Source organism: Myiozetetes cayanensis, unplaced genomic scaffold (genome assembly GCF_022539395.1).
Source record: "Myiozetetes cayanensis isolate MyiCay16 unplaced genomic scaffold, myiCay2020 scf3, whole genome shotgun sequence".
In the NCBI taxonomy this organism is placed as follows: domain Eukaryota; kingdom Metazoa; phylum Chordata; class Aves; order Passeriformes; family Tyrannidae; genus Myiozetetes; species Myiozetetes cayanensis.
Genome location: NW_026087521.1, coordinates 55,117,599 through 55,405,956, shown reverse-complemented (window position 1 = coordinate 55,405,956; position 288,358 = coordinate 55,117,599). Strand labels below are relative to the sequence as shown.

The 288,358-nt window shown below is 41.2% G+C and overlaps 8 protein-coding genes and 1 long non-coding RNA gene across 23 annotated transcripts; 5 read left to right on the top strand and 4 right to left on the bottom strand.

The window, feature by feature from the left end:
• The first annotated feature begins 60,556 nt into the window (after window positions 1-60,556).
• On the top strand, window positions 60,557-143,264 carry STAB2 (stabilin 2). The gene is given in 70 exon segments (XM_050324963.1): window positions 60,557-60,840; window positions 63,850-63,983; window positions 64,813-64,928; window positions 68,976-69,061; window positions 69,878-69,947; window positions 72,227-72,322; window positions 72,631-72,756; window positions 74,694-74,890; window positions 75,904-76,037; window positions 80,881-81,014; window positions 82,773-82,855; window positions 83,505-83,654; window positions 84,951-85,094; window positions 85,833-85,895; window positions 85,987-86,106; window positions 86,723-86,776; window positions 87,477-87,557; window positions 88,491-88,643; window positions 90,873-90,935; window positions 91,697-91,780; window positions 92,935-93,021; window positions 93,535-93,646; window positions 94,883-95,063; window positions 96,049-96,142; window positions 96,357-96,515; window positions 96,904-96,999; window positions 97,765-97,860; window positions 98,822-98,869; window positions 101,454-101,590; window positions 101,983-102,001; window positions 102,003-102,098; window positions 103,057-103,134; window positions 103,309-103,401; window positions 103,526-103,633; window positions 106,405-106,536; window positions 107,568-107,693; window positions 109,012-109,068; window positions 109,868-109,963; window positions 110,677-110,872; window positions 111,405-111,500; window positions 112,462-112,507; window positions 114,011-114,087; window positions 115,599-115,724; window positions 116,253-116,326; window positions 118,159-118,230; window positions 120,132-120,251; window positions 120,754-120,801; window positions 121,890-121,973; window positions 122,075-122,221; window positions 122,617-122,742; window positions 123,086-123,145; window positions 123,688-123,864; window positions 123,947-124,036; window positions 125,291-125,437; window positions 126,512-126,568; window positions 127,039-127,162; window positions 128,141-128,290; window positions 130,113-130,214; window positions 130,606-130,713; window positions 131,422-131,615; window positions 132,596-132,737; window positions 133,064-133,197; window positions 133,973-134,138; window positions 134,380-134,486; window positions 135,090-135,209; window positions 135,960-136,118; window positions 138,288-138,395; window positions 140,021-140,149; window positions 141,124-141,243; window positions 141,876-143,264. Coding segments are annotated over 70 exon segments (7,710 nt in total). The 5' UTR covers window positions 60,557-60,690; the 3' UTR covers window positions 141,927-143,264.
• NT5DC3 (5'-nucleotidase domain containing 3) lies at window positions 143,254-195,851 on the bottom strand. 5 transcript variants are annotated; one of them, XM_050324967.1, is made up of 18 exons: window positions 185,259-185,369; window positions 181,342-182,369; window positions 176,078-176,140; window positions 175,841-175,998; window positions 170,306-170,421; window positions 162,018-162,202; window positions 159,003-159,077; window positions 158,506-158,561; window positions 154,834-154,924; window positions 152,959-153,096; window positions 151,341-151,401; window positions 151,012-151,114; window positions 150,739-150,840; window positions 149,666-149,747; window positions 149,252-149,338; window positions 147,926-148,066; window positions 147,494-147,558; window positions 143,254-146,373 (listed from the first exon to the last, which is right to left on the bottom strand). In XM_050324967.1, the coding sequence occupies exons 6-18, from the start codon at window positions 162,183-162,185 to the stop codon at window positions 146,112-146,114; spliced, it is 1,431 nt and encodes a 476-aa protein (XP_050180924.1). In that variant the 5' UTR covers window positions 162,186-162,202; window positions 170,306-170,421; window positions 175,841-175,998; window positions 176,078-176,140; window positions 181,342-182,369; window positions 185,259-185,369; the 3' UTR covers window positions 143,254-146,111. The 5 variants fall into 5 exon arrangements, with proteins under 5 accessions (XP_050180924.1, XP_050180925.1, XP_050180922.1 ...); XM_050324968.1 differs by lacking the exons at window positions 181,342-182,369; window positions 185,259-185,369 and adding an exon at window positions 195,702-195,851; XM_050324965.1 differs by lacking the exon at window positions 185,259-185,369 and having other exon boundaries at window positions 181,342-182,893.
• Window positions 195,852-197,553: 1,702 nt separating this feature from the next.
• HSP90B1 (heat shock protein 90 beta family member 1) lies at window positions 197,554-207,070 on the top strand. The gene is made up of 18 exons (XM_050323447.1): window positions 197,554-197,690; window positions 198,117-198,216; window positions 198,806-198,947; window positions 199,037-199,153; window positions 199,516-199,847; window positions 200,625-200,736; window positions 201,400-201,516; window positions 202,105-202,221; window positions 202,903-203,040; window positions 203,130-203,207; window positions 203,298-203,363; window positions 203,612-203,881; window positions 204,112-204,357; window positions 204,631-204,767; window positions 205,153-205,231; window positions 205,326-205,481; window positions 206,022-206,120; window positions 206,810-207,070. Exons 1-18 carry the CDS (start codon window positions 197,642-197,644, stop codon window positions 206,837-206,839), a joined length of 2,385 nt encoding a protein of 794 aa, XP_050179404.1. The 5' UTR covers window positions 197,554-197,641; the 3' UTR covers window positions 206,840-207,070.
• A 2,958-nt stretch (window positions 207,071-210,028) lies between these two features.
• On the bottom strand, window positions 210,029-212,209 carry LOC126644299 (protein brawnin). Its single transcript, XM_050323456.1, has 2 exons — window positions 212,053-212,209; window positions 210,029-210,392 (listed from the first exon to the last, which is right to left on the bottom strand). The coding sequence occupies exons 1-2, from the start codon at window positions 212,158-212,160 to the stop codon at window positions 210,297-210,299; spliced, it is 204 nt and encodes a 67-aa protein (XP_050179413.1). The 5' UTR covers window positions 212,161-212,209; the 3' UTR covers window positions 210,029-210,296.
• Window positions 212,210-212,223: 14 nt separating this feature from the next.
• TDG (thymine DNA glycosylase) lies at window positions 212,224-223,396 on the top strand. Of its 6 annotated transcripts, none has more exons than XM_050323452.1 (10): window positions 212,224-212,295; window positions 215,082-215,230; window positions 216,710-216,939; window positions 217,426-217,495; window positions 218,866-219,001; window positions 219,083-219,165; window positions 219,257-219,351; window positions 220,896-221,067; window positions 221,375-221,503; window positions 221,612-223,396. In XM_050323452.1, the coding sequence occupies exons 2-10, from the start codon at window positions 215,137-215,139 to the stop codon at window positions 221,749-221,751; spliced, it is 1,149 nt and encodes a 382-aa protein (XP_050179409.1). In that variant the 5' UTR covers window positions 212,224-212,295; window positions 215,082-215,136; the 3' UTR covers window positions 221,752-223,396. The 6 variants fall into 6 exon arrangements, with proteins under 6 accessions (XP_050179409.1, XP_050179410.1, XP_050179408.1 ...); XM_050323453.1 differs by lacking the exon at window positions 212,224-212,295 and adding an exon at window positions 212,403-212,420; XM_050323451.1 differs by lacking the exon at window positions 212,224-212,295 and adding an exon at window positions 212,480-212,541 and having other exon boundaries at window positions 221,615-223,396.
• Window positions 217,115-241,270, bottom strand: GLT8D2 (glycosyltransferase 8 domain containing 2). Of its 2 annotated transcripts, XR_007629910.1 has the most exons (11): window positions 239,168-241,270; window positions 237,196-237,240; window positions 235,674-235,769; window positions 234,332-234,500; window positions 232,691-232,808; window positions 231,380-231,464; window positions 227,805-227,917; window positions 226,943-227,109; window positions 225,209-225,321; window positions 224,143-224,528; window positions 217,115-217,685 (listed from the first exon to the last, which is right to left on the bottom strand). XR_007629910.1 is itself a non-coding variant. In XM_050323455.1 (10 exons), the coding sequence occupies exons 2-10, from the start codon at window positions 237,212-237,214 to the stop codon at window positions 224,356-224,358; spliced, it is 1,053 nt and encodes a 350-aa protein (XP_050179412.1). In that variant the 5' UTR covers window positions 237,215-237,240; window positions 239,168-241,270; the 3' UTR covers window positions 223,891-224,355. The 2 variants fall into 2 exon arrangements, 1 of the variants encoding a protein (XP_050179412.1); XM_050323455.1 differs by lacking the exon at window positions 217,115-217,685 and having other exon boundaries at window positions 223,891-224,528.
• Window positions 241,271-241,448: 178 nt separating this feature from the next.
• Window positions 241,449-260,522, top strand: HCFC2 (host cell factor C2). Of its 4 annotated transcripts, none has more exons than XM_050324200.1 (16): window positions 241,449-241,628; window positions 243,483-243,631; window positions 244,021-244,181; window positions 245,242-245,450; window positions 245,845-245,929; window positions 246,941-247,044; window positions 247,688-247,813; window positions 249,064-249,252; window positions 249,675-249,778; window positions 250,784-250,946; window positions 251,906-252,106; window positions 253,310-253,380; window positions 254,614-254,751; window positions 255,892-256,077; window positions 256,557-256,842; window positions 257,528-260,522. In XM_050324200.1, the coding sequence occupies exons 1-16, from the start codon at window positions 241,463-241,465 to the stop codon at window positions 257,551-257,553; spliced, it is 2,364 nt and encodes a 787-aa protein (XP_050180157.1). In that variant the 5' UTR covers window positions 241,449-241,462; the 3' UTR covers window positions 257,554-260,522. The 4 variants fall into 4 exon arrangements, with proteins under 4 accessions (XP_050180157.1, XP_050180156.1, XP_050180155.1 ...); XM_050324199.1 differs by having other exon boundaries at window positions 247,625-247,813; window positions 249,064-249,249; XM_050324198.1 differs by having other exon boundaries at window positions 247,625-247,813.
• Window positions 260,523-265,422: 4,900 nt separating this feature from the next.
• LOC126644699 (uncharacterized) lies at window positions 265,423-281,138 on the top strand. Of its 2 annotated transcripts, XR_007629999.1 has the most exons (3): window positions 266,256-266,379; window positions 266,524-266,592; window positions 280,553-281,138. It is a non-coding gene; the product is annotated as an uncharacterized LOC126644699 (long non-coding RNA). The 2 variants fall into 2 exon arrangements; XR_007629998.1 differs by lacking the exon at window positions 280,553-281,138 and having other exon boundaries at window positions 265,423-266,379; window positions 266,524-267,206.
• NFYB (nuclear transcription factor Y subunit beta) lies at window positions 267,438-283,983 on the bottom strand. The gene is made up of 7 exons (XM_050324358.1): window positions 283,838-283,983; window positions 275,650-275,743; window positions 275,027-275,157; window positions 273,039-273,236; window positions 271,217-271,298; window positions 268,125-268,204; window positions 267,438-267,930 (listed from the first exon to the last, which is right to left on the bottom strand). Exons 2-7 carry the CDS (start codon window positions 275,741-275,743, stop codon window positions 267,898-267,900), a joined length of 618 nt encoding a protein of 205 aa, XP_050180315.1. The 5' UTR covers window positions 283,838-283,983; the 3' UTR covers window positions 267,438-267,897.
• Between the last annotated feature and the right edge of the window lie 4,375 nt (window positions 283,984-288,358).

Below are 288,358 nucleotides of genomic sequence, written 5' to 3'. Positions count from 1 at the left end.
CCTCATGCTGGGCAAACAAAAGTGTGAGCCCACTGGAAGAGTAATTTATATTCATACAGGCAAATGTTGACTATGCAGTTCCTTAGGCTAAATTTTACCAGACCATCTCTTATCCTGTACCTCCCAGACAGATTGCTATGATTTTTATAACTGTGCAACTCGAGGAACAAGAACAACCTAGGTCTACCTTATGCAACATTTCACAGAATGCTAGTGTCAGTTCTTACCCCAAAAACCTCCCAGCCTAAATAGACAGCACAGGCAGGGAGAAAGACCTGTGCCCAGGGTGAAGGAACTCCAAAGCCAAGGGCTAGGAATAACTACCACTCTGTTCACTGTCACAAGAAATGTTAACAATAGTGTTTGCAAACAGTAGAGGAGCAGCATCTTATATGATGTTTCACCAGGTGCTCCACCAGCTTTACTTCCTAACTGCCTCTGCTCTAAAAAGCTGAACAAATGCAGAAGAGTGACTACAGTTTGGGACTGTCATGAGAAACAAGAAAGAAAGTGGAGTAACTGTAGCCCTAATCCCGCCTACTCCTTCTGCAGTGTTGGGACACATCAATGGATCACTGTCTGAGGCCAGCCTGAGTCTTTTGGGTTACATGCAGTCTTAAAAAGGTTAGATGTTGTCATTGAGTGAGTGAGATGCATGTTATAACTGAACAAAGAAAGGAGAAAGAGATCGGGTCCCACTTTCCAGTTCACACAGACTTGAATCAATAAAGGTCAGCCTACAAGTTGGCTTTTATTATGAATATCATTATTAATAATATAATTATTCATAGTCAATGAGAAATTAATACCTATTTTATCTTGGTACCATTATTAAATATTACTTCTAAGCAGAACAGCTTAAACATCTCCAGCCACAGCAAAGTCAAAATACTCATCCTCAGAGTAAAATACCACTCCTGACCTTAGAAGTTGGATTCATTTACATTAAAGCAAATGCTGCCACTTGATGAGTAAAAATGGTTTTGTAAAGTAACAGTAAACCAGATTTACATCACTTGAAGTCACCTCATATTTTCCTAATTTAGTAGAGTAAAAAGGACTATAGCTGCAATGACTATGAGGTCTAGCAGCTCTTCTGACACACAGTAATTCTCCATTCATGCAGGAGAAGGTCTGGAGAAAGAGATGGGAAGCATTTCTGCACAGGTGTCACTGATATGGACACAGGGAATATGCAGAGATAACATAGGACCTGCAGTGCAGGTGGAGTTCAGACCAGCAGCCAACCGCTTACCAAAAATCTGATTCTTCAGACCCTTTTAGAATTTCACACATTTCCCTTCTTTCATTGCAGACCCCATAGGAAGGCCATGCTGGGGGACACATTTGGACACAGATGTATTACTACTGCCTGTAAAGGGCCAGATACCCACTGACATTTTGTCTCCATGAGTGTCCTACACTGGCACAACAATTGGGTACCTGCACACAACAGCCTGTGTTCAGCACAAACCTGGTCTCAATACAAGCAGCAATTTGAAATATTAAAGGGTGTATGTCTCTATCTAAAAGACTGGTGAATTTAAGTGCCACAGCTGACCACGGTGGACCATTCCCCACATGGTGGAATTAAGCACTATTTATAAAACTAATACTCAAAAGCACTCTTAGTTCTCACACAATATTTTAGAGGCGATGAGCATGTATGTATCTAAGGTACAGCATGCTGCCACCCACAGGCAGAGCCAGGCAAGCTAAATCCTTTCCATGCCAAAGCAGCACAGGGAAAAAAACGTGGACAGTGTGCGGCCTGAGCGTGAAGAGCATAGTGGTCACCACTGAAGGCTTACTCCTCTCACCATTCATTGTAAATAGGAAGGAAATTAGGACAATTAGAACAGTTAAAATGTAAATGACAGAAATAGCTGAAAACCCTTTTCCCCCCAGTTTGTACTTGTTTAAACAAAGCCCTAACAAGCTACAATCAGAGGGGTCTGCAATGGATCCATGGCAATAGAAAGCCTTGGCCTATGGCTACCATCTTCCCCAGCACACTGCCATTAATTTACCAGATATACATGTACACATTGCAGGAAAAATCACCAGGCTCAAGCTTCATTCACTGAAAAAAAGACATCATTAGCAAATGAAAGAAAAAATTATAACAGGTCAGCAATTTCCTTGATGAACTCATCTATTTATTTTTATTTGAAAGAAAAAGATGAAATTATTCTTGTAATTTTTGTGCTTTGTACTTCTAGTGAAGCGAAAATTGCACCTATAAAGCGGATTTTGATTCTTACACAGCAGATGAATAATAAAATCAATGCTTCAACATCTATGTATTCCTAAAATATTCTTCACAGAACATCTGAATAGCACATTAAATGAAGAAGGTGATAGTACTAGAAATACTACTAGAGATAATGCCAAGCGAGGTTTTATTTGTTGTTGTTTTGTGCTGCTTTATAATCCTTGTGTGCAGAAAAGGGATTATTTAATCAGTCAGCAGATCAAGAGCTATCCAACAGCATAAGAACACTCGTTCCAAGCCTGATCAGAACACAAATTCCTAAAAACCACATGAGAAAAGAAGTATATACACAAAAAAAAAAAAAAGCAAAAACATCTTCCACAGATACGATGGGACTTTTGGACACGCTGTATACTATTGATGTGGAAATAGTGCTTATTAAATAATAAGATAAAAAGTGCTTAACTTTGTGGGTGGAAAAGGGAGACTATTCATGGAACACAGCAGTAAATGTCTCCAACCCCTATACTCCACTCACATGGACTGTGTAATAAGGGACAGCCTGCAATGCATTTAACAAGTAGTTTAGTTTACTTTTATTCTGGTTTTGCAGGCTGTGCATATCACTTCTAGAGGAGATTTCAAAAGCAGATTTCAAAGGTAGAACAGATCTAAGGAGGCTCTCAAATGTCACAACAGATATTTTAACTGATATTTTAGTCTTGCCTCATGAAGATTTGCAGGGTGATCTGAAAGACAAAGCATGATATTTCTCCATTATATATTGGCTGCTATTCTTGACCCACACAAAATAATATTAAATAAAATTAGATACTTGGGACTTGACCCAATATTATTCTCATAGTAGCCCCGTGTCAGTATTAATTGCTCACCTTTCCCTTTCCAGGTCAAACCCAGGAACCCACCATACACACGTTCTAAAGCCACCCACAAAACACTTGCCTCGAGGTACCACCATGGTGTTCCATATTGTGTCTTGCAGCCATTTCAAGCTGTCTTGGCCTAAGGAGCAATGCCAGCACATGTCTACATTTTGGCACTTTCATTAAAGTTCAGTCATGCAAAGTGCTAAGCAGACAGAGGGCTGACGAAATCTGAAATGTCATATGATATATACACCCTTGTGAATCATTTCAGCCATAAGCACTGCTAATTACTCCTGCTAGAAATCAAACAACATATGTAATACACTTAGTTGTCATGTTGATACAGGACTATGATCCTGACCGGGGTTACTACCAAACTACCAATATTAACTAAAAGCAGATAATGTCTTTTGATACAGCACTGTCACTTACATACTTTCACTAAGTAATAAATACAACTTACTGTCTTTCATTGCACAAATTCTGTCATCCTATTTCATGTTGTAATTTGTTTGACAGGAACATTATAAAAATCAATTACATTTTAACTGTATTGTGTTTCTTTTTTAAATTATCTGCAATGTCTGACAAAATACACTCTGCACAGTCAGACTGAGGATTCTTTTTCACACCATTTGTAATCAGGGCAAATGTATTCTTTCAAGGTTTAGTTACTAATTAGAAGTAATTTTTTTATAACTGTAAAGAGCCATGGTGGTTGGGGTGTCCAGCAGGACCATGTTCATTACCACTGTTCAATCTGTTTGTGAAGTTACTGAAAGGTCTAATAAGGCAAAGCAGGAAGGCTGTTGGCGAATATCAATGCAAATAATACAAAGTCTTTTGTTTCCTGAGTTCTCAGAAGAGCTCTAGCTCCAGCTTAAATGCCTGTAGGATCTCCAGGCCTTCATGTTACCATGGCAGAAGTGATAGCAAACAAAGATGAGCCAACACTTTATAAAACAAAATATGAAATATAGCCTAGTTATTATGGACATATGACTCCAAATAGACAAATCTTTTTGGCAGGCAGTGCCTTAGAAAGAAGGCAGGAGCTATTATTCAATGTTATTTTTCTCTAAATATCTAGGAAAAGACACTATGCATGCATGTACATACACACGTGCATTTGGATAATCTAGTATAACCAGGATTACTGAATCCTTCGAGGCCAAAATACAATATTTTGAAACATTTCACTAGAGCCAACATCTAGGAATTGCTTCATCCATCAAAATGCAACCACAACTGAGGCAGGAGATACCAACCATGCTAATGAATTAACAGAGCATACAACAGCTACAGGGACCAGAAGTTAAAATGCACCACCTCTAGGAGAGACGAAAGAATGCTATTAGCTAGAAAGCAATCTGGTCAGGGCACAATCTCATATCTGTTCTAGGATAAATTCAAGTGAAATTTGAACTATACAAAAAGTTGGGACCCAGTTTTACCTTTAACTCAAATAAGGTTTTTATAAAGCATATTTTCTTAAGGTCTCGGGTCCTATTCAACGTTCAGAAGAGAACTGCATTGCCATGCCCAGAAGAACTGTAAAGCAAATCACTTCCTAGAAGAACTCCACACAGCACTGGCTATCAGAACAGGGCTTGCAGCTGTACAGATGTATTCTTCCAATGATGCTTTAGAAGTTCATAGAGTCAGATCATCCCCATAGGGTTAGGCAACATACAGCAGCTGAGGATCTGTGGTCTAAACGGTGTAAGACCTGTTCACTCTCAGTGATCTTTGACAGCACATGAATATATAGATGTCTTTGAAATAGTACTATCTAGTCAAAGTTTAGCTAGTATAAAAACATCCCTGCTTTCAATTTGAGTGCTCACCTGTCTTGAACCTTAGTGGTTTGTAAAACTACGTGGAAAAGATTAGAGCTCGCGCCCCATACTCCTACAATGAGAAACATGCTTTTTATTAAAATTACTATTTGTCTCAGTATGTGCCAGCTACTGACACCAATCCTGCATAATCATAGAATCATTAAGGTTGGAAAAGACCTCTAGGATCATCAAGTCCAACCATTAACTTTCTCATGACTGTAGAAAGGCATCTAGGAATGATCATTGTCACCTTGACTAGCATAAAATGGATTTAATAACATGAGAAGTCCCCCCAGGTAGATTAATCACAAACTGAGGATAAGATAGCAGTCACCAGTTGTCTGTCTTTGTCAAATATCTTTAGCATTCCACCTAAAGAGAAGGCACCTGCAATATGGGAATGGTTAGGGGCTTTTGCAAAGTTTTGACCTCATCATGTTTTAGTTGGCCTAACACACAGGTATGGTTTCTTTGCAGATTAAAAAAGTATTGTCATCAACAAGGAAAAAAACATACTTGAAAGTAACAAGTAGCTCAGATATTCATTACTAGCCATTAACCTGATTTTCTAATGAATACTACATTAGGCATTCATTAACGATCACTTGTGTTTATGTGGAACAGTGGTTGTATAATGAAGGTTGATAAATGAATAGAAATGAAATGAGGGAATTTTGGACACTTGTAAAGCAATTAACTTGTTTGGCATTAATTACATATTGAAAAGCTAAATCAAGTACATTTGGAAAGCCACTGGGACAGAGACACAGACCAAGGGTAGATATAAAGACTAGATATAAAAGAAATGCTTTATTTCTTTTAAATAAAGAAATACAGCCAGAGGTATGGTATAATGACAAAGTCCATTTTTTAGCAAAAGAAATAGGATAGCAGCCTGCATGCTGTAATAATAAAAAAAAAATGATGAAAGGCAAAACAATGAAGCCAATAAAATAACCCCTCACAGTTGACAATGAAGTGCAAACAGGTGGTGTACTAGAGGGTTAATGTTTTTGTTTCTTAAAGAAAGAGCCACACAAGTGCCCACACACTTGAATGTATGCTAATAAATGAAACCACCTAGCAAATTAGATGCTAGAAATGAGGGAATATGGAAGCTCACTTTACAGTTACCAGGACACATTCCCTCTAATGAGCTGGTAACCTGATCTTTCCAGGCAGTTTTGACAGCATCATTTCTGCTAAGTGTGGCCCCAACCTCAAAAACAGATGCTTTCCATACCCTTTGCCTGCACAGAGACATATTAACTACAAGGAAGGCAACACAGTCTCAGTAAACACCATCCACACATCTCTTTTGCAGTATCAAAGATCAGGAGTAAAAGGAGGAAAGAGCTGACTGCAAGGCAAAAATAATTTTTGCTTAGCTAAATGCTTTGCTAAAGTGGGTCTCTCTCCTTAGCAAAAGAGAAAGGAGCTCCCACAGCACACTGTATTCCTTTCCCAAGTCTCTTCCCACAGTCCATCCCACTGCTCTCAATGAGGCAGTGCCATTTCACCTTCCATGGCAACACACCCAGGACAGCCCACAAGTGCAGGAGATGTTGCCCTGCTCTTGGCTGCCCTGAGAGCTCACAGGGAGCTCCTGTTCCAGTGAGAAAGGACTGTCAACAGAGCAGGGCCTCGGCTGCCAGACAGTCCATTAGGTTTGACCCAGGAAACAAAGTGAGACACTGCAAACTGAAAACCACTTGTGCTATGGCAGCAGGTAAAAGCTGATGAGAGCTACCTCTCCATTGGGACATCACTCCCCCTTTCAGAGAGCTGGACCCTGTTCCCTGTGCAAATCAGTGACCTAGGTGCTGGCAACTCCCAGGCCATGCCACCAAGAAAACAAAAGGTCTTTCTTCTGCCAATTTCTAGTGGAGCAAAGCTAAAATATTAAGCTTGTCTCCACCAAAGATTCATGCAGCCACTCACACTCCTCCTGTATTAGACCAAGAGACCTGTCAGTGTTTTCTGTTTCAAAAAGATCCTGCAATCATTAAGTACAGAACACAGCTACATTTCCAAGAGTCATTAACAGTCTTTCTCTCTAGTCAAATGTTCTGCCACTGGTTTTCTCACAAAATGCCAATCCAATCGCACTTGAAAAAAGCATACAGAAAATTACTTATAGATGGATATTTGTCCAATGAAAAGAGCTTCACACATTTTACCTGGCAGGAGCTACCTAAATTCAATCAGTGTTCCGGATTTATAACCTATACCATAAAACCTGCTTGTTGTCTCCTGTGTGGTAAGCACATTTCCACAGCAGAACTAACTAAATCCCATGTTACTCCAGTTAATTTTGCTTGGGCTCCCAGTCAAGCCTTGGTGGATTCCTGTTTGATTCATGTCAAAGACACAGACTACCATGGACACAACAACTCTACAGGGAAAACATAATTTTATTTACCTCAGATCACACCACACATCACCCTCAGTAAGTAAGAGTAGCCTCATTTAAAATGTGTTTTAAACTTGCTCAGTGAGTTTTTCCTCCACTGCTCTGGGGCTAGATGAGAACCTCAGTGAATTTTCAGAAAGACCCAGCACCACTATAGGAAACCACAAATCCTTAACTAACATATGCTAACTTTTCTCCTCGGAACAAAAGCAGCATCTCTGTTGTCTCCTCAGCAGAAAACACCAATCAAAGACGATTCTTTTCAGGAACAAATGTTAGCCAGGAACTTCAGTTGTGTTTAATTAAGTTCTTCCGAAAGAAACTGCATGCTGTGGCACTGAAAAGGTTATCAGAGGTCAGCTGCCTGCCATGACTTTGTGACCCCCAAAAGACAAAATAAAAGGTAGTGGTATCCCTGCTGGTAAGATTGGCTTCCGCATTTGTTTCCCCCCCTTTCTGCTTTAATTTAATAGCAATCAGCACAATATGGCTGCTTTTCTTCCAACAATAGGATGGGTAGAAGTTAGATTTACAGCACTGCAAGGGGGAAAGCAGAAGAGAGGGGAAGCACACTGTGGCTCTTGATCTACAATAGGAACATCACTTTGATACCCATAAATAACATGCAAACCTACTTAAGATTCATTACTGTCAAGAGCTGACAGATGTGCACTTTTTTAAAATTTAGTATTACCTTATGGAGCCTCTCAAAGACACCACTGGTAAGTAAAACAACTGAATTTTAAAATGGAAAATAATTCAGGGTGCAGATCCATGTTGAATATATAATGTATTTGCAATATTTCTCTGAGCCACTAAATAGAAGAACTACCATCATAAATGTACAAATCCTCTTTTAAACCACTGACACAGAAAATGAAAATACTGAGGAGGTTGAGGCAACACTGTCAGCAATCTCTTCCAGGTGACTTTGGTCACAGAAAATGTGTGCTACAGTCTCTGTGATTATCAAAGCACCCAGAAGAATAAAAGGATCCTCCTTTCAGGATTTCAGCTGAAGGTTCCAAGGGAAAAGTCAGGATAATTCCAAATATTTCAGAACATCAATTATTATACTGCCACCCTCATTATATCTTTAAAGAACTCCATCAATATTAATGAGATTGCCTCCTAAATTTAGTTATCCTTTTAGTGATGATAAGGTAAAATGGACTTGTTCAACCTTCAAATTTTATTTTATCACTTCAAAATGCGAGAACTTTAGATATTAAAAGTCCTTCCTATTATTGTCTTAGAAGACGCAAGCTGAGTGGTGGGTTGATTTCATTTTTAACACTCTTTCCAATCTCTTCAGTTGTAGTCCCTCATGACTGAATATTTCTCTGATTGCTGTCCAGCCAACTGCCTCCTGTTGAACATTTCCATCATAAACTACTTTTCAGGAGCTTCACTCAGATCCAGCATGGAATAGCATCCATGGCCTTGCTGATAGATTCCCCCATCATACCACACCACAGTCTGACCTTACCCAAGTCCATACCAAAACTCTCACCAACTTCAGTAGAGTCAGGACTGATCACAGCTCTTTGCTCAAAATCAGCCTTTGCCTCTCTCCTTCTCCATTGCCACCAGTCTGCTTTCTGAGGCGTGAACAGCTCAGCTCTGCTCCTAAAGCCAAGGCAGAGCTGGAGTCACTTGGAGCAGGGGACATCTCAGCCCAGAGGGAGCCTGAGAACACAGTCACCACAAATATCATGCAAGCTGCTAACCCTTGTTTGTTCTTATCAGTTGAGCTATTCACCAAAATAAAGAGAGATGATTCTGCCCCCTTGTTGGGTCACATTCAGTTCAGGTTGAGGAGAGGTCAAGTGACAGGAGGATAATTTGCTGTAAAACTGCAAAATCTCCAACTGAAGTCCGTATGATTCAAGATACATTCAGAAGACAATGTATTTGTACTTTGAACATTACCACCATTTCTAACCTCAGGAAATACAGAGAAATAACTTTTATACTTTCTGAATGTATATAGGATTGAATCTCAGGTCATTACCCTGCTAAGCAGCACAGAGCAGAAAGTTAGATATGTTACAGCAGGACCCTGGGTTTTTTTCTCAGTAAATCCCTTTAGCAGCTAAGTATTAGTGCTTTTGTTTGCCAGGCAAATTGCTCTCAAATGCAGGCCAAATGCAGTTGGTCTTCCAAGAAGGATTATCTCTGTACTATACTGAGGTGCAAAATTATTACCAATAACAGTATCAATTCCAGCTGCAAGATGAGCTTTGCTTTGCTTCAGAAACTTACATTTTAAAGTCAATCACAGTTAAAACACCAGATCCAAGATTAAAGTTATCAGAGATAAAAAGACACAAACTACTGCTAGTGTTCTGTAGCAGCAATCAGTTCTTCCCTCTGCTTGAATTTTCTTCTCTGTTGAAACACTGCAGTCACGAGGCTTTAATCAATACATAAAGAAATTACTTTCTAAAGTAAAACAATCTTAGATCAACTAAAGATAATGAAAGTCACGCAAGCAGTTATTCATGTCTAAATACCAAGCTTCTGGTTTCACTTTCAGACAAATCCAAATGAGAAGGATACAGTATTTGTTTTCCCTAGTAACATTCTGGGATACCACAGCATATACTTTGACTGAGTACAGTCTCCCATGTTTGTCCTCAGCTTGTTCGACATAATTCAGTAAAATACACAGACCAGTGCCACATCTGGATTTGTTACCTAGGCAGCAAATAAACGTCATCTGAAACCTCACAGCAAAATATGCAGTTTGAAATTTTAACTGGTGTAGCGAGTGCCTCATTTATCAAACTCGCAAGGAGAAAAACAAAATACAACTGAACAACGGCATCTCATTTAAAATGAAGTTGCACTGGGGATTTTCAACTTTAATACTTTAATTTTTCTAGCAGTTACTTTCGTAAAACAATGGAATATTGAAGAGAGCACTGGTGTCTATACACATCAACGTGACAACAGACTCCTGGCTCTATTCAGACAACAAGGTAAAACCATACTCACAACAGCAATTATATTAAATTACCAGCAGAACTTTTGGTTCTATCAACTCTATCAGGTGTTTTTAATAAAAATCACATTTTGAAAAAGAAAAAAAAAAGCAAACAAGTACAGCTCATCAGTCAGAAAAAAAAATACTTAAGAAATCTTGATCAGTCTTTCACAGCTCTTTATAGTTGTATGTAGAGGTTAGGAAAACACTTTTCATGTTTTCATGACACTGAATTTGAGCTACTACAAAGAAGTTTACAAACACCTTGGCCTTCATGAGACTTTGAGACAGTATATGAATACCACCTTCTAACTCACACTCACTTTGTTTTAAATAGAGTTCTTTAGTATTACCTGCTTCAAAATATCTTTGTGAAAAAAGTGACCAAGCTGCCATATTGAGCCACTGGTCAGTTTAGGACTTTTCTTATCCCTCTGAAAATAAGGCATCTTTCCTCTCCCTGTAATAGGGAGTCATTTACACCTTGCATAGCAGATTACATGGTCCAATTTCTATCAGGAAGGAAAACAGGCGTCTTTGATGGTCCTTCAAAGGATTTCATAAGTGTGTCTTAACCTTCTGTGCTGTGGCTCAAGACATGATGTTTAGAATCTTCAGAGAGAGGCAGTACAGTGGTACAGGGGGGACAAAAATGCTTACCTGATTATTATCCACTCAATGCCAGTGGCAGCCAAGTGGTTTTTCACAGGTACTTTCAGCCAGGGTATGAACTCATTATGTAAATTATGAACTAAAGGAGGAATGTACACTCTTGGGATTTGACAAAAGCCAATAAATGTGATTACAGGCAAAAAGGCTGGCTGTTCAAAGGATAAATAACAATAAGAATAAACTAACATTTTGTAAAAGAATAGATCAAATTTTCCAGAATATGAAAGTTAGAGATACCATTACTGTTTGCAGTTAATAAAGAAACAGGAACACTTGGAAAATAGATTTGTACTAGCATTAGTCAGGGATGTTGGCAGAAAATCTTAATTTCTTACATATCTCAGGCCTTCACACTATCTTTCTAAGAGAGTAAAGCAATCAGATCTCATTGCTGAGATTATCTAGGATAAACTCAGTCATCCCTGGAGCAGAATTCAAGAGATTATGGGGTAAAAGGGAGGGTTAGGTCTTATAATAAATAATAAACCAGCTTACATCATCTCAGATCATTTTGCCAAGTGGCAAATTTAACTGTGTGAGGAAGAGATGCAGTTATGGACCCATTAACTTCCAGTCTGAATCTTCTAAGCACCACCCCCATGTGTACCAAGAATTGTCCTAATGTCCAATTGAATAAATTCAGGTTAAAGCCATGCATAAAATCAGGGTATATGTGGGAACCCTGGTAATCCCAGCTAGATTTACTGCAGAAGAGGATATTGATGAGGGCATCGAAATTATTTCCTTTCACACCAACAAGCACACCTTCCCTTTCCTCTTTTCACTCCAAAGCCTTCTCTGAAGAGTCAAAGTCAAATCCAGAACCTTCCATAAGGGCTTGAGTGAGACAGACCAGTACCACAGAGGTCCCCCAATGCCAGTGCCACCTGTGGAAGGAGGAGGCAGAGAAAGGTGTTCCCCTTTGAAGAGTTGGCAGGTTTGTGATGCTGCCCTCTTCCAGGTAAACTGTGTGTGAGGGAGAGACCAGGACCTCAAGCATCCAAATTCCTAGACTCCATTAGTCACCAGAACTATGCAAGTCCAGAAGCAACGTCACACCTATCACAAACATTGCCTGTCACAACAGAGTTCACAAACTAGTACCCACTACAGTTTTTTCTGCTAAGTTTTACCCAGATGATAAGCTGTTCTTCCAAACTCTGTTGCTTTAGCATGTTTGACCTTGGAAATCCTGCCCCAGAAGACCTCCTCCCCATCCAGCAAGGGCAGGGCAGAGAAAACTAATTACATTACATTACAAACACTAATTACAACAGCTGTTAAAATTCCAGTGCACAGGAACAACATATTTCAGAATAAATCCTTTGAAAAGGTAAATAAATAGTACCAAAAGAAGTAAAAAGTGTCTCAATCTGTTATGAAAGGAAGATTATAATATTCCACAATATATTTCTTCCTTACAGTTACAACATAGTGATAGTTCATGTTCAGCATTTAATAAACATATATTCAACTTCCTGAATATCAAACTTAGGACCATACGTTTTGAAGTCCTGGAATATGAGACCACTTTTCACTGCAGAATAAGAAATAAGGACAGATTTTAAAGCAGCACATCTCTATCAACCTCAGCAGGGCCATGTTCTGTGAGAACCAGGTAGAAAACTTCAGTTTGAATATTAACACAAGTGAATCCTGGGGAGAGAGCGGCCCCTGAGCTGTTTCAACAATGCCATGCAATTTGGTGGCTGTGGTCTACACTGCAGGCTTCAAATCCCTTCTCCATCAAAGTGGAGCTTGAACTGCACTGCCTCAGTTCCCTGCCTGAGAAAGTCTCTTCGCCCTGAAGGAAGGCAAATTTTGTATGCTTTTTACTTACTGTAGTAAAAATGTAATCATGTTTAACTATGATATTAAATAATTTGTAGTTAAAGTATTCTCTACTAGACAAATCTTGCCAATAGCATATACATCTACCTTCTTTTCCAACATGTTCATATTACAATTTTCATTCAAACAAGGGATTTCTTTTGTCATCTTTTGTCAATGCTCTTTAATCACAAACAACTAAAATTATGGAATTTCTATGCTTACATTAAACAAAAATTCACTATGTTTGTTCAGGACAACATGCAAAACAAAACAAAATACAAGCACCAACTGAGCAAGCTAGCATAGGAACTACAAGCACCTCTTTAAATCAATTTTTCTATACCTGCAATATTAATTGCAGGGCATTGCAAGTGGGGTTTTCTGAAATGCTCTGTGTTGGACCAGTTCCAGTAGGCCAGCACAGAGTGCTCTGTAAAACATGATCAGATGTTACTGAAGATTATGGAAAGCATTGCCATCACTGGCTGATCCTTTCTCCTGACTATGAGAGAAGAAAGAATTGAGCAGGTAAGTGCATCAAGATCAAGCCACATACTTTCGATGTCATTTATTAGTTTCAAAAATAAATCCTTGTCTTTCTGTGTGGCAGTAAAATGGTTGTTTCCTATGAAAAAATCATAAATTACAGCTGAAAAAAAATTCTTGAGGTCAGTCCATGGTTAACAAGAAGAAAGATGCTTCCCTTGCTGCTTCTTACCACTCTCTCCCTATCCCTTTACCATGATGGTTTGGGATCAGTTTAATACAGGTTTTGCTATTGAGGATTCTTATCTTTTCACTCTAGACATAAACAACAGCAAAAATCTTGCATTTTCTTCTACCAAAATATTTTAGCTGGCTTTCTCTTTATTGTTGATTAGTCTTTGGAACACCAGGGCCTCCCTGATAAGCTGTAGCCACCTTCTTTGGCTTTTCTCAGAGTGACTTCAGGGGAAGGGACATCAGGAGCATGACAAGAGCACTCTATTCCAAAAAAGAAGGACAAGAACTGTGTACTCTATGTAGAGACTATGAAACAATGGTTGTGCCTTGCTCTCCAGGTAGGACTACAGGCCACCTGTAGAGAACAAGAAGCCCCATCACAGAAACACGTGTTTCACTGAAACCTAGATCCTAAGATCCTGAGACTTAGCAAGTCCCAGGTGAAATCTGTGCTAAAAAACAAGAGCCTAAAGCTAAATAGGTCCTAAGCCTAAAGCTAGAACATACCTCGTGGTGAGAGCAATAGCTGAGCAGAAATCACATTCAGATTCTCAACTCTACAGCCAACTGATTACAACAGAGGCACGGTTTACAATGGCTGGGCTGGATCATCTAAAAGGTCCTTTCAAACCTAAATGATTCCATGTTTCTATGGCTATTCTGATTAGTGGCACCCACTCTTCCTGAGTTGTTTTCAATTAATTTTTTTTTTTTTTTTAGGAACTTCTGAATTTCATCACAATAAATGATAAAAATTTTATGGTTTTGATAGCATCAGGTGTTTGTTCTCCCCATTTTGCTTTTCTTTACCAAATAGTTTTATAGAATAGCCATTCTTGGGCAGTGTTTGTGAAGCTTTTATTCACTGCCTGAAAGTGGAGAGGATGCTTTGGTCTTCTGGTTTTGCTCATAATTTCACATTTGGCAAAGTTTGTTCAAATCCCTTTAAAACCTCTAAGCTTATCTGCAAGTCAAAAAAGTACAGCTTCAGAAGGCAAAAGAAATAAATCTCTTTGAAATGCTAATGGAGTGGAACACTTTCTGCTATTTCAAGAAATAATGTATCCTTTTGGAAAATTTGTAAGGGGTTTGCTCTGATTAAGATATTTTAATTTATGACATGCAATTATAGTTCAGTGAAAACAATATTGCCCTGTCACAGCCTTGTTCCTTGTCCTATGGAAATAGAAATGCCATTATGAGAGAGAAGCTGCTGCTTTTAGGAACACACAGTGTTTCACTAGCTTTGTCGAAGATGAACAAAGCACTGAGCTCTGTGTAGATATCTAAAAGGTACCGTTTTCTTTTACAGTGACACTTCACTTACTTTGGTTTAAGCATTTTTCAAGGGGAAAAAAAGCATCTAGCATATGTCTGTCAAGAGCCTTGAGGAACTGGAATAAAAATACAGACAGAAAGTACAACAGTTGGTATAGTACCAGCCATCACACGTGTGACTAAAAGCCTACCTAGAGTATCAGGTTAGAGTTGGTGATGGGGAAAAGATGCTATGCCCAAATATTGCTCATTGCACTATGATATGGATGTGGGAACATGAAAGAAAAAAGGTTCAAAAGAAAAATAAAACAATGCTTCTAAAATAGGCCTGATTATGTGGGTCACTAAGTACTGTGTATTTCCCCTGTAGCATTTCATAGTCGTTACTGTTGCCAGGGGAAGCTTGATCCTCTCATTATGTATGTTTGTCTTTCACATCAGAGCTCCTCTCTTTCTTTCCATGCCCCGGCACTGTAACAGAAATAAAAATAAGGAATGAACCCCCATTATTACCCAAATACCTACAAAGCAGAGGGAGTGACCCCGGTGGGTCGGCAGGTCAGCCCCCTCATCATTGATGCACTTGCTCCAGCAGACCCCTGCCTTTTGTCACGGGGTCAAAGCCAAGACCTCTGCTGAGTGTCCTCAGTGAAGAATTAACAAGTGTGACAATTTGCGGTCCCTCCTCCCCCAGCCCCCGGTCCTGCCTGTGTGAATGCTGTAAATAGAGACATCTGGATGGAGGCCTTTCACTGCAGTAATTGAAAATGAACATGGATCAAGTTCTGGCCTGTTGTATTCATAAATCTTCAGGCTTAATTACATTAAAGGGAAATCTAGGGCCCGGCTCTATGGAAACGGCAGATCCTATCAGGCTCTCAGATCATGAATCTTTAAGAGAAGTGTTTTTACTCTCTTCAGGACAGTGAAATGAGAAATTTTGATTGGGTCTTTCCAGCATCAGAAATCCGTCAAAGATCTATAATTGTTCTTTTTGTTTTACTTTTCCTTTGTATGTGGTGTGTTTCCACTGGCAGAGGACTTGGATGTGTGAGGCATCAGGCTGCCATCATTCCAGGCAGTCAGGCAATAGATCTTGGAGGGCCACACTCACCCCTCCATGTGGAAATTTAGGAGAGGTAAAATTTGTAGCTGGCTCACTGTCACAGTTTTCACTTAAACAGAGTCCTTGGTCCTGCTTCCCAGTGTAGAGTTGGAGCATGATAAGCAAATGGGATCTACAGTTCTGCTTGCTCATTTCAAAAAGGAAAAGGATTTTGAGTTCAGTGGAAACTCTCTTCACATCTGTCTTTTTAAAATTTAGCTGCACTTGAAGGAACAAACTGACATTCTGAAAAATCAAGAAACAAACAAAGTAGTGGCAGAAGGGCAAAATGTTTGGATTTTGAATAAAGTTGCTAGTTGACAAGAGCTGGTTGTTTCACAAAAAACATCAATGCTTCCAGTAGCATTTCTGTCTCTGAAATGAGCTCTCATCAGTTACAAACTTCACAGTGAGCTGCTACAGGATGAAGATTCTCAATGCAGCAGAAGCTTTGATTAAAAGAACACCCAGAACAGAATAAAGACACACAAGAGTCAAGATATTTTTATGTGAAGGAAGGGTTTCCCAAAATGCTACCCAGAAAAAGTGCTGGTGTAGACAGACCTCTTTAATTAAATTCTACAGGAACTAATTTGATAGCGTATAAGTTGACTGCTGTCTCCACAACCACCAGACAATGCCACTGATCCACAATATGGCCATGTAAAACTGAACACTCCTGTTCATTGCAAGACTGTTGGGATAATATGGCACAATAAATAAAGAAATCATGCATCTTTGCCTTTATAAGCATTCTGAATGGTGCTGTGGTTTATTTCTGAGCACTGTAAAGAAGACAAAATTAACATCCACTAAAAAAAATATTCCAACCAGCTCAAAAACAGCACAAATGCTGAAGTGATTTTTACAAAACGAAAGGAAAAGACCCCACAGAATCAAGTGACTTCCCAATTGTAACTCTGCTTTCATCAAATTTCAGCCTGAATGAACTTCAATACCATAATTACAAATTTTCAGTTAATAATAGCAGGGTGAGTTCCACACAGAAACTAAAATTCAGTCCTCAGTTCCCATGGCTGCAGTTTCCCCCTAACCACATCAGTTTCTCCACCCCACTCCTCAGAGATCAGAGAACCTGTGCAGAAATAAGTGGCAGTAGCTAGCACGCATGGCCTCCAAAACACCACCTCCTGCCTCTCAGCTTAGGGGTGTATTGCAAGAAATCTAAGTTCCTAAAAAAAATATCTCCTGAATTAGCAACAAGAGTAACCCATCCTCTTTAACAAATCTCGATTTTCTTCCAGGACTTGTACAGACCGCTGTGGCAGAAAACTATCAATAATGTTTGCTCTGCAGGAGAAGGGTGGGGTTACTCACAGCCTTCAAAGAACCAGTGCCCCAGTAACAAGTGGTTTCGCTGACAGCATCTTCCCATCATATTGACAGAAAGGGCTGGGTAATGACTCAAGGATTATTTATGTGAAACCTAGAGCTAGCAGCACGGTAAGTTATGGAAAGGAGTCAAGTTCACAAAGCAGGGGCTGTGTGTCTGAATGACAAGGGACACAGTTTCCGTCATCAGGGTTTGGGGGCTGCAACGGAGGTTGGGAACTACAGGCTTCCACCTGAACTCATCCATACATTTCCCAACAAATTGGAAGGGCAACAATGCTGCCAAATAATTCACGCTGCAGTGAGACCAGTCCTCCTCTCTGCAAGGCCTTATCTGACAGGTTTACTTAAGTACCTTTTGTCATTCTACAGCCGTTCTGCTCCTGGATTCCACATTTCATTTTTATCTTGATTGTAGGTTTAAGTGTTAAACCATTTAGGTGTAATCCATTTTATAGAGGTCTTTCTGTCACATATTTGAACAGAACTCCAGATCCTAAACCTCCTCGCTGTTGCTTTTGCAACCATGGAACAAGAACCATTCTGGTAGTAGAATTAACAAAGGTGACAGAACTTAATCCTGGGAAATTCAAAGTGATGCATTTTTCCCAGTTCTGAAACTTCCAAGACATGATGGTGATCAGGGTCAATTCCTACTACACCTGGGCTCATACCTGTTCCTGTGTCCCCTTTCTCACTGAGCAGGTCAGAATTCAGCCCCTGTGTCACAGGGAGACTCCTCTGATGTGGGGTCAGGCAAGCCTGGAGTGTGGTACTGAAATATACTATGGCATGGGCAAATGCTTTGAAAGGAAAGTAAATCAGCAGCTTCACATTCCTCTTCTTCCTGGCAAGGAGCATGCAAACCCAGAAAATTAATGATAAATAACAAATTAATTGAACTAACACTATGATTTTAGTCCTGCTCGTAACTAATCAATGTCTGTCTGCTTACTTCAGAGCCAGTTGGCTTCTATCAGGGTATTTTATTGACCTTAAATTATTAAACACATGATACAAAGCAGCCACTGTCCATGTGTGCTGCAGCATTTTGTACTCTTTATTGCTGCCTGCACTGTTGCTGGCTCTGAATTCATTAAAGAAGGGAAATTGATGTCTGCTTATTTCTTTTTTCATTGTACTATGTGGCAATACAACTACGAACCACGAGACATCCTTTCTGCAAAATTTTGTTTAAAGTCCTTGGGGCCTGGGTGCTTGACTTTCACTGACATCTTCAACAGTATCAGTTTATGTCACCTTTTTCAGCAATCACAAGAACAACCAAAGAAAAACAGAATGAGTAAGGTTGGAAGGGACCACAATGAGCCTTCAGGTCCAACCTCCCTGCTCAAGCAGGGACATTCTAAAACACAGAACAACATAAAGACTGTTCTTCAATATCTCCAGTGAAACAATGCCTCAAAAATGTAAAATAGGGTGGGTTCTCCAGAAATAACCAATGATAATAATAAAGTCCATTAAAAACAGTTAACTTTACAACAGACAACTTTTAAGAAAACCCAATTGTAGCAGTAAAATTTGATTAAAGTTTTGTTTACTTTCACTCTTTACCAGTGCTAAATGTACAGCTGCCAATGTAAAATTCAGGTGAAGAGCCGTCAATAATGTGATGGATACTAATGAAAAGTATCTTATACAGATCCAGACAGTCAAAAGTCATACCAGGAAGGGAGGATATAATCTCTCTAAGGATCCCAATTTCCCTGCCCTCTCAGACCTCCCATACACTTGTTCACATTCCAGTTGCCACATATATCTATTCATTCCTTCTACCCTCAAGGACAATTACTTTGCAATAGGCGATTATTAGGGCTCTAAGGCCACAGAAGTAACTTCTTTGTTTGAATTTAAACCAACGCTTTGCCCAGAGCAGTTTCTCCATAGCATATTCATGCTGGCACCAAACCCCATTAAAGTCTTCAGAGGGAACATGAAATTACAACCTAAATCCATGGGAAGCCTCAGTAAAGACCTCTGTGAATACTGATGCATAAACCTATTCAGCACACAATTGGGGCATTTTTCTTTCCCAGGGTAAGATGTCTACCTGAGCTAGTTACTCCAGCAGTACTCAAGCCATATATACCCTGCACTGACCTAGGAGTCACTGCTATTCCTGGGATGCTGGAGCCTGCCCCACAGGAGGGAGACATTGGGAAGACAGTATTGCATTAAGTACTGAGAGACAGGTAGATGTGTCTCCATTTGAACAAAGGAAAATATAAAAGCCTCCAAAAACCACAAAACTTACACAGAGTTTTCAGTATTCTGCCAGCTGTATGAGTTAGGAAGTGATTCCAGGCATCTCCATATCTGACCGTTTCTTATATGTGTTTCTTCCCCTTTTGACTCTACAAACTTCACAGTCTGGTACACCAGGTATAAAAGTAAAGATTATTTATGTGGCAGTTGTATTGTACCTTTAGCATCAAACAAATTGAATATATCTGTTGAAATTTTTCTATGACTGCACTGTCTGAAACTATATATACATATATATATATATATAGTCCAAGAACATTTGAAGCTTCAGTAAAACTATGGTCAAAACTCAGAATCCTCTTCCACTGCATGGAGACATTGCGGTTTCTCTGCATATGCTGAAAAGATCCAGTGACAGCTGGCAAGGTCATTGTAAATGAGGGAAAAAGAGAGTCTTGTCTCCATTACCAAATGGCAGCAACTAATCACTGTCACATCATGATGTGGTTCAGGACTGTCCACAGGTTTATTGTGGCCATTAACCTATTCAAATATTCTACTTGAGGAGAAAAAAAGTCTGGGGCCCAGTCTGGATTCTTAGATCTTCTGCAGTAATTTTAACAAAGCTACCGTAAAACATCAGCACATCAGATCACATTTATACAAATACAGTGGGGCAAATTAGAGCTTGAATATACATTATGTTACTGTCTACAGCCCTCACACGTGATTTTTTTTTTTTTTTTTTAACCTGTGAGCAGTACAAAACAGCTTTTGCAGCTTGTGCTGAAAGTCGAGCCCTCTGGTGTTTACTTCACAGTCAGGGGATCTCACCAGGCAGTGTCTGAGGCTCTGCAAATTCCCACTCCATTCTGCCCCACAGCAATCTGCTCATGCCACCACACTTTCAGGGTGATAGTAATTTATGGCCACCTCCTTACAGTGCAAATAATTACCCTAAAGCAGAGAAAGGGTAAAACAGACTGCAGGAAGGAAGGACAGGAACTGCCCTTTTCCTCCCATTTTGGAGTTAAGGCACTTTGTCTTGTATTTACATTATCTTAACAATAGGGGGTTGATTCCCACACTGATTTTCTTATGAACTGTCAACATTGTTGAGAACTATACATAAGCAGTGAATAGTTTCTCTATACACTACAGTTTCTTTTAAGTGAGTCTCATGAAATCAAAAATGTGCTCAAGTAAAGTTTCACAGGTTTTTTTATTGGTTTGGTTTTGGTTTGGTTTTTTCTTCTCAAGGAAATGAACTGCATGAACGTAAGAGAAAACAATATTCCTCTGGCCATATGCCTACACTGCATGAGGTTGACACTCCACACATCACACGCAGCCACTACTGTACCAAGAATAAAACCATATCCAGGAACCAGACAGACAGCAGGTCAACTCATGAGTGAACATCGCACTAAACTTTAGACACAGAAAAGTTCCTAACACTGTTTAATCAACACTCTGTGTTAGTCAGACACAGTGGGAAGTCTCTGCATCTTTGCAGTCCATCGGAAAAACCAGTTTATCCTCAAGGATAACTCAGGAAAGGAAGAAGGTTATTACACAAGACTGAGTTTCAGAAACTGTGCCTTAAAATTGCCTTGGGCAATTTTGGGCTTAAAATTGCCTTGGCTCTGACTGACCTTTGGAGATAACACAGCTGTAGTAAGTGCAGAGGCACTCCCCAGCTGAACCAACCACTGAGCTCAGGTACTTGGAGGGGGCCAAGAGGGGAATCAACACAGGGTACCCTCTTGTGTGGGTTTATTCAGCCTCCCAAGCAGTCTCTCCTACCATACAACCACCACCACCACTATCTAAACTACTTCATGAATATCCAGGTGATATATGTTCACACATTCTTCACAGGGGCTTTCAGCTCTTGAAGAGGCACTGAGACCATTTACCCAAGGAACTTTAGTGCCTTCGTTTTCCCTCCCAACACCTACACAGCTGAAGCCATGCTCCTGACTCTGACCTCAGATCTCTATCTCACCTGTCTAAAACTAGCTTTGTGATGCACCTCACACTGGAAACCAGAGAAAAAAAATACTACTTTAGATAACTGCCTAGTGTATGATCACTTTAAAAGCTCAGTGCCACTGAAAATTTTTATGGTATCTAATTCTGTAAAGGTGTGGTCTCAGTTGAGCTTCCTAGGTGATTCTCTAGCAATTGTTAAAATAACAGATCTTTTGCAATAACCAAAGCAGGTATCTCACGAGCAAATGCAGACCCTTGTGCTCTTCTTAAGTTGACATCTTAGAAAAGTTTTCAGCATAGAAGAAATTTCTAGTAAAATATCCATGCAAATCTGAGTAATACTCACTTTCTTCTACAGTGGGCAAGTTAAAGAAATAGATGCAAATAATTTATCAGTGTATGAACCCAAACTCTTCTGCATGATGCGTAGTATATTGCAGACACTTAACACATCTGCCACTCTGTAGTTGCATTTTGTTTAGCGCTCTGGAAGTACAAATGCTTCCCCACTAGTGGAACCACATAGTTTCCAAAAGCTGTCTTCCATTGAGAGGACAATTGTTTTCTATAGAGATGAGAAACAAATACCCATGACCCACGTCACCTTGCCCCAGCAGGCTTTTGCTGCGGCTTCCTCTGTGCAAATACAACAAAGTCTGGCAGCAGTCAATCCTGCCAGCCCACACTGAGCCACCACAGAGTGCGTAGCTATTTACCCTTCCTATTAATCTGTCAGTGTTCTAGTCAAACACGTAAAACAATATGGTGTGTGCATATCTTGACTTGTCATTGCTAAGTTACTGAGGAGCAACATGAATGAGTGGAAAACCACGCAACAAACTATAACACTAGATTTTTAAAGTATGGAATATTGGAGTTTTCAATTGTCAGCAAGAAGGGAGCAGCCATGGTGTTCGTAGCATGATGACAATAATGCAAAAGCCAGAATCTATAGCCAGTCTGCCTCTTTCAGCTTACAATAAACGGGTCCTGTTTGTTTTGCTTAGATGCAGATTTAATCCCAGCTCTTTCATAGGCTCCCTGCTCTGTGCAGTCAGAAAACAATTAGGAAACTTGGGATCCTGTCTCTCAGTTTTCTTCACACAAGAAGGGTGCGCCGCAGTGTAGAAACCAATGACTGCAGTCACCAGGGATGTGGCAGGGTTATATTTTGAAACATTTGGAAGTTAAAATACTGTTTACTTACAAACCCTGTTAGAGAAACCCTGTTGAATCAAAAAGCTCTGTAGTGGATAATGCCACAGCATCCACTCCAGCAGTCCTCACTCAGATACACTCAGGTAATTGGTAGTAATTCTTGCCCAGGAGAGCACCTTTAAGAACAAGTCAGCACATGCTGTCAGGCTGCTGAGCCAAACACCCTGCTTGCCCTTCTCAAAGTAATAATCTTATCTGATGATGCTTAAAGGCCCTATTAGAGCTGGAAATTCACACTACCTGCTATCTCTTTAATCCGTTTCCTTGTCACGAACAAAAGGAAGAGTGTGCATACGAGAAAGCAGAAATAGAGGATATAGGTCAAAGAGTATATTCTGAGTGTCAGGAAGACTTTATCTCAAAAAGATGCCTTTCCACAGTCAGCAAACTCTCCAGAGCCAAACAGAACTGCAAAAAAGCAGGACTACAGACATTACAAAACTAAATGACAAGTACAAATAATAGTATTTATCTATTTTCAAAAACCTTGTCACATTCTTTGCCTTATTGGTAGGAGTTCTACTTTGGCACTGCTGGAAGAGAATATACATTTTGCTTACATGCATAAGCACATATATAAATATACATGTCTGAAGGTATTTATATATATACCAAATTATGCCAAGCAATTCATAATGAACAAAGGCACATTATACACTCACTGCTGCAACCATTTCCATAGTTTCATACTTTTAATTAGTCCCATCTACTTCACTAATACTATTTATATATGAAAGTATTCAGATGGATAATCCTGAAAGGTTTTGGCCTCACGGCCACTCTTGATTGGTATTAGCAGAACTATACAAAGCTGTAAAGAATTCCTGGATAAGGCTGCAGATTAGTGATTTACAAAGTGATAAATTGCAAGAATTAATTATGTTGTAATTGTCCTAGCCAATACCCATTTGAATATGAGGTTCATTGTCTGATCAACCTCAAGTTGACCAAAATAGGCCATAGTATACATCTCTTTGGACTTCTGAAAGATGAATAGTCCAGAGATGTCCAAAAAACTGTCTGGAACAGATCCAAAGCCAAGGAAAATATCTTAATCTCAGTCCATGGTCAAGCAACAACTAACGAAGCATACAGAAAGCAGATCTGCCCCACATAACCAAGCTATCAGTCTCAAGTTCTTACAGGAAAAATATCACCCTTCCAGTAAATCACTGCTAGCCACACTGAACTTATTTAACCTCATTATCACAAAGTACAGGTAAGCACATCAGCATTTCAAAAGGAATTAGAGAACCATAGTTTTGCCAATAACATAATTAAGGTGCTAAAATCCCTGACTGCACGTGGTACTATAATGTCTTTAAACTTGCAAGGAAATGCCACTTATTCCCAACCCTGTTCTGACAAAGCCCACAGAGACTGGGAACAGCAATAGCTCACCTGTCCCACCTGCTGCTGTGTGCTACGGTCTGTGAGTGATGATGTTATCACCAGCACACCAAGACAGAAACAAGTTTTCACAAAATATCCCAAAGCTTGTCCTAAACAAAAAATTCTGGTTATGCTTTAGCCAAAGACAACAGATTGCTGTTTAACTCAGGGTAATTAATGCAGGTTCAGATTGTAAGAGAAGCATATCTAACTTGCACTAGGACAGGAACACACGCGTGTACATTCGATTTAAAATTCCTGGATGTGATACACTTACTGTTCTGATAAGACTTGCCCAAAGGAATAAAAACTTACAGAATCAGAGAAGTATGTCCCTGCACAGCAATTTCAGTGAAGTTTTAAGTGAGCCAAAGCCCACCAAGGTCAACAGAAAGATTCATTGTCCTTCAATTCAACTCTAGAGTTAAGGTCTATTTAAGGAATAAAAAACCATTTCTTTCAGTCATCTTAATACAAAAGATAACTACTAGAAAAGTAGAAGTTTTTCTGCAGGAATCAATGTTTTGAACTATAGTACTCTAAACTGTAGGTTTAATAGCACATGCCAGACCCCTACAAGACTAAATTGCAGTTTTAGAGTTTTCGTACTTAATTCTTCTTGTACAAGTATCTTCAGGGTTCTTAGACATAACTGGAAGGCTTCAAACTATCTTTAAAAAAAAAAAAGTGTTCCTTTTTTTTTAGGGAATAGAGAAGATTATTTAATTTATTAAGATGAAGTAGATCATATTGTTCATCTTTTACCATAAGTGACTACCAATTCATTCCAATTTGCAGGAAAGTTGTACAAAGGAGCTGTAGATCTCAGGTTAGTCATCTTGAACTGCCAAGCATTTGATTACTTCCGTGGGTCCCTCAGAAAAGCAACTCTCTATCAAGTAATACCTATGTTAAAAGAGTCATGCCTCAGTCCAGAGGCTCCCCAATGAAACAAGATGTGATAGTTCAAGGCACTGAGGAGTGTCACTTCCCCACCTTTGATTAATGCCCTAGCCAAGATATCAGATCACTTTCCAAATTAAACATGCAGCAATCTTCTCTGGTTCAAATATACTATATTTCAATCAATCAACAAAGTTGCATGCACAACTACATTGATAATTGAAAAGAGGTAGGAAGAGGAAGGATGAAGTTTGGGGGCAATAGAGGAGTCTTTTTCTTTTTTCAGCAAAGTTTTTAGCAACAGAACTAATCAAGACAAAGAATGACAAAGTTTTTATAATTTACCAAAGTAAGACAGGTTTTGGTAAATTTAAGATGGTAGAGTAAAAAGAAAAATCTACCAAGGGAAATGTGAAGTCTTAAGGAATTGAATCCAAAAGAAAAAACTAGGAAGAGAAAAGGGAAATGGTGAAGGATATAGACAATCATAATAAGTTGTATCAATTTCCTCAAATTTCAAGAAAGTCTGCTTCACACAAACTTTTAATTTTATGAAATAACGAACCACCTTAGCTGTTCTGGAGGGAGAAGAAATTTTTCTCTGGGCAGAGCTCTCTTGGATGCTAATGAGGATCTTCATTACAGGTTTTGAAAGAAAATAACTACCTATTCTGAAATGTATGGGGGGTGTTTACCCCAAGAAGTACTGGGGACCTGGTTCACAATGTAGCTACTGGAATGAGGAATCTTGGGGTGCAGAGATGTCTCTTTCACCAACCCAAAGTCAGTGAAGCTAAGGAGCCTTTATATATGTCCTCTTAATCATATTTTGTTACTTTATTCCAACACTGAAGAGGAAGATAATTTTTTTTTAACAATCTAGTAATATTTAACTAGTGTCTAGTACCAAGTCTGGACTGTAATACTGAGCCCCCTTGGGCCAGGTGGTACATGTAAGGATGCTCCTCGGACTTCAGCTCAGGGTCTTACTTCACAGACTGTGGGGATTTGGTGGCCATTTCAGAGACACACTTCAGAAGGAATAATAGAGTCTTAGTTCCTGCAGCACCATCGAAGAGCAGTACTGATAGCCTGCCAGATTACTAGGCTGATCTTTCCATTTCTCTCTTCATCTCATTTCTGTTTTCCAAGCTCAGCATCCTCTAAATTCTGGCATTTGTATTCAATAATATTTCTGGCCTTTTCTAAACTCCATAGTCTCAGATGAGTTAAAAAGCCCACCATTGTAAACAATTGTGACATGCAGCATAACTCGAACACAGTATCTTGCCTCCCTATTTATATATATTTTTTGTTTGTGTCCTTTACAGCTCCCTCTTTGAAAACTACAGGTGTTTGTGGGCATAATGCCCCCGATGCTGTAGAAAAGAGTTTATTGTGAGGAGCCTTTTCTTTGCCACTTGTCCTGAACCTGTTCGCAAAGTGCTACATGCGTTCTACCGATCACCATAAAAATCAAAGAACAAGAAGTCCTCTGTAAGCCTGCCCAGCAGCACCACTATGACATTGGTTGCGACAGCTTTGTGACCCTGCATTGTTTTCCATTCATTCACAAGCTTCTTTCTTTGCTTTTCTTTTTTTTTCTCTACTCCCTCAAAAAAAAAAAAAAAAAAAAAGGGAGGGGTGAAGCCTTTATAGGCATTTTTATCTACTGTAAAAAAAACATGTGTGTGTGTGTTGCCATAATAGATTTAAAAAAAAAAAAAAAAAACGCACACACAAAAAAACCCCACTATGTAATAGCTACTTTAGAGAACACTGAGCGGAGTTACAGTAGTTATAGTTTCAAAAACCACCTGCAAACAAGTGCAGATACCATAGCAAACTGCCCTTAGGATTTCTTCTTTCTTTTTCCTTACATGCTCCTTTTTTTTTTTTTTTTAAAGTTCCCTCTTGCCATTCTAAGCCTGCAGTCAGTAATGAATTTATGTGACAGCTATGAAGTAGTATTAAAATTGTGAATAGTGGCTAACAGTGCCCAAGCCCTCGGTGTTATTAGCATCTTCACACAGCGGTGAATGCAGGGCTGAGGCTGGTGAAAGGGAGGAGGTGGGGGGGGCAGGCCGGCAGGCAGAGGGCCTGGGTTTTCTCTCTTATTTATCTGTACACCAGCGTCTGAGGGAGAAACACATGATGGAAAGAGCAAGATGCAAGCTCCAGGGCTTCTCGTTAAAGGCACCGGCTTTTGCTTCCATTCAAACACGTTTGAGCAGACTGAGGGAGTCGTGGCCACAGGGAGATGCAGGAGAGGGCAGACACCCGACAGGGCAAGCAGAAGCAAATTATTTATCTCCTCAGTCTATTTTCTACACTCATGAACAAAAACAAGGTTAAGGGGGCAAAAGGAAGAGGGAGATGAGGCAGCGAAGGATGCTGTGCCTCGGAGGGTCGGGCTGGGGAAGGGGGCTGAGGGGAACTCGCAGTCTCCTCACCTCCATGCCAAATGGGAAAGAGGGCAGGACGGAGAGGGGTGCAAGGCAGGACAGGGTTAAAGGGTCCTGGGAGTAGGGGAGGTGGCTGCATCCAGAGAAGGGCAACAGTGAGTTCCCTTCGATCCTCCCTGCTTGCAGAAAGATTTCAGCAGGAGAGGAAACAGAGCTGGAGCTGGGTGGGCAGGGCGGAGGCTCAGACTCCTCTCTCTCTCCCCAGAAGTGCTGGCAGCCTGTGATGACGGGGCAGGGGGCGAGCCGGGGGAGGGGAGGGGGGGGAGATGTTATTAGCGGAGAAACCTCAAGACCGAAGTTGAAGCTGAAGAAGATAAAAGGAGCAATATGATCAATATGGTTTCATTGTTGAGCCCCGCTTACCTCGGCGGGAGACCATCTGCTCCCTGTCAATGCATCACCTGCTTGTCTGGGCTGTTGGCTGGGCAACGCGGGCGGGGGGATTAAGGGGGCAGGGAGAGTCGGGGGGCCCAGCCAGGGGCTGTCCCCCTGTCGCCGGGGCAGGGGCTGGGGAGGCTCGCCCGCGCTAGGTGGGAAGCCGAGCGGGCTCCTCGGGGCTCGGCTATTTCCAGAGGAGGACGTAAAACAAATGCAGTGTTTCCAGCCTGCGGGGCGGTTTCAGGAAGGCCCTTCCTGCCCCTGGAAGTCAGCATTTTGCTGCACGCGCTGGATTTAGGGATGCATGAATGAGCCTGCCACAATGGACACCAAGGGAAGAAAGGGCAGCCGAGGGGTCCCCACAAAGCCAGGCACATCACCACCGCAGTCACAGAAGGGAAACAAGGCATAGTGCTCTCAAAGCCTCCCCACCTTGAAAAAAAAAAAATTACTGTGAAAGAAGATATTGAAATAGTGCTAATATTTCCCTAAGTCATTTTAATGCCACCACAAAATCAAGACATTCCCATAGGCTGAATGTGAGGGGGGAAAAATAAAACAAATAAACAAAAAAACCCTTAAGATGTTGTACAACAGTGAACGCAAACAAGGTGTTGAGTCTGTGCATGTGATCCTAAATATTTGATTTTTTATAATTTTGAATACATTTGATACTAAATACCATCCACTTAACAAGCAGATAAATTACAAAATTACAGCTCCATGGAACCCAGACTGGGCAGTACCAAAGCACTTAACCAATCCCTCAGAAAATGTACAAGGAGACAAAATGCTTGAGGGTGGAGTACCCTTGGCACATGCATGAGGATGGGGCTACCTCCTGCTCCTGCCTGCAGCCAGGTGCATCCCTGCACCAATCACAGGAGCATCTCTGCTCCTGCTGCGTGAGCACACTGTTCTTTGCAATACACAATTGCACTGACTGGAGGAGGAGGTTAGATATCCATACAGAGGGTTTTATTTACATATATATGCATATGTTTGTATCTACACGCTCCCACACACATCATCCTCTCGAGAAACCCTGCGTCTGCTTTATCCCACACCACTGTTGCCAAAGCAGTGCCTGCTTTCTGTGTTTTACAGCTGCATTACAGCCAGCACCAACACTCACAATGATCTTGTCTGGGCATTTGGTTTCAAACCTCACCTGTGAAGCAGATTCTCTCCAAAGTAGGCTGAAGTTATTCACCCATGGGAATCATATTGAAGATCCATATGGAGTTACACTTCTAAGTCAACAACACCAATATTTTGGGACAACATCACAGCTTACCGCCTAATAAACAAATTGACAAGACCCTTGGCAAATCTTGGTGGTCTGCTGAGTTTCTCATTAGCAATTTTTTAAACTTTTCTAACCCCAAATAGGAGGTCCAGGCAAGGATGAGGAGTTTATAAAGGGGAGTGCATGAGAAGCCAAGCTAAACTCTCACCTCTGCAGAGTTTTCTTCTCTAAACATCAGTGATCGGGGAGCAGATTCCTCAGATGAAAACCTAGAAGCAACTTCCATTCCAAACAACTGTATTTAGATATTGTCATGCACTGCAAAGCTGTAACCAAGCAGACATAAGCAACTATTGCTATTTAGAAATACCTCCTCTTACACAGAACAAGCCATTTTTCCATTGACTTTCTGAATGCAAGCAGTAAATGCTTTTAGGTGTCATAGCTAATAGCCCTCACTCCTTGCCTGAATCAATAGGAAGAAATCGGACTCTTAAAGATGGATATTTTTTCCTCAGAATATTATTATTCTTCTACCTACCATGTAGTTCAGAGCAATGCACACAGAAAGAATATGGAATATTTGAATTCTGGATTTACCTTACATTTTAAATCCTACATTTCTAAGCCAACAAAAGGTTACTGCATTGAGTGTCAAGTAAATGTGGAAGAAACGGGAAGAATCACTTCTAGGGAAAAAAAAAAATCAATACATGAATAACTAGTACTGAAAAACAAAGGTAGAGCACGCATCTCATGATGTTGTATAAAGTACAACTTTTGCAATAGCCAAACTACTGAGGAAATTGTTTGCACGTCCAGTGCTAGCTTCTTTTCCTGTTTTTTCCAGAAAGAATATTTTAGTTAATTCATTGCCTACAATTCAAGATACAACACATCGGGACAAAAAGAAACCTAAAGAAATATCCTGGTTTAAGTAAATAAAGGGCTTCTGTTATTTCTTCACTCTCTAATGCACAGATTCACAAAGGCATTTAAAAGACTCCATCCACTAGGATGTGATATCATGAATGTCTTTTCCAGTCTGAACCTTGGAAATCAGACACCAAGACCTACCCTGCACAAGGGGAGCAAAGCGAACAGTTCCGTGCACTTGAGAAAATAGGCCATTCAGGTCAGTGAACATCACTACAGATTATGTCATTAGCTAGAGTTCCTCACACTTTTTTACTGCACAGGCTGTGCTGATACAGTGCATTTGAACTCACACAAGGCATCTAACTTGGAAAACATGGCACCTTGAGGAAAACCGGCATTGTAAGGAATGAACACGACATACATCAGATAACATAAACACAGATTCACTGTTTCAACCACAAGTGATCACAAAATTCCCAAATCAAAGCTGGAAGGGACCTTTCAAGATCACCTGGTCAAACCTCCTGCTTCAGCAGGGCCCAAGGAAGCAAGTTGCTCAGAAATCTGTCCAGAGGTGGCTTGGGTACCTTCACAGACAGAAACTCCACAGCCTCTCCTGGGTAACTCCCCCACAACAACAACAACAAGTTGTGTTCAGATGGAATTTCACGTGTTTCAGTTTGTACACATTGCCTCTTGTCCTGTTACCAGGATCAGCAGGACATCCTGCTGATATCACCAGCTATCAAACTGAAATTATCTCATATTTCCTTCTGGAAATGTATAGACTTGTTCACTTTTATTTTTAGGACTTCTACCATTTGTACTAAATTAGAATTCAGGGCTGCATCTAACACTAGTTGTTCCCCCTTTGGGAATTATATTATTTTATATAATTTTTATATTATTTTATTATATTTATATTATTATATTATCAGAAAATCTCTGAAAAGAAGGACAACTTCTGGTCCAAACAAATTTGTATTACCTAAGCCAGTATACCTTATAAAAATAAAAACAACAAATATTGAAATGGTAAACAGAGACAGATACAGGTAACATCGGTAAGATTTCTTAGTTACTCTGGCCATCTGTGTGCAGGCTGTGATGCATATGAATTATTTTAATGACCATTTGCTCTCAACTAGAATTTTTAAAAAAGAAAAGGTGGGGGCAGACCTGAAAAAGCAGTAACAGTAGATTAAGTGTGTCTGGGGACAGACAAATCATTTGTCACAACCAGCATAATTGAATAAAATGAAGGTGAGATAGAGTGGTTTTGAAAACTAGCCTAGATAGAGGAAATAGGGATGTCACAGAAAACAAAATGAAAATCAGAAGCAAAATCAGATATTGAAACTTGGAAAAATTTGGAGAAGAGACTCCAAGATGATGGTGATATTCTCTATGCAATGCAACTGAAACACCTAGACAGGTACAGTGGATGTGCAGGCATTCAGGAAGCAACAGAAGTTAAACTGATCTGCAGGTGAGGAACTACATGAAAGTTTCCACAGCATGGACTCTTAAGAGTTACCTGTCTCCATGAGACATAACAGAGAGAGAGACCAGATAGAGTTAAATATAACACCAAGGTGAAGGACAAATCAAAAACAAGGTAAAGCCTGAAGGGATGTTCTGGCATAAGACTCTTCCTTATCAGCTCTGCTTAGCACTGGGTCTGAGCAGAAGCAATCTGTCTGTGCTGAAGCCATGTGCATGGTAGAAAGTTTCTCTCTAAATCTGTGTTCCTTCTCACCAGAGGAAAAGAAAGTCTTTCTTGTGGAGGTTTTATAGTAACACAGGTTTGCAGGAAATGCTTTCAGCTGGGATTCATTTGCCTACAAATATGCCCATTTTATATACTATCTTCATTTTTTTTCTGACCCACATCATGCAAAATCCAAATTCTATGCATGCAAAGAAACATAGTAAATTCTAGTGAGATCTCTAGAGATAGTCAGGGACTAGTAACAGTACATCCTTCATTCCTCTATTAACTGGAGCCTGAAAAAGCAGAGGTCTCAAAAAATCCTCCTTCAAATACACGAGAATCAAAACCCACTTTGTACCCGGTTGTGGTGATCAGTCTCTAGAGAGAAGAAACTTTATTCTCTCCATCTTCCATACTTTCCAGGATTCTGTCACCCAATATGCTATTTAGGGTTTCCAAGCAAACCCACTGAACAACAGGTTTCAGGGATATATTTGTCCATTTTACATTTTCAGTTGGTTTCCAGCAGATATCAATGGTGTGTAAGCTATCCACCCTCCCCCCCCCCCCCAAGTTGCTTTACTGTGCAATTGCTCTACCCAGAATGGATCCACTGTGTTCAAAGGCAGGTGAAAATTAAGCAACGTTCAGAAGTTAAAATATGCCACTATGGTACTGTCAGCAGTTCTGAAACTACAGGTCACAATAATAAATGAGTTGTTGGGGTTTTTTTTAATCCCAGGGATCACAGGTATAGTCCTGTGTAACTCTATAGGGAGTAGGCTATCCTTTACCTCAAAACTGATTCCATCTCCTCCACTATAATTTCTTGGAAGTTTATTGTCTGTAAATTCCATAAAATTCCCTATACAATCGGTTGTAAATTCATGAAATGCAACAAACTATCTTTTTATCCAACACCATACCACAAAAACATTGCATTATATTCTCATTTGCACTCAAAGGATCCATCCATAAGTAATAGATAAAGTTAATAATACCAAAGTTTGTAATATCAAAGTTTTTCTTTTAACAGTTTAACTTCTAAAAATTAAGTGCTGAAAAGATAACAACTTGTACATGTAGAAGATAACCTACAGTTCCTTGTGATAGATCTGTGCTGTCACCCTCTTGACTCCTCACTGTGATCAAGGTTTGACTATATTTAAATTTTTTGGGGGGAAAAGGGATTATTAATTTTATATATGTGATGGTTCAAAAATGTACTGGGATATGGAGAGGGGAGCCCAGAATTTACTTCCCTCTTTGTAAAATTACCTATGGTTGGCAAGCAGAAAGCAGAGAGACCTCACATCCCCAGATAACTTTCATCTAATCCCCCAGTGCTGCCTCTGCTCAGGCTGGAGCCACAAGAATGCAAGAATGGGATGATGTGGAACTCTTTCACAGATGAAAATCTGTCAGCACAGGTAAATAAAAATATTTGGTCTGAGTTTAGTCGTGAGGAAAAAATTACTTTGGAAGACATCGAGGCAGATAATTAGGTGGTAATGAATGCAGAGCTGCACTTGGAATTCCACTCCAGCACACTGGGGTGAGTACGGGCAGGATGCGAAGCGGGGTCTCTGCCGCTCCTGCCATGCATCACTGAGGCCATACACAGCATGGTCTCAACTTGATTATTGCTGCTCTCCAAGAGGTTGTCAAAATATGTAAACTGTCAGCAGGAGACACACTTTTAATAAAAATGCCTATTCTCCAGTGATATTTTTCAGTTATGAAAACAGCATCCTTTCATATAATATGTGCATGTGAGCAAGAGAGCATGTAAAACACTGCTGCAGCATTCCCAGAGAACAGCATTTTCATTACAAGGAGGCAAATTGGATGTTTATGTAGACTAACGTGCTCCATGCTGTCTGTTACATGACAACAAGATGATTTATTGTGAACTGACAATTACACTGTATTTACCATGTGGGCAAACATGAAACCTGAAGTTTCATACTGTCAGTCAGCCCCTTGATTTTTTCAATTCACGTGTCTTAACTCATGGTTTTGGGTGAGAACATAGAAGCCCAATTTTCAATATTGCTTGTTTGCATGTGCATGTCTACACATATGTGCGTGAGAGTGGATGAGGACTGCAATGCTAAGGTTTGAGATGCATCTTTTAACCCTTGTTATGTCCCAGAACTCTGTGGATTCACTCTCAAATGTCTCCTGTTTTACGCTATGCAAAGAGGTATAAATGGAGCCCAGCTGGTCCACAATGCCTGTGAAAATAATCTCCGGAGATGTAGGAATAGAGTTGATACAAGTATGTCTTGCATGTCCTATGTCCCATTTCAAAACCAGCAGAACCATTTTTAAGAAATACAAATTTCAGTAACTTCCCTGAGATTTAGGACTCTACATTTCTCAGCTGCTTTAAAAATTGTGGTCACTGTGGGAGGCAGAGAACAAGAACTAAAGAGATGATATGGATGCAATGGATGTGAGAAGAGGATGAGGGCTGCCTCTTTCTAAGCAAAGATCAAGTACCATCTGCCCTTGTAAAGGAGGAGTACAAATGTAGGAGAGTGCAGATGAAATTGCAATTAGAGGTCTAAATGTTGTCACCAGTTCTGAAGGGCTGGGTGGGCATGGCTGTAGAGGAAGTTAGGAGCTCTTTTTCTAAGTCCCTTGAACCGCAGCACTTCAGTTCAAGAGCTTGGCATGGAGACTGAGGATTTTAGTGACTAGTGTGTACAGTCATTTCATCATGGGTGCAGAGGAAAACCAAGACAGCAAACACACACTGATCTTGACCAATTAACAGCTTTTTCTCCCTTTATAATATTCCTTGCTAAAAGCATCTCCTAGACAGTTAAATGCATAAGAATTATTTTGTTACTGCAGTCTATTAGTATGGTCTCTTTTTTCCATATTCTCTTGCCTCCAATGGTCACAGACCCAATAACAGTGCCAATGCTTCCATAACCAACCTTCTTTCTTTTTCTCTAATAAATTATCTTATTTGAAAACAGGCTTTCTCTTCCATTGATCAATACTAGTGGGAAAAATAATAGTAGCCGTTTCAAGAATGACAAAGTTAAAAGGGAAAATATGACTCCACACAGTGCATCTTTCACAAATAGAAATTAATTTATATATTTACATCGGCAGGATTTATTTTTTTATTACAGTTTATCTAGGATTTACTTTAAGATACATAATTTGTTTTCCTACCACTTTACTTTTCCATTGTGCATCATTCTTCTCTGAAGTTTCCTCCACCTATCCCTTGTCTACTCATTGCATGGAGTTTTCTCCTCTGCATTACTAGAAATGTCATAGAACTGTCAAAAGCCCATTCACTTTTTCTTTGCTATAAGAGAGATTTAAAATCCTGTAGAAAAGTAAACTGACAGCCAGGGAATCCTTTATATAGAAGGAAAGGGTTCCTCTAAAGCAGCATTGCCAAAAACAAAGAAAAAAAATAAAAAGGAATGGCCATACTTTTTCCATGCCTTATCTTTTGTTCTTACAACCAAAACTAAGCTTTCTCAATCTTTGTTGCTGAAGAGGGTGAGGACCATATCTTTGCACCTCAGAATCAAAGATTGAAACAAACCTGGTGATAGGTAGCCCTACACTAGTATTTGTCTTCATAAATAGTTGGTTTGTATTTAAATTTATTATTTTCTAAGGACTGTGGGCTGGTTTTGCATTTTTCCTGCCCATGAAAATGCCTTGAGCAACTTTCTGTCAGGGTAACCTGTGACTAATAACTCATCACAAGCAGACTAAGATAAGTATTGTGCTTAATTCATCAGATGATGGAAATGTTTGAAAACATGGCAAAGGAAAAAAAAAAAATCACATTATGTTGTCATGAGCAGGAAAGTCAAATGCAGAAACAGCATTTCTGCCAGGCATGCACCCATAGCAATGGTTTCTTCTCTTTGTTCAGCCAGCTGTCAGCAGGAAAAAGGGTTCAAGCTATTTTTCAGTGCTTTCCTTCCATGAAGAAATATGAATGCTAATCAGGAGGCTGATAGACAGAGCAATAGACAATGTGTATCAGAGCCCTAATTAGCACACATAACACAGTAATTCTCTCTTTATAAGAGACACTGCTTACCTCATTGTTTTGGGAATGATGCAGCAAGGAGACTTGATAGGTATTTTCAATCTTCTTTCAATCAGAAGGACTCTGATATAACCTTTACCTTTTCTAATGCCTTTATCTTTAAGTCCTAAGGACCTCGCTGCCACCGTCCAAGCTCGCTTGGCCCCGGCAGATGAACCTTAGGATTAAAGGGTGGGCTGAGTTCCGCGCACACTGTGTCTCACCTAAAAAATCCAATGCGCAGGCTGGAAGGTGTAAAGACCTTCCCCGGATCTTTGCTCGTGAAGACTGGCCATTATTATTATTATTATCTTTAAGTCATAGTCCTGCCTCTGCCAATACACTGATTTTGCACCAAGGTCTTCCTGCTCACTGGTGAGCAGTGTGGTACTCGCTGGGACAGCATCCACAGGAGTGGTGGCAGTGGGCATCCACACTGGCCTCACCTTCCCTGGTTGCAGGGATCTGCTTCTCACAAGCTAACCCAACCTACCCCAACTTTGTACCCTTCCATCCTTGTCTTGCTTTTTGGTTCCTGTAACAACTCTACAGGTTTTATCCTCTTTGGGCTCTAACACTGAGATCTCTCTTTCTGTTTTAGCCTTTCTTTTTTCTCTTGATGTCCTGACTGCAGATCCAACACAACCATGTTTCAGGGAAGTGTTGATCCTTTATTATAAACTTCATCCCATAAAGCATAATTCTGTGGATTGGCCAAGTCTAGCTGTGCTGTTTGGCATTATTTCTGAATTGCTCACGATGTGAGGTGTTCAGCTCTGAGCTGCAGTCATCACCTAAACCTCAGAAAATTGCTTGCCTTCCACGATGATGAAAGATACAACCTCAGCTCACTCAAAAATGATTCATATTTCATTTTGGTTTCTGATATAGATTTAGTGCAACATTCCTCAGCACAGTTTCACACCTAGCCTGCCCTGCCAGATTTAACTGTAACAACTAAGGCATACCAGAATATGAAGCTAACTACTGCCTGCAGAAATAATGAGACTTTTTTGCAGTCCTCTTTTACAAGCACACACTGCTTGCAAGCACAAAACAGTGCCCCATTTAAGGCTTCCCATGCTTTGGAGAATTTCATCGCTGGCAGAGCATTTACTTGTTATTTTCCTAATCACTTTTATTTCTGGCACACTGTGGTGTTTGGGGATATCACTTTGCTTGAAGGAGCTCTGTTTTAGTCAGTCTGCCTCCTAATGTTAAGGCACACAATCTTTGTTACCTTTTTTTTCCCCCTCAAGAATCTGCATCCTCAAAGGACTCCAAAATACCAGAACATCCATATGTTCTCCTCTTACTATAGCAGGTATCTGAGCTAGAGGCTGTTCTTCCCTACATAGAAAGGGGAGCGTCTCTGGGAGACTTCATTATCAATATGAAGTTCAAGTTCAGTGATTGACAGTGAGGCTGCCTCTACCCTGCAGGCAGTGGTTGCAGGTCACCATGGAGTTTGTTGCTAACTTGCTAATTCAGGCACTAAAACCACCCAGGTTTCAGCAACACAAAACACAGTGCAAGCTCCAAAGTTCATAAAGAATCTGGATAAATGATCATTTCTTCAGTCATGCTGAGAGCACACTGCTAAAGCTGCATGGCAGTGGTAACCATCGCAGCTGGTTGAGAGGCAGCTCCACTGTGTGTCCAGAGGAGCATTCACACTGTTTCACCACAGTGTAGCCATACTAAACATCATCACATAAGGCTTCTAGTTCACCTCTTTATAAAATCTCTATTTCCAGTCTTTCAGGGGAAAAAACAAACAAACAAACAAACAAAAAACAAAACAAAAAAATAAACTCACAACAAAACCTAAAAATATTCTTAAAAGTTTTTTCCAAAATTCTTTTTTCATTTTTTAGTGTGATTCTGTTATTCTGTTGCAAACTCAAGTGTCATTCTTCAATTAAAAGCTGCATAATAACACATATATTGCAGAACATTGCTGAAGGTGACTGAGTTTTAGTTTCTTAACTCCTACACATCTTTTTCACAATGACAGTGTTCTAAACATAATTCCATGTAGCATTTTAAAACTGCTTACACAAATTAGAAACAGAAATATAAGTCTCAGAGGTAGAGGCACAATTATCCGATGAGCCATATCTTTGACACAGTATCATGTACAATTTCTCCAATTAAATTTTATGGGAGAGAGATAGCACAAAGAAGATAGCTTCCTTTCATTACTGTCTCACATCAGTCTGAGAGAAAGACTCCACAAAGCTTTTTTCACCGGGACCATGTCACGAGTCAAAGGTCACAAAATATAGCCTCAAGCCAATCTAGAATCATAGAATCATTCAGGTTGGGAAAGACTTTAAAGATCATTAAGTCAAGCCATAAATGGAGCACTGCCAAGCCCATCACTAAACTGTGTCCCTAAGTACCACATCTACATGTCTTTGAAGTACCTCTAGGGATGGTGACTCCATCACTTTCCTGGGCACCTTGTTGCTCTGCTTGACAAGTCTGTCTACGAAGAAGTTTTTCCTGATTTCCAACTTAAATCTTTCCTGGTGTAAATTGAGACTCTTTCCCCCCGTCATATCACTTGTTTCTTGACAAAGTCCCTCTTCAACTGACCTGACCCAGCATCACAACCCCTCTGGAAGAGACTTCTCAGAAATGTCACCCAACAGGAGATGAGGAGGCAGCAAGTACATAAAGGAGACAACTTCTGGTCTAGAAAATCTTTGCCCCATTTTGTTCCCATTTAAGTTATTCAGGGTTAAAACAGACAACATCAGCAGCTACCACATCAGGCTCCATCACGTTAAATTAAGAGAAACAATTCCATGATATGGAAAGATACTTACCTACCCTCATTTGCCTTTTAAAGAGGACTCTTCTCTGTCGACTTCATGTCAGTCTTCATGTTCCAACATATTTCTGACATGCTACTACGCTACATTGGGCTATTCATGTTAGCCAGTGCCACACACATCTAAGTGTTCTCCATTCCCTGTTGCTGGTTCACCTAGTTTCATCAGCCCAGGTTAAGAATACAAACATTATACGTATAATTCACATTGCTGTCTAAATTCAAGCCATCTTAGACTTTACAGTAAGGGCCATATTCTACACCCAGCAGGCTCTGCCTAGTCCCAGTGTCCATGGGGTGGCACACAAGTGAAGCCACATCTTTCCCCTAACTGTGTTAAAAATCAAACAAACTAAGCCAGCCTTATTTGGTGTTCAGCTTGCAAGCAATAAATTACTCCCTTTTCTAAAAAGTCACGCAAGAGTATGCATACTCAGGTGGGTCTTAGTAACAGTGCAATGTTCTGGTAAGTTAGGTACACATTAATAAAAAGATAGCATGTTTTAAATAATTTTTCAGTGCACTGGGTACAATTTACCAAAAGTACAATCTCAGCATTTGCAGATAAGATTTGTACTCCATTTATAAAATTCATCTTTTCATGTATATTAATTACTGAAGCTCTGCAGATAGAAATATGTCTAAGAATGATTTGCTAATGATCTAGAACTATGGATTTTTTCTTTAATGTTTCAAACTCTAATTCTAAATTCTGCATTAAATGAGCATACAGATGTTTCTATATACCTTTTTATAAAAAATGAAGATATTTCAAATTATTTAGTTCTAGTCATCTTCTCTGGATGATAGTATGAAAAACAAACCTGTTTCATCTAAACAATGGTCTACCACATTTATATCTAATCCTGCTCTTGTCTGTGCTAACATAAATCAGGACAATAACTAAAGCCAATAGGATGACATGGGGTCAAACCAGTTTGAAATCTGAATAAAGACCACACACTTTTCATCCTTTAGAAACACTCATACCATTTTGCTGTTGCTTCTCTTAACTAGGCTTTGCTTTCTGTTTTTACATACCAAGTATAAGACCAGCACACAGACATTCATGAATTTAAACTGAAATGAAACAAAAGTAAATTCAATTACATTCTTCTCTCCAAGATTCTCAGACAAGCTATAAACTTTCTGATGTGTTTCCTTTAAAGATACACGAGATTATTAAAAAAAGCAGTTTTGATGTACTTTTGAAATTGAAAATTGCTATTATAAAACTTTTGATCTGCTTATTTTTCACTGCATGATGAGCCTAGAAAGATTTCTCAGCTTAACCAAGGCATCAAGGGAACAATCCTTCAGTCTCTGACAGCAAAACAGGATATTCATTGACTCAACAGAAGGGACACCATCCAAAAGCTCACAGAATTCCGTGAATCAATGGTGATTTTGACTTGGGGTGGGTAAAAATGGAAAAGGATGATTCCAGAAATAGTTCCTCATCCAGAAAGGCAACAGAATCACAAGACAGAGAAGGTAGCTCTTCATCTTGCACTCACTGACATCTAAGAAGCACTAATTATTATTGTATTTTGGGGTTCAAGGCAGTGCATTCATATTACATAATTAAATGTATTTTACATGTTTTAATATATACGTTTTGCTGCAGTGGTGTTTTCTTCCTTTTTTTTTTTTTCTGCATACTTTGCACTTTGATATTTAAACTCAGGTGAAAAATGATAAAAGAAAACATTCAGTTTGGGGACTACGTGTTTCTCTGTATCATTCAAACTGCCTCAGAAAACTTTATTTAGGAGTTTTTTTTCCTTGTTATGTTTTCTCAATTTTTCCTTATTAACTGTATGCTTTGTTTCAAATATTCTTCCCTTTTGTTTCAAACACCAGAGCTCATATCTTAGTCTGTTTGTGGCCCACAGATTCTTTCTGCATCCTCAGATGGGAGTTTGTCGTGCCCTTCAACTGTTCCTTTTAAACAGTAGCTTTGTCCTCTTCAGTTTGAGATAAAAATCCTTAAAATCAAGGGCTACTAGTTAGAAGAGCCTACATTTGAAGTGCCTTGAAGTCTTTGGTTTTCCCTTCATTTCTGTGGGCCTCGGATCAGCCTGTACAGTCCTCTTTGTTCATTTATAAGCACAAAGAGGAGATTCTCTTTCATTTATCAGAACCGTAGCCACTCAGATAAAAAAGACATTTTTTTTTATAAGGGATGTTACGGAGTTATTTAATGATCTTATAAGTGGAAAGCTCGGTACGTGTCTCCTTTTAGACCCCTGCTAAGGATCTAGCAGGGCTAGCCTGTGCATGGAGTCAGGGCTGGTCTGGCTGGTAAGCTGAGCCCATGTCTGCAGAAGACTCAGGCTCACTCGAGCATGTTGGCAGAGCGAAGCCAAGCACGAGCCTGAGGTGGCTTGCCAAAGCCAGTGGGGTAAATCAGGAGCCGGGCTTGGCCCCACGCGTCTGTGCTGGAATCTGAGCTGTCACCGCCACATGGAGCCGGGATTGACTTATTAAGAGTTTGACGAGAGGCACTTGGTATTCCACGGGGAAGGCGGCCTTTGCGTGTGTGTTGAGAATGAAGGAGTTATGGCGTTTCTATGGGTCCTGCGAGCCTTTTATTTCATTCAGCTCTCCGCTGCTGCACAGCATGAACTGACTGAGCCCTAGAAGAGGTTAACGAGCACAACAGCCATCATTTGTGAGGAGTGGGAAAGAGCCATGTGCTGCACCAGCTTCTTTTCAAGGCTTCTGATTTTTTTTTGTCTTCGCATTGGCACAAGGGCAAGCACCCAGCATAGCTTGTCTTGAGGAGCTTGGCAGCATTCTCCTCTCCTGGCAAACCTGACGAAGCCAAATAAAGTAATCTGTGCATTGTCTATTCCTTCGCCTGGGTGACTTTTAAGTTGAGGAAAAAAGGAGCAGGGGGAGATAAGACTTTTGGATTTGGGGCCCTGTTACTACTCATACTGTGAGCATCTTGCATGGGACGAACTAACTGAAATTGTCTATCGAAATCCCAATCGTTAAGTAGAAATTATTTTATGAGATAGCTACCTCTCCATCATCCTCCCTCCCTCTTTTCCGAAGCCATCATTGCATAGATTTATTCTATTCAGCCCTCACATTAGCAGACGTGAATGAGGGAATCTGACTGAGCCTGTCAAGGCAAAGAAAGCCATGAAAGAACAGAGAGAAGAAACATTACACAACTATAATGGCAGCCACAATGGAAATATGCTGGCGTGAAAGCAATTAATGCAATCGGTGCTCTAAGTTCATGGCTTACTCCAAAACCAAGCAGCCCCTGGAAGTAATGTAGGGGACAAACCCTGAGCCACTGAGGAAAGCACAAGTAAAAAGGCTTGGCTGTGCATACAAAGCTGCTCCAGGAAAGGGCTTTAGCAAGGGCCTTCTCTGTCATAAGCTGCTGCAGAGGCTGCTACATGCTGGAGCCCCACTTTGGGACCAGAATGTGGGCAGGGAAACCTCGAGGTTGTGCCTTGTTGATATGTTTGGACCCTAGAGCTGACCTTGAGCAGCCTTCCTGTCCTCTGCCATCAGAGGATCCAAACTTTTCCTTTTCCTGGTGGGACAAAAAGCCAAAATCCTGAAAAGGTTTGCAAATCAATGGCTGGAGGGAGAGAAAGAAGGGGAAGTTCAGCTGAAATGTTTTCTTTTTATAATCTCAAGTGTGCCATAGCAGAAGAACAAAAATTTCATCTAGGAAACGTTGAAATATGCAGTTTCAAGAATCTGTCCTCTCCTGAAAACAGTCTTTTCCGTAACTAAGTATCATCCCACAGGAAAGAAGAAAGAACATTTTTTGGCAGTGTCTAACTAGCTCTGTTACAAGTATACCCATCTACAGCTGACTTCAGATGTCCCTTGTAGCGCTTATGAGTCACTCAGCATTAGCTGTAAAGTACAATGTTTGCATAGCAGAAGTGCCAGTTTTCCAGATCTCATTGCCACTAATGACACATGGTAGAAGAAGCAGTCATTAGGACCAAAAAGTGAAGTATTACAGAGCATACACCACCTTACTGTCTTATGTGGAAGTGGGTCTGAAACACCATTAAAATCCATAAACTAATGTGGATATGTTTGCCTTCCAGGCTTAATACAAACAAGACAAAGGATATCAAGGGAGAGAAGTGGAAGTTTTCCTCTCTGAGGTGTTATGATGTAGGAAGAGATAAAAAGAGAAACCTGCTGCTCTCAGCGGTCAGACACATGACTATCTAAGTCACTCCCCATCTTGTGGGCCTGGAGGGCAGAGGCATGCCAGGAAAGGAGTTGTTAAGGTTCCCACTGAGCACTCCCAAAGATTTCTACCACACATCTCTTCCATTTCCAGGAGCACCCTGAGAGGACAATTATTTTTACCCTTTGAGGCAACTTGATTTAATGTCTTCTTCACAAATTTAGGGGCTTTCTTCAACCTATTTCCCAGTAACAGTAGCAGTTTGACTCAACTGCCACTGGATCTACCATCTGGTATGGACATGCATATAATTGTTCAAGAGGACATCCAATGAATGTATCTAGTTCCTGCTCTCTTTGCTCACATCAGGATTTGCTTCTAAAAGAATCCAATCTGAATTACAAATTGGATAGATTAAAAATATTTTTTATTTTCCTGTTCCATTATCCACTACAAAAGGACTCTTTATTTTCTAAAATTATATTTGTATATATTATACAATAGATTTCTAGTTGTCTCCCCACATTGTACCATCTCATTCAGATCTTGTTTTCTTTTAACATTGTTCTTATACAACAATGGTATATAAATTTTAGTTCTATTATAACTTTTCTCCTTGTGTAAATAGAAACGATCCCTCAAAATTTAAAGGAGATTCATCAGCACATTTTTCGTTTCTTTCTTTCTTTTTAGATTCACTGATTTTGCTTTGTAGTTATAAATGAGGCTTCTTTTCTTCCTTTTTGTGAAGTCTAGGGGAGCTATCAGTCACTGCTGTAGGTCACAAACCTGTTACACACTATGGTGATAAATCACTGTCCGGAGGCATCTACTGTAGAGTTAAACAGGGCTCTGCCTCACATTATTGAAACAACACATGCAAGTGGACCTTGCAGTGTCTCACTTCACCTGAAAATCCTCAAATCCACACAGTTATTTTCCACAAGAGTCCCCAGAAATTCTTTTCTGCCTTATATTTTCCAGGGGAGATGCATGTTTCCACTGAATTCTGTAGGGGCCTGGGTGCTCCAGGGCAGTCACTCAGAGCATGGAGCTAGGAGATCTTGGGTGACTGGACTACTTTGCCATTCCAGGTCTGGCCAAAGAAACAATTAATGAATCAGAGGGAAAGGAAGAGAAGAAGCAGGAGGCAGTAGGTGACGAATAAAATCTGGCCACGAAGAAAAGAGGCTGAACAATACTTTAACTGTTATAGAAAATAAATGAGTTTAGAGTCAGTGCAAACATAAAGCACTATCAACAAACTCGGATTGTTAGGAGAAGGTTCGATGAATGCCAAGAAATAAATCATGTATCAAGTGTCATACACCAATTTTCAAATCACAGTCTGAGCCTCAGACTATGGAATTAGTTTATATCTCAAATTTTAATTTCTAAAGGACAAAACTATATATACATTATTCAGTTACCTTCTTGCTCCGCTTCATATGCGGTCCCTAAGGCGATACTTAAGATATCCGAAAGAACATATTTCCTCCGCTCCTTTTTTGTTCGAAATAGAGTAGACAACATAAACAAGATGTTATAAGCCCACTATGCTAATTATATTATTATTTGAATGCACAACTTCTAACTATTTGACAAAAAAAAAAAAGCAGGGAAAAGGAGGAGAGCAGCGGCAAGCAGCGGTGTTTGCCAGCTCCCTATTATGACAGGGTGTAAATAGGGGTTAGGCTCATGCCTCCATCTGCGAGGGGGTCACATCAAACCGCTTTCACCCCACAGGCAAGGTGAAAACAAGACCACACAGACAAAGAGGAATTGAGCTTCAGCTGGCATGACTGGAACCAATGCCAGTCAAAGAGTTCATTGAACAGTTCAATCATTTATCTTGACAGGATATGATTCTTTTCAGGCTCCTTCTAGCACTCAGGCACAGCCAGCTCCTTAAAAACTGACACAGGATTTAATAGCGCTAATGATCCAAATGAATATTTAGTCTAGAAAATTAACTTTTGATAACAGTGGCTGATATACCCTCTTATGGGATACTGTGTTTATCAAATGTTACGGCAATTCATCACTGGGGAAAACAGAATGTTAGCTTTTATGGACAGACTCCAGTACTTGTTTTTAAATGGAAGTTTGGAGAGGGATTTACAGTGGTCCATACCACACAGGTTGACAGAGGATGAATTTGACATCCTTGAAGCCAACACACATACCTCTGTCACTGGAGAGGAGGCAACAGTGCTGGTGGACCTCCCATTCAGCAGGGTATAAACCATATTTTATGCACTTGTCCAGCTTAGTCTGAGCTCCAGACCTAAAACTGATGGAGAATTTTCACATTCTCATGAATTACACTATTGACATGTTTTAATACCTTCAACACAGGAAAACCAGGACTTAAATATAGAAGATTTAGCGAAAACTGATATTACACAGTAGCATGGCCCAGTTTTCTTGTAGCTTTGGTCTGACTCAGTAATTTCCATGTTTCACAACAGTTTTGCTAAAAGATGGGTCATATTGGGATAAAAGCAAGTAAATTTGTAACAGGATTTCTTCCCCAATCCATTCCATGCTTCATCAAAGCACTGTGCTGCTGTTTTGTTTTACTGTTGATTTTCAGAGGATTTAATCCAACACTAATTACTGTAATAGTTCTGCCTATAACATCTCTAGGCCAACTGGCTGGAGCCAACAATATATTCTCCTTTTTTAAAAGTATTTCTTTTCTTACAACTAGCTGGTTCTTTCCCTTAGCTGTTCTTGAATGGATTTTGGAAATACCTCCTTAAGACACAAATCAGTTTTTCTCTCCTTGCTCTGAAAACATTTCAGTTATAATCAGGGGCAATTTCTCTATGTTGCTACCATGAAACCACCTTTTGGGCTGCAACAAATGCAATATCCAATCTACCTTATAAATTCAGCTTTGGCATCATTAGCATCTCTCTGGTAACAACCTAAAATCAGGTGATTTAAGTGACACATGCCATCTTGTTCAGTCATAATTCAAGCACACACCCAACCCAAAATGTACAGAAGGGCTAAAGCCCCAAAGAGCAACTTGGGCAGAAGTTACAGATGAGTCCCAATAATCCACCCTAAGCACTCCAGTACAGCACTTAGTCCCACTCATAACTTTTCATACAACTGTAGCAACTGCTTTTGAAAGATACGTAAAAATCTCTCTTCACTGCTTGGTGTCTTCAACTCACTCTAGTAGGTTGTTATCTGGACTAATTGCCTCAACTATTAAAAAAAATGCAGTTTTTCTCTTCTGAAATTCTCTAGCTATGCTTTCCTCCTACATCACTGCCTTTATTATAGAGGTACTAGCTAGTATTTTTGCCATTAGTTACCTCTTGGCTTTGTGTAATTACACAGACTTAGCCTCATAATCTCTTACACAAGCCCAGATTTTTCAAGAGCTTTGTTTTAACACTATGACATTGACACCAGTTCATTGTGGCATTTAATTTCTAATATCAATAAAAGGTAAACCTGTGTAATTGCCTATGTGTTCACACTAGAATTCGTAATTACCAGTGCTTATAGTAGAAACAGGTAAAATATTTGACTGATAGTTTTGGACCAACAGCATCAATATGAAAATTTTCGTGAAAAATCTTAATTATGCTTTATATTCCTAAAAGAAAATTATGCTTTATATTCCTAAAAGTAAAAAAAAAAAAAAGTATTTCATTAAAAACATTCTGTTCCCTGTAAATTTTCCATGGAGTTTAGATAAAGAAATGTTTTCCACCAGACAATTACAGAGATACCACTTCAGGAGTGCAGTTTTTTTAGCATACCCTGTCCCAGGGCTGGTGATACATTTTGCAGCTAAGAGACACAACCAAAAGAGAAAAATAACCAAAGAGAGATCAAATCCCCCATTTTCTGAATGACTGCTCTAGCAGCTAGGCTGTTTAAGAGAAGACAAGTGGCAAGTTGTACCAGCAAGACCCCAACACGTGCAAATAAAAATATATATGGCATCCCAGAACCATATACATCCTGAATTTCATGCAGATCACACTGCCCATGCTGCCCTGCACTACAGGTGGGAATGAGCTCTTGTGTTCTTTAGTGGCAGGCAAGGACCACACAGTCATTACCACCAAAGATTAATAACATAATACATACTCTAACACAGGCCTGGAAAGCATTTGTGAAGAGCAGAGAGATCTGTTCCCCTCTCCATCAGATTACCCAAGCCAGTTAATTGCACCAGTTCACAAAGGGATGCTTCACCCCTCTCAGACTTTGCTCCTGCCAGGATGACAGTGTTTCCTGACACCCACAACCCAAGAGAGCAAGGGGCTCCCCAGGCCTCAGGACAAAACACGGGTGCAGGCAGGAATAGAGGTGTCCCAAGCATACTCGGTGCTTCTGGACCTCTCCAGTTCACAAAGAGAGCAGGGTGAAGAGACATCCAAATATTTTGTGGGCCCAATCAGCCATGTCTTCAGCTGCACTCAGATTAATTCTTAATTGATAGGACCATGCATATTAAACATTAAGAACAAACACCAAACCCCTTCCTAAGTCAACAATAATCAGAATGAGAGAGATTTCTGAATATTTCTATAAAGGGCTCTGTGTGACCAAGTGTCTAAGACACAAAACATCTCAGTGTATCAATCGTATGGAAGACAATTACAGAAAAGCAATCTGTAGCACTTGCTGACAAATAATAATTTAGGAAATAGAAAATAAAATTCAACCTACCTGGTATCATAAACTGTAGTTTCACCAGGGAATTTTCATGGTGTTATTAAGTTTGAGAGACAAGCTCAAGTGGTTTAAATAATTGAAAGAAGAAAGTACAACTTCCACAGCATCGTGTCTCAAAGCAGACTTCCTTGTATGTAATATATAGGGCAGCCTTACTCCAAATACATTTGAGATTTTCTATTTTATGTTCTGCAGATGATGTTTGCAGCTCTGTGCAGGTATCTAATTTCCAGCCAAAGAAAATACATCAGGGGCAGCATGAGGTTATAGCAACCAGCCAGTCAGAAAACAAGTTATTCAAAGACTGTTCAAAATAATCCTGTAATTCTATCTATTGTGCAACCTTTGCTTTTGAAAGATAGAGCAACACACTGCTCACCAGAGAGAGTTTTCATGAAACCAACATAATATAGTTTAGATACCCTTACCTAATTTTAAGCAAAAATAATAAATATTTCACTTTACAGTATCACTTCCATACTATCTGTAAGTTAGCCAAATGGCCAAACACTTTTCATTTCTCTGCCTCAAAAAGTAAAAGAAAGTGCAAGTATACAACTGCACCAACACCTGGCTTTTGGATAAAGAAATGGTAGATGAAATACAAAGTTTTTATGACAAGTTGATGACACAGCTGAGCACCTTGGTCAAGAAACTGAGATAATAGATTCTCTTATGCAATATTTGTAAGAATAGGAATATATGATTAAAGATTTGTGATTCCTTTAAGACAGATAGTCTGATCTTCCAAGGAGTGTAATTGCATCAGAGCAATAGCTATCTATATGACACAGCCATTCAGGCTCCAGAACATAATAGCCTTTTACCCAAGCTTCTGAAAGGAACCAAGTGGTATGGAATGAAGTTCCTCAAGTGGATTATCAACTAGCTGAAATAGTAAATAAAGGAAAGGGACAGATTGCTAGTTTTTCACATTGCAGAGAAAACACTGGTCAGGAAATGAAGTGCATGACTATGCTGAAAGCATACATGAAAATGGCATTAATAATGAGGCAACAAAACATATCATGTTACAAAAATATTTGGAGAGGTTGATTGTAAGGTTAATTGAGTGAAGAGATGCATTTCACAGCAAGTTGGGGGGAGAAGCAGTAAATGAAATCCTGCATTCATCTACACACACATGAAAAAACAACCATGACCCAAAGAAGGTCTTGATATCAGTATTCACACTCCATAAAAAAATGTGGGACCCTTGCACCTCCCTCTTTGTAACATCAGCTCCATGATTAAGACTAGACAGAAAACCATATACAATGCTAAGAATTTTAAGGTGAATTGATAACGAAAAAGAAAAGATACTGTTATATAACAATAGAAATCTCAGGCAAAAACATCTTGAATGTTGTAGGCAGTTTGTCTCATCCCATTTCCGAAGCAACAGAGGTGAACTAGAAGAGGTTTTAGCCTGGAGAAGGGCAAAGTCAGGTCAGAGGCCCAGGAAGACTCCCATTAGAAAAGAAACTACATCAACTATAACCCTTGTACCTGCAAAAAAAATAACAGGGGTAGAGGATGGAGGGATATGATACAATTCCACAACGTCACAAACAGAGTGTTAGCTATTTCTCACATGCCAGCATGAAGGGACACACAACCACAGCATCTGACAAAAGGTTTGAAATAAAAGAGATGAGGTTTTTCACACAGCATGAAACTACATTGTGGAGTCACTGCCACAAGATGCTGTGGAGGCAAAAGAATGAGTATAAATCACACAAAAATAACTTCTTAAAGGAAGAATCCTGAAAAAGCACTTTAAAAACATTATTCTGTATTTGTTCTGTTTCTTACTCTCTTTTGCTAGGCCTCCAGTACTGAGCTCTCTTGGAAAGTGAGCCTTTGATTTTACATGGTGTGTTGCTATGCTCTTGCATTTTCACATATAATTAAGGGTTAAATTCAGAATAATGTGTTCACTCAGGAGTTTTGCCAAGGATACAAATTTGGGCATTTTGTCTCTTAAGCACTGTGACAGGAATTAGTTAAATCCAACTTTGTAACGGACACAGAGCTTAAAACCTTCACCACTGTCTCCAGTGCTGCCATCCTTGGGTGCAAGACTGCTGTCAGTACAGTCTCTTTTCCCCCTAGTCTTTGGTCTTGAGGTAAAACACTAACTGAAGAATTCACCCTCATTCTTCCATCAGATCTCCTCTTGTTACGCGTCAGCAAATAGGGAAATTTTGCTCAATAACAGCATTCAAGTTTTAACATGATCAATTCATCAATAGGAAGGCTACATTTCATTGATTCTGGATTAACAATAATACACCCAAGTGCAGCCTATAGCTGCTCCACTATTTTAATTTTATGGAAACTGTATCTAAAATAGTTCAAGTGCTGAGAATATATAAAGGCAAATCACATACAAGGAACATGAAAATTTAAGGTTGATAATATGCATTTCTATGTGATAAGACTTTCTGGAAAGAGTCAGCTTTTACAACCAGACTCATATGCTATTTACTCACCTAAATAATTATTAGGACACTTTCTAAGGAGTTCAGCACTCAGTCTGTTGAAGTCTTTTGAAAACCTGATCATAATAGTCACAATAGGAACTGAGTTCTTTTGAAAAACTAGTCAACAGCTGAGAGTGCCAAGCCAGTGAGAGCTGGATTTTGGGCAGAAAACTTGCTTCATAACATCTCTTAAAATACTCAGCAGTGGTTGTTTGAAACAGACGAGTATCTACCATACCCTCTGATTACAACCTGCATCAGATGGAAAACACATGATTTTTCCAATATATTGTTTTTTCCAACCGAAACCTTGGTTCCAAAAAACCTTTTCTGAGGGAAGATACTGATTTCAAGGAATTGGTTTGATTTTCCCTCACAACATCGTTTCCACACACTGCAGTTCCCAAGACCTCCAGGCAGCCGTTACTTCCTAAATTATGGATTAACAAGTGAGTAAGAAGAAAAAATTGTGATTCTGTAGATGTTGGTCTAATGGGGACTACGAAATGAGATATCTGTGGTCATCCTAGGCCCTGCCCTTGTAGCCCCATTAACTCTGCAGCTCTTGACACTTTCAGGTTTCTAGTTCCTTGGAGTCCTTATGCCCGTAGGGTATGTTTTAGTTGTCTAGGACTGTTTTAGATGCCTCATGGTATCCATGTGGCTGCCAGGTGCTACCCCAAGGAAGTCACAGCACTCAGTAGTCCTGAATATCCAAAGACATCTAAAGAAGCACTAGGTGCCTGTGTTTAGGCACCTGAATTGCTGCTCAACAAAGTTTGAGACAAGTTACTACATCTCTGAGGGGTCCAGTGTGCTAGGCAGATGCTTATCCAGCAAGTAAGAAAAAAAAAAAAAAGCGAACATTTATGTTTACCCTGCAGTAAAATTTCTTCAACTCAACAAAACAAAGTTATTCAAAATATTTTCTACAAGAAAAAAGAATTTCCTTCTACAGACTCTAAATAAATTCTCCATAGGAAGTCTGTGAAACAACTTTCTGCTTTGTTCCTCTCAACCACAAACTTTTAAAAGACGTGAAGGTTTGCCTACCTACAATCATGCAATAAGAAACTAAAAAGTTGCATTAGCAGAAAAGGCTAAAAGTTTTTTAAACTCTTATTTACAAAGAAATAACATTTTTGCCTTTTTTTTTTTTAAGGTAATTCTTTCCAAAATTCTCTTACAGAGAATTACAATAGTAGAAAACTTGAGAATTTCCCATTTATTTTCTCTATACAGGTCACAATACCTCAATTCATTTTATCTCCTTTTTAGTCTTCTATCTACTCCACACAGTTGTTCATCACTTTGTAATTTCCTCATATTTGCCATTTTCATTCTCCAGATCCTTCCAAATCATTCTATATCCTTCATGGGATGGGATAATCAGAGCTAGTCAGAAGAAGAATGAAGAGAATCTTTGTCATTAAAATATTCAGGCCATATCTTTAATTATCTATTTGGTCTCCTCCTAGGAAGTAGAGGTAGTATCTCCCAAGGAGATCAATAATGTAATTTCCCCAATTCATACATGAAGTATTTATGTAATTTCACTTCTGCAGGTCAAAATTTAAAAACAAACGAACAAACAAAGCTGATGCACAAAAAGAGGATGCCAGAGAGCGTGTGAATGCTACATAGTCTGTCTTTACACTGTTATAACGTTGCTCATGTCAAATAATATTAAAATGCATTCCCTAGTGACAGAGACAGACAGTGCTGGATGAAAGTCTTGGAAGACTATCTGGCAGGGCCAGGAAAAGATACATCTGCAAACATGAGTGATGGTACCAGGGCTAAAGAAGTGGCATTTTTCCTGCTTAGAGTTTCACATCAACAACCTTGTCTCTGTTCCTCATAAGCTGAGTGGATATGAAATAACTACATTAAAGCTTCATTTACAGGTGGGTTTGGTTTTTCTTTTTTTTCCTCCTTTTTTCTTTTTTTTTTTTTTAATATTTTAGTTGATTATATTTTCAAAAACTAAAAAAAAAATCCATTTTTAAAATTTAAAAACAAGTCAAGCACATAAAGACTAGAAAGTTTTTAATTTATAACCCCTACATACTATATTTTTTTCCCTCTGTTCAGGTGAATACGTCATGGTATTGTCTAACTGCTAAGATGAATAATAGCCTTGGGAAGGACATTTAGTTCTGGATTCTTCATACTTCTAAATACTCGACTTCTCCATCAAAACTTTCAAAACTGTAGCTCTTTTGTTTTACATCAGACATATTCAAAACTTATCTATGTTTGTAGATGAGGACTTTGCACAGTCCTTCACAAGTGCCTCCTGTACAGAGCCTTGCTATACATAGTGAGCCTTTGAAGAGGTTTTTCTGCCTGTGTGCTCGGCCTAATCACATTGCCATTAACACTGACTTTGCATTTGCACATTTATTTAGACTTTCCAGTATGTTTAACACAAAGTATAGTCCTTTTACCATACCTTTTGGATATTTGGAAAGAATCCTTGTGTGTTTACTTCATCACCATAAAAAAAAGTAAACTTTTTTACAAAAGTTAGTCTTCAACACACAAGGTACGAAGTAGAAACTTTTAAATGGAAGTTCAGCAGATAGTCCCATGTATTTGAAATCCTTCAAAATTTTTATTTTTTTATACAAGTTGTTTATACAACTCTGTGGGAGTCAGGGGAAAGAGAAGACTTCCCTGGCTGCTCATTTTTTGAGAGGCAGCACACATTTGTGCAGGTATCTGACTACGCCCTCTCCTCTCTACCTCATGTAGTACTAGGTCATGTACACGTGCCTCATGTCTATGCACTCTTTGCAACTAGACAACTCAACTGTTTCTAAACTTCTCCATCACATAAAAACCATGCACCATTTTAATTTTGTCATAATCACGTTTTTATGAATTTATTTTATAGATTTTATTCTTATTTTCTATATATCTACTATGTTCTATGTTTATTTTATATTCTTATATTATTTTATACCTTTTAATATTTATTGTATACATTTTATGCATTCCTATGATTTTTTTGTATCTTTTTACATTTTAAATATGTTTTCTATATTTATATGTTAAGATGTTTGTTTATGTGTTTATATTTCATAGTTTAATTTTCTATATTTTATTACGTAGTATATATTTTAATCTACTTTTTTTTTTTTTTTTTTTTTTTTTTAGGATTTTTAGGAATCCACCTCAGTCACGTCGATAAGTTCACGCTTGCACCTCGCCTTCTGGGGATTACCTACGCAGAGAAGCTGCCTCGCACAAGGCTCTCGCAGCGGGTCGTGGGGACCCCAGGAGCAGCTTCCAGGTGCTGCTGCCCGCGGGTTTGGGGGGCTGGAGCCTTGGCGTGGGCTCTGCTGCCCTCCGGTGGTCCCGCGGGGAGGATCGGACCCCCGCCCGCTGCAGAACTGCCCCAGGGGTTCTGGCACGGGGCTCGGAACTAGAGGATCTTTATGGTTCTACGTGCTGAAGTGAAGAAGCCTGGAGGATACTGGGGGGGAAGCGTATTTTATTCTTCAGCATTAACTTGCGCAGGAGCCATCCTCGCCCCAGGCACCGACACAGAGCCATTGTGAAAGCCAGACAAACTACAGAAAGGCAGAAACAAGATGCAGCCAAGGCAGAAGGGAGAGTGCCTTGTCTGTATCTTTAAGCAACGGAGCCAAAAATGCAGCCTGAGCTTCCTTCTCCCAAGTCCAGCTCTATTTCCTAGAGCAGTGGTTGCACTTGGCTGTTCCCAGCAATCTTAGATGTCCCCATGGGCAACTTATTGCCCTTGGATCATGGTTTAGGGATTTCCATTCTGCATTCCCATACTGTATTACCCAACTTGTACAGCACATAACAGAGTCCTGTAACTTGATGTAAACCACAGCAAGTTTACACATCGTAAGAAGGAAGACAATGAAAAAATAACGTTATGTTATTCTATTTGTCAAAATTATGCCATATTGTTTTCTGCACAATTTTATTTCTCAATCATATCTTGAGATGGCTTTACCTAGACAAGATAATTGGTTGAAATCAATCCACTATAGCCATAAACACACACATTTAGATAGTGTTATAAAGGCTGCATTTAAAAGGAAAGAAAAAAAAACTGAGTAAGGGTTGATTGCTCCATGTCATTATCTGCAATTCAGTTCTATTAGTAGATTAATATAGTTAATAATTTACTATCTTTGTTTAAGTCTGAATAGTCAAAACAAAAGTATTACTATGAAAGGATACAAACTCTGTGTAGGCCAAAATTACAGCAAGCTCTCTGCATTGTCTAGAGCAAGGAAGGAAGTCAGCAACTAATAACACCACAGAGCCTCTGCTCCTTCCCTCGACTCCACAAAACCCCTTACCTTGTGGTGCCTGGATTTTCCAAACATCCCCAGTCCTACCATGGCCTACTGCTAAGATCTGAAAAGCTTGTGCTGCTCTCTGTCCTGCTTCTCTACCACAGGGTTAGAAAAATCAGTGTAATGTTTACATTACAAAATGCAGCACCAAAAATCCATGCTCTACATCCCTCTACCCATTCCAAATACTGGAATGTCAGGCTTTTCCTGGTGTTTTTGCTTTACATACTGCAACCTTAGCAGAACTGCAGAAGTACAAGACATATACAAACAACCCCAGTCTCCTTCCTGGATGTTTATAAACTGTGAAATACGTTTGCTTGAGAATTGCCATCAAAATCCATTTGAGCTAACGTCTCATCTTGTGGAAGCCCATTATTTGTTCCTAGCTTCCAATATCTTTTGATCACATCTTAAAGCTGAAGCTCCTTACATACTGACATTACACAGATGTTAACTCAAACTACAAGTTTGTTTTGGTGTATTTATCCAGCAGCTCATTATTGCGGTTAATTTTATTTCAAATCTCTGCAAGGAATAATGCTATATTTATACTCCATTAAACAGGAGATGCAATGATTCTGAAGTGTGTTATATCACCACAAAGACACACAGTTTTTAAAAAAAAAAAAAAATCAAGGTTTAGTACCAGGGCAATACCTCCTCCATTTATCACACCATTAGTGGCAGCAACATGGGACCAGAGTCTGTGCATGGTCTATGCAGAACTACAGTGAAGCAGATGCAGAGTAGAGACAAGGATGAAAAGATGGTTTTAATATTCCTCTATGCTAACTATGCTTCCAGGTCCTGGTTACTAAGTCCTTTCCTCCACCTCCATGACACTGCTACCCAGGAGCCCTGTAGCTTCCTCCCCTTGTACATCTGTCTTGCAGTCGTACATGGGGAACACTTCCAGCAAATCAGGGACTTATTTTTACGTCCTGTATCCTACTGGACCTACAAGATATGGGACCTTACCTATTGCTTGAGGATGACTTTCATTTTTTTAAGCAGCTTGCAATTATAACATGAAAGGGTAGCAGAGGTACCTCCGAGCGGCCCCTGATAATGTGGTCTTTCTCTTTAGAGCATGATTAGAAGCTCAGCCTTACAGCTCCCCCACCCAACACTCCCCTTAAAATTTGTAGTAAATAACATTGTCCAAGTTAGTGCTGCGTACACTACTCTCCTCATGTCTCCTTAGCAAAGCCCTCTCTGCCACGGCTTCGGCTAGAATGCCTTTTGTTTACAATTTCACCAGCTGAAAGACTCTTTTGAGAACACAAAAAAAAAAAAAAAAAGGAGAGGAAAAAAAAAAGGAAAGAAAGAAAGCTGAAGAGGCCACTATGAGGATCTAATCTATGGCTAAGACCACCCCTTGACTGGCAGTCTGCATTGCCATCAGCTGTATGCATCATGAACACATTCGGGTTTAGATCAGCTGTCTGTGCCTTCTCCCTCATTAACATTGATAAAAGCGATGGCCTCTGCCGGGTGCACAGCATTCCTCAGCATACCAGCTGCAGCTCCATCTTAATGCATCCTATGGGCCTGGAGAATTAATTAGTTCTGATAGTCACCATGTTTCAAAATGATGGCTGTCATAACCCCACAGATAAAATTACACACCCCTGGCATTTTCCACATTGCCCATTCAGGCTCTCCATAGGCCGCCGTTGGCTTCCTCAGATATATGGCACTGGAAAGATTTAACTTGCCAAAACTTTTTTTTTTTTTTTTTAATCTCTTTGTTACGTTCCAATTAAGTCTGTGTTAATCAAAGGCTGTATTTCCCAAATATTCCCCCCCCTCCTTTCCCCAAGTCTCCTCCTAGGCAACTTGATGGTTTGCACTCCCCCTTCCTCCCACCTACAATTAGCATTCAGACGTTTCTCTTGGCAGAGCCAAAGCCTCCCTCCCCCTAGGAAGCTTTCTTCTTATGAACACATTTTATCTTTCCCTACCCGGCTGCAAGGTGCTTTAGCCAGTTTCCAAACAAAGAGCAAAGTGACTTCCCTCAGACATGTGGAGCCTCACACACCCCTATGACAGTTTTCCTGCTGTGACTGGCTCTAAAACAGAAGCCACATACAGTAAAAAAACCACAGTAATTCATTTATTTTCTGCTGCTTACTTCCAAATTAGTAAGGAAGAATATTAAACTTAGCTCAATACTGCCCTCACCCTTGACACTCTCTAAGATCTCACTAACCAGGCCGTACCCTTGGGAGAGGAGCTAAGTTGCAAGTAGGGTGGGACATTCCAGGAAAGCAGTACCAGTTTTTATCACACTTAGCTCACGAATGTTCAGACTGCAAAGAGTGCTTTGTTTCAAAACAGTCTTATTTCTTTTTTATTTCTTCCTCTGAGATGGTGCTTCAGCCATATGATTAGGAAATGGTTGAGCTTTGTATGAGTCTCTGAGAGTTCACCATATGCTGTTCAGCCATCTGTAGTTGAGAGAGCTTTAAATTCCGAAAGTTAAGGGGAACAAAATAAAACACAAGTTGTGCAGTCAACAATCAACTTTTTAAATGCAAGAAATTGTGTGGTCATCAAAACCGTGTAGAGGAAGGCTAGTGCTGCAACCATCATGTCTGTCTCTCCACTACTTTTTTTTTTTAATTTAAAACTGACCTCATGAACCAGTGCCTGGCTGTGACAAAGAGCAACTGCCTCATTGTAATGTTGAAATAAGTTGTAGCACAAACATTGTCTGCAAAAACATCTGCATAAATGAAGCATCACATTTTCTCTGATTGGCTGACATTTTTGGCACAGAAACAGGAGTAACTTGAAGAGAGGCACTAGGTGGAAGAAGAAAGTAAAAGAGCAATCAATTCCATCTACTTGAGGTAGGAGCTGCCAGTCCAGGAATGCAATAGCACAGCAAAGGTAAGTGGTGACACACACAAGGATATGCCACAGCACATGCAGTTGCAGAATTACAGCACACACAGTGACTCTTCCTAAATTTTTTCACCAGGTTTCTTGCACCTTGAAAGTTTTCAGAGGTACAAGGGTCACTAGCAGATGAGACACAGAGCAACCAGTTGGTTGGAATATCCCCAGGGACAGTTGGCTGAGCTCATCCACATCAAATTGATTCCAGCTTTCAGGTGTATCCATGACCACAGTCACTGTCACTCTCAAATTCCTTGCTCTTATTTCCCTTAACTATATCAATATTATTTAGAAAAAAAAAAATCCCCAGGAACAAACTCCACAGAGACATTTTTATTTTGATATTTGTCATCTAAGGCTTCCAAAATTTTCATCTTCTTGCAGAAGCTAAAGATATTCAAGACCTCTCCACCATTCCAGCTGGACACAGAATGAGATACAGCACAAAGCTAAAATAAGATATCCTGCTAAAGCCAGGAAAAAGTACAAGTAGGGAATGCAAGAGCATGAAGATCTCAGCAAGCTCTATAAGCAGCAAGATAATGAGGATGGGATAGCTTGCCACCACGACCCTGGAGGAGAACAGCCCCAGAAATACATGGACTGCAAAGCCAGGACAGGATGCAAACACATCAAGAGAAGGAGCTGAACGATGGCCAAGACAAAAGTTGTCACAGTCATGTCAAGATGCAGGGCAGCACAGTGACAGAATCGCCCCTGGGGATCTCAGGGGACTCCTCAGCATTCTGTGGCCCAGGCACAAGGGCAGGAAGGTCTCAGCTTGCCAAGACCACCACAATCATGTTTCCAAAAATAAAGGGCAAAACCTGGCAGTCAGGGCTTCCTGCCCGTGCCAACAGCATGCCAGCACACAACACCAGCATGGCTACTGGTACCTCCAGCCAGGACAGCCTCCTCCCAAGCAAGGCAGTGTGCCAGCTGCCCAGCTGGGGAGGTAGGTACAATGCCACACTGCACAGGCTGCTTTAAACACTGAGGTGCCACCTTCCTGAGGCCCAGAGGAGCCTTGTCCTGTGTGCCAGGGGACCTATTAGCCTGTATTTCTGCCCAAAGTAGGGCAGGGGCCAGACACGCAGTTATAATTAGAGCCTGGCACAGTCTGTATTTAACCTCCATAAACAAGGAAAATAATAGAATCATAGAATTAACCGGGTTGGAAGAGATCTCCGAGATCATCAAGTCAAATCCTTGATCCAACCCCACCGTGATTACTAGATCATGGCACTCAGTGCCACATCCAGCCTCATCTTAGAAACCTCCAGGGACAGTGAATCCACCACCTCTCTGGGCAGGCCATTCCAATGCCTGATCACTCTCTCTGAAAGAACTTCTTTCTAATATCCAACCTAAGCCTGCCCTGGCAGAGTTTAAACCCGTGCCCTCTTGTCCTACTGCTGATTGTCTGGGAGAAGAGACCGATCCCCATTTGGCAACAACCTCCTCTCAGGTAGAGAGTGATGAGGTCACCCTTGAGCCTCCTCTTCTCCAGACTAAACAACCCCAGTTCCCTCAGCCTCTCCTCATAGGACTTGTGCTCAAGTCCCTTTACCAGTTTGGTTGCTCTTCTCTGGACCTGCTCCAGCACCTCAATGTCTTTGCTGAACTGAGGGCCCAGAACTGAACACAATAAGCCCAGAACTGAACACAACAAATGCCCATCATCAAAAGGAGGAAAGGGTATCTGGTCCCTCTGGAGCAAGGAAAGCAGTATTCATGGCAGTTAGTGGGGAGACCATGCTCTGACAAGAAGGGAGAGGAAGGAAAGGGAAAAAGAGTTTACTTCACACAAATGCCTATACGGTAGACGAGAGCAGATAACAAGAGAGCTGATGTTGTTGCTCTTTATCTCAATCTACAGGACAGGAAAGGGACGTGCTTGATTTACAGCTCCTTTCATCACTGCACTGTCTGAAGTGGCAACACAGGCAAGAAACCCATCTGACCTCAAAGAACCCATCTGCTGAAGAAGTTGTCAGCTCCCATCATCACCCACACAGAGACCAGGCAAACATGTTTTGCCCAGGTAGCACAGACCCTTCCCAGTCAGCCACTCTGCCCATGCTCCAACAAGGCACAACTGCAGAACAGGGAAGATAAATTTCCCTCCCAGACATCCCACAGAGAATGGGATGCAGCCAGGAGCTATCACCACACGGAAAAGAAGATCCTCCAGGATTCTGCTTTTGGAGAAAAACCTGAGCCATTCCTTCCGCCACACCAGATTGTACATTGTATGCAAGGCCAAAGTAGCATAAAAGGCCTTGACCTCACGAAAGAGGAACAGCCCTTCTCAGGGACATACATATTGTCAGCATGTACATCACAACCCTTGGCTGCTATCATGTCTGCATAAACAAGAAATGATTTACTGTCCTCATCGTACAGCAGAAAGGAACAGGATCTGATGAGTGCACAGGAAACATCTTGCCCTGCCATCTCCTACCAGCAATTTTTGTTCTGTTAGAGCATGTAGATTAATTTGTACATTATATGTTTATCATACTTCTTTCTTTAGGAAAGCAACACAAAGTTAAAGATAAGATGTTACAAAGCACAACTTGGTATTAAGGCACTCCTACGGAGTGTCTTCAAATAACTAAAAAAATTATGAGGCCAGGGGCACAAAGAACCTGGAGGCATCCAAATTATCAGGTATTTAAGGCGCAAGAGAGTCTGCCCTTACAAGACTGACCAGAGAAGTAGCAAAGAGTAGCACTAGAAAAGAGTTAAAGAGCTCTGAGAAAAAAGAACAGTCTTGCTTTTGTCAAATCAAAATGTCTGCATACTCATCCCTCCAAACCATATCCAAGGTAACACAGTTAATTTGCCTCTGCTTAGCTCCAGAAAATTAGTCAAAATGATTTAACAAAAACAGCAAAAAGGGGGGAAAAAAATGCCTCTTTTTATCCAGCTAGCCAAAGCTGGAAGATGATCATTTAGTCTCCCGAGATAAAGTCACTAGTATTTCTCCCAAAACCACATCCAGGGGACCCACCCTTAAATTAGGCTATTGTACAACTTCCAGCGATCCATTGCTGCCCTTTAGATTAGTTAAACAAATGAATGATAACAAGTACAGTAGTTACTCCAGCCCCCTACCAATGCCCACCTAAAAGAAGAAATCATCTGCTGTCAATAACAGTTCAGTGTCCTTCATTTTGTACTGTCAACAGTTTCAGAGAGAGGAATACATGATCAGAGCCCTGTCAGGATATCCTGTCATTCAGTTAGGAAGGCTTTATTCAGCTTTCCAGTGAAAACTTTCAGCTAATACCCTGCATTTTGAAATCTCTCCTGCCTGGGCAAGTTCCACATACTCATTTATCTAGGGGAACACAAGAGTCCTGGTAAACTATTTACCTAAGAATGCAGAAGAAATAGCACCTCTGCAGAACAATCATTTTATGTCTGAATTTGAGTTTTCACATTTGGAGGATTCTAATAGGAAAAAAAAAATCCAATTTTTCACAATGGAAAAAAATTCAGGTTTTTTATTCTTTTTTGCTGTTTTGGTTGCAATGAAACTCTGTTCATCGTCACAAGTCCAAAATGAGGTAAGAAACAGTTTTTTATTTAAGTAACGGATTATTATATGTCTGGATTACTCTGTGTTATAGAGAGAGCAGTTATCAGATAGATATATCTATCTGATACATACTTAGAGAAGAAAAACTTTAACAATCTTTAACAATCACTGAATTATAAACCACAAACTCTGTAATTCAGTCCTCTGAAATAACAGAAGTGCATCTGTTTACTTCCCACAAAAATTTGGCTCAAATGAAATGTTATCAGTACACCAAAAAAGTCTCTGAAAAAAGGCAAATGTGGCAAAAGACTGTAGCTGATGCATTTATCAAAAGAAAATTCTTAGGATTTCAGATAAATCAGAAGATGAAAGCAGAAATTTTTCTATAGTGAAAATTATTCACTCTACTGACTACAAGAAAGGAAAGCTGTTTCAGACAGGTAAGGAAAAAAAAACTAAGGAATTGAGTTATTTAAAGTTATTGTACAAAGTTATAAACTTAAGATCTGCAGTCTTTTGGGAAAGTGGTAGGTTTGTCATGCACAAATCCTATGGGTCTGTGAAATTTCACAACATATGTTTCCATCACCCTTGCAGAGGGGCAGGAAGCATTGGGTCACAAATCTAAATCAGGAGTTCAACAGTGATTCACTCCTCTAAACTGTCTCACATCACAACACAAGGCTTTAACTTACTGCATTCTGAAATAAAAACACTCGTAGAAGAGGAAAAAAAAGGGCAGAGACAATTTAGGGGAGGAAGGGAAGGGAAGGAGGGAAGGCACTTCAGGTGTTTTGGTGGTGGTGGTCATTAAGTTATGTTTTTTAAACTAAAAAACATTTTGAAACATACAAAAAGTACTAGGAAATGTGTTAAATTTATTCTACCTCAAAAAAAAAAAAAAAAAGTCACTACAAATTCAACTTTCTTTGATTTTCCCTAAAACAAAAAGGGAAAATGAGGAAAGGGGAGAAAGTTGAAATAACACCACCATTTCTAAACAATATTATAGAGTTGGTGATAGGGAAAGGGTTTATGTCCTTTTTATTTAGATTTTAACTTTTCGAAAATGTATTTGAATTTTCTTGTTCCAAAAGTGAAATGTTGTGGGATTCCTTCTTTTTGATAACAACTTCTGCAATAAGATCATTTCAACCACTAATGCCAACAGCTTTTCCACTTCTGGACCTGAATATCTTACAGGCCCAGTAGATTATCCAGCCTCAGATTTACAGCACACAAGTGCAAGGAGCAGGGCATTAGTAGCATACTTAGTAAAAGACACAGAAAAAAATCAGCCAGCACTCTAGATTTTATGATTCTTCAACATTATCAGTAATGATACTACTCAGTGGAAATGTTACAGGGTTTCAGGTGCGTGGACTGCTGCATTTGTGCTGCTTGGATCTTATTCCTGTGCATGAGTGCTCTGGTGCTCCCCTTAGGGATGAGCTGTTAATGTAGTCTCACTGATGCTGAGCATCAGGATTATGAAAAGCTTGAAATATTCAAGCTCCCTCGTGTTGTTGCCTCGCCAGGTGGTTTTGGAGGGAAAGCAAAGTGCGGAGGTGCTCTGGTTTGAGTTTGTGGGACACTGATGCCCAAAGGGCCAGGTCTTGGACAGTGCTTCACCAGTGCTGGGTTCTGCTGCAAGGGCAGAAAGGCTGCTCAGCCCTCCCAGCATGGCACTGCTCACCACTGCTTTACCAGGTGTCTGATCAAGCTGTGTCCACATTATACCCACATCTGGAAAAAGGTCACATTTTTACTTCAAAGATACCTGAAATGCATCTACATGGCAAGGGGTTTGACTACCCAAATACCTGAGTGTTACCCAAATTAGATTTAAACAGTGCATTTATAGACTAAAATTTGACAACTAAATGGATGTTGAAATGGACTTATAACTGGATGATGACAATCGGTAGGAGTCCTTCAGAGGTTATGAAACTGAATCTCCTTATCATGTCTGTGATACATCCTCACAAGCTTTGCTACTGAAATGTTCATCTCTCAAGAGGAGGAACCAAAGGGTTGAGAGGCTTCATCCAGGACTACCAGGCAATGGGACACATAGGAAGCCCAAGGTGCCAGTGTACCCACCTAGACCAATTGTGAGCTTCTGCAAAGAGGTGTCAGCATCCCACGCGTGCCCAGAAGGTCCAGTACTACCTGGACTGCTGGTTTTTAAAAACCATACTCTGCATTAGATCATTTCTCACCATTTGTGAATTATGAACTTACTTCTACAAATACCAGGAAGAAAGAAGATGAAGCTGACATTAGGTGCAGCTCATCAAAGACTTGCTGCTCTAAAATAGGTTGGCTGTTTAAATGGCAGGAAACAGACACTATATCAGGTTTATAGACATTTTCACTTCTATGATTTCTACAGCCACAAAATATAATGCCACTGCTGTGACAACACCCTAAGCCTTTTCTCCTTTTGTCACCTTCTTGAGTCATTTGTCAGATTTGTATACTTGAAACTAGGACCACTACAGCAAGGGGCACAAGCCTTTGGCATTTAAGTTATAACACTACAGCCAGGTTTCCCAAGCCCTTTAGTCCAATACAGTGGTGCTGATAATACAAAGTCCACTTTTGAGAGGAACGTTGTTCCACAGGCTTGTGCTGTGCTCTGTGTGTTCTCAGAGCCATGAGAAGCCTACTCCACATCTTGTTTAATTTTGCCATTGAATAGAGAAGGCACTTGTCAGAAACTTTGGAAGTAACACTCCCTAGGTTGGTGTTGTCTCAGTAACCTGACTTTTAAGTCTGATGAACTTAGCATTTGTTAATAAAGCACTCTCAAGAAAAATATTACACTGGAAGGGTTGATCCTAAATGGTTGGACATATTTTGTGCAGACGAGGTTACTGCAAAGCCCTGATATGTGGTCTATGACACAGTTTAGCTCTTGAACAGGAAAGAGCTTGCGGCTGTGAATGAGAGCAAAGCTGAGTTAAATTTTTTCAGATATGTCACCGGGGGCAGTTTTTCCTTCTTTTTAATTATTCTTTTCCTATTACAGATGAAGAAGCAATGTGATCAAAAGCTGCTCATTAGAATGAAAACTGAATGTGTACCTTGCTCTTTAAACCTCGACACCCAGTGCCCTGCTGGTTACACCAAAATTACCAATGGGACTGGAATACCAGACTGCAGGTATCTCCTCTGTCAGAGCTTTTCTCCTTTAATATTGCTCATCATGAATGAGAAAATGTTGATTCATATCACAAATGCTCTAGTCTTTGCAATTTCATTATAGAACATTTACTATTCGTTTCATCAACTCCAGAACTCAAGCTTCATTCAGAGTACTTGATGCTTAAACCTGATCAGCAAGTGGTATAACAGGAAAATAAACATTGCTATTAATGGTTGTCAGATTTTCTTCTGAGTGATATCATATAATCTCTTCCTTATTTTTCTTCATAGTTGATATGAATTATACAAAAAATATTAAAAATATATGTAGTATCAAATTACATTTATGTATTATTCTTATATATTATCACATAAATAATAGGTTTTTAAAACTGCTAATTTGGGGAGGTGAGGGGGTGAAGGGCAGGGAAAAAAATCTCAAAGTAAATTTGAAATATTGTCTTTCAGACTGAAAAAAAAAAAAAAGTATTTTAGAGAAAATGCAACTATTTTGAGTTTACTTAGTATTTAAACAACTTTGATATTAAATAATTTTTAATTTACTATTTCAAATCAAAACTTAGAGAAAAGTGCTGGTATTTATGTTGGGGGGATGAGGGGAAATATAAATATACTATTCAAAAGAAACAGAACCCAAAAATCTTTTTAGACCCTTACATTTAATGTATGTTTTAATGAAGAAAAAAAGACAGATCAATGCAACTCAGTTTAAAGTGCTCTTGTCTGACACTGAGAGGAGAAGAGGAAGTTAAGAAGTTAAGAATTTTATTTTTCCCCATGGGAGGCTTTTAAGTGCTTTAAAGCACCTCCAACTTTTTTTCCTCAGGTATTATCTGGAAATTAAAACACACACACTTTCTTTTCCGGGATGTCGGCATCACTGTGTGAAGGAATTTGAACAACCTGAGTGCTGCCAGGGACACTGGGGCCCAGACTGCATGGGTAAGTTGTTTTGGTTTGGTTTTTTGTTTTTTGGGGTTTTTTGTGTGGGTTTTTTTGGGGTTTTTTGTGGGTTTTTTTGTTGTTTTTTTTTGTTTTTTTGTTGTTGTTTTTTTTTGTTTTTTTTTTGTTTTGTTTTTTGGGGTTTTTTTAATATATAATTTGAACAGAAATAAACCAGTGACTTTCATTCTTTTCAGAACCTATTGCTATGGAAAGTTTGCTCCTCAGAACTTGTTTTAGAAGTAGAAATAAACAACAGTTTTCAGCTAAACTTAGATGATTTAAAGAAAAACAGATATTAACAGCTTCGTTTAAAAAGGAAAAATATATAAAACTTTAAAAACCTCAGGAAATCTCTGTGGTTTTGAGATTTTCAAAACAAATCATTTCAGTCAATACCTGTAAAATTATTTCAACTGGGAGGATCCCCATAACAGATAAAGGCTAAGATTTTCAAACCTCAAGTTTAAATGTTTCATTTTCAGTCAAAACCACCCTCATCTGTGTCTGAAATATTTCCAAATCTCTTTATTTCTCTACTTTTTGATGCAGGGAGGGTCTTCCCTTTCAGCTCAACCTGAAATAGTTTCTTGAACTGCCAGGGAATCTGAAGGCCATTACTGAAGTAGGGGTAATAAGGAGTGCCCCGCTCCCGCTACCTCTTCCTCAGGAAAAGCCTTTCAGCATTTCCACAAGTGCCTCAAATCTCAGGCTACCCAGATGGGCATCAAGACCAACAGAGGAAGTTTCCCTGCCCAGCCAGAGTGTTTCCTTCTTTAGTTAATGGTGTCAAGGTCTGTTTCAATGTCTGTGAAGTCCTTTTGTCCACAAAACAGATGAAAAAAATATAATATATAATTTTAGCCCACGCTATTATTTAAGCAGTTATTTATCTACTAAAGCAAAACAGTCCAACTCCAACTTTTAGCTACCGCAGTAGAAAACACAAGCAAATATATGAGTACATAGTATGTGGTCATGTATTCTTCTGAACATAACCACTTGGTTGGTGGTTTACCATCCCACTGCCAAATGCAGTTTGGTTCTCATCATCCCATACTCAGGGTGCCCTGGGAAGCCACACAAGGGGCATCAGTATTTCTGGAGAGGAGCAGAATTCACTGCCCCTGAGCCTGTAACACTGTGTGAAGGAGGGTTAAGAGGCAAGGAAGCCTTCTCTTCCTTTGGACAAACTTCCTGACCCCAAAAAGCAAGAAATCAAGGTCTCAGCATTGTTTCTGCTGTCATTTGGAGGAAGAAAATAGCTCTCTATGTTATCACACTCTCTCTAGTAGAATATGGCACAACTTGAAATGTTTGGAGGAAAGACAGCCCTTCCTGAAGCCAGTGAAAAATCCCTGACTAGGGGTTTACTTTACATTTAGCATCTGATGGCAAGGACAAAACTAGGTCTTAAATAGCACTCTGACTTCCTTGAATGATAGCACATGCTGAACCACACAGTGTGAATGAAAGATCTCTTGTCCCCTTCCCTCCCACAAAGCACACCAAGCCATGCAGCCGCACACCAGCCCCTCTTTAAAGAGTCATAAAGTCAAAAGGGAGAAGTGTCAAGTGGGGAAAGGTCCAGGAGGAAAGATCACAGCCTTTTAACACTGCCAGCATCACACAACCACTGACACCAGAGCTGGTGGATCTCAGATGTCCCATGAGTGTAACTGATGGACTGCAGCAGGAGCTACTCCCTACCCCAGCACTGGTGCCCTCCCTGAGCAAATATTTACACGGCTCCAAAGACAAGCCTAGGTACCAGCTGAGAGGAGTATGGCATGACCAACTAAGTAGAAAGCACTGTAAAGCTAAAGAGGGAAAAATGAACAATAATAAACTTAATTCTATGCAATTAAATGGTCCAAAACACATCTTTACCCACTGTTTCAGCCTCTCAGGGAGTCAGGCGAAGAGAAGGATTTTAAGAGGCTGCATTTGGTGACACTCAGGAGGTTCTGAATTTAACTGCATGAGGGAAAAAAAAGGCTGATAGATTTAAGCTTTTTGGCCTAGATATGAAGATTTGGTCTCTATATTCTGATAGCTGTAAGGGATGAGCAACGGCATCTTTTTCTCACTGCTTTTCAAAGCATCCTCAATAGAAGCAAAGGTCTCACTTCTCCCCAGGGTGGCAGGAGGTGACTGTGCCCACCATTGCTCCTGTGTCCCAGCACTGCCTCCCGTGGCCCCCCAGTTGTAGGAAGCACCTTATCTGCCTGTCCAAACTTGTACATCAATATAGTAAATTTGCCTGGTAAATTTGCTCAACTTCTGATAAAACTGTCCCTTGGTGATGGTATCAAAACAAGAGACAAGATATAGTGAAGACAAGGGAAAGTATAATGAATGCCAACTGCAAAAAAACCCTATTTTGTCAACAATTTTAAAGTAACATTTCCTAGAAGTTATACCATAAACTGAGTTTTTTCTATCATCGCACATTCAATAAAAGCATCAATGCAGGTAACATTTTCCCACTCTGTGCGAATACTAAACAGTTGGCACAAGTCCTAAAGATGAGATTTAGTTTTTGTATGGTAGTCAGAAAACAAGATTCACTAAAAGCAATGTTAAACGTAAAAGTATATTTATATATATTTATTACTTTTCCTCGATTCTGGTTATTTCACCTAAATCCTTAATACATGTTATTTCAACACATATGAGACAAACTGCATTAAAATTTCTGGCTTTAAATTTTTTGGCTTTTCACAAGAAGCTTACCCAAACACAATAGACCTAGCAGACTACATTAAGGAATACATTAAGAAATATTAACAGATTGGTACAAAGCCAAAGCTTTCAGTGATATTTGATGTATACATAGGCGCATCCGCTTATTTGCTCATCACTCTGTCCAAATCAAATTCATTTTTATTAAAACTTCCACGTTACTTAAACACTCTAAACCAAGATTAAGTTAGGCAGTGGGAGCATAAATCTGGTGCTGCCCACCTCCACTCACACGGAACAAACTCTGAGACTCTTTATAAGCAATAAATCTATGAGTAAGGTACAGCAGAGTACCTGTGAGGCCAGTAGGAGTTTGATACATTTAGATACCACCTGAATTATGGTGCCTAATGGAAATTCTAATTATGGGAAGGAAGGGCTTATGGAAGAGAGTTAATAAATCATTTCCAAGGAGGGGTTTTGGACAACTATGAAAAATAAGGGTATCCATGCAGGACAAAAAAACTGACAGAATGACTTGGCTTAAAAATACTATAATATACACTTCCTGTAGGCAACCTTTTAGTAAAAATTTGAATATCAAAACATTTCAGACAAAAATAAACTATTTTTGTTTGGAAATATGGTCATTTTTTCTTATCCAATCCTGCTGGCTGGGGTTTTTGTTCAGACTGTCCCACCTGGTATAGCACTGCCTGTAATCAAGGTTTTAGCACAAGAGGATGTGAAGAGCATAACACACCTTTGGCACACAAGTTTTGCTAATGACCTCAATCCACTGGATGGGATTTGCTTTTGAGATATCCAAATTCAAAATTCCAAGATCATTTGAATCAATTATCACAGTCCTACAAACATAGTGGGGAAAAGGAAAAACTTTCCACAGAAATCAAATGCAATTGGAGGGGGGGGAAGTCTTATTAAACTCTAACTTAACATCAAATATAAATTTGATAACAAAATTTCAATCCATCAGAGTTGTATTAACATACAGGAGTAGTCAAACTCCACTTGTATCAGAAAAGCTAACAGCTTAGAGTGTCTGCAGACAGAGGTGGATTTTCAGGGACAAACTCACATGGTACTTTAGAATAAGAAAATTATTCTTTGTTCAATCCTTTGACTACAGTCCCTAGCTTAAGTTCACAGACAGGAAAGGGTGATGGTCTCTGCTGAAGCTGAGATTCTAATGAAGAGATTCGGGCAGCTGTAAAAGAGCAGCTGTCACCCAAAGTCCCTATCTGGCCCACAACCCTGCAGCTTCTGAGGCTTCCAAACTGTGCAAGGGGAGCATAAGGGTCAGGGCAAGCTGACTGATGGCTTAAACACTGTCATTTCTAGCATGTCCAGGAGGAGCTGCATCACCGTGCAACAGGAGAGGAGAGTGCTCACAGGGCATCACTGGAAATGGAACATGCACTTGTCAGGTACCTCCTTTCTTTTAAATCAAAAAATACAATGATAACACATAAGTTCTGCTAAGGAACAAGGTATGTTTCACTGTATAAATACATTAAAGGAAAGTATTCCAGAAACAGCAGAGAAGAACAGCTTGGAGTTCATTTTTTGCTTGAATTGCAATAATCTTCACACTATTATTTCTTGAGCACGTTCAGGTGAAATCATTAAAAACTTTTGTCATTTTGCTTCCTGAAACAGGTGTTTTGAGTTCCTCTATTTTTTAAGAGTGTGCTATTACTTATTACTTTTTTTCCTAATTAGAAAGTCCTTACACATGCAACTAAACTCTCAATACCGTGTTCCTTTGCTGGGAGCGCAATATGTAGTGCTTAACTTCAGGTGAAAATATTTTTTTAAGAAAACAACTCAAATTAATCTTTTCTAACTCCCCTTCTACTAGTTGATATTTTCTTTACATCAAAAATTCTTCCTCTGCAGACATGTGAAAAACAGAGAGAGAAGTAGTCAGAAAATGCAACCTAACAATTGTAAGACTGATTAGGGCATTAGGATTGATTACTGCACTTTATTGCTAACTTGATTGTCAGAACATCTAATTTGAAGTGAAGATCTACAAATTATTTTTAAAAAGATGGAGGGGGGAAGACGATTCAAAAGGCAATGCCTAGATTGTGGTAGTTATTTTTGTATTTGCTGATTGAACTTTCACATTATTTTCTTTTGGCAGCAAAAGATGCTGTTTTCAAGAGGCTAAACGTGTATCTATTTGTACAGAATAGATGAGAAACTTAAATTTTGATTTCTGTTTGTGTAATTCACAGAAAGGGTTTGGTGGGACAGCCTGTGAAAAATGTGCTGAAGATAATTTATTTGGTCCTGACTGCACATCAGGTAAGTTTGAGCTTGCTTCATTTGATTACATAAAGGAAGGTGAATGAAAGCTGTATTCAGGCAATAAGAAATCACAGTGAAATGCATAGAGGGTCTAAAGGCCTCTCAGTGTAGTTCTACAAAACTGTCTGGATCTTGTCTTGAATATCTTAGTTTTAGCCAACAGTCAAATGAACTAAGGATTAGAACCATCCACGTGTTCCCACAGGTATGACTCCCTGTTAGCCAGTTATCATATCATACTCTTCTCAGCCTAGGTTGTGGATTTGCATTTGTTTGATCTAAATACAGGAGGTTGTTATGGTGTTTAAAATATTGGATGAGAATATATCAAATTCATAATATGCCATGGCTTACAGTGTTTTGGTAGATTTTCAAGCATACCTGCAAACTGAATCAAATCTGTATTAAGGCATGCAATACTCATGTGGTATTTAAATCAGTATATCTAACTCAAAAAAAAGGCCATTTTTAATCAGGCCAAAATCTTTCTAGCCTAGTGTACCATATTGGAGGTCAATAGTTTATACCTAGGAAAAGAGTAGTAGCACCCAGAGACTGTCTCTGAATCCAGCTTACTTTTGCTCTTCACTCTAACCTGTACCAAGGAGCTCCACCATTCTGTCAAATGTATAAAAAAGGGTGGGTTTGATTTAGTTTTGGGTTTTGACTGGTTGATGATTTCATTGATTAGCCATACTTCTATCAGGAGAAGTGGACAATGAGGTAGGGATCAAAACTACGCGTATCTTTTACAATGTATATGTATCACAATTATATATTTATATAACATTTTCCCAGTCTTACCTTTTTCTTAATGATCTCTAGTATTTTATTTACCTTTCTGACCCTTGCTGAAAATTAAACTGACAAACTACGAAACTGCCTGAAAAAAAAATTTAAAACTGTCTCATTCTCAAGTGGTAATAGTTCTTAGTTTATCTCTAAGTAAAACTCCCTTTCTCCCCTCAAGATCTACATAATGTTACTTCTAAAGAGTTACAAATGGTCTCAATTTAAATAATCCGTGTTCGCCTTTCTACGCTAATCCTACACCACTGCTGACTCAAAGGCCCATTTTCCACCAGCTGTCCACTGGATGACAGTGTTGATACACAGAAATGTAACAGACACAACGTTTTCATGAAGATAGGGTACTTGAATGAATTCAGTATCATACATGTAATTACTTGCCAAGAAGCTACTAGAGGATTCAACTGCATATTAATTTAAGCAACACTTTACACTTCGACTTTCAGATATTTGAGCTCCTCCGAGTTTTCTAGAATAAATAAAATACAAAGAGTGTTTCATTTGTGGCTAACTGCTTTTCACTAATACCTTAGATATACCTAATTCCTGGTTTTTATATTATGAGTACAAACATAGGTAAGAAGTTAATTATTAAGTAGTGCAGGTGACTTGCATAAACACAGGATATATTTTTAAGGGGAAAAGGATGTGCTACATCACTGCAACTTAAACATGGAGTCACCAGTACAACTCTGTACATCTTATAGCTTTTCCAAGTGTAACTGTAAGTAGCCTTTTTAAAAAGCATCATTACCACAATTCAAACAGTTATAACTAGTAAGCTTTTTGAGTATACTTAAGGCTTCAAAAAACACTTACAGCAGAGTTCCATACTTGCCTGGACTCTGAATGCAGAAGCTTGTGTGCTTACTGGCACAGGGTTTATAACTAGGATATAACCAGAAATGACAGAGCACAGGAAAAGGAAAGAAGCCTGAGATCTACCCTGTGATTAATTATGCTTTTAACTAAATAAATTCTGTTTAGGGATGGGGAAAAAAAAAGTCACAAAGCTCATCTCTTCTTGAGGTGTTTGAGAGACACCAATAGAACTGAAGCAAAATCAATCAATTTGTTAACAGTTATAAAACTGTCTATACTGTCTATATTACATGTTATATCTCATTTTGGCTCCAGACTGTAAATCAAATTTTGCAAGTTTTATGACGTTAGCAACTAATCAATTTGGTGTTTATAGTGTGTGTCCTGTGAAGATTTTCAGATCCTGGGCCATTAAGAACCTTCAAAAATTAGTATTTTTGAATTTTTTTGCACATATTTACTGATATGTGCAATTGCAAATACTGCTCTTCTCATTAATGGAAGCCTAGAAATTCAGGCACTCGGGTCAAAGCTAGCTTTGGCCGAAGTTATTGGCCAGTACCCTATTTGCTGTGAGTAAGCACTAACAATGCCTTTCTGAAAACCATTATTATTCAGTAAAGCAAATCCATTTCTCCATATAGTTTGTGCCTGTGTTCATGGAGTATGCAACAGTGGAATTACAGGGGATGGAAGATGCACTTGCTTCTCTGGATATAAAGGGCTCATCTGCGATCAGCGTAAGTAGATTTTTTTCCTATGCAAGATAGATTCAGCATCTCTGATACAGTTAGGATTGGTAAGGACAAATGTGAAATCAGTTTCAGGTTAGACACACAAGAGCAACCAAACATACACCAAACCTCCAACCCTGTGTGTGAGCTCCCATAACCATTCATCACCACTTCAGTCGCCAGAAAAAAATGATGACAGCAGTGGGATCGATGGTGCCTGAATCAGGCACACTTTGAAATGGTTTGCTGCAGAATGCAATGCCTCCCGACATAGTGCACAACCACAGTTTAACCTATCACCCTCTGTCCCTCAGCAATAGCTGAATGTGAGGCCTTGCAGTGCCCTGCAAACTCCAGATGTACTGCCTCAGGTGAGGACGGAAGGCGACTGGAATGCACGTGTCTGCCCAACTACCATGGGGACAGCAGACGATGTGAACGTGAGTAATTTTCGTGTCTACCCAGTTCTTTGAATACAACATCATTAGCATTATAGTTCAGATATAGGGAATGTGGTTTTGAGCCAAACCTCACACTCTAATTTTTCGTGGGTTCACATCCCAAGCACAAACTAGACTCCTTCAGAATCACATCCATCCAATTACTAACAAGTTTCAGTCCATGAAACCAGACTAAAGGTAGGAAACCCCCTGAAATACAGAGGGTGCATACCACATCATCAGTGCTTACAAATCTACTCCTGTCATATCTCTCTGCTTGCTAAAGTTCAGCCTCACAGCTTTCTTCCATAATAATCAACACCAGGGACCAAGGACTCATATTTACTGAACATCCATCATGTAGCAGGTCAGCTCCATCACTAAGCATAAACTCTACAGACAAGTAAGGCTCACTTTAGCTTTCCTATTTTTCATGAAACAAAGGTAATAGTATCTCAGCTAGAGGTGAGTCTTTGTAGACTCCTCAACTTGCCATTGAATGCTCAAATTTACTGTATCACAAGAGCCCAGATTTTCCTTTCTCTACTTACATTACATCTTACAGAACCAGCTCTTCATTCTAGACCAATTGCAATGAAGAAAATTGCTTCATCTGTTGCTGGAAGCACTATTTAGTAAATGTTGGCTTGGATCAGGCCACAAATGCAATGCTTCTTATTCTGTCTGGGAATACTTGTATTCACTCCTCTTGGTCCTAACTACAGTATCATCCTCTCTGCATAGGCTCAAACACCATCCAAGAGCAAGATATCAGCAGGTCATTCCTCAGGCAATGTGAGCTTCTTCTAGTAGGCAGCACAGACAAGTAAGACACAAAGAAAATGCAGAAACTAGCAGAGAAGCAGGATGTTAGTATCCCTCCCTCTCTTGGGGTCTATATTGATGCAGCCTGCATGGATGCTGATCCTCTGTCCCAGTGCCTTTAGATAAGTGGTTTAAGACAGTGTCTTTTATATTTGACTGACTGGGAAGCAGAGATCAAACAGCTCCTCCAGAGCATCTAAGTATTTAAGTGAGGATAGTGGTGGCTGTTTCAGGCTCAGCTTGGAGATGGCATTACTTATGCTTGATTTTGAGCATGTGAATATGTTTGTGTGTGTGATTTCACATTGGAACAGAAGAGAAGGCTTGAAAAAAATGAAGTTGAGCATTGCCAACTCTCTCAGTCCCAGCTGAGAGGTAAGAAAGGGAAGAGAAGAGTGGAAAACAGTGAGAAGAAACACTTTTTAAGTGAGCCCATGGCCTGCCATCTTCTAGCTACAATGTATGCCTAACCAAAACCTAAACTGATCACGAATGTGCACAAAGATGCTCTCCAAGCACTGCTTGATTTTGAAAAGGAACAATGCCATTGCCTCGAAAAAATGGTTCATGGAAATAACTAATGATCTTCTAGTACGGTCCTGAAAATAGAGCAGTGTTGAAGACTCAACTAAAGTACTTGCTGGCCAGTTTTCCATATAGCTGAACTGATGACATTATGTTGTTTAATTACCGGAAAGAAAACAGTGAAGGCCTATTGTATTGAGAAATATTTTCCAACTGATCTAACATGTGCTTAAAGCTTGTACAGACCTCGTACCACCTATCTGACCTTCTCTAGTTGAAATCCAACAGCGAACAAGGAAATAGTTGTGATATTTTAATGAGCATGTTACAGGTTTTAATCTGTTTATAACCCAATTTGCCAAGTTAAGAGATCATTTCTGTTCAGAAGCAAACAGTTGGTTGCTATGTTAGCATAAACACATTCCTCCCTTCTGCCTTCATGCCGCCACCGTACTTTGGACTTGGCTGTTATGAAAAGTTTAGTCTACTCAGGCTTTGTTTGGCATAGAGGTGCCCTGGTAAGTCCTTGTCTTTGCTTTGAGAACTTGGGGCATTAATTCATTTACCTCACTTCTTTTTTTCCCAAGCTATCAACCCATGCTCCAAAGAGGTCTGCAATCCCAATGCCGACTGCGTTTACCTCGGACCAAATCAGCACAAATGTACCTGTCGAGGAGGTTACAGAGGGGATGGTCAGATTTGCTTACCCGTAGACCCTTGCCAAGCAGCACATGGGAACTGCCCTGCACAGTCCACCATTTGCATCTATGATGGTCCAGGAAAGGTCAGTGTTAAATGAGGGCTGCAGATGTTTCCTATGGTAACTGCCTAAGAAGAAATAATGCTTTGTCTCCAAAAAGGAGCCATGCAGGTGTGGAAACAGATCTCAAGGAGGTCAAACTCTACTCATGGATTTGGCATAAGCCAAACTGACCAGGAGTGAGTCCCTTTAGCTCCCTTTTCAGTGCATATATATCATGTTTCCCCTCTGAAAATGGGAATGGCAATGGTGTTGGATTTTTTCTAAGAGTGTTTTGGCTCCAATTTGCCTCCCCAAAATGGAGGCATTGAAATGAATCTTCTCCCTGCTAAAGTTTGTCTCTCTGACCACAGAGGGCTTATAGGACTAGTAGGCTGCTTGTACTACAGATACATGGCTGAAGCTAGTTTATTTAGGAAAGAAGTAATCTGGGTCTTTCAGGACAACCAACGAACAGTATTTTATGTAGACTGTACACATTATTCACAACGTTGAGAACTGGCTCAGATTTGGGTGTGTAAAACTCACACCATCAAAAAAGCAAGACCTGCTTGGAAACCCTGAAGAGCCTAAAAGGGACTCAATCACTCAGGGTTGTTTTGCAGTTCATGTGCATGTCTTGATGAGCTGCACATAGCTGACACTCACAGGCTGGTGTGTACAACAGCAGTGATGATACACCTAACTTGTTAATGGTATGCTTGGGTGCTCATTTTGGGAAGCAGAGGGCTGTGGGTGTGAACAGTGGTTAAAAAATTGACCTAGCCACAGTGATTTTAAATGTTCTCTGGCCAGAAAAGTGAATCTGCAGGGCTTTATCTGAAGAAAATTTATATGGGAGCCAGTAGTTTTCTGGAGTGGATAAAACCTGGAAAGGAGCTGTATAAAGATCAGTAAACTTTATATTTGAATTTGAACTCACCAGATGATTAACTAAGGCTCACTGACTTCAAACTCTAATTCCAGAAATTGTGCTGAAAACCACAATTTGTGCATGGCTAAATTTTTTTCTCCCCTCTCGCATCCTTCTGATTTAGTCCCACTGTGAATGCAAGAAACATTATACAAACTTTGTACCTGGGAAAGGATGCAGCATGGTGGACATCTGTGAAACAAACAACACCTGCCATAAAAGAGCTAAATGCTTAACAGTTGCACCAGGACAGATTACGTGAGTCTTTTTGCTTTTTAAAGTTTCACACAGTTTCTCCCTCCTCTCCCAGTAATGGGCTGCTAAAACAAATCCAGTGGATGAACACCTCCTGAAGTTATCATTAATGGTTTCTTTATCAAGGGCAAATCACAAGATTTAATGGTGTTAGGGTCAGCCAATTAACACAGTGTTAGATTTCATCAGATCACTTGGTAATACCTATTAAGTTTTATTTTTATAACACTCAGAGGTTATTTCTACACTAGTAAATAAAAAGGATCAAAACCTCTTTTCTCTTCCCGAGGGCAAGCAGCATGGTCTGTCTTACAGCTAAAGTCTCTACCAAAACAGAGTAGCTGCCTCTTGGCAGCAGTCCCTGGCACATGCTATCCCTTCGACTGTGCCTGAGCACTGCTTGGGAAAATGCTGCTTGGTGTGGGCCAGAAACATGCCAGGCAGCATGCTGAAAATTAATAATGGCCAGTCTTCACGAGCGAAGATCCGGGGAAGGTCTTTCCACCTTCCAGCCTGCGCATTGGATTTTTTTTTTTAGGTGAGACACAGTGTGCGCGGAACTGAGCCCACCCTTTAATCCTAAGGTTCATCTGCCGGGACCAAGCGAGCTTGGACGGTGGCAGCGAGGTCCTTAGGACGTAGGTGGGTTGCCTTTAAGGGCTAACGAGCCCCACCTGCCCGGGAGTGGCCCTGACCGGGAATCGAACCCGGGTCTCCGCGGTGATAGCGCAGCGCCTTTACCCCCTAGACCACCAGGGGCTCCGCTGAAAATTAATCAGCATTAATTATCATGGAACAGTGCTGGAGCCCTGCCTCTTTTTAGTATACTAATACAGATACAACTAGGGAATCTGACCCCCATGTTGTGAAAGCAGCACCAAATTCAGAAGATTCCTCAAAACTTTGAGTCAAGCAGGTCAGAAACCACAAAACTTCTGGTGGAGTTTGTTTTCCTGTACAGAAGTATGCTACACAGATGTTAGGAAGAAATTCAAATTTTAACACTAAACTTAACAAAGCTCTCTTAAACCACAGAATTTGGCTTACAGGTTTCCATAGGCCAGTGATGGCAAGAACTGGGTATAAAAAGCTATTCCTGAAATGTTTGTTTTCTGGAGCTGAGAGTTTGAATACAAAAGACTAGACAGGCCAATAATTGTAAGTTAGGAATAAATTATCATATAGATCTGTAGACAGAAAACATTCACTCAGGAGAGTATTTTTATTACCAGTTCTTGTGTCATGAAGGAGCTTTCTCTTGCAGTGTAATATCTACCTCACTTTTACATAACCTATTGAGCATTTCAAGAAAATTTATCTAGAATATCCCCCAGTTCAGTTCTAGACCGTAGTATGCTACTCAAACTGCTTAGTGTGTACTTACACTATACTTAGAGTACTTAAGTTGAAAATTTAAAATAAAATTCCACATCACACAAATTAGGAGCCTTTTTTCCCCTAATTAACCACTGTTTCACAGTTGCAACATAATTTTCAAAAGCTGAGGAAGTTTTGAGAATTTTAGAATGGGAAAATGAAAAATGTATGAATGGGGATGGAAAAAAATAATCCAAATGCTTTGCACATCATTCATTCAATGACACTTAATGGCAAAAACAAGTACAGAAGAAAAGAGAGGGATTCAAATCAAACTAAAGCTATCTATTTGGCAAATAAATAAATAAATAAATTGAAACTGTATTGAATAGTTTCCAGCTCAGGAAAATCCATTTATGAAAGAGGAACTTTACAAAGAAAAACACTGATTGGTAATTGTGGGCACAATGCATTAATTCTAATAAGTGACAGACTGCATTTTGGCTACATCCCAGATTTTAAATGTGTTTGGGAGGGCTTTTTTATTGTTGGTTTTTTTTTTCCTTCTTCTAAAACACAAAACTGGAATAGAGGCCACAAAATTACATTGCCTCCTTTCTGTTGCTTTGCATTTTGATTTTATTAAGGATACAGTTGTGTTATTAACTTCGCCAATATCAACAGTTCTGCTTACTCTGTAATCAAATGATTTGGACAGGAATAAATCTCTCATACAGGTAAAGATGTAAAAAGACCAGTGTTTAATTTGTGAATATAACACAGCAACCTCCTGGAAAAATCATAACTGCCTCTGTTTTATGATCTCATATAGATCTTTCCTAAGTGATTGCTGATACTTTTCTATAGCACTGCTTCAGCACAATAATCATGTTTAGCCTTGCCCAGAAGCTACGAAGCTTCAACCAGTGCAGAATTACACTGGACATTAGGTTATGGCCTCTCTGGTTTCCAAGGAGAAATACCTTTCCATCGGTTAAACTCTATTATTTTCTTTTTTGATCCCACTCTTATTTTTACTCTATGTCTTCAACATAGAAATTAGTAGCTTCATAAACCAAAACTCTATTATAGAGGTTTGTTAAAATGGACTCAAAGCTGATGTTTCCTCTATAGTGAGATAAAAGTTTTCTTCCCCCTTCTCCAAGTAAGCTGAAATAGTGATAGTTCCCACCTTTTTCATTCCCACCTATACTGTCTGTGCAGCATACCATGAAAACATCAAACAGCTAAGCTCAGGTAGTCCAGCAGAGTTTGGTGTAAAGGTGCTTCTCTTTAGAGCCTCACAGGCCATACACCATGCAACCAAAGCAAAACCTGTAAAGCCACGTGGGCTGTGAATTGCAAAGGAGTTCCTCCTGCCACACAGAGTAAATTATTTCATCAGATAAATTACTTCATCAGAAGGGGTGAGGGAACAGTCAGGTTGAAGGGTTCAATTCCATGTAATAGATGCTAACCTGTAACTTCTGGATGCTTTCCTTCAGCATACAAATCCAAACTACATTACTTGGATGCCCAATCAGTTATAAGCAATATTGTCCTCAGAAGGGAAGTTTCAAACTATGTAGGTATTTCTGCAGTTCACTGTGCCCCTGGAAATGATAGCCAAAAAAAAATTACTCTGTTTAATCACCTACATCCCTATGAACATCTGATGAAAAAGAGAAGAGAGCTTTATTTTGAAACCTTAATCTGATTTGAGCAATATTACAAGGGTAGTTCCTTTTTTCTACTAAACTATTTCTCAGCTACTATGAAGCCTCAGGTTTCTTATTTTCTGTTCAGAAGCAGTTGTCTACATCAATGCAACAATGGTTACCCCACCAGAATAAAGGGAACACACGCTCCTCTATCCTACCCCTAAATCTTCCATCTGGGCTCCACAGTCATACTATCTCTGCCTTTTCTTAAAAAGAAAAGGGTGCACCATCAGAATCGCATTCTAAAAATTTAAGATGCTCTTAGAGCATCTTAACAGCTCTTTTTACCCCAGAATCAGAAAGAATCAAAGCTTGAGCCTCTTGGCCCAAAATCCAGCACCCCTCTGAGACACTCTGCAGCTCCTCGGATTGCAGGGACTGGGGAGGTTTTCAAATACTGTTGCTATCTCTAGAGATTCAGCTACAGCAGAGAACACATGTGCCAAAAACAGGAGAGGGTTCAGCAGCAGGTTGATACTGCTGTGGGGCAGATGTGAGTGGCAGATGTGTGTTTCTAACAACCAGCACATGCAAATGATTAGGCCATTAGTTATATAAAGAATATTTTTTGCTCACATGAAGTTCCTCCTCTAGTGATGCCATTAGAAAAAATATCCAGAGAGATGAATCATTATGGATAGGGCTTATATGAATACTGAACACACTGCAGAATTAATTAGGAAAGGCACAATTAAAAGCCAATGTTTGACAACACATACCATATATCTGTTTAGCTTCCTAAATATAGTTAGGGGTTTTTTCTGGGTGTGTGTTGACGTGTGCCTGCTTTAATTTTAGCACGGAGGATGAGTAAATGACTGAGGTGACAGCTCTAATCGGTCTCCCAAGTGCAGGCAAGGAGGGGCTGATTTCCTGAAGACTGTAACAGAAAGAACTCAGATTGGCAAAACCAGCAGGTGCCAATGGCCCCTCACAATCAAGAGGCTTGAAGAGTCCAGATGTTTTAGAAAGTATTAACCACCTCTCCTGGTGAACAGTCAGGCTGACACAAGGTCAAGGCCCACCCAACCAGCACCTAATAGCAAGCATATGTCAATCACATTGACAACCAACAGTTTCTTCCCCACCTCTCTCATGAAGCTGAGGTCTTTCATGGCCACAGTATTTCAGTTCCATAAAGAGTGTTCACTTCCCTTACAGGACAGAAAATGTAAGGCTGATGCTTGTGGTGGTTCTTTCATAAGTTTCCTTTACAGTTTGTCTTGACTGCAACACACTACTTTAAATGCAGTGAACATTGAGCCCATCTCAAGGCATTGCCTGCCCATTTCTAGAGCACTGCAACCCAGATCAGTTTTAGATATCGGTAGTACTGGGTCAGGCATTCTTCCCTGTTATCTCTCACAGGCTGGAATCCCCATGGGACAGCCAGGCTGTTACAAGTGAGATGCTATTTCCAGTACAGAGACAGCAACAACACAAAGTATACCTCTAAAAAAGTATGAGACTCCGTGCCTCAACAGCTTCAAGGAAAAGAAAGATAATGTTAAAAGTACAAGTATTCATACCCAAAATGGTTGCATTTCTTAAAGAACAGGGTAACAAGGGTGTTCAAAGGCGTCCTGCAAGATAGGCACCCCTCCCTCCTGGCCTAGCTGACAGGAGTACATCATATCAGGCAAGAAGCCATCAGGCTGCCCTGCACAGTGTCATACTTCACAGCATACAGAAGCAAAATGCATTGGTGCTCCCTGAAAGTGTCTTCAGAGAAGCAATACACTTGGCATCAGTTTATTATGACACTACAAGGCCTCAGCCCACAGCTAAAGTTTACAATCTCTTCATAGGTGTACATGCCAGGGGGGCTCCGTGGGGAATGGGTTTGTGTGCTATGGAAACATCATGGAGCGCCTCCAAGACCTGAATGCAGAAGTGGGAGGACGGTGGCAAGGCAAGCTGACATCCATCCTATCGCTTCTGGGTAAGTCACCATACACGAGCAGAGGCAGCTTCTGCACAGGGGATTGATCTTGCCCTGCCTTCCCCAAAACCCCCTGCCACAGGAAGGTGCCACAAACAGCACGGCACAGTGTACATGTGACTCACTGCAAAGTCCCCCAAACCATCTAAAGCTGCTTTGCTCATCATGCCACACAGTGTGCGAGAACTTCCAAGCAAAAACGCTAAACTTGTTTCCACAACCCCTCACACATCAATTAATATCACCAATGGATTTTGCCCTGTAGTGTAATAAGTGGGATCATCCCACTTCTTCCCTGCCCCCCACTGATTTGGACAATTGAGATTAGATCTAGAACAACACACAGTAGTCCACCAAAAACAGTCATTCCCAGCTGGGTCTCTTGTCCTGTCACTAGCCAGCAGCAGCATTGCTTTAACCATGAAAGAGGCCAGAGGCAAGATGATGGGACTAATCCCATCCATTGTTTCCATCATCCTTAGGACCCCCAGCAGAGCACGTCAGACGTAGCTGGGTGGTCTCCACATTCCAAACTGCCTAAAGAGGTGAGATGGAGCCCCTGCCAGGGCTCACAGCTTCCAGTTGTTCATAGTTTCTGCAGTCACCTTGTGAACAGCCTAATTGTCTTCATCATGTTCTGTTTCATGGTCAAAAATCTGAGCTATGAACAAACACTGCTAAAACTGAGCTGGATCTTTGAGTTAAACTTGTAAATACGGGAAAAAAAAAATCTTCTGTTTAATAGAATTTGCTCAGTCCTTTTCACAGAGCCCAGCAATTAAAACAAAGAGTATTAATTCCTGAACAGAAGGGAATGAGAATTGCCCATAGCTGGCCAAGGACAAAACCTGGCAGTGACCTTCACATTCAGCACTGAAGACCAATATCCATTGCATCAGCACTGAGAGCTCAGCTGCAGTTTCTTTGTGCATTTCTCCTTATATTTTGAAAAGTGCCCAATGTGTTGAGTACCAGCATTTGTTAACAATCCAGCTTTTATGTTCTTTGGTTAAGTTTTGGACATAAATATGCTGTATGGTTTACTAGCCAGAAGCTACAAAGACACATTAACCACACAGGTTATCTTACATTACATTCACTCCACACTGGTGTCTTTCAAAGTCTAAGAATATACAGATGATTTGTAAGACAGCCTATTAATTTTGAGATAAAAAATATTTACAGTCATTACAGGTGTGTTCTAAGTTCTGATTTTATACCTCTAGAAAAATAGCTGAATATTAGAAATATTTAATGCTTTCAACTGTAGAACCAGAGGCCTCATGCTGCTATCTTGGACACAGGAAAAGCCTCTGGGTAGTAAATGAACTCTAACTTTCAGTTCATCAGTTTTGATTACCAGTTTTGTGCTTGCTGATATTTACACTACCAGCAGGTTATCAGTAGTATATCCCTAACCCTGTGGAGACTGAATTGATTTAAAGCAAAAGGCTGTCTTCCTGTAAGGACACATCTCCAAAGAAACTGATGATTTCATGTTCAATACCCCTGCCTCCATGCCACAGAAGCATTCTGAATGTTCTGCCTCATCCTGTGTCAAATATGCAGCAGCACCCAGATCTCACATCCCATCTGTCTCTCATCTTTTAGCAACTTGGGCTTCAGAATCTTAAATTAACATTTAATAACCACAGATAATGTTCTTGCTTATTCTGCCATCACATACTTTGCATAGTCCCTTTGTCCAATGAGCTTTTCAATACGCATTTAAACTTTTTTATTTCCTCTTCTCATAAGAAAATACCTATGAATGGCAGCTGAGCACTCTGGGACCATTTACTGTGCTTGTACCAACAAACAAGGGGCTCAAAGGTACAAATGTAAGTAGCAAGGTAAGGGGATTTACATTAGGGGGAATTTGGCCCCTTCAGAAATCTCTCATCTGTGTTGTGTTTTGATTGAAAAGATACAGAAGAACTGTTTGCTCTAGTACATTTCTGGGCACATTTATATCTAGGGGCCAGAGATTGTATTGTTCCTATTTGAAAGAAAAACTAAATCATTTGGTGAGTTAGGGTAGAACGCTGTCATACTTCAAATTTTGGACTGTCTTATATGTCTATGATCAAAGTCTTTTCACTTGTTTGAGACAGGGGCTGAATTAAGGTCTGAATTGCCAGTAGGGAGGCCTACAGGTCACCTTTTACATAAGGGGGATAAAAAATTAATAACTTTAGTGAGAAAAAAGAAGGAGAGACTGATATGTAAGTAGTCAGCATCCATTACCTTCCCCTGACATCAGGACAATTGTGGAGACACTTACTGCTTATGCAGGGACATAAGGGTGTAATGTGAGCTGAACTGAAACCAAAAGAAGTCTCTATTCACACTCCATCACCTGACTTCAGAGGAAAATATATAATTTCAGAATGTAACAGCTGGAGAGGACAAAAAAGCATTCACCTTGACTTTTTTTCTTTATGAAGCCTACATTGAAATATATCTTTGTTCCTGTCTTTGCTTTTCTAGATAAAGGATCTTCTGAATAATAAACAGAAAGCCCAGTACTTCGTTAAACTCCATGTTATTGCTGGTCAACTTAACACAAGTAGCTTGAATAATACTAGTGTAATATATACTTTGACTGGCAAGTCAGGAGAGATATCAAAGGGAGAAAAGGTAAGTGGCCTTTCAGCCTACCACAGCAAGAGCACTGCTCTCTGTTCCCTCTACAAGGAGTAGGAAAGTTCTCTCTGCAGTGAGACATCAGGTGGATTACAACTGCTGGATTATGAAAAACCACAGCTGTGGCCATGCATTACAAGGAGTTCAAGCACAACTTGAAACCTCACTGGCATCAAAGATCCCACTAAAACCAAAGGAAACAAAAATTGCCTTGAGACATGTCTCACTGCTGAGTGACATAGCCGACTAAGACAGGCTGCTCTAAAACTGTTTGCTAAAATGAAGTCATCTTAAATTTGCAGGCATGACCAAAGAGGGGGGTGAGGGAGGGAGAGGAGGAGGAGCATTAAGAAAGCCTAGGTGAAAGAAGAGGTGGCACGGGGAGGGAGAAGCCCAGTGTTTATGCTGGAAACCTGTGTATACTGTTCACATGGAGCAAGCTCTGCACTGCAGATCCCACCTCCCACTGACCATCAGCAGCCTTTGAATGATGCAGGAAATAGAAGTCTTCAGCATAAATAAGATGCACATGGCAATTGACCATGAAAAATGAGTTCATCGTTAGCCCAGCTTATCTGATGTCAGTAAATATCAGGTCAGTCTGATATCACAGTTTAAAAAATTTGTTCTCTACAGATAATATACTAGATTTTATAATCTAGAATTATTGTTCTTGGCCCATGAAGTGTTCCTTAATGGCTTGGTCATACGTTTGAAATCAAATATTTCTCATGTTTTGCAATAGATCAGTGGCATCTGAGAAGAGAGATCTGTTTTTTGTCTTCAGTGAGTACACACTCCATTTGTAACAGGGAAATACCGTTGCTGTCTGAGTCCTGTTTTTTTCCTGCAGGTTTCAGCACAGTGCAGAATCAGCAATATTTTATTGTTTTAAATATGCGTATAATATAAGGAAATGGGTTGTAGTCCCCTGAAATTACAAGAGCTGACCTTTTCAGTGCAATGACACTTTAAACCATTTCCTGGCAGATTTTTATTAGTAGCAGTCATCAGAGCCTTTCAGGTACACTGCTTTCACCACAGGACCTGTCCGTGTTTCTCTTCTGAACCATGCCGTTCTGGAACAAATAGAACATGATCCTGATCCAAAGACAAAGGATTTCTTTCCATTTCCTTGAAAAGCATTGGAAGCAGTCTTTAGCCTCCCCAGATTTAAATTGCTCAGGTGTTGGCAATGTAATGGGATCTTAGACTATATTCAACATGTGTACTCACTCTGTTGTCATTTCATAATAAAGAATTCATTATCAATTGCCTGGCTTCTTTCAGGATAATCAATTAAGAATAAGAATCCAAGGAGGAAGGAGAAAGGGGAAACTTTTGCAGGGAAATATTATTGCTTCCAATGGAATTTTGCACATTATTGACAAAGCCATGGATAACGTGGAGCCAACATTTGAAAGCAGCAAAGAGGTGAGTAATAAGTTACATACATACAATGTCAAACTTCCTCTTAAAATAGTTTCACATTGATTGAAGGCAAAGGAGGATGACTGACAGCAACTAAACAAACTCTACTGAGCCATCGTGCATCAGCTCAGAGAAGCAACATTCAGAGTGAAAGGTAATGACACAGTTTCCACAGCAAACAGACATGTGCTCTTCTGCCAAGCTACTCCATGGAGGATTTGGGCTCACTGCATTTGAATGGTTCTATGGAAAACCAGTTTTGGCAGTTATGATCAGTGAATTTCACTGAACAGTGTACTAAAAGAAGGGATATCTGAACAGATATCAGGCAAGACTTGTATTTAAAGTTGCTATTCCTCCCCCCAAAAGGCTAATATTATAAACCTGGTGATTTTGGATGCTTTGGGGTTTCTGGTGCCCTGCTTATCATGCTTACTTAAAAGTTCACTTCTTTATATGGTGGTTTTGTAAATATTTTATTCCTCCACCCTTTCACACTGGGAATGAAGAGATAATAGCTTTTTCCCCATACACATATAGTTTTTTTCTGTGACAACGACTAACTATATTCCACCACAGCACCAAGACAAGCCATTTCCAGGCACCACCAGACACCCAAACAAAAAGGAAACCAAAATGTATTCAATCTGTAACAACTGCGACTCGCACAGTAACTCAAGAAGTGTCTCATAAGAACTGGCATTTATTCCACATCCTCAACTAAAACTAATCTTATTTCAGGAAACCATAATGTCAGTACTTCAACATAAAGCAAGATACAGCCAATTTACATCTTTGATAGAGGTAAGGATATAGAAAAGTGATTATATAAAGCTATTTCAGGTGTTATTCAATATTAATATGTCATTTCACTTTCATTTTTAAACCAAAACAGAAAACTGGCCTGGGAATGGATTTACAGCAGGACAACAGGCCTTACACAGTCTTTGTTCCAAGTAATGAGGCTTTGAGTAATATGAAAGCTGAGGCTCTGGATTACCTGCTTTCTGCAGAGGTATAATCTTTCTATGATTCAAATCTTTCTCAGATAGGAGATGCATACATATGTAGTCCAGTTCTCATCTAAACTAATCTACTATGACCAAGTTTTAAAGCCATCTCTAACAATTTAAAGACCAAGACAACACCTAGAGAGGAAGGGGATTGATTTGGGGTCTCCCATCACATATAGGGACAATGATCCTCCATACTATGACCCCAGTTCTCTGCTCTTGCCCAGCCAGCCACATGGCAAAGCCCCCAAACCCTCTCCTAGAAGATGCTACCCTTGGTGAGAACAGTCAAGGGGAGCAGATGCCATAAGGGCCCTAACTGCAAGGGAGGCACTGCTGGTGGGTTTCCAGGAGGTGGATATTGGTGTCCTGTCCCCTGGACACCTCCTGCCTCTCCCAACACACGTGCAAGTCGTGGAAGGCCCATATCAAAATCACAGGTAGGAGTGAGGATATGGAATGCCAGGATGCATGCCACAAGCTGAACACCACCGCTGACAAGGGGTTTCTGGTGCACCTGCCAGTGGTGCTGTTCTCTTCACTATGGCCTCTCAACGGGTCAGGTTGTGTTTCTGTGACTCCACTTGGGCTAAAACAGCTTCTTTTCTGCATTGTCAGGGCTCATGGAAGCTGCTGGAGCTCGTCCGATACCACATTGTCTCCAATACTGAGGTGAGTGCAGCTGCTTTACTGACCCAGAGTGTCAGAGCAAGAACCTCTGTCGGGGGTATTGTCAGGACTGCAGGCACAAGTAGCAGGAAAAGTGCTTACTGCCATCAAAAACAGGCTCTCTGTGAACCTATTCTGATAGTCTTCTGTTTCTCAGAAAGAGCTGGTTTTGTCACACTCTAAGCAAGCCCCCTGTTTTTCCCAAGGGGGAAGTTCATCCTCACCCCAGTCACTGTGGTGGGGGAGGAAAGAAAGGACTGCATTTTTACTGAAAGGTCCCACTCGCAGCATCTGAGGTGGAGGCCACTCCCAGTGCACATTGGAATCAGAGGGAACAGAGGCTTGAGATCCTCTCATGCAAGTGTACCTTCATGGGATACCTGCACCACCATTTCTACAGTGGTCTGTGGATGCAAACAGGGCTATTTTCAGGGAGAAGTGTTAACTCTACTTAGACTGGTTGCTATAATTAGAAGAAAAATTAATTTGAGTGCCAAGCTCTTCACATGCAGCAACCAGCAAGCTCAATCATAATTTAATGACATTAACTTTGTTATACAAGCAGATTAGTCAATGCAAGGCTGCCCACATTGATAAAAGGGTCATTTTCTCACTCCAAAGAAGGTCTTTCTTATGAAATCTGTCTAGATTTGGAAAAAGTAATATTATTACATTTCTTACAACCCATTTATATTCATTTCAGCTCGAGGTTGCCAGCCTTGTCTCAATAGAGCACATCAGAAGCCTGGCAAAGCAGTTCATTTACTTTAACAGGACCAGCACTGTAAGTCACAGCTTTCACCTGTGAATGACTCGCTCTGATCGAGACAACTGTTCACATGCAGGGGAATTAAGAAAAAGGGGGAAAGAGGGACATTAGCAGAGGAATTTCTTTCTACCATGTGGCAGTTTTTGACTTGCCATTCCCACCTGCTGCTATCAGTAGTAATATAAAGGATGCAGAGGAAATGACTGGTATATCAGGACAGCATGCAGGGGTTTTTCGTTATGATTAGCCCCAGTCTAGTTTTTAAAAAATTTAAATTCTACTTTAAATATTTTAAATCATTCTGTTATATGTTTCAGTTACTTTAAACACTTCTCAGTGCACACAAAGATATTCTTTAATTCTCTTTACTATTATAGTTTCTGGTTCTGATGTACATGGTGAACACATTTTTAAAGGTGAAAATTTATCAGTACTTTTGCAAAACCAAACTGATCTGTTATATTAGCTTCCTTCTGTCCTGGAGTAGAGATGCACCTATGAAAATTCTTGTGAAGGCAGAGCAGTTGCAGGAATAAATGCAGAAAGAATACTTTTTTTTTTCCCCCTCTCATGTAAATTTACATAGATCCCGGATTCTCTCACTTTCCCCCTCCTCCTTTGCCAGAGACAATACTAAAATGTGCTGAAGTCCACTAAAATCAGTGCCTGAAGTCATCAGTAATCTTCTCATTTTGGCCAGTCTATTAGTAACCAGTTCCACAGACTGATAGGGTATATTCATAGTAAAATTTTCAATACCTCTGCTGTAGATCAACACTCAAGAAAATGTACAATATATGTGTTCTTCAAACAAAAACAAAAATAAAAAAATTAGATAGCCAATTAAAAAAAAAAGGCATGAATAGAATGTAATTTAATTTTATTAAATTATCAGAAATTGAGGAGCTATTAACATTTTGTTATTAATCATATTTCATTGTTTCATAGGGACAAGTCTTGGTGAGCGGAGAAAAAATGGAAGAAACAGATATTGTTGTAAAAAATGGTCGCATTTATACTCTTGAGGGCGTTCTTATCCCACCCACAATTGTTCCAATTCTACCACATCGGTGTGATGAGACAAGAAGTCAAGTCACAAAGGTAAGAGAATCATGATGAATTGGTAGCTCTTAACTGTTCCATACAAGGCACTCCAGCTTCCTCTTTGCTAGCTTTCTTTGATATTATCCATTTAAAAGGGGTATGTTTGGAAATTAATATATCAATGACATGCAGCCACCAGGCTAGCAGTACTACACAGATGCAAATTATTTGTAAACAGGGAACTCATATGAACATATTCTACACCATTTCAAAAAATCTAGTTGTTGCAGTAGCCCCTTGTAATATGTTGTCTCTCCAATCCAACTCTGTCCTCCAGTTCCTGAATTCCATTTGTGCATACAAGTACGTGGAATCAGTGTCAAGTTATCAGGGAAACTACTCCAGATCAATATTTTCACTTCTACTAAATATGGAGGGAAAGGAGACAGAAAGTTCAAATATTAACACAATAATTATTTTTATATCTAAGTACTAGGAATGTGTTGTTTTCAGAAGCCAAAATTTCCCTAGCTCTGCTTTCTTCAGAAACAAAATTTTTTCATATTTGAAGGGTGGATTTTGACATGTTAGATAACACAGTACAGGCCTTTATTTGGTAACAGATATTATTTCTAGTAAGAGAACAGAACATCAGACCAAGCTCTTCGCTTGCAGTGAGCATGGCTCCAGTGAGCTCTTACTGGACCATGTTCAAGCACATATCTGGGCCAGTAACAGTTCCGGTACAAAAGGAAAATATTTACTGGCTTAACTTACAACAGTCCAGAACCACAGCCTTTGAAAGAGGTTCCCAACAGTGCTGGACAGCATCAAAATGTAATGAAGAAAACACTGGCAGTAACAATCTATTCCCTCTGGCAGTAAGTACAAAGTGCTGCATGTGCAACATAATCATAAACCAGGCAGAGTTCCAAGCAGCAATCTCTGATACAAAAAGCAATCCCCACCCAGAAAACTTCAGTAATCTGAATTCCTTACCAAAAAACTACTTAAAAATTAAGTTCACCATCAATCAACCCTAAAGTAACACTGAGGAAAAAAATATATTTAAAGACAAAACAAACAGTCACAAAAAATATTTCCAAAACTCAAGTTAGGCACTCCTGTCAGCTTGGAAAGTTTCATGCATAGTTTAAGATACAACCACTTATTTAAGGCTTTAAGCAGAACACTGCTTTGGCAGTTCTTACTTTGCACAAAGCGGTTTCATCACTCAGAACACAGGAGTAACACCACCTCAGAAATACTACTTGTATTTAAAGAGTTAAAAGGCACAAACCTTGTAGGAACCAGTAGGTATACACACAAGAACTTCACATCCCTAAAGATGAAACTGTTAGGCTAAAGCATCCGTATCCATCTAACTATACCCAAGCTCTAAAAGCTTCACCCAAACCTAACTGAAGGACAGCAGTGCTTATTCTTAATGTCACAAAGAGCACAGAAGGAACAACAGGTCCACCAGTACCTGCCTGATGTGTGGACTGTGGCCAATTTTGATGACCTCATACAAGGTGCTCTGAGCAATGAAGTAGTAGCTGACCCCAGCTTTCTTTCTGCTCTACCTCCTCCCAGAGGTCATGGCCCCCACGGCAGATTTTACAGAGGAGAATATATGTCTGTGCTTCAATTACTTCAGTGCAAGGATAGTATCTTAATGTAACACTGAAAATAGGCAGATCTGGCCTTGCATGGAAGTGCAGACACTTTTATCTGTCCTTCATTGTGTCGTGGCAGAAGAGAGAGACAGGACACCTATCCTCAGCAAAAGGACAGGGCAGGTACACATCAGTGGTTGAGGCCATTCCAGGTGGAGAAAGGGTGTAAATAGGTGACAACAAGTGGCACTTAGCAGCAGGGAGAATAACAGTAACAGAGGGAAACATTTTCCACAGCAATCAACCAGACTGTCAATTGCACTAGACTCTCAAACAATATTAGTTCATTTGTTGTACTCAGTTGAGTAAAGGACACAAGTGTATTCATGTCCCTGTGTTCCTCTTGAGAAAGCTTCACATCTTTAAAAGAAGGGAGCAGAGGAAGGACAAATGGAGATTGAAAGGGGAAGGTGGAAATGAACAACCACTCCACAAAAGTCAGAGACAGCAGATACAACCCTGATGCTGCTTTTTGGATCCAGAATCATGCTTAAAAGTCATAGAACAGATATTCCTAAAGTTTACAGGTGTGTATCATCCATAAGTATGCATCTCAGCAGTTGGTATAATGCCTTTTCAAATTACTGTCCTTATTGTTTCCATCTAGGGTATCTGTGCAGGTTGTTTATCACATTCCCTGGCTCCCTGTCCACAGGATTCAAAGCCCATCGTAAGTGGCATTTCCTGGCAGATTCACCAGTTGTACAAAACGCATGGAGGAAAGGCATCCCCATATGTTGATTACTGCTCTTCCAATATAGAGATCAAAAGAACCAGATATGAATACAGGAGACTGAATAAAATACAAATATAGACGGTACTTTAATCTCTTTTTGGCAATGACAGAATCATCAGGTAATTCTAGCATTATTTTGTTTGCTGTTGCAAGACCCCTGTATACTTCACAGAAGCTCTGACTTGTTTCTCAGGTGAAGTAAGTTCTATTTCAGCAGAAGAGAGAGGTGAGGAATGAGAATCACTATGATGATGCTTTGAGAATAAGCAAACTGGATATGTTTAAAATAGGCCTCACACCTGTTAAAAATTTCCTTTTGATTAATCTTCCTCCCTGAAGTAACAGTCTGCAGACACAGATTCAGGAAGGACTGAAAATCTTCCATCTACTTTGCATCTAAGAGATGCAAATCTGGCTGCATGTTTCTCCACATACAAAATTCAAGTCTAGCTACTACAGGAATTTTATTCCCCATGTTATAAAAAATTCACAGGTAGTAGTCCTGTAAGTCCATATCCAGTAACAATAAAAAAAGTTCATATTAGGAAAAATATATAATTTAATAAAATTAAAAAAAAAATCCTAGCAGGGTGCTTTCTGTTCTCAGGTTAAATTATGTGGTGATATTAAGACTGTATCACAGAATGTTATGTTGCTTAGAAATAACTAATGCTTCCATTTTGTGCATTTTCCAGCCTTTCTCAAAACGGAGGTGTGTTATTGAACGCCCAACCTTTCAAAAAATCGGCTGTGCTAGAGACTGCAATATAACAATAAAGGTATAGAGTTATGGTTCCTTAAGGAAAGGTTCCTTTTCCAAAATATTGCCTTATACATTCTGAGCTTTCCTTTTGGAGTTGAGAGGTGTTTGGAGATGTCCGTGTAGCTTCCATTCACTTCTGTACAACAGGCTGAGAGGAGCTACTGTAAATCTTAGAGCTAAATATCATGCAAATTCCAGAGACATTATTGACAACAACACCCTCATACTCTGCTGGAGTTTTCAGATAGGGCTCCAAGCCCAGATGCGTTTGTTGCCCCATGCAGCTTCCCCCATGAAGAACAGAACATCTGGGTCTCTCCTGATCGCAGCCACTCCTGTCCCAGGACTTCACATCATGTTGGATAACAATGAATGGGAAACACTCCTGAGAACTGTGCTCGGACTACTGCTTGACGAGTCTAGTTCTCACAGAATTCATTAGCCTCTTAGAAGTACTTACACCTTTCTGGCTCCTGGGGCTCCTAAATAAGTTTCTGCACTTCGTGAGTGCCACTTAGTAACAAGCAGATAAGTCTACAAAGTGTAAGCTTTGAAAGCCTTTTGCTAATTCCTATTTCCCTTCAATCACACACATAAATGAGGCTTTTTTCTAATGCACTTTCTGTGCTCTTGATAAATAAACAGACCAAGCAGCCAATTCATGAATAAAATAGAAGATGCAGTTGAAAAAGCCATTTAGGGCTGTGTGGTGGCTAAATCCCACACTGGTGCAGAGGGGAAGCAGGAAGATCAAAGCAACATGTCTGGCTGTCACAGCATCTCAGATGCAAAGGAGACTGCCTGTCTCCCAGCTGCACTGCGCTCCCACTGGCAAATACAAGAGTGCACACAATGTGAGCAGACACACACAGACATGCTTGTCACACAGACATGCTTGTAAGTGGCAACAGGACAGGGTTTTCTAACACTGATGAGTCTGGTAAGAACAAGGGAAGGATATGGTGGTCTGTGCATCCCCTTCTTGGGCTGCCATCACCCTCCCTGGTGGGAGGCGATCACAGGGGTGGTTCTGGTCCAACACAACCCTTTTCAGAGCCAGTTATCCCCATGGACCTTTGCCAGAGGGCCAAAGCACAATGCAGAGTTGGGGTTTGTGCACTGGGTCTGCACTAAGGCACTGGAAAAGACCATATTTGCTTTATTTCACAGGAACCAAAGTGTTGCAAAGGCTTCTTTGGCCCTGACTGCAGTCCGTGTCCAGGAGGTTTCTCCAAACCCTGCTCAGGAAATGGGAAGGTAAGAAGAGCATCTGGCAGCACCCTGCACTCCAAGGAGGGGGAAGGGCTGGTTGCACCCCAAAAGTCCCTGGAGCACTTCTGCAGAACTGTAATGTTGGGCTCTATAAGAGCTGTCCCCTCAGTTTATGTCCATGAATTTCAGGTTCAGTTATACAGAGGAAGGAAAATAAATTGGTCTCCTCTCAGATGTTCAAATGGTAGATTTCTGAGATTCCAACATACAGCACATAGGCAAGGCTGCATGGTCCATTCTAATTCTTTTAGTTTGCACAGCACAAGGAAAGACTCAGCTCGCTAGTCTCACCTTAAAATTGCAAAGGAAGGTAGAATATATAATAGCAAAGGAAAAGCATTGGGAACGCTTTTGCTTTGAAACACCTTTGTAGTCAAATCTGAGGTAATTCCTGAGAGTCTGTCATAGCCATAATATGTACAGACATATAGTCTCTTCTCTGGGGTAAGGGTAAAGATTTAATTTATAAGTAGCAATCACCACTCTTCCATATCACAGTGCATGGATGGCCTGGATGGAAACGGGACTTGCATTTGCACTGAGGCATTTCAAGGCTCGCACTGCCAGTTCTGCTCAGACCCTGGCAAATATGGACCTCAGTGTGACAAAGGTAAGCACAGCAGCACATCCTCAGTGTAAGAGCTTGGACTATTTCTTTTGGACCCCAGGAACATCATGTAGATAGAAATTAACTGATCACTAAACAGTCTCTGGGGTACTTTCATTTCTTATGGGACACACCATAAGCATCAGTGTAAATCCTCCCATTGACTTAATTGGGCCTTTTGCAAAGAGCATAGTTTGCTTTATACTTATCTACTGTTCTCTTAATTTTTGTGTCCTTTACTTAAGTAATAGAAAAGAAAATCTTTGCTATTCTGTTCCCATCTGGTCTTGCCCAGAACAGAACAGATTCTGCCTGCAATGACAAACATATGTAATCTAAGAACAATTAGATCTATAAACAGGTTGTGTTTAGGGCCACTTAGTAGCCATCCTTACTGAGTAATTTCTGATCTATTGAATAGTTTTCAGTTCCACAGTCATCTTTCCTATACTGACAGACTTAATCCTGCTAAGTCAAACCATAATACATTTGAGAGTCTATAGCATATACAATATCAAACATACATATATTACCCCTCTACAAAATAATGTTTAGCCTTTTTTGCTATGAGACAGCCTGCCACTCATGAAGCACGGCTCACTGGAAGGTTCAGAGATAACTGGACAAAAGCTGAGAGGCAAATTCCGTAAGAAAATTTCCTAAACTCCAGTCCTACCAAAGTAATAAGTGTTCACTTAACTAGTCACCATTGGCACTGCTTTGGAATACACAGAGCTTGCCTGCTGTGTCCTTTGGGCACATTGCTGTGCCTCCCAACAGCATTAATCAGCCCAGTCCCAGCAACGTGCTGGTAGGTCTGTGCTGCTGCTCTGTGTACCAGCCCAGCACTGTGCAATCTGTAGGATTATGGGTTCGGTGTTTGAAGGCTTCCCACATCGCTGAAAGTACACCTAAAGTTGTGCAATGAATAACTTCAAACTTAGTAGCCTAGAACATAGCATTGTGCTCCTACTTCACTGAAATACTTTGAAATTCATTGATAGATAAATGCACTGTAAAGATACAATGGGTTTTAAATAATTACCCATAAAACACACCTGAAAAGACATGGATATGATTAATTGACACTAAGTCCCCCATCAAAGTGAGACTTAAAAACACAAAAGTTTAGATTCTTGAAGAAATAGGAGGACTTGATTCATAAGAAGTGCTATGTAAGGATAAATACCTTTTACCACTACCACTATGGAACCGCATGCTGTAATTTCTCTCTGATAGAATGCCTCTGCATTTATGGGAAGTGTGATAACCGAATAGACAGCAATGGGATCTGTCTTCCTGGATCATGCAGAACTGGATACACAGGGAAACTCTGTGATAAGCAGATTGTGCCCTGTGAGCCCTCCCTACATCTCTGCCATGCACATGCAGACTGTCAGCTTAGCGATGGCACAGTGAGGTAAGTCAGTAACTTGCATCAAAGTAATATTAACCATGCTGCAGCTCTTTCCCATTTGCTTGATCAAAACAGTCCCTGGCAGCAGTACACAAACATCAGCCACTGCAATACTGCTATGCAGCAAATAAGCATAATGATGCACCACATTGACCTTGAGTTGCAAGATAGCAATTAAGAGACCTCAGTGCCCTGGCCTGTACCTTATACTGAACCTTAACACTGAAAGATAGATGCATACAGACCTCCATCCTTCCTACCTCCCTACCAACATCCACATAGGTTCTTAGGAAACCCTTATTTCTAGCCATCCCTGAAAAACAATGGAATTCTCAAGTAGTTTGGGGATATCTCATTCCTGCCAGCTCAGGCAAGTTTTGCATGCCAAAGCCCTGCAGACTTCAGCACAGGTTCCCCAGTCCTGACAGAATTGGTCATAAACCTCTGTTACTGCTACAGCTGCCTTGCACTTGCCTCAAGCTCACCTTCACATGTAGCAAGTTTACCTCTTGACGCAGTGTGCTCATAATGAGTCACTGCAGAAAGCAGAATGGGGGATGCTGCTGAACTTCAGGGCTTAAGTAATTCCCTCCAATATAGGTTAATCCTGTGGGACGGGACCCGAGGAAACAGTTGTCTTACATACATTTCAGGGAGACAGCTATTTTCTGTGTCACTTAAAGAAAGAAAGTAACCAGCTCACAAATAATTTAGAGCTATTAGCTCAACTTTGCAACAATCACATCAGCTCAGAATTAATTTCACTCCCCACCTCGCACACAGAAAATGGATCCCTGATTTGGCTCAATTAACCCAGTCAACATTTTGGAAAGAAACATAATGTACACGCCTGAGCTACTTACATCATGAATCCAAGGTTACCAATTTTAAGCTGCCTATAAATAGCATGTTACAGTGGAAAACAATCACTTTACTTTAGAGCTGTCCTATCACGTTTAACGCCTCCCTCCTCCTCTTGTCTCTGTAGCTGTGTTTGCAAACCTGGCTATGAGGGAGATGGCTTCAGCTGCAGCAAAGTTGATTCTTGTGCTGCTTTAAACCCTGGTGGCTGCAATATCAATGTAAGTACGTGCTTTCCTCACAGAACTTGACACCATGAAAAAGCAGGCAGAGGGGAAGATGGGGCCAGAAACTTTTACAGAAGAGTCAAAATGTTCATTGGAGTTCCAGGCTCTTTCTCCAGATAGTGGCATCACTGTGGCTCAGACAGGCCTTGCACCTAAAACCAGATGCCACCTAATTGTCCTGAACTGGTGCCTCTGCATCTACCCCTAGGCTGAGTGCATTCAGACAAGCCCAGGAGAGCACATGTGTGTGTGCCAGGCAGGATGGACAGGTGATGGAAGGGACTGCTCAGCCATCAACAACTGCCTGCTACCCACCACAGCAGGGTGCCACGAAAATGCCACCTGCATATACGTTGGGCCAGGTCAGGTAGGTCCTCACACTGATTGCCATCTTGGGTGCTAGTCCTCAACCCTTTTGCTCTGCTTCCTTACCTGTTCTCTTCCCCAAATCCTCCCCTCCCTCCCAGCCACAATGTTATTTCCACATGGTGCTCTCTACCCAAAGCAGTCTCCTTCAGTTCCAATCCCAGTTCTCCCTCCTTCCTACGTGGTGGTGCTATGGCAGCAAATACTTCTTTAGTAAATACATTAGCAGATATCAGGTATAAAGGTCTTCTGGAGATATTAGTCATTGTCATTCCACTGAAGTCAATGCTAAGCTACACAGAAACACAGAGAAACTAATTCAGCACATCTAGAACATGCATACTATTTTAATCATTTTAATGAATTGCTGTGTTTTATTGAAATGACAGAATGACTGCAAGTGTAAGGATGGATTTCAGGGGAATGGAATTGAATGCACACCCATAAACTCGTGCCTGGAACAAAATGGAAAATGCCATCATCTGGTGAGTAATTAATCATTCCCTGAACAAAGTGTTCAGATACATATCACACCTCGCCTCCTGCGCACACCATAGAATTTACTTGCCATTTCAAGCCTGCAATTTCTGTTTGAGAAAGCACTTTCCAAGCAGTTCTACAAGCACCAAAAATGCTGTGTGAACCACGTCAGTATGGTACATGAGCTGAGGACAGGCTGCAAGGTCTGCTCCCAAATCTGCCTGCACGGAAGGATTATCTTGAGCCCTATATAAATAAATGCTGCTTCTCTACCAGCAATTGCAACTTGAACGCACCAGCCTGTTGGGATGTTTGCCCAAGTCACACATCTCTCTCTGGGCATCTATCAGCTCTATCAGTGGCTGCATGTGCTCTGCTGTGCGTCCTGTAGTGCCTGCAAGAGCCACACTAGTACCAGGTGGGGCACAGGGACAGAGCTAAAGTGAGGAGCGCTGGGGAGCAGAGGATCAGTCTGCCATAGCTGCATGGAGGATTAGGGCCCAGTGTGTGTAGTAAGGAAGTAAGAAAAGGAGACAGAATTTGGGTTCCTACAGACTTAGTGCAGGGTGGGTAGGTAAGGAAGTTAGTGCCCTGGGCTGATGGAGCATGTCCTATAGGAGAGTAAGGACATCCATGGAAGATGGCACAAAAGATCCCTTGAAAGTTTATGTTTTTATATAAATGGGTTCCAGTAAAGGCTTTACAGGTTATCCTTGCTCTTGAGTGGTCTCCTGAGTATCTGACAAATTCTCTCTCTTTCTGGTTTGAAGGCAACTTGTCAGTTTGAGTCTTCTCGTGGCTGGAAGTGTGTGTGTCCAAAGGGCTATGAAGGAGATGGTACAGTATGCTATGGAAATGCTGCAGATGTAAGTAGGATGGTCACTTTCTCTGAGCACAGGACCTACTGCACAGTTCTCACACTGGATCTTGACCAGAGAGATAAGCAAGGCCTTTATAAACTGCTAGAAAAATATGATGCCCATCAGTGTTATCCACAAACATAAATGATCTGTTGTGTTTAAAAACATAGCTCGGAAAGTGGCCTAAGGAATGCAAGTATATTTCTTGCTTAAAGAAAAATTTTAAAAAGCCAGTCCCAGAGCTGAAGCCTGGAAAAGTGCTAAGCACTCACCTCCCAGCTGGCAGCAGCAAGCAGTCAGCTCTTCTGAAATTCTGCCCTGAAGTCTTCTTCAATGGAAATGACCAATTTATCATGTTGAAACAAACCATGCTGACCCCCAGGCAGATGGAACCAAAGCAAGTAAATTGGTGAAATAAATATGCATTTAACAGCATAAGAAAAATGAAAGTGTCCTCTGTCTCAGCCACTGGCAATAACCTTACATGGCTTTCAGCACTATCTGCCACCCCTGCTCATATTATCATTCATCTCTGTTCTAAATACTGTGGCAGAATAAAGGCTCTCTACTTGCAGCATGATATGTAAGATGCTGTACAAACACCAAACAAAACAATATAAATTTCAATTAATTTTGCATGGAGTTAAGAAAATATTTAGGTTTAGAAGCCCTCAAAATTAATGCCCAGCCTAGGGTCAGCACACAATACATTGTAAGGTCAGGTACACTTAATACACTTAAGCAATCCCTGCCCTGATTTTCAAGAGTTAGTAACTCACCATTCCCATTACCAGAAAGTATCAGAATTAGAAAAACACTGATGTTTGCCCTTTTCAGACACTGAAAACCTCATCCTCCACATCATATTAGCCAGGTCAGACAGTGCATTATACCACAGGCAAGACTACTTTGGTACAGCTAATTACAGCTTAGTTGCTCATTACTCTCTCTTCCTCTTTCTGATCAGGAGCTGTCTACTCTGTCAGAAGCAGCTACATTTAACCAGTGGGTTAATGTAAGTATACTTCATGGCTAATTTTTTTAGTACATTCCAGTTTGCAGAAATACATAAGCCTTTAGGAATGGGAACCTCACAGCAATATTACCAGAGAGCAGAGGCTGAAGCTCTGGAGAGGCATCAGAGTGCCTATCCCACCACTCATGGAGAGGTTGATCGTCTGGTTCCCTATTTCTGCCTGAGAAACAAATTCTGAACCCAAACTCAGGCAAGTAAGGAGGCTCCACAGAGCAAGTTACAAGCCTGCTCTCTGAGGCAGGGCATCACATAAGCCATGACTAGCTTTGTATGTAAATACACTGTGGTGCAGATGACCAGCAGCAGAGACTGAACCTGCTCTCAAGTGGCTCCTTCCAACTCCTCTCATTCAGAGGGCAATGCCTGACCCTCACTATTTTCATTGTGCCCATGGCAGGAAAATGCCACTGTATGGCTGGTCAGCGTGCTGCTGCCACAGCAAGAGAGGGGAAAAACTCCGTCTGTGTCTTGACCGAGGTACATGGAATCACAGTGAATCATAGAATGGTCTGGGTTGAAAGGGACCTTTAAAGGCCACCTAGTCCACCTCCCTGCCATGAGCAGGGACATCTTCAGCTGGGTCAGGTTTGCTCAGAGCCCCATCCAACCTGACCTTGAATGTTTCTGGGGACAGGTCATCTACCACCTCTCTGGGTAACCTCTCCCAGTGTTTCACCACCTTCACTGTAAAAAAAACCTTCTTTGTATCTAATCTAAATTGACCCTCTTTCAATTTAAAACTATTATCCCTTAATCTTTTGTAAAAGTCCTGCTGAAAAATCTGCCCTGTCTTTCCTATAAGCTCTCAAGTACTGAAAGGCTGCAAAAGTTCTTCCTGGAATCTTCTCTTCTCCAGACTGAACAACCCCACCAAAGGAAGAGATTAACTTGTATGGCTGTGATTGGCACTGTAGGAATAACGATCAAAACCTGTTTCTCCCACAAAGAGCTTAAAACCTAAATACAAGAAGTGTATAACAAATACAAGGCAAACAAAAAAGAACAGTGATGTGTTAATGAAAAACATCAGAAGAAGTCACAGCACATTAGTTGCTTTCATGCTTTTCAAAGTTAGATGGCTTAGGGATCATTAAAGCACAAGATTGCAACAAACACCTCAGGGAGCTGCTTGAAAGAGAGGTCAATGTGTCCAATTTAAGTCACTTGTCTGCCTGGCCCTGAGCTCAGACTGCAGCACTGGATACTCCATTGAGAAAATTAGGAATTTAAAGAAATGAGCACAATGAGAAATGCAGTTCACCTGCTAATGTGCTCTTTAGATAATGAGGGGAAAAATAAGAGGGCAGATTCTATATAATTTATTGAAATAGGGATGTGGAAATTTCTGCTGCACTTCAGAGAAATAGTATCAAACTAAACAACGGTAACTACAAACATCAGCAAAATAGGGAGGTAGATCCATCTGTGAGGTTTTTAACTTCATAGTTGAGCCAGAATGTAATGTTTACCACTTTTTATAACCAAATATTTTTCTTGCTGGTCAGAAAGGATGAGATGAGGAAGTTTGTTGCTATTTCTGTATTTAAATATTTGGAAGGTGGCTGGGATGATGGCTAGAAAGAGAGATGATCTTAACAGAGACAAAATTCCCAGCTATTTAAGGGAGCTGATTCCACTCTTGATTTAAAACCCAATATGGGTAATGAAGGACTGTCCAAAACACACCAGCTTTCAGGCAGCATACCAGCTGCAAAAAGGTACAGCCTAAACTCATATTGCTTCCTTGAGTTTTGCAGTATCAAAAATGGCAAGTTTTGAAGCCTATGAAAAGTTTGCAGAATCCCATCTACAGCAAGATCATGCTCAAATCTTTTGCTCTCCTTTTTTCACTCCACCAAAAAAAAAAAAAAAAAATCCACACAACCAGAAAAATCCTCTCCAGTGGAGGTTTTCTCCATCCTTAAGGCAGATAAAAACATATGGAAGATGAATCAATTCCTGCACACTAGAGAGCTCACAAGCCCCACCTAAAATTAGAGCTGTCAGCAGCAAGCTCCACTGCAGTCCTAGTGGGCACAAATAACCCCTGGACATCTTGAAAAATCCCAGCCCTGTCAAATAGTCTTCTTTGGAATGGGAACATTGTGTCATGGGAGTTTCTTATTTCACAGTCCATAGTCCTTCTATCTTTCAGAAGGACTAGAGTGCTCTGTAAAAGCAAGTTACTTGAAGTTATCAGTAACTACTAGTATTTATCATCTTGTTTATTTTTCAACATTCAAGTGCATGATACAGAATCCATGAGATGGACTAACTTTTCTGGGAGGCAAGTTATGTGTTTCATAATAAAAACCAGTTCTGACCCAAACGTTATTTCTGCCCTTTAAATGCTGGCAATCTACTCTGTAAAAAATAGACACTCGTTGACTATTTTTATACAGCTCTAAGCATTGTTGTTCAAGTCACTGCTCAGTATAATAGTTTTTCCTCTCCAGGCTGGTCACAAAGCACGTCACATACTCCACCTTGCTAAGAAGTCACCAGCTGCTATTTATAGACTGTCCTGAGGATGAATTATTACACCCTCTTTACTTTCATGCAGGAGGCCAAGATAAACTCAGTGTTATCCACCACCTCCAATCTAACTGTCCTCGTGCCTTCTCTGCAAGCAATTGAAAACATGGATGAAGATGAAAAAGCCTTTTGGATGTCAAAAAGTAACATTCCAACTCTACTGAAGTACGTTATGGGTTTGGAGGGTTGCGGGTATTTTTAATTTATTTCTTTTTATGCCAAACAAGCCTTTGGTTTGAACCCACTAGAGCAAGACAGGTTTTATGATTTTAAAAGGAAGGGTGTAGGATTCCCCTTCTTGTCACAGTAGTGTAAATCTCCATAACAAGTCCACTGGAAACAGAGCGTTATTTGTTTATTATGCCAGAAATGTTTAAAGGCCAAGCTAAGATCAGAACACAGCTGAACTAGGTATAGTACAAAAAATTCCTGCTTAAAACCATGGTTTTAGACAGACTAAACATATTTATCTGGGGAGGAGTAGGGGTCGGGGAAAAGAAAGAAAAAAAAAAAGGAGAGAAGATACCAAAACTTCAAATCCAGTTAATTTCCTTTAGGTATCATGTACTGACAGGAAGCTTACAGCTTTGCTGATTTCCAGAATTTATCATCCTCTGACATGCTGCCAACATCACTACAGAGCAAATTCCTACGCTTGTCGAAAGAAGATGGGGTGAGATGACCTGCAAACCATTTTGGTATCATACACCAAACCCTGACCATCACTGCCACTGACCTTCTTGTATTACAAAACCACACAGATGTTATGTGCCTGTATTTAAAAAAAGACCATGTAATGAAATTGAAGGGAATAGATCAATTATACTGGGCCCTCTGGGATAAACATGAGCTTGATTTTCTCCACCACTTTACCTAGCTGAAATTTGTCCACAGTATTATTTATGCCTAATGTCCCAGTAGCTGCTGCAAACACTGGACTGTCTTATAACCAAGCAAAAGGGCAGTTTCTGCCTAGAGCAGCCTGTGTGAACTAAATTAAGACAAAGAGCATCAAGGAAACCCAATAACAAATTTTAAAGAACTAGGAAGGTAGGAGGAAACAGTGACAACACATGCATCTCCACATATGCAACTCAATAGTCCTAAATGAAACAAAGATATTTTTAATGGTGAATAACTACAACTGACAGCCCTTTCCCCTCAGCCTTTCTATGAGGTAAACCCCGTGTTCTGAGGAGGATTTTCAGGAAATACACAAGGCACATTTAAGCACTTCATCCCCCTTAAGGAAGGGGAAAGTTCCCTCCACCTCCATGCCCCAAGGTAAAAATCATGAACAGGGTCTTTCAAAGCTGCATAGAACCAAAAGGGTGTGAATCTGCACAGAGCTCAGCCTGCCCTGGGGTGGGGAGAGTGCATCTACCCCAGGTAACCACTCCAGTGCATGCAACCCCATGGCTTTGCCAATCTGCGCACAGGGAACAGCAGAGAGTCCCAAAGCCCTCTCTCCTATGCACGATTCCCTGAGGGTAACCCAGCCCCTGGCATGGACTGGCGTGATCAGAGCCATGGTGGAGCCCTAGGTGTGGAAATCCACAGTATGAACTGCTGGGAAAACACCACCACCACAATGTTTGGAATGAAACCCCTGTCTCCTCTCCGTCTCTCAGAACCTCACCGTGGAGGGCGCTCACATCGTGGCCGGTGACATCGCATCCACAAACGGGGTCATACACATTATTGACAAGGTACACGGCTGCACAAGGGAGGGTTTGTTCCTCTGCACCACAGGCAGTGCAAAATAATTAACTGCCTCGGGGGGGAAAAAAAAAAAAAGTGTTTGCACAGAACAGCGTTTTGTCCTGCATCTGATCCACAGCAGGTGCACACTCGCTGATGGGGGATATCTGCTCCCTTCCCAGGTTCTGACCCCCCTCCGCAGCTCTGTCATGCCGAGGCTGCTGGCCCGCCTGGAGCAAATGCCCGATTACTCCATTTTCAGGGGCTACATCATTGTAAGCTTTCACATTTCTTTCACAACGTTTTGAGAACTGAGAAAGTTCTCTGCTTTGATTGCATTTGGACTGATATCAGGCTATCAGCGGTCATTCTGATTTCTTCCTATGTGTTTCACAACAGCAATACAGCCTGGCAAACGAAATAGAAGCAGCAAACACATACACAGTCTTTGCCCCAGATAATGATGCCATTGAAAATTACCTAAGGGATAAAAAGTCTTCTACTCTGGTAAGTATTACTCACAAGGTTTGTCTTCACAGTTCAGTACTTCATCTCAATTTCAAGTGGATGGATTGAGAGAGGACAAAAATAGGAAGTGAGAGTTTTTGAGTTTGGTTTTGTCTTTAACACCAGAATTGGTGAGAAGGCACAGATCTACCTATATTTTCCTGCTGTACTGGAAGAGCCTAGCTATTTGTTCTGGGGTTTGTCCTTCTCTAGATTAAAATCGTGCTGGTAATATCCAAGACATCTCACCAGTGGACTTTTTTTGGTTTGAGGTATTTTGAGTGGGTTTTTTTAATGCAAAGATCAGTACAGGAGTGACCAGGAAAAACACTAAAATGAGTTTTCTAGGTGAACAAGTCCAGTCCCCTGCCACCACTAAATATCCCATCATTAATAATGCCACAAAATATTTTGACTCTTTCTTAAAACTATCCAGATGCTTGCCCTTGTCATGCCTGCAGGAATACTATTGCCCAGCTACTTCCCTCAGATGATGTCTAATCGCAGTTTACAAACACAGTTGGTCAGTCCCAGGGCTTAAAAAATTTGACATTTTTCTGGCTACAGAAATTTCCTCGGGCAAAGCCCATTGCTGCTGCCCGCTCCCCAGGAGCCCCACAACAGGCTCATGCCCCGCTGGCCACCAGCTCCTCCCACTAGCATGGATGCATCCATCTCACCTCCCCTGCTGACCTCAGTCCTCATGCCCAGAGCTAGTTTACAGTATTTTGACAGTATACCTCTGGACAGTTTATATCCCTTTATCATTACGCCAGGAATATGCTTGGGCTGAAGCAACTTTCTGACTATTGTGTCCTGACATATTTACAAGGCCAAACTACCTTCTCAAGCATGTCAGTCTCCTCTCAAAATAAGCTATCCTCTTCCTGAATCATCCCTGTGGCTTTCTTCATATTTTCTTCAATTTGAAACAGCTTCATGGAATTCATATATGGAGAGCCACACACAACTTGGAAGCTTTACAAGAGGAAGCTTTACCCATGATTTGCTCAATGAAATTAATACTTCCCTGTCCCTTCAATAATTATTCACCATGACACACTCTGTCCCTACTTGCATGGTCTCCATTTACAGCCAGGAAGCTGAGGAGCACAAGGTTCAAATAAGTCATCCCAAAACATTTACCACCAATGGCAGACCCATGGCAAAAGTCCCACTTCCTGCCTCACCAGAAGAATTCACGTGTGATCCAGCTACGTTTGCTCAAATTACTTTTGGATGCTATTTTAGGTGTTTTGTGACACACCATCATGATTTCCACATCACTGTAAGAAGCATTTATAACAAACTTCAGAGAAATGCACAGGACATCAATCCCATTGGGTCTGGTTTACACACACAGAGAAATCCTTTTCATTTCCACTATTTACCAATGTTTCTTTGGTCTTTCTTCCATCCTCCCAACAGGAGGATGGAACCTTGCCATGCTCCCAACCTTGCCTGTTGGGGCAATCTGACAAAAAAAAAAATCAGAAAACAACCATAAGGTTAAGCCTGCTTGAGCCTTAACCTCTTTGCAAAACACCTGGGAGAACTCTGCTGCAGAGGGAAGAGCTTGGCACAGGGAGAAGACCCCATTTCTAGGCCCCTATGAGGCAAGATGTCCTAACTCTGCTGGTGATTAAAGACAGAAATCAAGATGGATGAGAGTTAGCTTTTCCTCCAATTTATCCACAGTCAGGAGCAATAAATAGGGCTGGACACTGATGGAGTTTAGCTCTACCTTAATTCTCACCTTCTCATCTGCAAATATTTCTTTGCCAAATCTGTGGAAATCAAAACAGAATGAGGCCCACCTTAAGAGATGTCAAAGCCACTATTTCACTCTGTGGGCAAAGCCAGGCTTCATCACAGATCTTGCAACCTGGAGTTGCTTCATGCTTTCACACACTTTGAAGGAGCAGAAGAGTGAGGAGAAGTATGAACACTAAGAATAAGGCATCAGGATTTCCCATAAGCACCTTTTATTGCAAAGACACAAAGCTGCAGAAGCACTTTGTCTGTCAGCTAGTTAGCTCCAAAACTCTCCAAGTGCCTCAGCTTCTCTCACATCTATAAATCTCCCTGCTGTTTCTTCCTTCTCCTAGTCAGGGAGAGCTCTGGGAGTCTCCTGCTTTGGAACAAGATGTAGAAGCTTTGGGAAGCCCTCACAAAATTTTGATGTACAGAGAATAACTTCATCACTCTTCAAGGACAAATGAATGCACTCTAGCAATGAGGCATAGAAACTTTTCAATTAACAGATGTGGCCCTAACTTTATTGACTGAAGATGACCTTACAGATATTTTATATATATATATATGTATAAAAATTCCTCTAAACACTCATCCCCGTATCATTCAGGGATTCCCAAAGGAACAAGGAATGGTATGGAAAGATTATAACAGCACATGTGAATATGCAACTTTTGATGTAAAATGAACTCATGAAGTTCAGAGTCCTAAAAAGTCATCTCATTTTTCTTTGAATCTATCAGCCAGCCCTGTGCACAGAAATAGACATTACAGGCTCAAGCAAACCCTGGTCCTCCCAGTTCAATAGCCTTTCACTCTCCATCAGTCAATTAAAGTTTCATTATGACAGGAGTACGGGCTCTCCATAGTAAGAACTATGAAATAACCTGCCTACTGGAAAAGGTTCTCTTTAAATTCAGGCAATCTATGCTTGGCTTTTATCCTTTGAGAAATGCTATCCCTAGTAACTTTACATGCTTTGCTACGTAACTCTGAATTTCATTCTGTGTTTGCAGGATGAAGGCCAAATCCGCTATCATATTGTGCTGGATGAGAAGCTCCTGAAGAACAATCTGCACAATGGCATGCACAGGGAGACCATGCTAGGGTTCTCCTACCAGGTTGGGTTCTTCCTCCACAACAGCCAGGTACTAATGTCTGCACTTGCTTGGAGAAACAGGTTTCCTGCTTTGTACAAATCCAGCTTCAACTTTACACTAGCAGTCCAAAGGAGTTGTGCATCCCTCATTATCTTCTTCAACATAACAGCACCAAAGTTGTTTCTCAGTGCAAAGCCTTCTCAGACCTGCTTAATTCAAAGTCACCCCTGAAGGGATCTTTGACTGAATTTGATTTCAGTTGTGCTGTTCACATTTAGCATTGCATTTCAGATGTCTGTCTCTAGCAACTACAAGGTTGCATTCCAAAGCAGTCATTAATCTGACTTCCAAGAGCTATTAGGAACCTGCCCTTAATTATAAAACATTAATTCTATTTTCTGTGGATTTATTCCACTTTCAAACCTAAGAGCTCAAAGCACTGGGCAACAAATACGAATTGTCTTTCAACACCACTCATATTAAAATCAGGCACAGCAAGATTAAGTGAAAGTCAGGAAGGGAATTTGGTTCTCCTTCTCTGTCCTAGAACTCCCTCTGGGAATATGCAAAAGAAGACAGAAATCTTCTCATACAAATAGTTTTAGCCCTGCTCTTTGTCCACAGCAGAGCCTTGGAAAAGCATCTCCAGTGGGGCAGTTGCTGGTGAGAGCACAATGGGAGTGTGGGGTAGCACTGAGACGATGAAAGCCCTCCTTGAAAGAGCAGCTGCTGGAGGAGCTTCCCTGAAGCCCCTCACCCCCCAGACAGCAAACACACCCTTTGGCATTCTTTAGGGTCCTTCTTCATACCTTTTACCTTTACACACCTTTTTGGAAAAAGCTGCTCTGCCAAATTCTGTTGCTAAGAAACTTCAAACCAGCTGCAAGTCGCCTCATGCCCTCCAGTCCAGTGCAGCAGTTAAACACAGCAACAGGAATATGAGCAAGCACCTGATGTTAACTGCCTTTGCTGGTTTTCCTGACGTGATAGTTATACATTGCTCCTTCTTTCACCTGCTCCTGCTCTAGTTACCACGGAACAGCTCTGCTGCTTTCTGACTAGTTGCATGTCTTTTGCAGCTCTTCATAAATGATGCACCTATAAGCTATACAAATATTGCAACAGACAAAGGAATTATTCATGGACTGGGAAAGGTCCTGGAAATCCAGAAGAACAGATGTGATATCAATGACACCGTGATCACTGTAAGTGGTTCTGTTTTTAGGAGCTTAAAGGCCCATCAGAGAGATCTGTAGCCAAACACAGCTCAACTGTACATGATATGTGACACTATTTCCCAGTAAGGAATACACACATATTCTACAAATTATATTCCTACTAGAGTTTTAGCATCTCTTAAGATAGCTTTAATCCTGCAATCAGTGTACTGACATCTTAGGTATAATATAATCAGAGTAACACAGGAATAAGCAATTCCTGAGCTTTAATTTTCAGGAAATAATAGTAACACACTGTTCTAATACATCTTCTTAGCCAAGCCACTTGTTTATAAAGTAAATAGGGGGGGGAATAGGAAAAATATATTTTCTTCTAAGGAAAAAAAATTTCTTTTCATTCTAAGTGTAGATTACCACCATACATACACATGAACTCCTCTGAGCAAAGCATTCTCCCTCCTTCATTCCCTTTACATTTGAAATACGAATTGTTTCACATTCTTCTAAATAGGAATATGAAAGAATGTGACTTCCTCACAAAGGTGTCCTTCGTCTTTTCTCTTGAGTGAATCAAATCAGACAGCAAACAGGCAGCTTTCCTCCCTTTTAATGGAGCATGCAACAAACTAGACGACGAAGAAAAAGTCAGACTCGCACTTTAGTTAAAGTTAACAGGCATGAACTTTTGCAGCTTTTCCTTGGAAAACAGTCCCATATTTCACTCAAGGCTTTTCTACAGCTTGGTTGTTTCATGCCCTCTGTTTTCCAATGGAAAGTTATCTTCCCTGCTTTATTCAAATGCAGAAACATACTAAAACATTCATTTAAACGTTGCTGAAAGTAAAGATGTAGCTAGGCAAACAGGAATAGTATTAAAAACTGTGTACTGGGTACAACACATACTTAAGCATTTTGCAGAAACCAACCTTACATGTGTGAAAAATTCATGCACATGTGGCATGAGCTTTCCATTTCCAAGCTGCCCTTGCACCACAGGAAATCTATGTCCAAGCTCAGAATTTGCCTCTTATTGTGGTTTAGATGGGAAGAACTTTACAAAGCATCACTTCAGAAGAGCAAATAAAACTACCCAAGTTATCCTTCTTTTCTCCTTCTCCTTGGCAGAAAGTTTCCCATGGGGTGTCCCTACAGAGTCACTGGTAGGCATATTCCTCTTTGCTGAGCAACATAGCTACCCTCACCACCTTTACCAAAGGAGTTATCCTGATTATGAACCCTAAGAGTTATGTTTAGAAATATAGCTGGACATCATGCATTTTCTATGACACAATTTATCTGCAGCTCTATACAGTCTGTTAACTACTTTTCATTTTTGTTGCTTAAGGAAAAATGCAGAATTTGTTCACACCCATCAAGTTGTCCCCCAGGAACAAAAGAAATAGTAAGTATTTTATCATTAATGTTAATTTACTTTCTTTGCAGCAAAACTGAGCACACATGCATTCAATTCCATTTTTAATACAATTGCCTCAGTTTCAACAAAAGCTAACAAGTTACTTCAGCCTGCTGCAAACATTGTTTACAGTCAATAGACTCAATCCACCCTGACCTTAGACATTTTTATAAAAAATTTATCTTTGGTCAAGGTAGCAGAAGGGCAGCCTAAAGATAGTTTTTTCTTTCAAGACCAGTTTCTAGTATGCATTGGGTAAAACCCAAACACCTTAACATTTCCTTTACAATCAACAGCTAGGTGGATGTTTATCTCAATTTCCTCACAAGTGTACAGTGAGAACCAAAGTTTTCTTTAGCAAGAAATCTTTCCCAACTGTGTCCAGACCTGAAAGATAATTTTCCAACAGCTGTTTTTGCAGAACTTCAGAACTCAGCTTTCCAAAAACTAGAAAGCTCAGAAAATATGCGAGTGAAGAAGGGGGGAAAAAAAAAAAGAAAAGGAATGTTTTTCAAACTTCAGAAAAAAAATCTTTCAATTCTGAGCAGAAGCAATATTTGGACATATCTTTAAAATACCGTATGATACTCAGTTAAACTGATCATATGTTCACTAGGAAAAAATTCCTTCTGCTAATGCATTTTTATTTCTGAAAGTACTTCCTTCATTTTCATTGTGAATGAGTGAATCAGTGCACAGCATGCATAATCTCCCATTTTTTCAAACGTTTTAAAGTAGCTGATGAATATTACCCAGAAGTGCATCTGTTTCTCCAATATTTGCTCAGGCAGGGGAGAGGAAATACTGTGTCCTCACAGAAAACCACATGAGAACGTACACCATCCAGATCGGGTGCCAGCCAAAGTGTGCTAAAACCATCATTGTGAGTACACTGCTTCTACCGAGCCAGGAACCCCCATCCCTGAACTTTGCCCTCCTCATTATCCCTGCTAAGTACACATATCATGTCAAGGCAGTTCCTGACGATATATTTGTTGACCTTTATTATGGATGCAGCAGAATGCAACATTAAAGATTGATGCAGCACAGGAAGAGCTGGGAGCTGGGGGTGCAGAGGGAGCACAGGTTTGGGAAGGGTAACACTAAGCATGTCCCTAGCAATCCTGTCCACCTTTCCCTGGAGCGGTGAGGGGAACCTGGGTCCCACCAAGGACTTGGGGTGCAGCCTCAGTCCTACCACACTGAGGAGTGTGGTCGGAGACCAACAGAGTTGAAGTCCTGTTAAAAATCACAGGAGCATAGAATGGCCTGGGTTGGATGGGACCTTAAGGATCAACTAGTTCCAATCCCTCTGCCATAGGCAGAAACATGTTCTGCTACATCAGGTTGCTCAAAGCCCTCTCCAACCTGGCCTTGAACACTTCCAGGGATGGGTCACCCACAGCTTCTCTGGGCAACTTGTTCCAGTGCCTCACCACCCTCACAGCAAAGAATTTCATCCTCATGCCTAACTAAACCCATCAGTTTGAAGCCATTACCCCCTGTCCTATCACTACATGCCCTTGTAAAAACCCAGATCTCTAGTTCACCCTGCCTGCTCCCCTGACCCTCAGCACAGCATTTCTGGGTTTCCAGACGAGGGAGTGCTGCGCAGGTTTCTTCGGACAGCAGTGCCAGCCCTGCCCAGGAAAAGCAGGGAATGCCTGCTTCGCAAACGGCATCTGCCTGGATGGCATCAATGGCACGGGCACCTGCCAGTGTGAAGAGGGGTTTGTTGGTACAGCCTGCGAAAGCTGCATCGAAGGCAAATACGGCCGCAACTGTGATCAAGGTACTGAGCATCCCCAAACCACACAGGCAGCTCTTACTAGTCTTGTCACATGTCAAAACCTTCTCCTTGCATCTCCTAACCACTTCCATTCTAGATTCTAGAAAGGTACAGCACTTTTGGGGTAACAGGCCAGTCTTTAAAATATCATTAAACTCCTTTTCTTTCCCCATTTTGGTGTTTTCTTTCCCTTGTTTCTTTCCCTTGTTTGCAGACAGTGCTTCCTACTCTGGCACTCTACTGGCTTAGAACAGCATCCAACAAGAATAATCCCCTTTATCACTGCTATTTCTCCAGTGCTTTCCTGCTAAAATATGATTTCAGTCCCTGTATTTGGGAACAGAGGACAGATAGTGTGAATTTAGATTTATTCTGTAGTTAGAAGCCAAAAAGCACAAGACAAAGCATTTCTTGAAAAAGCCTAGAGCAGGTGCTGCCATCAGCAGATGATGTCTGGGTCATCTCTCCTGCCCCTTGCTGTGCACACTGGCACACTGCACAGGGACAGTGGCTTCCCCACATCTCTCCCCCACAGCGTGCGCTTGTGTCCATGGGAAATGCAGCAGTGGGATCGACGGGGATGGCTCCTGTGAATGTGACGTTGGTTGGAGAGGTGTGATGTGTGAGACTGGTGAGTGTCCCCTCCTTTTTCTGGAGTGAGGAGTGAGCATTTCAGGAAATGACAGAACTACAGCCACAATCAGGTCTCAGTGCATTACCAGATACCCAACACCTTCCCACACACAGTGAAATACAGGTCACACTTCTCTGTCATGGCACTTAATTACTGCATTAATGGATAGCCAGATGAGATACTGCTCATGGTACTGAAACTCCCTAGTTAGCTACTTCTCCACTTGTGTCACCCTGTATCTGTCCCAAAGAACATTCCATTTATAAAAGTTACATCTTCTCTAGAACAGGATTACCTAGCACATCTTGATCCTCAGATCAAATTTGAGCCTCTCAAGTGCTTCAATAAGTTGATTTAGCTCTACAACGCTGTCTATTAAATTATGTTCTTGCTAATGCAATAAAAAATAATTAGCAAATAAATCATTTTGTGTTGGCTAAATCCATCTCCTATATCCAATCACATTATATTTTAGTTAGACATAATTAAAATGTATTCAATAACTATTTCAGAATTCAGCCTATGATAGTATAAAATAAAAAATGCTATAAACACCTTAATAATAGTATTCAATATCAATTTTAAATTTTCCCAGGGAAAAATTAGTAATGAATAGAATTTTATAAGAGACTTGCTATATTTGAAAAAATCTACACCTACCTAATTAATAACATGCAAGATTCACCAGACTAAATACAGATAAATGAAAATGGGCAAAATGTTTTCCTGGCAATATGATGACGTGGCTCTTCCTTGCAATTGAATTTCAGTGGTATCCACTGACCTATACAGATGGAGTCTCTATACAGGTAGATTCTGTATAGAGATGGAGTTTCTATACAGACTGGTGCAGAACTCAGACTCCAGCTCCACATGGTGGGAAGAAAAGACTCTAAGCCTCAAAGGATGTTGACTCCAAAAGGTTCTGATCCCTGGTTCATTTTTTTTCCACTTGCAGAAATCAAAGACGACGCATGTAACGCCTCATGCCATACCAGTGCTAAGTACGTATGAAATTCCCTTATTTAGAGGAGAGGGGAGAAAAAGGGGATCTGTTGCAAGGCAAAAAGCATAGTCCATCTTGCTCATGACTTCTCAGGAGCGTGGGTAACACTCATGTTTTCCATCACAGAGATAAGGAGCAATGCAAATGTAATGTATAAAACAATGAGGCCAAGAAGTTCAAAGTGTGCATGTTAAAAGTGAGGAAAAATAGTACTTTTAGGGTGAGATTAAAAAAAAAAGAAAAAAAAGAAAAAGGGGAGATAAAAAAAGCAGGACATCCTACCATGCAGTATATAAAGAAATGGGGCCTGCAGCACTAAAGAGAACAGGAGGCCATGCCAAGACTAATTACAAAGGTGAGTTTCTGAAGTGGCCTTTTTCAGCTCCTCCTATTTGCCCCATCCACCACCACACATATCACTGAGAAATGCCATCAGCATTAGGGACTTCACGAAAGAAAACTACACTGCACAAGAAACAGCTCTCCTCTTCACATCAAAATATACGAACAACAACAATAAAAATGCTGTCACCAGTCCAGCACACCAATATTGGGACACTAATTAGCTTCCAAAGGAAGAAGTGACCTCCACTGTGGACATCTGACCCCTCATCACTGACCAGACAGCAAGATTTACACTAGTCAAGACATAAAAAAAAAAAAAAAAAAAAAAAAACGAAAAAATGGCTGGAAAGACTCCTCATTTTCAGCCACAGCTCTTCTGTAGGAGATAAGAAACCAAAGGGGCAAGCCCTTTCTTCCCAGATGTAGGTGATGCTCTCCCCTTTGTATCTGTGAACTGCAGTTCACAGCAGTGATATTTTAACAGGCTTTTTTTGGAAAAACTCCAATCTCAAATTTGTTCATGGGAACCCCACACATTCTGGCATCAAGACTGAGTTTCTGACAGAAGCAGACTGCTCTTCTCTTGGGTATTTTTCATCCACTGATGTACACCTGTAGGTACAAGGATAGGTGCAGGCATGGCAGAATCGTGCTGACTGCATTGTGACATTATCCCTGGGCAACACCAGGGAGCAATCCCTGTATTGCACAGAACTCACAGGGCAATAAGCTCACAGTTGCATTCAGAAGGCCAAACTGTCCACAAAAAAATGAAGTTAAACCCAGAGAACTTGGATGTTTGGCTCCCACCCCAGCACATCAGGGCAGCTGCATCCCTACATAAATTTGTGCACACTTTTTGAGGGAGTAGGCATGCAAACTCTGGAGTTCTGCACAAGAAAAAAAGTTACTTAATGAACAAAGTGTAGAATTTTAATACCTAAAATAAAACATTCAAAATACATTTGAAAAGCTCGGTCTAACTAGGTTAATTTTTATGGTTGTAACTACATCATAGTGTATGGCTAAGTACCTTATTATTTCTATGTAACATTACCTTCAGAAGAACTCACAGCAGTACAGAAGACTTGACTACTTTTTTTTCTTTCATTTTTTTCTCTTTTAAAATGTCATCTCTCTCCTTTTACTTCACTAGCTGCCTTCTCCTATCAAATGGCACTGCCTATTGCAAGTGTGCAGCTGGGTTTGAGGGGAACGGGACGTTCTGCACAGGCAAGTCGACTTTGTTTATTCCATTTTGAAAAAAAAAAAAAAAGAAAAAGAAACAAGCTTGAAGCATTCTCTAGTCACGGTAGAGTTGGTGAGAGATGAGCACTTCCCTATGCACCAGTTAAAAAACAGGAATTGCTGCCAATTCACTCCAAACAAGTAACAGCCCAACAGGTGTGGATTCATAGCAGACAAAGGGCTCAAAATCTCGAAGTTGCAAGGCATTGTGCTAAGGGAGACCAGAGTAAAGGGAACATGCCGTGCACAACCCCAGCTCCATTGTTTGCAGAGTAATGAAACCTGGTTTATGACTTTTACTCCCTTTCCCAACAAAGACCAGCAAAGAGAGGCCAATTCAGGGTACAATAACACTTCCAGCTATTGGAAGCTGTATAGCTCTACCACTTCCTCAGCTTTCTGAACTTGCTCAGATTTCTGGTACGGTAAAATCCATTTCTTTAGACCAGAGAGATTCTGTGGGACCTTCAGAAAGGGCAATAGCAGCTTATCCTAGGTGTTCCTCCAAGAGTCTGGGATATCCAGACTTACAAAATAGACAGCTTCCAGGTACACTAATTGTAATTAATTTCACAGTTGTGTTTCTTAATCCTTAACTCATTAAAATACTAACGCTTTTAAGCACAGAATCAAATTTTTCTACTTAGTCACTGTGGCTGACAGGGTCCTAATCCAAGATTTCAGCACTCTGTCTGCTTTCATTTTCTCTTCCAGCACAAGACAGCCAAATCCATTTTAATCTAGTGGTGAGCAATTCCCCTTGTGCAGGAAGAGCTGGGTGACACAGGTCATCCATGGTGACTCTGCACTCATCCTTGTTTCCCTATACAGGATTCCTGAGCAAAACTAGTTCCAGTAGAAGTCAGCTCCCTAGTCAGGTTGTTAAGGCTGCTGAAACAGCAATTCAGGATAACTTGAGGCAAAAACTATAGCAATGTTCAGGCTGATTTGATTGACACTTCAGAGAAGGTTCCCTCCCTGCTCTCAGAGTAATCCACACAAATTCATTCTCCGACTCATCTAGAGTTGGAAAAAGGTATGAGTATCCATCTGAATAACAACCAGGACATTCTGTAACAGGAGGGCTAGGTGGTATTATACTCTAGACCTCCTGCAAGAGACAAGGAGTATGATCTGGGTGCAGAAAGAGTCAAGCTCAGGGAAAGTTTAAAATGGTCATTTAAACTGGAGAAGAATGTGAAGGTCTCTTTTCTTGGTTCTTCATTGAAATGGGCAGAATTGAAAGATGGAAAGTTACTGAAAGTCAGTCCTGGATGAATTCTTGCCTTCCAGACTTTAGAAACATCTTCTCAGCTTTCCCTCTTTAAATAATAAAATGTATTAAATATCTGGCACTAGTGAAGTCTGTGGCCTCCTAAATCAGAAAGACTCTGTGTTCTGAAAACGTTAGTTAATCCCTTTAAAACACAGAGACAGATTAACCTGAAAAGCCAGTTAAGCACAGTGGTTTAATCTGTGCCGTTGTCACCGTTCAGCTATCAATGCCTGTGAGAGCAGCAATGGTGGCTGTTCTGCCAAGGCAGAGTGCAGGAGAACAACGCCGGGCAACAGAGTCTGCGTCTGCAGCGCGGGGTACACCGGAGATGGAATAGTCTGCATCGGTAAGTGTGTGCCGTGTCTCACATATTACTCAGAGAAATGTCACAGGAGTGAGTTTTCCTGCAGGTGGATGATCCTTCTTCCACTATGACCCAGAAGTGCAGTTACCCTATAATATATATGTTGATGCCAAAGGCACCTCTACCTGCCACGTGGCTGATACTACCTGGCAAACCCTGCAACTGCAGCACTGTAGTGTGACACCAAACCTGTTAAATGAGATCCACCTCTCAGCAAGGCTAACCCCACCTTCACCAGCTTGATAGACTCACACTCCTCTGACCATCACAGACCTTCAGACATTGTTGTACCACACCTCCCCAGGTTTTAGAAATGCTGATGGCAGAGTTTTAGTCTTCACCAAGACAACTAAAGACCTAGACTGAGGTACCAAGGAGCTAAAGGAATTAATTTTACTGATTCACAGTTGTCCTAAATCTGCATTCCTGCTATGCCTTACTTAAAAATTCTCCCTTTTTGGGTTTTCAGAAGTCACTCTTTCTTTATTACACTGTTTATGTTTTATAAAGAAATCAACCCTTGTCTGGAGAACAACGGTGGATGTGATAGAAATGCAGAATGCACACAGACTGGACCCAATCAAGTGAGTACTTTGTGAAGAAAAATAAGACCGACCATGTGTTTACAGTTGGGTAAAGAAAGATTTACCCATCTTAACTTTGTTTTTAAATAGAGAAGTGGATTTCAAAACAAAAACTCTCAAAAGTATATTTTTCTTCAAAAAGGTATTTGAGGGGGAGGGCAGGAAAATATGAAGAAATTAATTTCAGTAAAAGAAATCCAAAACTGCAGAGCAAAGCAGTGTTTTGCATCTTAAGTAGTTGTTTTTCTCTTTTGGGAGGTTTTGATGTTAAAACCTGTCAGTTTAAAAGTATTGCCAGATAATGTTTCTTTCATTGTTATAGAAACTTTCCATGGAAAAATTCCGTTTTAGAGTAGCCCTTCTCCAAGCATAGATCAAATACATTCACAAGGAAACAAAATGGCCTGAATCATAGTTCTTGCATAGGGGTTGCAGCATTCCTGCATCCACTCACTCCTCTGCTGTTCTCATTCACTCCTCTGTTTTGTCCCTTTTGTTTGCAAAAGTACCACAATCTCCAAAGAGAAAGGAGCATAAAAGAACAAGGAGACAAAGGAGAAGCAAATTGGTCAGGGCAATCACGTGACAGAGATTAGCATTTTTATTTCTCTAACAGTTTCAGAAGAAGCTGAACTCCCTGTTTCTAGCACTTCTTGTCATCTTCCTATGGTTTCATACTGCTATTGGCAGGACTGTAATCCTCCAGCTAGTACTGCACAACAGTACTTCTTCAGAAGAAAGGCAGGAGACAGAGACCAGGAGTCAGAGGCCGCCTCCTGCCTTCCAGATGTTCAGGGACAGAAGGGGTAACAACCCCATTAGCCCTTTTTGCTAATCCAGATGAATAACTCTGTGCCTTGACTATCATTTTAAAGTCCAGTACATTCTTGATGAAAGCACAGAGCCATCCTCACCGTCCCTCTGGACAAGACAGGTGATGGCTACTTTCCTCTGTACACCTTCACTGGGGATAGAAGTAGTAGCTACAATTGTTTATTTATTCTTCCTTATGCATGAGGGTGTAATTAACATCAGAGAAATAACAACCTCCACTACAAAATTCCAGCACTGCAAAGGTAAACTTGCAGGACAGAAATGTGTCTGCTTTCTCTAGGGCTGTCAGTCACCCAGAAGATACATAAAACACTTTATTGCACTGCCTCACAGGTTTACTTCTGCTGCAGAAATCTCATTGAATTTTTAAAGTCCTACATAAGAAATGTAAATCCTAAATTGAGAACCATGAAGCAGTGATTTGGAGAAGATAATTAATTTCTTTGCAGCTATGGAAATTTCTCCTTTTCATGATAACTGCAATTACAAAATAGAGTAATCAGGACATTACTGTCAGATGCATTCCCACTGCATGGGAAGCTGGCAGTAACATCGGGACACAATTCCAGGTGTGTTTTGAAGATACATTTCATCACAGCAGGGGAAGGGAAGAGGCAAGTGGGGAATACCAACCTACACAAATAAAATGATGGAAACAAATTAAGGGTTTAGTCTGTTCTGCCAACAAGACGTGGCATCAGGTGTCAAAGGGGTCACGTCAAATGACCAGAGCAGCAGAGAGGAAACCAGAAATGGATAGGCAAGGAAAGGACAGATGGAGCCTCTTGAAAATTTTTACTCTCCCATCTCAGTCTCCAGTTGCTCACGTTGGTCAAGAAACAGCTGTGTGAGAGATGATATACTTTCAGCTTAACAAATTGTACAGCATATCACTATTAAATGATCCAGGGGAAAGAAAGGCAAATTAAATATATGTGTGTTGAAAAAAAAATCAAGCATTTTCCCACATATGCATATTTTCTGGTTTTGTTTTGTAGGCAGTATGTAATTGCCTAAAGGGATATTCTGGCGATGGTAAAAGATGCACATACATCAGTCTGTGTTCACAAGTAAGTATCCATTTAAGGTCTCATTATAATCCTTACACTTTTGGGGTTTGTATGCATTTTAACTAACTCAGGTATGCTAAGAATCAACTTACATTAACTTTGCCAATCTATAAATATTCTTGTTTCGGTACATGCTTTAGTGCTGTTGCTATGATAGAAACTAAATATGCAGAAAGAGCTTTTCTTGGATCACAGCCTGGACATAATACAAGTGAGGGCCTCAACTCATCATTAAGTCTTGGAAAAAAAGACCTAAAATGTTCAATCCAGGGAAAGAGACCCCAGTCTGTAGTGGTAAAACATGAGTCATATTTTTTGTCATTGCTAGAGTTCATGCAAAAAGCCAACACAAACTGTTCACACAAACTGTTTCCATCCACAACACACCACCCAGGACATCCCATGACATTCCTCATTCTGTCCCTCACTCATCACTGCAGGCTGAGAATTGACCACATTCGTTTTGCACAAGCTACCTCACACACTGCAAACCACATATTTGCAAGCAACATGGTTCTCTGCACCAGCTGTATTACTCTGCTCTTGGCAAGCTGCAGCAGGGACACATCCACTCTCCCGTGTACATTAATCCTCTGTGCTCTGAGCACAGTGACAATAATTCTTGCCCTCCCAGCCTGGCCTGTCAGCAGGCTTGATCTAACCTTGAAAGGTTGCAGAGATGAAAGAGCTAGGGCAGAACTAGAAGCTGGAGGAAAGGGAATTTAAAGTTATGAGCCACTGCTCCCTATGATTTTGTATTCCTTTGCTTTTTCCTATGCCTTGTTCCAGCAGCTCTGCTTCCACTTGACTAAATAAGCCAGGCTAATTATGTATTTTAAAAAAAGATAGTGTTGAGAAGCATCAGTGTCAGACCAGAGGCTTACCTGGCTTCATGGTGACCAAAACTTCTGTGCAGCAAAGCTTCTCAGGTAGCTAAGACACCCAGCAGCCTGCCTAAACCTAGACAAATACATAGCAAACCCACCCAAACCTATTGCTAACAGCCAGGCAGCTCTGTGACCTGGAAAGTCAGACCCCACTGGGAGCTCCCAAAGGAGCTTCTGCTCCCACTTATGGCCCATGGGAAAGGGTCCCTGAGATGACCAGCAACAGAAAGGTCACCATGAAACAAGCACAGAAAAGAAAACAGGAGAGCTTCTCAATTTTTCCCAGTTTGATCTCAAGTCCAGGATAGAAACTTATTTGCAAGCTCAGGTGCTAACTGGGGAGAATCTGCCTGTGCCTGAGCAGAGCTCTGAGCCCTGGCATGCTGCTCCTGAATGAGGAACAGGGACCTTTCTCAAGATGGCCAGCTGGGTGAGATGCATCTGCTGCTCCAAGCCCAAGGCTGCACCGACAGTGGACCCAAGGGGCAGATAGGGGGTGTTTTAGAGTCAAGGACATGTAGCAGTTCCCTGTTCCAGCTGACCTGGGCCATCAGACAGACAGGGAACAATAAGCAGTCCTGTGCTAATGTTCCTCCATAAATTCAGGCTCCTGGCACCGTTACAGTGGTTTGCAGCTGTAAGTAATTCCTTTTAGCATAAGTCAATTCTGCTTTGGCAGAGCAGCTAAGACTCATCCCTAAGATCAAGAATGAGACTTGCATGTAAATATTTCGCATCATTACAACATCATGAACTAAAGATATAAGGAGTGAATCAAACTACATCCTCTGCATAAAATGAGAGTTATTTCTTATAAACTTTAAATGCTCTTTAGTGTTTGCAAGAATATATATGCCATCAAGTGCCAGTAAGATGTGGTTTCAAAAAGCTATTGTGATTAAGTCTGTCTAAACTATAAACTATGTAAAGGGGGGAGAGCAAAGTGCTGAATTAGAGCTGTTTTGTGCACCTGGCAATGAAGGAATTCTATATTTTAAAATTTGATCTTACAAGAATAACGGAGGCTGCAGTGAATTTGCCATCTGTAATGACACTGAGCTGACAGAAAGGACCTGCACCTGCAAACCTAACTACATTGGGGATGGATTTAAATGCCGAGGCAATATCTTCCAGGTAAAGTGCTGCACTTTGCTCTTGTTTTTTTTCAGGTAGTTATTTAATACAATAGCTGAAACATAGCATTTTTTTCTTGGACAAATTTGTACCCCAGAATTTGAAATTATCCCAATCCAAGAAACAAGGAATAGGAACAGAATGCTGCAAGATAACCTTAACTGCCTAAAAAAAACAAACAAAAGACCAAAACAAAAACCCACAACACTAAACAGAAAACCACCAAACAACAACCCAAAAAACCCCAAACCATACAAACAAGCAAACGAACAGCCAAAAAAGATCCGGACGGACAACCATTATGACTGCAGTACTAGAGCAGTAGGAGGGAGTTTTAGGTTTCAAAGTCTGCTGTTTGACAGAGCAAGGTAAGAACAGAACAGGAGCAACATTTGTTCCAAACCAGAAGTTCCTTTTCTTGTCTGAGTGGTGCATTTGTTTTGCACTCCACAGATGTTGCCTCACATTTTAAGCACTGTTACAGTCTTGTTCTCAATTGCAGGAACTTCCCAGGAACTCCAACACATCTAAGTTTTATTTCCACTTAGAGGTAAGAAAATGTTGAAGTGGGTTTTTCTTTTAAAGGGGTTCCCCTCTTTTTTTTTTCCTTGCCTCAAGGGTGTAGAGGGAAGGGGAGCCAGCAAGAGCAGGCAAGCCTGTACCAATATCCTTCAACGTAACTGGGACTGGATTTGGATCTCCAGTCACTGACACTTGGGATGCTCTAACTTAAACTATTATCTGTCACTAAAATCTAGAGTATTAATGATCAAGACCAAGACCCCAGGGAAATGTAGGGCCTCCAGACCAAACATAAACCAGAAACTTTTACCCATTCATAGTCTGAAGCAATGAAATACCACTCATTTACTAACCCTGCACTTTCAAACAGCAGTGTTTTATGTCTGCCTCTCTGCAACATTTCAGGATGCTGTGTGTGTTGCGAGAGGGCCAGTGTGCATCATCAGTTCTCACCACTTTCTGAAGACTGGCAGTAACCATTCTGTGTTTACCCCAAGCCTCAGGGCAGCACAGACCTCTATACTGGCCTGCTAGTCTAAAGACTCATACTCCAGCTTCAATTCTGTTACCATGGTAGACAGATGGCTTCCTTTCACTTTAGCAGAGGGCTAAATATTTTAGTTTGTCAGAGGTCATTGCAAAGTGGCTGCAATATCCCAAGTCCATTTGTACCCCTTAGGAGTAATTAATCCACTCCTAGGTACAAGCAACCATATATCAGCTAAATGCACATGCACACACATGCATATTATGCACTCTCACCTTTCTCAAGACAAAAGCATTTATTCATCTTTCCCTTGCACAAGAGGGAATAGCCCCCTCTGCCCTCTCTGTGTTAATGTCTGTGGGAGCTTTCCCTCTTCTCCTGTTTGTTATTGCAGAAGAGACAGAGAACTTGGCTTTAAGTTGGAAGAGCAAAATCTTCCATTCCTGTGAGCAGAGGTGACAGATGGGGATGGGAATGAAAGTCCACATGAGACAGTTTCTCTCACCCTTATGTTGCAGGGAAGGGAACCCAACACGTGGCAGCGTTGGGGCTGCAGACACCACCTCCCCATGACTGCATGGCATTCGGTGTATTAACTCATTACTGCTTTGTCCTCTTAAATTTGGCAGGCCTTGTCAATCAAAGATATCGCAGGCCCTGGCCCTTTCACTCTGTTTGTACCTCGCACAGACATACTGAACAGCGATCCACGAGTAAGTAAAAGGGCCAGATGTTTTTGATGAGCTGGATGGACACGAGTTTTTGGGTTCAGAAGCCTTGTTCAGCTACTCAAGTCCTCCACTTTCCACTGCAGGTCAAGGACTGGATTGCCAAAGGAGTGATGGCTCAAATCCTTCGGTACCATATGGTGGGTTGTGCCAATCTGTTGTACAATGACCTGACAAGAATCACAAACATCACCTCTCTCCATGGTGACCTGATACACATCAGCTACTCTGAGGTAAGGGAACAGGAAGAGACAGGGAACAGAACAGTTAAACAGTCTACTCTCATTCAGCTATTTTAAAAAACTTGAATGGTTCCCTTTCTTCCTTTGATGCACAAAAATAAATGACATTCAAATAAGATTGCCTATTCAGTTGAAGTGTTCAGCACTTACCCAGTATGCCGAGAGTGGAGTTATACAACCCTTGCTTTTACACATTATTTTATCCTCAGACTCTGGCTTTATGAGCATGATGAGAGTTTGAAAAAGCAAAGGGAAATTTATTAAAGATGAAACTACTGTTTGCCACAAAGAAAAGATGGTCTGGGCTCATTGTATCAAAGCACTTCAGCATCAGCCTTACTGTCCCACAAGGTTCCAAAGAAAACATGTTTTTATTGCCTTTCCAGAACTCACTGGTTTTGAACGACAAAGCTGAAATCATAGTCAGTGACGCTGTTGGCACAAATGGTGTGATCCACGTCATAAACCAAATTCTGGTCCCATCACACATGCAGGATTTCCCCCTCAAGAAGGTATGTGCAGCCCATTGCCATTGTCAACCCAGGGGCTTTTCCACAGTTATTGTTAGATATTTAAATCTTTTAAGTCAGTGAAAAAAAAAAAAAAAAGATACTGAAAGACCTTATGCAAACACTGTCTAGCACTGCTGTATAAATCAAACATTTGTTACATGTAAAATTTACAAGAATTACAGACTAAGTAAGAATATATAAGAGGAACTTTTGCACAGGACTTTTACAGTGGCTTTGATTATATAATAAAAAGTGACTTACTGGGAAAAGCAAGGTCATATCTTTTCTAAATACACATGCAGTGTATTTTTTAGATAAATTAATCACGTATTTTTCTTTGTAGGAAAGCCTGAAAATGGTTGCAGCCAAACATGGATACATCCTGTTCAGCAGTTTGTTAGAGGTAAGGACACAAGAGATGGGAGCCATTGGACAAAGGTTGCAAACAATATTTTTTAAAGACAAAAGCACACACATAGCACATGGCGTCACTGGCAGGATGATGTTCAGAGGAGCCAAAGGGCTCAACTTTGTACACAACAACTCTGGTCACCATGCAGTTCCTCTTCCACAGAGGTGAGAGGATATCAAGCAGACTCACAGCCACCTTTCCCCTCCTCACTCAGCTCTGTCCTACTGTATATCAAATTATATGGCCAAGGTTTGACCCAAGTATGACCTTCTGAACCCAAAGCTGGGCCATCAGACTGATTTTCAGTGGGCAGTCGTGGGTGATGAAGCACTCCTGAGAATTCTGTCATGTAACTCAACTTGGGCAGCTCAATTCAGACATCTGTGTTCTAACGTCATGGTGTTTGCAGGCTGCTGACCAGGCAGCCCACTGGCCATTGCATCCCAGTGATACCAGACATTGACCCTAAAAGGGCAAACAGTGCCATTTTAGACAGGGCATTAATCCTCCACCCAATTTTTGGTATATTGCAGAAAAACAACCTGCTTGGGCTGATCTCTGACCCTATTCACAAACCCGTCACACTCTTCTGGCCCACAGACACAGCTATCCGTGGGCTGCCTCAGGAGCAGCAGGACTTCCTCTTCAAGAAGTCGAACACTGACAAACTGGTGCAGTACCTCAAATTCCACATTGTCCGTGATGCTGCGGTAAGTCCTTGCCTTTTAGGAGTGCTGCCAAGGCCAAGACGTGCAAGCCCAGACACCTGCATCTCCCTTGCTTCCTCCCCAGGTGTTGGCCTACCAGCTCCCCACCTCTACCTCACTGAAGACCCTGCAAGGCTCCAACCTCAGTGTGAGCTGTGGGGATAACAGGGATATTGTAAGTGTTCACTCTGCCAGCATATTTATCTCTCACCCCTGTTGCAGGATCCACTCGTGTGCCTTTCCGTAGCCCCCAGAGGAGGTCAGATGCACCAAAACTTCACTGATCATCTCCAGAATGTGCCAATGGCCACACCAACAGATTCAGCAAACTAGACAGTTTGCAGGGCTCTCTGGAGCTGTCATTTACTCTAAAATGCTATTTGTTCAAAATAGCTCTCAGCTACCTTGAAACTGAAATACCAGCACATTTTAACTTCTATAGTGAAATACCCATTAAGATTAACCTGGCTTTGAACCCCATGAATGCAGCATCTGCATGCAAACTCTGGTTTGTAAGCACCTACAAACTAAGATTGCAGGCATGCACACAGCCTGTTAAACCAGAACAATGTCACATTTTAATCTGCAAATGTAGCAGACCATACCTGACGAGCATCTAAACCTAAATATGCATAAGGTAAACCTGTAGACATACAGCTGGCATACTCTGTCCTCTTCAGCAAAGAAAAAAGATCATAGAATCATAGGATGGTTTGAGTTGGAAGTGACCTTAGAGATCATCTATTTCCATGGGTGGGGGGACATTCCACTAGACCAGGTGGCTCAAAGCTCCATCCAACCTGGCCTTGACCACTTAGAGGAATGGGACATCCACAGCATCTCTGGTCAACGTGTTCCAGTGCCTCACCAATCTCACAGTTAAGAATTTCTCCTCAATAGCTAATCTAAACGCACCTTCTTTCAGCTTAAAGCCATCATCCCTTGTTCTATTACTACATGCCCTTCTAAAAAGCCCCTGTCCGACTCTCTTATAGCCCCCTTTAGGGACTGGAAGGGGCTCTAAGGTCTCCCTGGAGCCTGCTCTTCTCCAGGCTGAAGAGTCTCAACTCCCTCAGCCTATCTTTGTAAGAAAGATGCTCCATCCCTCTGATCATCTTTGTGGCCCTCCTCTGGATTTTCTCTAATGGGTCCACATCATCCCTCTGTCTGGGGTCCCCAGAGCTGGACACAGTATGGCAGACACAGATCTGCTCATCCATGAGGTTATAGCATTCAGCTGTAAGAACAGAGGTCACAAAATTGGTGTCAAGTCCCTACAGCCCTCAATGCTACCTACAGCATAGTTTGACACACCAGCTTGCACCAAGAACATTCTCGTAGGGGAAAGGTTATCCTCAACTCCCATTCAGGCTCTGGATTCAGCCTGGCTCCAAGGACTTCTCATACCCCTCTCTCCCCATTTTCTCAGGGTGCCCTTTTCCTGAATGACAGGCAGTGCAAAATAGTGCAGAGGCAGCTGGAGTTTGACGGGGGCGTCGCCTACGGTATCAACTGCCTGCTGATGGAACCCAGCCTGGGGGGACGCTGCGACAGCTTCTTCACCATGGATTTCATGGTCAGTCCCCTTTTTTGGTCCCCCACCCTGATACAGACACAACCCAAGGGCCAAACTTCATCTTCACAGAGATTGGGGTACACTTGCTGCAGCTCTGGCACTACTAAGAGAACATCCCACCACTTCAGGCTGGCTCCATTTGCTTAGAGCCAAGATTATGAAGTGCATCACTGCACCTGAGAGATAAACAACAAAAATTCTGCATCCACATTAAGGATCATACAGGAAAAGCATTTTCAGTTAAGACCACCTTAGCAAGCCCTGCTCTGTTTTCAATAAGAACAGTGTCTTACACATGCAAGCAAAAATTTGAGCAAGGACAAATCTTCTGATCGTGCTTTTAAATTAGTAGAAGTTCACACTACATGGATTTGTTGATAGAAATTGCATTTACAAAATTCCCTACTACAAATGAACAGAATTGCTGCCCAAACAGCACAGGGTAGGAAGGACACAAGACAAAGAACTGCTTAGTCTGTGTTGGTCTCTGACATTTCTTGCTTTCACAGAAATATTCTTTAACACACCTAAACAGGCACCGTTAGAGTGGAAGAAGTTTACTCTGTAAACTCTGATGGGTCCCACAAATGAGACCTTTTCAAATCTATTTTGAAACAATTTCAAGACCAAATTTTCTTCAGTTTAATTTGAATGTATGAAAAAATTACCTAGAAGTAAATAAATTTTCATCTAGTTAGTCTTAAAAAAAAGTTTATTGGAATATATATTTCAGCTGTAAAACCAACAGTTGTGTATATACCATCTGCTCAAGCCAGCTTTTGTTTCACAATTTTGTCAAATGAAACTAAATTTCTTCTTCCAGAACTTATACTCTGGTATCAAAACTATTTTTTCGTATTTTGTGGCACAAAATCATTGCATCTGTTTTGTTATCATTCTCCTCTCTTGTTTCTCCAGAGATTTTTATGATCTTTTTCAAGTGTAATAAGTCTTATCTCTTCTCTGCTCATATTTTCTACTCTCAGAAAATGGAGTCTTTGTCTATGTCAAATAGCCTTCTGTAACCATTATTTTAATATGCCTTTTTTTCTCCTTTTCCATTTTGTACAACAGGGGCATTGTGTTAGTTGCTTCAGTAACTCCAAATGCCCTCCAGGGACAAAACCTAAGGTAATACATTCAAATCTTGCATGTAAGCTGTCTAACTTGTTCTTCTCTGTACTTCACACAGTCAAACTAGAAAATTTTTCTCATAATAAACAAATTAAAAGGAAAACCTTGACAGTGCCACCACACTATTAAGTGATGCCATAAAGCCTCAAGGACAAAGCTGTCCCTGGGCAAACAGCCAGGTACTGGTGATGGGGGATGCTTGCTGGTCTGACGCAGCATCCACTGTAGCAAATGCTTTGGTTGACATCAGAGCAGACCCACCCACCACTCTCATTAGTGGTGCCTAACAAGTCTGGAATCAAAGAGAAGGTGGGCGTGTCACACCTGCACCCTTTACACATCACATTTTGAGTCAGTGTACATCAGAAACTGTGATTTAAAGAGGAAAAAAAACCAAACCTTCACACAGCGCTCATTTGGCCGTGTTTCCCCCTTCCTCTCTCTGTGCTGGCACACGTGATGCCCAGGAAGGAATCAGCTGGTGCACGTACGAGTCCTATGGGCTGCGGAGGGATGGTTGCCGTCGAAACTGCTCCATGGTCATCCACACAGCCAAGTGCTGCAAGGGCTACTTTGGACCAGACTGCCAAGGTAGGATTCCCACCTACGCTGCTGGCCTGTGGCCTGCCCCAGTATAACTGCGTGATGCCCAGCAGGCTGAACTGGGAGAGCTGGGATAAGGAGCATGAGGAGAGGCCAGCTGCAAGATGGGGGAAGTTGGTTGCAAGAGCCCAAGAACACAGAGATTGTTATTGCCCCAAATAATATGTTTTTCACATTTACAGCAAGTTTTAAAGTCCATGGTAGTAGCAAAGTGAGAGTAAAGGCTGTCCTGCTATGACCAAGCCTAGAGAGACCTAATTGGTCAGCAGCTGAAAGTCATTTATACACAGACAGACATGAGGTTCACACATTTACACCAGCACACACCTGAGGCATAGTGCTTGATTGCTCAGCCACATGCAGGTGCACACACCAGCAGAGTAAGCTCAGAAATGGTAGTTCTGGAGATATGTGAGACAATTTGAGAGGCTTTACCTCAGCTGTTAGTTAGCAGACACTAACAAACTGCTCCCCAGCCCTGTAGGGGAACAGCACAGAGGATCCTACCAGGACACACAGGGTCAGGATGCAAGTACGGATCTCTGTTTGCAGACAGGTCCAGTGACACAGAGCCCTGCCAGCTTGCTCTGTCCCAGTTTCACAGACAGACACATACAGACCCCATGTAATTTTGGCCAGGCCAGCCTAGGCCATGCATTGGGCTCACCCTGAGGGCGTGTACGCACATAGATATGCACAAACAAGGTTTGAAATGGGCAGTGTCTGGGGAGTGCCATTCACAGACGGGTCTGACTGAGCAAGCAGCCAGATAACAGCATGACCCAGACTTTAGCACAAGGCTTGCAGCAGCCATAAGCGCAATAGCTGCTTTTATGTACCTCGCCAGAGATGCATTCAGAGGCATTTCCCTGCTCAGTGATTTTTACAGAACAGTAAATAACGAACAGTGACAACAAATAAACACTTGAGCTAAAGAGCCACTCTTTTTTCTTTTAAACCTTTCAGCTTGCCCAGGGGGCCCAGAGACCCCATGCAATAACCACGGCTTCTGCAACGACGGGTACACAGGGACAGGAGAGTGCCACTGTAACAGTGGCTTCAACGGGACTTCGTGTGAGCTGTGTCTGCCAGGCAGATACGGCTTCAACTGCAGACGTACGTTTAAGTTTCCTTTCCATATCGATGCCCACATCAAGCTTAAACTATTTCGTCAGCAATGAGTTTCTAAGCAAGCCAAAAAATGCTTCCCATTTGACACCAACATTTTTCCTGGATGCCTCCTCACCTGGAGAGATGGCACAAGGTCTCAGAAGGGAGGAGAAGGTGGGGGTGCAGAGGCTGCTGTAGCTGTCTTAGCACAGCACCTCCTACTCTGGTATGGTACAGAAGTAACAGGGAATAGAGGCAGAGCCTCCAGCAACAAGTGTTTTTAACTACACCCTTCTACCCCATCCCCATAAAGCTTAAGACTTTTTAATCATTTTAGTAATGTGGTTCCTCAAGGATTGCAGGAGGCCAAGACCATGCACTACTTCTGCAGAGAAGAGAAAGGACACCAAGATAAAGGCAATTTGTGAAGAGGGACAGTCAAGCAACTGCTCACATAATCCTCTTCTCTGTGGTTTTAAATGTAAGCTAGGTGGAAGCAAAATCAATACCACCCTTTAGATTTCAATGTTTTCCTGACATAAAGCCTTCAGATAAGAAGCTAAAACATTAAACCTTCCACTCTAACCATGTACACCTGCACTCCTCCTGAGGCCCCTAGGAGGGAGGGGGTTTATAGGCTAGATATTCTTAGGGTGTATGGAAGAAAACAGCCTTGGACACCAGTGTTCAGGATTAGGCTTACCTACAATTTATCCAATTTATAGCACACCATAACAGAAACTGTATGAGCTGCTAGTCTGAAACTCAAATTTTCTAAGAAAAAAAAAGTCTTCTAGCCCCTTCTTTCTGATGTATATCTATGTCAGCCAGAAATTAAGTAACCAGGTGAAATGAAATGAAGCCAGCAAGCGAAGCTCCCTTTCAGCAGGACAGGTTTTTGAAAAATTAGTTCCTCCAATCCCACATCATTTTCTTCTTTAAACAACAATATTTCAGGAATACAGGTAAGGCAAGAAAGGATGCCACAGCATTACCTTATAAAGCAGAGAACCATCAATAATTCCTTAAGAAAGACTCAGCATATAAGTTATCGCAGGGCCCAAAGAGTGGAGCAAAAACATCACCTATAGGTTAAATCATCCCCTCATGCCTCAGTTTGCAGGGTACAAGGAGTAACATCCCATATATAAAAGGAATCCAAAAGCTTTTAGTCATAAAAATATCTAAAACCTTAAAAAAAAATTACACATAACTTGTCCATGTTTTACAGCAAAGTTCACTAACCTCATCTCCGGCTTCCTTACTCAGCTAGACCTTCTCCCACACGGCAGCCAAACCTTTTCCCTCTGCACACCTTGGTTTTATCTGGCTTCCCCACAGTTACCAGCTGCTGCTTGTTAGGACTGATCCACCTGGGTCTTCAGCTCAGCCATTAACTCCTTCCTGCCACAGTCCTTTGTAGAGTTTACTACTCCACCACAGTGCACATCAGTACTCATTATAGAGGCACATTAAATTAATGCCTAGTTCTAAAATCATAGGACCACAGGATAAGTCAAGTTGGAAGCGGTTTCAGAAGGTCTCTAGTCCAACACTCTTCCTTAAACAGGGACAGTCCTGAGATCATGTTTTTCAGCATTTATCCTCTCAGGACTTGCAAACCTCCAAGGATGGAGATTGCTCAACCGCTCTGGAAAGTCTGGTCCTCTGCTGACTGGCCTCATAGTGAAAAAACATGAGGTTGGACTCATCCAAATTATTGCTGAATAATACTGTATCTAAACTGATAGTCCAGGTGATGTTTCTGTGGAGAAGGATCTTTCCCAGTGGCAGCTCTGCAAGTGATCTCTCTGTGTTTCTTTTCCAGCCTGCAAATGCAAGAACGGGCAGTGCGATGAAGGATATTCAGGAACAGGACGATGTTTCTGTGAAACAGGATGGACTGGCCGGCTGTGTGAAACCAAGCTAGGTCTCTGTCTCCTCTCATCAGACTCTGTCACATGGAGCTATGGGTTGAAAGCCCTTGTAATGCAACAGAAAGTTTCCATAGATAAGGGAGAGAAAGAGTTAATAATGTCAGGAGCCATCGAAGAACACTAAGGGACTCTGGACTGTGAGCAAGTCCCTTCACCCCACTGTCTCTCCCTTTATGATATGCGAGTAGGAGTTCCTACCTCCCCTGTGGAGGTGCTTTGGGATGCATGAGAGAAGGCACCACCCCAGAGCCAAGCAGCCAATAAAAATATTCCTACAGGTTTTCCAGTTAGCGAGACTGGTATGAGGGGTTCTCCCTCTGCATGAAACAAGGGCACTGTGATACAGAGAGCTCTTTCATTCCAGCTGTTCTGCCTTCCCCACAGCTCTGCCACCAGTGTGTTCCCCAAGCTGCTCCCCCAACGCCGTCTGCACAGAGAACAAGACGTGCCAGTGCAAGCCGCTGTACGACGGGGATGGGATCACATGCACAGGTGAGCTCCCTCTCCCACTCACAACAGGAAGGCAGGTTGTTCCCTCTGCCACAGGCACAGGCATGCGGTTATTGTCCAGTATGAAATGTTGCCTGCCGAACCTAAAAACTTCCACAGAGCAGCAAGTGAAACAAATTTAGAATATATGGAGATCAGGGTTTTCTAAAGCATAGGGCCGATTTCTCCAGACTTTACCAACCAGGAGCATGAGCAAGAAGTGCACCTAAGTCAGGTTTGGAAGACAACAGGGTTTTAAGCAGGGTTTCCCTTACACCATTTAGAGTTGGACTCAATCATCTTAGAAGTCTTCTCCAGCCTAAATGATTCTATGATTTTCTTTGATGACTTTAGGCAAGGTAGTCCCCTGGTAACACTGTAGTGGAAATAGTTGTTCTTTCTCAGCCAGGTGTCTTGCATCTTCCAAAGTCTTCTGGCCAGAAGTCTGCAGTGTGATGCTTAAATCATCAATCAAAAGGGTGTCTCTTAAATCAAGAACATCCTGACAAGGGCTTCAGAGACCTAAAGGATAGCCTTCACACAAATTCAGTAATGCCTCAGGAAAATGAAACAGCCCTTTTTTCCCCAAAAAAACCCTATTCTAGTATTTTAGTGTACCTTGAAAGAACTGGTGAAGGTTTGGTTTGTCTTTATGAAGAATATGGTCTTTGAAAGTAAACTCTACTCACTTGTGGTTTTTTCCCCATGCAGCTGCAGAACTTTGCAAACAAAACAATGGTGGGTGTCACAAGGAGGCTGAATGCACACAAATCGGGGTGAAAGTCTTCTGCAACTGCCAGAAAGGATACAAGGGAGATGGGTTTACATGCCTTCCAATAAATCCTTGTGCTGATGGGTTCAATGGAGGCTGCCATGAGCACGCCATTTGCACTGTCATGGGACCTGTAAGTTGAATGATTTCAGTCCCCAGCAGGGAAGTATGAGGCATTCCTCCCTGGTGCCAGGAGAAACCTTTCCTCTAGTTGGATCATGCTCTGTACCTCACTAAGTCCCTGTTTTCCAAAACAACCTTTACTGAGCTCTAACCTACTTTCCACAGCAGTTTGGCATCTTTTCAGCTGAAGGGTGAGAAATAGTTTGACATCTTTGCTCTGGGGAATGAGGTACCACAGAAGATGGGATGTTTTGCATGCGCAGTTTTTATGTCCCACTCTTGGCTCACCCTAACTGATATCCTTATTTGCAACAGGAGTTTATTGGATCAAAACTAAATACACTTTGGAAGCTAAATAAAGGGACAGCTGAGAGAGTAGAGTCACTTGCTGGACTCAAATCAAAAAGCTCTGCAGCCACATGATAAAAATTCCACAACCCACATGGTCAATATGATTTAGGAAACTTGCGCTGAGGACTTGACCCAGCATTTGTCCCAGTGCTTTCAGGATCATCTGTCTGTTCCATTTTGGTGTCTTGCCTGAGCTGCCTTCCAAGAGTGATCTAGAAAAGTCTTGCCACTAATCCATTCCAGCTGTCAACCATCACAATCCCTGGATGTTACTGATTCCTGCTTGGTTTCATTTATTATTATCAGTGGGCTGTTAAATTTCTATCTTGCTTCCATGCCCAGTCATTTAAATATAATTTTTATATGTCTGCCATCCATTTTTTGTAAATTGTGTGTCATATAACTCTCCAATGCACGTTACTAACTTTGTGAATGAAATTATGCTTTGGTGTTAATTCAGCAAGGCACCAAAGCACGAGTGTAAATGTTTTAGTTAGTTGATAGCAGCAACTCTCCTGTTTGTCCATTACTGCTTATATCAAGTGAAATTCTTCCAACAGTTCAGAATGCTGCTTGAAATACCGGTTTTATGTCAGCATAAGCACTTGGCTTGGCCTTTTTCATTCTCTCTCTGACCAGGACAAACGGAAGTGTGAATGTAAAAATAACTACATTGGTGATGGGCTGAACTGCACCGTGATGCAGCTTCCTCTTGACCGCTGCTTGCAAGACAACGGGCAGTGCCACCCTGACGCTGACTGTGCCGACCTCCATTTCCAAGGTGAGGATGGCACTCCATGCACACCATCATCCCTGAGCTGCTGCACTGCGGCCAGTGGCCAGGATCTGTAAGCTCTCTCAGCCCTCTGCCTATGTCCCCTCGAAACCATGAGAAGCCTGCGGTTAGAACTTGTGCTTACCCACCTTGCAACACCAGACTTATGAAGCAAGATGTGAGGGCATTCCAGGTGGGAATGTTACCCCTAATGAATCAATCTGACCTAACTACATTTCACAAAATTCATGAGTATTGGCATGGCACAGCTGACTCTGCATCCAGACGTGGAAACCCCTTCAGGAAGAGCTGGTTCTTCTCTCTCTTTGCAGATACCACGGTTGGGGTTTTCCACTTGCGGTCCCCACAAGGCCAGTACAAAATGACTTATGAGAAGGCAAAGGAGGCCTGTGCCAACGAGTCAGCCACCATTGCCACCTACAACCAGCTGCTGTACGCGCAGAAGGTGAGGTAGCCTCTGTGTGGGACGAGATCCCCGGAGTGGATTTAGCCACACATAAATAGAGAGGGAGCAGCAAGGGGGCTGCTCTGTGCTAATAAGCTTCATTTTCCTTCCTTTTCTTCCCTCATGCCCCAGGGTATGTTCAGCTGGGAGCAGTTTTCAGGCTGTTTATTGGTTTTACGCCTGCTCACACAGCACTGAAACCAATTCCAAGTTCTTGTTTCCAGTGATAGTGGGGTGAAAGGTAGAGTCAGACTTTCAGAGTATTTTTGCGGGTGTTTTAATGTTTCTTAGAGAAATGTGCACTTCAGAGTTACGTTTAATTTATTTCTTTCAAGTAAGTTTCCAGGAATCTTGTCCCCAAATATTGTTAAGATAGCAGATACATTTCCTTATTATTTTCCTTGAGTGTGTTGTAGACAACACATGGCTGATGTCAGTGGGATGAGCATCACAACTTGGATTTGCAAAATGTGTTTTAGAAGAATGGATCAGACTGAGTGCCTCTTTCTGGCTCCTTCACACCTACAGAAGGAAGAAAGACACCATTTACTTTCTGCGTTGAGGGGTCCCAGCCACTGCAGCCCCTCAGCTCAGCACAGGGCAAGCTGCAGGACAGATGGATGGACACAGACTACTCAGATGCACAAAAAGAGTGCTGGCAGGGCAGATGCTGCCTGAGTACTCCAGGGGGATTGTTCATTTCATTCAAAGTTCTCCAGCCCCACCACTCAGCAATTCCTTGTGTTTTTTCCCCTTATGGCTGTGCCAACCACAGGCAAGGTACCACCTGTGCTCTGCTGGCTGGCTAGATGGGGAAAGAGTGGGCTACCCAACCGGCTTCTCCTCTCCAAACTGCGGCTCTGGATATGTCGGTATTGTGGACTATGGGAGGAGAGTCAACCTGAGTGAAACCTGGGATGTTTTCTGCTACAGGGAGAAAGGTAAGAGAGTGCTTTGCCATATCCCTCTGGGCAAATGGGAGCAGCAGCCCAGATATTGGTTCCTTTCATCAGCCACAGGCTACTAGATAACACTGAAAGAGACTGACGCTTTTTAGCTTTAAAAAAATAAATAAATAAATAAATAAGTGTTGCCTGCAAGTTTCTCTCAGGCACAGGGCAGCCTAAAGCCTTCTCAGAAAGGGTGTGTGCCCAAAGAGCTGTCCATGTTTGTACCTTTCAGAGGTGAACTGCACCTGCAAGCCAGGCTACGTGGGGGACGGCTTCTCCTGCAGTGGGAACTTGCTGCAAGTGCTGATGTCCTTCCCAACGCTGACAAACTTCCTGTCGGTATGGCCTGTGGCTGGCACACTGCTGGAGGGGAAATGGGAAATGGAGTGAAGAGGAATTTGTGGATCGTACCTCAGTGTTTGCTTTCCTAGCACGGCAAACACACGTAACCACAACACACTAGTGAAGCAGGGGGAATGGTCTAAATCTGCACCATCAAAATCAGGACTTGGTTACTGTTTTTGTAATTGCTGGCTCCAAAGGGTTTTCTAGATTCTAAAATGTATTTGGAGTTTAAATGCTGGTGCAGCTTTAGCATAAAGGAGATTCTCTGCACAAATGCTGCTGGCTTTTTAAACATCGCAAGGAGCACAATACTTTGGAACTTCATTGTATTGCTACCGGGAAAAGGCAAAATGTTAAACGGGTCCTTATCTTTCCAGTACTCAGAAAGGCATTATATGTACAACTGCAACTCAGTTTAAGATGTGCTTATCAAATCAGCAGCTAAAGCTGGGTTTTGAATACAAACTTCCTCTGTAATGTCACTCCAGATCTGTTTCATAGCTAATAAGAGAAAGTTCCTTTGTTATTTAGACGGCCTCATCTTTTCCACTCTCCATACAATTGCCTTTAGTAAAGCTGGATTTTGTTTCTGCCTAGGACATCATGGCTTACTCCAACAGCTCTAAAAAGGGGAGAATGTTCCTCCAGTACCTCACGGACCTGTCTGTGCATGCCACTCTCTTTGCTCCAAACGATAGTGGGTTAAAGGAAAATGAGGTCAGTGGGTTTTTTCTTTTTTTTTCCTTCCTTGTTTTAATAACACATTTTAAACAGCCATTATGGGTTTCTGTATCCCAGTGAAATTTAAGCTTAAAAAAAAAATCTTAGTATGATCTGACTTCTCTGTAACTCTCTGCTCCTGAAAGAGGTGAATTCATTGTTTCCATTTCCCTTCCACGGTTAGAAGTGCAAGGTTATCAAGTGTTTGAGTCACTACAGAGACTTTTCCATCAGGGATATTTGTTACCCAGTTATGAAGGAGTCTGCCTGAGATGAAGTCTGTTATGGCTTATCGAGCATTTATTTGAAGAAAGCAGCACACAGCTTTGGTATTTCCCACAAAAACCTTAAAAGCATCTATTCCTACCCTCATTTCTATACTTATCCCTTCTATTCTTTCTTTCCTTCCTTCAATCAAACATTGTCTCAAACAATTCACATGGGTTTATGCACTGGCTTACATCGCTAAGCTGTTTGGAATATCCCTGAGGCTCATCATATAGAAGAGTAAAATCCTTTCTCCTGCTGGAATTCAGGTACTGCCCGCTGCAGGCAGCCATCAGAGGCCAGCAGGGACCAAGATCCCACTGTTCACACACAGATTTCCCCACAGCCCCTATTGCTGCTGCACTTGCTGCAGCATTAACAGCAGAGGGGGGAAAAAGGTCACAGGCACTTAGCCTACAAGTAAATCCAGAGGATTAATGAGATCTATTAACACTCCTTGTATTTTGCCCTCATTTGCAGACACTTTCAGGGAGAGACATCGAGTATCATTTATCTAATGCCAGTATAATGCTTTACGAGGACTTGACCAATGGAACCACTCTTCTAACTCACCTAGGGAAAAAACTCCTCATTACAAACACCAGGGGCCAGGAACATCAAGCCCCCACTGCTGAACAGGTACCACTATAATAATTTCCTATCCTCCTGCTTTTCCCCCTGCTCATGCCACCCTGTAATTGGTTGGCACACTGATCTGGAGAGCAATTCAATAAGGTTGGAGTGGACAGTAATGAGACTGAATTCAGAAGGCTCTTCCCTGCCCAGAGATTGAGGGATAACAACTGGCAAACTGCAAACCTACAGGTTTGCAAACAGCCAAGTTCTAACCTGCAAAACCTCAAAGGAAGCTGTTCAAGTGGCCTGCAGGAATGGCAGGATGGGAATACAGGCCTGATTCAACCCTTTCTCTCAGCCTGGCAGGATTATGGGAAATGACTGTGTGATAGGGAAGAGATGAGAGCAACACGGTATCATTAAAGAAAGGTATTGGCATTTGGAAAGTTTCTTAGTAACTTTCTGGGAGAGGCTGGAGATTCCAACACAGCCTTGCTCAGTGCAAAGGCAGACAAAAGAGTAGTTTGCATTTTTATTACAACTGTGGTGGGGTTTAAATATGAAACTTTATATTCTTTTTGCAAATGGAAAGTATTTTTTGACACATTAGGGGAATGCATCCTTTGGAAACAGACCCAAGTTCTCATTTGTTATTAAGAAATCACTTACTACTCAAGTGTTTCAAATGACCTCTGTGGCAGCAAGCCCCTGAGACCAGGGCTGGGACTCTGCTGTGGGTGATGCTGCATAGATGAATATAAAAATAAGAAGCTCTGCATCTGTGGGCTCACAATTAAAACATCCTCTAGAGAATGGTGCCTAACATACCAACCAGGGCTGAGGGCAGATATTCATGGACACCAACAATGAAGAAAGAGGTGCTGCAGGAAGAGTGCACAAATGGTTCATCTGTTACTTTTGATGCCTTCCTCCTCCCCCTTTTGGAGGAAACTCCTTTGGCATAAGAATTACCACTTATATTTTTAAAAATACCTTATACTGCAAAACCAGTAATTGCATTAATAAAGTATATCTTTCAGAGGGATCAGGTGCACTAGTGCAAGGCTTACCTGTATCACTCATTAGCATGCCAGCATTTTTGGGTGACTTTGATCTGATATTTGAGCTAGAAGACATTCTCCATTAAAAAAAAAGGGCAAAAAACCCCACAAACAAACAAAAACAAACCCCATAACCTCCTTTCTTCAGAAGCTGCCAAGGGGAGACTTTGAGCCCATTTACACACATCTTGTTCCTGCCCTGCAGAGCTGGTTAGAAATCTGTTGATTTTCCTCCTCTGGAGGACCCGAGCAAGTGCTCAGTTCACCCACCTGCAGTGAAGCTCAGCTGGGTGTCAGCGTGGGAAGAAGAAGTGGCAGCAAAGCACCCACCTGTCCCAGCACACCCTGTTGGAGCCCACAAATCTTTCACCAGGACCCTGGCAGGGCAGCACAGGGGTGAGGAAGAGGAAGGACATGAGGTGACTCCCACAGTGCTCTGCATTGACACCACACTAAGCCCCTTCCTCCCTGGGTGCAGAAAGTTGCTGTATGCTTCAATGGACTGCCTCGTGCCAGGGGCAAGACCAGGCAGCGGCTCCTGGTTCTGCCCACTGAGGAGAAACCACTGTGCCAGGATGCCACTGAAAGCAGAGCTTGTAATAGCGCAGATGCCCATGAACATAACCTCCTACAACATAAATGCAGGCTGGAGAGACTCAGGACCAACCTGAAGCAGTCAAGGACTCCCATTATCAGTAGAGTTTAGAGAAGTGCTGGCTTGGCAGCGACTGATCCCGTCCTGATAACCTGCCAAATGGGGCCACCAAATAAAAACACGGGCAGTGATTCCCCCTCAAACCAGCAAACAAGGGACATCCTCAGCCCAGAAAGCAGCTGCCTGGCACTCAGGAGTAACAGTGCTCCTAGGCAGAGATTGGCACTTGCCCAAGCATCACAAAACCCTTTACTTAGAAAGGGAAAAACAAAAAAAAAAGGAAAAGGACAGATGAATGCCTGAAGGCAATATGCAGGTAATGATGATGGCTGCTTCACAAACAGGAGAACCATGACCAGCCCGGGGCCATCCCAGGCTGATGTCCAGCAGTGTAAGTCCCCATGTGTTTTTTCCCTCTGGGTGTCAGTAACTGAGGTGAGGAAACAGACAATGTTTATTTCAGTCCCAAAGGGAGAAGCATCAAAGCTCAGCTCTCATTCCTCTTTTTCCTGTTAGAGCGAGATCCGATATGTGGAAAGAAGTGCTATAGTTGAGTGGGATATAATTGCCTCCAATGGAATAATCCACATCATTTCAGAACCTCTAAAGGCTCCACCAGAACCTGTAAGTACATAGTGATTTATTTTATTGATGTGATGGGAGGTGGCTGTGGCTTATATCATCCTAAACTCATTGCTGACATTCATATATTCCTAGTTTCCCTGCCACATATGCAGTTTTCAGCTTCAAAAGGTTACTTTCAAAGAGAACTGGAAGTTGAAAACAAAGTGCCAGTGAAGCTTATTCAAAATATTTCCATCTGAACAATTTCTTCCCAAATTTATAAATTTATCTTCTTCAAATAAAATAATGGAGCTCATGTATGTAAAGGAGATTTCATAAAGCTCCATTTTAGTTCTTCCAAAAAGATCTTTCAAGATTCTAAGGAACATTGTTTACTCTTGCCTTGGTGTTCTTTCCTATCCAAAACAACCTGGCGCTTTGAAAACAGATATTTTTTTGCCTGCATGAATTCCTGCAAAGGTTCCAGTTATCCAGCCATCTCTTTGGTCCACAAGGTTAATGCTATTGACACCCTAATTCTCACTTTCATTTTGTTCTGAGCAACCCTTTCTCCTTTACAAACCAGCTTTTTATGTGCAGGCATATTTCTAGAAGCCCAGCAACCTGCCTGCACAATCTCAGTTCACAAAAATCTCTTGCAGCCTACAACTCTCAGAAGTAGGAAACAGCACACTTGGGTAAAAGTACGAATTAATGCCTGGAAATTATTCAAAATAATAGGCAATTTCTGTCGGTCTACAGCAACATGATATTACAGTCTTTATAATACCTTTCACATGCTAGAGGGCAATTAAATCTTTCCTACAGTCCCTCTGACCAACGATGAGATGGGCCTAGGTCTCAGATGCAGTTTGCTTTGAGCCCTGGCAAGCAGGGCTCAGAGTGTTTATCAGTATGGCTACTGATAGCTGGCAATAACCATCACTTCCCCAGTGCACAAATCAGCAGGGAGTGAGCCTGAACCCATGCAAAGCCCTCTAGAGTTTGTAGTACAGGTTTCCAAAGCTGCTCAGGCAAGTCTGGTACCTGTTTGTCTTCCTCAAGCCAGGGAGGTTTAAGTCTCACTGTAGCCCCTGTTGCTCCTTTGAAAAACCTGACCAGAAAAGATGCTTAAGGCATTCTACCAAACTTTCAGCTTTAAAACCATAAAGAAGATGAAGCTGTACTGGAGACAATGTCCAGTACCCCCAAAAAATCCACCTGTAAGGAGGTTGTACCAAGGTGGAGGCCAGTCTCTCTTCCTGAGTAACAGGACAAGAGGAAATGACGTTAAGTTGCATCAGGGGAGGTTTAGATTGAACATCAGGAAAAATTTATTCATGAAAAGGATTGTCAAACTTTGGAACAGGCTGCCCAAGGAAGGGGTAGAGTCACCATCCCTGGAGGGCTTTAAGATGGGTAGATGTGGTACTTTGGGACATGGTTTGGTGGTGGACTTGGCAGTGCTGGTGAATGGTTGGGCTCGGTGACCTGTCTCAACCTAAACAATTCCATGATTCTATCAAAAGGCCACTTCAACCATCTCTAGGGAACATGTACCAGGAATTCAAGCACAAGAGCAGCTCAGGATCAGAGCATATCTCCAAGGAACACTGCATGTGCTTGGCTGCTGGAAGGTGACCAATGCCCACCCACAGCTCATTTACTCTCTTGCTTGCTTCCAGGCTCCTCTCCACACCAGTACTGGGACAGGAATATTCTTTGGCATCTGTCTAGTTACTGGAATTGTGGCTCTTATCGGGTATTCTTACCTCAGGTTCAGGAAGAGAAACACGAGCTTCCAGCACTTCAAGGTAGGTGGCAGACAGGAACACAAAGCTTCTCCAGACCCAGTGCAACTCCCAAATTCACAGCCTCCAGTTTCTCTGTGCATTTTGTTAAGACGGAAACACTCCCTATCACTTCCCCCTTGAACTGTTCAGACTGAGACAGGGAAAGTGGGGAAGGCTCCCACACTTGTCTTGGGCACAAGTTTACATTTGCCCCCAGACACCTCCACCCAGGGTGCCCAATGGGTTCCTGCATGCATGGAAATTCCAGCAGGGAATTACAGCCACTGAAAGTTCTCCTCCCCCTCCTCTGTGGCAGAGCTAATCATTTTGTTGCTCTGGAGGTTGAAATGTTTGATAGGAAAAAGGTCAGATTCACAAGACAAGCAAATTTAAATGACTGCAGGATTGAAGAATGCAGGTTTTTATACTGATGTGCTCTCATGCTTGACTTTTCTTACCTAACTTTGCTATCCTCACGTAGCATGGTGATGATGTGAAACCAACCAGCAACAACCAAGCTACTCAGAGATGAGGGATGACAAAAAAAGTTACAGAATGCACAAAAACCAATCCAAAAGGAAGTCTACCTATAAGTAAACAGAAATTCCTTCCTGTTCTAGCCCCTGCATGTAATACGAATCACCTTCTAGAAACAAAACACAGGACTCAAGAGCCAGGGGAAATGCCTGTGTTTTTATACAGTTGCAATGAGAGCACTCAGGACCAATCAAGTACTTTTTACCCCAGGTACAAGGTCAGGGCCACACCTCCTCTCCCATTCCTTGCTGAGGCTTAAAAATAAGAAGGGAGAGGAAAATCAGTGTTAATAATACTACAATAACCCCAAACATAGTTCATGCTCGGAGATGGTGAGTTAGATGATACGGCCAGTTCAGTCACAACACTTCACCAGCTGGTGTTGAAGCTTAAGTGCCCCACTTAATGCACTGGAAGAAAAAGATGAATTTTAAGCAGGCTTATGTGTTTTTGTGTAGTCAAAAGATGACATTGACACATCATCACCGGACAAGTCACAGTCTTCAAATATCACCAACCCCTCATATGAAAGTTCTTCTGCAGTGACTCCACCAGAACCTACTTATGATCTTTTCTCAGTAAGTGTTCATTTTGGTTTGAGATTGAGAAACTACTAATATAAGGTTGAAAGGGAATGACTTTATGAAAGAAAAATGTCTCGTTGAAAAAAAATTAATTCAAGAAAACAACATATAAGTTCCTGGCTTTCCTGTCTCACCACTGTGTGGAATTGGGTTATCTCATCTAGCAAAACTGAGGCTCTGAGCTCAAGTACCTCAAGTCCATCTTCAAAGAGAGCTGAATTAAACTGGACTTCAAATGCCTCTGGATGACAGTGACATGTCTATACAAACTGTAAAAGCCTTTGAATTTTGTCTTCATGTCTCCTTGCTGCAAACACAGCTGAGTGCCATGCTAGCACTCCAAAGAATCTGAAACACAAAAGGGGGGGCTCGGGATCAAGAGAAGACAGGATTGAGTAAAGCCAGAGTATCTGAATAGCTTCAGTGGTCCAAGTTAGCAATACTCTCACGTATATGCAGAGTCTAAAATCAAAATACACCTTTTTGCATCCAGTAAAAAGTCTTATTTGGTGCAAAAATGTTGGGTGCCAACTCTGCCATCTGTATGGACAAATGTGCCAAAAAGTTACTTTTGTTTCTTAACGTAATGTGCAAGTCTGATTTTCTTTTTTTTTTCTATTTTATAGGATTCAGATGACCAACAGCTTGTGATGAGTGGTCCTCATGATCAGAATTGAAGACTGAATTTGGCATTAGTCAGTTATTAAACACATTTCTATTTACACTTGCTGTGAAGAAAACCAGCACCTACACATTACAGGGAATAAAATCTTGTTACAAATTAAAAACCAAAAGAGCACAGCTTTATTTAAGATGCAGTCTATATAACTCACAGAATTACCAACCTCAGAAGTGCTGGCTGTATCTGAGCAGTACCAACTACAAATGCTAAATGCAAGATTGAGTCTCAACAAACCTAACCAGAAGCAAACAGACTCCTCACTGGGAAAAGTAGATAACTTTCACTAGCCTGCTTTTTAACTGCTTTTATTCTTCTTCACAGACTTTAAAATGGTCACAAACACACAGGGTTGCTAACTTGGCAAATATCCTAAATTTCTTAGTACTCTAGAGCTGTGCTTTCATTTAACTCAGTTACAAGCGTGAAACAGGACATGTGTCAAATGTCTATTTTTAAATTGAGCAGATTTTTTTGCTAGTATACTTTCAAGTAAGATATTCAGCAGCAGGAAACACAACCACCCTGTCTGCCCCACTTGCCTCCGCGAGCTTTTCTGTCTTTCCCTGAACTTGGCTGTTTTGTTTACATCTCATCTCACTGTACAAAGGCAAGCAGTCATTGAGGCAGCTTTAGCAAGACATGCAGGTGATATGAGAGCATTTAAATGCCAATCAGTCTCTACCTGACCCATTTTTGTGACAGACAACGAATATGAACATCTCCTTACCATGCAATGCCTACATTCAGTTTTTCAGGTCTGAGAGGAGCAGAAGCTGCTTCTTCACGTACTGCATTTTTAGGAAGCACAGCAGTAACAGCTGTGACTGGCACCACAGCACACTTATTAGAAGTCAATCACACGAGTTCCCTTCTACCAAAATATTAACAGCATAGCAATACAGTGAGAACACCGAAGAAACCATGAAACAGCAAGCAAAGGAAGATTTTCCTCCCTGGCAGCAGTAACATCCCCCTAATGCCCGGGGGGGGGGCATTAGATGGTGTCACCCCAGGATGCCTACTATCCAAACGAGAAAAGCAGGCAAACCCAGGGTTGTTGACGCAGCTTTCGAGCACAATGAAGGGAATCTAATGTGTAAATACACCTGGATAAAACAGACAGACCGAAGCAGCTTCCCAAACTTCTTCCCCTGCCCCCCTACACACACCTGCTTTTTTTTAAACTTCTGTCAGAAAGTTTAGAACACAAACACAGTTAAAACACGCACACTCATACATCTAAAATTTTGCAATTAATACAGCTCATGTTCTTTCCTTCTCCCCAGTCACCCAACATATTAAGGCTCAGAGAGACCAGAAGATAAAGTCCAAACATTTATTTTTGTAATAATCATTAAATATTTTTATCACAAAAAAAAAAAAGCCCCACAGTTCATAAAACTCTTTCTTTTACTGACAGACTATTCACCTCTGTGTTTTTGATAGAACAGAACAAAAATTTCTTTTTGCTTTGGTGTTCAAATGAACTATACTCCCAAAATTAATATAAAGAAACACTGCCTTTTAAACATGCTCAAAAATCTCTTTGAAGTCAGTGGCACAACAAGGTTAAAATGAGTAACACAGAGACTGCCAAGGTGAAATCATTAAAAAAATGCAAGATATTTTTAAAAGTTAAAAGAGCTGCATTCTAGCACTGAAAAATAAATAATACACTTCAATATTCTCAAATTCATATTATATATAGTTGGATTGTTTTAAAGAAACACAACCCTCCCATATTTAATTCTTTTCATGCAACGTTGTTTATTTCAAGAACTCATGCAATATAAACAATATTTTACTTGAGTTGGCTGTTGTAACATAGCTTGGTACAGAAGTCTGATTTTCTAAGGCAGGGTAAAAGAAGAAAATCTTGAAACAAAATGCGCATTATGTGGATAGCAACATCCAAGCCAATTAAACTGTTCCTGCTTAACACAGGAAAATTAAGCAAACAAACTGGCTCCTAGCCAGCTTTAAAAGAATAAACATCATAGAGCTATAATCAACAAAACATGATCAAGTTCAATAATGCAGAACTGAATAATACAATCTTATGATTTGCTGGTAGTAAGATAGAGAATGTAGAACAGTTTTGGTGGGTTTTCTCTTTTCTTCAAGAGTGAACTGAAAGCTCTGCAGCACGAGCGGTGCTGCACACGAGTAACACTGAGTTCGGTTGTAGCTGAGCATCAGAATAAAGAACTGAAGGCAAATCAGGATATTTCCATCCCCACATTTCATTAACAAGTTATGCTATATATTTCTTGCACAGCCACACCAAGAAGTCTCCTGATAAATTCAAACTAACTTCCTGCAGAACTTTATCTTTCTATCCAGCAAAACAGCAGGACGGTCAGATGAACTTCCTCTTCTGTTTAAATACACACACACACTTCAGGCGTGCTGCACAAAAAGTTTGAAATAGGAGCACAAGCAAACAATAAAATCTACAACCACCTCTGAGGACTTCATACTGATTTCAAGCATACAGGAAAACTACTTACAAAATTGTGCAGGCTAGATTAAAATACATTCTTGACTTTACAAACATGCTTTTAAAAACATGAAAGATACCGTATATGAAATTCAATCTAGCAACTTGCACATAATACAGACAGCTTAAAAAAGAAAAAAACAAAATGAGAAAACTTTTGGTCACCAAAAGTTTGTTTACCTGACAATCATGAGAGAAAGCAAGTGATATCCCAAAACGAAATTAAGAACACCCTATGCTATATATTTTGTTAATTGTACACTTTTAAAAATGCTTTTAAAAGCCTTTAATAACTAAAATTTGAAAGTTATTAATCATATTATACCTGCTAAAATGGCTGGGGTGGGAAGCACCAGTTAAAAACAATAAACAACCCATTTCCTTTGGATCCAGAGAAATAAAATAATTCTTACTTAAAAACAATTATATAGCAGTTCTATAAAGTGCCTGTTTGAGGAAACACATCAACAGATGTTTTCCTTGTGCAAAGTAGACATTTTTTAGCTCAAATCTTTGGAACATATGCTACCCAGAGTTTGTGTTTATGCATTACCTTCAATTTCAGTAATTCAATAAAACCTTTAATCTGCACCACCAAAACTACTTTTTTCTTTATGCAAATTCTGCACCACCCCTAATTCAGCTCTCAGGGTTTGAGCTAAAAACATGTCAACAGAAAACTCTGGGTTTCATTTTCTCATTTCTTACTTTTTCTTTTAGCTCCTTTGCCCGTTGTGCGTATTTACTCTTGACTGTAAAAGGCTATATGAAATACATTCTTTCCTAGCAAAACCACATTGCATACCACTGTAATAAGACACTGTTAAAAATTTTAAAAGCAGCATTTAGGACCAAACTAAAGCCTAATGGAAAGATCTGTATCCACTTTGAAATGCCAGATGCAAGACCTCTTGAAATTACATTATTACTAGAGAGTGGGTATTTGAAGTGTTTTGAAACTTAAAAAGAAAGGTGCCTAAAAGTTAACAAGAGGAAGCTGAAGCAGCCCAAGCTACTGGCAGTTTCAGGTTTAGGCTCAGGTCCACCTGCAGCCAAGCACAAACATTACAAGAACAGAAACTGCACAGACAGGAGAAAGAGCCCATCAGCCTGAGCCTGTCAGTGCAGCACAGCCATGCTGACACCACAGCCCTCAGCTCAGTTAGGTCAGCTTGCAGCCACGGCGACAAGGAAAGGTACAATACGTACACTATCCCTCTGAGTCTCACCCTGACCTGGTTATTAGCTGTTTATCACTGAGTTACTAATACTGGATTTAAGCTTTTCAAGTGCCAAGATCCATTAGAGGCTCCAGCTGGAGTGCTGAAAAGGGCCAGAAGTGAGAGTACAGGTATTTCTTTGTAAACCACAAGGCTGCAGATCCAAGTTTCCAATAAAGAAACAAAAAGAACCACCCCAGAACACTACCAGTCCTTCCCCTCAGATGTACTCTCCCCTCCTGGCCTACTACTGTTTTGGCAGTCCATCATCTCTTCTGTGTCTAAGAGGAGTTTTCACGTGTCTGAGCAGAAGAGGAGAAAACAGTTACAATGCTTATGAGAATAAGTATGAGATACATCTAAACCAAGGTAACAGATTTAAGTGACTTTAAATAAAACACACATACATTCAAAAAAACCAAGATATATTTGTCCATTTTAGAGAGAAGTCACCAAGTTTTTATTTGATCTGAACTGTCTCTTGTAGGAAAGGTATTCTGAATGTACCAGTGCACAGCTGGTCTGACCAGCCAGGAAGTTCATGCTGCAAAGGAGTCCTTCTTGGATAAAACGTGTAATCAGGCTCATAGTTCAAGAGACAACTCAGTGATGCCATGTAGATATCCGCAAATCTAGAGAGACGTCTTAAGAAGTAAGTTGGATTCTCATCAGTTCTGAATATGCTTCCAAACTGCGCATTGAAGAAATTCCTGTTCATCTCCCTGTCCCCCAAAGAAAGAAAACAAAGACAATGAAGTGAACACACCTGCACATACCTCTTCACTAGCCAGCATCCAGAACCTGAAGCAAGCCATTCCTATAAGCTGGTCTATGCATCATTCTCTTGCCATTGTACCTCTGAACACTTAAATGTGCCACGTAAGAAATTTTTTCACCTCTTGCACACATGTAGCCCAGAGCTAGAAATCGCAGTTGTGAACAGAAGAGCTTCACATTTCTCCCACTAAACCAGAGATAAGTTGCTTCTGACATCAGAAACATGACATCTCATGCCTTCTTTTCTAGAGACGGGGAAAGAAGACTTCTACCTTTATCTAAATCCTAATGACATTCACTTGTTCCAAAGATAAAAGACTTGTTTAAAAAAGTCACATATCTGGCTTAATGCACATAAAAAGCTTAAACACTTCTTGGAATTAACTTCTGTCATTAGTTGCTGCCAAGTATCACTCCCATTTCATTTACTTCCATGTTTCTAGGGAAGGCTGCTGCTGGTGCAGCTGCTGGCCTTGCCAATTGTGCACTTCACACCCCCCACATTTAGGGATTACTCCTCTCCTTCAAGATAATAGATTATTAGAGTTCTAGTCTCATTACCTATCTTTTGTGATGAAACCACTGCTAAATCCAGTCTAGTGCAGAGCCCAATTTCTACATGTAATACATTTTAGAATACATAATCTGAAGAAATCATCTAAAAAACTGAAAAAGTAACCTGAGTCTTGAGGAAGAAATACATTTTTTAATTGTCCAGAAGCTGTGTAATCAACAATGACAGCTGAACACAGAGCGAGAGGAAAACCAAAATGAGAAGGTAACATATTTGATCTGATATTACCCTTTCTTGCAGAAAATGAACATCTGCTCTAAAGAAGGGAAACAGAGAAAAGGGGTTCCTATGCACAAAGTGTCAGAGGAGAGAAGAGCTACACAAGAGACAGGTAGACTACTGCTACAGAAAAACATTTTATAAGGCCTGTAACTACAAAGGAATATAAATCAGGGAGGAAGAGAAATTCTGAAGAAACCTGTGGAAGACATTACATAGAACCCTTGGCTATCACAAAGCATATTGCAAATTCTTCATCTCCTGTGTCTTACCTCATTTCCTTCCTTTCCTTCTTCCATTCTTCTAAAATAATCTGAGAATCAGGATCACGGTGAACCTGGAATGCAAAGTATGGATAACCTGTAACTAAGGATACCCCCATAGATAAGCCTTTCCATTAATAAACCCTTATCAGCCAACAGGACATGAGCAATACTTCAGAGATCAGTATACAGAAGTTATCCACACGCATTTTAAACAACCAAAAGCAGGCACTGATGCAGGCTAACCACTGGAGGAAGGGGATGAGATTTTGAGAAAAAAAAACCACATTAATTAGCCACATAAATAACTGCATTTATTTATCTACAGTCAAACACTTCAATGAGACTCAAAGCACTTGCAACATCAACATCCAGCATTTAGAAACTTGGCTGGATCCCTTCTGCTACACAGAGCCGATTACACACAGACACAGAACAGACCTGCATGTGTTCCAATAATCCTGTCAAGGTTTGCAGCCAGGTCATGGTTTGAATGTACTTCTCTGTGTTCATGATTTTAATCTCTGATCGTAACTCTGGAATAATTGCACCAGTGCGCCAGCCATGTTTCAGGGTCAAGTCCTATTCACCAAGAATTACAAAATAGAGGTATTAGTCTTAAGAAGGACTGCTTAAAAAGAAGAGAAGAATTTGACCATTGTGTATCCCAAAGGGGCACTAATTGCTTCTTATGTATAAGGAGGAATATGAAACTGTGGGACTTAATTGTGCCAATAAACGATAAAATTTAATTTCAAATTAAGCTTCAAATCCTGCATTTTTGAAGAGAGACAAAGAACACACAAGCACTTTCAAATAAACACTAATTCATTAGATTTAAAACAAACAGCAGGACATTTCTCTTGTAGATGAGACCACTGCTGCTGTCAGAAGTATCTGAAGGAATCATGTGTTGGGTTTGTGATATTTACCCACACATTCAGCTAACAGAAGGCTCCTATCAGGAGCCCCAGCTATCCAAACTCCTCCTGACAGGTACAACACAAGGCAGATGCCACCTGTGCTTTCTTCTCCACTGTGCCAGACTAGAACACAGCTGCATTCTCCTTTTTTCAATCCTCAGCCTTCTGAAGCACCCAAACTTACTCTTCTTTTCAAAAGTAGACTGGTGAAAAAAACGTTAACATCTTCTGCTGCTGAAACATGTTATCATAGCTTGGCAGTGGAAAAGCCCTATCCAGGCATTCATATGAAATCAATTACAAAAGACTTAAGTGGTGGTCACTTACCCTAAATTAACAGCTAAAATATATTCTCTCGTAAGGTGGTAAGAAAATGCTCAGAGAGTTGGGATACAAAGCAGAGCAAAATCTTAAGAAGGAAGTTTACCATTAGTGACAGGAAGACTTCCTCTTGCATTCAAAACAGAAGTTCATTCATCTCATATTACACTTGGCAGTAAATGTCATCCAAATCATGCATATCCTGTATATTTGGATATCTGTGTTTACTCTGCTACATCTGACACAATCAGTATCTGGATCAGGTATACAAACTCACACATTCCTGACCACAGTCAGTAAACAAGTTAAATGCTACAAGTCAGGTGCAAAACTTGGTTGGCCTTTTAAGGCACTAACGTTCTCCACTACAGAAAAAAGCCGTATGGCTTAACCACCAACCTAGTTTTGCTGTATTTCAAAATCTCAAATGAAAGCGTGTAATGTTAAATAACTGGAGAGGAAGAGAGGAAAACTAACAAAACCCCTCTTCTTTTATCTTATTTTGTGAAAGCAAACTACTTACTGCCAAGTCACTGTATATGTGGTCACCAAAGTAGAGCACCTTAGAGCCCCTCCAGCCAGTAAGCTTCAGAAATTCATACAAGTTACCCTGCAGAAACAATGACATGTACATTGCAGCAGCACAAAACTTGCATGAAAAAGGAATTTAGTACACCCCTAAAAACATTTTCACATCATTTATCTTGTTCTCAGTTTACATATTACGAAGCCCAAATCTTACAAGTGGTTTCAGTAATACTATCAACTCCAAGGGGCAAGGACGTACAATACCGACCATGAATTTCTACACCTTCAGACATTAAAATAACTGTCTTGAAGAACATATTACATTTTAGAAGCCCTTATTTCTAAAGAAGGTTGGGATTCTAGGAAATAGGTGTTAAATTTGAACGGAAAGAGTCTCTTGAAAGCATACCTGTTTGTAAATCTGACCTTTCTGCAGCTTGTGAATCTTGTCCCAGAGCAACACCCCCCTTTCATTCACCTTCCGGAACGGTCTAGAACAGATATACAATTGTTGTGTTTCTGTAGAAACTCTGTCACTTCTTAGGAGATTAAAGTCTGAACATTAACAATACTCCTCTCTCAAAAGGAAAACATGCTCTCTAACACCTGAACACTGTGTAACAGAAAAAGCAAGATTCCAAAACTTCCATTTTAACCAGTGAAAAGCAATGGATCTCTCCAGTATACCAATGACATTTGTTAGAGTTTGACAACAGTTGTTGAGAAGTAAGGCAGGGACGCCAGGCAGAGGGGAAGACACAGCATGAATTGTCTGCCAAGAAGGAGAGAACACAAAAAAACCTGAAGATGTGCAAAAATCTTGCCCAGTACCTCATTTTGTACACATGAACAACTGAAGAAAAGGGTAAAGGACTGGGGGCAAGATGTACAGTGAAGTTCTTTTTAAAATAAAATGAAGAAGAGGGGGAAAAAAAAAATCCCACCTCCCTCTCTCTTTCAAATCATAATTACACATAAAGGAACAAGTCTTTCTCAAATATAAGAATAGTGTATGTATATTACAAATGTGTTTACTTAACCGAACAACTAGTCCAAGTATTCCAGTCTGTCAGCCAGAGAGACACCCTTTAAATATAATTTGTGACTAAAAAAAAAACCTGAAGCAATGAAAGACATTTCCAGATAAGGGGATGATTCTAAAAGGCATCAAAATTTCTCAGGTTTCTTAGGAAAGAAGCACACTTCACCAACTTACAAGAACAATATTAGAAATAGCTTCTGTGACCCTAACTCGCTCCAGCAGACCTGTGATAGCTCCTGAAACCTTCTTAGGTAAGAAACGGTAAATATTTAGACTTCAGAATTGCCTATTGCTGCATTTTGTGGTGACCTGATACAGGATTTCACCAAGTATGATTTCATTTTACATTGCAGCCAACTTAAAATATTTCGAAATAACACTCTCTACAGCCTTATATGGAATAGGCTGCTTGAATCATTCTTTGCTGACTGAACACCCACCTTCGCTTATCATTGAAGAAGTTTGGTTTATCAGCCTGTACAATGACCACATCAAAGAGATCCCTCCAGTCCTTGCCAACTATGAACTTCATGCCTTTGTCCCTAGAAAGGACAGAGGGATATTAACAGTGAAGCATAACAGATGTGCAGTTATCTGAGCAACATAATTAATTACATATTACATTAATTATATATGATTAATTAGACTGGAGAACCTCACTCTCCCCATCCTTTAAAAATGTACAACTAAACGGAAAACAACTGTTCACTTACACAAAGCTGCTGGGACTGTTTGTGATGAGAAACATCTTCTTGCCATGATCAGCCAGCTTAGCTAACACTGCACGAGTTTGCTCAGCATAGCAGATGTATTTCTCTGTCAGGATTGGGGAAAACACAGTATTAATTGAGAAAGTTTTTCACAAAAATTTTCTCTGCATTCAACCAAGGGGTTCAGAACTCAAGGTTATACTTAAAAAGGCACCTCTGGCAAGCTCTCAAGCTTTAAAAATTTAGAATTTGAAATCTTAAATACGGAAGCCAGAAAGATCAGTATGCTATCACTGAAAAAAGCTCTGATAGATTATATCATTAGTACTTACCAATATCTGCTTCAATTGCTCTGTACATTATTCCTTTGATATGGACGTCCCTGATTGCATCCTGTGAGGAAAGGAACAGAGCACTAAAGAACTTTAAAATCTTTTCAAGCATAAAATTCCTGCTCACTGCAATAGCAGTAGTAATTTGTTTTAAAAACAATTCTTTTCTCAGAATTGCACTTTACCGAAATGCCATGTAATGTTCATTGAATATACATGCCACCACTAAAAGAGTAAGCCTGTCCTCCAAGACACGAACTTCTTAATTTTGAGAAGTACAAAACTGTATTAGCAGAGGGGTTGTTTTACATAACTACTGTGAAAGGTTGCTGAGAAAGGTGAAGTGGGGTGAAAGCCCTCTGCAGCAGCAGAGATTTCTCTGTGGTGACTCTCCAAGTGGCCACTCTCCACTGCTCTGTGGTCACTCTCCAAGTGACCTTTGGAGCAGAACACATTCCTCTCCTCTTGCAGATGAAAAAAAAAAAAAACAACCAGCAAACAAACCAAAAGTTTTACGTCTGACAGATTTCAGATTACAATCACTTACAAATACCCTAGTTATTTAAATAAGGAATTTATGGACGGATGAAAGAAGCTAAATGCTTGAGCAAAGCACTCATAAGGCGCTCTGGAGGCATTTAGCAGGTCTCGTGAGCCAGCTCTGCACCAGACAACTTTGTTTAAGATCAGTGGTACTGCCATTTTGGTACTCACATGGGCTACGTCCTCAAAACCTTCAGAAAATACCAGTACAGGGCTTCCAAAATGCTGGTAATGCTGAAGAGTACAGAAGTTTCTACACATACTTCAGCAGGAATTACATGAACTAGCCTTCTGACTCCATGTAACCACAGGCAGAAGGGAAAATTACTCTGGAGGTAGAAAATTTCTTAAAATCCATCTGATCTACTTGGGAAAGTGAGAAATTCAGCATTTGAGTGCATCACATGTCTTGAACAACTGCAGAAGTTTAATACATGTCAACAAGGAGCCAGGAAAAGGTTTTGGATGGAATGCCTGTGCAGACATATACTATCACCTTGAGCGTTATCTCATGTGTTCTTACACAACCGTGACATAAAATGATCTCCTCTGCAGGATACATCCTGAGGAATCAAGAGGGTCAAATTACTCTAGATTAGTACTAGAGCTTTTCTGGAGGAGGAGGAGAGGTAAACAGGCAAAACAAACAGTCCAAAAGCATGAGGTAGCAAATGATTGTATACCAGCCAAGATGTACAGGGATTACAGCTGAAAGCTCCGAACTGGAATACCCTACAGCTTCTTACATTCTTGATAGTGAGAAAAAGGTTTTGTTTAATAACAATTCAAAGAAGTCTTACCAACTTACAAGAGCTTCTTCATTTTCCCCCTATCCACCCCTCAAAACTACAAAAAGAGCTACAGCCCTAGAGAATGTCAGATGAGTCTGTGGTTTTTTTCCAAGCTCTACCTTAATTTTACTTATGTTTTTAAGGTTATATAGCAATAATTACTCCATAAAAAACCTAAGGTGAGGTATTTCACTGAGGCTGACACAATAGGTGAAAGCTTCCTGAAGTGCTCACAGAGCAGATGCACAAATATAGAGGTTTACCCAAATCTTCAAAGCTACTACCTTGACATCTTTGTACAGATGAACAGGTTCGTAGTCTATGTTGTTTTTCAGAAAATATTCGTTCACACAAGAAAGAAGTGTCATTTCTGGCAAGGAAAATATATCCATGAATTGCTTCATTGTATTTCCTTGTGAGCTCTACAGTGGTGGGAAGAAAAGGGAAGAAAAAAAAAAAAGGTCAGGCATTTGTGAGATTAAAACACTTTTATTCATTCAGTATAAACATTTCAGCTCAGTTGCAGATATTCAGGTTTTGCCATCCCTGTTCACATTGCGTCAGATACTTATATTGAAGGTCTTGGTTCAAGAAGGATCTCCAACAAAAGTGTTGTGATTAATTCTTCAAATAAATCCAACTCAATTCTACAAATAAATCCAATTCTTTACTCTTAAAAGCAATATTTTAATTCATAAAAGCAAGACAGCACTCAGCTTAAAGTCAAGAAAAGGCCTTAGAGGCCTTGACTACAAATCTGCACTTCTGCAAATAAGAGGCACTGGGTACTGTGATGGTAGATGGAGGTTTTCTTATTTGTTTGGGGTTTTTTTAGTAAGTAGAATACTGATTAGGATTGCAAAACAATTTATCTCCTTGAAAGAAGATAATAAAAAGCTTTAAGAATCTACAATAGCTAATGCAGTAACAAAGGAAGAGATTTCTAGTCTGCAAAACCTATAACGATAGTTAAGACTCACAAAAGTAGAGAATCTCATTATACAACAGCAAATACAACCCAAATACTTCTCAATAAGGAGACAAGTAAAGCAACCAGCTCAAGATCACTGAAATACAGAATAGTTGAGGTTTCAAGGGACCTCTGGAGGTAATCTTGTCCAAGCCCCCTGCTCAAGCACGGCAACCTGGAGTCCGCTGCCCAGGACCTTGTCCAGATGGCTTCTGAATTTCCCATGCTGGAGATTCCACAACCTGCCTGGACAACCAGCCCATGCCAGTGCTAGGTCACCCTCACAGTAAAGGAAGGTCATCTGCCTGATGAGGAAGCCCTCTGTGTTTCAGTTTGTGTCTCTCGTCTCTTGTCCTGTCACTCTCCTTTCCAAGATCTAAGAAAGTATAGGCCTAAAGAGACCAAGGCATCCCACAGGGAATGCCAGGATGATATTCACAACTGCTGCAGAGAACAGACTCAGGAATTCTAAATTCAGCTCCTTAAAATAAGAACAAGTGCAAGAACAATAAACTGCTCCACAGCCCTAAGAAGCTCCTTTCATGTCAACATGGAATTAACACCCCTAAGTAAAAGGTGTAAAATAAACTTGGCTTCTCAGTAAAAAGACAGCACCATTCTTCATTTGGGAAAGAGGAAGGAACCTACTAGCAAAAGATCAACCTTCCTGAGAAAGTCAGATCTTAAATCTAAATGTTTCACCTCTTCATTCATCTTTTGTCAGATCCTCTGTCACTCTGCCAGTCTGCAAACAGGAGATGCCTCCACACATTTACTTGCTGCTACATCAGCTCAGCCATCAGACCACCAGGAAGAAGTACACAGCCTGGGTAAAGCACCAGATACGCTTCATTTCCCAGCCTTTATCAGATTTGCTGTGCAACACTAAGCAAGTCACTTGATTTTCTATGTTCCACTACTCTGTCTGTATGATTGGGTAAAGGAGAAGTCAAAGAAGAAACTACAGCAAGCAGAAGAAAGGAAACTTTAGAGGGTAAACTTCACATCTAGCACTATAAGTCAATCATATATTGAGAAAATATAACTGCTAGTTATAATAAGAACAAAATTTAAACACCATTACCCTCACACCAAAATAACCCCCCCAAAAAACAAAAAAAAACAAACAACAGCCACCAAACAAACAAACAACCCCCAACCATTTATAAAGATCAATTTGTGGTTTTACCTTTCCATAAAAGTCACTCATTTGTTCTAAAGGGACATGGGAACCATCATACATTGCAATAACTTCTTCATCTGGGACAACACTGAGGCCTCTGGAAAACAACATTAGCTTTAGTTCAAAAGTCAGATTAAAATTTTCAGGTAATCACCAAAGTCCAACAGATTAACATGTAGCTCTGGACTTTATTAAAATACAAATAATGGTTATATATTTTGTCTATAAGCTAAAACAGTATCTTTCCTTATCAAACAAGTAACATTTTAACAGACTGATACACACAGAACATATTCAAATTTTAACTTTAAAATTTAACTTTACTTTCTTACAGGAAAAGAGCTAATTAGTCTCCACTGAAATTATGCCTCAAGGGTTTGTAAGCAGTTAGAGCTTACAGTTTCTTAACACAAATTCCTCACTGCCTTCCCTTCATAGAGTATTGATGATGTGATAAGCGTTTAAACCAGATTATTCTGCATTATGACCTTGAAGATTCAAGGGAAAGAAAAACATACACAACCTTTACCTAAATAAGAATTTGTTTTAAACTGTACCAACAGTTCAGTTTCACAAAATTTAAGATTACTTGAAGGATGGTTGACAAGTAATTAAAACATAAAAAATACAACAACAAATGGGGAAGGAGGAGATATGGTCTCTCCCCAGAGTTTCTTTATGAATATTAAGAGCGTAAAGGCTTTGGTTTGGTTTTAGATGTTTGCAACATCTTTTACTAAAGCATCTGAAAGACTGCAGGCATCCAAATGCTCACCAAAGGACACAGAAGTGTTGAGGTTTTGCTTAGGAATAAAAAACACAAATGAAAACCAGATCAGCCAGTCCTTTTTTCTATGCCTACTTCATGGTGGTTTGCAGCTTTTTAAAACAGGCTCTTATTTCAGTGCCTCCCCTTCCTGGTCTCACCAAGAAGTGTTTTCAGGCATTAATAAATAAATAAATAAATAAATACATTGATTAGCCTAGTACTTTCAATGCTTATCACCCACACCAGCTTTGCAGTGAAAAGGTATGAATACATCAACTTCCTCAGGGCTTCCATGGTAGCAGAGTCCCACATTAACCAGCTCCTTTACTGCTCTTGTCAATGCTACACCAACTGGTACATAACTCTGAGCTATCCCTGGCAGGGCTCCATCATCCGAGTCAGTACTGTGCACAAACAGGGCAGATAATACTTCTGTTTTGTAACATAAAGAGTTCAACATCACCCATTCCACAGCAGCAAACACAAACGTTAAACGCAACCAAATGTTAAAAGAACAGCAAGTAATACCATCAGAATTGAGAAGGTACCTTCTGGTCTGCAGACAGCTATGCCAAGTGGTATTTGAATACTGCTGAAGAAAACACTTGTGGATCTGTAACTACTCAAGCACAAATCAAGAGAGGACAACAGACATATGTGAAAGCCACAGTGAAGAGATGACTGTCTAGGCAAAGCTGCAGATGAGTTTTACCAGAAGACTCACAGTCTTGACACAGTTCACAGCCCAGCTGTAAAACTACAAAGTTTGTTTTATTTCACCGGCAGCATGGACAGACAGTCTCTAAAAGCATCACTCTTCACCTTAAGCAACACTCCCACTGCTGCTGTTGGAGATGTGCATTTTTAGAGGGACACCAGAATTGCTTACATCTCTCAGTGCAAATGGGGCTGTACACTTGGACTAGTCTTTTAGCTGTGTAACTGATCTACACACGTACAGAACATATGGAACAATAAAACTAGCAACTACAGGTATGCAGCAACTGACAACAAAGCTCACTGTTGGTACAGAAGAGAAAAGGTAATCTCATTTTAAACAAAATTGAAAGTACTAAGTGAAATGGTAGCTTTAACTCTCATGCTCACGCAGACCATAAATAACAAAATGTGTGGCCTAGCAATCCACCCAGAATCACTCTGGGGGACAAGGAGAACAAGGGTCACTAGCACTTCATAAATCTTAACACCTTCCTAGAGTTTTCATGACTGGTCAGCATGTTTTGGCTTTGGATGTGCCTTTTGTATTAGGAGCTGACAGCAACTGATTTTCTGCCTCTTCATTTGTCTCACTCTGAGCCATAACACAAGACTGCTGATGGACTCACTACCCATTCATCTCCTCATCTAGGACACCTATACAGTTCCAGTCCTACCATCACTCTTCTTGACATAATTTCTCACATCCTTCACCCTCTTTTTATCTCCCCTCATGCCTGTACAGGTCTTTGGGGAAACAGCATGCAGATACGATGAAATCCTGATGACCAGCTGATCCAGGCACCACCAACACATGCCATCATTTTGTTCCCTCTATCAACATTTCTTCTGGTGCTCTCATACATACATGTTTCCATCCACACCAATCGTTACATTTTTACTACACACTGCCACAGATTACCTCATAACTGCTTTGGTTACCTCACCTGGCCTTTAATCTAACAAACTAGCATTTTTCACAGTGAATCCTGCCATCAGTAACCTTTACACCGAGTTCTCTGATTCCATCCGAGCCCTGCATAAATGATTTCTTTGAAAACCACAACAGGCTTTGTCAGTTGAAACATACAGTAATTATTCTACATCAGCACACACAAATAAGTGATATAAAGTTCACCTCAGACTCTGATGATACCTACAGAACACATTGTTCTGGTAGATTTAGATATCTACTGTGTTGATGGTAGGAGACTAATGCTGGTCCATGCCATCTTGTGTCCTTTTTCATTTTCCTTACCTTCCTCTATCCTCTCCCAAAAGGCATCTCAGCCAAATTAGTACAATAACAGATCAATGACTATGTCTGAATTATCTCCCTACCTGCTCAACTGCCAAACAAAAAGAGGTAATGAGCACATTATCATCATTTCATACTACCATATACAATCCCCCACAGTAAATCACTTCAAGGTCACATCATCTTTTGGCCCCAGACAAAAACTTTTTGTCCAGTGACTTTAAGAAAGGTGGTCTGGCTTCTTGCTTGATTTAAACCCTGGTACTGTATGTGGTGTTCAAGTCAGTCAAATGTGTACTGCTTCATTACAGCAAACTGAGCCATACTAAAAACTTTCCTGTCAAAGTTCACATGTGGTATGTCAACATCATGTAACAAAGAACAGTACAGAGATTGCCCATGTTACATCAATTCAGTAAACTCAGAAAGTGTCAGGCTGTGCTGCGCTTCCTTCTGCAAGTACGATGTGGTTGACGTGTCCAAACTTAAAAGCTCTGCGCAAACACAGCAAGACCTCTCAAGTGTCTCCACAACCACACCAAAGTCATGCTAACAGGCACTCTGTGACAATTATTTACATAGAAAGCAACAGCAGAGAAGTCATCAGTGTATTTTTAGATATCTTTCAGCACAATTTAACAGCCGGAAACAAAGTGAGTCAGCACTATGTGACCAACCAGCCTGCCAAGTTCCCCAGCTGGACCAGGGAATCAGCTGTACTGTATCTGTCAGTAAACATGTACACACGCCTGTGTGTACACACAGACGTGCAAAGAAACCCCCTTCCAGTAAGCCTGCAATGTTCACTCATGTCTGTGTTTGTCAGGGCACAGTTCCTGATATGAACCCAAGATATACAGTAATAAATGCAGTTAAAAGATTCAAAAAATAAGAGTAAACCTTCTTACCATAAATAGAAAATAATTTTACCCACCTGTAAACTGTTCCCAGCTGAATATAATGAAAAGCATCAATCTTCATTAATAATGCCTTGCAGGAAAAAAAAAGAAAATAACAGTTTTCATCACATCAACTATTTCACATGAAATTATAAAAGTCAAACCAATTTTACCTCTAACCTGTTTCAAGAACACCTGAGCACCCTCACTTCAACTTCCTTTGTTGCTTCCAAAAAACTTTTATCAATTACTTTTACCTGGGTTTATTCTGTTGCACTCTTTAAGTTGCCTTCCCTTGCCCACCACGAGGACAAAAGACCTAAAACATTTTCTACTTAAGAGCTATTCAAACAGTAATAATAATAATAATAATAATAATAATAATAATAATAATAATGAAAGAGGAGAATATTAAACAAAATTCTTACAAATCAATGCAGAGTGGAAAGCTGGAAGACTTAAAAGCTCTATTTATTTTCTTTGGCTGGGTTCTCAGTGCTAAATAACACATCACAAAGTTATTTATACATACTCGGTGCACATCATAATGAAGTCCTCTGATGGCAAAATTTGGATCATAATCATATTTTCTTATTTCTGCAGGATACTAAGAAAAGAGAGTAATTATTTTAAAGTCATAGTAGAAACAAATAAAAATTGTTTCAGCAGAACTTTAAAAGTCTACATTTTCTGTGTTCTCATTTTCTCTAATCATTAAGAGGCTTTTGATAGGCTGGTGAAGACTTGCAGGAACATATGTACACAGTACAAGACAAGTCAACAATTCTTCCAGAAATCCAAGGCAATTGTTTTAAATCTACGTCAATTGTGGTACTTGAAGCTGGACATCCAGGTATACTCTGTAGTGATTACCTCTGAACATTAGCCTCTTGTTCAGAAAAGTTGATTTAATATATTCTTAATATATTAAAATAACTCATTGTTTGGAGTTGTAAGTGAATTGAATGTCTTTGTCATGTACTCTTTCCTCATGTTCTTCACATGTAACGTAGGCAGCTCACACACCCATTGACATAGTTTTCTAGCATTTTTCAGTACAAGTCCATTTTCAGTCCCTTGTAATTTTGTCCTGCTTTAACCGCAGGTTGCCACGAAAAAAAAAGTCAAGTGTGTGCCTTGGCCTAAGGGTTTTGTTCACTTGTTTTTAAAAGGTAAAATGCTTCAATCATTTCAACGAGGTCAGAGAAAACTATCAGTTCTTTGATTAACCCTCTGAGAGGCAATCTTTCATTTCCCTCCCACAGGCTACAGTAGCCCCTAGATCTTGACAAATTCATCTCAGGCACATTTTTCACCTTGTCTACAACAGTCTCCACACACGTATGGCTAATTTACAAGCCTTTGGGAGGGGGAGGCAGGGAAAGTACATCACGCAGCTTCAACGGAGGCTCTAGCCACTCTTACAAGAAATACGTAGACTGCAATTTAGCCCAAAGTTTTTTATCTTGCTGAAGAGGACTTACCCTGCAACTGCTGTTGTGCTTGCATTGAGCACAGGCATATACAGTTAAAGAAAACAGCTCTTTCTCCTAACAATCTTCCCTACTACCACTTCAAGAAAAAACAGGGTAGGCTACTGATCAGAATGAAAAACAGCATCAGAAGCCTACAGAGAGGTTAGAAGACATGAAGATTTGGCCAGGGAACATGAAGCAGAGGCACAAGGGACAACATCAATGAAGGATACAGAATGTGATCAATTAAAAGCTACCATGTACTGCACATGACCCAAAGCAACCACATCAAGCATGTGCAATGAAATTTATTTCTGACTTTTATCAAATTTCTGCATGCTTGACTTGCCTACTTTATTCTACTAGAAGGCTGGGTTTTCATATACGAAGTACATAAGAAGTAAAGATTGAGCCTACCCCGGCACACAAATCAAAGCTTTCTTACAAACCAAACAAAAAACATTATAAAAAATTGTACTGTTTGCTTACTCCACTTTTGATAGGGATAAACATAACTAGACTGAAAGAGCAGTCCCAATAGGATGGCACAAGGTCTGTATGCTAGGGAAAGAAATAAACCCAAAAGCAAGAGCTTACACTGAATACCTGCTGCCACCTCCTTGATTAGCACTACACTGTTTATTCTCTTGGACATACTTCAAAATTCCTTGCTTCCTACACTGCATTTTGCAGTTTCTGATGAATTACCTCACACTGCCATGACCAAACTTGGCCATCTTTTAGACTGACTGTAACAGTCATAACAGACAGTACTATCTAGAATATTTTTCCTAATGTTAAAAGGCAAAAGAAACATTAACAGCATAAGCAGCTCCATAGATAGCACCAATAAAAACTGTTGTCCCTCAGTAAATTCCAACAGAAGACAACGTATTTCAGTAAGCTGTCTCAAAAATTAATTACAGCTTTGTGTACTAAAACTCAAGAGATTTTAATCAGGAATCATTTTTTAATAATTTTAACCATTTCAATTTTTGTCTACAAGAAGAAATCTTGACTCCTACAGTAACGCTGTTTTTCACAAGAACGATATAGTTTTAATAAAATGTATTTACACATCCCACAGAAATCACTATCATGCCAAAATTGTAGGGAGATGAAGCTGTGCATGCTTGTAGCACCCACGAAGTTTTGTTTGTTCTTCCAACGATATTTATAGATGTTTATATATAGCTCCTAACCTTTAGATTCAAATGCGAAAGTAGAATAACACCACCCATTCTGATTTAGGTTGTATAAAAATACGCAAACAGTTTTATTAAGTTCTTCTCTGGACTTTTTGACTTTTATTTTCCTGCAAGTCCTACAGTTCAATAAGCTTTGTCTCTTTTAGTCCACCTTTTTTTTGCAGTCTTTTTCCTAGCAATACCTTCAGTTTGTTAAGTCACCCATGTCCCCCCCTGCCTCGCTTCCTGACACACGGGAACTTTTCCCCATCTCCAAACTACACAACAACCAGCTCCAAAACGCTTGGATGTCAACTGGTCACCACTGCAAACACAGTGGCAAGGGGTCAGGGGACTACTGAGCTGAACACTTACGAGTATCCAGGCTCTGATTACAGCGTCACTGCACACGCTGCCCCTTCAGCAGACGCAGCTGAAATGCCCGGTGCACACAGAGCACCTCGCAAACACACAGTGCAATCAAAGACCTGCTCGGAAGGCAATCTAAAAATATTCCATATGGAAACTAATCACTGCACTCACAGCAATGGATAAAACAAAGTAACGGTAACTTTTAAGCTTCTTATTTATTAATGTGACTCCAATAAAATGACTGTCAGGAACAAACAACAAACCACATTAGATCACCGCATTAAAAAATAAGACAAAAATAACTGTATTCCTTGACAGACTGTGCTCTGCTCAAAACTGCAGCTGAGAATAAACCAGCACTTCTGTTGTTCATATGCAGGTCTTGTACAAAATGTGCTACAAGGGCGACAAGCTAGGACTGAGGCATGAAAAGATGAGCTATGCCTCTCAGTCAGGAATTATTTATTATACTCTTTATCATAAATTTATTGTTATTCCATTAATTTTACTCACCCGATGTTCATTGATAAGAAGATCTCGAGCAGCATTGAATATCAGCGTGTGCAAATGTTTAGAATAAAAGACCAATGTGTAGTCATAATCAAACCCATAAATTTCAATGTCCGACAGGCTCATTTCATTATTTGAAAAAATAGCATCTGGATTCAGCATGTTACTCATAATTGAAGGAACCAACTCTGTGTACGAAAAGAAAAGAAGTTATATCAGCCTTGCAGTTTTATTTAAATTAAGACATAGAAATCCACTAGCAATTGCTAAATATAGATAAATGATGATGGAAACTATCAAACTAATCCACACTAAGCAGTTGTTCCTTAACAATATGATGCTATTGAAGATGCTGTCCCAAACTTGTCTGGGTGACCCACAGTTTTTATTTGAAGCACACTTTTCTCTGTGCAGTCCAAGTTGGAGAGAAGATGTGTTTTGTCATCTTGCTTATTGGAGAATGGCAGACATAACTTCTTGCTAACTCTGTTAATATATTTATTAATGCTTTTGAAAATTAATTTGGAGTTGGGGAATGATATCATTATTATTATTACTATTATTATTCTTACTACTCCTCTAGGAGTCTTGTCTTTTCCTCCCATTACTTGGTCCAGCTCCTGCCACAGAAGCAGAACTGACATTGTTTCAATTTGACATTCCTTTCATTTATTTTTTTTTTGCTTCACCATTTCAAGGTTATCACATTATTTATTTGTGTTCAAGTTGAGTAAACTGCCATAGTTTCCAAAAAACTGTTACATACACATTGCTATGCTTACTAACCTTCTAGCAAATCAGGAAACCAAAAATATTCTGCTTATTCTCTACTTACACATGCCTAGAATGTGTAAACCACTTACATTTTTAAGGCTATGTTTCTCTTGATATTTGATGGAAAAGTATACTGAGAAGCTAAGCCCATAATATATTAAGTAACTTCAGGACCAACACCAATGTCAGTACTAAACACTAAGAATGTTTATATTTCTTGTTTAGAAAACTTGAAACAGCAACATTAGGAGGCTAAATGCTACTCTCCTGTCAGCATAAAACATGAGCATGTTTTCCTTCCTTCCTTTCTCATAGACTATCTTTATATTCCAGATTTCCCTACTATTGGGAAAAAAAAAAAGGGAACTATCATCTTAAATCTGTGCTTGGAAGGGTGAGTTTAAAGGGAATATGGTCTGTTTGGTTACTTTCTATATAGTTTAAAAGGAATTGATCAAGTTTATCTCAACACCTTCAGCTCTGAGGACAGGTCAATGGATGCTCCACCACCAGAGGAAACCGTCTCAACAAGGTGTGGGTAGGTGTGGAGACGCCAGGTCAGTTAGACAGCACTCCACTGTGAAAACTCTGGTCAACTCAGGGAATGGGAAATTACACTTCTTTTGTAAAAGCAATGCCTCTGACTGCTGTACAGTTGACGGGCAGATACAGTGAGAAACACAGAGATGTCAAATTCCAGTCTAATCTGAAGCCATTCGACTTTATCAGATGCAGATATCCAAGTCTTCTAATTTTTAAGAGAGGAAGAAAAGCAAATTTACCGAGTTTAATTCCAAATTTTAAATAAAGCCCAGCAATCATATCAAATGCAATTTGACATGCTACAATTAAGGTAAATATTCTTCCTCTATAAAAAAGGCCATGAATCACTCAATTAACTTCAAGACATAAGCATATTTTTGGTGAACTTCTAAAATCACGTTACAACACCTATTTCTGTATTATAGTTGAAGTATTTTTTCAAATGTCAATTGTTCAGCCTGGTGACTCAACACTTGTTTTAAAAACAAAGATATTTATATAGCTACACGTAGATAAAAAGATATTTCAGCTAAAAAAGAGCTTGAGTACTGCCTGTCTAAAAACAGACAGTAAATGCTAGGTAGCTATTAGGCATTCTGGCTGGCAGAAAAGCATTCAAAGTTCTATAAACCTTGGTTCAAAAATCAGGGAAGATGTTGAAACATCATCTCAACATCATAACTAAATGAAACGTCCTATACTTGAAGCCACTGGGTGACTTAGGGCTGTAATACAAGAGTCTGAAATATTCTAGAAGCACTTGCCTCATCTTTTGCCAACTCACACCCACTGACCGACTTATTTTTTAATAACATCACCCTGAAGTATTATTTGGGTGTGGTTTAGAATAAGAGAAAGTCAATTCCAAAAACAGGAAAAAAAAAAAAGTTGAAAATAAAAGGCTCCTCTTTTTCCTATCCCTTATCTGACCCTCCAAAAGCCCACAGCGCTCCCTGAGTACTTTTAATTTCACTTCTGAAATGTTGACACTATTTTAGTTCGCAAATGTTTTGCTTGCACCCAGCATTGGGAAGCCCACATTCAGGACTCTTTAAGTACAGGATAACACAGTAATTTCTTTTCATAAGGCCAAAACATGAGATCTAAAGGTTACCCAAGGAACAAGCTTTTTCACTTGATACTGTAGAACATGCTCTGCCTCTTTCTCTTTCAGTTCCCAAAAAACCCTATATATTCAAGCTTGCACTCGAGCAAGTATTAACTTGATAATACTATTCCCATCAGAACAAGGGCAGAAGCAAGGAAGCAAGCATTTGTCCCCTAGCTTTTTGCCTAGCTGGGCCAAAGAACAGGGCTCCCCAGAGTCATTCACGTATAAGCACTTTACATCCCTTTACAGTGTTGTAACGGAACCACAGGCATGATGAAAAAAAGTCACCCAAAACTTCACAGGATTTTAACTTTTCGGAAAAGAAGGTTTCTGCAGAAACCGCCTCTCACAGACGACCAACTTCTCGATTTCTTTTTTTACACTTGCTTTTCCCCCACACGACGCAACTCCAGCACCTGCCACTTTGCCCGGCCCGAGTCACGCCGTGCGAAAGGCTCCTTCCTGCAGGCACCTCCAGGCAGCTGCAGCCCCGGAGGGTGCTCTGACGGGCTCAGCCCTGCGGACCTACCGAGGGGACGGTCCCGCCGCGCTCCCAGCCCGGCACCAGGCAGAGGCGCCTCGCCCCCCGAGCCCTTCACGCTGCCCCCACAACCCTTCGTCCTTCCCCCGCTCCCAGCCGCCAACCCGCATCCCTTCGCTCCGGGAGCGGCTGCGTCCCGTCCCGCGGGCGAGGCGGGCGGGCACGGCCGGGCAGCCGCGCCGCTGCCAGCCCGCGGGCGCCGCTCACCCTTGGTGACCCTCTTGGCCTCCTTGTAGCGCGACCACAGGTAGCTCTTCATGTCGGGCGACGGCTGCTGCTGCTGCTGCGGGGCCACGGTGCAGAAAGGAGCGGCCCCCGCGGCGGGCAGGGGCAGGAGCCGGCACCGCCGCCCGCCCGAGCCTGCCCGCCCCGCCGCCAGCAGCGACCGCGCCGCCGCTGCCGCTGCCCCCGCCGCTGCCATGCTCCACACGCTCCGCTCCGCGCCGCTCAGCCCCGCCGAGCCGCAGCGCCGCCGCCGCCGGCTGAAGTCACTTCCTCGGGCCCCGCCCCGGGGCCGCGCCGAGGCGGGAGGCGGGTCCGGCCGCGGCCGCAGGTACGGCCCAGGAGGGAAGGAGGGCGGGCCGGGCGCCGCGGGGTGAGGAGTGGGCTCCGCCAGGAGGGTGCCCTCGGGGATCACTCGGGGCGGCCGAGCCCCGACTCTCCGATCTGCCGAGCCGAGGAAGGAAAAGCAGCATCCCGCCATCCCTCACCGCCCCCAGCACCTGCTGGTCAAGGTCAAGGTCAAGTGGAGCTGCTCGGGGAATGTGCCCCAACTTCATGCCTCTGCTGCTCTTCTGGTCTCTGCTGTGCATGGTTCTCCTCTTACCACAAACACCACATCAAATATTCACCTTTTCAGCCAGCGTGCACCTCGGAAGTGCTCTATACATACACCTGCTTACATCTGTGAGAAAAACAAGCTCAAAACACATGCTGAATATAAAATAAGATGAAACCCATAGAAGTCCTACTGCTGTCTTGAGGCACCCCAGTGTTCTCGTGAAACACCTGCCACTGACAGCTGTAGATGCTGGCAGTCTGAGAACTTGAGCCATACCTATTAACACTTGTAAAAAAAATATATTAGGTGATGCATGGATGAAGAAGAACAAAGACCTGACCGCTGTCAAAACAGAATTCCTGATGTGCTCAGAAACTTTCTTTACAACAAAAGGAACATATTCTTTTTCCAGTGCAGTAAACACCAAATACAATTTGTTCTTAAAGCAAGGAGATCCACATAACCCATTGTGACTTATGTCTGGAAGTTACTCAGCCATTCCTCCTCAGACATCTCTAAATAAAGCAATCCTATACAAAACTGAAGGATTTCAGGTTAGATACTACTCTGAGCATTCTCTTTATTTACAAAGAATGATGCTCACCATATTTTTACAGGCAAACCCACAACAAACAAAGACAATCAACTTTGGATTTCAAAGTGTCTGTCACTGGGGAGCTGTGTGCTCTATCCTTCCTAGCAAGGCTGAGTTCTTGACTGACATTACAACTGCGATCGCCAGAAGTTTAATACTCTACAGGCTTCCAACAGTGGGTTATTGGTGGAGACCAGATACAGCTTTCATCAAAGTTCCAACATTATCATTTATGTTACATTGTCATGTTGTTATTTTGGTATGTGATTCTGGTATACATCACTACAAATCCATCATGATAAATTCTGGGAACAAGGAGAGAACAAGATGGTCAATATTTAGAAAACAGACAAGGTGAGAGGAAAGACAACTTCATAGAGGATGCCTGAGCTGGTACTTGCTTTCTTTGATCTTTCTAGTCAGAGAAGATTTTTACAGAATGCTTTTATTGCAACACCCTGTGGCAGAGGAAAAGAAAACTCCCATTTAAGTTTAGCATCAGATTTTTCATGTACAACTAGAAAATAAAATTAAGTAATCTATTAAATTACAAATTCTGAACTCATGCCATAGTTCTAGAGTATTGTAGGTTTTCCCATCACTCCAACTCCTAATCAATCATATTCAACAAAGCAAAAACAACTGGACAGCTTTTTCACTCCAGCCTATGGGTTAATTAATCCCACACGCAATTCAGTTGAAATTAATAGAAAAAGTCACATTGTTCTTCTCCTGAACACGGCCTAGCCTGGTCTCCCAGTCCCAAGACTATAAATATTGTGAACAATAACCACTTTGCTAGGGGAGGCATTCTCAAGGAAGAGTTACAAGAACTGCTCTGAATAATACAAGGAGGAGCAGTAATGAAGAAGCCATTTCTAGCAGTTCAGTGGAGGTGCTTGTGCTGGCATAAGCAGTAAGAGAATATTGCAGACATGGATTTACATTCCCTCATTGTTACACCAGTGTTAAGGTTAGAAAATTTATATCTAATAGAAATCTGGAAAAAGACAGTAGCAATATCACTCACTCCTTGAAACCTGAAGGCTTTGAAGTTTCACATTAATTTCTTTTTTATACTAACAGCCTACAGTGACAATACTTCTATTTCTTCTGCAAGCATGTGCAAGACAGAGGCTTGAATGTGAAAACTACTATTGCTGGTAGAAACCCATACTTTTATTGCAGAAAGTTTAGCTCACCAGATAGCCAGGACCAACCTATAAAAAGAGATCTGTGCTTAAGTATCTAGTCCCAGTGCTTTCAAAGATCATTGTCCCTGCATATCAGAGAACATGCCTTTGTAATGCTTAATGTGTGTGACACAAATAAAAAGAAAATTTGTTTCTTTGGCGTGATTCTGTTAGCTAGGACAACTTCCATGGGGTGTTTGGCGAGCAGGTTATTCTCACAAATCAAAGTAATTCCTAAGTGTTAGCAGCAAGACTGGAAACAGAGCTAAAACACGAGGTAATGGTGTTTAAAATAAGTTGTTAAGCCACTCAACTTCAGACAACTCTGTCCTTTCCCTTGTCTCCAAGTAGTGACTCAAATATTGGAAAATACGTGGTAATGTAAACTGGTATGAAGGAGCACATGTGGAAATTAATTTGTCTTTATTTGGGTCCACATTCCTTCTTGCAATACATGTCTCAGTTTTTATTTAAGCAGAATACAACATGCAGAAGTAGAGGATCCCAACTAAATTTTTTTCTAAAATGGCACTTGACATGAAATATAGTCCTACAGGCTAGTGTTACTTTAAAATCCCTTCTAATCAGATCAGTCTAAGTGATCCTAGAGATGACTAAAGAGAAATTTCCCATTCTTTACACAATACACAAAAGACTTTCTTTCATGTTATTTTCAGAATTTACCACACCTATGATATTTACTTGGTACAAAACTGAAAGGTGTTTAGGTAAGGTTGACAATTAAAAATAAAAACAAAAAAAGAAAATGAAAACCCATACCCAACATAAAGAGTTTTACAGAAGAATTACCCTTTCAAAGATGAATCTCAGAGGGCTGTCTTACTGCATGGATAGAACAAGAGATAGCATGGGCCTAAAAGCAAAACAGCGTGAGTTGTGTTATGTACATATCACAGAGCCTGATTTATATCTGGCATCCCACTACTATTCAAGGCCTGTGGAATTAACTAGGCTCTGGTTGGGGGTAACACACGGGATTTCTTTCAAGAGATACAGAACGCTTATGAACTGTTTTATTTTTGACTGAATTTTGTGGCCAGGAGTAATTCAGAGAGAGGCTACATAGTATCCTCAGTTCAGAAACACCAGCTCTATCAATAACGTCGAGTTCTATCAAGACACAGATGCCCTGTGATCTCCATGTGTGCATACTTGAAACACCTTTGAGAACCTGTCCAGTGTTTCACATATATTATGTATGACAAGCTAGATCTGTGATTACACCACCTCTGAGTTCTTGCTTTTGAAAGTTTTGTTCACACAGGGGAAATGCTCAAATCTCCCCACAGCCTGCTCAGCCCTGCCAGCTCCTCCTCACATCTGAGGTCACCAAGAGCACTCAACACTTTGGAAACCACTTGGCTAATAAAAACAGTCCTGCACTGAAGTCACTGAGGAATGGATTTCTAATCAGCTAGTACAGCCTTCAAGTAAAGTCTCAGATTAGGCTAACAGATACTACAATTCATTAAAGTGCCATTGAATGAAACTAAAATGCAAGGCTAGGAAAGCTGACGATATCTTACTGCAGCTTCTGTGGTGCAACGTTCCAAATGGAACAGCTTGGTAAGCAATAAAAGCTTTTGACAGATTCTATCAGACAGTTGTTTATTACAGAGCTGAATGACCCTGGACTGACAGAGAATGGGCAAAGACAGGCACAGAAACAACCTCCTGTGAAAGGATAATAAAAGAACAGTCCTTCTTACTGCCTTAAAAGATTCTGAGGAATGTTATTTTCCTCATCTTTAACATATTTCCTGCTTACATCAATTTTCCTAAATGTGTTTGTGAAAATTATTTTGCTTTAAAGGCCTCAGAATGCCATCAGATGCTATTGATTCTAGTGTTCTTGGAAACCACACCCTGTTACAGTCCCTTTAATCAGCCAGTACTTCTCCCACTAACAAATGCTCCCATATGGAAAGTTTTTGCATATGTTAAATTTTTATATGCTTTTCATTTTGGTATTGGTATTTAAAAATAAGTGGAATTGTGCGTATGTGCAACTATTTGGCAAAAGCATCTAACTTTTTGGAGAAAAAACCCTTTTTTTCCTGAGCTATATATTTGCTTCCTTTGCTTCTGTTTCAATAATGCTAACACTCTGTAAAATTAATTTGCCACATTCAAAGTGGAAAAGCAAGAATATAAGCACACACTCCCTGTGCATATTAATACATGGTTAAAATGAGAGCAGAAAAATAAAGCAATTAACAGAAACATAAGTGTGTGCACTCTTCCACACAAATCTCACTATAAATCAATCACAGCTCAATACTTTCAGTGTTCCACTTCCATAAGGCAACTGGGTAGAGAAGATTCTGACTATTTAGTTCTGCCTGTTAAAGATTTGTCAGCCGCCCCTCCTCCGAGAAGAAAACGCATAATCCAAACAAGTGAGGAGATTTCCTGGTAAACTCAAGTGGCACAATTTTGCTATCCAGGAAACTTGGAATGTGAATTCTGGTACATTATTCCATCCACTACATCAGACATTGCCAAAACTCTCAAGGTGTTTTAATATAACTTGAAATAGCACATAAAGTTTGTACAGACTTAGGAAAAACAAAAATAGGAATGCAAGTTTTATAACTGCTTTTGCCCAACTTCCTAGCTTTTCAGCCTAATCTTATATTCAGAAGATTAAATGGCAATTAAAAAAATAAAATCACCTTTCATTTCACATGACATACATTTTGAACTATATATCCACTTAGGAGAAAACTTACCAGAGGAGTTAGAAGCCTGTCATTATTTTCTGTAATACCATCCAGTATAGCACACACTACCTGTCATGTGACAGGTGAGCACTTAACCAGTATCTGTTCCAAAGGATATTTTGACTCTGCAAAGTAAAAAATAAGCAACGTTAAATTATTTCATACCAAACCTCAAAATAATAATACTGGCAAAGCAGGTACAGCCAAATGTGTCTTTACTTAAGTTCACAGTGGACAGGAAATGCAAAGAAACACACTACAGAGACAGTCAAACTGTCTGGAAGATGGGTCACATGCCAGACACCTCTGCCTGCCACCACCCTCAATCATTCCCCTTTAGCTCTTGTTCAAGTTCGTTTACCCTCATAAAAAAAATATCCTGAACTAAGAAAAGCCCACCAGGTGTTGTTAACTACAACTAATTCAATTTTGCATTGTAGACACATTAGTATTCTGATCCTAGCTAATGATTCACAATGTCTGCCTCTGGGAGGAACATGCTAGCATGGGCCAGAGTGTCCTCCAGGTTACTCCAGTTGATGCTGCCCTTTCCCTCTCAAAAAGTGACGGCCAAGGCGTTCCAAGTGCAGGAGCTATGAATTAATTCCCCAAGGCCTGCCTCACCTTAGGGCTGCAGAAGGAGAAGATGTCATAGCATTTGCTGTCTTGGCTCTCTATCACTAGAAGAACCACTCTTTACATAACTGACCCAATTACCAGCATAAACGTGTCACATCACATTATTTGACTAAGTAGGTCTGGGGGGGGTTTCCCCCCATTATACTTTGCCAGAGCTCAGTAAAAAATCATCATATGATCTTGCTTTCAATGAGTTCATGAGCAGGTAAAAACCAAGGGTCCATAATCCATCAGCTTTCAGGATTCCCCCATACCTGGGGAATTGGGTTGTTGTCACTCACCCAGCTAAGCGGAGAAAACACTGACAATAAGTTTGAAGTTCTTGGGGAAAACTGAGCAGCTGTCAATCTTTAACGGTACTAAAGAAACTCAAATAAGGGTTCAAACATATCCAAAACATTATTTCCTTTGCTGACAAATTTAGGTGAGGTGATCATGTAATATGTCACATATTACTCAACACTTTATATATAGCCCTGACTTTTCTTGAGATCACTTGAAAACTCTGCCAGCTGTCCTTGACCTCCAACTAAAGGATTAATCCTGTCATGCACCATGTATCTCGCATAAAAGCAAAACAGGAAATAGCCTTCACCCCAAAAAATCTGAAAATAAAAAAAGAAATAATAATTAAAAAAAAATCAAACACCACAGCAAGAAGTGAATGACTAAAAACTTATTTTTCTTTCCTGAACACAAGCAAGCAAAAAAAAAATGTTGACTCTAAAACAAAGGATTAATTTTGAGGGACAGTTTGTTTGCCTGAATTAACTGATCAAAAAAAGTTATATTGAAACCTGATACGAATACAAACTTCATGTGAATGTCACACTGTAGCCCACTGGGATTGCTGCAGCTGCACACAGTGGCACTATTGGAGTGGTTTAGACAAGTCCCTGTTGATCTCATACAAACTGCAGTTCTGCAGACACTTGCAACCTAGACAGTTAAGCAGATTTTTAGAGGGTCCTTTGCAGCACACGGAACACATTTTCCTCTACTTGAAATTTCAAAACAAAGGAAAAAGGCCTGGTATAAATCTTAGAGTCCATATAGCAAAACTTTGCCAAAGTCAAAACCAACTGAAAACAGCCTTACTAAGATTTTGTGATGTTTCCTGTTACTAGAAGCAGTGCCTATAACTTAAAAAATCCTGTAGAAAAAAAAAAAAAGGTGAGTTTACCTTCTTTTGAATATCAGCATCTTGAAACCAAGAGACAAGGTAAGGGTGTACAGTATTACTTCAAACTGAATATATCACACATATACTGTAAAAATGCAACCTCTCTTCTTAGAAGTTTCCTTGAAAACAGATATTTATTCAGGGAAAAGAAAAGTAAAATTTCCTCTAATGCCAGACATAATGGACTTGTCTCCAGCCATGCAGTCCTATTACTTTATCTGGTCTTGTGTATTTGAATTTGATTTTCAATTTTATCAGAAAAGACTGGTCAAAGTTTCTATCTCAGTTGCCCTTTCAAGAAGGAAGAAAGCAAAACACATTTAAACACATTTTATCACAAATTAAGTTGGAAGCCTCAAAACTGCCATCTGACCAAATGTTGAATTCTTCTCATCTCACAAAGTGTCACTAACATGAGTTGTGTTTTATGCTGGTAAAGGAGTCTGTTCACTGAGCACAAGGCTGTGGCTTTGTGGCTGTTCTCCTTAGAACATTTTACATCACTAACACTTGGCAAAACCAGGATGCCAGTATTCACTAGTTGGAAGACCATTTGTTTCCTCTTTTGGGCCTAGATTTGAGAGGATGTGCATGGAATCAAACTTTCAAGTTAATTTCTATTATAATTTTCCATTGATCAACGTTGCCACCTCTAACCATAAGAATATGCAAGGATAAACATTAAGTGAGTGGAAGGTAAAGATAGATGCACCATATTCTTAATGTTCCTTTAAATGGGATGTTTGTCTGTCACCTGTCTCCCCCTGTATGGCTCTCCCTTCTATGAGGCAAGCCTGTGCAGCCTTTCTACAAAATCCCTTACATTACATTGCACCCCAGTTGTAACTAAGTTTAGCATAACTACACCGTGTCTGGAGACTGCAAAGATTTATGGATACACTTGGCTTAGGAGCCCCCTTGAAGCTTTAACGCCCCCTTGCACAAAGTTATTCCCTGAAATAAGCCTTCACAGGTACAAGCTCCAGGAACACAGGACTGTGTCTTGCCAGGGCATAATGCTAAAACAGTGATATGCAAGTAGTGAATGACATTCCAACAGAAAAGTCAATGAAAGTATGTAGATGTTAAAAAGTATGACTCCTTCCTCATAACTTTGTCCATAATGTTACTAAGCAACACGGATTTGCAGGCACTTTACTGCTGCAATTACAGTGATCTGTCAGATAAAATTGGTACAGCTTCAATCTGCAATCTGAGTAATTTCTGAACCCTATAATTAGTTTTATCGGAAGAAAGGCTCAGACTATTTCATTTCACAAAAAGTAAATAGACAGTTAATTTATAGTGGGTTTCATATTCTCTACATTTTCTGATATGAAATTAAATACATGTTTGCTTTTGTCTTCCGTTTTTGATGTATTAAGCAGCAGATGCCCAGCCAAGAAATCTCAATATCCTAAAGAACTGAACCACGTGTTGTAGAATTTATGGCACAACTGCTGGATTAATGATAACAGTCTCACAGAAGCACAGCTGAAATACCATCAGTGATGGCAATCACTGGCAGGCCATTCTGTAGTCAGGGAGATGTGGACTTGGAAACCAGGATGATGTCCAATTACATCTGCTGGCCAAGCATGGCAAAGTGGGTTATATACTATAATCACCATAGATCAAGAGCACCACGAAGCAAATCAGCCTGTTTATCCTGGCAACTTCTTACTGGTAAGAATTGTAGGCAGAAGAAATATAACATTACAGCCATCCAGTGTATTACTGTGCCATCTGGAAAGATCATGGTGTTTATCTTGTATGAATTAAGCACTACAAACATTTTTTAACAAGCCTGTCAGGAAACATCAACACCCTTTAAATCAATGATAATTCACCCCAAATGAAGTACCTTACTTTATAATCTACCCTTCATTTCTAGTGTGAACAATTCAAGTTGTTCTCATGGAAATGCATTTTTTTGCATCTTCTTTAGAGCAACCTTAAAAAAGTTGCAAGAGACATAGAACTTCTCATGCATTTGAGAGTTCAGGAAAATTCAGTGTCGACACAGTGACACAGAATACTACATTAAACTAAGACAGATCCCTGTCATTGCAAGGTAACATATATCTTTAAGTGGCTGAATTACAAAATAAGACTTTAGAGGCTTGATCATGCACATATGAAATTAACAGGAATTTTGGCACTATTTCCTTAGGAGTGTTCCAAGAGCTAATTACTATAGGCAACATTTCCAGAACTATTAAATGCTAAGCAGCTCTCACTTAATAACAACAATAATAAGGAATTGCTGGGTACAGCCTGAGTTTGAAGTCTGGTTTAAGATTTGACTCTCATGTTCTGTTGAGCAATTTTACCTTTTAAAATCTGGATGCCTATTGATAGATCTAAACTCAGATAATGGGGGCCTTTGAAATGCTACTCCAATACGTACAGCAAAATGTATAACAGCCATAGTGATACGTAATAATACACCATTCTTAAAATGTAAGTTTCTCAGAAAGATCTAAAGCCATAGACAGACACATCTGCTCTTAAAAATCTACCGCAAATCCTTTTAAAGAGTTGTTTAGTTTTTTAAGATTGATAATTTCAGCACATCATCCGCTGCATTCTGCACCTTCTTTAATAGAGTGGTATATTTAGCATTGCTATAGTAAAAACTCACAGTAAAAAGCATTCATTTCTTTGAAAGTGTCTAGGCCTTGTAGCCAGAGAACTTGAGAATCATTTGGTACAAAACTATTACAACAGACTTCAATCTGTCTCTTTTGACTGTTTCTGTCTTTCGGAAGAATGCAGAAGATTCATTCCCACCCCTTTCCCCCATAGCTTTAATGGGCCTAACTCAGGCATGACAGCATTTCATCTTACACAGCATCTTGTCAGATGCAAAGTCTATTTCTCTATCCTAAATTTTATTCCTGACTACTTTCGTTACACAATCATTCCTACAGGTGTTTTCACAACCTGTTGGATACAAACAGAATGAATTCTCAAAAAGTTTCAAAACTACTTCTTTATATTCAACCCTCCAAACCCCTGTAATAGTTCAGGATAAATAACTTAGAGGTATAGTGACTTTATTGTAGCATTCATCAGTATCAGATTGCTGACAATTACCTGTGACTCAAAGAAAATCTGTCAGAGTAGTTCTCATACACTCTAAAAATCACTTTGCTTTCTGAAATATTTGGGAGTTACAACCACATGCTGGCTTGCCACCTTTCAGATAAAGCTGAATAAAATACAGCTTACAAACATAAACCCCTCATAAAGCTTTTTTATGCTTTAAACATGTGCTATAGTTTAACAGCAATGTATCCTATAGCTAGGTTTGTGCAGCCAACTCATCACCTAGCTAGGATACTCTCATCTTAGAAACACCATTTATCCTAGGAAACACACTCTTTCTCCTATTAAATACCCCACCGTATTTCACACTGAATATTCAAGAGATAGACAAGCCTGGATTAAATCTGCAGAAGTACTCACATGCTGCCAAGGAAATAATTTACATCAGCCTTGTCACCAAATGAAGCACACACTTTTCACAATGGCTGAAAAAAGCTCCTAATACAGAAGGATAGCAAGGCAGCTATGAATGAAACACTTGTACACCAAGAGACAGAACAGAGACTCAAAGGAGTTAGCCCATACAATGACAGAGAAATGTCAGGCTAAAAGCATAAAAAGCAGCTAGACATGTAATTCTGACTATTCAAACAATAGATATTCTCACTCACCCCTGTTAAAGCTATTTCACTTCACATACAATAATAAATCATTTGGCCACAGAACAGAAAGGATGGTCCAACATCATAAAGAAGATCTGAAAAGGAGTTTTCTGACTCGTGTACTGCAGAACCAAGAAACCAAGTCCAATGTAGAAGACTAACACACCCTAGAGGAAAGAAAGAGCATTGTCCTGATCAATAAATACTTCAGTTCTTTTCCATTGTATTATCCAGTAGCTCACTTACCAAGCTGCTCGTCCTCTCTGGTGCTTTTACAGTGATGAAGGTACAAGGGGTCACTGGAGTTTCCTGAATTAAGTAAGAAGAGAGAGATTTCATACTTGTCTACTTAGCTAGAACACCTGGGCTAGGGTGTGTCACTACCCCCTAACTCAAAACAGGAAATATTTCAGAATCAGAACCACCAGACTCAGGCACACAAAGAGGCTCTAAGTACCTTAAGCAGCCTGTAAACTTTCTTCCCTACAAAACTTTTGTTGTTATCATCATCATGATGTATCCATCCAGCCATCCATCCAGGCTTTGGCTGCCAGTGTTCAAGCTACACTCTGATGTGGCACAGCTGTGTAACCTGGATCAGGCTCCTGTGAGAACAGCTGTGAGAAGCCTTATCTGTGCCTCCACCCACACACCTCCCTAGCTGCCTTTAAGCTCAGGCTTGGGTTTTAGTCCTTATGTAGGCTGTGCTCTGGTTATGGTCAAGGTGATTTCGTGGCTCCATTCAACTCCACCTGGGCTACCATCATTCAAAGTCTAGGAAGGAAAGAATTGTGGTGTCATCCTTAAAATTCATTTCACAGTCAAAATATAAGGTTTTTCCTTATTTTTAGGTATATTTGCACATACAATCAGTACACTGGATTTATATTGACGTAAACCTGGATATCACAAAATTAGTTAGAAAAGAAAATATTTTGCCATACCTTGGGAAAGTTTGATTTTTTTTTCTAGTCAATAGTCTTTTACTATCTATTTTCCAGGCAAATTACATTTGACCTAACATATAAAAAACAGAAAACAGAGATAACTAAACTATGCCTGCAGCTATTCACAGAGATCCTGGCACTCGTTTCTGTACAGTCAACAGGCTTGTAGAGTTTCCAGGCTACTATAGTTTACTTATGATGTTTCTGAATGGAGGAATAAGGACTTCTCCCGCCACAAATCAAGGTTACTGAAAGGTTGTCTATTAACCTCCTCTGGCAGTACTGCAAAGAGCCTTTTTCTGGGATGCATGAGAGAAGTCATGACACATTTTCAAGGAGGTAGTAATTTGTATCACCACAAAAAAAATGTATTTTCCCTATTAAAAAGTTAGAGAAATATTTACTTTACACAAATAAATATATGCGAAGAATAGCTGAGATATTTGAGAAATGTCTCTTTCTAGTCTTAATGTCTCTATATGGAGATAAATATATAAATACATAAAAGCAGTGCTAAAAGAAGAGTACGGTTATGAAGTAAGAGTTTCAAATGTAACGCAGCCTTGTGCAGGTAAGGACCTGGCAGCGGTGACCTCTTGCAAGGACAAGCTGCCGACAGGCCACCAGGGCGAGCTCTCGCCCAGCAAATCCAGCTCCAGCCCTGCAGCTTCCCTCTTCCCGTGCTTCCAGGCAGGGGACGGAGAAAAAAGCAAGCACGTTATTGAAAGCTTAATGTTTTCTCTTGGAAACCTTTTACACCTTCGTGCCTCTGTTCTTGAGCAAGAAGAGCGAGCGTGCAGAAATTGTATTTCCCACGGATACATTCAGATGGAGTCAACTCTGCGGACAGGGGCTCTACACCGAAAAAATTTAACATCTTCTTGAGCGATAAGAAAGCTGGCCCAGCTCGCAGGAACAAGCTGGAAGCTATCCTGGCACATCTGGGTGATGCCATGCAAATACTCTCTGCTCCCCCAGCCCAGCTGAGCCCCGGGGATCTGCCACACCGAGGGCAACACCTCCACACCAGCAGCGCTTCTGTTCTGCTGCCGACGCTCCCCCGTTGCCATCGTCCGGGGGGAAAGCAGAAGTGATTCTCTTTCACACCACGGGTTTGCTGGGCCCATTTCACTGCAGGTGTCAATAAGCTCGTGCTCTGTTAACAAAAATGTGTCCTCTTCCACAAAGAGGGGATTTGACCATTTCAGATTTTCTCTCTCCTTCTGTACTAACACTTCAGACCAGCACAGTGTGGGAGCATTAACTTCAAAGATGTGAATAATTTCCTTGATTTTAGTGAAAATATGTGCTTTGACAGCGTTGACCCTCTAAATCCAATCATGCACCACAAGGCAGAAGCTGCTGGGAAACCAAAGGGAATTCATAGCTGATGTCACCACTTGTGCACTCGCTGTGGCCACCTATTTCAAGCTAGACTTTCTTCAGCCATGGACAATAGTACTTACAGATCAGAATAAGGCACAGCTATTTTGAGAAGAGTGATATTTGCTGTGACATATTTTTTATTCTTAGCCACAGAAATATGTTGCTGCAGGTGCAGATTTCTAGTGATACTGAAACTTACAGAGGTTTCAGCATTTGAAGAGTCAGGGAGGTTTTTATAATGATCAAAACATGGTTATTTTATCTGTTCAAAGATTCTTTTAGTTATAATTCCTCACCTTAACTAATTTTGCCCTTAATGCTGGGCTCCTTAAAATCCATTCCCTTCTGTGAATTCCTCTAGTAGGAGGATATACCACACTAAACTTTAAGGAACATCCTGCAAGTTTCAAAAATACTTGATGGGGGCAGCAGGAAACCCCACAGATTACTGACTTTTCACTAACAGTGCCAGCTGCAGGGCAGTGCCCAGTCTCAGGAGGAATGGGATAAAGACAACTAAAAGCCAAATAATACCTGAAGAGCAAACACTTTCTTCCAAACTTAGGGCAGAGCAAAAATAAAAGTTAGAAGTACTGTAAATATGACATTGATGTCTAAGTCAGTGTTTAACATTTTTTAGAACATTACTACAAATATAAAGATCAGAAAAGATGCAGATGAAGGATTTTTCCTAATATGATTTGGATAGTGTTGTAAATAACAGTCATAATATTCAAAGAAACATTTATACCACAAGTGCTTGCTGAAGGAAAGAAACATTTATTCCAAAAGTGCTTGCTGAAGGAAAGAAACATTTATTCCAAAAGTACTTGCTGAAGGAACAACTTAGACCCCAGTCCTTTACATGTTTAAACACCAGCTCTGACCAGGTGTGCAGCGTGTCTGACATCAATGAACCTTTCATCAGTCTCCTGAGACTTGTATATTAGTACAAGTACTATGTCTCCTGTAATAGTGTCTGAAATGTTAGGTGTTTCAGACCAAGTTTCTACAAGATCCTTTTGACCTCCTGGACATTACTGAACCTTAAATTCACAGATAGTGATAATGTACCTTTAATTCCCTCTTCAGGCATATGGTGTCTCTTTGGAGACCAGCTGTCTCCAAAATCCTTCTCCAGCCTGGAAACAACCCCGTATTGCTCTGTCAGCATCTCAGTTTTCACTCTGAAGCTTTCCAAGCACAGAAACTCTCTTTTCTGGTACAGCAAATGCTTATTGTGTCAAGCAGTGAAGAAGCGAGCTCATTCCTGACCTTCACAAAACAAACTTCCCTCCATCTTTCACGCCAGAGTGATTCTGGTCCAGAAATGAAGCCCAGAGCATACTTGGTAGATCGAGTTTCAAGAACAAGTGGAGATTGCTTCCTTCTTTAAAAACTAGCTGCTATTCACAGCATTTCTGTCCAGTGACTCAGTGATTAAAATATTAACCCAAGGAGGACTGGTTCAGTCAAATATCCACAGTCAGGACTCATGAACTCCTCTCAGTTTATCTCTACAGCTATTTCTGTCGAGGTTATACCTCTTGCTGGTTACAACTGAGAGCTGCAATCACATGACATGCTTCAGTGAGCTGACTTCCACACAGACGTGGGGATGACCTGATAAAGTTACATTCAGAGGACTGGGGAGGGTGTTGCTCTTCTGTTTGCATGGAAGAAGACTGTCTCTATTCTATTCCTCTTATCACCATGCGACCCTGAATTTTTAGTTAACAGAACAACAGAGCACAACAATCTAACTGCTCTATAGAACTCTTTCATGTAGCTACGTTTCTGAGGAACTATCACCACTTGACTGTTACACCTTTCTTTTTGTATTAAATCCTGAAAGGTGATACTCAGACTTCTTCTGAATGGCACCTGTAGTCACTGCAACTAAGATCTTAAAAACTCCCTTAAGGTTTTTAAGCAGAAATTAAGCTGAAATGAATACATTTTCAGTGAAAACTCTACTCAGATTGGCTTGTCACAGTGACAGTGGGATTTGACACTATGTGTATAGTTTTACAATAGATTAAAGAAACTATTTTTAGAAGTTTAATATTCAAAGAAGATATTTTCTTCAATTTACAACCTCCCTATAAAGAGAACAAACTTTCTTTCTGAGACCATAAGTACTCAGCTGCCTCATTCTTGCCTATCAGTTTGTCCTGGGTAATCCAACTGGGCATTCATGAAAGTAAACACTATAATTCACATAAAGCAATGAATGTCACTAAACTCATTATAGCTCTTACTAGTCTGGCCTCTGAATTCAACAAACACAGATTTATCAGGTTTCGTATTTCCTTCAAAAGCAACATTCTACTTTGTATGTTCATAGGAGCAAAGCAGCCAATTAAATTTGAATTCCACAAAACTTCATCTAAAATCTCTATTGGTTCAGCACACTTGATAACAGAATTAGTTTGCTTTCTTACTATTCCAGTTACCAAAGTTCAAAAAGATTGCCACAAAGCATGATATTTTCCTGCTGCCAGCAAAATGACTGCCAAAACAGAAATGCCCTAACAACCTGCTAATGCAAGAATTCTACAAAACAGGGACAATTATTCTGTGAATCCCTATGTCCCTCAAATTCACAGTCATAAAGCAACGTATATCTCACTCTGGGAATCATACAGGCACAATTAGGAAATCAAAGCCTGAACTGCTTGTAGGTGAGTTTTAGAAAAAGGCAAACTTTCTCTGCTTAGACTTCTGAATAATGAAATTGTGTTTTCAAAGAAGTAACTGCTCAACCCACAAATCACAGACAAGGGCTACATGATTATTTTTAAACAGGTCAAGATTGAATTTTGGTTCAATGTCCTGGTTTTGGCTGAGGTAGAGATAATGTTCTTAGCTGGTGTGGGTTTGTGTTTTGGATTTGTGCTAAAAACAAAGTTGATAACTCAGGGGTGTTTTTGTAATTTCTGAGCAGGGCTTACACAGAGTCAAGGCCTTCTCTGCCCCTTTACCCCACCCCACGGTGCCTGAGGAAGCTGGAGGGGCACAAAAAGTTGGGAGGGGACACAGCCAGAAGAGCTGACCCCTATGGACCCAAGGGATGTTTCAGACCATGTGGCATCATGCTCATCACATAAAGCTGAGGCAATAAGGAACAGAAGGATGCTGTGAGTGATGTTGTTTGTCTTCCCAAGTCACTGTTACCTGTGCTGGAGCTCTGCTTTCCTGGGGATGGCTGAACACCTGCCCGCCCATGGGAAGTGGTGAATGAATTCCTTGTTTTGCTTCACTTTCACGAGTGGCTCTTGCTTTACCTAACAAACTGTCCTTGTCTCAGCCCACGAGATTCCTCACAGTTTCTCTTCTGATTCTCCCCCTTGCCCTGTCAGGAGGAGTGAGAGGGTGGCTGTGTGGGGCTTTGTTGCCAGCTGAGGTTCAACCGTGACACTTTATTGAGAAGAACCCAAAGATGAACATTATTTAGTGCAATACAGAGGCTCCTTTCCAGTTCTATGTACTTTAATTACCAGCAGGACAAAAAGGTACATCACTGAGATTTGAAGTTAAAAAAAAAAAAAAAAAAAAAAAATCTATCTGTCCTATTGTACAACTAAAGGTAATAAACTTCATTTTGCCAAGACTTTTAGCTACTGATAGACTAATTTCTGTGCTTGTGAAGTTGTAAACCCAGTGAGGATTTTTATTTTTTGTAGTGAACATTGCAGATTGGTATCTTTCCAACACATTCCTCTCTGAGTACAAAGTCCTGTGTTCCAGACTGCTCCAGGGATCTGAGGGCCTTCCCGAGAACATCTCAGTGCTGGCATGAAGGCCCAGAGATCCCTTGGAACCACGGGAGAGCAGGTACAGAGTCCCTGCTGGGGGCCAATTTGGCTGCCTGAAAACAGCTCGGCAGAGAAGCCCCTAAGGCTCAGCTGGTGAGTTTTAGAAGCCAGGCATTCCTACACACTGCAAGACATTTGAAGACTTTACTGACTGGAAAAGCAGAAAGCTTTTGTCATGGACAGCTGAACTCTCACGGACACAGCTCCTTTCCCCTTTCAGTCCAAAACTATTCTCATGGTATCCTTTAATAGGAAGTGCCCGGGAAGCCCAGACTGGCAGGACCAGGAGCCCCCACCACAGCCGGCAGGGCTGGAGCCTCTTGCCTTTGGCTGCTCACACCTCGAGGCATTGGCAGAGCTGGACCCAAGTCAGTGATTTTCCTTGTCCTGAAAGAGAGGAGAATAAAGACAGTGAAGTGCACTGGGGAAGTCAAAGGCTCCTGGCTTTCACCCTTCTCTTCTGATTACTAACTACAGGCATTTCTTCCCTAAAACCTGCTCTTACCTAGGACAAGCTGAGCAATTCACAGAGTTGCTATTTGTATCCCAGCTTCCCAAAGAATTTCTCTCTCCTGGCAGCAGCAGCACCAACACTCCATGGGAAGCCCTGCCTGAGGCTGGGAATTGACACCCAACAAGCCAAAAGCATGAACTCAGCACCAAAACAATAATAATAATGGCCAGTCTTCGCGAGCGAAGATCCGGGGAAGGTCTTTCCACCTTCCAGCCTGCGCATTGGATTTTTTAGGTGAGACACAGTGTGCGCGGAACTGAGCCCACCCTTTAATCCTAAGGTTCATCTGCCGGGGCCAAGCGAGCTTGGACGGTGGCAGCGAGGTCCTTAGGACGTAGGTGGGTTGCCTTTAAGGGCTAACGAGCCCCACCTGCCCAGGAATCGAACCCGGGTCTCCGCGGTGATAGCACGGCGCCTTTACCACTAGACCACCAGGGGCTCTAGCACCAAAACACTCAACAATAAACCAATTTAGAGTCACCTTTGTCTCCCCCCATGCAGGCAGAGGCTTTGGGATTCCAAGGCAAACCCAGAGACCCCAGAGAGCAGCAGCCTCTCAGCCCTACCACGGCCTCCCCCGGGCTCACCCAGCAGGCAAGCGGGATGCCCAGCCCCTGTTGTGCAGCACAGCACACAGGGGGGTGACCTCTGGCATCCCTCCCTGGCCACTGCAGAGCATGCAGGCAGCAGGGCCAAGTCCTGCCCAGCCCCAGGCACCACAGACACTTCAGCCCCAGCAGCAGGGGCATTTTCTGCCTCTGGTTCCCCTCTCATTTGCAACTGAACGGTGAGGAACAAGCCCTGAGCAGACAATGCGGGACCGGAACCGGCACAATCAACACCAAGCAGCAAGCCCTGGGCTTGCCAGAGGCCTGGGCCTTCCTGGGCCAGGCTCTGGGCTGCCTTGGCTTTCTTCTGCTGCAATTATCCTGCCCTGGGAAGTGTGAAAACACAGACTGCCCAGTGAGACATGCCCTGGAACAGCAATCAATTCTAACTCCAGAAAATTTCAGGGCCACACTTAGAAACCCTTCAGCAAGGGCCCTGGAAAAGCCAAGGTGAGCTGTGATTACCTGGAGTCCCAGGGAACTGAGGGGAAGGCAGGGACCAAGCAGAGAGCAAACACCTCCAGCTGCTTCTCACTCCAGCCCCCAGAGCAAGTGCAGCAACCCTGCAGCTTGCCTGCCTTTCTGCACTGACAGCAGACAGCTCGGACACCCTGATAGAAACATTAGACACCTCTCTCCAACGTTTCTGAAAACGACCTTAATCTTGCCTGTGGTAAAACCCACCCTTTTCATTTGATCGAGAAAAACAAAACCAAACCAAAGAAACCTGACACAGGTCACAAGCTACCAAAGAGACTCCAAGCCACGGGAGAAAAGCTACAAACAGGTGAAGTTTCAAGGAAATCCCATGTCCTCCAACATCCTGCTCGTGTTGCCTGCGCTGCTCCCTGGATATGACCCACTCCTGGCCATCTGTCCAGCAGCAACCACCGCTGCCCTCTCCAACAGCAGCACCTCAGCCACGAGCCACCACCATTCCAAGAAGCACAGCTGGCCAGTTCCGTGCCCATCCACGGCAGACATAGCAACTGAGCCGTGTCCACTGCCTGCTGCCTGTCAGACAGGACCCTCTTCTCTAGAAACAGCGGCTCAGTGGGCAGCACTGCCATTTGCCAGACACATCCTTACTCCCAGCAGTCAGTTCACACTTCAACACTTCACCAAGTCTGGGGGAGGACTTGCAGGGCCTGAAGGCTCACGCCGTGGTGTGGCAATCACGTGGGGTGTGTGGCAACCATTCTGCCACTACAGAATGTTTTCTCCTAGGAAACACACCCATTCCACAGGTTACACATCTGACCAAAATGCAGCAATCCCACCAGTTGCCTTCTTGCTGTCACCGCATCCTTAGCCTGAGAAGGCAGGGGGAAGTCTACAGCTGTTGGAGCAGTTCCTGGGAATGCAATAAAACACCCTTTCTTTGGACTGCACGAGGGCACGTGCTGAGGGCACCACACAGCTCCTTCCCAAATCCTGTCCTGTCCCCAAGCGATGCCAGGAGCCCGTAGCCTTGGAAAACACATGTGCCCGGGCTGCAGCTCCCAAGGGACGATGCAGGGATTCAAAGCGCGCACACCTGCGGGCACGGGGGCACTTCCCTGTGGGGGCCGCCAGCCCCTCCAACTCCCCCAGTGGCCCCGCGGCCCCCGAGCCGCGGATGCTCCGCTGCCCCCGCTGCCGTCCCGCGGCCACTCCGCCACAGGGAACGGCCGGGCAGGATCCGGCAGCGCCGGGACACCGGCCACGGGCACCCGGGCACCGGCAGCAGCAGGTACCGGCTCCCCACGGAAGCCTCGGGGTGGGGGATGAGGGATTCCCTCCGCCCGGCGCAGCCAGGAAATCCACCCGCCGCTCCCCGTCTCCCAGCCGGGGAGAGGTGGCGGCTCCCTGGGAGCGCACAGGGAAGCGATGCCGCCTGCCCTCCGAGTGTGGGAGAGCACACCTGCCTCACTCCCCTCTCTCCAAAGAGCTTCCACCGAGCTGCAAAGACCCAAATCCCATCATTTAGTCTTGGAGTGTCGCTGGGAAACACCTCGTTCAAGCGGACACTTCCCCTGGGAACGATACAGCACCAATATCGTGCTCCGTAAGCAGGGGACAAAATCTCCCTCCCTCTTTGGGTTGCCAAGCGCTCCAGCAGGAGGCTGCCTTTGCCCATCCCAGCCGCCCCGCGCTGTCCCGAGCCCAGCTCACCCCTCCAGAAGCCGCAGGACGGGTCATTCCCCCAGGAAGGGGGAGTTCCCCACAAGCCCCCGCACGGAACGGGCACCGAGCGCTCCACAGCGAGCTCTGCCATCCCCGGGAGCCGAGCTGAGCCCCAGCCCGCCACCGCAACCCCCCAGCCCCTCCGCCGGACCCCGCACAGCTCCGGGTACTGCCGGTCCCGCGACGCCCTCCGGGAACACCGGCAGCGAGCCCGGGAAGGGGGGGGGAAAATGGAGGAAAATGGGGGAAAACCCGGACTGGATTTTTCCGGAGTACGGAATACGGGAAAACCCGGACTGGATTTTTCCCGGAGTACGGAATGGAGGAAAACCCGGACTGGATTTTTCCCGGAGTACGGAATGGAGGAAAACCCGGACTGGATTTTCCCGGAGTACGGAATGGGGGAAAACCCGGACTGGATTTTTCCCGGAGTACGGAATGGAGGAAAACCCGGACTGGATTTTTGCCGGAGTACGGAATGGGGGAAAACCCGGACTGGATTTTTGCCGGAGTACGGAATGGGGGAAAACCCGGACTGGATTTTTGCCGGAGTACGGAATGGGGGAAAACCCGGATTGGATTTTTCCGGGATTACGGAATGGGGGAAAACCCGGACTGGATTTTTCCCGGAGTACGGAATGGGGAAAACCCGGACTGGATTTTTCCCAAGTACGGAATGGGGGAAAACCCGGACTGGATTTTTCCTGGTGTCCGGAATGGGGGAAAACCCGGACTGGATTTTTCCCGGAGTACGGAATGGAGGAAAACCCGGACTGGATTTTTGCCAGAGTACGGAATGGAGGAAAACCCGGACTGGATTTTCCCAGAGTGCGGAATGGAGGAAAACCCGGACTGGATTTTTCCCGGAGTACGGAATGGGGGAAAACCCGGACTGGATTTTTCCCGGAGTACGGAATGGGATTTCAAAAAAAAATTTTAAAAAAAGAGTGGAAAAAAAGAGGGGAAAAAGGGGGGGGGAAGGGGAATAAAAAGAGGGAAAAAGGGGGGAAGGGGGAGAAGGGGGGGAAAGGGAAAAAAAGGGGGGAAAAGGGGAAAAAAAGGGGGCTTAGCCAGCCCCCGCAGCCCAGCACAGCGTACACCCAAACACCCCCCAGCTCCCCCGTTCCACGAGCACAGAGCACACCCCGCTCTCGCTCCCGCAGCCCTCACGCACAAACAGCTGCAGCCGCGCCGGCTCCGCCCGCCCTTCCGTAGCGCGGACCCGGCAGCCGCTGCCCCACCGGCACTCGAGCACCTCCGTCCCATCGCAGCCCGCCCTCCCGCGGGATTCTGGGATACGAGGAATTCCAGATGCCGATCCGTGGGGTTTGGAAATGCAAATAAAGCTTTTGTTCGCGTGAGCTGAACACTAAAGGGATGGAAGATGTCAGGCAGGCACTCGCCGTGCAGCAGCAGCGGCAGCTCGGCGTGTCGGCAGGTCGTTCCTGTCCCCTCCCTCTCATTCCCAGGGTGGTGGCACCGAGCGGGGAAGGAGCGGCGGGGCCGGGCGGGTTCCCGGGGCACCCGGGACTTGTGGTCTCCCGTCTCTCCCGGGGGGGGAGAATAAAATGAACCTTTTGAGTTAAAACCGAGGCAATTAGCGAGGGACATTCTGGGGAGTCAATTGAAGTTCTCCCAGCGGGACGGGAAGGGACAATTCTGGAGTGAAACCTGAGCTGGGCAGAGGAGGTTTGAGTGTCAAACCCGAGTTCCTGTGCAGGGAACAGAGGGAACGTTTGTGATCGAAAAGCAGAGGCAAATTGGGAGGGGGAGCAGAGGGGTGGCATTTTCCACAGAAGTGGTGAGGTAATCTGGATGAAACAAAATCACCTTTTTTGTGGAGTGAATCCGGGGATACCTTCGAGAGGAAAAAGGAGCCTTTCTGAGAGAAAGGCTGGGAAATCAGAGAAAACCGAGTCAGCATTTTGCACAGAAAACCTGGGGTTACTGAGAGGGGATAGAAGTGACCCTTTTAGCTGAAAACCTGGAGAAATTTAGAGGGGACACAACCACTGTAGGAAAGTGGGAAGTAATGTAGAGGGGAGAGAGGTGGCATTTCAGAGGGAATGGCTGAGATCGACTGCCAGCTGCAGACTGAGCCCTAGGGGCTGAATCCTTTCAGTTCAGCAGGGACTGTTCTCAAATGCCATCCCCTGGCTCATAACTTGATAACATTGTGATCCTCCAACCCAACCCTCAGGTGCTGATGGAGCCATTGCCTTACGTGTGTCTAGTTTCTGGCTGGAGAGCTGTTGATGGGAAAAGGATGGAGTAAATCTACTCCATGGATGTGTAAGGAACGACTGAGTAGCAGGGAAGGGGAGGATTTATAAACTGCATCAATATTTGACCCAAATCTGGGGGGAAGCAGTGATGGGGGTGGTTGAGTTTGGTCTGGGCCGGTCAGGATCAGCCATAAACAACCCCACCAGACCCTGAACCCTCAATGGACACGTCCAGCACCTCAAAAGAAACCCAAGTCAGTAATTACGACAGAGCAGAAATTATTGAAAAATTACAAGGAAAAAAGGAACTTCTTCATGGCAAACCTTCTGTTACTCCTTGTGCAGTCTCTGCATGCTGTTCTAGGATTTACTAGTTAGTAACAAAACCTGTTAGAAATTCAGATGCAGGATTCGAATTTGGGTCTATTCCCAACGAACTCCTGCAAAGCCTGAAGGACTGGGGTGGTGACTGCTCTCAGTGAAGGTTGTTTATTAATATTCTGTCTGATTTCCCTCAGCTCTGGGCAGGAAAGGCAAGGGTTTGGGTCAGGCATTGTGCAAGCAAGGCCTGTGTGCCCGTGGATGTCTCGTGTGTGTGGCAGGGCTGGGACAAGGAACTCATGCAGGGACTGAGCCGGCACTGGAGCTGTTGCCGTTCTGAGCCATTTCCAAGGTGTGACTGGAGAAGGAGAACAATGTCCAGGGATGCTGAAGAGGGGGATCTGCTGAGCTGGGTGGCAACAAACACAGAGCTGCAGGAATTTGGGTGCTGCTGGGGACATGTCACCTTCCAGCTGAGCATCCGTGCCTGGCATTCCATTCCGGAGGTGGTTCTGGCTCCGAGTGGGCTGGAGGGGCAGCAGGATCCATGGGGATGGAGCTAAGCATCCCCAGGGCCATCCCCCAGCTGTGGTGCTGAGTATCCCAGGGGCTGCACTGGGGATGGAGTGAGGAGAGGAGCATCGTGCTCCCTCCATCCCTCTGGGTGCTTTCTCACAGCCCAGAGCCTCCCAGCTCACACAGAGCTCACATAGTTCCCTTTAGAAAGGGAGGCCATGGAATGTTAGGTTGTTTTTTTTTCTTCAGTCTTTCAAGGTAGTGCTCTGAATTACTTTATTTCTGTCTTGTTCCCAGTGGTGCATTCCCCAGCAGTCCCACAGCAGCTCTTGGGTAGTGCAGCTGCCAAAGGTCTCTCTGGACTGTGGGACAGGCAAAAACTCCAAATAAAAGCACATGTACAGATGCTGAGAAGGTTATAAAGACAAGTGATGGGACATAGAAATAACTTCTCAGTTTTGGATAATGGTTGTGGGGTTTTTTAATTATTTGCCCCTAGTTATTTTTTATTCTCCCCTTCTATATGTTAAACCAATTAATGATGAGGGAAGAGTGAGACATGAAGCTAATCCCCTGTTCTTTCATGATGTGTTTCATGATGTTTGCTGAACTGCATGTCTAAATACAAGCATTTTAGTGAGAAATCTGTCTTGGAGTTATGGCACACAGGCAGTGAGCCGAGGTGCTTTTCTACTGGCCTTAAATGTTCATCTCTATTTTGCAAATAAATATATGCGAAGAATAGCTGAGATATTTGAGAGATGTCTCTTTCTAGTCTTAATGTCTCTATATGGAGATAAATATATAAATATATTAAAGTAGTGCTAGAAGAATACTATTACGAAGTAAGAGTTTCAAATGTAACGCAGCCGTGTGCACGTAAGGACCTGGCAGCGGTGACCTCTTGCAAGGACAAGCTGCCGACAGGCCACCAGGGCGAGCTCTCGCCCAGCAAATCCAGCCCCAGCCCTGCAGCTCCCCTCTTCCCGTGCTTCCAGGCAGGGGAGGAGAAAAAAGCAAGCACGTTATTTAAAGCTTAATGTTTTCTCTTGGAAACCTTTTACACCTTCGTGCCTCTGTTCTTGAGCAAGAGTGCTAGCGTGCAGAAATTGTATTTCCCACGGATACATTCAGATGGAGTCAACTCTGCGGACAGGGGCTCTACACCGAAAAAATTTAACATCTTCTTGAGCGATAAGAAAGCTGGCCCAGCTCGCAGGAACAAGCTGGAAGCTATCCCGGCACATCTGGGTGATGCCATGCAAATGCTCTCTGAATTCATAGCTGATGTCACCACTTGTGCACTCGCTGTGGCCACCTATTTCAAGCTAGACTTTCTTCAGCCATGGAGAATAGTACTTTAATAATAATAATGGCCAGTCTTCGCGAGCGAAGATCCAGGGAAGGTCTTTACACCTTCCAGCCTGCGCATTGGATTTTTTAGGTGAATAGTACTTACAGATCAGAATAAGGCACAGATATTTTGAGAAGAGTGATATTTGCTGTGACTTATTTTTTATTCTTAGCCACAGAAATATGTTGCTGCAGGTGCAGATTTCTAGTGATACTGAAACTTACAGAGGTTTCAGCATTTGAAGAGTCAGGGAGGTTTTTATAATGATCAAAACATGGTTATTTTATCTGTTCAAAGATTCTTTTAGTTATAATTCCTCACCTTAACTAATTTTGCCCTTAATGCTGGGCTCCTTAAAATCCATTCCCTTCTGTGAATTCCTCTAGTAGGAGGATATACCACACTAAACTTTAAGGAACATCCTGCAAATTTAAAAAATACTTGATGGGGGGCAGCAGGAAACCCCACAGATTACTGACTTTTCACTAACAGTGCCAGCTGCAGGGCAGTACCCAGTCTCAGGAGGAATGGGATAAAGACAACTAAAAGCCAAATAATACCTGAAGAGCAAACACTTTCTTCCAAACTTAGGGCAGAGCAGAAATAAAAGTTAGAAGTACTGTAAATATGACATTGATGTCTAAGTCAGTGTTTAACATTTTTTAGAACATTATTACAACTATAAAATCAGAAAAGATGCAGATGAAGGGTTTTTCCTAATGTGATTTGGATAGTGTTGTGAATAATAGTCATAATATTCAAAGAAACATTTATTCCAAAACTGCTTGCTTAAGGAACAACTTAGACCCCAGTCCTTTACATGTTTAAACACCAGCTCTGACCAGGTGTGTAGCGTGTCTGACATCAATGAACCTTTTATCAGTCTTCTGGGACTTGTATATTAGTACCTAAAAAAAAAAAAAAAAATCCAATGCGCAGGCTGGAAGGTGTAAAGACCTTCCCTGGATCTTCGCTCGCGAAGACTGGCCATTATATATATTATGTCTCCTGTAATAGTAAGTGTCTGAAATGTTAGGTGTTTCAGACCAAGTTTCTACAAGATCCTTTTGACTTCCTGGACATTACTGAACCTTAAATTCACAGATAGTGATAACATACCTTTAATTCCCTCTTCAGGCATATGGTGTCTCTTTGGAGACCAGCTGTCTCCAAAATCCTTCTCCAGCCTGGAAACAACCCCATATCCCTCTGTCAGCATCTCAGTTTTCACTCTGAAGCTTTCCAAGCACGGAAACTCTCTTTTCTGGTACAGCAAATGCTTATTGTGTCAAGCAGTGAAGAAGCGAGCTCATTCCTGACCTTCACAAAACAAACTTCCCTCCATCTTTCACGCCAGAGTGATTCTGGTCCAGAAATGAAACCCAGAGCATACTTGGTAGATCGAGTTTCAAGAACAAGTGGAGATTGCTTCCTTCTTTAAAAACTAGCTGCTATTCACAGCATTTCTGTCCAGTGACTCAGTGATTAAAATATTAACCCAAGCTGAGACAATCTTTGGGTCAATTAGTTCTCTACCTTAGGGTATTCACCCTCGTATCTCTCACCACTCTGAATGGTGATCTGAAAATGTTGGGAAAAGGAAGAAAAGGTTGAAAACATGCAGCAACACATTTCACTGCAGTTGTATATACTGAATACTGTAGTTCCCAAGGCTCCCCATGGATCTGGCTCTGACTGTATTCTACGCTCACAGAATCCCAGAATCCTTTAGGTTGGAAAAGACCTCCAAGATCATTGGATCCAACCTTTGACATATCACCACCTCATCAACTAAACCATGTCATGTTCGGTCATTTCTTGAACACTTCCAGGGATGGTGACTCCACTACCTCCCTGGGCAGTCTGTTTCAGTGCTTAACAACTCTTCCATGAAGAAATTCTTCCTGATGTCCAATCTGAACCTCCCCTGGCACAGCTTGAGGATATGTACTTTTGTCCTGTCGCTGGTTGCCTGGGAGAAGAGGTCAACCCCAACCCCCACGTGGCTACAACCTCCTTTCAGGCAGTTGTAGAGGGTGCTGAGGTCTCCCCTGAGCCTTCTTTTCTCCAGGTTAAAGACCCCCCAGCTCCCTCACCTGCTTGTCATGGGACTTGTGCTCCACACCCTTCACCAGCTTCATTGCCCTTCTCTGGAGTCACTCCAGCACCTCAATGTCTTTCCAGAATTGAGGGGCCCACAAGTGGACACAGGATTCAGGGTGCAGCCTCGCCAGTACCAAGTACAGAGGGACAATCAATTCCCTGGTGCTGCTGGCCCCACTGGCCACACTATTCCTGACACAAGCCATTGGCCTTCTTGGCCACGTGGGCACACTGCTGGCTCATGTTCAGCCACTGTCAACCAGCACCCCCAGGACATTTTCCGATGGGCTGCTTTCCAGCCACTCTGCCCCAAGCCTGTAGCGCTGCATGGGGTTGTTGTGCCCAAAGTGCAGGACCCAACACTTCACCTCACTGAACCTTATACAGCTGGGCCTCAGCCCATCGATCTATCCTGTCCAGATCCCTCTGCAGAGCCTTCCTGCCCTCCAGCAGAACAACATCCCACCACAATTAGTGTCATCTGCCAACTTACTGAGGGTGCACTCAATCCCTTCTTCCTTTTAATAGTAAAAATACTAACCAGAACTGACCTAACACTGAGCCCTGGGAAGCACCGCTAGTGACCAGCTGCCAGCTAGATATAACTCCATTCACCAACACTCGCTGGGCCCAGCCATCAGCCAGTTTTCTACCCAGCAAAGAGTGCACCTGTCCAAGCCATGGACTGCCAGCTTCTCCAGGAAGCATTGCATTCAGATCCCTAGGTATTCCCATTATTATACGAGCTGAAGAGGTTCCTATGTAGTTCCTAAGAATGGCCATCTCAGATCAGCCCAGTATCTTGTCTCCAGCAGCAGCCAGCTGTGGACAAGGAGATAACAAATCAATAAAAGCCTAATTTTTCATAAAACAAACCATGTTACAGTTCCTTTGCAAAGAATAAAAGATTCAAAGAAATGAAGCTGCAGAATGTTTGGCTGCACAGCCATTCACAGCAGAGGAATGAAAGAGCTCGCTTTTTCATTAGCCTTCTCAGCTCTGAAAACTAGAGTACTACTGGATTCCCAGTTTGGTGGGGATTACTAATTCTGAGACTAACTTTGTGGGCAGTGAATACATGATATATTTCTCCTAACTGGGAAAAAAAAAATAGTAGAAATCAAAACATGGTTTTGGTCAAGTTCTTGATAAAAAAGAGAGCAGGTAAGAATAATACATAGCATGGGCATTTAGTAAAGCTGTCAGTGTATACAAACAATACTATTTTAAATTAATATTATTTTAAATTTCTTAATATTTGGATAATCAGCTTGAAAAGCTAGCTAATGGCAGCATTTTTTTTGTTTCATAGTCACACTCAGTCCCAAATACTGTAGAGCATCTTATGTAAGTGTTAAGTCTTCAGTCTGTGCTGTACATACAATATTTAGTCCCTGATACAGTCATTGCAGAGGAAGAGAATATAAACTCTCAATGTATTGTTTTAAAAGACACAAATGAAGTCCAATTTACAGAGAATGCAGATAAGTAGTTCTTCATATTTCCAATTCATTATAATGTAAGAAAGACGGGACTCAGATTGATGGTACTAACTTCGGACTGCATTAATTATTCTTAAATAAAATCACATATCTTTTTCAAATACACTATGACTAAAATGTAAATGGCTACTTAGTAGTGACACAAATTAAAGCACTCTAATTATCCTTGAACAAAAATATAACTTTCATTAGTTACAGATTTCAGTGTAATTGTTTATTAAAGGAGGTGATATTCTGACAATGCAAACACATTGTTTAGTTTTACGGCTTCCTTATGTTTGCATCTATGTACAATATCTTTGTCCTATGTAATTTACATCCCACGTTCACCCCACCACCATAGAAACCAGGATATCACCTTCTCTTAGCCATAAAGTCCTCCTCTTTACCATGCTCTAGTCTGGTGCAGGCTGGACCTGCTATAAACTGATGTAACTACAGAGTATTTTGCTGGGCTAGTTAAATCAGCTCAGGGAAGAGTCTCACATACACCAAAACAGGACAGTGAAAGGAGGACTGGTTCAGTCAAATACCCACAGTCAGGACTCATGAACTCCTCTCAGTTTATCTCTACAGCTATTTCTGTCAAGGTTATACCTCTCGCTGGTTACAACTGAGAGCTGCAATCACATGACATGCTTCAGTGAGCTGACTTCCACACAGACATGGGGATGACCTGATAAAGTTGCATTCAGAGGACTGGGGAGGGTGTTGCTCTTCTGTTTGCATGGAAGAAGACTGCCTCTATTCTATTCCTCTTATCACCATGCGACCCTGAATTTTTAGTTAACAGAACAACAGAGCACAACAATCTAACTGCTCTATAGAACTCTTTCATGTAGCTACGTTTCTGAGGAACTATCACCACTCGACTGTTACACCTTTCTTTTTGTATTAAATCCTGAAAGGTGATACTCAGACGTGTTCTGAATGGCACCTGTAGTCAGTGCAACTAAGATCTTAAAAACTCCCTTAAGGTTTTTAAGCAGAAATTAAGCTGAAATGAATAAATATTCAGTGAAAACTCTACTCAGATTGGCTTGTAACAGTGACAGTGGGATTTGACACTATGTGTATAGTTTTACAATAGATTAAAGAAACTATTTTTAGAAGTTTAATATTCAAAGAAGATATTTTCTTCAATTTACAACCTCCTTATAAAGAGAACAAACTTTCTTTCTGAGACCATAAGTACTCAGCTGCCTCATTCTTGCCTATCAGTTTGTCCTGGGTAATCCAGCTGGGCATTCATGAAAGTAAACACTATAATTCACATAAAGCAATGAATGTCACTAAACTCATTATAGTTCTTACTAGTCTGGCCTCTGAATTCAACAAACACAGATTTATCAGGTTTCGTATTTCCTTCAAAAGCAACATTCTACTTTGTATGTTCATAGGAGCAAAGCAGCCAATTAAATTTGAATTCCACAAAACTTCATCTAAAATCTCTATTGGTTCAGCACACTTGATAACAGAATTAGTTTGCTTTCTTACTATTCCAGTTACCAAAGTTCAAAAAGATTGCCACAAAGCACTATATTTTCCTGCTGCCAACAAAATGACTGCCAAAACAGAAATGCCCTAACAACCTGCTAATGCAAGAATTCTACAAGGCAGGGACAATTATTCTGTGAATCCCTATGTCCCTCAAATTCACAGTCATAAAGCAACATATCTCACTCTGGGAATCATACAGGCACAATTAGGAAATCAAAGCCTGAACTGCTTGTAGGTGAGTTTTAGAAAAAGGCAAACTTTCTCTGCTTAGACTTCTGAATAATGAAATTGTGTTTTCAAAGAAGTAAAATTACTTTTTGGAAAATAATTCTCCTAGTTCGCACAGGTCTCCAGAAAAATCTGACAGAGAATGTTTTACTTACAGCCTTGACACTGACCTCTCATTAGTTTTCACAGTCATTCTCATATACATTCTGGGAGAGTAGTTTTCCTTCGTATTTCTCTGATAATTTGTGATCAGTGAAAAACAACTGCTAAACCCACAAATCACAGACAAGGGCTACATGATTGTTTTTAAACAGGTCAAGATTGAATTTTGGTTCAATATCCTGGTTTTGGCTGAGGTACAGTTAATGTTCTTAGCTGGTGTGGGTTTGTGTTTTGGATTTGTGCTAAAAACAAAGTTGATAACTCAGGGGTGTTTTTGTAATTTCTGAGCAGGGCTTACACAGAGTCAAGGCCTTCTCTGCCCCTCACCCCATCCCATCATCCCTGAGGAGGCTGGAGGGGCACAAAAAGTTGGGAGGGGACACAGCCAGAAGAGCTGACCCCTACGGACCCAAGGGATGTTTCAGACCATGTGGCATCATGCTCATCACATAAAGCTGAGGCAATAAGGAACAGAAGGATGCTGTGAGTGATGTTGTTTGTCTTCCCAAGTCACTGTTACCTGTGCTGGAGCTCTGCTTTCCTGGGGATGGCTGAACACCTGCCCGCCCATGGGAAGTGGTGAATGAATTCCTTGTTTTGCTTCGCTTTCACGAGTGGCTCTTGCTTTACCTACTAAACTGTCTTTGTCTCAGCCCACGAGATTCCTCACAGTTTCTCTTCTGATTCTCCCCCTCCCTGTCAGGAGGAGTGAGAGGGTGGCTGTGTGGGGCTTTGTTGCCAGCTGAGGTTCAACCATGACACTTCATTGAGAAGAACCCAAAGATGAACATTATTTAGTGCAATACAGAGGCTCCTTTTCAGTTCTTTGTACTTTAATTACCAGCAGGACAAAAAGGTACATTACAGAGATTTGAAGTTAAAAAAAAAAAAATAAAAATCTATCTGGCCTATTGTACAACTAAAGGTAATAAACTTCATTTTGCCAAGACTTTTAGCTACTGATAGACTAATTTCTGTGCTTGTGAAGTTGTAAACCCAGTGAGGATTTTTATTTTTTTGTAGGGAACACTGCAGATTGGTATCTTTCCAACACATTCCTCTCTGAGTACAAAGTCCATTAAATCAGTGCTTGTCACTTTGTTGTTTTTCCCCAATCCAGTGTTGCAGACGTGTAAGCTGAAACAGGTGACTGGCACAGGAAAGTCTGGGCAGATTTTTTCAGGATGGCAAGGTGGGTGGGGAGTGTGTCAGAAGTTGTTCCAAGCAGCCTATTAACATAAGTTGTTAACACCGGCGCACTGCAGGATTTGCACGCACTGTGGCTTTTTTTTCCCCACAAGCTGCAGCCCCTGAAAGGGACACTGGAAAAGGATAGGAATGTCCCATCTCTCGAGTAGCGGTGCCACAAATCCCAGCTGCTCCTCACACCGTCCCTCCCCGGCAGGGCGGACACGGGGGAGCTGCCCCCCCGTCCCCTCACACCAGCGAGCCCCTGGGGGACAAACAAGGGCCCCGAGGGTGGGCTGGGGAGTGCCAACAAGCTCCCTGAGGGATGGTCGCCCTGAAGAGTGCTGGAAATCGGGGACACCTGCCAAGCACCCAGCTTGCTTTATCCTGCACCAGCACCGAGGTCTCCGCGGACGAGGCCGCGGGGAGGCTCTGCTGAAGCCAGGCAGCCTCTGCCATGGCCGTGTGAGGGCACTGCACACGCAGCAGGGGGTCGGAGAGACAAGGCCAAGGGCGCCGTGACCCCGCGGGGGCCCCGTCATGGAGCTCCCACCAGGGGGCGCCGCGGGGCTCTCATGGCGCGAACTACACCTCCCGGCATGCAACGCGGACCAACGGCGCACGCGCACACCGGGGCCGCCGGCGGAACCCTCCAGCACCCCCCGCCCGCTGCCGGCGGCTACGCCGAGCCGAGCCTGGGGCTGCTCCCGCCGCGCGGCCCCCCCGGTCACGGCCGTAACCGCGACCCTTCGCCCCTCAGTCGCACCCGGGGGTGCCGCCGCGACCGGAAGTTCCCGTTGCCATAGCACCCGTCTCCCCGGCGAGCGTCCCGCGTGTCCCCGGAAGCGGCTCCCCCCGGACACGGTGCCCGTCGCTCCCGGGGGCCGCGCCCCACGTGGCCCCGCCGCAGCAGCCCATTCATTGCGGCCCCGGCAACGCCCCCCCGCGCGCGCCATTGGCCCGGCACCGCCCCTGCCGGCCAATGGGCGCCGGCCACGCTCCGACCGCAGGAAACCGCACATGGAAAGCCGCGATTGGCGGCGGCGACCGCGGGCCCAGCCCCTCCGGGCTTCCCATTGGCTGCGTGTTTGGCGTGGTGCGCTGCCATTGGCGGGCGCGGCGCGGCGCCCCCGAGCCGGGGGTTGATAAGGCGGAGGGGGAGGGCCGCGGCCGCTCCAGCGCCATCGGCGGCGGAGGAGGCGGTGGTGGCTGCGCGGGTCGGGGCGGGCTCGGAGCGGCGCCGGGGGCTCTTCGCTTGTTACCGCGGCCGCCATGAGGTCCGTGTGGGGGCTCGCTCTGGTGTGCGCGCTGCTCCTGGCCGGTGAGTGCCCGCAGACTTCTAGAATGTTCTGACGGGGTGGGGGGGGGCGGGTGTCGGGGTCCCGGCCGGCAGGTCCCCGTTCGCTGGGGTGGGGCGGGACGGAGGCCGCTGTGGGGAGGTGGGGCCTGGGGAAGAGGGGACCCCTCGCTCTGCCCCGCGGGGCCCGGGAGCCGTGCCGGGCCCTTGCCGGAGCTGGGGCGGCGGGGGGAGGGGGCCGGGGCGGCTCCTGCGCCGTCACGGGTGGAGGCGGAGGGGAAGGAGCGAGGGGGCGGCCCCTGCCCATCGTCCGTGTCTGCGGCTGGGCTCAGCTTCCCGGGGGGAGGGAGGCGGAGGAGCGACGAAGCTGAGTCGAACGCTGTGGGGAAGGGTAAGCGGGGAAGTTGGACGGCATGGGGGTTCAGAGCATCGGTTTCCTTGTTTTCCCAGCGTCGGTCAGAGCCGAGGAGGTGGATGTAGACGGGACCGTGGAAGATGACTTGGGCAAAAGCAGAGAAGGGTCTCGAACGGATGATGAAGTTGTGCAGAGGTTGGTACCCGGGGCGCTTGTGCTCAGTAATGCCCGAGGCCTCAGAAGTGGGGGGGAATGCTGTTCAAAAGAGAGATCTGGTCAGCTGAGGGAAAGAAAATGCTTCTGGAAAAGACTGAAGCGACTCTGAGGACTCGGGCTCAGGAAAACTCGACTTGGTTTTGTCCAATAGCGATAGCTGTATAAAAACAAGTATGTTCATGGGATTTAGTCTTGCATGTCATAAATGGCATCAGTGTATCACCTACGAATGAAATAGCTCTGTGCCCATGAACTGCCTCATCTGAGAGGCGCACTGCGTGCTGAGGATTGCAGTAGCTTTAAAGTATTTATTGTTCCCTGGACTTCTCTTTATGAAAAAGTCTCACTTGCAGTCATGGGTTTTCACTCCAGTTCTAGGTTAAGGTTATGCAGTTGAGGATAGTTGCTCCTGCACTTAACTCATTTGATCATGCAATTTTGGGCTGCATCAGTGATGAAGGGTCTTCATGTTGTTTGAACTAGGCTGTTACTGCTGTTGCTTGATGATAAAATTACTGATGCTGTTTGTGGATGAGACTACTTGACAGGTTTTTCATTGTCCTAACAGAGAGGAAGAAGCTATTCAATTAGACGGCCTAAATGCATCCCAGATCAAAGAAATCAGAGAAAAATCTGAGAAGTTTGCATTTCAAGCAGAAGTGAACAGAATGATGAAGCTAATTATCAATTCTTTATATAAAAATAAAGAGGTTAGTACCTTTATCGTAGATCACGCTAGAGCATGGGGGAGTGTGTGTGTGTCTCTTCTGGAATTCCTGACTACTGGTTTCTATTTCAGATTTTCCTGAGGGAGCTTATTTCAAATGCTTCAGATGCCTTAGATAAGATACGGTTGATATCCTTAACTGATGAAAATGCCCTGGCTGGTAATGAGGAACTTACAGTCAAAATCAAGGTAAGATGCATTAGATACAAACATCTCTTTCAGAGAAGTGATGGAAGGAACATAAAAAGATGGTGCATCATTAAATTAAAATTTTTGGCCTCATACTGATGCAAATACAGACTAGGACCACATCAGGACCCTTGCAATTAAAGTTATCAAAGACTACTCTTGTTTTAATGGCAAAAATAGAGTAACTGAAGTACTGGAATACTTGGAAGGGAGGGTCTTTCTCATTTCTGTAGTTACTGTAAGATTGATTTATTGTAGCCAGGCTTATTTGGATTTGAACAGCTACTACGTACCACTTTCCTGAGGCAGTGTATAAAGATTGAAAGTGAAGTCAAACTGCATTTTTCTTTATTTTTTTTCAGTGTGATAAAGAGAAGAACATGCTTCATGTTACAGATACGGGTATTGGCATGACAAAGGAGGAATTGGTTAAAAATCTGGGTACCATTGCAAAGTCTGGTACAAGTGAATTCTTAAACAAGATGACTGAAATGCAGGATGATAGCCAGTCAACATCTGAGTTAATTGGCCAGTTTGGTGTTGGCTTTTACTCTGCTTTCTTAGTAGCAGACAGAGTTATTGTCACATCAAAACACAACAACGACACTCAGCATATTTGGGAGTCAGATTCAAATGAGTTCTCTGTGATTGATGACCCAAGAGGGAACACTCTGGGACGTGGCACAACCATAACGTAAGTACCGAGTTTCTTTGGATTTAAAATAAATTGTGTGGATATGCTTTTATTGAAATGTGTGAGTGACTTCAGCATTGTGACTCATAGTATTTGATTCTTGTAATACAGCTTTTTTGAGTTTAATAGAAAGATACAGATTATAAGCTGCATCCAAAATAAGAAAACCATGAGCATCCTGACAACTGTCATCAAGTAATTCCGGACAGTTCAGCTGCATGCAGGCTCATTCAGTTCCTCAACACAGTTGTGGCCTGGCAAAACCTATACAGTGGCTGTAGAGCTTTGTCTTGGAAACTGGCTGCTATTTGTATACTAGTGAGACTGGCCTGATGCAAATTTCAAACTAGAGGTAGACTGACAGTCCTATTGTCATTGCTTTCATGACCAGATAAATTTACTTGGTCTGGGTTTAGAGGCTGTCTTCCTGGAGAAGGCACTTAGTATCAAAAAGTTGATCTTGGGGCTCTAGTTTCAAGTAAATCCAGTGAAAGCGCATCAAGATCCTGATGAGTACCAATATGACTTGAGGTTTTCCTATAGACTTTTACATTACTGTGTTCTGCCTCAAGTGATAAAAACAACTGCCTTTTCTCTTTGGAGGAGTTCAGAAGAGCATTATATTTTTTAAGGGATTTTTTAAGCTGAACTTACTAAAGCTGACTTGCATAAATCTGAATTACTATAGCTGCAACAGGAAAATGCATCTTCTCCTATAAAACTTTGTCAAAATACTTGCCCAGCACTTTAACTGAAGTATTTTTTTATTTTCTTCAGCCTTGTCTTGAAGGAGGAAGCATCTGATTATCTTGAGCTGGATACTGTGAAAAATCTTGTAAAGAAATACTCGCAGTTCATAAACTTCCCCATCTATGTGTGGAGCAGCAAGGTAAGGGAACCTTTAACTGAGCGTTGCACAGTATGAGCTTTGGTTGTGACAGTTGTCTGGCCAGATCTTTCAGGAGGGGTGAAGACGTGCCATAGAGCTGCTGCTTGTCTAACTTCCAAGATTCTGCTGTTCTAGACTTCTCTGACTAGTATTTTACTAGTTAGTTTCTCTCCAAAAATTGTTCTGTTGCTAAAATCACAAACTTTGTTTTACTCTGACTCAGAGAACTTTATCAAAGGAAAAAGACTGCTGATTACTAAGAAGGATTTTTCTTCCACTGGCTTTGTTTGGTAGATGGAAGCTTTAAGCTTTCAAACGAGGTCATAAGTAGGTGTCCTTCTAAAAATAGGGCATTGTCTTAAACTGGAGGCCTGTTCTGATGCTTTCTCAGTGTAGCGCCAATTTAAAATCCACCAGGTTTCTGATTAGCATTATGTGTAAAGCATTGAAAAACTTAAATTTGAGGATGGTCATCTCCCAGTTAGTTGAAGGAAAGCATGTATTCATGAAAATGCAACAAAACAGTATAGAGAAAAGTTTGCAATAGACAAATGGCTCAAATCAAACTAGTGCTGTGAGAGATTAAGCTGTTGGAGAGAATGCTAGAACATACCTGGTAGGAAGTCAAGGTGTTCAAATCCCAACTTTCAGTTGTCTCTTTAGACAGAGACTGTTGAAGAACCCATTGAAGAGGAGGAAGCAAAGGAGAAAGAAGAAACAGATGATGATGAAGCTGCAGTTGAAGAAGAGGAGGAAGAAAAGAAACCCAAAACTAAGAAGGTAAGCTTTGTTAAACTTGGGATTCTGGAACTCAGGTAGTTCAGCAATTTTCCTAGGTAGTCTTGCAGAGGTGCATTTCAGTAGTGTGTGCTTTCAAGCACCAATCCCTTTTAAGTGGAGATGTCTTGGCAGGAGAATAGACTGTAAATGAAACAGACTTGGTTGAGGTCAGGCAGATGACTGACAAGAGCCTTGTGGGGCAGTGGTCACAGAGCTAATTATAAGTGTTTGAGTGAACTGGTTGAAATGGTAGCAAGCTTCAGTAATTTGACACTGACTAGTTTAAATTAAGTACACTATACTGGGAAGCTTTTTCCAGAGTAGCAGTAGAACAGGAATACTGGTACTCGTGAATGTGTTAAATGTATACAGAACAACAGAATACAGTGTAGACTAAACTTTTGTTCCCATGTGTTGCACTAATGCATATACTTGAATGAGAGTGTCCAGGCCAATGCATCGTGTAAATTAGCATATTTGGTCTTTTTTACATGCTGTTTTACGTGTTGGGTTCAGTGGAGTGTCTTTAATTGACCTAACCCGAAGTAAAGAATGAGTCTCTTTATACTATGGTGTTTACTTACCTAGGTTGAAAAGACTGTCTGGGACTGGGAGCTAATGAATGACATAAAACCAATCTGGCAGAGACCATCTAAAGAAGTTGAAGAAGATGAATACAAAGCTTTCTACAAAACCTTTTCCAAGGTAAGCTCTGAGCCTCAAGATGATTCCAAAGCAAAAGGTTTGCTCTAGTATCTCTTGCTGTGTAAGTAAAACTGAATGCTTATAGGATGGGCTATTTATGAAGAATTAATTAGTTGCTGTCAGTAGATGGAATTGTAGAGAGCCTGGAAGGTATAACATCTCAGTCAGGAGTTAATCTTTTTTCCAGAGAGAATGTATTGACACTCAAGTGCTGAGTGGCCTAGGTTTGGGAAGTAATATGGTCTATCTCATGTGAAGCTTACTGGTGTGTCTAAATGTTGACAGGAAATGTTACATTTAGTCTGAGTGGTGGTGCTTGTTGCACACAGTGGAAGAAAGAGGGAGATACAGCTTTCTAGAAATGTCTTTGTATCAGTACAGTGTAATGTGTTAACTTACGAGTCTCTTAACTGTGCTGTGGTGATACTATAATGGCTGTTGTGGTATTGGGTATTTTTTTGGCTTGTTGGAGAAACAACAAAGCTTAGTAGGTCCTTCAGAAGGTTATTTTTGTAACTAGGTTCTTGTAACTTAAATTTTGTCTGCATGATAGATTCTAACAAAGCATGGTTAGGTTAGCTGCAAAATAATGGCATTTATTTGGCACACTAAGGTTATTACTGGAAATGTATTAACTCTGGTATTTTCCCCACGTCACTTAAAAGCATTTTCTCTCCACAGGAACATGATGACCCAATGGCATACATCCACTTCACTGCTGAAGGGGAAGTAACTTTCAAATCCATCTTGTTTGTACCTAACTCTGCTCCACGTGGACTGTTTGATGAATATGGATCCAAAAAAAGTGATTTCATTAAGGTAGGACAAGCAAGTGTGTGGACATGGTTTCATGTAAAAAAGAAGTCACTAGATAAATAACCTGGCTGCTTTCTCCTCTTTTACTTCAGCTGTACGTTCGAAGAGTCTTCATCACTGATGACTTCCATGACATGATGCCCAAATATCTTAACTTTGTTAAGGGTGTTGTAAGTATTAAATGTCCTACTATCATTTGATTGGATTTTTTTAATGTTTAAATACTGTCAGGTGTACTTAAAATTTGCTTCCTCCATTAGGTGGATTCTGATGATCTTCCTTTGAACGTATCCCGTGAAACACTTCAGCAGCATAAATTGTTAAAGGTAAGCTAATTTATCTTAGTAAACACATGACTGTAGCAAGACTTAGGAGAATAACAGCTTGTTTTGTTTTGTTACATAAGGAGTGTGAAATTAAAGTACAGGAAATTCACACATTGCTGTTCTCAAAATACCTGTGTCTACTTTCGATTAGAGACACTAAGTGTTTGGAATCCATTCTTTTTAGTGGGGTGAATTGAGGGCTCTTCCAGATGCTTATTGTTGTAACTCGGTATTGCTGCCTTTTTTAGGTGATCAGAAAGAAACTTGTTCGCAAGACTCTTGATATGATCAAGAAGATTGCAGAGGAAAAATACAATGACACGTTCTGGAAAGAGTTTGGTACTAACGTAAAGCTTGGTGTTATTGAGGATCACTCCAATCGTACACGACTGGCTAAACTTCTTCGCTTCCAGTCCTCTCATCATGAGAGTAACCTCACAAGCCTTGATCAGTATGTGGAAAGAATGAAAGAGAAACAAGATAAAATCTACTTCATGGCAGGTGCCAGTAGAAAAGAGGTATGTAAGAGTGACAGAAAGAAGGGGTAAAAAATATTATAGCTTCTGTTTTTAATACCATAAATATTGTGAATTATGTATTTGCTGTAAACGTGGAGCCTCCAGGCTTATGCTGCTACTGCAGTTCAGTTTTTCTTCTACCAACATTTGTGAGATAGTTGCACACAGGTTTCAGTAGTTGCTGATACAAATGCAATAAAACTGGCATCTTATGTGTTTTGTCATCTTAGGCTGAGTCCTCACCATTCGTTGAACGTCTGCTGAAAAAGGGCTATGAAGTGATCTACCTGACTGAACCTGTAGATGAGTACTGCATTCAGGCTTTGCCAGAGTTTGATGGCAAGAGGTTTCAGAATGTAGCAAAAGAAGGAGTGAAGTTTGAAGAAAGTGAAAAGTCTAAGGAGAGTCGGGAAGCCTTGGAAAAGGAATTTGAACCGCTTCTAAACTGGATGAAAGACAAAGCTCTAAAAGACAAGGTAAAATATTCCATTACATGTAATGATTATTTCTAAATGCTATTGTACTTGCTGCAACACACCTTGCAGATAATTTGAGCACAGACTTGACAATAGCTTCTCTGTCTCTATGGATAAACATGTTTAATACCTTTATCTCAGAAAGATAATGAGTTACAATGTGATATTAGATGTTCCTCACAAAATATTGGAGTGACAAATTTCAGTTATTTACTGTGTTTACTGTATGAGCTGTTACCTCTGTGAAAATTAATGCACTTATTTTTCCTACAGATTGAAAAAGCTGTGCTATCTCAGCGTTTAACCCAGTCTCCGTGTGCTCTTGTGGCCAGTCAGTATGGATGGTCTGGTAACATGGAAAGAATCATGAAGGCTCAAGCTTACCAAACTGGGAAGGATATATCTACAAAGTAAGCTTTCAGTTATGTAGCAGCAGACGTGAAATACAGTTGATGGTCTCCCTTGCTTGCTGTGCCCATACCAAGCTTCCATCTGGTTCAGATGATCCTTGGTGTTTTTCAGGTCACTTATAACCAAGTTAGTCTCCATTAGAGCCTTATATTGTTATAAAAAGGTTAAAAACTGCCTGGTGAGCAAGTCATTAGTGACATTTGCTGTCATTTGTTGACAAGAGAAGATGAACATAGCTTGAATATTTTTAGAATTAAGCTAGTATTAAACTGGGGCAGGAGGGAATATACTTGTTTCTGTGACTGTCACCGGTGTTCATGGGTTTAAAGACTAAGTTGGGTCCTGTACTTCAAAACTTAGTGATGTGACTTCTCTCTTTCTCAGTTACTATGCTAGCCAAAAGAAGACATTTGAAATTAACCCCAGGCATCCGCTGATCAAGGACATGCTCAGGCGAGTCAAGGTAAATAAGTAACAGTAGTGAAACATTGACTACTTGGCTGCACACAGCCTGATTAACAGGTCTGGTTTTGGTTTTTCATATTCTTCTACATTAGGAAAATGAAGATGACAAAACTGTTTCAGATCTTGCAGTGGTATTGTTTGAAACTGCAACTTTGAGATCAGGATATATGTTGCCAGACACTAAGGAGTATGGAGACCGAATAGAAAGAATGCTTCGTTTGAGTTTAAATATTGACCTGGATGCAAAGGTTAGTTTGTCTTCAACTTGGGGCTAATAAAGGACTTTACTGTTGCTTCATCTGAAAAGCGCATCTGTTTGATTCACATGCATTCAATTAAATGTATCCAGCTTTCTGCCACGTAAGTGGGCCACTGGAAGCCCAGCCATGAATCTGGACTTCCTCCTCATGTTTTCCCTTCCCCATCTCTTTGTCTAGTTGCTTGAGATTCTGCTACCTCATTATGCTTCTCAAGCGTTGTCCTGTCCCTAGCTAAGTGGTGGATCTACAGGAGTAAATTATGGGTCAAAGGCATGTGGGCCTCTCTCTTTAACAGAGAAATTCCTAAGTGGATGTAAGTAATATGGGTTCTCATAATGCTGTGCAAGAACTTAACCTGGGTATTTTGCTGGAGAAGGCATGACAGTGGGTCAGTGCTAAACAGAACTTGCTTTCTCCTTCAGGTAGCTTGGGGCAAACGTTAGGATACTTCCATAGCCTGTGTTTAGCTAGTCCACAACTAATAAACACCCTAAACAAGTAAAGCAAATTGCTTTGACTGTCATACAGGTGGAAGAGGAACCTGAAGAGCCTGAAGATGCAGCTGAGGAGGCAGAGCAGGATGAAGAGGAAGTAGATGCTGATGCTGAGGACAGTGAAACACAGAAGGTAGGGTTTCAAGTTCGACACTTTCTTGCCAATATTTATGTGCAGTTTTGTCTGTGGAGCTTTGTGGAAATAAATTTGTTCACAACACTAGATTTTAGTGTGAGGTTTTCCAGGCTTTTCTTTGGGGGAAGGGGGGGGATGAGTGTGGAAAGTAGCACAAATTCCATATTAAACTACATTGTAAGAAGATGACACTTTAACATACAAGCTTTGGAGTATCTGGTATTTCTACAGCTTGCAGGCAAACCCCCAAACCAGAAAGAATGTAGTTTGAAGTGATTTTACAAGACAGACTTTTAGCAAGACTACAGACAACAGCATTGCTTCTAAACAGTTGAACTATTATGTGAAGTCAACCTTCACTTAGCTAATGTCTGCAGTTTTAATGATATCTTGATGGATATGCTAAACCCTTCCCATACCGTAGCTTCTTGGAAAAGACCTGCAAGATGACCTCCTGTGACTAGTGCACATCTATAGTTTAGAGAGGTGTAATTTCCTACAGAAACAATTACAGAAGAATGCTTATTGTACTATAGCTACTTAATTCTGATGCTATTACTGTTATCCTTGCACAGCAGAATAACCTGTGATTACAGTAATATAAAGTTTCTGTTCTGGGGAACAGCTCTTGTAATCTTCTTCCACTTTCAAAAAGCAATATCCTCATTCTTTCTTTGTCTTGACAGGAATCCACAGATGTGAAAGATGAACTGTAAACTACGCTCAACTACTGTCCTGCAGTGGGGGGTTAGGAGGGAATGTGAATTAGATTGTTTTGGTTTTTTCCACTGTAAAATGTTGAGGGATGATATGGGGTTTAAGGGTAAAGGAGGGTTTTTTTTAAGTTCACTTTTCTAAAAACATTCCTCATGAATGTAAATTTGTATTATTTAACTGACTTGGTGTAAAATCTTGTCATGTACAAAATAAAATGTTCCCAAACACCACTAACTCTAAATTTATACATGGAAAGCTCATCTTGTGGGCTGGCATAAAGAAATGAAGGGATGGTCCTTTGTACAAATGGGCAGTTGGCAATCCTCATGCCTTTCCATGCTGGCACAGCCACACCTACTAGTGGAGCATATATGGCTATGGTTGGGTTTTGTGTTTACAAACCTGCTGTGCTGCTTTGCCAAAATACACCGGGTATCTGAGAGCTGTGTTGTACTTGCTACTTTAAATGAGTATTCAAGAAGTTATGTATCTACTGACATCTTAAAGTTGAGACAAGGCATTTAAAAATGGCATTAGAACTAAGGGCTGGGCAGTGGTAGCTTTACAGCTGGGGTGGGGGAATTCCTTTCAGTAAGAGGTGGGTTTACTGCCTGTGAGCTGGTACCGTCCTCTGTGGTACTTGGAAAGCCTGCCTTTGACTTGTGTAGCTACAGCAGTTGTTTCCTACAGGCTTTTTTTAAAGGTGTGGAAGTTCTTTTCTCATGTTTACTCCTTAATGCTGTTATTCCTAAACTTTATCAGTGTTGTTCTGTGTCTCTTTAGTATGGCAAAGCACTGTAGATACTCCACGTAACTCAAGCTAAATCTGTTGACACCAAATTTTAATGCAGACGTGTTGAACTGGAGGCACCCCTTCTATTCATTAGGTTAGTTTCATGTAGTGGTTGGATGAAGCACTGCATTTTCTCAGTAGTGCCTCTACTTTAAAACATCTTCCCAGGGCTGATAGAAAGTGTTTACACTGAAGGTTTTGGGTTTTGGGGGTTTTTTTGCCTTCCTCTGTGGAAGCAGTACATAGGGGTGGTACTTCTACATAGTGATTCTACTTAAGAACCCCTCACTTCTGTTTCCTTAACAGAACTTCTGTGAAGTTACAAGGTTCTGCAATCTGAAGCAAAATAAACTGTTCTAATTAGGTGAGAGCACTAAACAATGACCTGAAGAACTTGCTTTCCATTTACTTTTACTAGGCTTCTATATTGCCTGATTACAATTTCCATGCAATAAATATGGCATGTATCACTGTGGTTATGGTGTTAGGGTTTATAGAGAGATGGTTTTATTGAAGTCTGCTGTTTGAGACCTTTAGGAATGAAAGCTTAGTTTGGAGTTCTGCTTTCTGCTCAGTGTAGTAATATCCTAGAGAAGAGCCTTCTGTTCCTGGCACATGCTGAGTGGTCTGACACGACCAGCATGTCCTTCAGCACCTGGCAGTGTCAGTTCTAATAGCAGCCCTTGGCAGTAAATTAGTGACCAGGGCAGGTGCACCATTTCTGGAGACTTGTTACTCTTACTGTAGCAGTGCAACTTTTTGTGCTGTGTAGCAATCAACTCCTGCTGAGGCTTTAATACTTCCAAAACTATCACTTATTTTCAGTGTCACCTTTCTGAGTATATACTTAGTACCCCCACCTCTGTATCTCTATTTGACCCCAAGCAGCAACTGCAACTCACTCCTGTATCATTGGAAGTGCTTTTGCAGCCAACAAACCAAAGTGGAATATTGGAACTGTAGAGTTGCTTGCTACAGTGTTCTCAGTCTGTTAATTACTTGTAGACTTAGGCAACCTTTGCTCTGTTGTATAGCTAAAGTTCTCGTTGCCTTGATGGGTTTGAGGATGACAATTCAATTTCAGAAATAATAAAGAGCACACTTAAGAGTCATGCTTTGTGCTTCTTCATCTACTTCAGCTGAGAGTATCATGTCCAACATAGCTGTGGTCCAGCTGCTTTCTCTAGACCCTGGAGTGACGAGTGTTTGCTATTAATAAGCACAAAATGTACTTGTAAGCCTACTTACTTGTCAGCTCTGAGGCAAAACAGTGTCGATGCTGGAAGAAGTGTCTCCCATCAGGCTCTTTCCTTCAGTGCTGCAGTTATGCTGACTGGGACTGTCACTTCTGTTAAAACCTGGTGTGTTGTCAGCTTTGCTGTTCCTTGAGGGGCACTAATGAGGACAGTTCCCTCAGTACTAGAAAAGGCTGAGCTCCCTGTTGCTCAGTCTCCAGCAGCAGCAGAATACACCTAGAAATCCAAGCCTAATTAGTAGAAAACTTCCTTTGCAGCCTTTAGATCTGAAAAACCTTTAGGAAAGGGGTAGAAATGCATTTTTCATGCCAGAAATCAACAACATGAAAGAGGTGATAATCTGACAAAGTGTGAGTAACAGAATAAGGGGTTGGTGAATCCTGGCTCTGTAAGGGGATCGCTGAGAAACTGCTGTTCATGCCCCAGTTAGAACAGAAACAAAATACTGCTGAACTGCCCCATCTTGTCTCTTCAACAAAGTTTCTCTTACGCTGAGGTGGAAGGTTGCCGATCTCAGCTTTCTCTAGGTGCAGTAAGGGGAAAAGTATTTTCACCAGAACTGGACCTACTAAAATGGTCTCATTGATTGATTTTGTTTGGATTTAAAATGTTTCTATCAATGCCTGCTGTCATTGGTAAAGGTGCCCGAGAGAGAGAGCCTGTGACCTACTCGTGCTAAGTGCAGGCTGCATCCTGAACGTCACACAAGAGCAGGAGAGGATCTCATCCCACCAACAGTTGTAAACATGTGTGAGAGCAGAGGCATGTACACATGCAGGAGGATTACAAACCTTTCTTCCTAGGAAAACAACTTATGCAGACATAAATAAAACAACAGCTTCACAGCTGGAACAGATGTAAAAGTAGGACTTTCAGTGATTCCTTCTGCTATTACAAGACATCCACATACTTTGTCAGGAGGAATTAGGGAGCTTTTTTTGTTTCCTTAATGTGTAATCTATCAGTTTTGTATAATTGCAGCTATCAAAAGCAGCCATAAATAGATGAAGATGCCCAAATGGAGTATGAATGTACATAATTTCAGTGTAATCTGAGTGGCCCCATTTCAACTAAAATGACCAAGCTGTAAGATCCCAGCCTTAACAGTGGACCAAAGTAGGTTTCCTGTCAGTGATACATCTTTGTCATGGTTTAACCCTTTATTCTGAAGGACAGTTACACTGCAATCCAGATTTAGGAAGTCACAATTATTTTGGCACACAACTGACTGGACTTTTAACAACAGTACTCGCTGTACATTTATTTTAAATGCTGCCTGAAACTCTGCTTAAAGGAAAGCAAAAAAGCATTAAAGCAGTCCAGTATTTCATATACATATTTCTGCAACTTAAACAGTTGAATAAATATTTTATCAGTCCTAGTTTTCACAGCGGAAGTAACTTCTGGTCACTGTTGTGAACTCTGACCTTTGCTTGATCTTTCTTTTAGACCCAACAGTTCTGTTCTCAGCTCTCCAGGCTTAGGAGGTATTTCAGGTATGCTCTGTTAAAAACAGAGAAAGATATCAGTGTTGTGGCAGAAGAAAAAACTAAACCCACAAAACAGTAAAGGATCACACTCTGTAAGAGCATTATAGCTAAACTGTGATTATACTGCCCTCTTCTTTGAGCAGAGTGTAATTCCTACATGCAGAACATCTTAAAAATTACTATCTTTTTGTAATTTGACTTTTATTTTAAAATAGCAAAATATAATTGGGAAACAAAAAAGAAGGTAAAAAAGAAAGAATTAACATTTGATTTAAACGAACATTTTTTGCCATTAAAGAAAGTAAGTTTGGTAGAGATGTTTAAAACAGTTGAAGTTTCCACACATACTCTTTCTCCTGGTGACAGAAGAAAATGTTACACTGTCTCTACTTTCCTGATTTAGAAATTAAGTATTGAAGCTGAAGAGGAAATTTAAAAATAAAATAAAAGGTACCAGATGGCATGACATTTCAAGAATGGTACCTCCTGAAAATTCATCCTACTTTAGGGATATAGATAATTCAGTTGTTCTGAATAAATAGGTCTATTTGCCTATAATGAAGGCTACAGTAGAGACTACTGAAATAGATAAATTCATATGCATCTATCAGTGATTTAAGCCTCATTGCTTAAATTTTGATGTGACAGCTCTAGCACGGTAATTTTTTTAAACTTATTTCCCATTTGAAAATATCACAGTGGAATACAAAAATCAAGAGGTATACAAGAGCAGGAGGGTGAGAGAAAGCTTACAAGTCAGGCCTTCAAGAGACAAAGACATTAATATTCCTGGATGGTTTCATGTGAAGTTTGTTTCTGTGACTAATTTTGACAGCCTTGCCTGTTGTCATTTCTAAAGTCAACTTTTGGTTGTCTTCAATTACTAAAGGAAACAAAGTCTTTTTAAGTAGCACAGCCCCTTCTTAACCACTTTTGCACGCTCTTTTCAAAACCCATCTTCCTACAGCAGAGACCACTTCTGAAGGGGGTTACACAGCTTTTATTTTTGGTACCACATCACCAGAGTGGAGGTGGCTCCCCAGAGAAGTCACAGAATCCCAGAATCATTAGGGTTGGAAGGGACCTTTGGAGATCATCCAGTCCAAACCCCCTGCCAAGGCACGTCCAGGTGGGTTTGGAATATCTCCAGAGAGGGAAGCTCTGTGACCTCCCTGGGCAGCCTGTTCCAGTGCCCTGCCAGCCTCAACGTGAAGTTCTTCTCATGTTGAGGGGAAATTTCTTGTGCTTTAGTTTATGGACAAGTTGCTGCTCATCCTATTGCTGGGCACCACGTGAAAAGAGTCTGGCACCATCCCCTTGGCACCCGCCTTTGAGACAGTGATATGCATTGATGAGATCGCCTTTCATCCACACTCTCTCTTCTCTACAGTAAACAGGCACAGCTCCCACAGTCTCTCCTTACAAGAGAGATGCTCCAACCCCTTAACGATCTTTGTAGCCTCCCCTGGACCTTCTCCAGGAGCTCCCTGTCTCTCTAGTCCTGAGGAGCCCGGACCGGGGCAGGGCGCGGTCCCGGCTGCGCGGCCGGTGCCGCTGCCGAGGCCGATCTCTGTGCACAGCCGGCCCGGACACCTCCCCGGGGCAAAGCCCCTCCAGCAGACCCTCCATCCCGCGCACACGGCACCACCGGCCGGGCCCCTGCGAGCACTTACGAGGTCCGGCCGGTAGTACCTGTGCACGACCTCTGCCCCCGCGAACATGGCCAGCATGCTGGCGCCCAGCGCCCGCAGGTACGTGGGCCAGGGCACGCCGGCGGGCATGGCCGGCCCAGCTCCGCACGCACCGACCGCGCCGGACGTGCGTCATCCCCGCCGCCGGCAGCGGGGCAGGGAAAAGGGAAAGGGAAGAGGGCGTGAAGGCCCGCCCCTCGCGCAGGAGTATCGCGGCAGCGCGCGGTGAGTCGCGACAGAACCCCCCGCGCCCCCCGGGGCAGGGGGAATCACACCCCCCTCCCCGGCCCGGCCCCGCCCTCCGCGCCCATTGGCCGGCGCGCGTCACGTGTCGCGGGGCCGCCCGGCAGGTCGGTCGGGGCGCCGCGCGGGGGGCGGGGGCGGGGGGCGAGCGGCGACACCCGCGGCGACAGCGGCGGCGACAGCGACAGCGGCGGCCCCGCCCGCCATGGAGCCCCGGGAGCTGGGCAGGTACCGCCCGCGGCCGCGCCCGGGCCTCGCGGAGGGGCCGCCGTGCTCCTGCTGCTCCTGCTCGCCCCCGTCCCGCGGGCGGCGGGGCCGGGCCGGGCTGTGGCGGCGCCCCCGCCCCTTCCCCGGCACAAAGGGGAGCGCAGAGCGGGCTCGGACGGGCCGGGCCTGGGGGGAGAGAGAGGCGCTGGGCCCCGACCGTGTCCGCGTACCGAGGGGGGAGCTGAAACTCGTTTAGTGCTTGGGCTTGTTTAATTATTTAATTAAACAAGAGAATTATTTAATACTTGTTTTGCGAACAAATCTTCTTCTCTACCCCTTTTTTAAATTTTTCTTTCATGTTTAGCATGAACTGAAGGCGGGGGGGGAGGTTGAGGGTAAATAAATCACTGCCTTTTCCTCGTGGAACTGGGAATATCTATTCAAACGTCCCGTGGCATTTTGTTGTGTTTGTTATACATCAGTAACAAAGAATCGCATTTCTGGACCCACGCGCAAGAAATGTGGCCTAAAATGTATAGGAAACTTAGAGGCAGGGGTAAAACTTCTCTTTCATCTCAGTAGCAAGTGGTTAGAGGACTTGTTTGCGACATGGCGTGGATTTTCTCTCTGTTTAAAGGAAATTTTATTTCCTTTACAAGAAGGAGAGTTTATATACACATAAAATAAGGCCTGTATTACAAGACGGCATCTGGTCTTGGTTTCACATCTTTGTTACTCACTCTGTTCTGCTCTGTATGATTAAGCTTTTATTACTTTATGAACTGGATTCTGCACGTCTCAGTTGTGTTTCCCAACACAGATCTGAAGATCGGTTTGGTTTGGTTCAGTAATTGCACAAGTATTTTATATAAAATGGTACTTTTCCAGCAGAGGAGTTAAAGTATTCACTGTACTCTGAAAATCTCCCATGACTTTACTAGGCAACTTGCTCAGGAATCTGACAGACCTACGTTCATATTTGTTCTCCTTGATTTGGGGCAGGTATTTGGTTCAAAATCAGTGGCTTTATCACAAGACTGTGGGCTGTTCTGGTATAAATCTGATTGACGGTGGGATTCTTAAAAATCCATTTTGTAGTAGGGAATGGTCCCTTCTTGAGACATTTAGAATTACGGAATCATTTATGTTGGATAAGATCTCTAAGGTCATTGAGTCCAACCATTAACCCAGCACTGCCAAGCTCACCACTAAACCATGTCCATAAATGCCACATCTACACAGCTTTTAAATAATTCCAGGGGTGGTGACTCAAGCAGTTCCCTGGGCAGCCTGTTCCAATGGTTAACAACCCTTTCCATGAAGAAATTTGTCCTAATATGCAATCTAAGCCTCCCCTGGCATAACTTGAGGCCATTTCCCCTTGTCCTGTCGCTTGTTACTTGAGACTGACCCCCACCTGGCTACAACCTCCTTTCAGGTAGTTGTAGAGAATATGAGGTTCCCTCTGAGCCTCCTTTTCTCCAGGCTAAACAATTCCAGCTCCCAGGTCCATTGCCCTTCTCTGGACATTCTCCTCAATGTCGTTCTTGTAGTGAGGGGCCCAGAAATGAACATGGGATTTGAAGTGTGGCCCCAGAGCAGGGGGATGATCACTGCCCTGCTCCTGCTGGCCACACTATTTCTGATAGAGGCCAGGATGCCACTGGCCTTCTTGGACAAATATGTCTATGTCTAAAAGTTATTCGGTGTTTTTGTTAATAGCTTTGAGATGGTAAAATTGATTCCTAAAAATTTACTGTTCACAAAATCCTTTCTATGTATTTTTATAGCAGTAGAATCTGTGGCCAAGAAAATGGCTGTGTAGGTAGGAGTGACAGCATAAAGCCGAATTTTGTGGGGTGTGGGGGCTGTATGTTACTAATAAATGTGTGGAGGAAGAAAGCTGTGTATGGAAAAATGTCTTTATGCATGGAAGGGAGCTGAGTTTTTGTGTATGTGAACATTTCCATGTAGAATAGTGCACAAATAGTGCACTATTTGTGTTGGGATCCAGTGTGTGATAGCTGGGCAACATCTGCCACACAATTTGTTAAAGCTGTTTAATGATCTGCATGGTAACAAAGGCTGTGTATCCTTAATGCTATATAGCTCAGGATGATTTATCCATTCTGGATCTTACCAGATCAAGTAAATGATGCAGCACTAAAAAACGTAAAATTTGGGAAACTTAAAGTCCAAAGAGTTTTAACTCACGTGTGTTGTAAATTGTTGGTGTGTTTGATAGTTTGCTTTGGAATAGTGTGCTGCAGAGTGTTTTTCCTGAAAAAAAGGGTAAAGCTCCACACTTCATTTACCCATGTTATGTTAATTCCACATGATAGTAATCACAAGAGAACTGTACCGTTAATGTTGGGTTTAACTGATACCAGCTGGACTGCTTTGTGGATTTGGATAATTTACTGCCTTGTTAATGGAGTTGTTGGAGAATGTAAGTGCAGTACATGCCTGCCTTTATAAAGTTTGATTTTTACAGCATATATGGCACATCACCAAGTTTCTAAGTTGCTGATAAGTTATGTCTCTTTTCTCTCCCTCCTAAGATACTACGCATATCTTCAGCAAGCTCAAGCATTTTACTCGTTTCCGTTCCATCAGATGATGACTGCTGTGCCCAACATGGAAACGATGGCTGAGCAGCCAACTCTAGAGGGCATTCCAGAGCCAAACATTGCTCAGGAGCCTCCAAAAGGTAGATTGACTGGGCTGTGCTAAGAGAGATAAAACAGAGGCAATTGATTGGGAAAAAAAATTGCTCTTAAACTGCTTCTTTGGACATATTGGATTGCCTTTTCTTGGTGGTCTCTGAGCAAGTATTGATTAATTGTATTCTTTAAGTAATGTGTCTTAACAGATAATTAAAAAGACAAGAAGTAAACCCAGGTGAATGTATTCAGGTTGTTCAGTCTCACACAATTATCTTGTTCCAGGAGAAGCAAAATTTTGTTTCAATAGATAAATGCATAATTTTTAGCTGGTATCATGGGGTTTAATATTACATTAGAGAAGGTGAGTTTTAAAAATTCTGAGCTCAAAATACTTTTTTTTTTTTTAATTTCTGCAAGAGAAGTACAGTATAACACCGTTTATTTGAAATATTTTTGTTTAAATGGTTCTTTAGTGTGTTGTAGTAATCACAGGTAGGGAACTGGTTGTATACACTAAGAATCATTTGGTTTAGTGCAGGTTATTTAAACAAAATACAAACAGTGCTAGAAAGCGGCCTGTGGCATTACCTGTGGCATTATGCTGTCACATGAAAAACCTTCTACCTCTTCAAGGGGTGGGAAAGAAAATCTGTTTATGTGGCTCACCAAGTCTGGGCCCTTCTGTTCTCTTCATTGCAACTAGACTAGTGCTTGAATGCTGTTACTGAAAGCTTCCCTACGCAGCTGCTGCAGTCATGCACTGGGAATTTCACATGGTGTTTGTTTTCCCTTCTGTTTACACAGCTTTCTTACAAGAACAGCCCCAAAATCGTTTGCAGACTTAGGGCAGTGTCTGGGTATCTACCACAGTATTTCTTATCCGAGGGAGATTTTCATCTATGAATTTTGAAAATAAAATGAAGTCTCAGTTTTAAAGTAATAGATTCCTTTGTCTATTTATCAGCTGCATTGTTGCTAGATATGTTTTCATATTTTTCAAGTTGAGTTCTACAGCTTGACATTATTAATGAACATAGAGATAGAGAGCAATCTCTGGGTGGTCATGTCATGGCTAGTACCTGTGCTGCTTGAATCTCTAAATTTTAAGAGTGAAAAGATGAGGAAGCTTCAAATGAGTGAACAGTGACGACTTCATGTTGGCATTTTGTAAATAAAAATGAATGTTTAGTGTCACTCACTCAGATGGAGATCCTGCTGAGTGCTGTCCTGGACAGTATCTGTTCTGGAAGCAGTATGTGAATGCAGCAGTGTGTGAATAGCTTATGTAGCATTCAGCCTCTGCACTTGTGTTCCTGACAAGTTCATACCTGACACTGTGGGTAATCCTTGAGCCCTTTTGCTTTTGATGTGTTGCTCCTGCAAAACCAAGATTCGTCTGGTAATGGTTTAAATTAGTGAATTTTGAAGGTAAATTTATCTTTTTGTATCCATACATTTAGCTGAGTCTTTTTGACGCTGCAACATTAGAAATGTACAAAAGGAATATTTCCTTTGTGTTTCAGAAGTTAAGAAAGGAGGAAGGAAAAGAAAAGCCAAAGCAACTGAGCCAAAGCAACCCAAAAAGCCTGCTGCTAAAAAAGAAAAAACAACCAAATCAAAAGGCAAACAAGAAAAGATCACAGATACTTTTAAAGTCAAAAGGAAAGTGGATCGTTTTAATGGTGTATCTGAAGCTGAACTTCTGACCAAGACCTTGCCTGATATTTTGACCTTTGATCTGGACATTGTAATAGTAAGTAACTCAGAGTTACAAGATTATGTAGAAAAGTCTTGTACTCACTCGTTATAATTTACATTCCTTCTGCTTACTTATCTGTATTGCTTATATGGTAAGATCTTGCAAGATAAAGTGTATAAACTGTTTCCTGTGTGTAGAGCTGCTTTGCATTTTCTGTTAAAAGCCAGAGTAACAACACAGTCCTAATTTCTGAGAAATCTAAGGTTTAGGTATGATACAGAGTCATGAGAGACTGTTACTTGATACTTGGTTTACTGGAAGCTCTGCACTCTGTGAGCTGCCCTTTTGACATTGCACAGCTAAATGAGGCACTGCTCTAAAATTGACAGGTTTTTTAGATAATAATGGAAGGTGCCATTAACACAATTTTGTTTGTTGACAGTACCTTAGAATTGAATCAAGCATCCTTACTGTAACTTGATCAAATTGCTGACTAGCAAGCCATGTTCTCATTGTTCAAATGGACTGATATCTTTGTAGATTGGCATAAACCCTGGCCTGATGGCAGCTTACAAAGGACATCATTATCCGGGACCTGGAAACCATTTTTGTACGTTTTTGTTTTCCTTTCTTCTCTTAGAATTTGCAGAACTTTTTTAAAATTTATGGTATTTTAATTAAACTGGTTTGGGGTTTGTTTTTCTCCTGATTTTCTTTTGTTTTGGTTTCAGAGAGGGATTTTGCTTTTAACCATCCAAGAGTGATTTAAATCCCATAAGTACTCCTGTCAAGTATTGTACCTAAAAAGGAATAAAAGAGAAATAATCAGCAGCTTTAGATGCAGGTTTAGAATTGTCACGTAAACATACTGTTACCAAATACCTTATTGTTGTATTGGTGTGCAGCTTAAGGAATAAAAATTAAATCTCTAGTACTTCAGTTATCAAGGGTGAGTCAGTAAACATCAATTTCTGATGCAAAATAAAACCACACACATTATCCAAAAAATGTATTTCATCAAGCCCTCTTCTGTTTGCATTTATTCATCCATCTCTTCTTTAGAAGCTTTCTAAGTGATGAAAAAGCAAAGCTAGTTGCCCTTTCCAGACATGTGCATCTGGCATACCTGATTCTCCAGACAGATGTTTTCTCCTAAATATTTTTCCATTTTCAGTAGCATTTTCTGCAGCACGTTCTCATAAAGAAATATCCTACCTGAACTCTGAAATGCTCAGTTCTGCATACAGGAGCTGTGGTGGTGGGAGGGAGCTCCACCACCTGGGGCTAATTGCAGCCCTGTGATATTCCAGTCAAAACATTCCTGGTGCCCAGCAGACCCAAAGCCAGGCTTGGGTATTCCTCCAGCATTCTGCAGCTTGGTCAGACTGATCACCTCCTTTACTGAGAAGCAGGCCAGCTATTCATGCTCTGGCAAATCCAGGTGTTTGTAACCTTCCCAAATCATTGGGAGCTACCTGGGGTGAGTTTGTGCTTAAGAGACTGGCACTGCACATCACCCAAACTGTACGTTTATGTGCTAAATAATGTGAGATGTTAGCGGTTCTGTTAGAGAGGCCCAGTGCAAGGAGGAGCGATGGCAAGCTTGTAAAAGACAGCTGACACATTGTATTTACCACGTTCTTTGCCACAGAATCGATGTTGCTCACACTCCCTGCTTACGGGAATCACAAAGCCTAAAGCTCTGTACTGAACTTTAGAATAAAAGACTGGTTTCCATACATGGGATGATGAGGAGGAATTCCTGTTCCCTAAAGCTTTTCTGCTCTCTTGCAGTAGATAAAGTAATAATCGTTATTTTAAACTTTTCTAGATAAGGCAATAGTCTTCCCAAATTAACTGGTGCTTTGTTAAAATGGATTCTTCCTTTAGCATTCCAGTATTCTGACAGTTGAGTTTTTTTCATTGTGCTTTCTTTTCCTTAGAAATAGGCAAATATGTATCTATCTTCTGACTTCACAGGGAAGTGTCTGTTCATGTCTGGTCTAAGTAATGAACAGCTGAACCATATGGATGACCACACTTTGCCACATAAATATGGGATTGGATTTACAAACATGGTTGAAAGGACAACACCTGGAAGCAAAGACCTCACCAGGTAGGGCAGCAAGGGGGAATGTATCATGCTTGTTAATGAACTAATAGTTGTGATTATAATTTTGAGTACCTTCCCTTTTAGCAAAGAGATTCGGGAAGGAGGACGAATTCTGATGCAGAAGCTACAAAAGTATAAACCTCGTATAGCAGCTTTCAATGGAAAATGTGAGAACCTTGACTTTTAAATTAATCTCTTCTGTCAATAGCTTTTGGGTTTTTTTTTCTTCCCACTTATCCTATCTTCTTTTTATTTTAGGTATTTATGAAATTTTTAGTAAAGAAGTTTTTGGAATTAAAGTTAAGAACTTGGAATTTGGACTGCAGCCACACAAAGTGCCAGATACAGAAACTGTAAGTATTGAGACTAAGGAACAAAACCAGGGCAGTCCATTTAAAAACTAACAAAACCTCAGGACTTGCATACACTTCTGATAATGAACCAAGTGCATTCTGGTAATGACCTAAAGTACAAGAGATGTGAAAGGCTTTTACCTAAATAGAGAAAGGGGAATAGTGCCATTTTTGTACACACCTTTCATGCAGCTTCTTCAGAATTGCAGATTTTATTTGGGAAACTGTGTATTATGATTTGGTTAGTGCATTCTCTGAGAACTGTCTAAAATACGAATAATACATGCATGCTTTTGTGATAACTTCCTTCTGATTCCCTGTGTCCAATTCCCTGTATATTTGTATGACTGAACTTTAATACTGAACATGACCATGGTGGTGGTAGTGCCACTAGTGGTGGTAGTGGGGCAGAAAGAACAAGCCCATCACTGTGCTTTTACACACAGCCACTACAACATTACAGGAGCTGGGCATGCCCAAGCACTGCCATCAGACTGGACCTCCTTAAGCTGATTGTAGTTTAAAGTTCAGTTGGATGCTGAAGATAAACAGTTTGATGAAGAGTGCATTAGTCACAGACATCTAGTACTGGAAAGTATCTCAATAGACCAGCTATTTATCATCAGAAATAGGTTTGTTTAATGTGTTCTTATAAACGAGTTAAGGCAAGGGCAATTACACTACCTGCCAAGGTAGCTTATTCTAAAGCTTCATTACCTTGTCAGTTCAAAAGTTTGGATTGTTTTTCTTCATATTTCTGTCCCAAATTACTAGTGCTGCAAGTTTAAGCTGTCTTTCTCTAAAGGTGAAGTGTTGCCATTAGAGCCTGAAGTTGGTGATAAAGTGCTTACTTGCTTAAGTAGCTTTTAAAGACTTTTGCAGGAGATGTATTTGTAAGAAAGATAAATAATTCCCCATACTGGTACTGGTTCATAAATACTGCATGGGGATAAAAGGATTGAATACGGTTTGGTTTTGCTCAGCTAACTTGATGTCTTTAGTTAAGGCTGTTGGCAGAGGCAGAGACACTTGAGTTGGCTCCAACCATACTGACTAACTGCAGTTTCACAGCCTGGCATGTGTGCTGTGGATGCACTTGGCCAAAAAGCCAAGCTAATTAACTCGTGGTGCCTCCCCCACGGGTGTGGGCTGTTTGCGTGCTGCCACGTACTCCTCTGTGCACTGTCTGGCTCAGGGCTCTGCTTGCTCAGGGAGCTCTGGAGTGGGCTCCACTCTCTGGCACACACTGTAAATTGTACTTCTTGTAGCACACACTGGTACTGCTTCTCCTGCAGCACATAAATAACTGGTGAAAATTGTCCTCACTTTGGCAGCTCATAATTGGCCCCTCTCTTCAGGGCAAGACAGCTGGCTGGACAAGAAAAATTAAAGACTCCTTTTAGCCCCTTCCATGACCACCTCTGGCATCAGTTGAAGTTTGTACAAAGGGTTAAAACAGTGGGCTTAACTGTTAAGCTGTTCTCAATGCACTAAATATTAACTCATAGCTCAATAACGCTGTTTTCCTTGCTCCTTGTCTCAAGCTCTGCTATGTTATGCCATCGTCCAGTGCAAGGTGTGCTCAGTTTCCCCGGGCACAAGATAAAGTTCATTATTACATAAAGCTGAAAGACTTAAGGGACCAACTGAAAGGCATTGCACCAAACACAGACGTGCAGGAGGTGCAGTACACATTCGACTTGCAACTTGCACAAGGTACAGTGCTTATTTTGTTAACCCTGTATTAAAATGCAGTGTAGTGTACAAGACAACTGGAAGTTGCACAAGCAAAAAAAGAAATAAAGAATGTAGTGGGGGAAGGGGGCAGATGTGCCATCTGTCCTAAACTGTGTTGTGTAGAATTACAGATTCCACTCTCTTTTTAGTACAGCCTAAATTCTGTAAGGGGAGCAGGGGATTATCTTGTAGAATTTGTGGTTGTTTTTCAAGTATTTTCTGATAAAAGTGCTCTTTGATAATATTTGTTCTAAATATTAATACTTGAGGTCTTCTGTTTCTGCAGAGGATGCTAAGAAGATGGCTGTCAAGGAAGAAAAATACGACCCAGGCTATGAAGCAGCGTATGGAGGAGCTTACTGTGACCGTGCACTGTATGACAGTGAGCAGTGCAGCTTCTCCTCCAATGGAACAGGTAAAGTGCAGCGCTCGGGGGGTTCGGGCTGTGACCCATTGCTTAGGAACAAGGGCTCAGGGCTGTCAGCTGCACTTTGAAAAGGGGGTGATTTTTGTTTTGTTTCAGCAGGAAGCGATCCACAGTACTGCGAGGGGTCGTCCTTCGGTATCGTTCCTAATGGACAATGGATGACACAGTCCTTTGCAGACCAGATCCCAGAGTTCAATGCTGGTGTGACACAGGAAGAGGAGGGAAGCAGCGTGTAGGAGCTGTTCCTTCTCGGCTATGCATCCATGCTGCAGTTTTAATGCAGTGACCAAGATTGGTACCTCAGTTCTCCAACTGAAGCATTTTAATAGTATTTTATCTCCCCTAGTTATTTTATTATAGTCCAAAGTAAGTGTGTGGTAGGCTGAAATTGATGAACTAGATAATTTTAAGGAACTGTTGAAAGTTTTTTTTTAAAAAAAGTTAGGCCTTTTTTGTATATGAGTTTTATATTTAATGTATACCATTTCTTGCAGGTTTCGACAAATTGCTTTCTCATTTGTGAAGATTTCTTTGGGGCGTTAATTTTATTTCATGAATTGTAATGTAGTAGTAACAGCAGCAGTATACTTCTTACTGATGCCTCAATATTTGGATATCTCACAATCCTTTTATATCCAGAGGGGAAAATGGGAAGTGTACCCTTAACTTATGTGAAGCGATATTTTTAATCATGCACAGTTAAGGAAACTGTGCTTTTTAAGTCTGCCTTTTACCTTCTTAAAAAGTGCAGAAAGTTGCATTCTGCAGCTGTGAGTACTGAGTATCTTCTGGGTGGGAAGAGAGAGCTCTGTCTGTTTGGTGAGTGGACCATATTCAGGATTAAGGGAGTGAAGACATCATCTCAAGTCACAACACTGGGGAGGAAAATTTGTGTCACACAGGACAGAGCCTAAATATTCTAGCTGAGCTGTCTTAAGGTAAGATAACCTACCACTCTTATCTCTTTCCCTCTGAAATTCCAACGTAAGGCACTGGAATTCCTTGAAAAAAAACCAAAACAAACAACAGTGCTGGTTCTTCAACTCTGTGCATTCAAACTCTGTGGTTACCTTCACGTGACCTTCAGGAGTAGACAACTCCTTTGAACAGATTACATGGCAGGGAATTGAAAGGCTGCATTCTCTGTAAAAATCATGTACAGCTACATTGTTTACATCATGTACAATTAGCACAGGGTGAAAAGAGCTTGCAATTTAGCAGGTTTGAACATTCCATTCTCTTCAATCTGTAGGACCTTAGAGGGTGGTCTCCTTATTCCTCTTACAAGCAAAAAATACTGAGTTAAATATAGGGGCAGCTGTTCCGTGAATAAGAAAGAAGTTGGCTGTAGAAACTACAGCTCTCTTCTGAGGAACTTGCCTAAATGGCACACATTTTTGGCCAATATTAGTTACTGAGAAAGAAACACGATTCCATCCTGGTGCCTAACCATCGTCTTCTTTCCCTCCTTTGTCATGTGAGGAAGAGATGAAGTAAAAGCAATAAGCTGATCAAAACACTACAGTTTTGATGATCTTATGACAGTTGGTGCTTCACATACTTGAAAAACAGATACAAACAGTATCTCCACACTCCACACGGGCCAGAGAGTCCTGTAGGGCGTGATTTATCCTTTCTTCACAGCCAGCAACGGTTGTCACTTGTGTGCAACTAGTTAGTGTAGGTTCTAATCCTGCTGTAACAGCTCTCACTGAGATCACACACTGTCAACCTGTTGTGAGGCAGGCATGATGTTTACAGTTTCTTCCCAAATTAACGTGGCTTAATTCTGAGCGTCTTAAATCAAGAAAGTGTGCATTATGATTCTGATTGTGTTTATTAGCTTCAGCATAAAGCTATTCTGTATATTGTCAAAAGGTATAGGACTTGTCTGTTATTTAAAGTGTACTGTATCATGTATTGCTGTTTACATGGATGTTTTCTTGCAGGTGCTCAAAGTATCTTGCATCAGGGATTTGTTACAATTCAATTATTTTATTTTCAACAAAATTGGAAGCATGGAATTAGCACTGCTGAGTATGTAGCACAGTAGGACGTAACTCCTGAAAGGCTATCCTCTTTGAGTGGAAGGGAAAGGTGTCTTCTTTGAAGGAGTCACTGGGTACAAAATACAGTTAAATGTACAGTGACCATTTCACTAAATACTGCAATTCTATGTGTCCTCCCTCAGAACTGGTGCTCTTTTTGTTACAGTAGTCCAGAAGTTCTTAATCTGTCTTAAATCTATCCATGTTTCACAATAAAATCAGGAATTGTACTGCCGTGTCTCGGGATGTACTTTCACGTGTTGCTAGCAGGGGTCTAAGTGCACTACAGGATGTGTCATACACAGAAACGCCCCAAAACAGAGTCACCACTCAACAACACTCCACTCAGTAACATGTGCCTAAGATCTCATTTCAGGCTCTTCAGTGTGGGCCAGACAACTAAAGACACTTTGTGTGTAATACTACAGGTATCTGCTCTGTAGGTCTTTCTACCAGAAGACATTGGAGTCTTATTTATAAAGACCTTAAATTAATTTAAGTACACTGTCTGGCACTGAGCTTTACCTCTGTAAATGTTTAATGAAAATACTTCACTGTCAAGTAAACCTGGTTCCTCACCTTACATGAAAGTCAGGATAATCTGAACTGTGTAATGGTCACTCCAGCCTCCCTCTCCAGCCCTAAGCACACAAAAGTGAGGGTCAGTTATTCATATATTCAACAAATATTTCATTTTCTAAAATCAGTTAATCATATGACTCATATGCTGCATCTCAAACTATTACATGCATCCAATACACTACATTTTGCAGTATTTAAGTTGTTTCAGTATCAGCTGTCAGGACGAGTTAATTTGAACTTCCCTGAAGGGTCAGGAATAAACCAGTTTTCCCAGAGATCAGTGTGGACACTGGGATAGTCCCAAGGTTTGTATCTCCCATTCCAGTGAAGTAGTTTAGCTTCTTGAAGAAATTGCTCTGAGTAACGGGCATCAGGACTCCAACCTGCATGGGTAGATTAAAAAAAAAAAAAATTAAAAATCCAGTTTTTAATAAAGGAGAACACTATAGAGTGAGTTAAATTCAGGTGATTCTTTTTCAGAAGTCTTACTAGTATGGTTTCATCAGATAGTTGTATGATAGAGAAGCTTTTTTTAGCTTGATGCCTCAAATGCTGCATCAGCAAAAAAAATTCAGCAAGTTTCTTCTCTCGACACTTTTATCATCTTGGCATAGCTGGGATTAAAAGCAAAATAAAATCTATTCATTTTACCACACCAAGTGAAAGGTAACTGCATCCTCCAGAATGTTGACAACAAATGCTGCTCAGCCTCCCATATTCTTCCACTGCACCTAGAAAAAACTCTCTGATTTTTTTCAGTCTCTGACTATATTCAGATCTTTCACATATTCTTTCATAGCTGGTGGCAGTGTAGGTTAGCTGGTCTTTAAACACGTAACTTTGCCCTTGGTATTTGGGTCTTTTTCCTTTTTTCATCCATTTTCATAACTATTAGGGTTTGGGGTTTTTTGCAGGGATGCAACTATGGGAAAGTGGAGATTATGGGCTGTGGATCGGAGGCAAAAAGTAATGCTTGAGGTAAAGTAATGTAAGGTCCTGCACTGGGATCTTACAAACTGCTCACTTTAGTTCCAACTTGCAAACAGTGAGAAGTTAAACTTACCAAGATGCCTTATGTGCCACATAGGATTAATAGAGGAATACTTTCCATGAAACACAATCAGCATTGGAGAGGTTGCCACACCTCCCCCAAGGGTGCTGCTGTAGAGGTTTTCCCTGCAAAAGGAAAAATAAAAGTATGTTCAAAACCTCAAAGAATCTTTAGCACAAAAAGCAGAAGATTTAAAGTAAGTATTCTTATATAAATAAAAATTCAAAATCATTTTGACCGGGCCAGTTTTCAGCAGACTCCTTCCTTATGCTGTTAATTGATTGTATTTGCAACTCCAATCCCATGGAGCAAATTGTTGCTACCAAGAAAAAATGGGAGTCATGCCCACCATGAAGCCAGTCTCTTCTATACACAGCCTGTAGTCCTCAATAATGACAAAGTTAACTGTAGGAAAAAAAGCTGTTAAAGAAATCAAACATAATTTAGCCTGGTTTCCTAAGAAAATGTACATATTTCCATATTTTTCATTCCCTTTCTTTCCCTTTTCCCCATCCCCCAGCTTTTAGACCATAAATTAACCTCAGGTTGGATTTTGTCAAAGCCTAGTTAGCATAAATTAATATCTCAAGAATATTAGTTTCCTATGAATTTTGTGGTAAATCCAGGGCTAGATCAAGCCTAATCATGGTAAGGGGAGGCATTAGGAGGTGGCAGCCAGGTGTTTGTCCACATATGCTGATGGCCCTGCTGACCAGTTGGCACATGGGCAAAGCCACCCTGCCTATGGGACACCCACCAAGTCCCACAGGGAGGAAACCTGGGAAGTTCAGAGAGATGCTGAAAGGCCACAGAAAAAAAAAAAAAAAAAAAAAAAATCATAACCTCCCCTCAAAACTGAGTTTCAATTGATAAGCAATATTTTTTTCACTGCCATTTCAAAATCCAGCTAGAAGGAGCATGAATGTGTTATTAAGGCATAAAAACAACTCTATAGATCAAATTTGCAGTAATATGGAGTTTTTACTCTTAAAATCTCTTTATAAGCATAGCAAAAGCTTGTCAGGATATGTTACATAAGCAGAGTAAGAGAAAGACATTTGGCTTCTCACTCATTCACGTACTTCTCATTTGTGTCCCTCATCTGTTCATTTCTGAAACTAACAAGTAAGGGACACAGCCCAACTGCACAAACCATTCAGTGTCAGTTTAGCCTTTACTAAATTTAAATTCAATCCTTTGCAGAGTCAAGTTTTCAAATACAGGTTAACAGGGAACTAATGTAAATAATGACTGGTGGTTGTTTCACTGTGTAAAGACTAATTCATGGTCAGTAACAAAAAGATATCTTTCATATCAAATTTCCTTCATCTAGAGAAAAGGAAGTCTTTTCTACTGTTAAAAAAAAAAAAGATGGTGTCCAATTACAGTTTGGCTGATGCTGCAATAGGAGAGTCCCCACACAAACAAGGAAAGATTCCTCCTTCTTTCAGCCAGCCTCAGGAAAGGAAGATCATTAAGTGGCTTGATCCCAAGTGAAGTTGGTCACCCAAAATGAGAACCACATGTTCTCAGTGTCCCTCAGGATTATGTGTGGTTTGTCATTAAACACAAGACTGAAATTCCAGGTGGTCATTTCCTGGTACAAAATTGGTCAGATTTAGACAGATGGAATAGAAGTTAAAAGAAAGACTGCCTGGAGTTGAAAAAAGCTTTTAAGAGCTTTTAAACAGAAAATAAAACTGTAAACCAAGTATGAAAAGTGCAAAGCTAGATCTCTACACGTACTCTACATTTCTTTGCATCCACTTTTCCAACTGCTTCGTAATCCGCTGATGTTTCCATTCAGTCATGTTAGCAACAATTACTCCAGGATTAAAGGAGCAGGTGCTGGGGCTGATGCCAAGGTCTCTGATGGCTTGCTTTCTATAGTCCAGGAATCCCATGTACGTGTTCTAAGAAATAAAAAAGGTTGTTTATTCCCTATGAATCTTTTTAAAGACTTGTACATTCATCTCTCTGTCACTGAGAGGGAGACTAAACATGCACTCCCAAAGCTGAATTTCTAGATGGTGGTTATGTGTTGTGATTTCCATATAACACAAGGCTGAAAGGCAGCATACTTCCAGACACTAAATTGCTTTTTTCCACGGTATGGTACAGTGGAAGTTTTATAGGGCTCTTTCCTCACCACATCTTTGTTTTTCAGAAGCTCACACTAAATGTGTAGCATCACACTTGTACAGCTGTAATAGTAGAGGGATGCACTGACAGTTCTGGGGAACTCAGCCCAGGAATTAGCCTTTAAATTGCTTTCCTAGGTTTCCTTCCTAATGTGACTAATACAAATATCACATATTCTGTCTTCATTAGATGTTCTATAAATGCTCACAGTCTACTGATAGCAAAATACCAAACGTAATTTAGTAGACTCCAAAGAACTAGAGATATTTAAATTATTACAGGAAACAACTCTGCATAGCACTACAGAGGTACTCCCAAAAGTTCTTAATTACCAGTAAAATTATTACAAACCTAAATATATATCTATCTATCTATCTCTAACTTCCACTTTGGGGAACACATATGAAATCATCTTACACTTATGGGTAAACAAATTCATTATTAGAATTCCAGAATGGCATCTTACCTGCATCCCTACACTTCTAATCATTTCATGTGTAGAAGGCAGATCACAATCATCTGAAAAAGCTGCAGCATGTCCAGGAGCCAACTTAGTATCATAGAGCTCCTGGATGTCACCTGATTACAGAAGGGTCAAAAGAGTAAGACAACACCTATTGCATTGCTACAGAGTTGATAGGATAACATCTGTTTTCATATATGTTACTTATAAACACACCAGTTTTCAGGGATAGCCCAGATATTGATGAAGGCTGAATTATGTAATATGGGACAATTCTCAAATTTCAGTCCTGTACCTCTAAGGTCTAGCTTTAAATATTATCACTGGAATGTCCAAAATCACCTACAGCAGAAGCTGATTACACTGTTAAGAACCCTGGTTACAAACTTCTGAAATCACAGAGCTTGCCTTCGGAGAGGGAGAGCACAGGCAGATTTTCTGATCCTCTTCAAGTCCCAGAAAGGTGCCACTTCAGTCTCCTTCACAGATCATGTTTTTCCTGGTATTTTTGCACTTGTACCTCCTTTTAAGATACCTGGGTTCTCAGCAATGGCTAGTAGAAATGTGCCTGTCACTCTTGACCATCCCTGCTGGCTTCACAGACCATCCAGCTCCTTCCTGCTGGAGGGGAATAACATAATGCCTGGCACCTCCCTCATCACCTGACTGGCAGGTACCCACAGTGTGCCACAACAGTTTCAGGGCAGGTGGGAAGCACAGCACTGCCACAGCAATCAGGTGAGCCTGCATCCAAACCCTACAGACACCAGCCCTGCTGCTAGGCATGGGCTGGTCACTGCTAAAATGAATTATCTTGGAAGGCCATGTATGTCCCAGTAGCCTGAGGTGAGCTCATTAGAAGTAATCAAAAACATTCCCATACTGCCAACACTGGAACTAGTATTTCTGAAATAAACAGAGATTATGTATCTGTTCGAACTCACCAGGTGGTTAGAAACTCATGTCCCACCAAAAATAGAATCTGAATTAGTAGGACACTTAATTGTTGAAGATCAACATGCCTTGCTAAGCATTTTCTCATGATTCTAAACAGCTGCTGCTTTTCTCTTGAGAAGCAAAAACAACTTAAAAAAAAAAAATCAATGCAAAGAATTCTGGGCTGACACCCCAAGTCCAATATGTTTCATTCTTACTGCTTTGCTGAAAGCAACGACCAACAAATAAATGGTCCCAAAGTTCAGACCCATTCTCTGCCTATTCCGTGAGAAGTCTCATTCACTGCCATTGCAGAGACATCTGACAGAGCACAGTCTCAAATTACAGCTAAGACACAGGGAGTAGCTGCCTGGACAGGCTCTCTTCCTCCACCTCGCTCCCATATGTCCATCTTTACTCCTCTCTTGTGGGCCCTATGATTGCATGGCCAAAGAGTGAACAAAACAGGCTTGCTGAAACAAAGGGGAAAAAAAGACTTAAAAAAAAAAAAAAAAAAGAAGAGTTTGATTTCTTCTTTTTTTATTTTTTGTACTGCTAGTTTTCTGCCAGGTCAACCAGCTGAATCAGATTCTTCTGCAGCTGCACAACTGCAGATACGACATAAGTAACAGGATCTGCCTGGGGACAGGAGAGGCCACTTGGTCAGCAGCAGCCAACCACGAGCTGTAATGAGAAACTGCACCTTTATCCTGCAGCTCCACAAACACCATCAGCTGACATAAACTGACACTTCTAGTGAAACAGAAAGCCCTACCTCCCCTCCTCCCCCGGCCAGGCTGCCTTGACTGCAACAAGGTGTTAATTAAGGCCGAAAATAATCACGTTTCTGGTGAACTCCTGTGCGGATGCAGGGTGGGGCACAGGGGAAGTGGTGGGCTCAGCTTGAACCTATGGAGTCTAAATGAAGACTTGCAGAACCTTTCAAAGAGTTAAATATTGCTGTTGCCCATTGATAACAGAAGAGCAAAACTAAAAAGCAGAGGTAGCCACAGGAAGCACTCATGTTGAAGAACGGTGATACAAAGTCTATTGCAAATTAAAGCGAGAAAGGCAGAGCGGGTTAGTTGTCTTTTATAAAGCAATAAATAGCGACACCTTTAAGTGCAGATGTTCTGAAATCTGCCTCTCAAGAGACAAAATTAGAAAAAAAAGTTGTAGGAAAGCAGTGGAGAATTATACTTTTGTCATATGTAAATTCAGTGGTCCTAATGTTCTTACAGCAAAGACTAATTTAGGCTAAAAAATTCATTGTAGTTAACGCTCAGTCCTTTCCAAACAATTTTTCATTGGAACATTCCTTTAACGTTTAACAAGAACAGGTAAAATGGTTTTGTTGCCCCTGTGGCCTGGCTAGAATAGATAGAGTTCATTTTCTTCATAGCAGCTCAAATGGTGCTGAGGTTTAGCTTTTTAGCACACTCATGTTCTGGGTTTTGCTGAGCAGTGGTTGCACAGCATCAAGGCCTTCCCTGTTCCTCATTCTGCCCCTCCCAGTGAATAAGTTGGTGGGTGCACAAGAGGCCAGGAGGGGACACAACTGGGCACATGATCTGAACTGCCCAAAGAGCTATTCCATGCCACATAATGTCATGCTCAGCAAGAAAAGGGGAAAGAAGAGGTGTGGGGTGGGTAAAGAGAGATGAGGTATAGGTAGCCAGCTCGTGCTTGGGAACTGGCTGGGCATGGATCTGCCCATCTAAGGGGTTTAGTTTCCTTTTATTCTCTCTTATTCCACTTATCCTTTGTTTATTAAACAATTATTTTTTTGATTGTTTTATTTTGACCCTTTTCTCTTCCTCCATCCCACTGGGGGTGGGGGGCAAATGAGTGAGCAGCTGGTGGTGCTCAGCTGCCCACCAGGGTTAAAGCACAACACCCTGATTAAAAACTGCTATAAAATAACAAAAAAATATGATAAAACAAGGGAGAACAACAATTCTAATCAGAAAAAAAAAAAAAAACCAAACTACTGGGAAACAGAACATAAAAACTCCACTGTAAATACTTTAAAAAAACTTCTAAAAATACACTTTAAAAAAACAGTTGTTCTTCTAATTAGGTTACTTTGCATGATAAGGAAAAAAATTTTCAGGATTGGAATATCTTCTAACTGCTCCCATTTGTTTATGAACTCTGAGATCTTTGATCATGACTCTGCAAATTGCTTTGGATTCTGAGCTGAAGATGCTCAAATCATATTTTGAGTGTTTGGAATTTCAATCTTCTTATTTGAGTAAACTCCTTTTGCTCTCAAGAACAGCAGTTCTGGATAAGGAATTGCTAGCATTTGGGGGAATTGAAATATTAGCAGGAAATGCATGTCACGTACTTAATAAATTTTGCAGCACCTGAGTGAAATCCGTTGTATCTTTCAGGAATTGACAGAATCAATTACAATTAAACCCTCATAAAATTTTGATCACAATTATTCAAAACATATGCAGATAAGGTCTTCCTCAGACTTTCATTTAGATATATAGATTATTTGTAGTTCCCCTAAGACCAACACTCCCAACAGTTTTTTTAGTTTCCATTATATCTCATCTTTCCAAATGACCATAAAAGCTGCAATAACTTTAATTTTAATTCTGCTGGAAACTGCTTTTTAGATGACAGCTTACCTTGAACAATAACATCATCATCCAAATATATTACTTTCTCATGTTTCTGGATAAGCAAAGGAAGATAAAATCGAACGAAGTTCAGCTATTAAACAGGAAAGAAAAAAGGTAAAAACTAAATGGTAAAGCTGTTTCATGTCATAGTCTCACACTTCTGTCTCTATTAACAACCAGTTTTAACATTTCTTAACTGAGCACTAGCCAGTGATCATTTGCTTCCTTCCCCCCAACTTTACTAGTATCCAGAATCCATTATTATTATTATTATCATAATTATCATTATTATCAATCCATATTTATTTGCCATGGCCCAAACCAAACAGCCCAAAACAGTTGTTTCTTCACAGAATCACAGAATCCTTTAGCTTTCAGCTATTTTCAGCTCAAGGGATTTTCTGATCTAGGTGTTATCTTTTTAAATATGAACTTCAGTTCTAACTGAATCCCTCTACATTTGTACATCCACAAGACCTTTCAGCAAAGAATTTTCATCGCATGAAAAGTGTGCAACATCTCTTGTTTGTGCTGACTGTGACTCCAGTTAACTTAATCTTATGGCTGTCAGTTCTTACATGGGAAGAGAGTGAGCAACCATCCCCCACCCAGCCCTTCACACCACTCCATTCTCTAGACTGCTACTGTTTTCATGCTAAAAGTCCAGCTATTTCCAGGCTGAAGAGTTTTAACCCGCTGATTCCCTGCATGAAATCTTTTCCATGTATTAGAAGTGTCAAAGGCTCAGAGCAGGGCAGCATGAACAAACATTCTGGACAGACCCAAACATTTTCTGGTGGTGCTACATCTATTTTAGTTAAGGGGATGAAGACTGCACCTAGTATTTAGGATGAGAGAAAACTATGGATTTGCACTGTGGCAAACTGATGTTCTCTACTTTGATCCTTACTCTTTTCCTAATATTTTTTAATATCTGATTTGCCTTTGCTGACAGCCAGTAATTTAGATTAGTCATTAGACTCTGAATTAACCATGGACATGAGTAGAATGCAGCCAACTCAGCATCATGGAGGCACAGTGAACACTATCACATCTCCCCTCCAATAAATAGTGTATATACTATCAAAGATACAACACATTCAATTGACCAAATTTATGCCATCATATAATAAGGTCCTAGCAAGACAGACAAGTTGCAAGGAGCTTTTAATAGGGCATTTCTCCTTCTTAAGTCAGGGTCTGATTCGACTTGTCTGACTTACACCCCCACATGTAATAGAACAGATCTAGGACATTTTAAAGCCTGTAATAGGTGAAGAAAACCCAAAATTTGTTACGTGGTGTTCATTTACTCACAGGCTGCAGTAGCTCAGGACGTGATGCATCTTGTCTGATTTTTCCTTTTAGTACCATAGGGTTGAATTCTACAACCTTAAATTTTATTTCTTTCAGTTTAGAATTTTCGATCCATTTTCTGTGATTAAAAAAGAAGTGATAAAAGAAATATTGAGTGTGTGGCAAGTACTTCCACTATGAAATTCACAGACTCTTAGGAAAATAAGAAGGCTTGAAAGTTCACTCATCCATTCTATCCCAACACAGAATCACTTATGTCTACACCCATTGCACACAGATATTTGTTTAAAACAAAACACAAAAACCCCACACAAAACCCCCAACAAAACACACACCCCACAGCACTGTCAAAACCAGAGAGTCCATATGTTGTCCAAACAACCCATCTTTCACCATGACTAGCAATAAGTGCTATTTTTTCTAAGATTTCTTGCTATAATTAAAGATCTTGATTTCTTATCTTATTTACCATGCTCTTAAAGTAGAGGTTAGTTTTCTCCCTTTTACAGTTTTATGTCCTTCCACATGACTGCCACATCACCTCCTAATTATAATTACTCTAGACTAATTTTTTCATTATTTTGTCAGACTTCTTATCACAACTACTTATTTTCTCCTCTGACCTCTCTTCTAAACCCTTCCTGAAGGCACCTAAAACTAACCACGTTTTTTTGATGCCTTAATAATGTCTGCAAGATTGAAAAAAGTTTCCTCACATCTCCTCTGGTTGACATATATGTCAACATGTATATCCACTGATGCATGCCTTCTGTTTTTTTGGATTAGTGTGGTCAGCTATCAGTCATAATTCCGCAGTTTTCCAAATGAATGCCACTGAACCTCTGCTTCACTCTGAGCCAATACAATCAGCTATTCCCACCACCATTACCTTGTCATTCCCTCTGCTGATTCTAATCATATTTTACAATTAATTTTTCCAGTTCATCATGAATAATTTGTTTTCAGCTCTCGTCCTCAATAAATTTGCTGCTTCATGCCAACTGCAGATTCATAAAGAACATTCTCTGCTCTATTATCTAGGTTGCTGATGAACTAGATGTGGAAAGCTCCCTGTGGGACCCCACTCATTACATTTTTTCAGTTTGACACCAATTGTAGCACACAAGCAACAGTCAGAGGTGAGGCCTGCTAAGAAATCTGCTTTAGTTTTGATTCACACCTTCCTCCTCTTTAAGATCATGTTTGCACATTTTAACACCGAAACATGCTTTCATTACAAGCCTTTGGGGATTCTTTTTATAACCTTTCATTCATCCTCTTAGATGAAGTTAGTTTTAAACAGTTCTGAAGCTTAAGACAGGCGAGAGGTAAGTGCAGTGCCACAGTGTGGGATTGTGACGAGTAGGAATGTGTATATTTAGCTTACTAAAGACTCTTCTGCACCCTGTCCACAAAAGCAGAGAAGGACAGGTCTGGGCATGGTATAGCTATTTCACACCCTTTTACATCAGTCAGTGGCTTCCTACATGTACAGAATCCTGAGGGCTGCTTTCAATAGCACTACTTAAATAAAGGGGAGAAACTTTTCCCTGAAAGGTCCTCCAAAGTCCATCCCTGTGCTAGGGAGAACAACCACCTGGTCCTAACTTGAGCATGAAGCAAAGAAAGGCTGGTGTATACCGAATATGTGGGATGGTTGTCTTCAGCCCAACTATGTAGAACAAAACACTGGCCTCTGTGTTGCTGTGGATGCTACTGATGGCTGCTACAGTTGCACCCATCCTGCCCGCAGCAGCGCAGATCACCACTGGGATTTCTTCTTCTGTTTCCTCAGGACTCTCCAAATCAACTACAAGAAACAAATCCGTTTTATGTCAGACCTGGGTCCCAGGAATGAATAAGTACTTCCATGAGCAGTGGAATCATTTCACCATCACCCCATTTCCTTACCACATTCTCTACAAATCGCCATCTGGCCAGGCACACAGCATGAGCTGTCACTAGTCCAGAACTGCATGCAGGTTGACTGGACTGTTGGATGCCTCCAAACAGAATATATAAGAGAGTTCTCAGCATCTTCTTCTCAGCAGGGACACAATTTAGCCTGTCCTTCATGTAGCTGCTTATTCATATGAAACCTGAAGAGGTTTTAATATCTTTGAGACTTCTAGTTCTCAGTTACATCTGGTACAAATCGAACAATAGGTTCCAAAATTATGAAAGGAAAGAACTGAGTCAAAAAGAGAGCAATTGCATGACCTCCACTTCTTTGGGAAGTTGGCTTAAAAGGAACAGTGCAACAGTTTGTGCCAGTGGGAAGCTGCTAATGATAAAAGGGAAAAAGCCTCTAAATAATACTGAATCAGGTCACATTACTGACAAGGAAGACTTTTATCCCTAGCACTAGTTAGTTAACTTACAGAACTAAAATGGATATATTTATATTGGTTAAAACATAACCATTTAAGTCATAACAACTCCAACCAAAATATACTGAAAATAATTGGTTTATACCCAGAAAGAGTTTGTTTTCCTTGGGAAGAGGGACTAAGCTATTTGTATTAACATTTAGTACTAGCTCAACCATATCAACCCTATCAGGTTTGTGTCACTATACATATTCCAGCTAAAACTTCTGCTGTAAATGTCAAGATTTGATGGTCTATCTGAAATCAATAAGCAGGCCAAGAACATTCCCAAAGAGGCAAGTCGCGATCGAAGTTTATTACGAGCTGACAACTCCAATCTGTTCAGCACAAATAAGGATATACTCCAGCTTCCATCTACATCTGTGACATCTGGATAAAAACATGAATCAGAATGACAACTTGTAGTCATTACTACCAATCTCTTACTATTTTATCCAAATAATTCAGAAGCAAGAAATGTTGCATCCCAGATCATATGGAATGGTGTGAGTAGCTCAGCTACTGCAGGACAAACAGGATTCAGTAAGATGAAAAGTGCTGCTCAAATCAAGACATCAGGAATGCAAAATGAAACAGAAGTGCAGGTCACGTACCTGTTTCATTTTTTAATGCCGATGGCACTTGGTGAACTTTGTTATACAGAATGGCACACACAGTTAAGACAAGAAGTAACAGTAAGATCTGGTTAACTGAAACAAAAGGGAGAATGTATTAACAACAAGTGTAAAAGTATAACACGATTCCCAATTATCTGTTTAAAAAAAAAAATAAATTCAGTTTACAACCAGTACATATGATAACCTGTATTTTATGGGTTTATCAAATTCTTCTTTCTCATGTTATTTGATCAAGCTAAAAATTTTATGTTAAAAACATAACTCTTTCCTGCTACAATAATTTCCATCTATCTATTTTCATGGTTAATTTTTTCACTAAATCATAAGACTCACAATATATATGGGTTATCCATACTAGGAAATTCACATGTTTCTGAATTTTACCAGAAGCTTGGAACCTTTTTTCCTGCCTAATTTGTTGTCTGCTTATTCTCACAGGACATCTTGACTTAATTATATTTAGCTAGCCCTTTCTTTCTTTCATGCTTTCCTGATAAAACCTCATGCAGAGGAGAATTTTTTTTCTCTATTTCAGATCTTCAAGGTGTTTTTGAGCAGAACTCAAAAAAGTCTAGAGAAATAAACCCAGCATGCTACTGAAACCAGGAATGTTATAAAATATTTGAAAATGCGTATCTTGACAGGGTAATTTTAATTAGTAAAATCAAAACAAGGCATGCAACAGCAAAGATCTGACTATGTATTCTGATTTACAGTTCCCACAAGTCTTGTACAAGATAAAGTCATTCAACACAAATCAACCACGTGCAGGGACCAGAAGAGTTCACAGAGTACAGCGGGAAGGAATGCATTGCCATCAACAGTTACTTTGATGATGCGAGTTCTTTGTTTCAGACGACTTTGTTACTTTTGCACTACCATAAAAGGTATTTAAGATGTACAAAAGAGCAAAGGGAGCAGGACTTTGAAGTGTTTTAATCAAAAGGGCCACCTGGCCACAACTGGGCATGAGAATAAACTGAAATTGGTAAGCATATGTCACCAAACCTGCACTAATTTAAACCAGTTGAGGAAAAAGTCCACTGACAGCAGAGAAATTCTGGGTGCATAATCAAAGGCAAACAACAGCCCATTTTCACTCACTGACCCTGACAGCTGATGAGAACTCCAAACTTCTTGAGGGACACACCTCAATTCTGAGTATGAACAGCATTAATGTGCAGAGTTTATTAAAAAACAGTCAGGTTCAGTGCTCTAGGCACAACCCACGTGGAACCAGCAGCTACCTGCACTACTGAAATTTCAGAATCTCCAGTCTCATGCATGCAGTAATTTTAAATTGATGGGATTTATGGTTGTACTTATCCCACTTGGTTAACAGGAAAAGACTTATTTGTATACTTAGAGCTAAGCACAATTTAGGAAAACTAGAACTATAAATTTGTATGCAACTGTGAGAGCAGTTGCAGGAGAAATTGCATTTGACTTTTCTGTGCTTTTAAAAAAATATATGTTTTAAATGTTTTTAATCTCTTACTTTTCTTTAAAAGAGCCATGTGTCCAGTTGGATGAGAACTGTGATCTGTGGTAAAATAAAACAAACAAACAACAACAACAAAAAATTAAAAGAGGAAAAAAAGTAGAGAAAAATCATTCATGCCAGAAGTGAATACTAGTTAGTTATTTCAGAGACGAGGTTTTGAATTATCAAATTTTACTGCTGGACTGGTAAAAGTAAAACTGTATTTGATCTCTGTAAATACATTGCTTTTTTTAAACAAATAACTAGTATTCTGGGCTAGAAATATTTCATATTTTAATTTAAGAACTAGCAGGTTGTAAAAAACATTTTAACAAATTCCATCTGATCACCTACATCAGCAATAACTAATATTTTTAAAATAGTTTAAAATAACATGCAAAGAAGCATTAAATCACCCACTGATGCAATTTATAAATACATTTATCTCTGATTTCACCTAAAACAAAGTAACTGTCACAAATACTGATCTCTTGCTGGAGTATGCTCACAAACATATGGGGCTCTTATCTTGGAGTAGTGTCTTTCAGACTTGCAGAAAATTTCAGAGCAATAATAAAAATATTTGCTAGGAGCGGTATCCTTCCACAAACAGTAAGGAGGGAGTATGTGTAACGTACCCTAAACCTGTACTTCTAAGCCAGGCCCAAGAGCAGCCATGACCTTATGCCTGAGAGGACAGAATATAAACCCTAAAATACAGGATTATGGGAAATACAACATTCTTTTTAATTCTGGACCCAAAACTACTGTTTGTGGAAAAAAAAAAAAAAAACACCAAATCACAAACCCAAGATAACAACAACCAACCAACAGTAAAAAACAGCATCAGAAGCTGAGGGGGAGGGAACAATACAACTGTATGATCTAACCTTTATACTGTGTAGCTGGATATAGGACAGAAAGCAATTTTTCCAGTTACCACACTTACAATATAGGGACACATTACAGCACAGATAAGGATAAATGGGGGTTTCTGTGCCCACACAAAAATGAAATTTAGTCCAGCTCCTTGAGAAGACAGACAGAACAGCAGGAATTCTTGAAACCTGAGTCACAAAAACTGACCACCTCTCATTGGTTAATGCTCAAGTTCAGGCAGCATCCTAAATTAGTCTCTACTTTGACCAACGAGTTAAATGACAACAAAAATATGCAAAAAATCTAAGATGTGGCTTTGTTTACAAACCACTTCTGTAGTTAGGTCCCAACAGAAGATTAATTTGCAGTGAGAAAGGAGTAATTTTGGAAGTTTTTTTCACATCTGCACTACTTATCTACATTCCAGCAGATCACTCTCTTCATGTGGCATTAATTTACACAGAGGAAATCAAGTTTATCTGTCGGAAAAAACACCACAGCTGAAAAAGCCCTTCTCTCACGCATTACACACAAGTATCATCCTCATATGCATTTAAAAACTTTACTCATGTAGGTAAGCAGAGAGGCAACAGAACCCCTACACTCTTGGAGTAACTTTCTAATCCCATTTAGCTGATCACAACCTCTCACTGATTTCCACAGAGCTGATCACTATCTTTGAATTAGTATTTGTAACAATACAGTAACAACACAAACAGTCCCAGTGATCACTGCAAGAGGAAAGCTGCATAGCTACAGCTTCATGGTACCCTCAGAAATTATTAAATACACACAAACCGAACCATGTTTTAAACTTTAAAATGCAACCTCAGACAGACTCTCAAACAAGTTTGAGTTCTAGGACTACATCATTCCTATGCCTCAGAAACACCAACTGATTACCTGCTGAGTTTTAAGGAAAGAGAGGTATATTTGCTCCCCTGCAAATATTTACTGATTCTTCCTGCCTGTAGACATTATTTCCTGGAACCTGGCAGTCCCTAACTCAGCTGCCAAATCCTGTAACAAAACGAGGGGCTGCAGAAGGGAAAGCTCAGAAACAGTGACATTACTGCTCAGATATTTCCTGCCTAATTAGTCTTTTTACCTCTTCAAAGCAGCACAGTATTCGGGACTCCTCTCTCCTGAAGCGCTGAGGAGCTATTTACTTGGATCCTAGATAGCCCACAGCTGTGAGCTCTCTTGCCAAAGCCTCCTTGACCACCATCCTCCTTTGAAGTCACCCGCACAAGGGCCTTGCAGGGCACAGAAACAGTTTTACGATTCAATTCCTTTTTCAGACTCTTCAAAGTTTACTTTGGAGTTGTGCTGGTTTTCTTTTCTTTCTCTGCTGCTGAGGAATAGCACAGAGTCCAGACGCTGCACTGGAGGAATGAGAGCCCATAAACCACTTCCAGATGTGCAGAACGATGATGCAGCCCCAGATTTGGCAAACTTGCCTCAGAGCTTCAGCTAGCAGATTGCAAACAAATCCCATAAGACAAAAAGTCTTAAAGGGGTGGGGGAAAGAGAAGGAAGCAAACCCTTCCAGAAGTTACTTCCAACAGTCTAGCTGCAAGTTAGGTTTCTAGTCATTATTTATTGTAAATGTGAACAGATAACCAGTGTGCAAGAGCCAAAATACAACATGCCAAAGTCAAACTGAAAGCCAAAGTTTTTCCAATGTCTGTTGGCAGAGTTCTTGCAAGTCAAGAGCTAAGGGAAATCTGCAAAATTCAACTCTGAACATGCATTTCGACTTGAATCATCTCATTTCCAAATCTTTGAGCATTTAATCCTCAGGTTTGGTTTAGAGTCAAAAGTATCTTAGATCAAGGTTACCAGCACATGTTGATATCCTGCCTTCTAAGCTCTCCTGGAATGCTTTTGCTCTTTTATTTCCACAGCACTTCTTTTATTCACATTCTCTCCCTTCCTTCTAGGAATGACCCTTCTATATGATAAAATGTTGTTTTGTCACAAGATTTTCATGAATGCTAAAAGGAATAATAATAATCATCTTCAACACTATTGTTCATATTTTTAGCATGAGGCAGTGCAAAACTTACGAAGAGTACTCTGTGAAGGTTTTAAAAATCTTACATGTTTTATATAAAGATTGCTGTTCCATTTGCAGGAACTGAAAATATGGGGTTTCAACTGTATGCCTCAAACATGCCCAAACTGTATTATCTGTGACTGATTTTGTATGGAAATCCATCTTTTGCAGAGCTCCTTGAAGGAAAAATAAATGAAGAGTTAAACATACAGTTATGTGCTTTGTGCAGATGGCCACAACTATTAGTACTTTTTCCATACACTGGTAATTAAGCTGTATCAAGCTTATGTTTTTCAAAATCCACCTGTGTTTTTTCACCTCCCTTCCATTTCTATGTGGATCTGAACAGATCCAAGCAGCACAGAATCACGAGCCTGCAGAACTGGGACCAGATCCTTCACCTGACAGCAACCCCTGAATTACTGGCAACACAGTAACACCTTCACAGAATCACAGAAGCAATTAGGTTGGAAAAGACTCTGAGATCATCGAGTCCAACCCGTATCCGAACACCACCGTGTCGACTAGACCATGGCACCCACTGCCACCTCCAGGGACCATGACTCCACCACTCCCCTGGGCAGCCCATTCTAACCTCGAATCACCCTTTCTGTGAAGAAATTCCTCCTAATGTCCAGCCTAAACCTCCCCTGGCACAGTTTTAAGACTATACGTGGTATGTTAGAGAATACTGACAGCGCTCAATTATACATCTCGGCATGGCAATTTACTGTGTAGAGCTCGATAAGGAGGCTTTTTGTACCAGATACACCTTCTTTGGATTTCCCTCAGCCTCACACGTTTATATTCTCACACAACACCCTGCTCTCACAGGAAAGAGCAGCTTCTCTGCTGCAGAACGAGACCTTCGGATTCGCTCACATCGCCCGCCGTCAACTGCAGAACCGAAACCTTGGTTTCTAATCTCAACCCTCAGCGCTGAAACAGCAACTCATCCCTTTTCTCACATGAACACCTCGCAAGCAGCAGCCTTACGTCGCCAGTTAAAAAAAAAAAAAAAAAACCTGAATCTGCTACACGTTTCTGGGGACTCAGAGGAAGAGCCGGGCGCTCGGGGCTGAAGAGCACACGCCACACCCGCGGTGCCCCGGGTGCGCTGCAGGCCGGGAGCGCGTCCGCAAGGCTCCCGCTGCAGCGCGGCCGAGCCCGGCAGGTCCGCAGGGGCAGAGGGGCCGTGCCCACAGAGGGCTGCGGCAGAGGCGGCCGCGGGGCGGGACACGGGCGGGACACGGGCGGGCCGCGGACCCGCCGCCCTCACGTCAGCGCCCCCCCTTCCCCGCGGGCTGCCCCGGCCGCGCGGTGCGTTGTGGGAGCGGCGCTGAGATGGCGGCGGCCGCCGCCGGGCTGAGCTGGAGGCGGGTGTCCTCCTTCACGGGGCCGGTGCCGCGCTCCCGCCACGGGCACCGCGCGGTCGCCATCCGAGAGCTGCTCATCATCTTCGGCGGCGGCAACGAGGGCATCGCCGACGAGCTGCACGTCTACAACACGGGTGCGCGGGGCGGCCGGGCGGCGGGGCCGGAGGGGCGGGGAGGCGGCGGTGGTGGCGGCGGGGCTGTCCCGGCGGGGCTGTCCCGGCGGGGCTGTCCCGGCGGGGCTGTCCCGGCTCCGGCCGCCGGTGCCACCGGACCCCTCACGGCGCCCGGGATCGCCCCCCGAGCCTCCCGCGCTCACCCGGCTCGGCCGAGTGGGCGGCGGGCGGGCTGAGGAGCTGCCTCGAGGCGAAATGGCGGGGTGGGAAATACGCCTGGGCCGTGGGGTCTTCCCCGGGATAGTGCGGCGCCCCGGCCGCTGCTGCGGGTTAGTGGGCCCTTCTGGGGAAAAGGAACCTGGAAAATCTCTTGATGCGCCTGTTGTGCTTCCCCAGCCCCTGGCGCGGGGGTGCGGAGTCTCCGCTGGCAGGGCTCGGCTGAATGGCGGCGGGCGGGATTAGTCCCCGCCAGTGTCCGGATCCCCCTTCTTCCCTCTGGTGGCGGCAGCTTACCGGAGCTGAACGCGCTGGAATAGGAATCTCGCTTGGAAAAGTGAACATGCTGGCATTGGGAGCCTTTCCAGACAGGAAGCTGCCCGAGACCGATTTCTTTTGTGAAGGATTAGATGTCTTAAATAGTTACTGTTGGGGATGCTGAATGAGGCTGGAAAAGCGGGAAAACTTGCGTGTAATGTTAGAGCTTGGGCCGAGACCGGAGGTTCAGTGACTGATCTGTGCTTCTCAATCTGCCAGTGTTGGCTGCTTGAGTTTTTCCAAGCAGATTTTTCCCTGATATCTTAAAGATCTACTATTCTTAATCACGGTTTTGGGGGGAGAAGAAAAAAAATCTCTTAACTTTTCTGTTCTGACAAGTAATCTCCAAGAAAACTCTCAGACAGTACAGTTATGCTGTCTGTCAGAACAAAGGTTCAGATGGATACCTTTTGAATGAGGCTTTTGGGTTTTTTTCTGCCCGGTTTTTCTGCTAAAGGTGTTTCCCCTTTATAGCAGTGAAAAAAAGGATCGTGACTCAGTTGTTCCGGTTCCTGGACGAGTGCTTGGCCCAAAGTGGCCTTTTTTTCTCTGGGGTTTAAGATACAGGGTTGTGACCCAGGCTGTCCCAGTATGGGATGCCATCCATGGCTCTTACTCTGCGTGTGATGACTTCCAAGGAGCTGGCACACAGTGAGAGCATCTTAATCCCCTGCAGCAGTGTTCACTGGAAGCTTCTAATTTCATACTTTTCCTCTCCGTGCTCATGAGAAAAGCTTAGGATAAAGAAGACAGTATCTCCTGTAATTCTTTAATTCCAGGGCAGTTTAAACACCAGTATGCTGCTGCTGGATCAGACTGTCTCAGCTGCTCTTTCTTGCCTGTGTGCCCCTCCTCTCCCATGTATCAGTGCAGTGCTCCGTGGATATTAACATGGGTCCCAGTACAGTGTAATTAGTTTTTGAATGGGGCTATTAAGTCCAGGCACACTGCCATGCTGCTGTAGCTCTAATAATTCTGTTTCTAGGGCTAGCTCTCTCTGAGTTAGCATAGTTGTCTCTCTTCTGTGGAACTGCACTTGTGTTCCTCATTAGCCTCTATTCTTGGCAAGTCTCTTAAATTGCTGGGTGACCCTTCATAACTGATTTAGTTGCAGTGACCTCATGGGCTCATTCATATATTGAGTAGCATTGGTTTGATACAGGTGTTTGCTTTTCTTTTTATTAAAAAAACCCCTCAATTAAAACGTAGTGTTAGGCAAGTAGCTCATTCACAGTTATCTACAGGTAAAAGGTAATGCTCTAAAAAGCAGAGGTGTTTAAAAATACACTTTTTGGTGTTTGAAATGTTTTTTGTTTTGGTTTTTGTTTTTCTCTACTATAGTTACAAATCAGTGGTTCCTTCCTGCTGTAAGGGGAGATATTCCTCCAGGCTGTGCAGCACATGGATTTGTTTGTGATGGTACCAGAATACTAGTTTTTGGAGGAATGGTTGAATATGGAAGATACAGTAATGATTTATATGAATTGCAGGTAGGAAATGTATGAAAATGTTTCAATTTTGAGGACTACTATATTTATCTGTTTATGAACAAACACGTTTTATTTTACCAACCGCAGAAGAAAGTTAGATAAGGTTTGCTCTGCTCCAGGAAGAATAAACTTGAAATAGATTCTGAAGATGGAGAAAATCCAAATGCCTTTGAAAAAGAGACTTCCATGTAGTCTACATAAAGTATAAAATATTTAGTGTTTTATTTCTTGGCTCATATATACCCCTTTTAACATATGTCCTGAGAAAAGCCCAGCATTCCCTTAAAAATAATTCAGAAAATACAAGACTGTTAATATTATCTGAATTCTATTTACTGTGAGTGACTATAAATGAAGATATTTCTGAATATGTTTTTCTTGTCTTCAAGGCAAGTCGATGGCTCTGGAAAAAAGTAAAACCTCAAGCTCCTTCCAATGGATCACCACCCTGTCCTCGACTTGGCCATAGCTTTTCTTTATATGGTAACAAGTGCTATTTGTTTGGTGGCCTGGCAAATGAAAGTGAAGATTCAAACAATAACGTTCCCAGGTATGCTGATTTGCTTTGAATTTAATGGCTTTACAGACAGATGACTAGATGTGACAGCTTTGAGGAGGGACATTCTAGTCAGGCTGTTCTGTGTACCAGGTACTTGCAGGTGGATTGTTTGTGCAGTGGACGGGTTACATGCGAAGAAGCCTAAATATTTCTTCTGCTAATCCCACAGTATGTAACACTGACTGACAGCTCTGACACTTTTGTAGGCAAACCTGAGTAGACTTTGGTATTTTTCCTAGTATTTTGGGTGATGATTTTAAGAATGGCTTATTTGTTAGAATTACTTGAATCAGCCAAGTCTCATGAGTCATTAGGGAATTCACGGTGGATGTTTCCTCTATATTGCTGTGGAAAACAGTTATGAATTCATCTGGAAATTTGTTACAGTAACAGCTGAAGTTGGTTTTTTTGCCAGCAAACAGTGCTCTAATGCTCCAGTTTTATATCCACGTTCATCTGCAGTTCAGAGCACTAAGATCCACTGAGCTATAACCTGTCAATTTTAAGCTCAGTAAACAAGGGGTGGGTATCTCATGTGAATGCCAAGATTCAAAGACAGTTATCTAAAAAATAACTTGCTGATAGATTCAGCAACAAATGGCTAATTGTTTATTGGCCAGCCTGCAGGCACAAGAAAAGAAACAGGTTCTTCTCACCTTTGTGGCCTTGGAGTTGCAGAAATTAATCTCTAATGTCTCTGGTCATCATGTATTTCTCACAACTTTGCAGTTTATTCCAAGTGTTTCCATGTGCAGTAATTTCTGCAAAGAATGATGTTTACCCCTGTTGAATGTTTCCTTCATGTAATACAGTGTAGCAAATAAGATATGAGAGCATGTTTCCTTAGAGGCACCAAGTTATAATTGTTCAGGTTTTGTATTTTAAATCCAGTTTTGGTACTGTCCACAATGCATCAAATGTTTTGAGAGTTTAAAACTCTACACTCTCCCACTACAGAAGTCTGTAGTATTCAGAAGGGGTCAGGGTTTAAAGTACACTTGTAATTGTGCTTGTAAGTGAACTTTTCATACTTTTGACAATAATACCCTAGATATTTAAATGATTTCTATGAACTGGAGCTGCAACATGGTTCTGGAGTTGTTGGCTGGAGTATTCCTGTGACCAAAGGAATCTTGCCATCTCCCCGAGAATCTCACACCGCCATTGTATACTGCAGAAAAGATGGGGGAAGTCCAAAGATGTATATTTTTGGAGGGATGTGTGGCTGTCGGCTTAATGATCTCTGGGAACTTGACATAGGTGAGTTGATTTGCCAGAAGAAGTCAGTGCTTACTGGCTGAGAGGAAAAGTTACAGTATAGAATGGTTAATGGCATGATGGGGTGCAGATATGATTGAGTCTAACACCATAATGTTAACCTCCTGTAATTTCTGGAATTAAATAGATACAGCATTGTTAGCATATATTATCCTCACTGATTGTGGGTGAGATTGTTTCTTTAGAGAGTTCTTTACAGTAGTTATCACTATGATAACCAAGCTGAATAACCGTAATGAAACCATAATATATCTTTCTGATAAACTGATAAACAGTTTGTTAGTATTTCCTTGTATTCCTTCCTGGTTTTTAAAATCCAGGGAGTGAATATGCAGTAACAAGGTTTCTCTGAGGATTTTTATTCTTTTTCTTTTAGAAACCATGACCTGGTCAAGACCAGAAACCAAAGGGGCAGTACCACTTCCTCGCAGTCTCCATACGGCCAATGTAATAGGAAACAAGTATGTCTGTTGTTAAAAGCTCAGCTCTAGAAAGGTACACCTAGCAGGAGAATGATGACGCTTATCCACTACTGCTCAGTATAAACCATCAGCCCTGTAGAGTACTTTGCTGCTATTTTAAGTACCGCTGTTAACTGAAGGGTATCAAACTGTCATTGTTTTCATCCAGCAGAACAATCTGCCCAGCCTTCAGGCAGCTTTCCAGGCTTCTTAAAGCACCTCTGTGCGTTCTCGGGGCAGTCTCACCTGGGCCTGAGCTGGCTCTGTCAGGAGTGAGCTCGAGTGCCTCTGTGTGTGTGACACAAATGAATTAGTTATGCAAAAAACTGCTCAAAGAGTAAAACTAGTTCTAGGCAAAACTGTTCCACCCTTTTTCCGTATTCTGTTCTTCATTACTCTGCTTCTTACCAGCGTGGTTTGTTTTGGCAGATAGCATTGATAAAATGGATTTTTAAACATGGGTTTCAGTCAGTGTTATATCAATTTACAAGCTGGCATGAGGAGGAAGAGGCAAAGGGGTTAAAAATATGCGAGCTTTGTACCTTACGATTCAGTAGCTTGGTTTTTTATTATTTATTTAACATGTTAGTAGTTTGTAGCCTGCATTATATTTTTAAATTTTGATATCTGACTTAGATGCCAGTCTTCTTATTTTAATTATTGAGAGGTCTGCAGTAAAGGATTGTAGAAATACAATTGTGCAAATGTGTGGTTTTCTGAGAGCATTAGCAGTTTGGTGGTTTGTAAAAAGTGACTTCTGTTTCTGGGAAGTTGTTTGAGGAGTTAGTGGGATTTTTTGTTTGTTTGAGTTTTTTAATCAGTTAACTTACTCAAAAATTTCTGAAGGTAGAAGTCTGTAACAGTACTTTATAAAGAGAGTAGATACAAATAAAATTTGCTGTAAAGCACTTGGAATTTTCTGTTTCGTCCTAGTTTGAGAGAGCACATGCAGCAGATCTGGATATTAATTGTCTTTTCCTTTTCCCTCTTCCCTCTTTTCCTATATTTCAGAATGTATGTTTTTGGTGGCTGGGTTCCACAGTCAGCAGGAGGTGAAATTTCTGCTCATGATGGTGAATGGAAATGTACCGGTTCATTTTCTTACCTTAATTTGGGTTAGTGTTTCTGCCTTTCTGGGAGTGGGCAATTTAAATGATACTTTATTAACAGAGTAGAGTAACTATTTTGAAGACCCTGAGAAAAGTTTAGGATACACAACTGTAATACTAGGTGACTGAAGAATTTGCTGGGTTTTTACATCTTTCTTGAGAAGTGATGTTTTAATAATTATTTTTCTTTGAAGATTCAGTGGGTTTGCTTCTTCAGATCTTTGTTAATACAACTTTAAGTAATTTAAATACTTCTTCATTTATAGAAGAACACAAGAGACAGATTCTGAAATGAGGTTTTTCTAAACATAATAATACTATCCCTGAATCCTCAACTTCTGATTTTTTATTTACCCTAGAGAGATAACCAGAGGTCACAAAATTCATCCTGTATTAATTGATTTTTCCTTGCACACTAATTGGACAGTGACCTCCTCTTTGTAATATTTCAGTTTTAAATGCAATTGTCTATAAAAACAGAAGTGATTTATTTTCATTTTTTTCTGTGCAATGAAATGTACTAACATCTTTATTTCTCGTTTTGAAAAACATGTAGAAACTAAATTGTTCAAGTTTCGTTCACTAGATACCACAGAATGGGTAGGTCTGATCTCAGATTGCCAGGAGGACAAAAGTAACTCGTTCCCAGGGCCAAGAGCAGGACACTGCGCCGTAGCGGTTGGCACTCGTCTGTATATCTGGAGTGGTAGAGATGGTTACAGAAAAGCTTGGAACAATCAAGTCTGCTGCAAAGATCTTTGGTACCTTGATACTGGTGAGTCAGAAATAAGAGACTTGTACTATGTTCCGTATTTTATTAACATCTGGGAAGCTTGCATCGTGGATGATCAGAACATCTGAAGCTGTAGCAAATTCAAAGATTATTTAAATGTTAAAAAACATTCTTCACTTTTGATTGTTCAAAGGCTACAGCTGTAACTTGAACTGAAAAAATTAGGAAGGCTTGTTTACAGCCTCTGAAAGAACTTTGTGGCTGGATTCTGCATTGCATCCCATAGTCAGTTGATACAAGGTGCTAGAGGGTGTTTTGTCTGAACTTTGTCTCAGGGTTTCTGACCTCTCCTTTTAGTGATCTTTTCTGGTACTATTTACTCCTTTCTACCAAACCCTTCCTTCTCTTGGGATCATTGCTGCTGCTGCTTCCTCATCTCTTGGACTGCAAAATGATACTATGGAGTCTGAGAAAGGGCCAAATTGTTCCTGGGGATGAAGGATATTCTGGAGCACTAGTCACTCATTAGTTGCTGGATTAATGGCAGGACACTGAGGTGGAATTGGGGAAGGGGAAACTAGAGTGGAACTTTTGGGAGCGAGTTGTTGCCTATTGAAGTAGAAGTATGAAAGTTGTTATTGGAGGTTGTGAAATATTTAGGAGATAGTGAGGTGTGTGGGGGGGAGGTGTTTGTTTGTTTTGGTTTTTTTTCTTTTCCTTTTTTATTTTTCCCTCAGAAGATCAGAAAAGGAAAAAAAGTAGCAGGGGAGGGATATGCTTGAGAGTGCAGCCTGGTCAAGGCAAGTGAGAGGAGCAGGCCAGTGGCATCAATCATGTCTAGGCTTCAGCCTCTGCAGAAGAAGTTTGAAGGAAAGCTCACTTTAGTTACAGAGAGAATGCAGAAAGGAAGAGGGATCTCCTGTGGATTCTGCTGAGGAATATGTAAAACTTTAGGGGCCAAAGAGCTACCTGCAGCCTTTTGGGAAAGCACAAAGATCTCTTCACTCTGTAATCCCTAAAATGATATAGCTCTAACCCAAAGGCTAACTGGCAGCAGAAGAGCCATTAAAAACAAAGCATGAAAACTTGAGCATTTTTGAGCACTGTAGCAGGACACTTTGTAATTCTCTGACTTGTCTTGCCACCTTCGGCAAGGGTTTCTTGTTGAATCTGGTATACCTTGTTCATCAGTGAAAAAGGAGCTACTGATTTTACTCACAATGTGTATTTAATAAGCTGATAAAGGAGGGCCATTTCTAACACGCCATCTCTGTTTTATTGGTTTCTTGTAGAGAAGCCTCTAGCACCATCACAGGTACAGCTGATTAGAGCTACAACTAACTCTTTTCAGTTGAAATGGGATGAAGTTCCTACAGTTGAAGGGTATCTTCTTCAATTACATGCTGACTCACCAGTGCCACCAACGGCTGGAATTCCTGTTACTGGTGTTCCTGAGACATCAGTGCTGAGTTCACAAGGTAGTAAGTAGTCAGACCACATTATGCTAATGTTTGTGCACAGACAGACTAGAGTATTGCATAAGTGTTTGATACGAGTTTGTTTTTTAAAGAACCACTTTTTGAGAGAGAGAAACCCTATTTCTTTGGTTATTCCTAAAATGCCTGCATCATAATTATGTAAAACTCCACTTTACCTTGTTTCTGTTGGTTTTGGCCAGCTGTCTGAATTATGAAGATATTTGTAAGTGCTGGGCATGATTTGAGAAAGGAAATGGTGAGAAAGGGACTTTATCTGACTGTTTGGCCATGCAGTTTTGTTTCTGAAAACAAAGTTCTCCTTCAGGCAACTTTGGGTTTCCCTCTCCCTTACTGGAATAGATTCCAACCAACATAGTATTAAATTTTACATAACTGATGGGGATTTGTTTTTGTTTACATGCCAGGTGGCTGTTCTCTACATCAAAGTCCACAACCATTGCCTAGCATCCCTTATCCAGAACTAAAGGTTGATCATCCCAGCCAGACAAATAATCTCATTCCTAATAATGTAAGTGTAAACTGAGAAATGCATGAGTGGCCAAGTAGTGTGGAAATCTAGAGGACTGCCAGAACTTTCTCAGTTTTAAAAGCATACTTTTGGGCCTTAGGAAAAAAAACCCAAACCAAACAAAAAGACACCTGCTCAAGTAGTTGTGCCTATTTTGTTACGTAGCTTTTACTTTTATGATTGACAGACAGTCTCTCAAGTCCTCTTCCTGGCAGAAAGGAAACTGCAACTGTATTGACTTCCAGGATGTTAACGTGGGAGCCTGATACCAGTAGAAATACTATTCGTCCTTAAAATGTTGGTGAAATTAATGTGGAAGGCAAAAAGAATAAGGCATATTCCTCCTTTGTTAGTGCTTTTATGCTAGTCTGCTTAGTTGTAGGTTCTTACTGCAGATTAAACCCAATTATTATCTGTTCTCTTTGTACTGTTATACATGTTCCACTGTTTTGACAATTCAACAGAAAGAGCGAGGACAAACGCCGGCTAAAGGATCACATTTTTATAATTTCGCACCTTCTCTTAATTGAGTAAAGTCTTAGATCTGTATGGGATCCATAATGTATTCCTGGAGAAAGCACATGTAGATATACTATATAAATTCCACTAACAGTAGAAATATCTAAAGTACATGCCAGGAAAGCAAAGGTTGAAAGCCTCTGTAATTGTGATTTTCCCCATCTCCTCAAGTCCTCCCCAGTAGACTAAATATGTGCATCAATGAATTTCCATGTAATGACAAAAGAAGGTGAGCTCACTGCCAGATAAAATTTAGCATCTATTAGTATCTATCACGTCCAAGTCAACTCAGAGTTTGAGTCTTTGCTTTATAATGGCTAAGATAAGGGGGATTGAGGGGTTGGTTTCTTGATTTAGTTTAGAGTACTAGGGAATTGTTGGAGGAGTTTAGTTTGTTGCTTATGACTAAGCATTTTCATGCCATGTTTGCAACTGAAATTTCTCAACTTTGCAGTTAAACATTAATAAATGTGTTGTTTTGCTTAGGTCCAAGTTTCCCTTTCATCCAACTCACTACTGAAAGTAGAAGGAAAAGAAAAGGTTGCAGCACCTGAAAACAAGATTACACAGGAGACTTTGAAAAACCACACAGATGCTACAGGATTCAAAGAATCAAATGCCCCTTCTCTTTTGCCTGTTTGTACTTCAAGTAAGATGACTGTAGAATAAAAATTAATTGAAAAGTGAGAGTTAAAATTCATCTCATAAACTTAGAATAAGATTGTCTTGTAGTTTAAAATTATTTTAGATTCCTTTGTAGTTTAAAAAAACACAACTTGTGTTAGTTGTTACTGAACATATTTTTAGAAGATACAGGGAAAAATGAAATCCTAAATCGTTTGAAGTGTTGCAAGGGACATGAAATTCTCACTTATTCATTATTATGATAGCAAATATGTCTAAACATAAATAGCCATTTTTAACATTTAAAAAAAAAAAAAAAAAGACAGGTACATTTTACAACATTATGGTGATAGTAACTCCAGACTCTTTGACACTGTGTCTGTTAGGAGTGAAAAGCTATAATGTAAAAATTCAGGCAGTGTGGAGATAAGCATGTTTCTCTGACTGTAGAGGAAATAGAAGGTGACAAGGCACTGATGTAGGCATTTCACTGAAGTGCCTTAAGTTCAGTGTCATAAATCCAGGCTCAGTCACCTGATCTGTTTATATTTGACTTTCATGTACTTTATGGGTTGTTGGATTTTTATTTTCTTCACAGTGCAATTTAAGCGTCATGTGGAAATTTTGGTTCTTAGTGCTAAGTGAGAAACAAACTTCCACTTGATTGTTACAAATCTGTGGTATTGATTTGTGTGGATGCTTTGTTTTAGTGCTTTTTTCCCAAATTAGTCCTTTTGTAACAAAATAAATATAGAATAGCAAGCTTAAACTAACTGTTTACATATATCTGTTTATGACTGTGCAGACAGACTTTAGTTCAGTTATATACCTAAAGAAAGCATTGGTAATCAATATTATCAGATCTGTTCTAACCTAATTCTGAGCTAAACTCAGGCTTCATAAGAAACCAAAGCCATTAGATCAAGTTGAGATTTGCTATGTGTTATCAGTATTGATTTCTGGTTAATATTTTCTCTTTTTAAGGTGCTCAGACATCAGCAAATGTAGGTGAATTACATGACTTGGACAAACAAACTGTAAATCCTGATGCCTCTGTATCCAGTACTATCTGCAGCACACAAACTATGGTAACCCAGCAGGCTGTTAAAACTGAATCATCAAGTACAAATGGGGCAGTTGTTAAAGATGAAACTTCACTAACAACATTCAATTCAAAATCTGAAGGTTTGAAATGTGTTTCACGTACTGTATTTTGAGCCATATATATCTAAGGCCATCAGAGTTCCCCTAGTGTGGTGGGATTCCCATCTTGACTAGTACCTGGGATGTAGATAGGCTTTGGGCATTGAAGACTTTGTGCAGCCTGGATGATCTCTGCTATGATGTAAACATCTTTTAAAATCAGGATATACCTTTTATATGTCTGTAAATCGCTGTGTGTCCTGTAAGTGAGAAGTCCTTTAAAATCTTCATTTAAGGTCCATTTTCTAAATAGCAGTGGTAGCCAGTTTTGGTGCCCATTGCACTTTTGCTTTCATTCAGTGATTGTGAGTCAGCAAAAGACTAAAATAGTAACCTTAGATGATTCTGATTTTAAGCAACTGACCTCTCTAACAAATATGGCTAGTTATCATGGCTAGCTCACTGCTAGTCAAATGTGCTGGCCTCTTCATAATCTGCTTGAAATATCCAAAATAAGCAGCAAAGCAGAAAATAAACATATGGGTAGTTTTTCAAGTTTTGTTTTTCACAAATATCAACAGGCTGTGCTTGTTATTGTTTTGATTGGTAACTAAAGAACTGTATTCTTGTATTGATGTTGCGTGTGTAGTACAATTTTTACCAAACAGTATTGTATTTTAAATGCAAAACCCCAAAACATGAGTATAGAATACTAATATTCCCTTGTGTTGCTCGTGTGCTTAATGTTTTTTTCTTTTTCTAATATTGCATTTTAAATTCAGTGAATGCTCTGTTCCCATTTGTTAGGATTGTTACAGATTAACTGCTCATGTTCAGATTCAGATTGTGTTGATGTCAGAAACAATGCAATCAAATTAAGATTTCACACTTAGGCTATTCATACAGTGTCATCAGTTTGTGCCTCAGTCTGGTATTTAGATTATTTGCTTGCAAATATTTTACATGGATTTCATAATTCTATCACTGTTTAGGATTTTCTGCCTTCTGTTTTTATTATCTGTAGCAGCCTCCAATGCCAGACTCTCAGAATTGTTCTGTGAATATGACAGAAGCCAGAATTAGTTGTTTCTGTTATAAATAGAACTGCATGCAAAAGAAGTCTGAGACGAACTTGTGCAACAAATACTTTTAAATGGCTATGGAGGTCAACTTTCATAGTCTGTCGATTTTGTGTTAAATTTTCTGTATCACCTAAGCTTTTTAAATGTAACTTTTTGTTTTTAGCTGCTGAAACTGCTTGTATCATGCCTTCAGCAAGGGTCAGTACTGGACAGACAAATGATTCACACTCCTCTGTAAGTCTGAAAAAGTATAACCAAATTTCTGTCTCTATTGTTCTGTTGATTAGTTGTAAGGGCTCTTCTGTGTGCTTTTCTTTCAGAAATATAATTAAAGGAAATGTTTATTTAGGGCTTGAAGTGAATAATACAGGGGTAAACATTTCTGTTGTAAAACTAATTGCATTGTGTGGGTTTGATGTGAGTCTAAGTAGCAGTTGTGTAGTTGGGAGGAGATCCAAGTATGTGTTTCAGCTGTTGAATCATTTTTATTGACTGGCACAGTGGAATGGTCTCTCTGCTGCATGATGTGCAAATGTAAAATGTTTTTCTGTATGCACAGTTGAATTGAAAATGAAGTATGTTTTAGATCAGACTATTGTTAGCTGCTGATCCATAGATTTGAAACGTTACTTAACTGACATCTTGATGTTTTTCCCTAGAGGAGATGGGGACTGGCTATGCAAGCTGTAAATACTGCCTGAAAAAGTAAATGCTTCCTATTTCACCTGCTTACAACTTAATACACAAAACCAAGGTGCCACTGTTGCCACCAAAAGCGAGGAACTAAGGATGGGGAGAAGCAGCTGCTACCTAAAGGGTTGGGGTGCTTTTGCCAAGAGCAGCTGCGGTTCCTGCCCCGTTTCCGTGCCAGCAGGATCGTGGCCTGTCTGTGCTGGGCACACTGACTGTGCAAGTGCTCTCCCTGGTGTCTGGAGACAAGCAAGAAAGACAGTTTGTCTTTCTGGGTCAGTCAGGAACAGTTCACACGCCCTCCACCACCATCGCCCCACGCCGCAGCAGAGGCCTGTTCTCAGCTGCTGGCAAATTCAGCAGTGGCTGAGGGAGAGCATGTTTGGGGCTGAGGTACAGCTGAATCCCAGGGAGAGCTGCTGATGTTGGACCACTCTGTGGAACTTCTTGACCTCTGAGCCAAATTAACTCGCAACTACATGCTGCTACAGACACCTAGTTCTACAGCTTTAAACTTCTTCCCCTGCCTGTTTAGAATATCAGATGTGACATCCCAGCTGTTGTCTTTTAAATAAATGACAGACCGTGTCTGAGTCAATGTTTAAGAACCAGTTGGTTTTGAACACTATTTTAATAATATATGCATATCCATTTGAAGGATAAGAAAGTAACACTGGTATAAAAGGGGGTTGTCTCTCACATATACTAGAGTCTTAACACTTCTTTACATTACTCTGAAGTCTGGGTAATCCACATAACGTGTTCTTCAAATACTAGAAAACACCACAACGACCGACGGCACCGGTGAAAGCAAGAGACCGGCGGTGGTACGATGTTGGAATTTTTAAGAACAACAGTGCTGTGGTGAGCCAGTTCTACCTGCTGCCAGAGGAAACACTGAACATCTCTAACAAGGTACATGCTGATTCTCTTCTGACATAACTTGCACATAAAGTATTTTGGGATCTGTTGCTATTGTTAATTATTTTCTTATTTCTAACCTTAAGAAAGAATTTTAAACTTAATAAACTTTCAAACCAGTAAAAATTCTTAAAAACTAAAAAAACCCACAACTTTTTTTAATATGTCACTTCAGTACAGCACTGAAATGTTTCAAATTTTCTTCTCTGTTCCCAGAATTGTTGCCTAAAAATTCTTAAAGATACTAATAAGACATAGGCTAGACTGTTTAAAAAGACTAAATCTGGAACTGTAGTGGGTTTTGTATTAAATCTTTCTATCTTAATGTTTTTGTACGTGTAAGTTGATGTATGAAAATACATGTGAAACTTGCAAAAGTGTTGCAGTCTTGATGACAAAAGTGTAAATTAATGATGTCTTAGTGAACATGAAACAAAAGTCATGTTTTGTTTTCGTGAGACAGAAGCAAAATAACAGGACCCTTTCTTTGAAAGTACTTCAATATAAATATTGTATATCTTAAAGAGCATAGTACATTTTACAGTGTTTACATTGGTTGTATTTCTTGTAAATTATTCAGAAGGAAAACAGTTCCATTGTAAGTTTTAGTGGTGGATCAATGCACATTTTAATCATGGAAGTACAATGGCACATAATGTTTCAGAAACCTATTCGTTGCTATCTTACAGAGCTTTTCTTTAAAAACATTTTGATTACCTACACATCAAATTGCAGCTCCTAACTAGAGGAATAAGTGTTTTTGGAATAAAAATATTTTTTAGGACAGAAGATTATGTTAACTAAATAATAAATTATGTAATTGTAAAGGCTACTTTGCTTTTACTTGCCTGAGTAAAAATAACCACAAGGTGCAGTTTAATTTAAATGACTGAAAAAATGGGGTATTTTTTTTGGTTTAGAGATGTATTCTCTCACATTGCATCTTAGATCACCTGTTTTGAGGTGAGATAGTGCCTCAGTCAGAACCCTTCTGTAAATTCTGATTTAAGAACAAAAGTATTAGGTAGATTTTCAGTTTCAATTAAACTTAGTACTACCCACCTTACTTTTTTTTTTAGGCTAATTGTGTTTAGAATATTTTAAAAATTAACACAAATGTTGCTTTCTTTGCAGACGGAAGGTGCAGATGTACCAGACTACAGATTACTTAAGAAACAGGATCTTTTTCCAGGCACAGTGTACAGGTTCAGAGTTGCTGCAATTAATGGCTGTGGTGTTGGGCCTTTCAGTAAAATCAGTGAATTCAAAACTTGCATTCCAGGTTTTCCTGGAGCTCCTTCAACAGTCAAAATCACCAAGGTGAGAATAGGTAATAGAGGTAATTCTAGTTCTGATGTATAAAATTCTGGTTACCAGCTTAACTCAGAACTCTTGGTTTTAGTTGGTTTGTTGTTGGGGTTATTTTTAAGTTAAAATTGTCATATAACAAAGTTTCAAATACTTGTTTAACTCTGCTCAATGTAAGATTCTTTAAGAAATTTACTAAAAATAATAATTTCAAGACTTACTGATTGTGTTACCAGATACATGTCTTGTTCAATCATCTGACGGTTTTACCTGTGATTTTCTATCCTTGCATCCTTAAATCTATAGGGATACACTATGCTTTTTTTAAAAAAAAAGGTCAAAAGACACATCCTTATGTCCCGAGTGATGATGTTTAGGTTAGAATTCTCAGATAATCTTTAGAATTTGGGGGTGGGGGGTGTGTATTTTTATACTATTTATATATTTATGGTTAGCTACATACTATCACGTTGTTCTCTCTCTTCCTTCAGAGTGTAGACTGTATTCATCTTTCTTGGGAGCCTCCTCCTTCACCCTCTGGAAATATTTTAGAGTATTCTGCCTACTTAGCAATCCGTTCCACACAGTTACAGGAAAATCCAAGTCAACTGGTATTTATGAGAATATACTGTGGTCTTAAAACATCCTGCATAGTGACTGCTGCCCAGCTTTCCAACGCTCACGTTGACTACACTTCCCGACCCGCCATAGTGTTCAGGATTTCCGCAAAGAACGAGAGAGGGTACGGGCCGGCCACGCAAGTCCGGTGGCTCCAAGGTAAAGTCTTGGAATGTTCTTTTGTTCCTTACAGGAGCTCTATGCAAATTTAGTTGTTGAGATTGGCTTAGCATTCAAAAAAAACAATTATATTTGCTCACAAGCAAAACCAGGCAGGTTTGTTGGTTATTGAGTCCTACCCACTCCCTAAAACTATAACAGTTTCTGACTTCCCTGGGCTTCACTTCAGCTCAAAAATTTTTCAGTCTAATAAGCAATCCATTTACATGCGTGGGTGTAATCGGGGTGTTTTTCGGTCTGTTCACGCTCCGTATTGGAAAAAAATTTTCATTAGGTCATGTGAGGTGCAATTTTGTGATGCTTATACACTTTAAAGGCTGTATTACAACCAGAAGAGGTTTTGTCATCTTGTCCTTGTCCTTGAATTTGTACAGGTTCGTGATGACCTGGGGATGGGAGTGGATCCACTGAAAAATAAAGATTAGTTTTAGCCTGATCAGTTCTGGCTCACCATACAAGTCAGCCAATCCAGGGGCTCTAAACAAGAAGTTTTGCCATCTTCCAAAATGTTTAGTATTCCAGTGCTGTTTTAACCCTTTAACTGGCAAGGGTTTTGACCATGATCTGTACCCCAGAACTCTGAAACAGTAGTTTTTGGAAGTGTTTGATCATGTACACCACGTGAAATTATGAAGCATTTAACAATGTCTCCTCCTTTTTGCAGATATGAAAACATCAGGCTCAAAGTAGTGTTGCTACTCTCAAAGGCATCAGTAGGAACAACGTAATAAATCTCCAGTTTCGAATGTAGTGTTTAATGTAACTCTTGTACTATTTGTAAATGCTACAAATATTTTATTTTTGCATTGTTTTTATCTTAAAAATATATAACCTTTTTTACGTTTGACACATCAGCGTTACACAGCCTTGCTCAGGTATATGAGTACCGTATAGAAATTATATTGAATATGGTGGGGTGAAGGATCACACCCTATCCAGTAGCTCTTTTTAGTAGTGATAGTTAAAATGTAAAATATACACAGTTTCAAATAAAACAAAGAACAAATTTGGCACAAGCAGCGGTATTTGAGGTAGAGTCCCCAAGATTGCTACAGATCTTGCACAGATAATTCGTAAGATTTGGTATACGAGTAAATTCAGTTTGGTTTTGGTTCCTTATACCACATTCTTCATTGTGGTGTCTGAGTACAAGGCAAAAATCTCCAGTTATTATATAGTAACTTAAAATGTATAAATATTTTAATATATACTTTTTTTGTAAAGAAATGATTTTTTCTACTATTTGTAACAAATATCTTAATCTTGAAAGATATCCCCTGAAAATTTAAAAGAAAAGAGAAACTTATCCATTGCTCTTATTACAAAAAGCATAAATTCAATGTAAATGCACTACTAATATTTAGAATTATCCTTTTGTAGTTGTACAAATCTTAAACTTGTAAATACCAATGTTTACAAGAGACCTTTCGGGTCTTGTATGAAAACTTCCATGAGATTCATTCTCTTTTTTTTTTTTTTTTTTTTTTTTAATAATAAATCCATATGCTTTGCTTTTAGCATATGCTTGCTTTTTGCACTAATAATAACTTACCTCATTCCTGTGTTTGTAATCACTTGTGTTGCTTCCATAATGTTTCTGTAAAACTTCAATCTGAAAATTTTAACCAAAGTTTAGAATACATGGTAAGCAATTTTGCACATATTATATGGCAACTTTCAACATATTTATTCCAGTTAATCTTAAGTGCTCGTTTGCTTTACCAATATATTCTACCAATCAAGTTCAGTATCTCCCTTCTACTATGCATCATTTTACATTAACTAGCTAGCTGATAAAATCAACAAGCATTACTTCTAGGAATAGGTTGATCCATTCCTATGCTAAAAGAAAAAATTTGTTCACAGTAGTGAAATAAAGGTAAACATTTTAAATGCTATATATATATCTATATGTAAACCTGTGTTTACCAAAGTGTAGAGGAAAACGGCTGAGTTGGACAAGGTCACTAGGTGAGTAGACTGAGGCACCTAAATAAGATTTATTTTAAAATAAAATCTAAATTATTTACTGTGCAATGAAGTTTATACTTTGCACTTTAATTTTGCCCTGAATGCCAAAAGACTATATACATCAAGGTAGAATTTCTTGCCTCTTCCAGTTAAATTTGTCTTAAGAGCGCTTGTAAATATATAAACTGAAATAAATGATGTGCCTGGTTTGGTGGGAGAAGTATCACTAAAATATTAGAGATTTAACAGCTCAAGTATCCCAGAGCAGATTTAATAGCCAGGTTTTGGCTACCCTGAAAATCAGGGTTATGATGGAAGTGCTGGTACAGCCTTAATTATCGCAACGCATCACATGCCACAATAGCATATAAAAAGTGCTAGGGACCATAAATCACTATGATAGTGTTAATTGTGGCACAGGAGAAATACACGTGGCTTGACTCCAGAGGAAAACCATGTGTTTGTGACAATAACAGATATCCCAGATTCACTTTAAACAGTGTTTATAGTATGAATGTATAGGACTTTTCCTGAAGTTAACTGGCTTTAAGATATTTGTGTTTTAATGGTCCATTTTGTCAGGTATGATCTCACTACCAATACTGTCTGATAACTAAAATACCATACACATGAACTGTTAACTAGAAGAGTAGAAATTGGTTTTTCTTATTAGTACTGTGAAAGAAGCCTTTAGAGAAAACACTTGTGGCTTTGATTTTGTTGGTTGATAGCTGTGATTGTAGAGTCGTTATTTAAGAATAAAACCTGTTGGGTATGTCTGGGTGGAGTTTTTTTGCACTTGGTTTCACATGCTTTGCACAATTTCTTTTTCAGTGGGTATGTCACAACTACCAAAGGGTAAAACTGTGGCGTTTTCAATGAAAGTATAATTTCCTTGTAAGTGTGCTTTCTTCAGCTGACTTGACATAAGGTGTCACTTTCTCTTTTTGTCCAAGTTGGGTGATGTTGAATAGTGACCATATGCAAACCTTCAGTTCCTCACGGTTTTACTTCAAACTGAAATTGTGGTACACACTGTAAAATACACTTTGTGGTCTGTTTTTAGAACTGTATTTATAATGTCTAAATCCCACCTGTTTGCCTATCAACTAGATATCAGACAAATATTGATTGTTCAGTTTTAAATTTGTTTAGAAGACTGTTGACACCAGCTCTTTGAGAATCCGTGTTATCCATTTATTTCAGATACTGCTAAAGGACATGTAACAGAAACTGAAATCTATCAGATGACAGTATCCATATTGTAGAAATGTCTAGGTTTACTAAACTCCTTAGGGAGGTTGTGGCTGTGTAAGTATAGGACAGTCGTGCCACTTAACGGCAGACACTGCTACAGCTTCACCTTAAGAATGTTCTTGTGAAAGTGGAAATGAAGTGAACAATAACCTACACTTTGTGTTTTCAAAGTAATTATAGCAATATCTTTTGAATGTAGTTTGGAGTAGAGCACATGATCATGCCATAAACTCTGAAGATATAATAAGTATTACTGTTGTTATCTGATCTTTCAGGATAGCGAATTTGACGTGAACTTAGTCTTACAGCCTGTTACTTAATGACCTCTACAAGGAAACTGACATTTTGTACAATTGAAGTTGATTAGTCTTATTTCGAAGCATTGTTTGTTCTTTGTAATAAAGTGGTTGTCCTATCAAACGCATTGTCAACACCGTGTGGGGCTGTTTTTTCAAAGGTGTACGTGTACAGACTTTGAATTTCTGGTACAGGAGAGTGTGTTTGTCGAGGCAGGGAAGAGGATTTAATGAGAGGCATTGTAATACTATCCCTGTTTCATAAGTATTATCTTCCAGTTACTTCTTGGTTACCTCATGAGCTTTTTCCTTAGTGGAGGTTCTCCAGCTTCCTTGCCCCGCCTTTTCCCGCAGTTGCTGTTTGCTCACCATTACTCTCGCCCTTCCTTGCCTTTGTGCCTCACAGCTTGCAGGCAGCGACCTCTGAAGTGAAATTCTGAATTTACTTCCCGTGCCTACACACCAGCCATGCTGTTCAAGATGAGTGTCAAAGAGTTTGGTATTGCTTTGTTACAATTTGTTAAAGAGATGTGTCAGTACTTAGCGTGCTCAGAAGGCTTCTGGTAAGGACGTGAGTTGCATTCGTGTCCAGCTCTGCTCAAAATGACATCATCTTGGGCAAGTTGGTAAACTTTTATGGCAGTTGACTATGGGGAACTGCTGAGGAAACAAGCAATACCTGCAGCCAGAAGCAGGGGAGCAGAGACAAGCAAGGGAACTGAAGGTCTGCATTGTTTCTAGACCTCCTTAAGAGACTTCATACAAGACACTGCTAAAAGCTGTCTGCTCCAGATTTATTCCTTCCTTGTGTTCCTAGCTATTGTAATAACTGTTGTTATTATTTTGTTATTTGTGATCCTTGCATTAGTGGAAAACAAATGGGAAAACCTAAACAATCAGTGAAGAATTCCCTCGTGCTGTTTTCTTTCTGTTAATAAGATTCTCAGAGTAGGAGTTATTTTCTCTTGAAGGCAAATTTGAATTTGCTGTATGAATTATCTTAAAAACAACTCAGGCTTATTTTTCTTTATGGCATTAGCTGGTCCCTTGTGTATTTTTATATTTTCTAGTGAGCTAAACATCAGGGGTTTTATTCTGTGGCTTCCAGTTCTGACACTGAAGCATTTCCAGATTCCCAGGGCAGGGGTGGAGCACTGACTGCTGGCACTGTTTGCAGTGAGTGTGTTCCTCCTCCTGCTAGTAGTTGTGAAATCTTCATTTTGGTGTGTTTTGCACTGATCTGGAAGTGGAGATCTCCTTTATTAACCCAGAAGTTAGCTGGAAGGTATCAGGGTGATGAGCTAAAAATGAAAGACCTTGTTCCATGAATGAGTCTTTTAAGATACTGCATCTCCAGCACCTCCCCCAGAGAGAGGAAATTGTGCTGGGAGGCAGGTGGGGGTAGGTTGGGTATCCAGCTAGATCCCAGAATTTGTGTCTTGCACCTGCAGCCCCCTGGAAGGAGGATGGCAGGATGACCCAAGAGATCTCTGTGAGCTGGTGGGCCCATTTGTCTTAACTCCATCCTTATGTGCCTAAAGCTACCTGGTAAAAATCTGTCATCTGTAAAGCTGCTAAATGAGGCCTTAGTCTGTTCCCTAAATCCTTCAAAAGCCTGAAGCACTTCAGAGTACTTGTTGGGCTTACAGCCCTGACAGTAACAACAAAAATGTCTACGAAATTGGGGCTGGGCATAGTTTGCTGTCATTGTTTTTTTCAAGGGGGTTCTTGCCTCTCACAACCATCTGCTTTTAATATATGACATAATTGCTAAGTTGGTACAGCAGCTCCTTAAAATGAAAACCAAGGCTTGGATGTGGTATCTTCAAAGAGAAAGAGCGACGAAGCATTTCAGTGTGTCCCAGTGTTCTGAGTTATTTCTGTGTCTGTTGAAATTACAAAACACTATTATCCACACATGGAAGTTATCAATATAGTTATTTCTAAGTGATTCTTAAAAGAGGCACACTGGGTATATGCCATTTTAGAAGGTTCAAAACCAATATTTCCTTTGTTTTGTTTACATGCTCTTTTTTTTGTTTGCATTCCCTCATTTAAATGTTTATGGTCTGGGACTCTTAACTGCCTTTTAGAGTAACCATCACTCTCTTATGTGCAGTGCTGATAGTTCTCCTTTAACATAAGTTATTTGGTACAAGTAGCACCTTGCAACTTTGTGCAGTATCAAGAAATATTCCCAAATTTTTCTTTTTAGTAGCAGCTTTGTAATTATTTCTTCATTGTACTTTGCCTGAGTAGGGAAAAGACTTTTATGTCAACCTTAAATGCTGTCTGCTCCATAAGGAAAATGGAGTCTGGGAGCAACTCTCTGAAATTACTGTCTTGAAAAAAAAAAGAAGACTTGAAATATTGATCTAACAGTTTGAGGTTTCACCTATTTATGTTACAGCATAAATGTTTTAGTGTAAATGCAGAATATTTATGTAGTTATTATTGAAAGACTACTGAAGAAAGTTAGGAAGATGAAGTTGCTGTAGAAAAGTGCTGCTGAGTCATCTGAGGCAACGTGGGAGCTGTCAAGTCAGAGAAAATGGCCAGTTATTGAAATATTTCTTTTTCAGATGGGTACAGAGCTTGATCCCACTGCATCCACTCCAGAGACATTTTGGATGAGTTTCAGCTGCTTGGTTTGTCAAACGTGGCTGTTACTCATGGTTTTGAATGGAGTGAGAGCAGACTCGTCCGCTGATGCAACACTCCCCAGGCCCCGTTTTCTCATCCCTAAGTGATGGAGCCTGTTTCCCTGTAGCAGAAATGTTCTCCAGCTGGCTGGAGGTGAGATTTTTGGATCCTTTCCTTCTCCCTCAGTGCTTAGCCTTTCCTGTCAGCTGGCTCCAGGCCTCTCCCTGCCCACCAGGTTGCTTTTCCTGGTATGTTCCATTACACAGGGAACTCGGGCATCTGGCTGGCTTTGGATTTCATGGCTGGGGCCAAGGAGCTGGATGCTGCAGAAACAAACCTGTGCATCCCAGCACCCTTTATCTGTGCTATGTTGCTCTCGACAGTGATGGGACATAAACTCTGCTGGGATCAACTGTTTGTCTTCCCACAGGGTGCAGAGAGAAGTGAAAATAGTATATACTCCTCCTAATTTGCTTTTGCATAGCATGGTGGCCATGCTCGAGCTGCAGCTGTACTTGGAGTGACACAGCACTTACACCTGAACTGTGAGTCTCAGGTGTGCTGCTGGGAGGTGGTTTTATTTGCTGTTCATGTTACTGCAGGGGCTGTGCCAGATTAACTGTAAGGCACACAAAGACCAGATTAGCAGCCCCAGGGATGCTCCTCTGCCCAGCAGATTTAAACCCTCACTAGTTCTCTTTCATACAAAAGCAAATCAGGTGCCACTGCTCCTGATAAACAGATCCACTGGCCCACTCTGCTGCAGTAAAATATTCCAGGAAATGACCCTGGAAATTTGCCTGGGAGATTTCTTACACGAGGGTAGCCAACTCCCTCCAAACTGCTGTGCACAGGCTCACCTCTGGCCCTGCCTCCAAAGCCATCCTTGGAGACCCTGACTTAATAAACTCAGTGCAGCTGGAACCAATTTGGATACCACTGTGCACAGGAGCAAACTGCCCTCACTCCCAAGAGCACGTGGCCTTGGATGTCACCACAAGCTGAACTGGCAGTTTCCAGAGAGCTTCCCATTAAACTTTTACATAGCGAGGGTCAGAGGTGATGCTGCATTCCATTATCATCCCATTTTCACAAATCAATAGGTAAGCGGATCAATATTTGGTTGCTTGAATGTATTTTTTCAGCCTTTTAAAGGACTAAAGTGTGAATTATTTTGCCAGAACAGCATATCTGATTTTTGAAGAGGAGGAATTGGTTTGTATTTTCAATGAGATACATCTTAAAGTGTACCACATCCAAAAGGCATCCTCCCATCACTGCTGTTTCCACCAAACCAGTCTGACAGGAGAACAGTAAGAGTAACTGTTAATCAAATTATCAATATTTAACTTCTTCCTACAGGGCTGCTTGGGCCCTGTGCAAAATGTAGTTTTCCTACAGCATTATTAATCTTAGAATCTACATACAGGGGTGTGGTTTTTTCATCCACAGACACAAGAAAATTCACTTCAAATTTAAGTGAAAATCATCCTTTCTTTTACTATACTTGATACAAATCAAAACTGAAAAAAGTTAAGCCTGCACCATTTTGGGAGTACAGTGACTTAAAAGCGAGTTTTTCTTATTGCTGTAATTGTAACCGAAGCAGCGAGCCTACGTGACAACTAGAACATTAATCGATTCAGAGCTCTGCAAAATGAGGAATATTATAGCTATAAGCAAGGCTGCTGCCAACTCTTATCATGACAGCAAAGTGCTGGGGAAAATACTAGCCCTTGGCTCTCCCCCTTGCTCCGCACTGAGCAATCTCCTCTGTGTGTGCAGTTGCCCATATGCTTCCTCTCCTGCCAAAGGCAAGAGAGAAATCACCTATATATGCTTGCAACATGTTAATGAGCATCATCCTGACACTGCAATAGGGATCATCTACTAATCTGACATGATTCACAGCATATCAGGGTGCAGTTCAAGGAAGACAGCTATTTGAAGTACAGCCCACATAATTCAGGCTGATTTTTACCTACAGGCAGATAAGCATGGGTCAGTAGATATTTAGAATGTACCACCTCATGCCAGGACTCCATCTGTGTTCTGGCTACATCATCCAGCCACATATTTTAGCATTCAGCAGAGATCAGAAGAGAGGAATAAATAAAATAGTAAACAATGCCTATGTACACCAACAAGACTGGTAAAGGCAGAGCCTCAGCTCCCGTTAAGCCTGTAATGAAAAGGGGATGTAGAAAAGCACCATCTAAATCAGCTTTTCTCATAACTGTGGTTTGACCAGAGATAACAGTGATTTTGTGCTTTTAAAGACACCACAAGCACTCAATAAAGAGATGCCAGAAGGATCAAGTTACACAGAAATTCCTTTAAAAAAAAAAAATCACTGTGGTAAAATCTGCTTGTGTCATGAAAAGCTACCTAAAAAAAGTCACTGTGCTTGGAAACAGATCTTTGAACATCGCTTTTGTTGCAAGCAGCCTTTCTCCACTTCTCAACATGGGCTGCCACAGCTGTCTCGAGCGCAAGCTCAGTTTGTGGTTATGTCAGTTCAAACACAACATTCAGAGAACCAAATACAGCAGTTTTGTAGAAACACAGGAGATGCAGCAGGAATGGTCATTATTGGTTTGGGTCTAAGCTACTGGTAAACTTGGAATACTTAAAAAGTGAGAGCACATATCAGTTGTTAAAAATAAAAGCTCTGCAGTGGTTGTGCCTAATATAAATTAGGCAAGTATTTCTTCAGACCACAGTTGTTTTATTTTTTGTACCATCACTACAGTACCCTGCAGACTTCATTAGAATGGTTTCAAAGAGAGATGGAGCAAAGTGTTGCACTATTACTTCTGTTTATGTAGTTTCAGAAGTGAATGAGCAAGTTGGCTGCAGTTTTGTGCCTGGACCTCTGGGGTAGAGGAGGAGAAGAAAGAAAAAAGAAAGATGCTCCTTTGCTCACGTGATGGTGAATATACCACAAACTCAAAACACTTTAACCTAAACTCACAGAAGAGGGGGCAGACTGAAAAGTGTTGCTTGTTCCAAGCAAATGTGTGGAATGGAATCACCTCAGCCCCCTTCCTGCACTTCCAACTGCCAAGTCTCTCCTAGCTTCCTCCTTAGCTGGTATCAGAGATTTTCTCCACTGCAAATCCGGGAACATCAAGAACAGGCTATGCTGCCCTGAAATAAATGGAATACAAACAGAAGGGGCTCGTGGAGGGATTGTGTTATTCAATTTTTACATTTAATGAAAAACTCCATTTGTTCAGTCATAGCTGCTGAGGAATGACAGGCTGCCACAAAACCCAGAACATCCGTCCAGACCGCCACAGAATACACTGGATCACCTCCAGAGGCTCTGCCAGCACCATGCTGACATGTAAGAAACACTGTTTAAATCTGCACACACATAAAATTTTTGTTTAGCAAAGAACTGCCTAGTTCAGGCTTCCAGGATGTCTTAGTTTAAGCTATTTTCCCAATATTGAACTGTTACTTCTTTTTTTCCTTTTTCTTTTTTCAGAAAAGACAAAACCAGCAAGAAATTATATGGCAACAGGTTCAAGTTGTGGTTTGCTTAAATTAACGACAGGTAGGTGGAAAGATAATTATTATATTACATCTTAGTCCACTGCAAACAGTAAAAATATCAAAGGTCCCAAAATTCAGTCTGAGTAAGACATATTACTGAAACCCCCACCCTTACCCTAACAGGCTAAGACATGGCAACAAAAATTACCCACCCCACTATTAAAGAAACAGAAATGTTACCAAGAACAGCTCACTAAATATAAAGAACTACATTACCCAGGAAGAGTTTATTGCAAAACCAGGAAAGAGACAGCAAACTAGAAGTCTGTCTTCCATTTCAGGTTTGTATCACTTGTTCAAGTTTCAGGCACTCCTGCACACGCACACACACACACACACACACACACACACACACAGGCAGCCTGTACACAGAAAGTCACTAACACATTTGAGTTCCCACAGTCTCACAAGAAACCTTAAAACATTTCAGTAAAAAGTTAAAATGAGATCTTTTACCACAAGGACTATAAAATCCCCCCCCTCCCCCACTAGCCTTGGATTTCTAAGTTTTGGATTCTAAAAACCATACGTAAAAAGGAAGGCAGAAAGACCACCTTAAAAATATCAAAGTAAGTTAAAGGAGAGTTAATGCAACTGAAAAAAAAAAACCAAAACCTGCATCACACACAGTCAGTGCTTTCAACACTGTTGATAAGCTCTAAGCCTCTAAATGTAGTAGAGCATTCATTGGTTTTGATTAACTTTTAATTCAGAAGTTACATTAAAAAAACAGTTGTAGCAATTCTTTTCAGCTGCTAGTTTCATGAGGAAAAAGTCCCTTTCAAAATTTCAATAAATATGCTGACATGTAAAGTTAGTTGAGGTTGTCATGCAAGACAAGTTACATAACCAAGACCAACTCAATCTTTATAATAAAGGCAACTTGCATTCAAAAATGAACTTTACCCTTACAATTTCATTCGAAGGGTAAACATGAATTAACCCAGCTGTTTACCTGAATTACAAAAGTAACATGATTCAATATGAAAATAAGAAACTGTCTACAAATCTCTGACAGTAATAAATTGCAATATACAATGCATACAGGAGTTATACAGAGCAACAAACTCTTGTACAAAACAAAAATACTTTAATACCTTTAAAATCCAATTATTTCTTTTAAAATCATCATGAAAAAGATTTGAGTCAGAACTCACACCTCAATTAGTCAAGCTTCTGGTAGCTACATTACAGCTATTTAATATACAAAGAGATAAATCTCTTCACCAGTCATTAAAACTGCCTCTTCATTAGAGTTGCACAGGTTTTCCGTCTCATGTTCCCAGATAGAAAGTTTTCTTCGAAATCATGAGAACTGAATTTGTTGAACACCGGAGATCTAGAGAAAGAAAATGCAAGTTTACGTTCAAATGCACTTTTTCTGAAACTGTGTTGCAGCAGTGGTGCTGAAATGGCAGCACAGCCACCACCAAAGGACAAAATAAAATCCATTCTCATCTTTCAGAACAGAGCAGCTGAATTAATGTTTGAGTTTTAGCAGCAGAAAGGAGAGCAGGGGATGGGGTACAGTACCTGTTGATATGATGTTGTGTAGACCATAACGTTCTGCTGTTGGCCATCTGTGGTTATTAAGCCTGCTGGCAACTGGTTAGCTGAAAAAAAGAATATTTTAAGAAAGTTAGACAGGAGCTGCTGGGTATGCAGAGCCTTGTTTAGTGTGTCTGTCACCATTAAATAACCTTTAATTGTGTTCCACTCCATGGCTATGGAGCCATTCATCTCCTGACAGCTACCATCCCACATTGCATGTAAGACACACTTGTTACCAAGTGTTATAAGTAAACAAGTTTCTTTCCATTAAGAAGAACCACTTAAGAAACAAAATTCAACTTAAATTTGCATCAGATAATCTAAAAGTAAGACAGCACCTTGATTTTGCCCTGCATGTGTCTAAAGTAGAACATCCACAGCTGTACACTGGCCAGTGGAGCTGAGTGGCCATCCTGACCACTGAAAAAGCAATCTCCAGCACTTGATACCCAAGAAACCTAGGGAATTCAGTTGGATTTGGTTGGCACTTGAGCATACCCTTGTGTGAGGAACTCAGTGAAATGGTTATGCTGCTTTACACAATGGCATCCATCAGGAACTCCATAATACGGGAGCCTCGTGGAAGGCAGCAGAAATGAACAGACAGGCAATGGCAAAAAATAAAAGGCACTGCCAGAGCCTGACGTTACACTGGCTGACTTCAGCATGTCCTTCAGGGTATGCACAAGAGCTCTGAATTTCACAAAAGGAGTAAAGAGTACTTAAATACAGAGAGAAGACACAGGGAGTGATGCTATAACATAAACCTTCACAATACAGTGTACACTGAGCTCTGTGACAGAGCAGGTATGTTACAACTGCTACTTGGAAGCAAAGTAGCAAAACTCCTAAATTCTGAGTCACTGTAACATAATATTTTCCTCTAGGACACAAACAATGGGGCTTTGTTCTTTCAGTCACTAAGTATAAACAAGACGTATAACCCATAAAACATTTTGAAAACACACTATAATCCTAACAGTTTTCATTTGAAAGCTGATGCTTGAGGGCTTTGTAATTGGATTTGTGGTTGGTTGGGGGTTTTGTCCCTTATTTTCTTTTTATTTCCTCCTCCGTTGTACAAATTTTCAGCTACTTCAGTTCCAAGTTAAAAGATGCATTAAGATCATAGTGAGAGTGGCTCTGGCAGGTCTAAAATTTACTGCCCTTCAATCTGCATGTTTCACATCCAACACAGCTTAATGGCAAGCCTCTGACCCAGCCCTGATGTGAGGCTAAAACAAAGAGCTGAGGGTTGTGCTACAGCAGCACAGCTGTCACTGCTACTGCTGCAGTGAGACCATCATTCTGGACAGATCTATAGCTGCCCCTCTGGAGAGAAATACCTGCACCACTTGACATGGTCAGCTATTTCACATAAATTTTTTTTACCTTCTTCTTCTATTACTGCAACATCTCCTTTGCATCTTGCCAGGACTTAATTTCTAAAGTTGCTCTTTTCAAATCACAGCAAATTGAGGTTTATTTTATAGAGCACTCTGAGGCTCCTAGGCCTGAGGTATCTGAAAAAGAACTAGGAGCAGCCCTTCAGCCTTCTGAAGCTTAACAGACCACATCAGATCTGGGAGGGGGACAGAGGATCCACAGAGTAAGGTGATTCCTTGATTTTGGATTCTATTTTCTGGTCGGCATTGTATTCAGACTAAGCAGCCCATGAGAATCAGGAGAAGAAACTTTTTGTGAATTTGCCTCTTTGCCCCTGTAAAACAAGATACTGGACATAGACACAATGGGAAGTTTCCAGCTACATATTCTCCCTCAATTCTTGAACAGCAGTTTAGATGCTTGAAGCGAAAATCAGAATATACACAAATACAAATCAGTATTTGCACGAAATAAAGCTTTTAGAACAATTTCTATATATTGATTTAACAAGCCTCTGAACTGGACAGACTCCAAACAGCTGCAACCTAGAAAACCATTAGCAACATACCCAAGGTAAAGCAAGTAGGGCCCCCAGTTGTGATAATCTCTTACTACTTCAGAACAAACAGAGGTATTATCTATGAGTGACTACGGATAAGATTTTAGTATTTGCATTGCCTAATCTTTAATTATAAAATTAAAAGGGTCATATTAAAAAAAATAAAGCTTTCTTTAAGTCCACTGCAATATTTAAATTCAGATTCTTAGTTTTGAGCTAGTTTTATGAGCTTATCTTCCAGGCTGAAAGAGACCTGAAGAATCTGTACTGTTTTATACACCTAAAGTCAAACTGGGAGCAAAGTGTGTTTCTGACCCTGAATAGGTCATTTGAGTCCTCAGACTTTGATTTTTTTGATTGTTCAGCAGCGATTTGAAACAGAATATTTATCAGATACTCAAAAACTAAATCTTATCAGTAGATATGACTAGAGCTGCGCTTCCTAATTCTTCTTTTATCAACTTCAACATTAACAGCCCCTAACATTTAAAAGGCAAGGTAAAGACTACATGCAAGAATCCAGCATCAACAAAACCAGTGCAAATCCCTACAACTGTCAGGCTCTAATTCACAGTATAAGGAAGAAGAACTACAGTGGATGCATATGATGCTCCTTGCCCTACACCGTTTAGTTGCCAGTCTATGCATTCTTTCAAAGGTAAAAAATACCAAGTATTTTAGAATTTTATGAAGATGAAGTTCTTCTCTGCTTCATTTCTCAAAGATGAGCTCCTTAAAGTCAAGTGGAGTTTATTTTACTTTTTCCCCCCAACAGTCTTGCAAGTAGAATGAATGTGGCCTAAATATGTAGCTACTGGGGAAAAAGAAGAAGTTTGCACCTTTCATTACAATCTGTGTTTAAGTGTGGAGGAAAATACTAGCACTAATATCTGCATTTAAAAATCTTCCACAGTTGATATTAGCTATTACTGGAGTGTCATCATTTACCACTATATGACCTGAGTTTATCTGAGCACAGGTATCTCAAACAAAAATCTCAGTGGATTACAGGTGTAACATGTGGCCAATCCAGGATACATTCCTCAAGTAAGAATTCTGATGTCTAAAGGAAGTGCTGTTTTTATAAAAGCTGTAGTAATAACATAATAAATTAAAAAGTATTACTTACTAAATGCTTCCTCTGTGAGCTCCTCACTTAGGCCGTCTCCAGTTGTAACTGTTCCCGCAATTCCCTTTTCTCCTTTCATTGCCTAGAGAGAGAGACAGCACAAAACAACAACAACAACAAAAAAAAAAGCTTGAGATTTTTTCAAAGCCCCAGGAGCTCTAGTCAACATTTGGAACTTGCAGAAGAGTCACTGTGCAGCAGCTGGAGCTTGAAATCCAAGACCTGTAAACTCTACTGGATTTGAGGACGTGCATACTACAAGAGTGTCCTTCATCTTAGCCATACTCCTGAACCCAAAACTTGGCAAACTAGGACTGTGTAGTTCTAGGAAAGGCTTTTCACCTTCTGCAGAAAGCCAAAGATCTGTGGTAATCCAGGCAGAGCGGTTAAGAGCATTTACAAGAAATCACAGAATCTCAGAACTACCAAGAATGTTAAATATTTGCTTACCAACCACACACAGGCACCATCACCATACAACTAAGAATTGACATTTAAAACCAAGATATTGAACTTCCCACATCAAGGACTACAGCCAGAAGGTATATTGGCACAGAAAGCCAAGGCCCCCAGTCATCTGCATGCAGTTTTACAAGTTTGATGCTTTCTGCTATTACATAAAAACATCTAAGAAAATAATATGGGCATAAAAAGTATTCTCTGCAAGTGCTTGCTGCAGACTAAATACTCAGTTACAAAACAGAAATATTTCACTGTATATGGTACCCTGAAGACACCCTAGCTCGAATGGAGATTTAAAACTGATGAGCAACGCTATCTGATTTACCCATCCAATTAAAACACAATCCAACTACTCTGCTGCCACAGCATACATAATCTGCAAAAACAGTCAATTAAGAATGAAAGTGGCATAGATTTCAGACTTCTTCAGTAGTAGTGAAACTAGCTAGGCAATACTTGCATTTTTAATTAAAGCACATACAGCACTATCACAGCATGTGCAACTGCTACACAGCACTGGAAAAAGACAGTACACAGCAGTACTTCAGCTTTTAGATTACCCCTCCTGTTACTGAGTTATCACAGCAAATGACCTTCTGGGAAAGGGAAGCTTTAAGTGCTGTCAGCAAATCAAATATCATTAGTGTGTCTGACCCCATTAATTAAAAAAACCTTAGGTCTACAAAACAAAGAAACTCTGAAGAGCATACCCATCTATAGCAACGCCAATTTAGACAGGGGAGGCAGAACAGAACAAAAAAACTCAAGCAGAAGCAACTTCCTTTTTCAAAAAGTCTAAATTGCTGAAAGGAAAACACTTTCTGCTAGAGAAGGGATAAATGAAACTGCTTGGATCTCATACCTAGCACATACTATCTACTACTTTTGATACTGTGCATCAAAAGCAAACCAAGAGACAGGCTAGAAAAAAAGGAATAATTAAAAAACCCATTGAAGCGGATAGGCTTCCATGTGAGTCATTATACTGGCATGAAAAAAACAATTTTTCTCTTGCAGATCTGAAGTCCAGACAAACAAAAGGCATTAGGCTACTTCCACAGAGGATGTAGACAAGCACAGTTTTATTGACTGAACCCAAAGAGCAAATTCAACATTCTTAATAGGCATCTTTAAAGAACAGAGCAATTTACCACCACAAATATATTAGATAATTTATTCAGTTGAAAGCTTGAACTACTCTGAATCAGCAATTCTAATCAAAATGCTTACTTCTTCCTTTTTCTCTTGAAATCCTCTGGAATGCTTTTCAAGTTACCTGCTACACAACTACAATGACAGAGAGCTAGGGATAAACACAACCAGGTTAAGTAAGTGAGGAAATAGCCAAGTATATACCAACCTCTCTGAATTTTTGGAGGTATAACTTCAAAGGTTCAACATAGCTATCAAACCCCAATGTAGACATGGCAAAGAGAATATCCTCCCCATTGATGGTCTTTCTCTTCTCTTGGTGACACCTCTCACTTGCTTCTGATGTTATAAAGCTGATGAATTCACTTACGCACTCTTGTACACATTCCTTTGCATCCTTCGCAATCTAGTAAGGAAAAAGTATCATAAAATTATTAATTAAGATGCAAGATTTTTAAAAAATCCACCAAAAAAACCCTCAAAGAATACACCAGATAATACAGGAAGCATCCCAAAACCTAATGATGATACCCAATTAGGCAACACCTGTACAGGGAGTCACTGGATGTCATCACTGCTCTATGTAAGAACATCTGCAATGCGATTTTACCCGTGTTTTACTGTTTCAAGTAGCCTGGACAGACAACTGTCGGGATCTCTCAGAGTCCTAACTATGTTCTGTACAAGCTTTTACACATAGATGGACCTCAGTACTGCTTGCTTTGCTTACCTATGCCTCTTTAAATCTGTTCATTACAATGTCATAGCCCACTTCCATCTTCCTTTTAAGAGACCCAGCAGTTCCAACTCCACTGCAGTAGGTTCCCACAAATTCAGCAATGACAAGTATTTTTATCCTGACCAGATTCAGGGACTAGAATATATGCCTAGCAGGAAGCCTTTCTAATGCTTTAATATTCTGGTATAAATTTTCCAAATGAGAATTCAAATGAAGAAACATATGCTCGAGGCAAGAATAAAATAAGTACATTTGATTATTGTTTTCAGCTGGACAAAAGTAATTTACATGACTTAAAATTACAGCAAGCATTACTCATGATTACTTGGGAAGATTTTAATAATTAAGATCCTGATTTTTCACATGAGAAGAACCTTATTTGTATTTAAAAAAAAAAAAAAAAAGATGCAGTAATTGTATGCAGAACCTTCACCGGTTCCTCTGGTATTTTCAGACACATAGGGCGAGATTTTCAGAAGTCACCAGCCAGCAGCTTCCCTTGCAGTTTTTCACAAAAAAAACAGCCTGATTTTTCAAGATAGCTCTACATCCCATATGCTAAATTCTTGAGAAAAATCTCATCTTGATAAAAATTTATGACAATATGGACTAGGGTAGAGTTTTTCACAGCAAAGTTATAAATGTAACACTCAGATCTCCAGAAAGCCCTGAACACTATGAAAGTACAAGCAGATGCAAGTAAATTATGTCTTCCTTCTATTTAGAGTGATCCCAAAAAAACCCCTCAGTTTTAGCTAGGATGGAATTGGAATACAATGGAGAAACAGCAAGAAATAGGAGCCCTGCAAAGGTTTAAGATAAACAGGTAGAACAATCAAACAGGTAGAACAATCCACCAGCTCAGCAGAATGGATTAAAAAGTCTATTCTTAGAAGTAAGAAATAAAACAAGGGTTTCAGTATCTGGCCTTATCTGCTACATGGTATAAGGCAGAATTCCTAGGTCACTGGCATATAGGTATGTAAAAATCAGGGTGATGGAAGGCTAACCACTCTCTTTTCTTCAGGATGAGGATCAGATTTTTATTTCATCCAAAATGGTTCACTTATTCCAAATTTTATGCACCTCAATAAAAGCAGATTAAGTCTCTTGAGAGAATTGCATAGGAAATAGTGATACAGGATTGTCACCAAGTCTCATCCTTTACAACAGTTTCAGAGAATACATGCTAGAAAAAGAAAGCTCTTGAAAGCCCTATGAAGAACACTGTTCTGGATGCTCTAATTATAGTGGTTACTCAAAGCTTCCAGAAACCTAACAAAAGTGGACTTGGTCTCAATTACCTCCTGCTGCCTTTTTTCCCCTTTTCTTTTACAAGGCTTTTATCCAATAAACCAGCATCACTTGGAAAAATATATTGTTCTACCAGCTCAACTTCACTGAGGGGAAGGAATAAAACTCATTAACACATTTTCTTTAACAGACAACGGTATTACCTTTCCTGTTTGGGGTATGGCATTTTTCATTATCCTTGCCACATTTGCAATTGGAAGATATATATCTTGTTCTCTAAAACTCTCTTTTGAGCCATTTGTATCTTCATGATCATTCATGCTGTCCTCTGTGTCTAATGAAATAAAGAAAAGTTAACAGAAATGGTATTTGATAGACAGCGGGCAATAATTAAGTCAGTTTAAAATCTTACACTGAAGGATGAAGTCCTTTGAAAGCACAGTGCATTAACATCATCAAAATAATTTAAAAAATAGATGCAACATCAGGGTACCTTTATAAACATATAATCTTTATCTCATTATGCACAGAAATGTACATGGCTGCTGACCATCAAGTATTCTTAGTGTCATGTCAAAATACAAACTGTTTCCTAGAAAGTCAGTGTTTTTTGTCATCACCTCAAGGTCTTGGTGCCAACATTGAAAAATCCACCCTCCAGACTGCAGAAAAAATGCTTTATACAGAGAGGCATTATGAATACAAACAATTGCAGATTCTCAGCTTGAGAAAAGACAGCAGAGAACTATACAAGAACTGGAAGGAAATGTACATATATACACACACAGTCACAGAGAAGTACTATATTCACTGTAACATTTCTTACCATCATGAGGCTGTATCACGTAGTGACTGCCACCAATGTAATCTCCAGCAATTCCTAACTGAGAAGCATCCGTCGTGGAGCTATCACCATCCATCTACAACCAGAGGGAGGAAACCTTTCAGGTATGATTGTTAAAACTGTTAAGTAGAGCTGTTACTGAAAACCAGCACATTAATCAACTTAAAACTGTTAGACCAATTTCTGCAAAGCATAAATGCTTTGTCATTTGAGAACAGCATCCCTGCCTTTGTTACTGAGCTTTACAGACAGTGGAAATAGTGAAACTGTTTTGTAAGGCTTCCCCAGGAGCTCACCCAGAGGCACAGGCCATGCACAGAACCATTTGTTTCATATACAGCAACCTTGTGTTCCCAGGAGGGTCTGACCAGAACAGGTCAAGACGTCTGTTTCTCTGAAACAACCCTCAAAACCTATACCAGGCCCCTGCTCACTGAATGCTTTACCTACTAATTACCACAGAGTGCATCCTTCACTCACCTTTACCCTCCACACAAATAGCTTTGGGCAAGCCCACTGACAAACTTCTTCTAGCCAGATCTCAGGACCAGCTCTGCATCTTCCTCCTCCTTGAGACACCACTCACCCCTGTGTGCCTTCTGAGTTGTTTTCCTTTCCACTCCCTGGTCCTGCCCTGCCTCACTCCTCTGGGCATCCTTCAGTGTTCCTCTCTCAATGTTCTGACATGGTGGCCAACAAGAAGACTTCTTCTTGAGGCTTTGGAGATAGGGTCACAGTCCAGTAGGTAGTTTGAATGCCAGGAGAGAGAGGGAAGCCTAAAGAGCCAGTATCTCTCTCCTTCTTACTGACAAGCTACACACACAGGCCCCAGGGAGGCAGAACTTGGCTGGATTCACTCGCTGTCCTACACCAGCTGAGCAGGTCCCCGGTGTCTTTGGACAGCAACCTTTGCCCAAAAGGGTCACATGGTCATGGCCAGTGAGACCACACAGCTCACTTCTTTCCGCAAACATTAGCCTGGAGAGGGAGAGGCAGGAAGGAGCATCATGGTGTTATTTTTATACCTACCCAGAAATATGAGCATTTAACCTCTCTCTAATCTGCACTTTGACTGTGGCAACAAGCCTGAGTTTTGCTTTCAAAACTTCAGGCAACGTCCGGTGTTACACTTGGCCACAGACGCACAAGTAACCCGAGCACTGCTCATATTTCAGGCAATACTACAACAGCTGGATGTAGCCTTAGGAGCTGCTCAGGAGAAAAACCAACCCTTCCACCTCTTCTTTATTGTACAGAGTATTACACACACACAGACACTTTTAAAAAGAACTACTAGTCCCTTTTGATAGGCTTCTGTAAAACAGTTTCACTTCTACACAGCATCTCTGCCGAAAGGAAAGGTACTGTTTTAGGCATTAGCCTTCTATGTGCCAACTTTCACATAAATTCACTTTGTCTGCATTTTATAGACTCTTCGTTGGGAGATTTAACTTTGCTTTTCAATTTTCCAAAGGGTCTGCAGTTTGCTTACTCAGCTTACTGTAATGACAATGCAAGGATATCATAGTCCTGCACGTCAAGATTACCAAATCTGACATCACACAACATTAAGAGAGTTGTCTCTCTCTCTTCCTTCTGCAATTATAAACAATTAACATTCTGCAGTCTGGTAAATCCCAAAAGCTACCTCCATTGTAAAGTTAGGATTTTCTGGCAGTCTTGTTCTCTGTTTCAGCTCTCTGATTTGTACTAGAATTTAACATAGGATCTCAACAATCTTTAAGCATTAAGTTTACTCAGCCCCAGTACCATTTTACATACCTTGATCTTTCTTTCCCCTTCCTGTTTTAGTCTCCTATGAAACATATCTTCTAAAATATTTTCTTCCTTTACAATTGCAATATTCTTCAAATTTCTTCAGTGATGTAATAATTCACTGGTTTCTGCTCACTCCTCCTGCAGGCTACCCCATCTGAACCTTTACTGTCAAAACCCATCAACATCATTTAAGAAACCATCTTGCTTTCATTAGCCCAGCCCACCGTCAAAAGACAATTCCTGCTTGAATCTCTTTTAAACCTCTGCTGCATCTACAGACAGTTTTGGCCACATTAGACTAATGCATCCTCAAGGTACCATCTTTGCTTCTATTCTTTTATGTGTGCACACTTCCAGATCTACTTACAGTGTTTATTATTTCACCATTTGTGGGAATTTGTGTGAACACTTATCAACATCATGAATCTAAAACAGTGATTAGCAAAATTGACAGGAAAAGGCTTGCAACAGAAAAAGGCAGATCTGACTCAGATAAAGAAAAAAGGCACTGACAACTTAGTATCAACTGAAATGACTTCTGTCGGTATTACTTTAAGAAAGATTTTTAGCTGCCAGGACAACCTTGGGACAGGAGATTATGGACAGCGTAACACCCTTCTGCATAACCAGGCCCTAATCCAGGATCATAGGATAATTCAGGTTGGAAGGGGCCTTGGGAGGTCTCTCTACTTCAACCCCTGCTCAAAGCAGGGTCAGCTCCAAGCTCAGAGCAGATCACCCAGGGCATTATCCATCCTGAAGACCCCCACAGCCAGAGCATGCCCAGCTGCCCCATGAGCCCCCTCCGTACCCTGTCTGGCCTCATGATGAGAAAAGGAGCAGTATCCCTGCACACCACTTCAATCCAAGTAAGTTGATGGAAGAACTTCAGCCACATTTGTCATTTAGGTCAAATCTAGACCTAGGCATCTGAATATAGCAACTGTAATTAATACACCTTCTAGTCACCCTACTAGTATTTCTTTGAGCCTGATGGATGACACAAACATGACCTTGCAGAAAGCTGTGGCCATTGCTATCCTGGTCATCTCATAATCAACACAGTTACACGCTCATGTACTACAGTTTTAACTTCAGACGTTCAAAAGAAGTCAGTCACATTACGTGATCGCCAAGCTCAGCACAAGGTCTGTAGTACACACAGCAGGGCGCAGAAAACAGGAAAACACTGCTCTCAATACACTGCTGCTAATTAATCACCTTCCCTTAAACAAACAAACAAACAAACAAACCTCCAAAGCCACAAAACAAACTAAACTTTGTGTCCCTGAAGTTACTCGAGAAAGGCAACAGTCCAATGTAACACACAAACAACACCCTGCCTTACACTAACTACAGTCACTGGGAGACTAAAAGGACAACAGTTCTTATGCTGGCACGTTTAGTAGGAAGAGCTACCACTTTGGATGGAAATGGATGCTAAATTTCATGGACAGATCTCCTGGGAGATCTAATCCTAAAAGGTCCAGATGGGCAAGAACTCCCCACTCGGACTTTGCTTTAGCCCCTGGAGTTGTTACAGCTTGCTTCAAAAACAAGTAGCCCGTTTGCAGATTACACATGCCATTTGCATGGCAGTTTCAGCACACAGACACTGCAGTGTCTTTTAATACAAAATCGTTTCCTACCCCTGTGTGGCCACTGAATTGCACAAGGGAAGAGGCTTCCAACACCTCGGTCTCAAAGCGCAGACTGCATACACCTACTACATATTGGACATTATCCTCAGCCTCCAGTGCTAGGAAAACACTGAAGCTCCTCCATGAATACACATGGACTGAATAAAGACTGAGAGCTAAGCATATCAGAAGTGATATGTCAGTCTCTAAAATGACCACGCCACTATCTGATTTTTATTGACAACCAGGGAGAGAAAACAAGGAAGAACAGGAAACAAACATTCAGCACTACACCGTAAAAAAAATACCTGAATACAGATCAGAAGCACCAAGTTTTCTGCTAGTGGTTTTCTGTTCAATTTGGGGGACTTTAATGAAAAAGAATATTACTAGGAATATATAAATTACTTGATGCATGGAAATTCACCTGAGTAATACGTTAAAAGAGAAACACTTCAGACATCAAAGAAACTTCAGTGATAAGATGCAAGTGAACGAACATACAGGTTTAGGCTGACATCTGGTATAAATATTCTGAAGGGTGCTTAAAAAAACATGCTCCTGTCAGCTGCCCACAACTCAGACTGTTCCTATAACATGTCTATACTAAACTAATAAAACCTCGGTATCTCAAAGTAAATCTTGCATCCTGTTTAATCTTATGAGCTATCATAAGAGAGTACTATCTGTGGCTCAACTAAATGATAACTGAAAAAGAATGCAAGCCCAGACCTGTTAGTACTTAGGGGGAGAAGGGACTAAGGGACTAAAGCTTAGATCAGTATAAAAGGAAAAAGAAATTTAAAAAGAATCAAACAAACAAGATTTTTATCTTAAGAATGGGGAAGTTATCTGGCAATGATTTGCAAAACTGATCTCTTGAAGGGGAACCAAAGGCCTCTTGTGATTTAAGCACTTCATGTGGTATTTATTCACCCTGTCTCCTAAACTGCTACCCTACAAGAGGGACAGCAGAAAATTTAATGCAATGAACTGAAGCACTTGACACACATTCCACACAGTTGTTTCTGCCAAAGCAGCAGCACAGAAATCATAACAAACTGTAGGTAGGAACCACATCAGTCACTGTGGATTACTTTTGCCACACCTTATCATAGGATGTAAAGCTCTGAAGCAGTACGTAACAGCAGAGACACAAAGTTTTATTTGAGCTTTCTGCACTCTCATCTGCTAAAAATTTTTCAATTGAAAATACAACTTTAGTTTCCTTCTACTTTTCAGTGACTTCTGGAGAACCTAACTCCCCACTGAATTCTCACCTGGCAATGTCTCCTGCAGCAGGAAATGCCAGCTGGTGAATGCATTCATGAGACATTGCTCCGGCAGACACACAAAACCATAAAGTTAAAATCCCTTAGCACATGCCTAGAACACAAATACATGCTGTTCTCTCTCTCCTCTCTCAGGCTTCTCTAATCTCTCACATTCAGTGTTTTCCCCCACAGCAGAATAACATTAGGAGAAGCAGACTGATGCTGAGAGGACCCCACAGCATCACTAAGGCTCATCAGCATTTCAGCTGCACTGGACTCCTTCCCCTGGACCACAAACAGGGCACTGCTACCTTTCCACCTTCCCCCTCCATGTAACAGCCTATCAACTTTATGTCTTATGAGTCCCCATGTCCCCAAGTGCCCTCCACACGGATCCAGCTGTGCCAGAACACACGGTGGCTCCTTCCCAGGCTGGCTAACGTCCACAAGCACAGCTCCAACACGTATGGGTGGACTAACAACACATGTATTTTCACATCAAGTAGGAGTGGATCAGTGATATGGAGCAAGCAGGAGAAACTGAGTTTCCACGCATTCTCCTTTTTGGCACTAGAGGAGAGAAGCTGGAGGGGAAAATAAACAAGATGAACAGAGGAACGGAGGCAGTTTTGTTGCTTCTGCAGAAGCTGGAAGAGGGCAGCAGTGCTGAACAGACTGCACCAGCACCTCCTTCCGCCTGCAACCCGACTGAAATCTCCATATTACCTTTCAATATGAAGTTTTTGATACTTTTCTAGTAATATTTGTGAAAAACTAAGCTGTTGTTTATTAAATCATCAATCCACAAATCCTTTTTTCTTTTGTAAGTTTGATAACATTTGTAAGTTGCTTGTTTTTCCTTCATTGCAGTAGTACCTCAAGTGTGCCAAGAAGCTTTTTCCTCTCAAGCAACTGGACAAGTAGTTTTACAGAGCTAGTTCAGACCAGACAAGTATTTTCAGCCAAAACCATTGAATTTGCCAACACTTTCTTTTATTCTACTGTTATTTAGTAGGTATATATATACAGTCATGTTTTGCCCTTTTTATAAGCATCCTGCCACTCAAACAGCAATTTCCAAATACTGTTTCTCCAAAGTACTATTGCAAAACTCAGTACTAACAGTCAAATTCCTTTCTAAGCAAAACCTCAAAGGTGGAGTGACATTAGAGATCTTCACTTGAAAGCACCAAAAGAAGAGCCCTGCAAACCTTTTTCAAATACCGAGAAAACAAGGTATCAGACTTTAAAAATTTCACTGTTTAATGTTATGTATCCTCACAGTATCTTGAACAATCTTTTTTATTCCATCTCTGAATGTTGCCTCCCTTCATGTAGTTATTATCACAAACAAGAGTTAAGCTTTGAACTGCTGTAACTGTCAAATACTGAAGTGTAAAGAGTAATACCCAGTGTTCTTGACTTCTCTCAAACATAATGTCATGGCTGTAAATGCCGGCTGCCAAGGCCATAAATAATAACCCGCTCAATGCAGAGCTCAAGCGACTCAGGCAGACCTCATAATGATTCAGACTGAACCATCCTGGGTGTCCTAGACAATTACAGATGGATCCTCCCTTAGCACTGTAACTGTCATGCCATAGGCCACATAACCAAAGAGAAAATGAAAGCAATCACAAGCTTATTGTTTAGGAACACTATGCTAATGATTATGTATAAACACCATTTCTCCACTCCTGCAAATTCTGTGAATAATGGTCGAAGTGGCTTCTGCCATTTTGCTTTTTGCTATCATTTCGCCAGAGCTGCTTTTGAGAAAGCTGCAATTATTTTTTTTAATTGACAATAAACTTCCATCTACCAGGATGACAAGCAAAGCTTACTAGACGTAACAGAGTCCATTCAAAGGCTGAAACCCATGTTCCTCGCTGCCTAGAAATGTTCAGGTCACTGTCATCAATAATTCTGCCCTCCTGAAAAAGCAATTCAAGCACAGTAGGTAGCTTTTACATGACAGTTCTTTGCAGAACAAAATCTTTTTGGTTAAGCCTTGAAGACATTGGTAAAGCTAGCTGTTGATTTTCTATTGCCACTATATTGTGGCAGGACCCACGAAGGGGATAACCAGTGTTATCTTAATAGCTGTAGAAACATTACCAGAACATACCCATTTTTTTCCCAATATGATTGTCTGTGAATAACCTATACAATACTCTTCGGGACCACCAACTACATAGTTTCCAGAGAGACAGAACAGTGGCTGGCACACGCAGGTCTGCCCAGAAACACCTGCCGAACACACCCGAGTTGCGTGGACATTGATAATACCAGGGTCCCGTCTCTCCCCTGCCTGCCACGTGTGTTTCAGGACAAGCGTGGATGTCACCCGGCTGTGTCTGTGCCAGCCGATCGATCCCACTTCCCGACTTCATGCCCTTCAATGATGCAAACGCAGCCAGCGCAGGGGCACGGGGGGAACCTTCCCACCTACACCCACAGCCTCCAAGCCGTCCCGGCACCCGGCTCGCATCTGTTCATTAGGCAACTCATCTGTCGTGACCCCTCGTTTACAAATCGAACAAGACGAGAGTCCGCAGTTAATCAGCAACTTTATTGTTGGTCACCTTGGCTGTGACTCCCGCGCTGGCCGCACCTGCGGGGCCGCTCGCCCGCACTGCCCGGGCCCCCCGCAGCCAGCCCGGCCTCGTATTCCCGCCCGCACCGCCACCCGGACACTGGCAGCACATCCCGGGGCCTCGCCCTCCGCTCCTCATCCCTGCAAAATGCCGCCAAACCTTCCAGGAAATTTCTGTCCCGACAACGGAGCAGGCGGCACGAGGAGGCACGGCCGGGCCGCTGTCGCCCCGCTGCCCGCTGCCCGGCCCGGGGCCGTGGTGGGGGTCCCGACCCTCGCCCCCGCGGCGAAGGGAGGGGGCTCGGCCGGGCGGACACAAAAGAGCGCGGAGCCCCCTCCGCCCGGCGCGGCGCGGCCGCCACAAAGCGGCGGGAGCGGCGGGCCCGGGGCACGGCGAGCGCGGCCGGCGGGGACATCGCGGGAGGCCGCGCGAGCCCCGGAGCGCCCGCCGGCCCATAGCGGGCCGTGCGGCTGCCGGGCGGCCGCGGGGCAGCCCCGCCTGCTGCCCCCACCCCCGCCTAGGCCGCAAAATGGGAGCCGGGCGGGGGGTGGGGGCCCGCGGAAGAGCGGGACACCGGCGGGGGGCAGCGCCCCGCCGCCCTGCCGACACCCCCGCCGCCGCCTCCCTCCGTCCTTGCCCGCCCGCTCCGCTCCCTCCGCCCGCCCGCCCCGCTCCGCTCCCCGGCCGCGCGGCCCCCGCAGCTCCAGGCCGCACAAAGCGGCGCGCGGCCGGTGCGGGGCCCGGGGCGGCCGCCCCGCACTTCCTGGTGCCCGCGGCGGCGGCGCGGCGGCAGCGCCGGGGCCCGGGGAGGGAGACGGACATTTCATTCGAGCCTGCAGTGGAACCGGTTACCAATCATTGGCCGGAGCCAGGCACAAACCTCCAGTGCGGCCCTGGTTGGCTCCCTCCGCAAATCGGCTGTTTGGTTGGACGGAAAATGGCTGCGAAGGAACCAGTCCCAGCGCGGAGCCCCGCTTCCCGCAGCCGGGCTGCCCTCCCTCCGCGCCGCCTCCCCGGCACTCGCGCCGGCTCTTCCCTCAGCGCGCTCCCTCCCGCCGGGCCGGCCCTGCCCGCCTCCTTTATGGAGGTTCCCGGCCCGGGGGGCGCCGGGCCCGCCTCCCCCGCGGCTGGGCCCGGGTACGGCCGGGGCTGCCCGCGGAGCCCGGGCTGACAGCAAGGGCTGTCCCCACCAGAAGGGCTCAGTCCCGCAGGGCTGCTGCTGGCGGTGCTGCTTGTGTAGCACGGTCTCTGACCAGGCGCAGCTCTTCCCCGGGGCCGTGGTATCACAGAATGGGTCTGGTTGGAAGGGACCACCGTGGGTCTTCTGGTCCAAACTCCTTGCTCAAGCCAGGGTCATCCTAGAGCACACTGCACAGGATTGCAGCCAGACAGTTCTGGAATACCTCTAGCGAGGGAGACTCCACAACCTTTCTGGGCAACCTGTTCCAGTGCACGGTCACCTTCACAGTAAAGAAGTTCTTCCTCATAGTCAGGTGGAACTTCCTTTGCATCACTCTCTGCCCATTGCCTCTTGTCCTGTTGCTTGGCACCACTGAGAGGAGCCTGGCTCCAGCCTCTTGACACCCTCCCTTCAGATATTGATAGATATTGATGAGATCCCCTTTCAGTTGTCTCTTCGCAAGGCTGAACAGGCCCCGCTTCCCCAGCCTTTCCTTGTAAGAGAGATGCTCCAGTCCCCCAGTCATCCTCATTGCCCTGGGAGGTGGGGACCCCGGGTGTCCCCAGGCTGTGTGCAGCTCACTTTGTCCCCATCCTCACCCCCCATTGCCTCAGTGGACAGTGCCTGCTATTAGGAGAGCAGGAAAGGTTTTTATAGAGGTTCCTCAGGTCTATTCCAACCTGTCCTACACCTGTGTCAAGCTTCAGCAGTTAAGAGGAGAACGGGTTACATCCCCCAGTGACTTCCTGAATTTTGCACAGCCTGAGAAAGAGGCTGATGAAGAGGAGTAGGTCAAGGAAGGAGGAAGATGGCTCACAGGATCCCAGACCAACAAACCATTTGGTGGGAGAGAACCTTGGGGGAGGGGACCTGTAGGTCTGTGTTACCTCTTGCCTCTACAGAAGTAAAATCTCACTGCAAACCTGGAAGGATCTTTTCCCTCTGGTGATATAGGGCCTAAAGAGCACGTTTTCCTTCAACTTCTAAGCTTTGTTCTGAAGAAATACGGGCTGCTGAGTGAAGATGATAGTTGGACTGACTTCTCCACTGAGATTTATAAACCCCTCTTATGAAACATTTATATGAAACACTTCATAATCCACCAGTCCTGCCAATTTACCAGAATTGGAAAAAAGGATTTTCCTTCTAGGTGAAGGCAGCCAAAGACATTCCACACATCTGCCATCAACACACGTATGTGCAATCTCCACAACAGAGGTAAAAAGAATATTTTTGTTTTGTTCAGTTCTTCATAACCTATAGTCGTTCTTCATTACATGAGGCTCTTAAGTATTTTAACTAGTGTGAAACTTGTGTTTCACAAAAACCTCTGCTAGCATCCTCTGATAAATACAGTACACTCCTATCCTTGCTTTCTTCTGATATTGGGATTTAAACAAAACAAAACTCAATAAACTTTACACATTTCCACATGGTTTCACGTAACAACATTAGTTTCATATGTTTTAATACATCACAAAGATTTAGATACACTCGTTGTCCATGTATTCAGATTTTTGAGTATTAACTGAAACATCAAGTGAGAAGAATTTTTCAAGGCCACAGGTTATTACTGCAAATGCTATTATGCAGCTTGATTCTGCCTCCTGGGTACCATAAGCAGTAATTAGTTATTTTTTTAAAAAGTGGCCAGAAGATGTCAAGTAATGCAAGAACACTAAGTTTGGGACCTTGGGGAATGCATTTTCCCCTTTATCTATTTTATTGCTTTTGTTCTCTAAATGCAGTACCATGACAATACTATTCATCTTGCTGTGGAATCTTAAGATCTTTGGATGGATTCTACCATGTCAGCCCAGAATTTCACAAGTGAGTAGAAAGATGAACACCAACCGCTGTGCAGGTTCTTCAGGGCACAGAGCAGACAGTGCCCTTTTTTTGAGCCACTAGTCGATATTTTGAATCTCCTTGATAACAGGACCCTCAAATCTTCCAAACTTGAAACAAAAATATTGTTTCTCCTGTGGTGTTTTTGCTGATATTTATCAATGTTGTTTGGATGGAAAAACTGCGTATCCACTTGTTTTACTCAGCACTTCTCTTTAGGGCAGCATAGCAGCAACAAGTGTTCACTGTTACTGGCGACAGAACAGCACTCAGTGGTTTAATTTCTCAGCCAGCTGGAGCCAGAGAGTCCAAACCAGGATTTCCCTTCACATACATTTTATTTTGTGTTCCTCCGTAAGTAACAATTTCTGTCACACGTTTATCACACATTCTTTAATTGGATTATTGTTTTATTCCTATGTTCAGTATATTCTCAAGCTCCATATTTTGTGAGGTCATGATCTATTTCCTGAGGCTGTCATTTTGTGTCTGAAATTTTCAGTAAGGAAATCAAAATCTTCCGATATCTTCTGTTCTATTCAGTAGGTGTTAGCTACGAAGGCTGTCAAAGGTGAGCAAGTATGCTTCTTTAAATGAGAACAGATATATCAGCTTTCTCCAGAATGTGCTCTGGCCTCTGTAATTTGGAAAAGTATGTGTTTGAAATGAGAAATGGCAATTTTTGTAGAAATAACACTGCATGTAGGGGGGGCGGGTTATTCTTCTAACATTCTCCAGAGTTTTCAAAACGGTGAAATTCTTAGTGTAACAGATTGGAAATAGGTCTGTCCTAAAATTATGAACTCCATGGTGCTTCAGGAATTTATATTCATTCTTAATTGGGATCTTCCTAATGCTTGTTATCATCCTTTTTTTTTTTTTTTTTTTTTTTAGAGTAGGGAGTTCTTATTTGTATTAGACAATCCTAATTAAAAAATACTTGAAAGCTGCTACAGAGCCAAGCAATGCTATATGAAGAAGATTGAATGCAGAAATCCAGAAGAAATTATCTACAGGTAATTAATCAAGTCACAGTAGGATGAGACCAGATGGAATTAAATGAATTTCAAGACATTTTTATTTTTCCAAGGATCAGTATCTTTCTCCTGTGTTGAAAAATTCTTCAGCTACCTAACTGTGCCTTCCTTTTAAATAGAATTCCCCCTTTAACACTAAAATTTCTGCTACCCTTGGAAGGAACTGATTGCTCAGGTGACCTTCATGCTGTGCAGTCCCAGACCTGTGAAGAGGAGTCATGAGCAGGGTCTGCACTGTGACACTGCACCTGAGAGGCAGAGCTGTAAGAATAGCCAGCTTTAACACTCACACCATGAGGACCAAAGGATATGTTTATTCACAGCAGACAGGTATCCAACCAAAAAGGAGGCTGGGCAGGTGCAATTCTGAAATGACTGCATCCCATTTAGGAAGTATGGTCCAAAGAGCAAGGTGCAAGCTTGGATTCAATTCCCAGGTCTACCACATGCTTCTTGTATGACCTTGGGCAAATGACTGTAAATCCAAGCCATCAGATTTCAATGGAGAGGTGCTTAAATACCTGTGAAAGTCTGAATTTTAATTATACTGTGCCTCTATTCCCTATCTGCTGAAACAGTAGCAGTAGCACTTTCCTACCTTGAGCTGAACTGTGAATGGCTTGGATACTGGGAAAGCAAGAGAGGTAAGAGTACCTGAGGAATGAAACTAAAAGTGAAGCCATTTCTTGATGGCTTCTTGAGATCGAGCTCCTGTAGGCAATCCCTAAGCAGATCTGAACTCATTTTTGAGCCCTTTCCTCACTACTTCTTGAATTCCACCCTTTATTTCACAGTTTGCACGGAACTGTAGCATGTTGAGACATATTCCACTAAGTAAATATGATTAAAATTGGCCAACATTTCAGAAGTTTTTTTGGGAGGTAAGGCAGATAGGTGGTGCATAAATGCCTAAGTCTTGTTCTTTAGAGAAAAGGAAAACCATCTTATTGTTTCCACCAGTGAACAGGTAGTTAAGCAAGTAGATTTAAATATGTCACTTGAAGTTTAGCTGTGCTAGTTAATCTCAGCCTGGTGGGGTTAAATGTGGCTGGCAGCAATCCCTTTGAAATGTACCTGGAGCAGAACTGACTTGTAATCAGGTAATTTATATGTTAAAACATGTCTCAAACATCAAGTATAAACATTCCACAAGAGCAACAGAGAACTTCAAAGTACACGTGAAAGATGTCAGTCCAGACAGAACCATATGAAGGACTAGAGGAGATTTTGCCAGAAGCCTCTAAGGTGTTCATGAGTAATACTGCAACAGGTGGAGGTAAAACTATAACAATATCTCTCTCCTCTGCTTTGTTTTCAACAAAGCAGTGAAACAGTT

Bases quoted from the DNA above. Each gene is read 5' to 3' on its own strand.
- NT5DC3 (XM_050324964.1), bottom strand. From the start codon at position 165,404: ATGGCAGCGGCGGGGGCAGCGGCAGCGGCGGCGCGGTCGCTGCTGGCG. The intron at 150,841-151,011 runs GTAAGTGAACAG...TGTCCTTTCTAG, and splicing joins AACAGTCCCAGCAGCTTTGT to GGACAAAGGCATGAAGTTCA. The intron at 149,748-150,738 runs GTGGGTGTTCAG...TATCTGTTCTAG, and splicing joins TTCTTCAATGATAAGCGAAG to ACCGTTCCGGAAGGTGAATG.
- HSP90B1 (XM_050323447.1), top strand. From the start codon at position 197,642: ATGAGGTCCGTGTGGGGGCTCGCTCTGGTGTGCGCGCTGCTCCTGGCC. The intron at 198,217-198,805 runs GTTGGTACCCGG...TTGTCCTAACAG, and splicing joins GATGATGAAGTTGTGCAGAG to AGAGGAAGAAGCTATTCAAT. The intron at 203,208-203,297 runs GTAAGTATTAAA...TTCCTCCATTAG, and splicing joins TTAACTTTGTTAAGGGTGTT to GTGGATTCTGATGATCTTCC.
- LOC126644299 (XM_050323456.1), bottom strand. From the start codon at position 212,160: ATGCCCGCCGGCGTGCCCTGGCCCACGTACCTGCGGGCGCTGGGCGCC. The intron at 210,393-212,052 runs GTAAGTGCTCGC...TGTTTTTAACAG, and splicing joins GGTACTACCGGCCGGACCTC to AGCATACCTGAAATACCTCC.
- TDG (XM_050323448.1), top strand. From the start codon at position 215,020: ATGGCACATCACCAAGTTTCTAAGTTGCTGATAAGTTATGTCTCTTTT. The intron at 216,940-217,425 runs GTAAGTAACTCA...ATATCTTTGTAG, and splicing joins TTGATCTGGACATTGTAATA to ATTGGCATAAACCCTGGCCT. The intron at 219,352-220,895 runs GTAAGTATTGAG...CCTTGTCTCAAG, and splicing joins AAGTGCCAGATACAGAAACT to CTCTGCTATGTTATGCCATC.
- GLT8D2 (XM_050323455.1), bottom strand. The intron at 234,501-235,673 runs GTACGTGACCTG...TGTTTCTTGTAG, and splicing joins GGCATTAAAAAATGAAACAG to TTGATTTGGAGAGTCCTGAG. The intron at 232,809-234,331 runs GTATACACCAGC...TTTTAATCACAG, and splicing joins ACAACCATCCCACATATTCG to AAAATGGATCGAAAATTCTA.
- HCFC2 (XM_050324198.1), top strand. From the start codon at position 241,463: ATGGCGGCGGCCGCCGCCGGGCTGAGCTGGAGGCGGGTGTCCTCCTTC. The intron at 241,629-243,482 runs GTGCGCGGGGCG...TCTCTACTATAG, and splicing joins GCTGCACGTCTACAACACGG to TTACAAATCAGTGGTTCCTT. The intron at 256,078-256,556 runs GTGAGAATAGGT...CTCTTCCTTCAG, and splicing joins CAACAGTCAAAATCACCAAG to AGTGTAGACTGTATTCATCT.
- NFYB (XM_050324358.1), bottom strand. From the start codon at position 275,743: ATGGATGGTGATAGCTCCACGACGGATGCTTCTCAGTTAGGAATTGCT. The intron at 273,237-275,026 runs GTAATACCGTTG...TTTCCTTACTAG, and splicing joins CCATACCCCAAACAGGAAAG to ATTGCGAAGGATGCAAAGGA. The intron at 271,299-273,038 runs GTTGGTATATAC...CTCTCTCTCTAG, and splicing joins ACCTCCAAAAATTCAGAGAG to GCAATGAAAGGAGAAAAGGG.